The sequence below is a fragment of the Perognathus longimembris genome, chromosome 23, assembly GCF_023159225.1.
Source record: "Perognathus longimembris pacificus isolate PPM17 chromosome 23, ASM2315922v1, whole genome shotgun sequence".
Taxonomy (NCBI): Eukaryota; Metazoa; Chordata; class Mammalia; order Rodentia; family Heteromyidae; genus Perognathus; species Perognathus longimembris.
This window is the reverse complement of record NC_063183.1, coordinates 35,566,354-35,842,555: the sequence shown is the minus strand read 5'-3', so window position 1 is coordinate 35,842,555 and position 276,202 is coordinate 35,566,354. Positions and strand designations below refer to the sequence as shown.

General features: G+C 43.7%; 3 protein-coding genes and 3 long non-coding RNA genes across 7 annotated transcripts; 2 read left to right on the top strand and 4 right to left on the bottom strand.

The window, feature by feature from the left end:
* The first annotated feature begins 14,751 nt into the window (after positions 1-14,751).
* Positions 14,752-17,008, top strand: LOC125340837 (formin-1-like). The gene is given in 5 exon segments (XM_048332707.1): positions 14,752-14,839; positions 14,925-15,442; positions 15,445-15,588; positions 15,591-15,704; positions 15,707-17,008. Coding segments are annotated over 4 exon segments (1,902 nt in total). The 5' UTR covers positions 14,752-14,839; positions 14,925-15,054; the 3' UTR covers positions 16,963-17,008.
* Positions 17,009-77,941: 60,933 nt separating this feature from the next.
* On the top strand, positions 77,942-229,854 carry Fmn1 (formin 1). Its single transcript, XM_048332706.1, is given in 19 exon segments — positions 77,942-79,407; positions 80,822-80,939; positions 107,262-107,323; positions 125,550-125,995; positions 125,997-126,038; positions 126,040-126,261; positions 127,821-127,971; positions 143,443-143,530; positions 152,378-152,439; positions 153,027-153,115; positions 157,125-157,254; positions 158,595-158,741; positions 159,817-159,876; positions 164,077-164,197; positions 183,818-183,910; positions 212,990-213,041; positions 217,515-217,664; positions 227,093-227,177; positions 228,265-229,854. Coding segments are annotated over 19 exon segments (3,549 nt in total). The 5' UTR covers positions 77,942-78,021; the 3' UTR covers positions 228,310-229,854.
* LOC125340841 lies at positions 171,240-191,988 on the bottom strand. The gene is made up of 3 exons (XR_007208825.1): positions 191,177-191,988; positions 173,376-173,383; positions 171,240-171,250 (listed from the first exon to the last, which is right to left on the bottom strand). It is a non-coding gene; the product is annotated as an uncharacterized LOC125340841 (long non-coding RNA).
* LOC125340838 lies at positions 193,232-197,743 on the bottom strand. Its single transcript, XR_007208823.1, has 3 exons — positions 195,530-197,743; positions 194,746-195,172; positions 193,232-194,706 (listed from the first exon to the last, which is right to left on the bottom strand). It is a non-coding gene; the product is annotated as an uncharacterized LOC125340838 (long non-coding RNA).
* On the bottom strand, positions 203,674-206,480 carry LOC125340840. The gene is made up of 2 exons (XR_007208824.1): positions 206,315-206,480; positions 203,674-206,095 (listed from the first exon to the last, which is right to left on the bottom strand). It is a non-coding gene; the product is annotated as an uncharacterized LOC125340840 (long non-coding RNA).
* Positions 229,855-258,097: 28,243 nt separating the features above from the next.
* Grem1 (gremlin 1, DAN family BMP antagonist) lies at positions 258,098-258,661 on the bottom strand. Of its 2 annotated transcripts, XM_048332773.1 has the most exons (2): positions 258,548-258,661; positions 258,098-258,430 (listed from the first exon to the last, which is right to left on the bottom strand). In XM_048332773.1, the coding sequence occupies exons 1-2, from the start codon at positions 258,659-258,661 to the stop codon at positions 258,113-258,115; spliced, it is 432 nt and encodes a 143-aa protein (XP_048188730.1). In that variant the 3' UTR covers positions 258,098-258,112. The 2 variants fall into 2 exon arrangements, with proteins under 2 accessions (XP_048188730.1, XP_048188728.1); XM_048332771.1 differs by having other exon boundaries at positions 258,098-258,661.
* Positions 258,662-276,202: the final 17,541 nt, after the last annotated feature.

Sequence of the window (276,202 nt, the reverse complement as noted above, 5' to 3'; positions counted from 1 at the left end):
TTGGCTGAGACATATATTCACAGTTGTCAGATGATAGCACTATTTGCTAAATTTAAGAGCTAAATGAATATAGAATTTGTTAAGAAAAGCAAACATTTGAAATCATAGTCACAAATTGGGTGGTGGATTAGCTGAAGACTACATAGTAATTGTGTGGGGAACTTGTGCCTGAGCTGAGTCTGAGAAGGAAGAACCACACAGAATAGGGAAGCAGCTATTGCCTGAGACTGCATACACAGGAATAAGACCTGGCCCAGGAAAATAGCATTCAGAAAAGCCAAGGTCAAAAACAAGAAAAGGATCTAGAAAAATGCTAAGCCAATTATTTAAAAGGAAGGCTTTTAGCTTAACAATCAATGCATGATAGATACATCCTGTTGCTTAAAAAAGACCATAGTTAGATTCACAGTGAGAGAGGGGAGGCAGAATTTTCCTGATCTGTATTTTGCTCCTGTCTTTTCCACCTATGCATAGTAGGTAAGAGTGTCTTTCTACAAAGGCAAGCATAAACTTTTATTTTTAATAAACCCTGTTTATTGCTCCTGAAGGCTTTTGCTCTCTGTGATGGTGAAAACTTAGCCTCAGTCCTTTCTGGGGTTCCAGCATTCCTCAGAGCTATTTCAAGGCTCGGGGGCCTGGCACAATGCTGCAGCACAGGACAGAGTGACCCTGTGGTCACTATGGAATCAGGCCACTCAGGTTTTTTACCAAAACACCCCATGCTTCTGCTCCGGAGGCTTGCTCAGCCATGGTTGTGCTTGGCCCACAGAAAGCTTCTGATGACATTTCTGAGTGGAGAACTCCATGGTAGAAGCTTAAGAGAAGACTGGTTTTCTATTCAAAAGGGCTGCTACGAAGGAGAGTATAGCATTAAGAGGAGGTAGGAAGGACACTATGTTTTCTTTAAAACAAAGATCCATCATTTCCTACACAAATATAATGAACTCTTAGACTAATTACACCAACCCACATTTTGACAGATTCTGTAGGTGTTAAAACATTTCCAAATCTAGCTTATAAAAAGTTCCTCCTTTAATTAAAATACACATTCATGCATGCATGCATGCATGTGTACACACACACACATGCTATTGAGAAAAAGCATTTCCAAATAGTAAAGGAAACTAAAGTGTATTTTCTGTTTTCTCAATTGGAACTAATAGTGATTAACATTTTCACAGCCAGTGGTTTGCTGAATTTGATATTTTCTGTAAGTTAATAATAGAAAACTCAGGGAATACTGAATTTCTTTATGAGACTAAGTAGAGTCTTTGAATTACTTTGAAGAATAAATCAATATACAAAATGTTCTTCCAATTGTTTCCCAAGTAAATTAGAGTTTCTATAATAGCATATTTTGCCAAACCTTAACAAATGACTTAGGTATTTCTATTCTACCTCTCCAAACTGCAGTTACAAATTAGTCATATGCCAAACATGTTACCATGGTTCTTTTTTTTTTTTTTGCCAGTCCTGGGGCTTGGACTCAGGGCCTGAGCACTGTCCCTGGCTTCTTTTTGCTCAAGGCCAGCACTCTGCCACTTGAGCCACAGCGCCACTTCTGGCCATTTTCTGTATATGTGGTGCTGGGGAATCGAACCCAGGGCCTCATGTACATGAGGCAGGCACTCTTGCCACTAGGCCATATCCCCAGCCCCACCATGGTTCTTTTTGGTTGTTATTCTTAACTAGAAATAAGAGTTGGAGTACTTTACTTATATAACCATGCATTACTGTTTAGGCCAATGAATTGCATTCATAAAAAATCCAATCTTTTCTGCTCTGTGAAGCAGATTCTCAAAGTAGTTTTGAAGACACCATTCACATATAAGTAAAAACATATTCTATCTTTTTTAAGGTCTACACTGAAAGGAAAAGAAACATAATAATGTGTATAGAATAGTTCTGTGAAATCCTTTTAAAGAAAGTATTTTTGAAATTATATACATAATAAAATAATGATTTACACTGCTGCAGGGAAGAATCAACTCTATCCTGGTATATTTTTTTCTCTCTTGAAAATGATGTGTGTTAATTATTAGGAATTCAAAGAACATCAAACATATAAAGATAATAATTCCCATTGTTAATCTCATGTGAGCATGATTCTAGACATATATCCATCCATCTATCTGTCTGGATATTTCCAAATAGTTTTGTAAGAATGAATAGTATTGTTTGTTCACATCTGTAATCCCAGGTACTTGGGAAGCCGAGATCGGAAAGGTTGTGATTTAAGACCAGCTTGGAAAAAAAGTTAGTAGGATCCCATTTCAACAAAAAAAAGTGAGCAGTGGTGGTTCTTACTTGTGACCCCAGCTCTATGGGAAGCATAAGTAGAAGGATCACACTTCAAGTTGGACTGAGCAAAAAACTAGAGACCTTACCTAAAGATCACTAAAGCAAAAAGGGTTGGGATTTTGGCTCAGGTAGTAGAATGCCACTCTAGCAATTGTGATGCCTGAGTTCAAACCCTAGTGCTATGTACCTAAATAAGTGAATAAACACTTATGATCATAATCTGTGTTTATGTATAACTTGTCAGAAAGTCTCAATAAATTACCTTTTTCAAAAAATATTAACTTTTGAAACTTTCTTCCTTCTTCCTGCCTCCTGTGTAGTTAGATGTAATTTATTTCTGTGTCATTTAGGTACTAACATTCTGTTTGTTGTATAAGTACAATTTTATGAGTTGTTTAGTGGTAGCTTTATGGATGAGTGACTTTCATGCATAGAACTCCTGGGAGAGGTATCTGCATTTTAATTTTGGAACTGTTTGGTAAATGTCAGCCCACCATTTTAGCATAATAATTTGTAATCCCCAGTATTTCAGGTGTCTGAAATTGAGTCGGCCATTGTTAGTCACTCTCTATAATGTTATTGCAGGTACATTTGATGCTAGGAAATGATCAATGCAGAAATTCAGTGGTGAATAGTTCAGTCCCTGCCCTAAAGGAGTGAGTACCAACATGTGCCAGATTTCTAGTAAGCCAGCTCCAGGAGAGTTGTTTTATTACTCTTTCCTGTCATAGGACCTGGCATCCCAAGGCCAGGCGTATGTGTTTAATTGAATGGGCCTTTATGTGTAACTGATTCTGGTAAGTGCATTAGAATTACATCTACATTTTTCTTGATAGAAAACCTGTTCAATGGGCACTTATTGAGGAAACAGGCTCAGGAAGTAACATCCTAAAGTTCTACAAAAGGATGTATTGTAACGCTCATTCTTTTTGCACCACAGAAGACCTGGCTGTTTGTGTTAGAAGTAATGAGGAAAAGGGCCTTCGAACGGATATTATAATCCAGGGAGCAGGAAGAATAATATAGCAGTGAGTGAGTGTGGTGTGTGTGTGTGTGTGTGTGTGTGTCTCTGTGTGTGTGTGTGTGTGTGTGTGTGTGTGTGTGTGGTCTAATATGGTCTAATGGTAGAGAACAGCCTGGTGTAGAGTCACCATTGTACTCTTCAATAGTTCTCTGACATAGAGCAAGCTCCTTCACTTTTCTAAGGCTCCATTTCCTATCTATCAAATGGGGTTGGCAGTGGGAGGTGACACAGTGTCCCCTTCAAATTCTTATGCAGTAGCCATGTTCAGTTACCTTTTACTAGTGCTCAGGATGCTCAAAGGAAAGAAATGTTCCCCTCTGGTTTCCAGGGGAGGACTCATTTTTGCTTGGCTTGGCTGAAGAGATAGGATTCACTAGGTAAGTTGGAGGTAGAAGGAGAGCTTCTGCTGAGGTTGTACAATACCTACCTTTCCCTACATAGCTCCTGAAGCTTCTTCCTTCTACTTGTACTGTGGACAGCCAGCAAACAGGAGCACCTGTATTCAGAGAAGCTGACCTGGAGTAGACCATCTTATCTCAGTAGACCATCTTCTCATTGAGGGGCAAATGAGTCAGTTTCTGTAGCATCAAGGAAACCAAGAGACAGGCAGTGTGAGGCTATGGGCCCAGAAGGCTAGAGACTATCCCAGACCAATGTCACTGCAGTAGATAGCTCTAGAGAGCAGCCTACCAGCTGTCTAATATTCTGGAACAGGGTTTCTGAACCCCCCTCCTTTGGACACTTTTCCTCTACTTGTCTCTTCTCATACATTCTGGATGACAGAGATAAACTATATATCTGCTTTTGTGTTATTTACTTAATGCTAAGTCACACACAAAAGAGAAAGATTTTATTTTATTTTATTTTTTTGCTAGTCCTGGGCCTTGGACTCAGTGCCTGAGCACTGTCCCTGGCTTCTTCCTGCTCAAGGCTAGCACTCTGCCACCTGAGCCACAGCGCCCCTTCTGGCCGTTTTCCATGTATGTCATGCTGCGGAATCGAACCGAGAGCTTCATGTGTAGGAGGCAAGCGCTCTTGCCACCAGGCCATATTCCCAGCCCACAAAAGAGAAAGATTTTAATCCTGTTTGGTGAGTAAACCTGAGTGAACTAGACTTCAGAGGTCGGGGTCGGGTCAGCGCTGTTGTGCTGCTGAGCTTGAGCATTGAGAAGGCTACTATGCCAAGAAAGTTGCTTTGTATTTTCCCCTCCCTGTGCTTCAATGATTTCTCCTAGAAAAATGGTGGTGGCGCTCACCTCCCATCTGTGCCCTCTGGCCTGCCCTTTCTGCCAATTTCTCAATAAAGCAGCCCCCAAGTGACCTTTAAAATTGCAAATGGGGTTGTCTCTCCACAGCTTGAAGCTCTCTACTGGTTTCTAGTTGGACTTAGAGTCAAATGTAGACTGTGAATCTAGGGAGGAGTACTCTTCTCTTAATCTTAGCATAACTGGATTCATTATGTACCAGACACTTTAAAAAATGTCATATATATAGTATATGTGACATTCCTTCAAATTCTGTAATTAACTGGCTTCACAGTTTGTCATAATCCATTGAAAGGGTGACCATAATTATAGAAATAGTCTAGTGATGGCCAACATATAGAATCCAAAGCTAATTAATAATTTAGAACTGGTCATGTTTTTTTTGTTTGTTTGTTTTTTGTTTTGTTTTTTTGGCCAGTCCTGGGCCTTGGACTCAGGGCCTGAGCACTGTCCCTGGCTTCTTCCCGCTCAAGGCTAGCACTCTGCCACTTGAGCCACAGCGCCGCTTCTGGCCGTTTTTTCTGTGTATGTGGTGCTGGGGAATCGAACCTAGGGCCTCGTGTATCCGAGGCAGGCACTCTTGCCACTAGGCTATATCCCCAGCCCCAGAACTGGTCATGTTTTGAAGGTGAGTTTTCTTAGGGATGGGAAAGATGGTAATACAGCTGAGGGGAAAGGAAATATGGAACATTTGGTAAGTAGTGCTTAAAGACAGGTTATTCATCCAGAAGCAAGCAGAAGAAAAACCTAGCATAAAGTGAGTACTCTGTGAGTGATTTCTTCGTAGAAAATGGACTGGTGGCACTCCAGCCAGCTACTGTCTCACACTTCCCTTGGGAAAGTCCAGGGTAGCACGGTTTTACCTGCTGATCTTGGACAAGATCAATTGCTTATTTAAATCAGGTGGTGTATGTGGGATTTCTTCAGAAAGAATAAGGCATGGTAGAATTTTGAGCCCTTATACTCAGTAGTCAATTCAACACTGGTGGTAAATGATATTTCAGCTCATATGAGGGGGGTGAGAATTTCTTCCAGTTTTGTCATCTGTGTGAAAAATTCTGCAAGGTCTGCGTAGGGGGCAGTGGTATTTTTAGAGTGTCTCTGTTTCACTGTGTAGTAGTGAATTTTTACCTCACAGAGGCCCAGGCCAGCAGATGTGCACCAGCATTGTACCTTGCTTGGTTTTCAAGTGCTGACTGCATTATGTAAATGCAAATGTGGAGGTGGGGGGATGGGGTTGGAAGAGATGCGGAGGAAGGAGGGGCTTACCTTCAATTTCTTGTAGAACAGAAGGAGTGAAAGGAAAAGTAAGATGGAAAATACTCAGAAGACTAAGAGGATTTTCTCCCAGAATGTTAACTCTCTCTCTAGAAATAACCTTAGACGTCTCTGTGATGAGACCTTGGGTCTTCAAGAATAGTTCTTTTCTCTAAAAGAGGCTAGCTTACTAATTAAAGCAGCCATGCGGAAAGAAGAATTCTCTCAGTCTGAAAATTCTCCTCAGTATGCTGTGATTCCCCAGGTCAACATCCAGATTTTGAAATGAAATCCTATTTTCTTTCATATGTGGATGCCAGACCTAAAAGATAAACGACTTTATTTGATTCAAAAAGGTCTCCAGGGCAGCTGAATGGCTGTTTTTCCTCTTGGTGTGAGGCCTTCAGGAAGGATTTTCTTGATACATCCTTATCTCCTTATCTGCATGGCAGCCTCCAACTGGAAAAGTGATCTGTCATGCCGGCCTCTGTGCACTTTATTGGACATTGTCATTCTGATGGCAAACGAATACAGGTGCTTTCCAGTGGCCTTATCTGGTTGCAGGCTTTTTGTTGTTGTTGTTTTGCTGACAAAAAGTCATACAAGTCACAACTTTTTTTGTTAATAGTTATGACAAGAAAGCATTGTATTTAATATATATTTGCTTTCAAACTATCCAGACCATGTGTTCTCGTGGCAATGCTTTGAGAAACTGTGTTCACTTTTCTTTATGTACTGAAGTTTCAAGGTGGTAGGAGAGAGGTGAAGACAGATTCCCTGGAAAGATCTTTAGGGTTCACATTACATAGCATATCTGAGTAACACAACAGGTTAGTTCCTTGGTAAGAGAAAAGAAAGAATAACCACAATAATAAAAATGACCAAAAAAAGAGCTTCTTGTTCTTGTTTGGTAACCCACTGTGGCTTTGATTAGATATTTATTAACTAGAATAATTCCATGAGTCAAAATTTGTCCTGTGTTTTATTTTTTGTAGAGTTTTCCTGATGTAGTAAGACCCAGTTTGTGTCAGAAGTTTGAAGGTAGGAGTTTTGCCTCTGAAGCATGGACTAGCTTACTCTTTTGTGACCTTACAAGAATACAAAGAAAATCATAGAGTCCTTATGAAGAAAAGTTGCAGTGATGACTGTTATGACTGTATTTTTCCCCTTTATTTGGCTCTGGTCTTTAACATGGCATATGCCTCTTTTATGTCAAGGTGGATTCTTGCTCAGATGTTCTTGATCTTTTGTTTTTGCTCCTTCCCCTGCATTCCCACCTCTGTGTCTTGTCCCATGTGTTTCCTTGTCTTTTATGTATATTATTAATATCCTCATTTTTACTGCTTTAAAAAGTTTTAGATAGTACTGGGATTTGAAATTATGTCTTTGCACTTACTAGGCGGGTGCCCTACTGCTTAAGCCATGCCGCCAGTTCTTTCTGATCTGAATTTTTTTTTCAGATAGGGTGTCACACTTTTTGTCCAGGCTGGCCTTGAACCATAACCTTTTAACTCCACCTCATTATACTGTGCTCAGCTATACTTCCTTCTTTTTAACCTAAAACACATTAGTTTTCTCATGTCTTAAAAGAAAGTGTAACAAAGGCAACACCTTAGTACCTGTACAGGTTATTATTCATATTTTCTTTAATAAATGTTACAGAGAGTGTTCTGTTACTTTATTACTTCTAAATCTGTAATACTAGCTTCTAATTTGTTTCTTTTTCTTCCTCTTTGCAGAATTTGATGCCCCCATTCTTTGTTTTTGAATTTCCTCTCCAATCTCTTTCTATCCCAATCTGTTCTGACATTACTGCCAAATTAATCTTCATGTTTGGTGCTGAGCATACTAGTTTCCTGATCCAGGCTTATCAGTGGCTTTCTATCTGATGTGTCTATGAAATTAGTATTAATTTCTTACCAGCCTAGATTAACAACTTTCTACAATATTTTATTCTTGTCATAGTTTGCATACACCCCATAAAGTTAGAAACTTAATCCCTAATATCACCCTGTTTGGTGGTGGAGCCCAATGGGAGGTGTTAGGTTAGGATAGTTCAACCCTTATGAATAGATTAATGTTGTTGTTATTATAGGAGTTGGGTCACTATTGTGTGTCTGCTGTAAAAGTGGGTCCATTCTTGCTCATGTACTGTTTTCCCCTACTTTCTTTTGCTCTTAAATGACACAGTAAGAAGACCTTAACACATTGGGGAAGGGGGGAATTTTCCTATTAGAAGAGGTAACTCTCTATTCTATTTTTCAAGTCTACTGTGACCCTCTGGGAACTTAGAATAATGACTAAATGAATTTCCAAGTAATCAGGAGGCACACAAAGTAGCAGCCAGTAGAGATCTACTTTGCATGGAAGACCACACAGGGTGAGTGAAAAGAGCCTCTTGACAGGGCATCAGAGGACCCATGGGTAGTCTCCACCCCAGGGTGTTTGTGTCCTTAAATGAGCTGAGGTTTCTAGAAGTTCAGAAAGGTACTTTCTGTTCTCATACCTAATTATCACATGGGGGCATTGTGTCTCATTTAACAACTAAAAGAAAAGGAAAGATGATGGAAATAATTCATGTCTGTCAATCATTGATTCAATTTTTTGCTTTTCTAATGATTTTCATTCATATTTTCTGGGCCTGTCTTGGGTCTTGAGCCTGTGTTCTTGGACTTCCAACCTCAAGAGCCATGAGCTATTACAAACCATCTACTTAAAGAAATAAATATCCTCTTGAAAAACAATAGCACTTCACTACCTCCCAGGGGTGGATAGAAAGGAAGCAGGCAGGCACTAACTTGTCCAAGATCATAAAGACAAGAGAATTAAGTCTTCTAGGACTGAATAAGCAAGTGGAAGAGGGAGGGAGCAGTAACCATCCTATAAAAAGCTGCAGCTAAAGAAGGGTTGCCCAAGAGGAGCTATGAGGACAAGCAAGCTTCCTTCAGGAAGCCACAGCCAAGGAGAGAGGGAGCCCAGGAATAAAGATCTCAACCCCCTTTCCACTGTACCTCATAGTCTGATGCTCTTTTTCCCAGTGACTATGCCCAGTAGAAATCAGAGCGCAGGAAACTTGCTAGAAATTTGAGTGGACAAATGGAAAATGTTAAGTTTGATAATGGAAGGTGAAGATAATCTGTTGTAGCATTCATGGACTCAGATATAGTCACAGGGCATAGCTGTTCCAATGACTGGGCCAAGACTGACATGGTCTTTTAGAGCCAGATCAATTAGGAAATCTACAATTAGCAGACAGAATGACTACAGCTAATTCTTGAAATTAATTTTAGGCATTCATGAAACATGTCATGTGTCGGGGGTTTTAGCCCTCCCCCCACCCCACTCCTGACCTGTGGGAGAGATGGGGAAAGCCACGACTGGCTGGGAAAGGGCCGACGGACTGCCTGCACCCAGCCCTCCCTCACCAGAGGATAAACAGACCCGACCAGGAGCTAAGTCCAGTGCAAAGTCTCCTTGATTGAGGTAGATCCCACCATTAAATAGGGCACAGGAGCCAATCAGGTCAAAGATCGGCAGGAAGGGGTGGGGTATACATGCACCTATCTAGGGACTGTGAGGGAGGCCTGAGCTGTCCTTCAAGGGTGGAGGGCCGAGGGACCAATCCTAAGAGGCAGCCTTATTTTACGTCACAGCCCACACCACCGCCTCCGGGTTCACCATCAGGCGCCATGTTGGCCACATGTGGTCCCAAGGCTGGGAGGCGGGACTAGCTAGAACCGCCTTTCCGTTCCAGTGTAATAGCCACATGTGGCCCCAGGGCTGGGAAACAGGCGGGGCCAGCTAGTTGCCTCTTTCTGATGTAACGAGCCCCAGCATGTCCCACAGTCATGAGCATTGAATAACATCTACTAAAAGGCAATCATTTCTCATTATGATGAGGTGCAACAGATATTTCCATTTGGGCTAGAGTGAAGTCATGTACTTGCTTACTGGAAAGAGAGTCTGGGAAAAATTCAACAGTGTTGTCATGGAGAGATAGCCTAAGGTTTGCCAGAGGAAATGGAAGACATGAAGACTCACCAAGAGCAAAGTGCTTTTACATGGAGCCCAACCAGAGAAGGTTACTTTCTAGACTGAATTTAGATGTATAATTTAACATGTGCCTCCTGCAGAGTCAAAGCAGAGCAAGGGAATACTGCCAGACTCAGTCTTGTGAGCTTCGTATGGGATAGTAGGGCTGCTATGTTTAGCTCCACCTCACGTTGCTTTTCTTTCTTATTTGCTTTTTTCCTCTTAGAATTCAAGTTCTTTTTCTTCTGGTTTCTGAGATGGAAAATGTGTGTGAAGACTAAGCACTGCTCTGGGACTTACTAATGGATTATCCTACCCTAGGGCCTCTTTTAGAAGTTTAAGACTGACATTCATTTGCAGAAGGTTTTCTTCTTCAAAGAGGAGGATATTTGTTGTCTTTTTGGTAATATCTACAGGTATCATCAAATAATATTTCAGGTTAATAAATTGGAAACAGATTTAAATGTCTCATTCCACACAGGGAAAAAGCTAAAGGGACAAATGGGTACATTTGTTTATCTGGGTATAGACCCTGGCAGAAATGGCAGAGATGGCAGGCCTGTGATTGGACACAGATGTTTTTGTGTATACTAGAGGAAGAGGAATGTAGAAGCACCATGGATCCTTATTCTATGCTCGAGAGGCAGCTCCATAAATATACACTGATGACAGGGAAGGCGCCTACTTCCATCTTCAAATTCTGGAACAGAATGGGGACAATCAGAATATGAAAAAGATTGGTGCCTTTTTTTTCTTCTTCAGTAATCTACCTTAAATTACTTGGGCTTTGGATGCCCATAATTATAGCAAAGTTAGTTGTAAAACTAATGATAGACTCAGAAAATAGGAAACATTCTTTCTTTCCCATAAGTTTTCTCTAAGATGCCTTATAGTAACCAAACTCAAATTGCAGTGTGATTATAATACCTGTGCTCTTATGTATTCTGAGGAGAAACTTGTCCTTTTCAGGTGACGCCATCTTAAAATGAAGAGAACTTACTTCCTAACCTCTCCTTACAATGCAGATATGTTTGGCTCTGATGATGCTTCCTCTCCTTTATTATGTGCCCATTGAAAGTTATAAATATGTATTACCAAGAAAGCTGTGTGCACCTGGAATTGGATCACTGGAACTTAGGAGAAGATTTCATCTTAGAAGTGGCAAACAACTCTGAGAACCTGTTTTCAATTCAGAGTTCTAAGATTAGGATGTTTTTCTTTTGAAACTCAGGAGTACTTAATTTTACCATGCATTCTCCCTCAAACTATTAAGTTCTACCATCTCCAAATGATGGCTTTTACTCCTATATTCTATGGTTTTATCTTTAGTTGAAATGGTCTTTATTATCTGAAGTGGTCTTTATTATTTGTAGGTACAGCAGTTGAGACTTTCACTACTATTATTATAACAATTCTCTGTCAAATAAAATGTAACAAAGACAGTTATAGAAAAAAGAGGCAATGAGCCTCTAAAACATTGAAAGCAACAGAATCTAGGCAATGAGTCTGTAAGAAGGGAGGATAGAAAGGACTGAATCTAAGAATTTAAAGATGTAGCTAGAAATGGGGTTCTTATATTAGTCAAGGAAGGAAGGATAAAGGGATTGTGTATATCCTCAATGCACTAAGCTACAGTTAATATAACACTGATGTCAAGATGTGGCTTCTGGTCTGAAATGACTACAGGCTCATTAAAAGATTTTGGGGGGGCTAGGGATATGGCCTAGTAGCAAGAGTGCTTGCCTCATATATATGAAGCCCTGGGTTCAATTCCCCAGCACCACATATACAGAAAATGGCCAGAAGTGGCGCTGTGGGTCAAGGGGTAGAGTGCTAGCCTTGAGCAAAAAGAAGCCAGGGACAGTGCTCAGGCCCTGAGTCCAAGCCCCAGGACTGGCAAAAAACAAAACAAAAAAGAAAGTTAAAAAAAAAGATTTTGGAACTAGGGTTTAGAGATGTGATTGTACTAATTCTCCTACTTGGCCCCACACATGAGCACCGCAAGTGTGGCAAGAGCAATGTATGCTTCCGAGTGGATGGCACAATAGCGTGAAGTCAGTTTTTTTTTTAAATAGTACTCTCATGACTTGCGTTACAATTTATTGCTGCAAAATCAAATGTCAAATTTTTCCCATGCTTGACTTGGTTTCCCAATTGTGACTAACATGTTTGAATAGCAACGACACCATTCTCTACATTTTTATAACCAAGATTCACAGAGACAAGGAGAAAAAGTACTTAATCCTATAAGAAGGCAGCATATGTCTATTATCTTCATAAAAAGGCACAGTTTTTATCTGAGTCTCTACTCTCGTTAATTTCTGAACTAGAATCTCCCATTGGGTTTCACTGAAGAGATCCAGGCAGATTTCACTTCTAGATCCAATGAATTCTTGGTTTCCCTTACCTAACATTTATTGGTTAAAGGATAACAATAGAGTACTTTCTCCAATCAGACATGATGAAACTATAAAATATAAACAAATGTTAGAAGTGGAAACATGAGGGACATTGTTAGAGAAATTATGAAATGTCAAACCAGCAAAATAAAGGCACATTTCTATTGAGGTTACTGGAAAAATCAATTCTTTAGTAGAAGGTGGTATACAAGGAGCTATATCACCAGTGAAGCAACGAGTGAAGTGCACCTGGTCTGGAACCTTGCCTCTTGTGAGCTGTGCCTTGTTAGGCAAGGTCCTTGAGATCCCTGAACATTAATTCCTGCATCTGTAAAATATTGACCTGCTGATTGAATGAGATGACAGAATCAAGGTGTATGTATATATGTGATCATATATATATGTATGTATATATGTGATCATATATATATGTATGTATATATGTGATCCCTTTGTTAGGGAGTAGATTTTAGAACAGATAGTCATATTCCCACTTGAAGTCATGGCATAAAATACCATCTGTACTATTTACCTAACCATATCTGTGAAGAAGTCATTAAAAATCTGTACAGGGCTATTCCATTTGTCCTCAAATAGCAGACAAGTAGAAAAAAGAATATAGTGAAAAACAAAACAAACCAAAACTTGTGAATTACTTACATTTTGACTTTTAAGTACTGTGCTAGTGGCTCATGCCTGTAATCCTCACTACTCAGGAGGCTGAGCTCTGAGGATCACAGTTTGAAGCCAGCCTGGATAGGAAACTCTGTGAGACTCTTATCTCCAAAAACTACTCAGAAAAAGCTGAAAGTAGTGCTATTGCTCAAGTGATAGAGGGCTTGCCTTGACAAAATAAGCTCAGAGACAGAGTTCAAGCCCTAGGACCAACAACAAATAAATAAATAAAATTAAAATAACTATTCTAAATTTAAATTTTTACATTTAACTTAAATATTAGGTCTAAAACTTTCCTTTCACACAGTGCTTTAAGGTAAAACAAATCTCAAACTTAGACTGTTCTATGCAAAGAGAAAAGGCTTGATTCAGCTTTGTAAATAAAATCCAAACATTAGTTCTTAAACCAGCTACATTTTTTTAAATTAAATTTCATTGACAAGGCGATGTACAGCGGGGTGTAGTACAGTTACATAATAATGTAGTGAGTACATTTCTTGTCATATTTGTTACACCCTCCCTCATTTTTCTTTCTCTTCCCTAGTTCAGGTAGGCATATATACAATATTCACTGTACCAAAATCATATACAGTAACCACCTGGGGTATGCCAAAGGAAATTCAACTGGTACATTAAACATAACGACAACAATAAAATCCTCCTGTTTCCTTCTTTTGGAGTTCATTTTGCTTAGCCTCATCTTATATAATCATATGTACATAGCTGTTGAGCTATTGTGATCTTCTGATAGGTCTATCCTAGACCTTTTTATGTTTGTTTATAACTGTTTGGTTTTAGATACATAATGTAAAGTCACTGACCCAAACATGTGGAAATACCATTTGAAAAGACGTTTGTTATTTTGCAGACCTTGTCTCTACTGTTCTCCCCCTTCCCCCTAACAATCATATGTCAAGGAGACCATGTGCCTTTGTTCTTTGTGTTCTAGGATTGTCTCACTCAACATTATTTGTTCAAGATCTGTCCATTTCCCTGAAAATACCATTATTTTATCATTTCTAATTGCTGTGTAGTATTCCATCGTGTACAGGTACCACATTTTTTGGATCCATTCATCTGTAGTGGGGCATCTGGGTTGTTTCCATATTTTGGCTATTGTGAATTGTGCAGTGATAAACATGGATGTGCAGGTGTCTGTATGGTATCCTGGATCCTGTTGTTCAGGATAGATGCCTAGGAGTAGTATGGCTGGGTCATAGGGTATGTCTATGCTGAGTTTTTTGAGAAACCTCCATACTGTTCTCCAGAGTGGTTGTACTAGTTTGCACTCCCATTAACAGTGGAGAAGGGTTCCTCTTTCCCCGCACCCCCTCCAGCATTTGTTGTTGCCTGAATTCAGAGTATAGGCCATTCTAACTGGAGTGAGGGGGTATCTCAGGGTTGTTTTTATTTGCATTTCCTTTACTGCCAGGGTTGTTGAACATTTCCTCATATGTTTCTTTGCCTTTTTTATTTCTTCTCCTGTGAAGTCTCTCTTTAGCTCCTTTGCCCATTTAGTAATTGGTTTACTGGGTTTGGAGGTGGTTAGTTTCTTGAGTTCTCTGTAGATGACGGATATTAGGCCTTTGTCTGTTGCTGTGAACCAGCTACATTTCTAAGGCACTCAAAGCCTCCTCTCCCCAGAGTTTCTGGGAAGTTAGAGTCTTTTTCATAGAGGAGTAGGAACTGTGGCGTGGGGAAGTCAAGAAGCCTAATCTAGGCTTCACAGTGAGTTCCCCTGTGGGATTTTGTTCTGACAGCATTTTTTTAACCTCTCTGTTGTAGAAAAGCTGGACTTGTCAGAAATGGGGAGAGAGTGAGGAAGAAGCTGCAGCCAGGCTGCAGGCTGATGCCTTGGGTTGGTTGAGGTCAGCCAGAGAGGAAGGGTAAGTTGCGGTTGTGCTTTGATTTATGTTGCCATGTGACTTATGCAGTCTGTTAGACAAGCTACTCTTCTCTGTTCTCTTACAGGCAGCCTTTTTGCTGGAGAGGACTGTCAGCTGCCTTCTCTGCACAGCCACCATCACATGCCTTCCCACTGGAGCCTGGGAAGCCTGGCCACAGATGGCATCTCCAGGGCATGAATAATTAGGTAGGCATAATGGAAGGCACTCACTGCACCCTCCAATTACATATGCCCATTACTGAACTCTGCTACATCAGCTTCTATCTTCCAAGGGGGGAAGCCAGAGGATTTTCATACAAGGGCACTGTAACTCTAGACAGATCCAATAAAGGTTTCCAGAACTGCTACCAAGTTCGGGAGGGACCAGACATCTCCAGTCTCACCGAGCATCCCAATGAACAGATAGGTGACATATTTTTCAAGCAGACTCCCACAAAAGACATTCTCACTGAGCTGTATAAACTCACAGCCGAGAAGGAGAGGCTGCTGGCCAGTCTGCTGAGCTCAGACCACATCCTGGGCATTTCTACGGGGAACCAGGAGGGGAAGCTGCCAGAGCTGCCTGGGAGCCTGGTCCCTGAGGACACTGTTTGCAGAGTGACTGGCTTGGGGAGCTGCCTGTGAACTCCCTCAGTAAGAGAAGCAGCCACGGGAACAGAAAGCCCTGGAGATCTGGCAGAAGGAGAGAGAGCTCAGCAGCGTTCCTGCAGAAGATAAAGAGAAGAAAGGGAGTGGCAGCCGGGAACCGGCTCTTCAGATGGGAAAGGACCAGATCTGTCCCAGCAATTCCTTTCCTCTTTCTCCAACAAAACCTAATCTATGGCTCCTAGAAGAAAGAGGAAACTTGGTCCCAATGGAGTACTTACTCACTCCCTGCAGAGGAGAGAGAGCTGCCCTGCAGATATCCCACGGACACTGGGTACAGACCTTGGCTTTGGCAGCTTCGAGAGGGCCTCAGAGAACACTGAGCTTGGAAGAGAAGCACCTCCACTCGGCAGCAGGTCCACAGAGGCAGGAGACCATCGTGCTCAAAGACAGCCAAGGAGCCCTGGTGAGCTGAAGCCTCAACAGACAAATTTGCCTGACATCCAGGAGGAAGGCAAGAAGTGTTCTGAGGCGGAGAGGTACAGGGCAGGGAAGTCCAAGTCAGTGGCGCGGACTTGCAGGAAGAAACCTGTTTCTAAAGTGGTAGCCAGGGTCCAGGAGCCCTCTACACGTGGGCAGAGTGTACTTAGGACCCATCCTGAAGGTGAAGGACAGATTGGCATTTGCCCAGAGACTCAACATCAGTTTATAACCCAAGCAGACTTGCTCACAGAAGCTGAGGCTAGGGCTCATGGTTCCAGCTGGCAGGGTGAGGAGAAGCAAGGGGACAGGTCATCGCAGTCATCAGTAGAAGAAAGATCCTCTCTTTCTGCTTCTCCAGCCAGTGCTGAAGGAGCTGTGAACAAGGTACTCCTGAAGGTAATAGAGAGTGAGAAGTTAGCTGAAGCCACAGAGGGGAAAAGGCTGGGCTTCCCCTTGGACACTAGGGCCACCCACATCCTCTTGGAAGCCAGAAGCCAAAGGAGGGCTGGGCTGCCCCAGAATGGCCTCAAATCCTTGTTTCTGGATCTGCCCCACCCTGTAGGTCTTGACTCCTCACAACCGAGAAGCGATGAGAAGAAGCTCTCCCCTGCAGCACCAGCAGCGGCTCCTGGCATGGTGTTTAATAATTCATCCCCTCAGTCCAGCGTACACAAACGGCTGTCACCTGTTCCCTTGCCTCCCTCTCCAAGGCACCCCAGCCCTCAGCTTCATCACAGGATCCTCCGGCTTCCCCCATTGCCCAGTGAAAGGGAACCTGCTTTTAATGACTTTCTCTATAGAAAGAGCAGTGTCTTTTCTGGGTGCCCCTCTGCTGCCACCTTGCAGCAAGCTTCGTCTGCAAAGGTCACGGAGACACAAGGAGCCTGCCTGACCTTCAGAGTGGAGCAACCTGGGTTGCTGCCTGAGGAACCCTCAGAAAAGATCTTGGGGCTGGGGAAGACTACAGCTCAGCTGGAGCACCAGTTATCTCCAGGTGAGTCCCTTCTTGGAATATTTAGACCTGTGCCTGGGTAACTGAAGAACTATCAGTCTGCTGTGTTCTTCTGAAACTAGCTAATCATACAGGGGCCAAAATTCCTAGGCCTTTTAGTCAAATTGTCTCTCTGCAAGAAAATGGAGTTTGTGTGTTCTCATGTGGGACTTTGACTGGTAGGTGTATTATACAGAAGTAAACATTGCTTGTGGAGTTAAAAAAAAAAGAAAATGGAGTTAGAGGGGTGTGGAGATGGCAAAGGTGGTGTTGAACATGGGTTTGATACTGGATTCTAGAGGCAACACTTTGGAAATGTTCATTTATATTTACTTGTTTGTTTTGGGCACCCTTTAAGGTTGTTTCCCTGGTCTCTTAACCCAGAGAGTAGAGGGAACAGGTACAGAAGTAGTGACTTGTCTCTGTCTTTGTGCTAGCTAGGTAATTGGCCCATTGACCTAAATTCTGCAATTCTTCTTTTGAAGTCATCCTAGCAGACTCACTACAAAGAAGCAAAAAAGCAACTGTGTGTTTGCTTATGTGTGTGGAGTTACAAGTTTTGTTGTGTTTGGCTCTTTGCAATCATCTTTGTAAGTGCCATAATTTTATGACAAAGATACTTTTTCTAACCACAAGGGAAACTTTATTCAGTCCTTCCTTCCTTCCTTCCTTCCTTCCTTCCTTCCTTCCTTCCTTCCTTCCTTCCTTCCTTCCTTCCTTCCTTCCTTCCTTCCTTCCTTCCCTCTTACACAGTTTTCTGTTTTATTCTCCAAACAAGCACAAAGTGTCTGTTCTGAAGTTAGTTCTATTTATGGGCTATTACTGTGACCAGGGTGACAGCATTTCTTCTGCAATAGAAACATACTGGAATGCCCCCTATGACTTGTGTGCTTCATGGGATTTGAAATTTTGAAATGTTTGAGAATTTGGGAAGTTTAAAAAGGAAGCCAGTTCCTGTATTCATTTCATATTCTGGGTCAGTATGGCTAGATGCTTAGAGTTTTATACACATTGTGTAACAGAAGGTAGGTAAGATGTTCTTATTCCACAGTTGCTTATCAGCGTATGTTGATGTCTTTGTATAGAGAATAACTTGAATACAGTAAGTGGTATCTTAAAGGTTAGAGAAAATTTAGGCAAAATTCATGTGCAATATTTGAGATAGAAGTATCACTTTAGAAAAGAGAAATTTCAAAAGCTTTCTGCTCATTTTGAACTCATGACATTTTATAATTTTCTTCAAATCACAGATACAAGGGTAATGTGGTTCTTTTAAAATGTGGTTAATACTTCTCATCATTGGTTTTGCAATGTGTTGATATTAGTTTGCTAAGACTTCCTACTTTCTGCCTCAATAGAAAGCCTGTGGAATTACAATATTTACGTTATGTATGTTATAACTCTAATGATGAAAATAAAATTTCCCTGTGGATGCTAGAGAGTTGGAAATATTTGGCAAAGGAGCTCTGCCACTCCTTCCAGAAAGGAGATTTGTCATTGGTGTTTAGTACATTCTTTTGTCCTTGATCTAGGATTATTTTATTACTTTATCATATATATTTATATATATGTATATCACACACACACACACACAAACACACACACACACACATGTTCTATCTTATCTGAGTTAAGCTTTAGAGTATGTTTAGTTTCTGTTGATGACTGACCATGAATTCCCTAAGGGACACTTTTCCCTGGCCTCTCTATACATCCACACAATTGTTGGTTACTGGTCTCTTTACTTTGACCCAATCTTCTTTTGGGATCTTCAGTAGCACTTTTAGGAGCCAATCACAAGAATCATATGGAGTCTTCTTGTGTTCCTAACCTTGTAAAAAGAGACAGACAGTAGGAGTGGGAAAGACTTAAAATTTTTTTTTCTGGCATAGATAGCATCTCTTATGCAGAGATCTTCCCTCAGGACATCCTACACTATCTGATATTGGCTCTCTTTGGGGAAGCTAGGTGGAGGGAGCTCTTTGGATAGTATCATTGATTGGCAGTTGTCTTCTCATTCTGTTTCCTCCCTTTACATTCCCTGGCCTAAAGCCATTAGTCCTCTTCATCTTCTAGGATCTTTCATTTACTTCCTACAACTAACTGGTGGTTCAGACAGAGAGAAATTTCTGCTTCTAATTTCCTTTTCCTCGCACTTCATTTCTCCTCCCACCCAGTCCAGCAGAGGCCTGGGATGGTGGCCAGGGGCCCAGAGGGGATTGTAACTCATTTACCCTCTCTTATTCAGTGCTCTTTTATCTGAATCCAACTCCCACCTTATTCCTCTGTTAGCTATTAAGTAGATTGAGTGTTTGATTGAGGACTTTATTTCCTGCTGGAAATAACATCTAGGTATTTCATTGAAGTGCTGCAAGATGATTGAAACCCCTCATTAATTGCTGAAGTAAGAGATTATTAAGGCTGGCAAAAATAATCAGATCCATTTCTAGTTGGAAGACTCTGGTGTTTCAGAAAAGGAGTTAAATTTCTGTGGAAGATTGAAATCTTCTTTTCACAAGACCAAATAGTTAAAGTAATCATCACCACCCATGCAGGAAATGGCATAAAGGTGTCAGAAAGGCTACTGCTCCCTCTTCTCTTAGCTTTGTAATTTTACCAATTCTTCATTCCATTAATTGCACAGAGGGTCTTTTACCTATTGGTAATATCAAATGCAAAATATGCTATGAATGGCTCTCCCACCAGCATTAGAAATGATTTGACATTGTTTTATTTTGATGATAAATATGGCTGAAGAATTTTCTCAAGTCTCTGTGAAAGTACCTGCCTAGTAAGTACAAGGTCCTGAGTTCAAACTTCAGTAAACACCCCCCCACACACACATATACACAAAAGAAAGAAAAAAGCATAGGGAAAGAAATTGAGATTTTGCATAGCAAAGGGTAGGATGAATTTTGAAAAATACATAGGAATTTGTTAGGTTATACCAAGTAGAGAAATAATGTATAAATAAAAACAATAGCTAAAAGTAATATATAATTATTTTTGGAGAATTATATGCTATACACTGGACTAAGTCATCTTTCGTATATACGTATATGTGTATATACACATGTATACATATAAATACACACACACACACACATATATATATTAGATAGAAATGCTGTTACAGTTGGGAAAATCAAGAGAGTGAGCAATCATCTGCTAGGTAGGAGAGCTGCATTGGACACTGAAAGCTCTCTGTTGAAAGGCCTTCTAATTTCCTTTATTGTGGAATGAACATGTTTTCCCCTGTGTTCTCTGGAACTTTATGCAAGATGCTCATTGAACAGCATCATAATTATTTGTATATCTCTGTGGAATTTATACTCTTTGGAAGCAGAATATTTTGTTCATTCTTTATCTCTAATGCACGTAGTACCACAATCTTTCACTGCTTGCAACATGTATTACATAATGCAATTAGTAATTGTTGAATGAATGTTTCTACTTATTATTTACAAAGGATTTTCCAGTAACAGAAGAAATGCATTTATAGGAAATTCTAACTTGTGGGAGAGTGAGCACAGTGGTGATAACAATGATTATCAAAGGGTGGTCTCTGGACAGCAGCCTTATTAGGCACAACTGGAAACATGATAAAATGTTGGTTCTTAGGCCTGTCCCGCTACACCTTCTGAATCAGAAGTTTACAGGGTCTGAGCAGTCTGTGCTTAAGCATGTCAGTGGAGATGAATTTACTAACATACAGTTATGTTAAACAAATTTAGCTCAGACATTTTATTAGCAATTTTTGGTAAGGATGTTGTGTAATTATTTTAGGTCTTCTCAAACTTAGGGACCTGTACACTTGTATGAATAGTAAGTGTCACATTTTTTTTTACTAGGTGCCAACCAATTCTTGTGCCTTGCTTTTAGACAGGAAGGTAGATACTGTTCTGGAACATCTTTCTGTTACACATTGTTGCTGTGATCACATTTTTAAGCGTACATCATAATATTAGCCATTCTGGTCTCAATACAGATGTCTTCATATGGCTTTAGATGGCTGCCAAGTGCCAGCTGCTGCCATGTGGGACAAGATACTCCTTCTCCAAATTGTACTGAAGCATGCATTAGTTTTCTGGCATATATCTTTCTAACCAGCTCTTTTCTATCAGCAAATATTGATTGAGTTATAGGATGTCATCTACTGAAAAATAGAGATTATGATCAAACATATACAACTTTGATTTACAAAAGTGCAGGGCTACCACTTTGTTGATGTCTTTCCAATTCCTTTAAGAGCAAATGTCTAGGAAAAAAATCATATGATGATATATAAATAATCTCAGGAATAGCCTATGTCAGGACAGCATGTATTCTAGTCTCTGCTGCAAAAGCTGTTCAGTCTTCGACACAGTGGTCGAAAATCACAGTGGGGAAAATCACTTTCTGCTGTCTGCTGGACAAGGTTAGAGATGTAAGAGCAACTTGCTTTATTTTTCTGAAATGAGGGAGGAGGTAACAAGTTTGATAAGAAGTGTACTCACTGCCTTACGTATGAAACTATAGCCCCTCTGTACATCACTTTAACAATAAATAAACTAATAAAAAAGAGCAACCTGCTGAGAACTCATCTGCCTTTCAATAACCTTTTCCTTTGTATGCCAAATGCAACCACTTTACACAAGCTGTGTTGAAGAAGAAATCTGTCTTGGAATCAGGAATCAAGGTTAAAATTTTGTCTCTGTCAGTTATGTTACATGTTGTTGTGTGACAAGATCTTGCCAATTCTCATGCTATCAAAGGGGTAATATTAATTTTTCAGAATTGTGAGAATTAAGTGAAACCGTGCATGAAATTATTGTGACGACTACAAATGACAGACTCAAAAAAAGCCATCCTCTGCCAGTCAGTCATTCAGCAATCCTAATAGTTTCTGTGTCAAAGACCCAATGGCAAGTGGATTTCCTCTGCTCACTACATCTTTGGGGCCAGTAGCATGGCTTACTGTCACCTTTTCCTAATATGGAACTTTAAAAATGGTAGTAGCTTTGTTATTTGTGTACTCCACCGCAAATATCACTGCCAACAGTGAGATTTGATAAATTGAAAACAGGTAAAAATTTAGAGGATCTATAAAAGTCTTGATATCAGTAGTATTGAGGGATAAAGTCTGAAACTTTGCAGAGTCATAACCAGATAAATGTGGTTGTATCTGAGTCAAGGCTCACTCTAAGGTGCTTACCATGGGTGAATGGGAAGATAATTACTGTATTAAAATAGGTTGGTTGTGCATACTCCAAGAGCTGGATAAATGCATTTGTGTCAAAATGTAGAAGAGTTGTTATTGGCATGACCCAGCCTCCCCCGTTCCCTGTCATGTTCTGATTTTTCCTTTCAACATCTTGTTGGCATTGTTGAGCACATTTAGAGAGAAACTGAAATGAAGAGAGTATTACATGACAGAGTCACAGCTTGTTAAAATCCTCCTGAGCTAAAGGCAGCAAGATGAAAATCAAGAAGATAATGGAAACATCCTGCTTTGAGATTAAAATATCCACTTACAAGTAATGGATATAGGAAACCCTAGTTACAGTTTTAGTTGACAACATATTGATTTTGAGCCAGCTAGATAATATGGCTGTTGAAGAAAAGCTTGTATCAGTTAAAGATATTCATTTCAAGGGAGAAAACGTGCTTTGGTTGTCTACAGTATGGAAAATCTGAACTTTTGATGTAGTTATGGATAATGTATTTGAAAGGCACCACTTACAAATTGTATTATATAGAGCGACTTGAGTGAGAAACATATCTGAGGATTATTCCATAGGAAGAAAGGGTTCAACTGCAACCACAGCCTTTCATTTCTCTTCCCCTCTTTCCCCTCCCCCCTCTCTGTCCATTTCTCTTTGTCTTTGTTGTACTTGGGGCTGAAGTCAGAACCTTGTATTTGCTAGGTAGGCACTCTGCAGCTGAGCCATACCCCCATCTCTAGTCCCACATTTCCTACCTCATTACTATACCTTTACTCACTGGTGACAAGACTTGTTTGACAAGCTACATGGTATTTTTCTCACTGGTGACAAGGATCTAGGGCTCCAGTTTCCCCTAGGGTTCATAATCTTGTAGAGAAACCATTCCCTCCCAGCGATGAGAAAATGTGCAAGAGTTTCACCAAACATGTTGAAAGGAAGTATGTTGTCTCATTTTGGTAGGAAAAGTAATTTTGAGGGACAATATTAGAGTGTGAAGTCAGTCCCATGTTTGCTAGGCAGGCACTCCTATCACTTGAGCTGTGCCCCTACCCTTGGAAAGTAATTTCCTGAATGGAATTTGAGTTCAAATAAGAAAACCAGAAGCTTCTCCTGGGAGTATGTGTACCTGTCCAGACACTTTCTTGGTAATATCTTTAAATTCTGTCCCTTAGCTCATTCATTTGGGTCTTTCCTGATCAGTCATGTCATACTTCCTCTGTAGGGATCATGCTGGTTTAGAATCATGCAGGTGTCTTTTTTCTCCTCATTCAAGGCAAGTGGAGGGAACTCCACCATTCTGCAACTCCTATCCCAGCATCCTGAGCAGAGGCAGCAAATGTGGAGATGTGCAACTTCAGAGTAGTGGCAAAGTGAGTGGTAAGGGTCACAGGTGCCATAGGGGGAAGAAACCTGTGAACACAAGCCACGGAACTCAGAAGCACTGGGGGCATGCGTGTTGCTTACACAGAACTCACACACACTGTCAACAGATTCCCACAGAAATCCCCAGGATGTGAGTATGTATTGTGCTGTCTACTTTTTAATAATGTGTTTGGTTTATACCTTACTTGGTTCTACAAAGAGACTTCCATTCACTGTAGCAAATAAAATATATTTAAACCAGGCCACTAGAGAAGAAGGTAATGTCTATGAGGTGATCTTGACCAGGATACAGTTATCTGGACTGATGATATTTTTCCGAGGTGAACTCTGTGGACAACAACTTTATGTTTGAAACAGATAATGACATCTCTATGGCAGTGATATTGGAACTAAGGCAGAGAGAGTGATTTGCTAGAGGAGCACTGTATTCTGCCTTAACTGGGCTGGTTTTTTTTTTTGCATGTGGCTAATGCTTTGGTTTGAGATCTTTCTATTGTTGTTAATACAGCATTTAGAACTAATATTCTCTTTGTTTTCATGGGTGGGTAGGCAGCCTATGTGTATAAATGGGCTTTTCATTTTTCATATTCTCTCAAGATATTTAAACCTCTTCAGGGACATAGTTTTTTTGTGAGACTCCTAACCAATGCAAACAGTAAACACTGTGCTGTTATTATCGATGGTTTGTGTCATTTGGCAAAAACTGATTGAACAGTTATTATTTGATCACTGTTCTAGACATGGTGGATATGGCAGTGGGCAAAACTGAGAAAAACAAAGCTGGTCCTGTCCCCACAGAGCTCCAAGTCATCCTAGAAGGGTTGAGACCAAAATATATACACTAACCTGCCAGATGTGTGCTATGTTAGCAGGGAATAAGTGTGCCAGAGAACTGTAGCCAGAAGCTCATGGCTGTGTGGTTTGTAGAATAGTGAGCTTAGTACTGGTGCTCGGTGCAGACAGACAGCTGTCCTGTGTTGAGTAGTGCAGATTAAGTCTGTGTATCGTCAGGAGGCAGCTTGGTTGATTCTAATAGAACTCCGGGCAGACACTGTCACCCCAGCCTTGGCTGTGAGCTTCTGTTTCCCCAGCCTCATTCACCCCTGACAGGAGGCCTCCATATTCCATGGGGAAATTGCTTTCTCATCAGGACAGTGCACACTTGTACCCAGTGTGACAGGATCTTGCCTACTTGACGTCAGCAAGAGGCAGCAGAGCCAGGCAGACAGATTGACAGAGCACTGTTTTCTGCCTTAACTAGGCTGTTTTGCTTGTGGCTAAGGCCTTGGTTTGAGATCTTCCTACTGTTCAGTTAATACCAGCATTAGAACTTATATTCTCTTCGTTTTCATGGACACATCTCTAAAAAGACTTAAAGAGGCTGAGTTCCAGTGACTTTCAAAACTTTACTGGCCTTTATGTAGAGAATCTCTTGGGACAAGTTTCTGACATCTGAGGTGCTTATCAGATTTGGTGTGTGCAGGTCACACATAGCTTCATTTGAATTTTCGTACTTTTAACAAAACCCCTTGGGGATTTTGCACTGGCCGATACTTGAAAGGGAGAAATGTAGGAAACAAAGTATTTTGAACACATGGATGTCCTCTACTTTAGCTGAAAGACACTTGGATTCCAATCCACATGTGGGTTTTCCAGAGACAGCAAGATCGCTGTGTGTCTGTGTTGGCACTGTCCCCAGGCACGGCTTTCTACTCTGCAGCTGCAGCAGAGCCCAAAGCACCATGTTGAGCAGACAGGGGCAAGTTGCTGGTAGTTCGGAGGTGGAGAACTTGCTTCAGAAATGTATGGAAAGTGCATTCTTATTTAGATTTCTTGTTTGGGGGTACTTTGGGGGTGAACTAGTTGGAGCTATTGGCTTAAAAACCCCTGTCTACTACCTGTCCAGCCAGCCCTGCACCATTCAGTGACATCCTTGGTCTTTTAAACTTACTTTGTCTTCTCTTTTAAACTTCTGTCAGTTCCTAATTGGTGGAGTGAGATATCTAATGCGGCAGTTTATTAGGTAGCTTTGTCATTTCATGGGAAGCAGTGGTTTTCCATTTGTTTTGTGACATGACTTACAGTCTTTCTGACTTGAGGTAGTATGTCCTGGGTCATGTCCTACCCACAGCACAGATGGAGGAAAGCACACCTAATTGCCCTCTTCTGGGCTCTTGGCAGTTTGATGGCTTTCTTAAATTTGTTATAAAACATGCAAAATAGTTATTGCTGCCTGGTTGGGCTCCAAGATGTATCAACATTCCCCTGTGGCTCTGTGGATCTTTTGAATAAAGCATAAATAGTCAGTTACCATTAGCTGTAATTACAGAAACATGGGGGTAAAGGAGATCATCCAGCCTAGTTGCTGTTCCTGAGCCAGAGTTTGACAGGGATAAAATGTACATCTAAGTCAAGTTGATTGTGGTTATCAGAGCCAGGACCAGGACATGGGCATCCAGAAGTGCAATTAATGCTCTTCCCTCTGCCATGTTGTGACTCTGTGGTCTGGCTTGGCCACTTACAGACCATCATAGAACTCATGGTCTATGTTTGAGACCCTCTTCCTTTACCTCATAGGGAGGAAGTGGAGGTCCACATTTTCATGCCCCACACACAGTGGATGCCATATCAGGACTGAATGGAGACTTACTAGCTGCCTGTTCTTTCCTACAACATCCTGCATTCTCACTGCACTGGGAGAGAGTTTTAGTTCATGCGAGAAATACTGCCATGAACTGTCACATAGGCCTCTTCCTTGGTGAGTTGAACTATGGAAGGACGCAGTCCCTATGATGATAGTGTTGATGTATTATTCTGTGACACATGGTTCTACCATAGGCCTCCGCTTTCTCACAGACAGTGCAGGAAGTGAACTAGCTCCATCCTGATGTCTTCCCAGGTATGAGTGTTCTCCCTGTTTAGTCCAGTAGAGGGGGATGTGGGCTTCATATACTAACAGCCCCTCTGGGCTTCTTGAGATTGGATCATTGTGTGGCTGCCATGAAGCTGGCTAGAATGCAGCTGGACACAGGATGAGGGAGGAGCTGGACCAGTGATGCAAGAGTTCAAGCAGCTGCAATGCAATGCATGGAATTAGCCAAGGAGACAATTGCTAGGGCCCTAGCTGGTGTTCTTAGGTAAATGTGACATCATGCAGAAGGACAGGTTGGGAAACTGCAGGTTTGGATGGCCTCATTGCAGTCTTCCCCTCTGTTCTTAGGTGAGATGAGTGTCCTGGATAAAATACATAATACATGCATGTGATAGCAAAGCAGAAATGGCCTGGTTTTATGCTGGCACATCTGCAAAACTGAGGCCAGCATACTGAGGCCTGTACAGACCAGCTGGCTGTTTTTCCTTTAGCTTAGTGTAGAGAGGAAACAAAGTACTGAAGCTCTTGTCTGGAAAGCCAAAGGGATTAAGAGGGAGATGTATCACACAAGATGCCGAAGCTGCTGCACTTCATCCTAGTGCGGAGGAGTGCCATGTGAGCGAAAAGACCTCTGCTCGTATTTTGTACTGGCAGAATCAAAACAAGCGTCTGCAGTCAGGAAAGAAAGAGAAGAAAAGGGAAAAGTTTGGGAATTGGAGAGTTAGTGGTTCAGGTAAAGAGGGGAAAGAAAAATCTTGATTTTTCCTTCTGATCCAGGGTAAAAAATATTATTCCTAACTAACTTGTCTAGAAGGTTGCCCTGGGTGGGTTGGGGGAGGCATGGGTCATTTGGGGCGCTCCCCACCAGGCTCTGGTTGTCTTTATCTGTCGGGCTTAATTTTACGCCCCCGCCCTCCCCCCAGATGCCAAGCCTCCAATTGTGGGGGACAGTCGGCTCTGCGCGCTTCTCCCGCCAGCCGGAGGACAGAGCGTGTCCCTGTTGGGCTAAGCTGAGAAGAGTTAGGGCTGCCGAAATCCCTGCGCGTCCCCAGCCCCCCTTAAGTTTAAGAGACGACACTCACACGGAGATCCCAGGGAGAGCTGCCCAATGGTCTACCGGCTTCCAAAGGATTTTATTCAAAGGAGGGGTTTATATAACAGTAATGGCAGCATGAAGAGGCGGGACTAACTGGGTATTAATGATTGGCTAGTGAACTGTCCATCATGGTGATATCAAGGAACTTCCTCTATGGGCGGAGACCACAGCCCCCCAAAGACCGGACTCCGGCATCTCTGGTGCCTTGGTGGCACACGTGCTCGCAGAGAGGGTGGGGCTGGTTTGGCATCTCTTCCGGTTTCAGACCCGGAAGGAGATGTGAGGGGCTAGCAGCCAAGCAGCCCCTGGGCGGGAGAAGGGGCCTGTCTCTTAGGTGTAGGCAGACCCCAACATTTATCTCTGTTCTTCCTTGCTTGTAGAGGTCAAGGCAAATGTGGGAAGTAGTAAAATGTGCTCTGTCTCATCCGTGCCTTTCTCAGGGCCCCCAAAGTACTTTTCTCACATCTCCGGATAGCATATAATAGAGCAGTTGAGGGGTGCCTGTCACTTGAATTGGATTACCCCCACCCAGAGGGTATTTACCCAGTGTGCACTGCCTGCATTCCTCACACTGCATGTTTCCTCCTCCCTGGCCTGCTCTCCTTACCAGTTTTGCAGTAGCTTGTCCTCACAGCTGCTCAGACTAGTGGCTTTGATGAGCTGGCCTGCAGTGGTATATTCATCTGAATGGAACTCACAACGTGAAGGATATTTCCTGAGGGAAGCAGGTGGCATTGCGTACTACACTAATAGCTTAGGAGTGATTATGTAGAATACACAGTGATGCCATCTGTGCCCTGCCCTGTGAAAGCTACCCCTCAGAACTATGAACCACATTGACACTCATGGAGTTGATCTGCTAATGGTAAGTCATAGTCAGTATTGTCAAAACTTGTTTCCATGTCAACCAGCATTGACTTGTTGAGAAAGAATGAGAGTGCCATTAAACCAATAAAAGCAACAGCCACCCTCATCCTTCTTTTAGTATAGTCTGCAGTGCACATTCATGCATGTTGTCCTCCATGACCCTCCCACCACCCCATGGTGGCCATAGAAGAATCACTGCTGATCTTCCACAGAAGAACCTGAAACCTAGAGCTAAAGAAAACCCTCATTATAGAAAGAGCTGTACAGAGAGAGAACCAAGCTGGAACTCAGATCTATGTTCGTCTCAGCATATGTTTTAAAAAATCATAACATCATAATATATGATAGAGTGGGCATTTTGACTTAATCTAGAATAAAATTATTTTAAGAAATAGAGACATAAAAATTACTCCAAGCAACTAGATACGGTGACTCATGCCTGTAATCTCAGCTATGTGGGAGGTGGAGGCAGGAAAATCGAGGGTCTGAGGGTAGCCCAGACAAGAACTTATATATAAACATAATTAGTAATTCATATGCATGCATGAAAAGAGAATAATGAAATAATGAAATGTGTTAAAAATCATTTGGACGGGGGAGACAAGAAGGAGTAATGGAGGGAGTGCATTTGATCAAAGTACATCATGTTCATATGAGGAAGTAACACAGTGAAGCCCCTTTGTACAACTCATATCAGCTAATAAGTAAGAAAAAAAGTTGTAGGTGTGGCTCAACAGATAGAGCACTTGCTTAGCAAGTGCAAGTCCCTTAATTCAAAATCCAACTTTAAAAAAAAAGCTTCAAACCCTACAAATTAGAAATTACCACTTTATAAATGATCACTTCATTTAGTAAATTGTAATTTGCTGAGGCAATTAAATAGATTATAGATCATAAAATAGATTAACAACACTGATTTCTATTACAGCACAGCATTTTCACATCATCAAAATTGCTTAAAATCAATGTTAACATTTTTACATATGCCATTGTTTGGGTTCACCATAACTTAAAAAGCTTCCTTCTCATATTCTTAAGGCTTCATTGATCTTTGTTATTACAAACGACCATCCACAACTGTTCATCTAAGCCTTTCTTGACATTTCTAAATTGTTTTTCAAAAATGATTCCTAGACTTAAGCATTTGAAACATGATTTTATGTTTGATTTTTGAATTGTACATCTGTGTGTCCTGCATGAAGCGTCATACTTTGGGTTCTTACAATCTTCTGAACACAATGAATTTCTCCTTAATGACAAATAGGTATTATAAGCAACACAGAGAGAAGCAAAATACTAGCAGAGAAATTTTATGACTGGTACAGATGGAGGTTTTCTGATTTTGGAAAGAAAATTGGTCAATGGAAATGGCAGGCTCTCATGCGTGAATAAGATGAGTCTCTAAATAGCACATCCCTTAGTGTCCCAGACACGTCGGATCACACACATTCCAGCTATCCTTTATGCCACTTAGTACTCTGCAACTGTCTCTTGTAGCATATCATATTCCCTGTGCCCATTGCTTGTTTACTTTTCAGTGGTTCCTACAAGTCCATGACCTCTTGAGAGTAAAGACTCCAGCCTACTTCCTGTGATACTTGTAGTAGTTGGCGCAGTGCGTGGCACACTGTAGGAACTGTGTTAGTTTGCTAGAGCTGACACAACAAAATACTGTACATGAGGTGGCTTCAACAACAGAAACACAGTTGTCGAGGCTGAAAGTCCATGCTCAAGATGGCAGCTGGGTTTATTTCCTGAGACCCCTCTCCTTGGCTTGTGGGTAGCCCCTTCTTCCTGCCACTTCACTGGTGTGCACGTAACCCCTAGAATCTGTCTGTATGTCCCATTCTCCTCTTCTTATAATGAAAACAGTCAGATTGGCTTCATCCCCATAATAACCAACTCATGATAACTTAATTATCTCTTTTCATCTCTCTCTCCAAATACAGTCACATTCAGAGTACTGGGAATTATAGCTTTAACACAGGAATTTTGGGGGAACACAATTCACTCCCTAAGAGTATTCCACATGCATTTTCATTGCAAAATATTTGACATGTATGCTCCTAGATGAATGAGTAGATCCTTACATTCCAGCATCTCTACTTTATGGATGCTAGTTGGCTCCTTTCTGGTCTGAGATAGGAACAACGGAAGCAGTCTGGTGTTTTATGGAATGTGCCAGACTTGAAGTCAAAGCCCTGGTTCATGTTCTGGCCCTGCCCGTTGCCACCTGTGTGAGCTGAACCACCTCCAACTCCAGTCTCCTCCCCTGTGGGACTGCGATAACAACACTGAGAGCAGCAGATGTGGTGAGTGCCAGGGAGTAGACATCAGAGAATACCAATGTAACCAGTCATTGCAAATGTATGTTAGAAATAAGAAGCACTTCAGCTCACAGATGCCCAGGCTTCAGAATAATCTCACCATGGCTATTCATATACACTACTTCTCGAACTTATGTCAGCCAAGCTAAAGTTCATGCCTTACCTCATTTGACAAAAGAAAATGGGCACATTATTTATATGCAAAGCACTGAATTATAATATAGTTTATAGATTTCACTGAGTAACTTCAATGCTTGCCTTCAAATTCTGGTAGGTAATGACATGGTAGTATTCCTTATTGCTGTTTTCCCTGAGAGTTGTGTTAATTGAGCTTTAAAATATATCTTTTTCAAAATAGCATGATGTTTCAGCATCAGTGTAACAAGGCCTTCTACAAATGGACAGCAACAAAAACTCTCCTTTCAAGAGGTAGAAAGAGATTTCTTTTTTTATTTTTGTGCCAGTCATGGGGCTTGAACTCAGCGCCTCACACCCTCACTTGCTTTCTTGCAAAGCTGTCGTGCTCTACCACATGAGCCACACCTCCACTTGTGAGAGTGTTTTTGTTAGTGAACAAATGGGCAATTGGAGTCCACAGAGAGGCTGGGGTGTCATGAGGATTCCTTAAGATTTAGCAGGTCAGAGTTCGAGCCTTCATTGCTGGTCTGGCTCATGCCATAGCCCTAAAAAATTTTCAGTCAATCTACCACTCATTGACTCTCTCTAAGGACATTAGAAATTATGGCCTCTGGTGGTTCCTGAGTCTACTTTTTGTTCCCCCAGGGTAAGTTGTTCCCCTTTTCTGCTTCTTCATTCACCTTGTTTTCTATTTTATTCTCTCTGCTTCCTTCTTTCTCCTGCCTTATTCCTGGTTTCCCCTCTAGTCATTATTACTCATTTTGTTTCTTTACCTGCCGCTATGTCTGGCCATTCTGCCATTATCTGAATGCTATCTGCCTGTCTGTGCCCCTTTCTCATTCTTACCTCCCTTTCCACTACTATGGAGATCTTTGGGGAGACCTAGGAATAGGACCTTGGCCCGTTGTCTCCAACTCTCCTTAGATAATGCAGTAGATATGGCTTTGGAGCCCTCATAACCTCTTTATAGCACAGCCTGCCTGGGATCATGACCCAGAATCAGCGAGCCCCCACCCAGAAGGAGCTTTGGAGCCCTGTGTAGGAGCCTCAGCCAGAGTGAAAGTATTCACTGTTTAACTTTGGTCCTAGTTGAGAACCTTTGGGACACTTGTAGATTATAGTTTCAAAAACTTGTAGTATTTAAAGCAATTTTCCTTTTAGTTTTTAATCAAAATAGTTTAATAGTTGAATTTCATTTAGTAATAATGATATGCTTTACTGAATTATTTCCAGTTTGGTGTGGGTTCACTTACTCATTAATTCAGCTTATGAGCCGCTCTGGTCTATCTGTCCAGACTGGATGGGTGGTGTACATAGAAAGCATCTACTTTGTCTCTAACAAAGGCCCTGGGGTCCAGGTTGAACATGGGGTGGGGTAGGAGTAGGACATGAACCATTGCATCAATTTTGTGAGTGATTCTTATTCTGAAAATTAATGGAGAAGGGTATCTGTGATTGGATAATAATGATAGACAATCATTTGATTTTTTTCCCCCCAGTGCTGGGGCTTGAACTTGGGGCCTGGGCACTGCCCCTGAGCTTTTTTTGCTCAAGGCTAGCACTCTGCCACTTAAGCTACAGTGCCACTTCTGGCTTTTTCTGTTTATGTGGTACTGAAGAATCAAACCCAGGGCTTCATGTGTGTAAGACAAGTACTCTACCACTAAGCCACATTCTCAGCCCCCAATCATTGGATTCTTGAAATAATTTGAGTTCTTGAAGGGTGGCCTATCTTCCTGTGATAGAAGAGTATGGAGGTGAAATCTCTTCTTCCCAGATTCTGGCCAGCAGGACTCCCTTCCCCTGATTTGTCTCCTAACCCCCAACTCCTAACAGAGCAACTGAAACCCAGCTTGTCCTTCTGTGCATGCACCCACAGTTCTTTCTTTGTCAGGAGCTCCTTGCCTTCATCACTAGCATTTGTCCCACTTTGTAGTTACACAGCCCCAGTTATTCATGGGTATTGGTTTTCCTCCCAAGGTTTTAGAGCCAGAGGACTCACTAGGAAGGCAGGCCCAGTAGAGTTCAGGTTTCATGGCCCTGCAAATTAGCTGTTACAGTAGTTTGTCTTCCTCCTTCCCCTGGATTCTGTTCCAACCTGCCTGCAGCCCACACAGCTTTCACTGCCTCCCCTCCAGTCTGCTGGGCTGGCTCCATTCTGGGCATGTTGCCAGGATGTACAACTCTCTCTTTTCGGCCCATTTCCCGCTTCATCCTTTTTTTCTCCCTGGTCTACTGCAGACTCAGCAGAAATGTTGAGAACACTCAACTGATCCGTGAGGTTGCTTAGGGAATAATGATAGATGTAGAGTCAGTCTATCTTCAAAAAAAGTTTGGACATTACAGGCACAGGCTTTGCCATGTCTATGTACCCAGCTTCCTTTCTAAGCGCCTTCTCATATGCTGTTTCTTTGCACAAACTCTGTGCCTCAAGCACAGAGCACTCCATGGGGTTTTGCTGATCTGCCTGCCCACCATGCCATTTTCTTCCTGCCCATTCAGTTCTTGCCTATCCATGAGGGCCTGGTTTCCTGCCCCCTCCCAGTGCTGCTTCCTTGGGCAGTACTCTGCTCTTCCTCCTCTGAAGCCTACAAGGCCTACAAGGATACCTTGTGTCTCTTGACATGGTGCTCAATGACACACCATGTCTCTAAGGAGGATGTATGTGCCTGGCAACCAGGGATAATTCTGTCAGCTGCTGTGGTGACTGCAGTGGGATCCCCAATTGCAAAGGCTCCCAATGCACACATACTTGACTCCTGGGAAGGTCCTTTCTTCTGAGTTAGCTCATCTGATTTTCTTTTTTTTTCTTTTTTTTTTTTTTACAACTGCACTGTCAGGTCAGTATGGTTGTCTTCTTATACTTAGATCTTTAAAAAGCCATCGTCTTAACTTAGTGATTTATTGCAAAAGAGAGCCTTTAACCTTAAAAATTGAGTTTATTAAAAAGAAAATTTAGCATTTTCCATGGCTGAAAACTTCCAATTAATCATGCATAGAAGTGAAACATTGAAATATTTAATATTAATAAAATTCATCCTGGGTAATCTCACATAAAAGTAAGAAGGCCGTGGTCACTCAAACTATGGGAATTACCATAAAAGTTTTGCCATTTAAAGCTATAATTTAGATGTCCAAATTTGAGATGTGCTTATTTGAACACCAAATATCACAATTTATAATCCCCGGTAGAAATTCTCTGAGTAAATATTCACTTACATTGTCCTGGTGCTGTGTTTGGTGACCTACAAAAATTCTAACCTCCTTCCAGTACAAGTAATCTTCAAGACTGGATTTTAAAACTAAATTATTTTGCCACACAATAGTAGCTAATATTTATTTACAGATTACTGTATTTCAAAGTGTTCTGCATCTTACCTGGAAACCTTGCAAGAGTCTTTGAGATAGGTTATTTCCTCCAATGATGAAAACTGCACCTCACTACCCCATAATTCCTTCCTTGATATAATCTTATTGTAGGTTGTCTTGCTGTTTTAGACAGAGGGGTGATAAGGTGAAGCTCATTCTCTTTAATTATCTGGAAAACTCAGTGAGAGGTTAGAATGAAACTTGGAAAAGGGCATCCTGGGAAGTAACCTTGTTGAGATGACCCTGGATTCAAATAAGTCAAGAAATGTACCCACTGCTTTACGTATGAAACTGTAACCCCTCTGTACATCACTTGACAATAAATAAATAATTTTTAAAAAAACCAAATAAGTCAGAGCCTCAGTGGAGCAGAGCCACACATACTGTCTTAAAGATTGGCCCTGTGGTGGGCCCAGGTTCAAGGACTCATTTTTATTTTATTTATTTATTTTTAATTAAATTTATTGACAAGAGGGGATACAGTTACATAGTAAGGTAGTGAGTACATTTCTTATCATATTTGTTATGCCCGCCCTCATTTTTCTTTCTTTTCCCTAGTTCAGGTAAGTGTATATACAATATTCAGTGTACCAAAATCATATGCAGTGACCACATAGGGTATGCCAAAGGAAATTCACCTAGTACATTAAACATAACGACAACAATAAAATCCTCCTGGGCTGGGGATTTAGCTCAGTGGAAGAGCACCTGTCTGGTGACTGGAAAGGCCCTGAGTTCAGTCCTCAGTTCTGGAAAAAAAAAATCCTCCTGTTTCCTTCTCTTGGAGTTCATGTTGCTTAGCCTCATCTTATATAATCATATGTACATAGCTCTTGAGCTATTGTGATCCTTTGATAGGTCTATCCTAGACCTTTTTATGTTTATTTAGTAACTGTTTGGTTTTAGATACATAGTGTAGAGTCACTGACCCAAACATGTGGAAATACCATTTGAAAAGAAGTTTATTTTGCAGACCTGGTCTCTACTGTTCGCCCCTCTCCCCCCAAACAATCATGTGTCAAGGAGACCATGTGCCTTTGTTCTCTGTGTTCTAAGCTTGTCTCGCTCAACATTATTTGTTCAAGATCTGACCATTATTTTATCATTTCTAATTGCTATGTAGTATTCCATTGTGTACAGGTACCACATTTTTTTGCTCCATTCATCTGTAGAGAGGCGTCTGGGTTGTTTCCATATTTTGGCTATTGTGAATTGTGCAGTGATAAACATGGATGTGCAGGTGTCTGTATGGTATCCTGGATCCTGTTGTTCAGGATAGATGCCTAGGAGTGGCATGGCTGGGTCATAGGGTATGTCTACGCTGAGTTTTTTGAGGAACCTCCATACTGTTCTCCAGAGTGGTTGTACTAGTTTGCATTCCCACCAACAGTGGAGAAGGGTTCACTGAGTCATTAAAAACAATTAGGACACCCTCCATTTTTCATTTAGTATTGAGTTGATACCGTGCAAAGAACATAGTGGGGGCTAAAGAGCACTGAGGCCGCCGCTTGTCTGTCTTCTGCCCTCTGCAGCACTTTGGCCCCTACTTGCCTGACTGACTTAGAGGTCTTACTTTTCCTCCCTCCACACATTGTAGATCTGTTTCTGGAAGCAAAAGCAGCCTTCTCAGATTCTTCCTCCAGAAAAACATTTCATTATATGGCTGTGTTAGACCACATAGATCCCTATATGTTCATGTGGTAAGTATGGAGATGCAATGTTTTTCTGCTATAATGACTCAAAACCTTGACAACATGATAAGATCACCTGAAGTGCTTTACAAAAAACCAGTGTTCATCCCAGCACGCAGTGTTCACGCAGCAATTCAGGAAGACCATATGGCTGCCTTCTGCCCTGATAGAGGCAGGGAAAAGATTATGGGCAAAATGTACAGATTCTCATTGGTAAGGAGCTGTGAGTGACAGATGAAAATATAGCAAGAAGCTGGACAAGTACATCTCACTTTTATTCATCAGAACTTTCCCCCAGTGAATGTTCCCTTTTTTCCTGTACCATATCTATCTGTGCTTTGATTACAGTACCTTTCTCTTCCTTTGAGGAGCTTCATTTCATCCTCTTCTTCCGTGGTTAGATTGAGGCTGAGCTCTTGAACTGGGGTAACCATGTGACTCAGGATTGGAGATGAGGAATTCATATCGCCTGCTCACTCTGATGCATTCGGGAATGGCACATTTTCCAAGTTAAGGTATGGAGAGTGAGCTAGAACAATTGGGACACTCTTCTAATGACTGCATTTACCAAGCTAGAAGGGTATAATTCTGAGGCCCCAATAAACCTCAACAAGCCAGGAGAGAGCAGAATCAGGAGAGGTGGGGGGAGCCTATGGTGTTATTTGATCACCTGGATTGAAATATGCCTATAAGCTGGATTTTTGGGTTATATGAGCAAATGAATTTTATTCTGCATAAGCCAGATTGGTTATGTTTCCATCACTGGCAACATAAAGCCTTCTAACTAATTCTCCTTAGAGGGGAACAAAAGGCCAAATAGGAGAGAGAGAATGCTGATATTGGAATCAGAAGTCATGGAAGAAACAAGTCCTTCTTGGAAGTCTGAATTTGTTTTCAAACATCTCTTCAGATTGTTATACCTGTTTGACCAAGCCTTACCTACATGCCTCCTTTTCCAGGAATTCTTGATTGTAAATCTAAGAAGGCTATAGACTTTGATATTTATCCCTTAAAGATATATTCAGTTTTCCATATGCCAAGACATTACTGTGGTAAGTTGTTTCCATACACAGTGAGCCTTAGATGTGATCCACGTATCCATTCAACAAATTGAATCAAGTATACAAAGCATATAGTGCAGAAAGCCTGAACACCATGCTTGGGAATGTTTACCAATTTGATGATGATGAAAAGCCATGAAGACCTTTGAGCAGAGGAGTGAATTGTCCCCAGCCATGGTTCAAGAAGATTAATAGGATAACAGTGGACAGTGACAAAAGGTTGGAAATATTTGTGACTTCTGCAATTGATGAGTATTGGAACTACAGCTCTGAAGAAAGGGAGGTAGGTGAAAGGCATTGTATATATAGATCAAAGGCTTACTAATCTGGAGTTGAGGGAAAAGGAGGGGTGAAGATGATTCCATAACTTGAGCTTTAGTCATGTGCATATGAATATCCTGTAAACCAATTAAGCTGTGTGAAGATGGCCAAATTATTTGACCCTCCATACCTGACTTATTTATGAGACATTCATAGTAATGCCTATTATATGTTAGATTCTTTTTTTTTTTTTTTTTTTTGCCAGTCCTGGGCCTTGGACTCAGGGCCTGAGCACTGTCCCTGGCTTCTTTTTGCTCAAGGCTAGCACTCTGCCACTTAAGCCACAGCGCCACTTCTGGCCGTTTTCCATATATGTAGTGCTGGGGAATCGAACCCAGGGCTTCATGTATATGAGGCAAGCATTCTTGCCATATCCCCAGCCCCTATATGTTAGATTCTTAATTAACGTGAGAGTTTAACTCTAAATCTGTCCGATGCTCTGCCCACCATTCTTACACATAAACATTTTAACCTGTTTCCTCTCCTCTCAGATTATGTAGGAAGGTGTTGGAAGCAATATGAACAAAGGCTTTAGTTCTTAACTGTTTAGAGAAGGAAATTTGGAGTAGATATGCTAGCGTGAGCCAACTCAGCACCATGGATTTAACACAGACACCGATTTCTCTTCTATTACATTTGTCACCAGTGGTGTCAGCTGTGGATGTTGTTGTGTTACCCAGTGGGACTATTTGGAAGATGATGTCAGGATGTTGGCCTAGCTGTTTACTCTGTCATACTTTATATACTCAAGACATCGAGAAGGGTGCACATGACATTGAGTGTGGGCTAAACATTAATGTGTGCTGTCTCATACCAACATTAAGTTTGTAAAATCTGTTCTGAACTACCTTACTTCCCATTATGACATATACTTTTTCGAAGAAAACTATTTTTAAAAATGACTGAATTTAAAACATTTTTCTTGGGCTGGGAGTATGGCCTAGTGGCAAGAGTGCTTGCCTCCTACACATGAAGCTCTCGGTTCGATTCCCCAGCACTACATATATGGAAAACGGCCAGAAGGGGCGCTGTGGCTCAGGTGGCAGAGTGCTAGCCTTGAGCGGGAAGAAGCCAGGGACAGTGCTCAGGCCCTGAGTCCAAGGCCCAGGACTGGCCAAAAAAAAAAAAAAAAAAAAAAATCTTCTTGATAAGCACAAGTACGTGGTTCCTTGAGCTTATAGAACATGTGGTATTTTAAGAAGGACTTGAAGCAATAGGATTGGAATATGACAAGAATAAAGAAAGCTCATCTACTTTTGAGTGAATGGAAGTCAGGGTTTTATTGAGTGGAGATTGGGGTTTTGGGGCAAATGGAGGTAAAGGATGTTGATGAGTGGAGGCTGGGGGTTTTGGTGAGTGATTGGGAATATTGGTGAACGGAGATCAGAGGGTATTGGTGAATGGAGATCAGGGGGTATTGGTGAATGGAGATCAGGAGTATTGGAGAGTGGAAGTCAGGGGTTTTGTTGAGTGGAGGTCAAGGGTTTCGGTGAATAGAGGTCAGGGGTTTGGGTGAGTAGAGGTCATAGGTATTGGTAAGTGGAGATAGGGGTTTTGGTGAGTGGAGGTCAGGGGTTTTGGTGAGTGAAGGTCAAGGGTTTTGGTGAGTAGAGATCAAGGGTTTTGGTGAGGAGAGGTCAAGGGTTTTGGTGAGGAGAGGTCAGGGGTATTGGTGAGTGGAGGTTGGGATGTTTTGTGAGTGGAAGTTGAGGTATTGGTAGGTGGAGGTCCGGGTTTTAACCTCTTGTAGACTTTAGCTGAGTAATGACAGGGTGGTTCATTCTGTCAGCAAGGCCAAGTTGACTTTACTATGAAAGTGCCGAAGAGCCACGTGCCATGCTCAGGGACTGTTTTCTTCCTTTGCCACTTTCTTTGTCACCCCAAGAATATTCTTTGCACCTTGAAAGCAAGGCCTGTGTCTAACTCACACTGTTTTCTTGGAGTGTATGTTTAGTTACAGGAATAAGTAGATTAGTTAATAGGAAAAAACAATAATGGAATGAATCCAGCTTTAGTTTTAGAGTTTTCTTGTAGCTCTAGGTCTGCCTGTCTGCTCTCCTTTTTTTTTCTGGAGTTCTTGGAATAGGGAAGTAATAATGTTAAGTGTTGGAAACTGAGATGATAGACTTGGATTTCCACATATATATAATGTGAAAAAATGCTCTGTGTCAAACCCTACTATAAATGAGACAATAAGACACTTCCCTTAGGCTTCAATTTTGTAGATGATTAAGAACATTACAAACAACATTGGAATTTACTAGAATATGGGCCTAAGTCTGCCGTGTGGCATACTCAGGATAAGCATGATCTAGGTCTTATTTGCATGAGACTCACTAGTCTGTATGGAAAAAGGCAAGAATTTAACTTGGTTGTTGTTGTTAAGGTACATGTTGGAAGAAAGTGGCTTGTAACACATAGATGGGTGATTGCATGTATTATTCTCATCTGCCCATCCTTATATGTGAGCATACAAACTGTTCTCCAGCTCACATGTAGAAGACATTTACTGGCCTACAGATAAACTAAGACCTCTACTGAGAAGTCATTGGAAGGAAGAGTTAGCTGTATTCTGTGCTGGAAGTACAGTGCCATAAGCAGTTCAGTGTATACAGTAATAGGTGTATCTTTAGAAAGAAGAGTCATTGGGATTATGTAAAAGTGGGAAGTATATCTAGAAGTAATACTTTAAAAACAAACACATAAAGTTAGACACATAGGATATTCATTGCAGTTTGTGGACGAGAAAGAAAAATATCCAAATGTCAAGCAGAAGGAAAATGGGTAAAATAATTTTTGGAATATTATTGGTTTTGTTTTTTGTTTTTTTGTTTGTTTGTTTTTTGGTTGGTCATGGGGCTTGAACTCAGGGCCTGGGCTCTATCTCTGAGCTTTTTCACTCAAACTAGCACTCTAGCACTTTGAGCCTCACCACTAATTCCAGTTTTCTAGTTGTTAATTGGAGATAAGAATCCCATGGACTTTCTTGCCTGGGCTGGCTTTGAACAGCAATCCTCAGATCTCAGCCTCTTGAGTAGCTAGTATTATAGGCGTGAGCTACCAGTGCCTGGCTTTGTGTATGATTTGTGTATGTAGTCACTTGAAAGCATGGTGTGGCTATATATGAACTAACAAAGAGCAAGAAATACTGGGACGTGAAAAGTTAGCCAAGTGCAGCTGTAGATAGCATGTTTTTGTCACTACATGGGTCAAGCAGGTGGTAGCACAAGAGAAGCTTGTTTTCCTTCTTACATTGTATTATTCTGTACTGATTGAATGTCCCACAGTGAGCATGCACAAGAGGACCAGCTTTGAAAATCTCTTTCCTCTTAGTGCACTGGAAAGGCACACTGGCTGACCTCTCTGTCCACATAGCATAAGCTCAATTTGTGGCCAGACCCATTAGCAGAGAAGATGGTGGTGGCTGTTGAATTGAGTAAGGGGAAGTAAAGTGAGTAAAATTAGCACTTGTGCCAGCTTAGCCAGAGTGCCAGGATTTGAAATATAAAATATAAACACATCTTACCTTACATTTATACTCTACAAAGCCTTTGAATGAACAGATTATTTTTGAGAACTGAGGAACAATTCTCATTTCATAGTTCTGTTGATCTGTTGGATATGTCCTGAGCACTGGAGGTCAGAGTTTTGAATTAAACTGTGTCTTCAGTTAGCATGCTGATCTCAAATTGAGTCATTTAATTGCTAATCTCCCAGTTTTCCCACCTGTTAAAATTGATAATAATAATCCTTACCATGGCATTCCTGAGTGGGGTGTTGTGGAGTTTGCAAAATGCTTTGAGCTCTTTAGATAAAAGACAAAATATAAACACAAAGTCTCATTAAGGTAATTATATAGCATTTTTTCAAGTTCACATCCCAGGCTAAATGTAATAATGGAGGTCATCCTATGAGAACAGGGGAGAGGATTAACTTTCAAAATCCAAAAACAAAATTCCTGACAAATTCTGAAGACAGGGACTCACATTGAATTTTACAATACTGTACTTCATTTTGCGAGATTATTAAAAAAATAGTAAAAAATGTAAGTTTTGTGTTTTACTGAAAGCATAATTTTTAAATCAAAGTGATATCTTCTATCTCCTGAAAGAGGAAAAACCAAAAGGAAGTTCCTTGGGGAAGACTGTTGCTTTTGACATCAAGAGTTTTGTTGTTAATATGCCTGTGAGGTGGTGAAACCTGTCTGACCCCCGTGCGTACGGAGGGTTGACTCATTACTGCTTGGCACAGCCTCTCTTCAGGCACTGGCCCAGTTGCTTCAGCTATGGCACAGAGGAGGCGCATGCCTTACACTTTCCTCCTTCTCAGGCTGTCCTGAGAGTCCACCATGTTTTCTGCAGACTCCTCACCTGTTGGCCCTATGGGTGCTTACTACCACTACAGTCCTAGATTTGGACAATCCATCTCTGTTCCCAGGCTCTGGAGGTGTCGACACAGGAGGTCCCTACCTCCAGAGGAAGGTAAGCCTGAAAGCAGATCCGGATCTTTGTGGCAGCTAGGGAAAGAAGAGCTTTTATTTGAATCACAGATAAATCTGTGTGGATGATCAGAATTGAAATTCCCTTTTGCTTTGCTAGTTTTCATTGGCTGACTGTAGAAGAATAATTCTTGGAGAAAGGTCATTGTTTGGCACACAAAAGTGGATTCAGATATCCTTTAGTTGTAAACTTGCTGCCAGTCTCAAGTTCTTAAAGCACAGCCTCTGGATATTAATATTTTAACTTTAGTATATTGAACAAAACAAAGCCGTCTGTGTCTAGAGAGATTATTTTCATCATAAGCACTTTGAAATATGTGACTGTTTGCTTTTAAAATATGAAGGTCTTATTCCATTCTTTAAACAAAAGTTGGTATAACAAAATACTGTACCAGTATGAAGAAATACTTAATCCAGGTTATTTAGTCAAACCTCTGGAAATTATTTTGTATATAATATTTAATGTGGGCATTGACTAAGTATTGTTCTTTGTATTTAACTTTTCATATTGATATTATTTTGACATGAGAGGGAGTTTTTTTTTCCTACAAGGGCTGTCTCATTTCTGTCAAACAAATTTAACTTTATATTCAAATTAGAGAAATTATCTGGGTTTGATAAATTTTGTTAGCTGAATTCATTTTAGTCTTAGTAGGAAAAATTGGCTTTCTTTCTTTTTTCTTCCTGTTTCTATTTTCCGGTGCTTATTTGAAGCTATTTTCTGATTTTTTTCTAACCTTTACATGGAGTTCTTTCTGTGCTCTTGAGGACCCATATGTTTGGAGAGAAAGTCAACCAGTTCCAATAGTTTGAAATGAAGTGGATATTAAATCATTAAGAAACTTACTAATAAAACAAATGACAAAACTTTTTAAGTTAAAATTGCTTAGTAGGAATTGGTAATTATAATAGAAAAAGCAAAAGTTTTCCATGGAGATGAAGAATGCTAGTCAATAATCAAGTAAATTTAAGTTTGTAACACTATGTTTTGTGATCTTTAGCTTTCCATAGAGGTGTGTGTGTGTGTGTGTGTATGTGTGTGTGTGTGTGTTTATGTGTTACATTTACTCAGAATTCATCTTATGAAAAAAGTAAAAATCTGTTTTAGAAAAAAGTCTGTGCAAACACATATTATGTCATTATTTTGATTTGGAAAAAGAATGATTCTCTTTCTGAGATTTTCTCTCTAGAAACATGGATGTTCTTTTCCTTTCCTCTTACCACCCCATACCAACCACCTAGCACAGATCATCGTGGGAATGTTTTTCAACCACTGTGAGCTTAAGAAGTTCTTTCTTTGAGGCGGTATTAGTCTTGTGTGTTCTTTTTGCCTTTTGGACATAGTACAGAAATACTTTCTTCAGTAAATGTAAATAAATCACAGAAACCTGTGTTTACCTGTTGGAATCAATGCAAAACACTCACATTTTAGCTTTCGTACTCTATACATCTAAAAACATGTACCCCTGAAGTTTCTTGCCAGTCAGGGAGCCAGCGTTCAACTCAATCCATTGTATTAAGGTTGTTATTGGGAAAAGTTGTTAAAGAGCCTACCTATCTTAGTTAAATGAGAATACACTAAGACAGGAATGGCACCTTGTAAATCTTTCTGCCCTATTCTTCTTAGAATACTGGTAATGAAAATGTAGCTCCATTTTACATATATTCTAGACTTGAAATTATTTTGGAGTAAATGCAGAATTTCTGCATTGTCTCCTTCATGGTGGGAAATTGCAAATGTTTCCGTGTTATTGCCAGAATCTGAGGGTATGTAGCTTCTTCCACCAGGGTCACCTGAATTCCTTTCTTTCTCTTTTGAAGTAGGGGTTGGGGCTCCTGAGGGCTGTTGGAGAAGTGTAATTTCTTTGTCAACACTCACTGGTTAAGATGTTTTTGTCCTTTAGTAATGATCCAGAAACTCCCCCAGCAAAGAGAGGCTTGACCCCTTATACTGTTGGAATAGGCCCAAATCTAGGTCTCTGTTTCCTCCTCGCTTGTGCTTTTCTCTTCAGAATATAGAAAAATGATATACCTGAATATATGACTGACCTTAATTTCTGATGGTCTTAGTTGGTGCAGGATCATCCAAAGCTGACATTAAATTGAGCCTTTGGTTTCAGTGTTAGACTTCACTGTCTGTAGTAAGAAGGATTAGTATTACTAATAATAACAGTTGAGTACTGTATAAAGTATGAATTTCACTTTATTTAATCCTCACAAAACCCTTGGGAGGCTTCTGTTCTTTTCATCTCATGCCCATAGTCAGATAGATAGCAACTTTCCTGCATCAAAGATCTATACTTTTTCACTATAGTATCTTTTTTGATTTGTCTTTGTAGCTTTGAATAGTATTTGGCCTTCAGTATAAGGTCCTTCTGCATCTTCTTTCTCAAGAGTAATTTTGCTGGGAGAGAGCATTTAACCAGGTATCAAATAATGAGCAGATGTCATTTAATAATTCTGGGAGTTTTGTGGCCCATAGAGATTTTTCAGGGTTTTTCTTGGGTAAAGCAAGAATTTATATAAGCCAAGTATATTTCAGTGTAGCTAGAAAAATTTTTTTAAACCCAGATGTAAGGAAAGGTAGAAAAATAATAGTCTTCTTGATTTATCTATTAAAAAGTTAATTTAAGTTTTGGATGTTTTTCTCTGTAAAGTGAGAAGTCGAATTGTAGTAGGGCTAATGAAAATAGCACTGACCAAACACCAAAGACATAGTTAAAGTTTGGACCCTCCTTTCCTTGGTTAGATTTCTAGTCTTATACAAACACTTAAGAGGAGAGACTACAATTTTACCTAGTTCCCATCCCCCCACCTCCAGATATCAAGTGCCTCCCTAGTGAGGATATTTCCTGGGCATCAAGATGAAATCCAACTTCTTTACAAAGCCTGAGCACAAAGTCCTTAAGGACTTGAGCCTCTCCTCCCTCTTCCATACTCTTAACAGCCTAGAGAATCCGCAGCAGTAGCAGCAGCAGCAGCAGCAGCAGCAGCAGCAGCAGCAGCAGCACTGCCATCATTGCAAGCAAACGTATGAGAGAATTTAGAGACACGAATAGCAGAGCAAATGGGCCTGCTGATTGAAGTTGAAGTTGTGGGGATCACTGTTACTCAAAACTACTGAGGATAATAAATCAACTCACCACACAGTTAAGAGTCTAGTAATAACTTTCTTTTAAAGTTTTATTAAGAACTTATTTCAGTATAACAGAATAAGTAACGACATGAGCAGGAAAAAAGGAAGACAGGAGCATGTCCTGGTTCCCACATGGGAAATGGAAGTAAAGACTCAAAACAGTGGTTCTTATCTGGTGTTTTAATACTTTCTGAACTGGGGAATGCACATTGTCCTGGCACCTTGCAACCCCTAATTATTAGAGACAGTGGTTCTGGGGTGCTGTTTATTACTGTGAAATGTGGAGACATGGCCCAGGCCAACTCTAAACCCAGAGACAATAGGTGAGTCTCAGGTCTTCTATTTGTTTTTTTGTTTTTTTTTGGCCAGTCCTGGGGCTTGGACTCAGGGCCTAAGCTGTCCCTGGCTTCTTTTTGCTCAAGGCTAGCACTCTGCCACTTGAGCCACAGTGCCACTTCTGGCCGTTTTCTAGATATGTGGTGCTGGAGAATCGAACCCAGGGCTTCATGTGTATGAGGCAAGTTCTCTTGCCACTAGGCCATATTCCCAGCCCCGATCAGGTCTACTATTTGCCAAACATGATCTCCAGTTTTCTTTCTCTTTACTCATTTGTGAAGTGTTTGAAGAAGGAAGCAAATGCAGAAGTATGGTTTCTGAGCACAGAGTTCAGAATAAGAAATGCAGAAAGGTTGGGGGAAAAAAGACACACCTAGAAAAAACAGAAAAGCAGTCCCTGACAGTCACCTGCCCACAGGTGCTGTCCACAGCTGTGTTTCAAGTGCTTTCTTTCACCGTGGCTGTGGCCTGTGGGTGAACATCTGCATATAAGAGGCGGAAATGAGAGAGGTGAGGGTGTGGAGGTAAGGCAGGCTGGCAAGATGTCAAGTTTCTCTCTGATTGGGCTATTTTCCAGGCATAAGGATGAAATGTTACCTCCTTTTCCTATCCAGTCAGTCTTACGAACTTGAGCCTTGCCTACCTCCAACATAAGCAGACTTTGTTCCAGGTTACTGAAATACAACATCATCTGACAAAAGGCATTCTTTCATAGGTTCTGATTTGCCCAGTTAAATTTTACTTATTATTAAGGTATCAAGTGTTATTCCACAGGGGAATTACCCATTCCTTCATGGCCCTCAGGCTTCCTTTAAGATTAGCCTACATGGCTCTTTTTTTATTCCCATAGAAATCTCATTTAATTTGTGTAGCTCTTTGATTTCTTTACAGAAGACTGGACTTCTTGAAATCAGGGGCCTGTCTTTGTATCACGTGATTTCAGGGCCCGACATAGTTGGAGCTTCATGAGTATTTTGAGTAAATACATGAAGTTTTGATGGACAGGTAAGTGTTACCTGTAAAATCCACACACTGGTCATATGTTGGATTAATGATGAGCACATATGCTCAGTGAGCAGATTTGCTCACTCTCTAGCAGCTGGCTGAACAGTTACTATGGGGATGTTCACCACTTCTCAAAAAGAGAGGAAAAAGAAGGAATGAAAAATAAAAACCTTCCCGAAGCCAGAGGTCTTATCACTGAAGTAGGATCATATTCATTCTGTTAATTATAGTACATTTAAGAACATTTGAGTTATACCTTTAGCCAGCCCATGAGAAATCTAGACTTTATTGTTCCAGCGAGACACTGCAGCTGCCATTACTCCGTATTTACTTACTGACTCTCTCCAATAAAGGTGCATTGTTGGCCACACAAGAGAGGAAGGAAAGCTAAGTGCATTTGTCATGAGACAGACTTGGGTTGCATGGTACTTTTGCTGTGTACACAAACAAGTAGCTGGATGACTGTAATGGCTGAGGCAAAAATGGCTTGTTCCCAAAAAGGAACAGAGAGACAGGCTGATGGGAATCTAGGGACCAGAGATGTTCTACTCTTTCCTGAAAACCTCTTGGAAAATGTTCACATTTTTATAATTTCTGAAATCATTTTGGTCCAAATGTTCATGAAGCACTGGGCCATTTGTTTCTTCTATCTTTGTCCTAATGTTAGGCACCTAGGGTGCATTAGTCAGAGTGCTTGGTTGAACAGCCATGGGGGGCCTCCTGAGCATTCTTTCAGAGTGTGTGGGTAAGAGGCAGACACCAGCCATAGTATCATGCAGAACTTTCAGGACTAGGCAGGCTCTGAAGAAAACCAGGCTGCTATTCTTTGCAGAGGAGACTCCAGGTAGGAGAGCAACCTGGGAGGCCGTGAAGCGCTGCCAAGGGAGGAAGTTTGGACGGGATCTTGGGGAGCCAGGCCTAGAGCAATTCCTGAGCTAAGAAGCAAGTCGAGAAATATTTGTCTGGTTCCCCATATTTGTAGGCGAATGCATAATAAGAATAATTAAAGGTTCAGGAGAAGAAATTTTCAGTCAAAGTTTATTGCTAAAGAAGACTGCTCTGAAGTAGGTGATCCTCAGACCTAAACTACAAGGAGATAGTCTGGAAGGAGTCAGGGCTAAAGGAACCCAACATACCCTTGAGCAAGTTCTGAGCTGGAGCACTCAGAGCCCATTACCCAGCATTCAAGGTGATGAGGTAAATCTGTGCTTTTCTCTGGGCACATGTTTATTACTCAAAGGGTTGCTGTTAAGACGAGAACAACAATGACTAAGTAGGTGCTTATACTATTTAATTTAGGGGCTAGATTGTTGGAGGAAGGAGGTTCAGTGCATTAGTGTCCAGTGATGTCTGCATGTTCTTTGAGAGAAGGGTCATGCTTCATGATGAAACAAATTGTCATCAGTGAAAGGTGGCTTTATACTTCATACATACTGTATACTATGCTCATAGCTATGCTGTGTAGCTCTCCTCAGAAAGCCCACTAGATTCTATCTCACTGATGTTGAATTTTAATATTTTATTATGAATATCTAGCCGTCACAAAAATGTAGAGTTCATAAGGATAGAAAAATTGCTTTAACATTTAAATCTTCACCCAGTTCTTTCACACAACTTGGAAAAAAAGTCTCTGTATTTGATGTATAGTTCTTTGACTCAACATGTTATAAACTTTATTTCATATTTTTAAATCTTTCATATACTTTGTTTCAGTTTTATGAACTGTTCTCTACAGAAAATGCATCACCCAGCCTAGTATTCTTTTCTGGTTTGGGTCACAGAGATTATTTATAAGTTTTTAGTTGTTTTTTTTGTTGCTTTTTTTTTTGCCGGTCCTGGCTCTTGGACTGAGGGCCTGAGCACTGTCCCTGAGCTTCTGAGTTCAAGCCCCAGGATTGGCAAAAAAAAAGGTACAATTTGTATCTACTTCCCAATATATGTTTTCAGATTATCCTGCAATTTTTATTCAGTATACAGCTATTATATGTGTTCTTAATTGTTTATTCAACAAACACCTAGTAGAAATGTTCTATTCCTGGGTATTGTATGAATCTGGGCCTATCCCAGACATGATTGCTGCCTTCATTGCCTACCACCTTACTTCTTAGAATAGAGTGGTCTGTTCTGTTTCTAGCACTGCATCTTTTCTACGTGTTAGCTTTTCTGTACTGGTGAAAGACAGCATTGTATTTTATTCTTTTAGCTTGAATTTCTTTTACTACTAATGGTGTTGAGCATTTGCTTGTCATTATTGATCACTTATCCTTATTTGTCCTTTATTCATTTATCTATTAGTATTTTATAAAAAAAAAGACAACCCACAGAAACAATGGAAGCTACCAGCTATTGGGCAAGCTGTCTTGATAGAAACCTCACAAATCTTATTTGCATGTCAAAATGAACACACTTCTTTATTCAATGAGATAATGTAGTTTATTTGCTACTAAAGAGAATACCCTTCTTCACCTTGGGAAGTGCCATGAGCCATGCTCTAGAACAAGCATGGATCAGTCCTTTCTTACTTTTGGAGGGGATGGGCTGTCAATGGTGAAGTTATGGCCAATGTGCTACATTATTTGGTTTCGTCTTCTTTCATTATTAGTTTTGTGAACTGATTGATGATGTGCAAGTTTCATATTGGGAGGCAGACTAGTAATCAATACTGAAGGCTGAGGTCACTGACAGGGGCCAGTGGCAATAATGTGTGAAATTTAGGATAAATTGCTTTGGGGGTTTTGTCTGGATTTAAGAAGACAAGGGAGTTGTTTAGGCAAACATTGCCTTTTTAGAGTTACTTTGAAGTGACCATCTAATGAATCAAGGAAAGGGCATTAAATCCCTCTTGGTGAGAACATCAAAAGAGGAATAGGATATAGTTACATGTCTGGAGCCAAAGGCTATCAGTTGAACCTTCCTATGAGTGAGGAAAGGGATTTGGATGATTGAGTAGTATGGGTTTTAAAAAAATTCTTTCTTTCTCCTTTTTCCCCCCATCTTTTATTTTTTTCTAGACTTTTCCTTGCTTAATTATTCAATAGCATAGTTGGAGGCTTTCATAATAAAAGTAATATCTTACAGCAAACAAATATCCATGTTACACTCTCAAATTTTCATAATTGTGTTTTTCTTAAGTGCAAAGAAAGAAAGCAGGATAGTCCCATTTGGAGTTCATTTTGTTTTCTCATATGCCTTCTTTCTCTACTCAGGGAGTAAGAGATACATGGAATCATAGTCACCAAATGGTCCAGTATATTGTTTACCTTTATGTGTTTCCCTCCACGAAGACTGTTACCAAAGTTACAAGTCTTAAGTTGTCTGATTGATTTCACATTTCTTTTGATTTCTTCTTAAGCTCATAAAGATGCCACTGAGAAAGAACTGCCAAATAAGTGGACAAAGAAAGAGACATAGGGCTTGGTGAAAGGATATGACACATACCCCACCATTCTCCCTTCCTGTGCCTGGGAAGCCGTTACTAATAAGTCACAAGGCTCTCCCACTGACTCTGAAGATGGCCTCAGAATTCTAGCCACTCACTCTTGCAGCATAGCATTCAATATAGAGTCTATGTTCATTTCTGATAGATCTATAACATATCTCTGGGGCTTTAAATGTTAATCATCATTGATTAGTGACCTACATAGAATAGCTGAAATATACTATCATGAGAGTGCTGCAATCTTATCCATATAGAAGGAAATAGATATGATCCTTTGCATTGCTACAGCCAGCTTTTTCAGTGCATTAGTTGTACAGCTTAAGCTAATAAGGCTATGGATAAAATACTTGAGTGGAAATTCGGTGCAAGTCAGTGCTAGAAAGGCCCTTCTCCTGGAAGGATATTTGGGCAAATAGCATGGAGCTGTCAGCCATGTGACAGTCTAGAGAAAGCATTCCAGCAGAGGAAAACATCCAGGGTAAATGCCAGCCATGTGAGCGAAGTCAGCCTGCTTACAGAACAGCAGGAAGGAATGGTGTGGAAGGTGGACAGCTAGACATGGGGAGAAAGGAAGGTGGAGTCAGAGGAGGGAATATCCCCCAGGCAAGGAACTTGCATTGTATTCTAACTTGTTACAGAAATCCATTGAATAATTTTATTGAGGAATGGTATAAAAAATTTGTAAGTTCTTTTGTATAAGTATGCTTTGTGAGATGAAAAAATTCCAGGGGAAGTGTGTGCTTTGTAGAAAATACTATCAGAAGGCAGGAATGGAAAAGCAGAAGATTATTCTGGTTGTCTAGAAGAGGGTAGCTAAACTGTAGAAGCCACATGAAAAGTGGCCAAACTTGAGGTATTATGTGGTGGCACAGCTAACAGATCTTGTTCCTAACATTAGGGTGGGATGTGAAGGAAAGATGAGTCAGATTTTAATCCCTTTGCTGAGTAGAGAAAGGTGGACAGAGCAACAGTTAAGGAAGAAAATCAGATCTGGAATGAATATTAGTCATGTGGTAAGTTGCAAGAGCTGGATATGTTAATTCTCTGTAATTTAGATGGCATTTAAAACATCTCAGTGCAATGAAGGTGTTTTAGGCATCACGGGTGGCTGAGGGAAGGCCTAGGGATAGTGTTTTAACTGGGTAGGCAGAAGCCAGAGGCACTGCTAAGAATGCCACAATGTGAATGACGCCATCCCACAGAAAGGAGTTATCTGTCCCCAGATGCCAAAGTTCTGAGGTCAGGAACCCTAATTTAGAAGTAGGAGGAGAAGCAACTAGCACAATGACTGGGAAGGAATTATGGGAGTACTAGGAGGAAAGCTGTGTGTTTTCTTGAAAAGAATAAAACAAAAACAAAACCTATTCATTCAGCTCTGCTACTGAAGTGTCAAAAACTCAGAGTTGAACTGAGAATAGGCCACTGGGTTTGGTAAGAAAGAGGATTCTAGAATGTACCAATACTACTCAAACTTCCTTAGAGGGCTATAGATTTAAATAGACATATATATTTTAGATTTTTGTGTACATTAAAGGAAGCTGATTTTTAAGCCACAAAGTCAACATAAGTAAAAATGTTAGTCCTGTGTAGAGTTGCACACTGTGTTTCAGGCATCCACTGGGATCTGGGAACTTCACCCTGAGATGTCTTGGGGGTGCTGTATCTGAAGTTCTTATATAAGCAGTAGCTTCTCTAGGCCTTCCCTGCAGTTTCTATAGTTTAGTTGTAATTTTTTCTCAAATACAGGAAGTGCCAACAAATGGTTGGCTGCTAGCATCAGCATGAGTCAATGCTGGAAACCTGTAATTTTAGTTAAATGGTTCATTATGAGCATTTGGCAAGAAAGTCTACTTCTATATATCTAAATAAAATTTAATCCCACAATAAAACTTGGCTTCTGGAATACTTGTCAGCATATACAATTCTGTCTAGTCATCTTTGCTGTTCTGAAGAAATTTCTGACCATCTTGTACTTATTTATAATTTCTCAGCAGTATGTGACTCAAAGCTTCTTGTTCTGTTATTTACTGGAAATGTCCCAGAGAATGACTGTGAACTTAAGTATATTGACAAGTCCTTCTTGACTAAAAAAAAACCATGCTGAATTCAATTCTATTCTTAGTATGGAATTAGCTCGCTTTATGGTTCAGTTGCTTTCCTGAGAAATTTGCTTATGAAGTTAATTTTCTTTTCTGTAAATTGATTTTTCTACTGGCTCTATTTTAAATTGGATTCTTGGGGTTTCTGGTAGGATAATAGCTGCAAGACATAGCAAAATCACACTGGAGGTTACAGCTGTCACTTTACAGACTTTCCAAACAGTGATGAGATGCAAAAAACAGGTTATTAAATTAAAGATGATTAGGGTTAATTTCATACTTGGCCAAATGTAATCAAGTTGTAATATACAGAACCATTGGGCTGGAGGTGGTGTGGCCTAAATGGTAGAGTACCCACCTGGCAAACATGAATCTATGAGGTCAAATCCCAATATCACTGAAAACAAAACTAGGAAATATGGTTACACCTGAAAAAAACATTTTGAAGAGATCCCAACTCCTCTGAAATCCTTCTCTATGGGATCAGAAAACTCATTTTGTTGCCTTTGTGGATTTTTTCTTTTATCATATTATACTTTGAAGAAAAGATGAGAAGCAATAGAGATACTTCAAAGTATATAAAATAAATTTGAGAACATATTTATTGAATCATCCACTTGAACTTGAATGAGACTGGAGAAATGCAAGTCTACCCCATTCTACCTTTTGCTTCCATGGTGCCCTGAGTGCCCTGAGTGAAGGGTAGTAACTATAGCAGCAAGAATTTCTGTAGTCCTCCATGGTTCCTGGAAGGAAATAGATGTCTACTCCTCAAAGTGCTCAAACTACAGCTAACATAAGAAATGGTATCCAGACCCAGTGACTGAGTTGAGAAAACAAGCAAGGTTTATGTAGTTCTCAGGAATAGCAGAGTGCCCTTACCCACCGTGGGCCTGAGGGGGAAAGGAAGGGTAAGCATTATGGAAACCTGATGAGAACTGGGAAGCTGGACCATATGCTATGAACTACAGTTGTAGAACAAAGTAGCGCCTCCAAACTCTTGGTCCAGTTTTAGAGCAACACAGCTTCTTTCTCCTTTGCCCTCCAGTGTCCTGGAGAGCTCTCTGTGTAAGGAGCTTTGCTCAACTATCTGGTGACCATTGGTTGTCTGTACCTCCTTAGATCTTGTGCCTGTTTAAGGATACTTGATTGGAATTTCCCTGTAGGATGCTTTGGGTAGCTGTCTTTAGAGGACCCTTCAACCTCTAGGTTGGTTCTCTTGAGTGGGTCTTATTATTTTACCAATAAAACTCAGATAATATGCCTGATATTGATCTGGACTCAAAAGTTGTTTCCTTTCAGGAACTTTCTAGGCTGAGGGTGTCTACATTGCATGGATGACACAGCAAGTCCTTTTCAAGAAAGGAAACCTGTACAGTTAAAGATGGCTAATATTGTATCTGTTCATCACACATGGCAAACCAGCCATGGCCTTTGATCCTCTAAATATATCTAAAGACAAATATCCATTTCAAAGTAGAAATTTGAAAACAAACTGTAAAATATACTCATCTAGAAAAAGTTCTTTTTTATTTTTGGTGGTAATGGGGTTTGAACTATTCACTTATATAATAGTCACTTAAATGCTTAACCTTAGGTACTAAAAGTATTATGGAAGCCTACACTAGTATTATGGAAAATATATGTGTATATATATAATATATTCACATTTTTGTGAATACACATTTTGGAAGGAATTGTAGAAATTATTCTTGATGTATGTGATTATCAATGGCTTATATTTCATAGGCTTTTTTTACTACTCATTGTTAATAATTACATAGTATCACTAAAGGTTAAGATCCTCACAAGTGCATTGGTTTATATAATAACTGGAATTGTGTGACATTAAAAGGAAAATGTTATTCAAATTTACTTATAATGATTGCTATGTAATGTGCTGTATGTATATCTTCTCTTCAAAAATAATTTTAAATGTTCATGTATATTCCTTACTATCAGACACATCACTTTTTTTTAATACCATGGACATTTAAATTTACAACATTGAATTTGTTGAGCATTTATTATCTGAGGGCAGACAGAAGCTTGTAATATCTCATGGATCCCACAACATCCTAAATTTGACTCTTTCTTAGTCTTTTCTGCCCCAGATCTTACTTTGGTGCATTGACTCCTGATTTCCATGCGCCCTCAGCAGCGCTTGTGCTTGTATCTGCTCCTGTTTCTCAGGGTTGAGAATATTCACTTTAGTAATGTTTCTCCCTCATTTAACATCTGTATTATGGGGAAAGACCGTGGGAGAAAGCTAATACAATCATGCTCATAAAGGATCTTTATATACCTCTTGAACATGCTAGTCCATTCAAAGCTAGGACTATAAAGAGCTTCACTTGGGACTCAAGGCTCATGCACTTGACCTCCAGGAAGGAGACATTATTGGGTATCTATGAAAACCCTGAGGGATGTGGTCTGGGGAAAAGATCGGTCACTACCTGGAGCTGGTGTGTTTGGTGATAGGGAGTCTATTTTTATGTCCTGAGCTGATTTGGGATTCACTACACTGCAGTGTCTTCATGAATTCTTATGAGTTCATTTATCCCCTTTGGGTTTCCCACAGAAAACCTGCCCTTTCCCATAAGTGTGCAATGCTCACTAAAGTTCATCTGTAAGTGTACAGGTTTCCTTTCTTGAAAAGGACTTGCTGTGTCCTCCGTGCAGTGTGGACATCCTCCGCCTAGAAAGTTCCTGAAAGGAAACAACTTTTAAGTCCAGCCTATTATCCAAGTTTTATTGGTAAAATAATAAAGACTCAGTGTGTTTTGATAACTTTACTATGGTCCAACAATGACTAAAAGTCAGTCAGGGATTAAGCTCCCTTGTCAAAGCCCTGCCCATGCTATTTTTTAAATTATATTTTTATTATTTTTAAGTAGATGTGCAAAAGGGTTACGATTCAACATATGAGTTTATAATTACAATGCATCTTGATCAATGTCACCCCTATCATCATTCTCCCCCACCTGATCAATATTTTAATCATTCATATCTACCTCCCTCTCTCTCAGACCTCAGCACTCCTATCTCTGGATTGCCAATAATACCTAAGTAGCTACAAACATTTTCCCAGAACCTGGAGTTTTATTCTACCTTTGCTGCTAACTGGGTGTGCTATAATACTGTGATCTTCCTTTAAATATAAAATGAGCAGGTAGGTGGGGGGACACACAACAACTCTTCCAATTCTAAATTATCTTCTTGTCTGAGCTTAAACATTAGGCGATAAAGCAAAATTGCACTTGTTTGATGGCTATGAGACTTTCCTCAAAAATTCTCAAACTGCTGTAGTCCACTCCCCAGACCTTACTCCTTCCTGATCTACCATAGCCTTTTCCCACTCAGCTACCTATGCATGTTTAGGTGTATACCTCTAATATATGCCTGTGTACATCTAGTGAGGAGAATTAGAGTCTGGGATAGATTGACAAGTTACTTTCTGAGAATTCTAGCTATTGAGGTAGTTTAGTTACAAGGTATCTTTTCACACCACTGGGCCTAAAAGTGGATTGTGGCATGGGTAGCCATTCATTTCTAATTGACAGAGACCAGCCGTGATACTATACTATTGCCAGAACTCTGAATATAGACATGAGTAATTATGCACACAGGTACACACATCCTCTACAGATACTTCACACTGTCACTTTGCATGAGCCACTTTCTGTTTCTCTGGCTTGTAAGTACATGTTTGAATAACATAACAGAAGACAACCTGTCTCCCTTTACTTATCATCTCTGATATTCACGGCTGAGAAAATGTCACCTTTTGAATTTATTTTAAGTCAAGTGTGATGGATGGCCTGAGGATCTACAGCATAGAAGCTAAAACTCCTGAGAGTTTTAGGCTGAGATTTTTTTTTATAACCTCTCCTAATTTCATGGCATGGCCACGTCATCATTCTGTCAAGTGAGGGCGTGGTGCGATGGGAAATTACAGGAAGCCTGGAAGGTACTGTGATTTTGTTCCTTGAGAACTTTTGTCAAAGCTGGAAGCTGACGCTTATGCCTGTAATCGTAGCTGCTTGGAAGGCTAAGATCAGGAGGACCGCAGTTCAATGCCAGCTGAGGCGAAACATTCATAAGACCCCATTTTAACCCGTAAAAAAGCAGGTTGCCTTGGTGCAGCCTGCTATTGCCTCTCATCCAAGCTACATGGGAACTACTGTATAACAAGGGGAACTATGGTCCAGGACAGCCTGGGCAAAATATGAGACCCTAGTCAAAAAACAGCTAAAGCAAGAAGGACTGGATATGCGGCTCAAATGGTAGATTCTTTGCCACTTGCCTGGCAAGTGCGAGGCTCGGAGTTCAAACCCCAGTACCACCAAAAATTAAACAAAAAAAAAAAACTTGTTCAAGATGAGTATACTTTACAGTATGTTTTCAAACTTCTTCTACTTTGAAATGGATATTTGTCTTACGATATATTTAGAGGATCAAAGGCCATGGCTGGTTTGCCTCGTGTGGCAAATGTAGTTTGTATAGAACCTAGGGATATCTGTCGTCTGCAGAGAGGATCATCCACTACTTGGAGCTATTGCTTTTGGTGATGGTGATTCTATTTTTAGATCTTAGACAGATTTGGGGTCTGCTGCACTGCAGTGCCTCTGTGAATTTGCATGTGGATCTCGGGATAACTGTGAGGAGATGGGTGTCCCATAACTTCTCACCTAGTTTTTCAGACATTCTACATGGAACACTTATTTATATTCCAGAGTTGAAAATAAAAATAGTGGTCTTTAATCCTTCAAGTCAAAAGATAAAATGTTTATAGTAGTTATAGGGCTTCCAATGGGCTTCCAATGACAGATTTCATAGAGGATATGAGGCTAGTATTTCAACTAATAGACCCCAAATATCAATGGTTTACAACACGTTAGTTCTTTTTTTGTTTTGTTTTGTTGTTTTTTTTTTTGGCCAGTCCTAGGCCATGAACTCAGGGCCTGAGCACTGTCCCTGGCTTCTTCCCGCTCAAGGCTAGCACTCTGCCCCTTGAGCCGCAGCGCCACTTCTGGCCATTTTATGTATATGTGGTGCTGAGGAATCGAACCCAGGGCCTCATGTATACGAGGCAAGCACTCTTGCCACTAGGCCATATTCCCAGCCCCAACACGTTAGTTCTAGTTCACAGGCCTGAGGGTTGGCTGAGGTTCACATGACCTGTGTGGGTACAGCTGAACACTTCAGGACTGGACTTTAGTCTGCTAATACTGGGCTCCTAGGACCTTCTATTTCACGGTGATGGTAGAGCACAAAGATAGGTGTGAATGCTGGATGTGGTGTCTCATACCTACAATCCCAGCTACTCAGAGAAGTAGAAGCATCATGGTTCAAGGCCACCCCAGCCAAAAAGTTCATGAGACCCTCATGTGAACCATTGAGCTGGTCTTGGTTGTATATACCTGTGATTCCAGCTACATGGGAGGCATGGGTTGAAGGAGTGAGGTCTGAGACCCTACGTGAAAAATAAGTATCAATATAAAGCCTAAGAAAGGTTGGAGGTATGGCTCAAATGCTAGAGTACCTGCCTGCCTAATAAACTCAAGGCCCTGAGTTCAAATGTTAGTATGAATGTATAATGTGTCGTAAGGTGCATTGTTGCTTTGCCCACATTCAGTTGGCCAAAGCCATTCACATAGCCAACCAGTCACACAGGCAGATCCAACACCCACAGGGCAGGGACAATATCAAACATGGACTCTCATGGAAGGATCTAGAGGAAAGCAGGAAAGGCCTCCAATTGTTGATGAGAGTGTAGGGAGCAAGTGAGGAGTGGGGCTTTAAACCCATGTTCCACAGGTAGAGACCAATTACATTTGGCAAAGAGGGTGGCAGACTCTGCCTCAGTTTCCCGTGATATACTACTTTGTCTTTCTTACTGCTTCCATCATTTTCATGTGAACCCCAAGCTGATGTTATAGGTTAGCCTCTGGAAATGAAGCTCATCATTTGAATGGTTGGGAAAAGCACAGACTTTGCAGCTGGTCACAAGGTAAGTCCCTCCTACTGTGTATGTACACCTGTGCTGCATGTTGTGTTAACTGTGGTCAGCTACGAATTAACCTGGGTGTGTATGTGTGATCAATCAAGTAATGGCAACATCTTTCAGAAACAAAATAATATTAAAACAGATTTTAATTGCATACTGATAATTCACACATTTCAGCATTCCACAAGATAGTCAAGAAAATCTAACACTCTAAAACTGTCTATATCATAAATTAAAGGAAGTTGATGGTTCTAACATATTTCCTAATTTACATAATTTTCTCTTTAGTATTTCCTAAGCTGAAGAGAGTAGCATGGGCATTATCTTTATGTGCTATTTTTTTTTTTACTGAAACACTTGTGTTTATTTTAATAAAAGTCTTCATTGAAGAAACATTATCACTTTTTGTGTGTTTTAGGGAAAATGAACTTGTCCTGTGTCCTAACTTACTTTGCCAAACTTTTGAGAAAACTAATTTTATGTTGCTTATTTCTGCCCTTGCTTTTATTTCCTGTAATGATCCTTGACCAAGTTATGATACATAGTGGTTTTATTTCTCTTGTTTTCTTCACAGGGATATTGTCTGGCTAAATATTAACCATTTTAACCCTGTCCCTTTAAACCTAAAACCGTGGAGTTAATTTTTATAGTTCCTGCTTAAACTTTCCATTAATTTACCTCCACATAAGTAAAATTGGAATCTATGCCTCACCTCACCAAAGAACCAGCTGGCCCCTGCAGGGGTGTGAGTGTGTTTGCATGTGTGTGCATGTGCATTCACATGTGTATGTGTGCATGTGTGTTTTATCAAAAACGTCAGAGCCTTGTTATGGGCATCACCACTTTTTCATGTTTGCATGATAAGCTTAGTCTCTCCAGACAATGTGCCTCTGATGATGTAGATGTTTCCTTAGATGCTGTACACTGTATTTTGTGATGCATATATTATGCTTTATTTTGTGAAAACTTTCCCCAAAGCGAGCATTTGCTGCAAAATAAAAATGAGAAGCAGAGGGATATAAAGTGGGAGATCTGATTGGTAATTATGTATGTTGGAAGTGAGATACTATATAAGAGCACCCAAAATTTAAAATTGAGTTCTTTCCTTTTTTTCTTCCAAACATGGGTAGAATTCTTGAAGGGAGAATGACTCATACACATGGAACTTAAGGGGTTCTGAACTTAAGTTTCTTCGTTGGTTAAAGTACACCTTGCACTAACTTCCTGTCAGGATGCAGTGAGGTGCTTAGCAGAATCTGCTTGAGGATGCAGTGGAGGTGCTTAGCAGGGCCTCTGTGAGGATGCAGTGGGGGTGCTTAGCAGGGCCTCTGTGAGGATGCAGCGGAGGTGCTTAGCAGGGCCTCTGTGAGGATGCAGTGGAGGTGCTTAGCAGGGCCTCTGTGAGGATGCGGCGGAGGTGCTTAGCAGGGCCTCTGTGAGGATGCAGTGGAAGTACTTAGTAGGCATCCCTTTCCATGCTCCCTGTTCTTTTAGGCCTTTGTCTTTTCCTACATCATTGGAGCAGCTGGAATTCCTGAAGAATAGCTGACTGGGCAGGAGGTGAAGAGTGTGGTGGAAAGGCACTCATCCTTGGAGGGAAGCTGTGTCAGCAGAGGCGAGATGACTCCTTTTGTTCTGAACTCTCATTTTTCTCCATGACTGCAAGGGAGTGTTTTGGGGACAGTGTGTCAGGGAAGTGTAATTGAAAAATTAACAAACTGAACTAGAAAACCAAAAGCAAAACCTTAGCTGTTCTCAAGGTCCTTTAAAAATATGCTACTATGATACAAAGGAGAAGCACATAGTGCCACAGTCACTTTGCGAGCTGGCTTGTTCTCCTGATACTTAAAATAATATTGTAAAGGTGATGTATGGAGGAGTTGTAGTCACATAGGTCAGGTAACCCCCTCCCTCATTCTCTCCCAGTTTTTCCTCTTCCATCTACCAACCCCCAGTTGAGTCCATTTCCAACATAGTATCTAGTGAGTATCACTGCTGAATTGGTTCACTCTTTGTCCCACTGTTTCTGTGCTTCCCCTTCCCCGTCCCAAATCAGATACACTGGTATACAAGACAAATGGTACAGAAATCAAATACATCAACAAAAAGGGAATAAACCACAGGAAAAAAGGGGGAATATGACCATTAACAGTATAATAAAATAACCTTTTGTTTCCACATTGTAATCCGGTTACTTTTAAGTCAGGTTTCAGCTTGGTGAGCTGGAAGTCATTGGTAGACTGGGGTCAAAGCTAAGAGGCTTTTGTCAGAGATTATGTGTAATAAACACCCTATGGTATATCCCATAGCTATTCCTCTTGCAAAACTACTAAGCTAAATCTTTAACTTCCTCCTAGTTGCTTAATATTTTACCAAGGTTGCTTACCAGGAATTAAGAGAGAACTAGGAATCTGAGTACCAAATGAGACTTGTCAGAGGTGATCTAATCTAGTGTTTTCCAAACTGTGTTCCAGTGGAACATTAATGGCTTCCCACGTGTTTAGCAGATGTCCCTTTAAATGAATCCTGGGATCGAGTAAGTTTGGAAAACCCTATCACACAGTTAGGTTTCTTTACTGAAGGATACGTCAAGGTCTTTAGGGTGTTCATGTAAATCATGTCTCTCAAAAAGATGCTATGTGTTACTTTTCTAACCAGCAAGACCTTTTATTGCAGAATACATGTTAGCATTTCAAGACTATCAGGCAGAGGTCATATAGTCATAAGAGCATGGCCTCTCTTGTTTAATCACCTGGGTTCAAATCCTGGTCTTTCCATATACTGATTTTATGGTCTCAGTCTCACTGTGCTTCCATTTCTCCATTTGAAGTGGCAACACTTAACTGTGAATTACTTTAAACATTGAAGAACAGAGCCTGACACTGTTATTATCCTGACATAACAACAGGCTAGGTAGGTAAGAATGAGCTAGGCTAGCATCCTCATTTCAAAGATGACCACACTGAGTTCCAAATAGAAATCGTTCTTTGCTAAACTGAGAATCAATACGCACCATGCACGTTTATTATCTCCGGAAATAAAGATGAAACAGGGTTCATTTTCTGTCTCATAAGAATAGATGCACTACTAACTTTGTTCAGGCACCACCATTTAGTAATAAAATCAACAGCTTCAGCCTCCTGGTCTTTGTCCACCAGCTCTGTCTCTGTTCCATTCTCAGTGAGCATGAACCATGTAGTCTGGATGCTTAGCAAGAACATGGGGCAAAGTAGAGCTAGTAGACTTTTCTTTTTAAGTTGGGAATGTTTTTACTTTTTGTTAGTGTGATCCAAATAGAGGAATTGAGAGTATATACTGTTATATATACTGTTAGTATATACTACAATGTAACTAAGAAAGCAGAGTAAGATAGGACCAATGCAGCTAGCTCATTTTGTTTCAGCTACCTTGTCATTGATGATATCTCTGTTTGTTTAGGTAGCTCCTCAGATGGCTTTTCCTGGGACTCCTTCAATGAGCAGACAACTAGAGACCTTTCCAACAGAGATGGAGGTGCCTGGGTCCTGGGCTACAGAGCAGGACAACCCTGTCCATTTCTGCTGCATGAGGAAAGAGAAAAGTCACACAGAAGTGATTTGTACTTGGATCTCAATGTAAGTGGAATCTCTGTGCTTGTTCTGTGGTTCTTTGTGGTCAGCAGAGAGTCATTTAATATTAGTTGTGTATATAAGGCTGCCAATACTGCATTTATTGTATGGATTATTGTTTAAAAACATCACTGGGTTGCAGAAATCTAAAACATATCTTGGTGCAGATATCTGAGTGTTTTCAGAGTATTGTGCTCATATTCCTTTGCTGCTAGTGACCTAATACCATTTTAACCAAAAAGTTACAAGTAACATATGTTAACAAGCCTATATACTCAACATTGTTTAGTGAAATCTAAATAACCTGTCTATAAACCTTTCTTTCTCTCTCGCTGCTCAAATAGCAAATGAACAGGTTGGTAGGAAATATGCAGAATTCAAAATGACCCATTGAAAAACACAGCCCTCATCTTTCTCCCATTCACGCATTTATTCGTTTTCTGAGACAAAAGCACTGGGCTAGGGGGTTAGCTAGATTAGCTACTTGAAGTTTTAGATGGCCTGATAGGAATACCCACTCCCTTCTCCATACTTCCCTGTCACAGATAGGGTGGGCATTGGGAAGCACTTCTTTTTCTTTTTTTTACCATTACTTTCAATGCTTATTGATAATCTCATGTTCTCTAATCTATTACTTTCTGACCTGGACTCTGTGTGTGATGAGCATAGCTTGGACCTGTGATCATGTAGGTGGTATTACTGGTTTCCTTGTGCTAGGTCCAAATGGTGGTAACCAACAAGCAGGAAACCCTTTTACTTTGCATAACTTTAAAACCACAGTCCTCAAATATCATTTTCAGAAAGCATTTGATGGGGCTGGGAATGAGGCCTAGTGGTAGAGTGCTTGTCTAGCATGTATGAAGCCCTGGGTTCGATTCCTCAGTACCACATACACAGAAAAAGCCGGAAATGGCGCTGTGGCTCAAGTAGTAGAGTGCTAGCCTTGAGCAAAACAAAGCCAGGGATAGTGCCCAGGCCTTGAGTTCAAGCCCCAGGACTGCCAAAAAAAACAGAAACAAAAAAAAAAAGCATTTGACAACAATATCTATAACAATAATGATAATTTTCAGCATATGAACATGACTGGGAAATAACAAATCAGCAACACTTTGGGAGACAATTTTTGTTTTTGTCCCCCTCCCTACCTGAGAAGTCAAGTTGTGGCTCTGAAATGTAGCCTGGGGTTTATGGAAGCCTAGTACACAGGAGTATAACAAGGAGTGTCACAGCGACATCTAGTGGTGAATGAAGTGAAGCTGAGCTGCCAACAGCAGGCAGGTCTGGAGGGTTATGATGCTGCAGTGGCTTTGAAGGACTACCTTCTTCCTCCATGTCTGCTTTCTTCCTTGGAAATAGGCTAACCTAGATGTTTATGGCATTCTTTCTTCCTTGTGGGCAGAATTATTTCCTTACTTTATTACAACTATCACTATCTAATGGAATCCTTCAGGAACATTTGAAACACATGGCAGAGTATCTTGTGAAGGTAGAGGGAAAGAACCCACAATGTCAGCACTGAGGAGCACAGTGTAAAACTTGGACAAATTTCATTTATGTCTCTTACTTAGTGTGATTTCATTTCAATGAAGGGCTTTTACAACCCATATAGTCATGTTCAAATTTATAATATGTATGTAGATAAAAATAAATATATATTCCATTCAGTATAATTTTTGAGAAACAGAGTTATTTGTTTGCAGTATTGGGGTTTGAACTCAGGGTCTTGCAGGTATTTTATGACAAAGTATTTCTCCAGATTTGGTATGATCTCTTTAGATTATTATGTAGATCAGCAGTTTTTATGCTTTAGTCTCTATGTTTTGTTTTCTTCCTTATAATCCCTTCTCCTATCTTAAGTGTGAGTTGACTCGTATACACTTAAATATTGTTATTCCAAATAAGATTTCCACTTGAAATGTATAGAAATAGAGGAGATACATGGAAGGTGAGAGGTAAGAAGAATGAATAAAGGAAGAAAAGAAGAAGATAAGGAAGAAGGACTTGGGGACATAATACACCCCTTTTAGCCATGACCTTGCCAGTGACATACTTCCTCCAAGTAAACCCCAACTCCCCATATCTCCACACCCCCTTCTCAATAGTCTGCAGTCACTAAGATTCCATCAATGGATTAATCTAGTGATGAGGTCAGAGTCCTCATAATCCAATCACTTCCCAAAGGCTCCACCTATGAATCCTAGCCTTCAAAGCATGCACTTTGGGGAAACATTTTATATCCACATCGTAAGGAACACTGGGGTTCCTGTCTTTGTTAGACGAGACACTGGGCCCCACTGCTCTGATCTTGGTTTTCAACATAACTTGCAGAAAATGGAGAAATGTCATAATTGTGGGAATTTGGAATCCACAAATCAGACCCGACACTGTCATCAGTGTTACTGAGTCCCCTTGTTTACATGGGGCATTCATCTCTTAGTTACCAAGTAATAAGCATATGCAGGATACTAGGAAACTCAGCAGCGACTATTTACTAAATTAAATGAGATAAAACAAAACAAAACCTTTTCCAAACTTCCATAACTCTTCTGGCACCAATTGTGTAAGTTTTCTTACCAAGCCACTCTCCAGTTGCCTTGCACACCACCTGGGTATTTTACAATTCACTCTGACACTACCTTGCAGGTTTCACCATCAGATCCCACAGGTGTGGCTGCATCCCAGGAGACTGCTCCACTTCAGAATCCAATGCAAAGTACATAATGCATTACCAGGTTACCCACCACTTCCATCTGTGCTGGCCACAAACCAGAAGTTCCATGACTCCTTTCTTAGGCTCAGGAATTTGCTAGGACAGCTTGATTAGACCAGGAAAACAGTTTATTTGTTCTTGCTGATTTTTTAAAATGATACTTGGGTACAAATGAATAGTTAGAAGAGATAGAAAACTCAAGGTCTAGAAGAGACCTGAGCCCAGGAACTGCCCTATGGAGGCAGACTCCTTCAGTTAGGGGTTTATGGAGGCCTTATTACACAGGCATGATTGATTAAACCATTGGCCATTGACAACTAACTCAGCCTCCAGCCCCTTTACTCTCCCTAGAAGTCAGGACAGGGCTGAAAATTCCAGTCTTATTAGTCACATGGTTAGTTCCCATGTCAACCAGATTCTCATTCCTAGGAGTTCTCCAGAAGTTACCTCATTAATATAACCTGGGGGATAGTAGAGAGGGAGTTGGTATAGGTAACAAAAAGGTCCTCTTTTAGCTGAATTTATTTCCAAAATTCAAATACTATTACAGAAGATGCTCCTCTCACTCATGTCAGATACAAGAATTTTAAAGGTTCTGAGCAGGAGTTAGAAACAAAGACCAGATACAAGTTTGTCATTATATCATAGTACTGTAGAGCCAACTGTGTATCTAAGCAAGCAGCAGAGCAGCCTGTGGCTCTGTGGACTACTGTGGAGAGAGGCTTTGTGTGGGGGATGATTGTTCTTCACAGCTGCTCAGGTGAATTCTGAGGAATCTCCTGGTGAAGCACATGTGCTTTGTCACCCCCACTCACGGGTTAGTGGAATTGCTGAATATTGAATGGGACACATTTACACTGCAAAGTCATTTGTTGTCTAGCATTCAAATTGAATTTTGTGCCTTACTGAAGTCAATTTGGAGACAACATCCAAAAGCACCAAAAATGAAATATCCTAGAGCAGCATCTGAGTATAAACAACAACAACAACAAAAACCCTCAGTCATCAGCCGGGTGCCCATGGCTCACACCTGTAATCCTAGTTACTCAGGAGGCTGAGATCTGAAGATCAAGATTCAAAACCAGCCCAGACAGGAAAGTCCATGAGACTCTTATCTACAATTAACCACCAGAAAAGTAGAAGTGGAGCTGTGGCTCAAGTGATAGAGTTCTAGCCTTGAGCTGAAGAGTTCAGGGACAGTGTGCAGGCCCAGAGTTCAAGCCCCAAGACCACCACTACCACTACCACCACCAACAAAAACAATAACAAGGGAAAAAAAGACAACTCAGTCACCTGAGTGGACATTTGGAGCATGGGCATTTTGCAGGTTGGCCTTAAAGGGAAGTGCCTATGCGCCACCAAAGTAGGAGGTACTATTACTGTGTATCTCTCATGGTGGTACACTTCAAGTCAGATTTGTCAATAGCTACTGGAGAGTGAGTGGGGCATGAACCTAACAAGTGCAGTTTTCTGAAGATTCCCTTTGAGGGAAACACCATGAGGATGTGTTATCAAATGCCTGTAAACGCGATGTGGGAAGGGAGAAAGGATACTAACAGGGTGTGGCCTGAGAGTGAAGCAAAGGTATGCTAAACAGGAAATGTAAACCATCATTAGGATTACATGCTGGTTTCAGGTTTCTCTGCAACTTTGAAAACACAAACTTGAATTTGTCTTGGAGATTCTGTCTTCAAAGGATCATCAGAGTCTCCTTTAGCTATGTAGTTCTGGACACCCCAGAAATGGCTTCGTTGGTTGGAGAAGACAAAACCATCAGCATTTTATGAGCCAAAGAATGTAATTACAAGTCTACACCCAGCCTTGAATGGTTAACCCAGCAACCAGAACTTCCAAGTACTGATCGTTTCCTAAATGTGAGGTGGTATCCTTTCAGGAGCTGTTACAAATATGAACAGAGATTCAGTAAGAGCAGGGGCAGGGTTTGAACTCAGGTCTATCTCTTTACTACTTTAGACGCTTTGTTTACTTTCTTATGTTTTAAAATTAAAGACAAAGAATATTCATTAAATGGATGTGGGCTAACTCACTTCATCAGTGGAGAGGACTGAAATCCAGGCTCAGAATTAGAGCTACAACCAAGATCTCTCCTCAGAAGTTATCAGTGAAGATTCTACATGGAACTGGAATTGCTAATGTGGAACCTGGGCTATCTCACAAGCATCTGTTACCCTGGTCTTAATGGAGAGATAGTGCTAGAACATGAGCAACATTCAGTCCTTCCTGGTCTTCCATTCCTAAGTGGAAAACTCCACAGTACTATAAATTAAGCATCAAAGAAGACAAGGTTCTCTCAAATGGGGGTACCTTTGCATTACACAGAAGGGGGACAAGCTTTCTATTGTTTTTTTCTGGAAGCTATGTGAGCCAACTTCAAGCTAAACCACAGGACTAGCTTTCTGAAATCATAAGGCTATTCATGACAGTGTATGTGTTTGTCCTGCAAGTGAATTCAGAAATATAAAGGAAGCTTGTTTCCTGAAGGAGAGTGTTTATTTGCATGTGTAAGAGTGCATGTGAGTGTGTGTATGAGAGGAAGGGAAGGAAAGAGGGGAAAAGGTAAGGGAGGGAGGGAGAGAGGGAAGGAAAGACAGGAATTATGTTTTGTGGTATTATGATTAAATTATCAAGAAATTACCAAGATGAAAAGGACAATTAGAACTGGTGATTTATTGATGGATTTGGAAAACACCGAAAAATAACTGTTCATCACTTTAAAGTCATGATAAAGACATTTGGGTAAAGCAATCTAATTTGATTCCTAATCCACGTGAAGTTTAATCAGATGTCTCAAACAACTTTTAGTTTCAGAATTGATGTGGTGGGTTAGCCCATCTAAAAAAATACCATCTTTTCTGCCAACTACAAAGGTCAGTTTCCATGCCATTTCCCATTTCTTTATGGCTACCTGTCTTTCTCTACAAACTACAGGTAATGATAAACCTGGCAACACTGAGATTTCTTTGTAAAGCACAAAAATAAACCTGTCTAATTACTGAGCCATCTTGATTGTTAATGGGACTGTGAAAAGCACTGCTCTTTGACCTTGACAGAAGTCATATTTGATATTTCTTCTTTACCTGTTCTGACATGAAATTGGGTATTTGTTCATGTAAGATTTGGACTCGTGAATGAGTACATAGAGAAAACTTTGTATTACACTTCCTGAGCCCAAGAGCACATGAATAGAACTTTTTTTAAGCTGAGAAAATTGCCTGGGATTGTTTTTAAGTGAGTTAGGATGTTGAAATATTTTGTTCAGTTTCTCTAAAATGTCCATGGTTGCTTTTCATGTTTTAGCCTCCATTTTTGTCCCCCCAATTTTCATTTCTGCATAACTGTGATTGAGGGGGTGAGGGAGAGAGAAGACAGTAATGGAAGCTGAAAAATATCAAAATACATCACATCCATTTATGGAGATGACATAAGCAAACTCAGTGAAAGCTGTTGAATAGTAGGGTGAAAGAAAAGAGCAATAGAGCCAGTCAGTCCAACTAAAGTACAGTAAGTGCATGTGTGACATTGCATGTTGAGAATCCTTTCCACAACTAATATACATTAAAGAATGAATGACCGAGAAATAAGGCAGGCTCTTTCAGGAGGTGGTCTTCCTTCACTGGACTAAAGGTCCTGTGATTCCCTCATAGTCTCTTTGAGCCTGATCTCTTTCTATATGTATCCTCCATGCTGCAAGTGTGCCTTAAGAAAAGCGTTTTCTTTCCTCAATTGTGAAGATGGAAATTTGTGGCTGAAATTACAGTCCTGTCTGTGAACCATTTAGAATTTGAAATGCAGTGGCTGTAGCACAGAGGCTATTGGAGACTTCTATGTTAATGGGGTTTCAGATGTATGGCCCAGTTATTTTTGTTACCTTTTGAATTGTTTCAGATTTTAATTGAGTCACTTTGGATTATTAGTGTTATTATTTCTAAACTGAATTAAGGATGTTAGCTATTACATAAATGTCAGTATTTTGTGGTGCTAGAGACATGTACATGTCTTGATTAGGAGCATCCATTTCCCTCTCCAGCAATGGAAAGTATATGATTTTTGGTTCTAGTAACTGTTATAACACTTCCTCAGAATATTTCATAGGTTATTTAGAAGTGTTGACCGTGGCAGTCTGCTATTTATGCTTGTTTTACTAAGCCTCAAATCAAAGGGAGGGGCTGTGTGGAAGCATGTGGGTGGGCCCTGTGGAGCTGTGACTCTCCCAGTGAGCCCTGAGGGGGGTTGGTGGAAGCATGTGGGTGGGCCCTGTGGAAGTGTGACTCCCCCAGTGAGCCCTGAGGGGGCATGGAGGGGTGGAAGATGTGGGTGGGTCCTGTGGAGCTGTGATTCTCCCAGTGAGCCCTGAGGGGCTGTGTGGAAGCATGTGGGTGGGTCCTGTGGAAGTGTGACTCTCCCAGTGAGCCCTGAGGGGGGTGGAAGAATGTGGGTGGGCCCTGTGGAAGTGTGACTCGCCCAGTGAGCCCTGAGGGGGGGCTGTGTGGAAGCATGTGGGTGGGCCCTGTGGAAGTGTGATTCTCCCAGTGAGCCCTGAGGGGCTGTGTGGAAGCATGTGGCTGGGTCCTGTGGAAGTGTGACTCGCCCAGTGAGCCCTGAGGGGGGGTGGAAGCATGTGGATGGGTCCTGTGGAAGTGTGACTCTCCCAGTGAGCCCTGAGGGGGGGGGGTGGAAGCTTGTGGGTGGTTCCTGTGGAAGTGTGACTCTCCCAGTGAGCCCTGAGGGGGGGTGGAAGCATGTGGCTGGGTCCTGTGGAAGTGTGACTAGCCCAGTGAGCCCTGAGGGGGGGCTGTGTGAAGCATGTGGGTGGGCCCTGTGGAAGAGTGACTCGCCCAGTGAGCTCTGAGGGGGGTTGGTGGAAGCATGTGGGTGGGCCCTGTGGAAGTGTGACTCACCCAGTGAGCCCTGAGGGGCTGTGTGGAAGCATGTGGGTGGGCCCTGTGGAAGTGTGACTCTCCCAGTGAGCCCTGGGGGGGGGGGGGGGGTGGAAGCATGTGGGTGGGTCCTGTGGAAGTGTGACTTACCCAGTGAGCCCTGAGGGGCTGTGTGGAAGCATGTGGGTGGGCCCTGTGGAAGTGTGACTCTCCCAGTGAGCCCTGGGGGGAGGGAATGGAAGCATGTGGGTGGGCCCTGTGGAAGTGTGATTCTCCCAGTGAGCCCTGAGGGGCTGTGTGGAAGCATGTGGGTGGGCCCTGTGGAAGTGTGACTCTCCCAGTGAGCCCTGGGGGGGGGATGGAAGCATGTGGGTGGGTCCTGTGGAAGTGTGACTCTCCCAGTGAGCCCTGAGGGGGGGGATGGAAGCATGTGGGTGGGTCCTGTGGAAGTGTGACTCACCCAGTGAGCCCTGAGGGGCTGTGTGGAAGCATGTGGGTGGGCCCTGTGGAAGTGTGACTCTCCCAGTGAGCCCTGGGGGGGGGGATGGAAGCATGTGGGTGGGTCCTGTGGAAGTGTGACTCTCCCAGTGAGCCCTGAGGGGGGGGATGGAAGCATGTGGGTGGGTCCTGTGGAAGTGTGACTCACCCAGTGAGCCCTGAGGGGGGTGGTGGAAGCATGTGGGTGGGCCCTGTGGAAGTGTGACTCTCCCAGTGAGCCCTGAGGGGGGTGGTGGAAGCATGTGGGTGGGCCCTGTGGAAGTGTGACTCTCCCAGTGAGCCCTGAGGGACTGTGTGGAAGCTTGTGGGTGGGCCCTGTGGAAGTGTGACTCACCCAGTGAGCCCTGAGGGGGGTGGTGGAAGCTTGTGGGTGGGCCCTGTGGAAGTGTGACTCGCCCAGTGAGCCCTGGGGGGGGGCTGTGTGGAAGCATGTGGGTGGGTCCTGTGGAGCTGTGATTCTCCCAGTGAGTCCTGAGGGGGGGTGGAAGCATGTGGATGGGTCCTGTGGAAGTGTGACTCGCCCAGTGAGCCCTGAGGGCGTGGAAGCTTGTGGGTGGGCCCTGTGGAAGTGTGACTCTCCCAGTGAGCCCTGGGGGGGGGGGGGGTGGAAGCATGTGGGTGGGCCCTGTGGAAGTGTGACTCTCCCAGTGAGCCCTGAGGGGGGTAGAATCATGTGGGTGGGCCCTGTGGAGCTGTGATTCTCCCAGTGAGCCCTGAGGGGGTTGGTGAAAGCATGTGGGTGGGTCCTGTGGAAGTGTGACTCTCCCAGTGAGCCCTTGGGGGGGGGGGTGGAAGCATGTGGGTGGGCCCTGTGGAAGTGTGACTCTCCCAGTGAGCCCTGGGGGGGGGGGGTGGAAGCATGTGGGTGGGCCCTGTGGAAGTGTGACTCGCCCAGTGAGCCCTGAGGGGGGTGGTGGAAGCTTGTGGGTGGGCCCTGTGGAAGTATGACTCGCCCAGTGAGCCCTGGGGGGGCGCTGTGTGGAAGCATGTGGGTGGGTCCTGTGGAGCTGTGATTCTCCCAGTGAGTCCTGAGGGGGGGTGGAAGTATGTGGGTGGGCCCTGTGGAAGTGTGACTCGCCCAGTGAGCCCTGAGGGGGGTGGTGGAAGCTTGTGGGTGGGCCCTGTGGAAGTGTGACTCCCCCAGTGAGCCCTGAGGGGCTGTGTGGAAGCATGTGGGTGGGCCCTGTGGAGCTGTGATTCTCCCAGTGAGCCCTGAGGGGCTGTGTGGAAGCATGTGGGTGGGTCCTGTGGAAGTGTGACTCTCCCAGTGAGTCCTGAGGGGGGGGGGGTGGAAGCATGTGGGTGGGTCCTGTGGAAGTGTGACTCTCCCAGTGAGTCCTGAGGGGGGGGGGGGTAAGCATGTGGGTGGGCCCTGTGGAGCTGTGACTCTCCCAGTGAGCCCTGAGGGGGGGTGGAAGCATGTGGGTGGGCCCTGTGGAAGTGTGACTCTCCCAGTGAGCCCTGAGGGACTGTGTGGAAGCATGTGGGTGGGCCCTGTGGAAGTGTGACTCTCCCAGTGAGCCCTGAGGGGGGGTGGAAGCATGTGGGTGGGCCCTGTGGAAGTGTGACTCTCCCAGTGAGCCCTGGGGGTGGGGGGTGGAAGCATGTGGGTGGGCCCTGTGGAAGTGTGACTCGCCCAGTGAGCCCTGGGGGGGGGTGGAAGCATGTGGGTGGGTCCTGTGGAAGTGTGACTCGCCCAGTGAGCCCTGGGGGGGGGGTGGAAGCATGTGGGTGGGCCCTGTGGAAGTGTGACTCACCCAGTGAGCCCTGGGGGGGGGGTGGAAGCATGTGGGTGGGCCCTGTGGAAGTGTGACTCGCCCAGTGAGCCCTGGGGGGGGGGTGGAAGCATGTGGGTGGGTCCTGTGGAAGTGTGACTCACCCAGTGAGCCCTGGGGGGGGGGGTGGAAGCATGTGGGTGGGCCCTGTGGAAGTGTGACTCGCCCAGTGAGCCCTGGGCGGGGGGTGGGGGGTGGAAGCATGTGGGTGGGCCCTGTGGAAGTGTGACTCGCCCAGTGAGCCCTGCAGTGCCACGCTTTGTGTTTCAGCAATGGCCACAGGGAGTGTCCCCACAAGCACTGGGTAAGGAATAGGAGCACAATTAACTTTTGTACAGTTTGAAGTATTATTTCTCCATTTTGCACATGCGGAGGATAGTGAGGAACATGAAAGGATTCTTGAGTATAGCAGTGGCCAAGAGCTACCTGTTTTTGCTACTTGGGAAGAAGGGAAGTATAGGTATAGGCATAAATAGTTTATTAGAGCCCAAATAGTCACCTATAACAGCTTAGAGAAGCAAATGATTTTGCCTAAAGTAAAACATCTAGTGTGTGATTATTCAGAAACCCCTCATATTGAACCCAACTACACCCCACATCAAAGCCCTAAATTTTCATTCCTGTCTCCTTTCTTTGCACTCTCTTTAACTGTGTTTGGAAATACCTCCCTCTCTTCTTCATAATCATCATGCACAAACGTTTATTTCCATGTTTATTTTCCTCTTCAGATGATGAATTGTGCTCATATTAAATTCAAGGAATCATTGAGTTTAAACCCAGTACTGCAAATAAGAAAAAACAATGTATTTTAATCATCAAGTTAGCTGTTACATATAAAAGAAATTAAGGAAAGTAAAAGAAAGAGATAGGTAGTCATAGTAGCAGCCAGGACTGTGGCAGTAGCCAGGAACCATCTAGGTTTGCTACCTGGGAAGAAGGAAAGTGAAGGCAGCCATAGGCATAAATAGTTTATTAGATTCCAAGTTTTCATGTGTAGCTTTTACTTAGCAACAAAGAGATGCATTCTTCATTAAGTATACCTTCTAGTGCCACCACCCTTGTGGGAAGGCTGTGTTCTTTCCTTCACTCATGAGACGCTCAACTTCAGAGACATGTCCTAGGAAACTTTATTTCTTAAAAAAAAATACATCCCACCTACTAACTAGTAGCCATTGCCAGCTTTCACAAGTTGAGTCACAACCTTTCTTCATGCTTTTATGTTATCTTGTCATCAATGCTGGACACATCGGGGGGACGTTTGTCTCTATTGATGGAATCTAGTCTTAAAGGTATGTGATAGTAGGACCCAAGCCAGTAATGTAGCTATTTCAATCTTAATTTTCATGTTTATAAGAGTAAGGAAATTTTAAATGAAACATCACCTTTGAAACCTAATGAACTAACCTCAAAACACAAAAAAGAAAGAAAGAAAGGAAAGAAGGAATAAAAAAGAAAGAAAGACAGATAAAAGAAGCAAAGGATGGCCAGTGCTCTTATGTTGAGGCTGACCATTGACTGGGGCAGTCCTTCCTGATAGCAAGAGAAGGCCCATGGTGAGTATGCTTCATTTGATGTTTAAGAAAAGAATGGATTTTTTCTGAAATGGTGGAGTTAGTTTAAAATTAATATTGAGCCTGGCACAGTGGCTCATGCCTGTATTTCTAGTTACTTGGGAGGCAAACCTTAGGAGGACTGTTGTTCAAAGCTAGCCTGGGTAAAAAGTTTAGCAAGACTCAATCCAATCCAATCAATTAAAATGCTGGGTTTGGTAGTATGCGCCTGTCATCCAGTTCCAAGGGGAACATAAATAGAACAATCACAGTCCAGACTTGCCCAGACAAAAACCAAAACCTTATACAAAAAGTAAAAGCAAAAAGGGCTGGGGTCATGACTCAGGAACTAGAGCACCTCCCTAGAAAATACAGGCGCTGATTTAAAGCCACAGTGCTACCCAAAGCAAACAACAGAACATTATCTTTGGACTCAGGAAACATCATAAAGAAGGGGTTGAACTTTGTAATCTTCTGCAGTGAAACAGATGGAGAAAATCAATCCAGAAAGCACTGGTCCTGAAAGACCTAAAGAGATCGGATCCCTTGAGTTGCTTTAGGACCTAATTCACTCCTGGCACAGATGGGCTGTGGATGAGAAGGCTTCGCATTTAGCCCCTCTGCCTGAGTGCCTAGAATGGAAGGAGCTGAAAGGGGATGGCATCGTGCTTACATTGTCAATTCATTGGTAAATACTTGTTTCATACTGACAGGATAAAAACATTTATTTTAGATATTGGCTGATATCACTAAGAAAGTTTTTCTTTCCTATGAGAACATACTATACTTGTGTAGTACTTAACATGTCCCAGGCATTGGTGAGAAGGTTGAACACATATATAGTGTTGTGTGTGTGTAATCCTCACAAGCCGCAAAATAGGAATTGTTTCTCGGTCTACAGGTGACTGAGCTACTGTACAGGAGCCTGTATAACTTATCCATGGTCAAGTTTCTTGTCACAGCAGAACATAGTTTGAACCCAGGCCCAGGGCCATGCCGTGAACTCTGCACATTGCCTCTGTTCTCTGATTGCCAAAGATCCCACTCCCACTTGTTCTTCTCTTATTTTAGGTCCACAACATGTGCAGCCTCTTCTCTTTCTGGTTAGTCTTCTAGTTTGTTATCAACATTCAAGCGAACTCCCCAAACTTTTGATTCTATCTAGTAAACGTTCTCATTCTTAGCAACATTTGACCCTGATTTCACCCTTAGTCTCTGGAACCTACCTTGCAATGGACAGGTGCAGCCTATTCAGTCAATAGGTAGAAATAGCTGATGGGTTTCAGTTGCTATCCTTATCAACTGCTGTAGGTTAATGGAAGACGCAGCAAACCAGGAGGAGACTAAGGCGGCTTCTGGCTTTGTCTTACATTTGTTTGACTTCGTATTTTTAAGCAAAAGCAAGGCCTTGTCCTCTTTTGGATGATGTGGAAGATTAGCATAAGGAGACTGCTGACCAGGAAGAAGGTAAGCTTACAGCATGTCAGAGTGAAGCAGTATCGGAGGAGCAAGGTACCTCATTCCTGTGCTGCAGTGGGAGTTGAAAACTGCTGCCTAGCTTCTCTTGACTTTATGTGCCTTCATCTTTAAAATAGAGTGATGGTGATTTCTAATATTGCTAAGGTCCTATTCTGCCTCCCAGCAACTCAGGTATAACCAAGCTCTTCCTAAGATACATGAAACCTCGGTCAACAGATTGTGTACTTTAAGTACTTGGGATGCCAGAAGATTGTGAACTTTGAGTACTTGGGATTCCATAGCTTCCACAGCGCTCCCCTTTTGTACCACATTTCATTTGGTGATTTAAAATAGACTTCCTGAGTAACAGCAAAAAGCTGACTTCATTTTCCTACCTTTATGTTAATTTACAACATGCTTGCTGGCTTTTCCCAGTCTACTTCTATAAACAGTTTTCTTCTACAGAAAGTTTCTGGCTGGGAATATGGCCTAGTGGTAGAGTGCTTGCCTAGCATACATGAAGCCCTGGGTTCGATTCCTGAGCACCACATATATAGAAAAAGCCAGAAGTGGTGTTCTAGCTCAAGTGGTAGAGCACTAGCCTTGAGCAAAAAGAAGCCAGGGACAGTGCTCAGGCCCTGAGTTCAAGGCCCAGGACTGGCAAAAAAAAAAGAAAAGAAAAGAAAAAAAGACAGTTTCTGTACTTCTCCTTACCCTTAATATTTTTTCCTTTGCTTTCTACTTGTTCTTTCAAGCAATCTTCCCATGAACCTACTTAAACTACTTTTGGAAGTTAGAATTGTTTGTTAAGGAAGGTCCTCAGTGACAAATAAATTGGATAGCAGCAACATGACTGTGAATATCAGCCTTGTTGGCTCTATGGTTTCCTTGCCTTTCTGGGTCTTAGAAGAAATTTGGAGTGGATTATCTAACCTGAATGAATGGGGTAGGGAGGCTACAAAGAGTAAGGGAGCCTTTAGGAAACTTGCTTCTTGACAGTATCCAACTTCTATAACATGGCTTGTTTTAGTACTGATTCCTCTAAGATGAAAGGCAAGGAGCTAGCTTTCCTGCTCTAGGTGGCCATATGCTTTTTGTTGGAGTTGTTTCTCTAGGACTTACTGATGTTCTTACTGCAAGGTGTAGTCTGTAGGCACAGCTGAGAGGTTAGGGAGTAGGAGCGTCCTGGGCCTTGAGCTCAGGGCCTGAGCATTGAGCTTCTTTTTGCTCAAGGCTAGCACTCTACTACTTGAGCCACAGCACCACTTCTGGCTTTTTCTATATATGTCGTGCTGAGGAATAAGACCCCAGGGCTTCATGTATGCAAGGCAAGCACTCTACCACTAAGCCATGTTCCTAGTCCCTAATGTTCAGATTTTTAAGTAGGTGCATGATTGTTTTTAACAAGTAGTTAGGAAGAAGGACACCACATGGGTCAAATGCTGCTTAAAAATTGCTTGTTTTTACCTTTTTGTCTGAGGTGAGAAGTTTTTAATCTGGCTCTTTTCCCACAAATAAAACTGATGGAGTGTTCACATGTCTTGCAACTAGACTGAGAAAGCCTCAGCTGAGGCTGAAGTTGTGAAGGGTGAAAGTCTTGGCTTCTACTTGTTCTGTGCTTGTAGTATAAGCACCTGAGAGAATGTCCAAGCAGAGTTTCTGTGAAAATGTTAAAATTACAAAGAGATCAATTTCCCAAGCCTAACTAGATCGGCTTATTTGGGCTACACATTTGAACACTGTAGTTCCCATATGATTATAAGTAGTCACATTTGCTGTGATCATGAAAACCAGTGGCCCAATAGAGTGCCCCGAAGACCTCCTTGAACCACAGTGTGCTCTTCCTAAACCAGCTTCACGTTTAGATGTCATATCTGGCTCTACTTTTGGGGGTAATGTGTTGGCCACCTGAATGTATTACAGGGGTGCTCTAACCCCCATGTCATGGCATAGATGGACCGAACCCTGCCAGTTATGTCCTGTTTTTGTCCAAGTCTGTTGAAGGGTCTGGAAATTCAAGTCAGTGTAGACATAAACCTTTGTGTTAGAAAGGAGACCACCAAGTTTGTGCTCCAGCCTCACCCTGTGGTTTGTGTGTGTAGCTCTAATGAAGACTGAGCATATGGTCTGTTGTGATGACTCTTTGTTTCCATAGTCTTCAAAAAGCAGAAGTCAGAATTTTTTTTATCAATGGACATTTCCTCTAGACAGGAAGCTTGTTCTGACTGAAATGTCATTGAGGGTTTCTTTTTTGGGGGGGAGGGGGAGATAATGGCAGCTTTTTTCTTGCTAATAATCCCAAGTTATTCTAGGATCAATATCAAGCAGGGAATTAACCATTTAGCCCCAAGATCAAATCTGGGTTTAGATTAAATACTACTTTAACTTTCCCATAAAGGTTAGTGGGATATAGTGACAAATACTGTTATTTGTATGAGTGTTCATGTGGAACACACTGCCAAAATGCCTTGTGGTGATCAGAATGTCTCAGAATCAATACTTTAGTGTATGTTTAGAACCTCCGGTGCCAGCCTGTGACCTGCGGCAGATAAAGCCCCATGTGTCGCTCTGCTGGTGGCTGCAGCTTCTTCAAGAAGCCGCTTTGAGTCTCTGTTCCATTCGCCGGCTCACTGGAGTGCATTTACAAAAACAGAGGCCTTCGGGTTTGGGGACCGGAAGCCAGCCAGAGGCAGCCCCCCCCTCAACGAGGCACCGGCTTCCCCTGATTGCCAGGTCCCCGCCCGGCCATCAGCGAGGTGAAGATGGCACTGAGCGGGCTGCTTCGTCCGTCCTGTTTTTCTTGTAGGCGGATTGGGTCTACGATGGAGACCTGGTGGATGGGGACAGTTGAGGCGTTCGGCCCTCGAGGGGGTGGTGGATTCTGGGGGCATCTGTGGCGACCGTGCTGAGCAGTCCTCACCCTCGTGCCCCGTGCCGTGCAGAGGGGCGCCTCGTGCCGCCGGGATCGCCGAGTGGGCCGGGAGGGACGCCGGCCTCCAGTCCCGCCGCGCGGGGCTGTTTACCCTGCCAGCCGTGGGGCGGGTGGACCCGGGCGGGCGCGGTGGGCGTGCCGGCCGAGGACCTGTTTGTAGAAGACGGAGCTAACACAGCAGTCAAGCGAAACCAGTCCTGCGGGTCTTCCCTCCCCGCCGCTGCCGGGGAAGCCTGCGTCGCGCGGGCCGCCTGAGCCGTGTGGCCTCGAAGCGTTTCAGAACGCCGCGCAGCTCGAGGGGCCGCCGGACGAGGCCCGCGCCGGGGAAGGGCTCCCGTCTGGTTTTTTACCTGGCCGCCTGGAGCGGGGCGTGCTCGGTGGCCGTGGGGGCGGGTGGGCCGCCCGCAGCTCCCGCGGGGAGGCCGGGTCCCCGCCGCTGGCTCCCTCGGGGCGGCGGCGGCCGGGCCCGCGCTTCCAGGAACCTCGCCTGGCTCACCAATGAGGAAGTCGCCTGCCGGCCCGGCCGGGCACCCGGGCCCGGGGGCGGAGCTCCGGTGAGGTCCCGGGCCGGGATCTCCCGCAGCCGGGCCGGGCCCGCCACAGAAGGCCTTTTGTCCGAGGTCACCAGCACGGAGGTGCCAGCCGAGGAGCCGGCGGGCGGGCGGGCGGGCCCCGCGTGGTGAGGCGCCCTCCCTCCCGCGCCCCCCGCGGCTCCGCGCGGTGCCGCCCGGCCCGGCCCGGCCCGCCGCCCCGTCCGGGAAGCCGCGGCCCCATGGAGGGCCGGCGCTGAGAGCAGAACTTCTCCAAGGGCACCGCGGGGCCATGGAGGAGCCCGGGGCCGCGAACCCCGGCCCCGTGCGGGCCCCGGAGGCGCCCGAGGCCGGTCTGGAGATGGCCCAGTCCCTCCTGAGCCGATTCTCCATGAAGACCCTGTTCGGGTTCACGAGTAAGGTGGAGCCGGTGGAGCCCGGGGAGGAGGACGCGGTGCTGAAGGCGTTCCGCGCTTTGGAGTCGGACGGCCCGGGCCCGGGGCCAGAGGGGCCGGAGGAGCCGGCGGAGCCGGCGGAGCAGGCGGCCGGGGCTCCGGGTCCCCCCGCGGGTGCTCCGCACGCCGGGCAGGCCGCCCGGGACCCGGCGGACCCAGAGGGAGGCCGGGGACCCGGAGGAGGGGAGGCCTCGCGCCCGGCCCCGGAGGAGCCGCGGCCCCCGACTCCCTCGCAGGTGGACGGCGACGACGCCCTCTGGGTCCGCGGGACCCTCGTCCACACCACCAGCGACTCGGAGGCGGAGGAGGGAGGCCAGGAGCCCGGCGAGGCCGGCAGCCCCAGCGGCCCCCCGCCCCCCAGCCCTGCCCTCTCCCAGCCCTCTCCGGAGCCCGAAGAACCTCCAGGAGATGTCAGGGAAGACCTTGCTCCCCGCGAACCGACGGACACGGGGATTCGTGGGGACGCCGCCCAGAGGACTCCCCCCGCGCTAGACGGCGCCCTGGGGTTCGCGGGCGGTAGCCCCCCGCCCGAGGACCCCCGCGAGGATGGGGGCCCGGCCGGCGAGGCAGGGCCCCGGGCCCCCCCTGCCGCCTCGGGGCCGAGCCCCAGCCCTTCCAAACGCGACGCCCCCGGCGAGAAGGCCTTCCAGCTCCCGGCCTTCTTCAGTGGGCTTCGCGTGCTGAAGAAGGGGGCCGCGGCCGAGGGAGAGGAGATCATCACCGAAATTAAACCCAAGGACGGGGACCTGGCCCTGCTCAAGCTGACCCAGCCCGTCCACAGGTCCCTGGCGCAGGCCGGGCCGCCGGCGGCCAAGGGCCAGGGCCGCGCGGCCGACCCGAAGGCCGCGCCCACGCTGCTGGAGCAGCTCTCCCACCTGCTCAGCCTCGACGGGCCCAGGCCCGAGCCCGGGCCCGAGGCCCAGGCCCAGGCCGACCCCGACGCGCCCCGCGGAGACACGGGCCACGGCGCCACGGACCCCGAGGGCCACGGCGGTGCCGAGGATGCCCTGGTCCCCAGGGGCCAGGCGAAGCCCAAGCCCCCCGAGACCGCGCTGGAGGCCTTCAAAGCCCTGTTCATCCGCCCCCCTCGAAGGGGGGTCACGGCAGACACCTCCGAGCTGGAGGCGCTCAAGCGCAAGATGAGGCACGAGAAGGAGTCGCTGCGAGCTGTGTTTGAGCGGTCCAGGCCCCGGCCCGCGGAGGGGCCCGCGGACTCCAAAAGCGTAGGTAGAGGCAGGGGTTGCATTTCCCCCACGAGATGGGGGTGCTCCGTCATTTCCTTCCAGATTTCTTGTCAAAGTTTATCCTGGCTGTCTGCTGTTGACTACTTTCACCTCAAGGAAAGTATCGTAATGAAATGAAGCTGTCTGTCCTTGTAAGGAGTTTTGAATTGGATGGAAGTACTTTGCCCATCCTCTTTTTCTGGAATGTAATTAGAGGGATAGATGTAAAGACGTGTGACTGGGAAGGGAAACACGTTCACTCAGAGTTAAACATCAGCAGCAAATGGACCTATAAAAGTTTAGCTGCGTGAGGAATCAGGCAATGGGGAGGTGTAACCTAGATTCATAGATTTCCTCTGCTTAATTATACCTCTGTGGAAACCTGTATTTCCATTGAAAGTCTACCATTTAATACAATCTGTGTTTGTGGTATACTTGAAATGACCCAGGCTGGATGGAAAGGCTTCTTGATTGAGCACCGAGTTTAGAATAAATGCTAGGTTTTTACTTACTGGTTTGGTGACCTTGATAATCTGAGCCTCCATCTCCTCATGAACAGGGAGGAAAATAACCCTTGCTTTGTAAGGTTATAGTGAGATCCACAAAGTGGGATCCTGAGAAGTTAATGGATAAAGGCCTTTGACATTCAAAGAAAATGAATTCAAATAATTGATGAATATGAGGAAACACCTGTTCAGTTAAAGCTGATGTTAAAACTCATAAGAATACTGAGGGGAATTTTCTTGCCTATTATCAATTCAGTATATGATTGTCACGCCCCCTTGTGTATTTAATATATTCAGTTAAGACATTAAACCTAAAATGATCTTGGGTTATTGTTAAAAACTAAACACAAAAGAGCATTCTCCTTCTTGTAAAATTCAACTCCTATAAAAACAAACAAACAAGCTTGAGAGTGACATTGTCCAAAAAGAAATGTACTCTTTTCCTGACTTATATAACTCCCATGTACTTCACCTTTATAATAATAAAAATTTAAATTAAGGAAGACTTGAATATAAAGCTAATCTCAATCATTTTTAATAGGAAAGTAAAAATATTAGTGTGCCTTTCTAAAGTTAATGGAGGGTATAAAAAATCCTACTGTGGTTTGGGATAAATTTGTAAACTATGAATGTGCCCAAATACAACACATTTGTTCTGTATCATCAACCTCAATTTGTGCTTTTAAAGATGGCTATATTAATAAAAGTGTAGTGCTTGTTTTGTTTTTAATTTATGCCCCTCCCCCATCCTTTACCCCTCTAGAAAAGGTTCACAGCACAGTAGGATATGTCATTGCAGTGAATAAAAGCAGAATAATATTAGCATTAGTGTAAGTATGAGTGTGCTTGGCAATTCATATGTTCTGGCCATGTTTCCCTTCACTTAAACTTTGCCTGCTTTTCAACAGCCTGACCAGAGCCCTACAGAGCAAGACGACAGGACTCCAGGCAGACTCCAAGCTGTCTGGCCCCCCCCAAAGACAAAGGACACAGAAGAAAAAGTGGGACTGAAGTACACAGAAGCAGGTAATGTGGACGGAAGCCAGGCACCCAGGAACCAATCTCTTCCTGCAGTGGCTTTTAGTTCTCACTGCCTCAACTCTCAGAACTTGGGGTTTTGTTTCCTTATAAAATGTGATGCTGAAGGCCTCTTGTCATTTAGGCTTGCTGCTAGCAAACCTCTTAGGGAGAAAAGGCAACTGTGGGGAAATGAATGAAAAGGGGCATGTGTGTCAAGCAGGAGAGCCTTTGGGGAATGAGCGGAGCAGGTTGATTACACATTCCCCAGGAAGCAGGTGGTTGGAGCTCATATAATGTGCTAGCTGGTTGTGTTGCTGGAAGAGGCAGCGTATGCTTCTGCAGAGCTGTAATCTGAGGTGCTGTTTGTCTCTGAGTAATACTTTCAAGATAAAGGAACCTTGTGCACAGTGAATGTACAGATGGCCTATCAGTTACTTGCCTGCTTTTGTGAGACAAAGCTTCATTTAATGCATGTCCAATTTTAAAGCAACCGAACTCACTGGAAAACTTCCCAGGAGCTCTATTTGAATCTTGTTTAAATGGAATAGGACTCCAGATATTTTCAGTCTTTTAAGTCAAGATTCACATGAAACTTAGCATCTCTGTAGAATTAGAGATAGACATGGTTTAATTGTGTGTGTGAGTGTGTGTTTGTGTGTGTGTGTGTGTGTGTGTGTCTGGAAAAATCTCTGCCTTCCTGATATTTCATATATGTATATGTATATATATATATATATATACTCCAAATATCTGCCTGATATTTGGACATTAACTATTCAGTGAATCCAGGTATTAGCAGAACCTAAGAAACAGCAGACACTTGAAGAAGCCTCTATTCTGATGCTTCCTTGTCTGTTTAAAGTCTGTACCTACTAAAGCAGAAAACAAATTTATCCAGCTCCCTTTGCAGAATTTTCACTTAACTGAATTCTTATGACAGGGGGAAAGACTGAAATCATAACACATCTGGATAGCTTTGTTAAACACCATTGTCTTCTGTTAAAGTCCCAGTCAGTATTTAGGAGGAAAACTGATAATCTTCTAAAAGGGAGCAATTTACAGTCCTTCTTTTGTCCTTTGGGCCCAAGAGACTTTTCAAATCCATGTTCCATTCTCTATGAAAAAGATGTCACTCCTGATTCACGACAGGCTGTAGGTTAAGCACGCTTTGTGACTGTATCTCTCTTCTCTCCTATTTCCCTTGTGCCAGTTCCATCCAGTGAGTCTTCCTTTAGCCCCCACACCATACACAGCAGATCTTTTGTTGGTTGTCATAAGTAGGCATGTGTAGTAAGACCAAGTTATATAGTTGTCAACAATACTTTGGTAGGTAGATCAAAATTTGTGTGCTTCCATAGGTTTTGGTGTGATAACAGATTTACCCCATGGTTGAGAACATCCACATTGGCAGGTGATAATTTCTCCCTTAGAGGTACACAATTACTCCTGCAACCTACCCCCCACGAATGACTTCATAGCATTTAATTCTTCTAATCCATACAGGATGGATACTCTCACATCCTAATTGCTGTATGCAAAGCCATTTCATTGTTTCTGTGATTATGAAATTTGCAAAACTGCCATCTAGATTTATTTTCCATCATCTGGTATGGTATGAGTGATTGAATGAACTGAGAATTGACTTAATGAAAACAGCCGACAACAAGCCCAGAATACCATGAGTCTTCATTCCTCATTTCTACTAGATACTTCAGTCTTGTCCCAGCCAGTGAACAGAGACAGGCTTCCTTGTAAAATGGGCAGTGACAGAGTGGAGGAATTTAATGTTGTAATTCCTTTTTTTGACTCTACCATATGTAATATCTTGAAGTATTTATGCCTCACAGATGTTGCTAAGTTTTTGTTTTCTGCCCTCTTCTGCTTGCAGAGGCTCAATGGGATACCCGATTTACCTAGGCCATGTTTTCTCAATCTTCTTTGATTGGCTGTTCTTAGAACGACCCAAGGTCTTACTTGAGGGGAGAAGGCAGAGGAGAGGGGCCAACAATGACAATTGTGTAGGGAGGGCTCAGAGAGCACCATTGCAGTGAGATGGGGTAGGCTGGTCACGGCCAGGAGAGGTCAGCTGGCTCCCTGGAAGACTGCCTTAGTGGCAGTAGTTCTGTGTGTCAGGTACCCACTTGCTGGGGAGCCTCTTGGATACCCACTTATCTGCTGGTATACTTTGGGAGAAAGGGGTTCCTATGGAAGAATTAGACATCTGTGCCTGCAGCAGAGTAACTTTGGACCCATTCCTAGATATCTCTCTGTGGCTGCTCTGTCATTTACTGGTGATGTTGAGAGTTAACATTTTCCACTGTACTTTTCTCATGCTCCGTTGTTCAGTGAACTGAAGTCTAGTTTTCTGTGGAACACATTTGTGGTGACTCCATTGGCTCCCCTGACCTTGGGGAAATGGACAACACTTACCTCTCTGCAGGGAGCACAGACAGAAATTAGTCCATGATAGCTCAAGGTAGCCAAGGTCTTGTGCCTTTATCTTTTCAGTGTGTTTATTTTCCTACAGTTTATTATTCATTAATTTACTGATATAAGAGATTGAGACTCATCCACTGAGCCACACACTTCTAATCCTGCTGTTTACTGTGGGTTCTTTTGTTTGTTTGCTTGTTTTGAGGTAGGTTCTCACTTCTAGCCCAGGCTTATGTGTAGACTGAGATCCACCAATTTTAGGCTTCCTGTAGCTGCTGGGATGACAAATGTGTGCCACCGCATCCCAGTTTCCCTCCACTGAAGCATAATCCTCACAATCTCAGCCTTCCATGTAGCGTGGCACATGACAGCCACATGTTGCTGTGCCTAGCTGTGGGCTGAGAAGAGGTCTTGTGAATTTTTTGTCTGTACTGACCTTGAGCCACAGTTCTGTTTTTGTCTTACCAAGAAGCTAAGATTATAGGCCTGAGCTACCAGCATCCAGCTCCTATTTTTATTTAATTTGTTTTTGGGAGTACTGTGCCTCATGCTTGCTAGGCAGGAGCTCTACCTCCCGAGTCACACCCAAAGCTCTTTTTGCTATAGTTATTTGGAATACGTTTTTATTTTTTGCCTAGGACAATTCTATGTATGACTCCTATGTAGCTTGGGTTAGAAGCATGCAGTACCACTTTCAGTTTATTAAAAGGGGATCTCCCTAACATTTGCTCAGGCTGGCCTAGAACCATGGTCCTCCTGCTCTCCGCATCCCTCACACACATATGGGACTTCATGAGTGAGCTACCGTGCTAGGTTCCACTCTACAGCAATAGAGTGCTCTCAGCATTCTGTCCTGGTGATATCTACACTCTAGGTAGAGCTGGCGAAGCAGTGGTGTTTTTACCATGAGGCTACCCCCGTCCACATCCTCACCCCAGTCCTTAGGTTGCCCTCAACCACTTTGGATTTGTCCCTACTTCAGTTTTCTTCTCAGAACTTTAAGAGGTCACCTCATGCCGCAGTGAACTTTTGCTAAGGGTAAGGAGTACAAGAGCCAACCTAAGAGGAGCTGTCCCTTTAACGGAGTGTTCCAGAGTCCTCCTGGCCACGTGAGGGTGGCCTGCCACTGTTGCTGGTGCCACTGCCAGGCGTGCTGTCCCTTGGCAGTCCCTGGCACTATGACCAGCTAACCCCTTTGGCTGTAGAGTCTGTGGCACCCCAAGTTCCAAGCCTGCTGTTCAGGGCACCCTGACCGCCAGCCTCCCAGTCCTGGGGGGGGGGGTGAAGTGCTGATTAAAAGAAGCCCCAGGTCCCCACAGAGCTGCCCCTCAGAGGATGCTGAAGATGCTACTTTAGGTGAATTGAACACTAAAAAGTAAAAATGAAGCATTTAGGTATTATAGACTGCCTTTTCAGTCTCTTAAATGACTTTTTTTTTTTTTTAAGGGGCAGTACTGGGGCTTGAACTCAGAGACTGGGCACTGTCCCTTTGCTTTTTTGCTCAAGGTCAGTACTCTACCACTTGAGCCACAGCTCCACCTTCAGGTTTTTTGGTGATTAATTGGAAATGAGTATCTCATTAACTTTCCTGCCTGTGTTAGCTTTGAACTGCAATCCTCAGATCTGCCTGTTAGGTAACTAGAATTATAGGCATGAGCTATTTTTTTAAAGACACTCTTAAAATGGCTTAAAATAATTGGTGGTATTGGGATTGAACTTAGGGGCTCACGTTTTCTAAATGACATTTACTATGTATTATCAGTAGTGACTTTAATTTTTTAATTATTCATAATAAAATATTATAAATAATAGTCCTCAAAATATCTTTGCTCACAAATGCACTTTTAAGTAATTGGGATAAACTCCTACTGAGAGATTTACTATACATACAGGTACATGCTATTTTAAAGGGTTTTGATGCATATTACCAAGTTGCATGTTTTTTTATCTTGCTGAATACCTTTATGTAAAAACTAATAGTTCTTAGAATTATTAAACATCTGTTTTTATCATATGATTTTAATTTTACTTATTGTATTTCTGTAGCATTTGAGCGTTTATATCCTTTCATTGTAGAATTTTATGGTTTTTTTTCTTTTGGATTTTTACTCCTCCAAATTCACCTTTTCCTTTTCCTTTCTTCTCCCCATCACTTTTTTCCTTTCCTTCCCTTATTTCCTCACTTCCTGTCTCCCTCTCTCCTCCTCTCCTCTCCTTCTCTCCCTCTCCTCTTCACCCTCTACCCTTGCTTTTTCAGTCTCTCTTGTGGTACTGAGGATAAAAGCCAAGGCCTTGTGCTTGCTAATCAAGCAGGCTATCACTGAACCACGTCTGTAGCCCTCATATTTCTTAGAGTTCTTTCCACTCTTTCTGTCTTTCCCTCCATTTCATTATAAAATTTTAATTAGATGAATAATCTGAGGTAACAATATCAGATAACTTTTTTATATCGAGAGTTCATTTTACAGCAGGCTTTGGCATAGGTCTTCTGTTTTGGATATCTCTGTGTGTGCAGGTATGTGTGTGTGCCGGTGTGTGTATGCACGCATCTGTGTGTACATGTGCATGATGTCAGTATCTTCAACACTTGAACATTGCAGGCACGTGAGTATGTGGTGGTTCAAGTTCTCTTACATTTTTTAGAAGTGCTTTTGGCTTTCCTCACATATCTATTGTTTTAGAAAAGCCTACAGGTCACTTGCCTCAAAATATCCTCAAAATAGCTTCAAAATATCTCCTTGGATTTTTCATTGGTGTTATATGACCTTGTAAATGAAGGTGAGGTAGGTTAGTATCTCCACCCAGGAACATACTGTATAAAACTACTTGGCTTTTTATGACTTAGAATGAATTGCATATCTAATACATGCAAATACAAGTTATAAGTGTATGTGAGTGTATCTTGCTTTTTTCTAGGTGTAATCACTGGTGGAATCGTTTAAAATTTAAATACTATGAATTTGTTTCCCTCTTCTAACTGTCCAAAGCATTTGTGAGAATCGGATGCCTGTATAGGTCTCCCTCCCAAGGCAGGGCTTCTCTAAGGCCAGCATGTTGAGACTGACTGATGTCAGGGAAACCTTCCCTGACTTTTACTTGGGTGAGGGATTTTTCTTATTTTGAGACTCCTTTAAAAGTCCAGGGATACTAGCAAGCCACAGAAGAGCACACTACAGTGGGTATAACTTATGTTTCTGACTTCCTCCTGTACCCCATGGCCATCTCTGCACACCCTAGGTTCATATGAGGGACATCTGCTCCCAACACCCACTGCAACAGGGCTTCCTTTCCCACTTGCCTCCTGATCTAGTCTTTTTTTTTTATTAATTAAATTTTGTTGACAAGGTGTTGTGCAAAAGTGGTACAATTACATAATAAGGCAGTGAGTACATTTCTTGCAATATCTTACACCCTCGTTTTTCTTTCCCTTCCCTAGATCAGGTAGGCATATATATAATACCTAGTGTACCAAAATCATATACAGTAACCATGTAGTGTACGCCAAAGGAAATTCACCTAGAACTTTAAATGTAACGTCAACAATAGAATCCTCCCGTGTCCTTCTCTTGGAGTTGTTTTTGCTTATCTTCGTCTTATATGATCATGTGTACATAGCTGTTGAGCTATTGTGATCCACTGATAGGTCTATTCTAGACCTTTTTATGTTTAGCAGTTGTTTGGTTTTAGATATAAAAACAACCCTGATCTAGTCTTTGAAGGACTGCCTGGAGTTTCTCTTAGCATGTGTCTCCACATCCTGAGATAACTGAGGGGAATGATTGTGTAGCTGTCAGTGACTTCATTACCCATTGCAGAGGGAAAAAGAAGTATGAAGAAGAAAAAAAAGCACTGCTATTTTCTGAAAGAAACTGTGCACATTTGATTTCTCCTCCAATGAGTATGTAGAAAAGCTTTCTGTTCTCTAGCAGTACCTCACAACTGGGTGGAGGGCTCCATATGTCCTGTTTAGCCAAGGAGGAGAAGAGGCTTAGTGTGGGGAGCTGTGGTCACTGAGCAAGCTAGCCGTGCAGGTAGCATCTCCAGGACCTCGGAGCATCTCAGAAGTATTCTTGTTTGGGATATTGTGGATAGGCCATTCCTCAGCTAAGTACAGACCGGCCCTCTCTGTGGCTTGTTTCTAATTTGGCTTTGCTTTATTACAAAGTGATTGAACTGTTAGTCATCCTTCCTCTTTGTTGGTGACTCACATGCTCTTGCTTTACCAGCCCAGGAGAGCTATCAATATCTTGGGATATTTTATTGTCCCAGTGTAGTCTGAGTTTTAATTTCTTCATTCATAGCTAACACACTGTAATAGCTGTGAATGGGTAGTCCTTTAAAGTCACATGTCTACACAAATTACCCACATGTCCTTTCCCATAGGCACATGTGGTATGCTGAGTCCTGGGCACGGAGTGACTGAGACAGCACAGCAACTGGAGGCTGTACAGGAAGGACCAGAAAGCCTTGGCACTTTGTGGGTGCAGAAAGGGAGATTGGGGGTGAAACAGTGTTAAGCGTTCCCTGACTGTACAGCTGTGGACAGGAGATCAAGTCCCCAAATATAAATGGGAGCTGGGCCTGGCGCTATGTTCAAGGAATATTACTAAGCTGTTTTGCTCAAAGTGGAGCCAATGCAAGAGATTCAAATGGGGAATCTCGATTTTTAGAATATTAAAAACCAAGGAACTTTGGAGAACATGGGTTTAGATCTCTCTTCATTTGGATCAAGAAATGGACATTCATGGCCAGTAATGTGCTACTTAGTGGCAGAACTAGGGCTGGAGATTGGGTCTTCTGACTAGGTCTATGCATTTATTTTTATCTCCCATGGCGGCGTATATTTCTTGTCTCCCAGCCCAATCCTAGCACCTCAGCCTCCCTCTGAATGTTTCACTCATCAAGATTCATGAAGATTGGTTTAATTTTCAGGAAGGATAGAGGAAGGAAGCAGTCTGAAAGATTCTAGAAACCCACCTATCATCACTGCCCATACTTCAGGTGGTGACATCCCTCCTGTGTTCTTGGGGGGGTCTTGTGAACAGTCTTACATATTTTTGTGGGCACATGCACACACAGGATAAACTTTCCACTTCACTGGGGCGATACTGGGAAAGCTGCAATGAGATTGTTCGTTTTTTAAAGTGTTGGAGGCATTTTTTGGTCAATAAAGATAGAACTTTCTCTTTCTCCCTCATCCTCTTAGTGGCTGCACAGTGTTCAGTAAAGTAGTTAATGTCTTATCAGTGAAACTTAGAACCTCTCATCATTGCCAGAGAGTTCTGAGGAGATTCTTTCATGTGTATCTTTGATGTTCCCATGACTCATTGATAGTTTAGAAGTGGAATTGCTAGAGTGTCCTGGCTCCCATTCACCAGTGGTGGGCTCCACACATTGGGCCTCTCAGAGCACAAGAGCCATTTATTCCAAACCAAGCCAAGAGTCTGTCCCTTGCACATCACTGATTGGAATGCTGAAATTGTATACTTCAGAGTTTAGCATGTGTCTTTTTGATACAAGCAGGGTTAGACATCTTTCATGTGTTTATTGATTCTTTGACTTTCTTCTTTGATGAAAAACTTTGACTGATATTCTTTCATTTTAAATAGGTTACTAGTCTTGTTTCTTACTAGTTTGAAAGACCTTAGTTTGCACCAGGGAAATAAGTCCCGTGATGGTTGTGTACATTGTAATCCCAGTTGCCAACTTACAATGTCTTCTGCCTCTCCAGGTCTTTTATTGTGAGGAAGTATTTTTTCTTTTTCTATTGGTTACCATACTTAAACTCAGGGCCTATGTACTGTCCCTGAGCTTTTTGCTCAAGGCTAGCTCTCTACCACTTTGAGCCACAGCACCACTTCCAGTTTTCTGGTTAATGGGAGATCAGAGTCTCCTGACTTTCCTTCCCAGGCTGGCTTTGAACTGCAGTCCTCAGATGGCGACCTCTTGAGTAGCTAGGATTACAGGCATGAGCCACTGGCACCTGGCTGACAAAGTTTTATATAGTCAAATCCTCTCAGATTTGTTGTTGTAATTCATAGTTTTAAGGAAGCATTTCCTGACATAAAGTTGAACAATATATTTAAACTAATATACTTATGTTTAGATTTTTACTCCACTGAGTATTTGCAGCTTAGATGGGGTATGTCAAGAGTGAAAGTGGGCTGCAGGATTTGGGTCATAGCATACAATATCCTGGGACCAAGTTTTAAGCTTTAGCAACTACTAGCTGTGTGACTCTGAAAAATGGGTAACTTTTTGTACTTCAGATTCTTCTGTTATAAGACTTTTCTTTTCATGTTCAATGAGGTAATGCATTTAAAGAGCTTACAAGAGTAGTTGGCTCATTTTGAAATCAAAATTGTTATTTTGTGCAAACTGATACCCACCTGCCTGGGTACCTTCTAACAACTGCCTTATTCTTGCAAGAAAGAGTACCAGCTCAGCTCTCAGATAAGAATTCCTTCCATATGTGGCTTTCTATTCCCTGTATTTTTTCTTGATATATTTATCTAGACCTTCTGGCAATCACTTCAATTTGGATTTATTCTAAGTTCTTAATACTTCATTGTCTCTTTAATATAAAATGTAAAACCGGTTTCTTAAGATCTCAGTTTCAAGTGACAGAAAGCATTGGAATTTTGTCTGAAATTTGGCTAGATTTATAGATGGAATGTGAAGGAAACTTACAATATTGTTTCCCCATTTAGAAGCATAACTTGTCTCTGCAGCTATTTAGGACTGACATTATGCTGTTTGTAAATTGATGGGATTTTCATTGTTCACCTTTTGTACCTTTCATTTATTTCTGGGTATTTGCTTATAAATAGTATTTTTTTTCTAATTGGGGAAAGAAGAGGGAATGCCAATCTGAATAAAGCACAGAGTATGCAAGTATGGAATACCATGGTGAAACCCCTCTGAACAATTAACATGTTTAAGAGAATGAATGACAGTATGCAAAGCAGATTCTGGCAGAGAATGGGTACTAGTGGAGGGTAGAGGGCTTGGCCAGGGTGAGGGGGGTGGTGGATATGGCCACTATACTTTATATACCTGTGTGGAAATGGGCAGTAAAGATTGTCGAGAATGGTTTAGGAAGAGGGGGAGAGGAGGGAGGGTGAGAGGAGTGGCCTGCATAAACAGACAGGCTGAAATGAAACCCCCTTGTATGAGTAATCCATACTAACAAAAATGTGGGGTATCAAATGTATTTAAATAAGTATGTTTCTGTTAGTGTAGCACCTCAAATGGTAGTTCCTTAATTATTTTTGTAATTGGTTCTGTTAATATCACAAAGCTATTGATTTTCTTGTTTTTATTCTGATGTATACTCCTGTTCTTGTAGCTTTGTAGTGTTTTTTAGGTAGACAAATCATAATACTTTTGTCAGTTAGGGAGTTTGAACTTGGGGCCTAAGCTCCTCTTGCTCAAGGCTAGTGCTCTACCACTTTGAGCCACAGCTCCACTTCTGGCTTTCTGGTAGTTAATTGGAGATAAGAGTCTCATGGACTTTCCCCCTGGGCTAGCTTTGAACCAAGATCTTAGATCTCAGCCTCCTGAGTAGCTAGGATTACAAGGTGTGAGCCATCAGTGCCTGGCAGCTTATTTTTAATGTAGGAGAACATACATGGCATAACATTTACTATCTTAATAGTTAGGTCTGAACATAAAACAAAATTTACTATTTTAACCATTTACAAACATATTCAGCTGAGTAGAATTAGTTTAGATAGTTTTATAAGTGAATTTGTACATATGATTAAATACTTGGTATAAGTGGAATCATCAAATACTTAAATACTTTGTGTAAGTGAAATCACATATGTGATTTGGCACTTCATTTGAGTGAGACTGTACAGTGTTTGTGTGGTTATCTTTAGTGAGCACTTCATTACACTTAGCCTAAGTGTTGCACAGATTATATTACACAGATGAACCTTGACACAGTGAACCAAGGTTTAAAAATCTGTCTGTAGCATGTGACAGGATCTCCTTTCCTTCAAGGTTAAGGAATATTCCATTGAATGTCTTATCACATTTTGTCTATCCATTCATCTGAATGAGTAACCTCTTTAAAGTTATGCTTTCGGGGGGGGGGGGTGTGTGGGGTGTGTGTGTGTGTGTGTGTGTGTGTGTGTGTGTGTGTGTCCAGAAGAGGAATTTCTGGGTCATATTGTCACTTTAAGAACCTCCACACTGGGCTGGGGATATGGCCTAGTGGCAAGAGAGCTTGCCTCGTATACAGGAGGCCCTGGGTTCAATTCCCCAGCACCACCTATACAGAAAACGGCCAGAAGTGGCACTGTGGCTCAAGTGGCAGAGTGCTCGCCTTGAACAAAAGGAAGCCAGGGACAGTGCTCAGGCCCTGAGTTCAAGGCCCAGGACTGGCCAAAAAAAAAAAAAAAAAAGAACATCCACACTGTTTTTTCATGACTGTTGCACAGTTAACATTCCTGTTGACATGTAGAAGCTCCTGTTTCTCCACAGACTGGACATCACTGACTTCCCTTTCCCAGTCTGCATCTGCTCATGTGTGAGATACTAATGGGTTTCACTTGAGTTCTCTGATTGTTAAGATTCTGCTCACCATTCCATGTGCCTGTTTGGCCATGCATTTATCTTCTTAAAAATATGTCCATTCATGTCCTTTGCCTGTTTTTTAATTTGATTGTTAATATTAGAAAAATAAAATGCAGATTGTTTTCCCCAGATTTTTATGCTGACTAGGACTTTGAAAACAAAGCAGAAAAATGTGAATAATAAACATCTTCATGATATTCTTGATTTTGAAGACTTCTTTCTAATAGTTTCCAGTTCTTAGATTATATTGGTTGGGGATTTTTGCTCAATTATCATTCTTATAGGCCTAGTTTCTTGATTTAAAGTAATTTTCATTTTCTTCAATAGGAGCATACCTATTATTAAAGTGACTTTCAGTACATGTGGTTTTCTTGAATTGATTAGCGGTGTATGTTTTAGATTTATTAATGTGGAGCCATCTCTACATTCTTGAATTATTTCTGCGTGATCCTGATGAAGTGCTGAATTTGATTTGATGGTTGTTCTGCTCATCCTAAATAATGACAAGTCTTTCCCAAAATAATCAATCTATACATTCAAGATAAAACTACCCAGGCTTTTTTTTTTTTGGTATTTTAAAGAACAAAGTATACAATGATTCTGATAGAAGACTATATTTGTTAAAATAGAATCGGCTAATTGGTTTCCAGATCTGTCTTCTGAGTCATCCTGTGATGGCATTTATTTTCTTCCCTTTGAGACTCCTTCAGTGTACCACTGCCCGGGATAAGTAGGAATGAATTCTGATAGAAAGCAGCCATTGTGTATGGAGCTACATGGCATGGCTAGGATGATTCCTAGGGGATTTCCCTTGACTTTGTTACAACACATACTCTTATCTCATGCTGTAATGTGAGAAGTCACAGGTAAGTGGCCCTGACATCAGAGTCATGATTTTTCTAGATCAGATCTAACTCTTATTTAGAAACACCTAGCACGTTATTGGTGTCTTAATTCATTGATGTTACAAATTTAGTGTTACAAATGGTTGTACATTCATTCGTTTACCAAATATTTACTGGGCATCTACTATGTATTGGTAAGAGTGATAAGTACTTGGAATGCAAAGATGAACACAGAACAACACTCGCCCTCAAGCTATGCACAGGTTTTTTTCTTTCTTTTTCTGGCCAGGGTGTAGGTAGGTAGGAGAGAGACAATATGTATCCAAATAAATACAGTGAGGCATTCTAGATGCTCTCATAGATTCGTGTGTGGCATGCAGTTGAACTCAAAGGAGACTGCCATCAGACCTACCTGGGCAGCCGTCTTGGAAGCCTGGGCAAGGCAGATTGCTCTTATGCTCATGAGGAGGAAGGACAACAGGGGCTGCTTATGTTTATGAAAGGTACTAAGGTATGCAAACATGTTGAGCCCATAGATTTGAAGAGGCCGGATCTGGAGATAGATGATCCTCTCTGCTGAAGATGATGGCTGATGGGCAAAGGGGAATGCCACAGAGAAAGTATTAACAGAGGGGTAACAGAGCCAAGTGTTGTTTTTGCAAGACTCCTCTGGTGGCATGACAGATGAATGTGAATCTGGAAGGGAGTTGAGGGATATAGGATGACCAGTTTGGAGCCCTTGTGGTCAATGGAGGGCAGACAATGGAGATTTCTACCTCCTTGTGAATGGACACATTCAAAATTGCTGCTACTACTTGTGATGAGGAATGGTGACAGACAGGATCAGCGATTGCAGTGATCTGTGGACAGTCTGAGTCTCATCTGATAAAGGAGCTCAGAAGATATTCTGGTTTTTATTTGATGGGTCCTACTCCTTTTCAGAAAGGAAGATCATGTGGATCTAAACTTTTTTTTCTCAGCCGGGGATGAAAGTGGGACTTAGAATCGATGTATATTAGTCTTTGTTATGTTTATAGATTTTTCAGTGTGTGAATACAATGTACTTTAGGTACCTGGAGTTCTATCTAGGTCGATTTTCCTAAAATGAGCTCACATAAAAACCAATTATCTAAAACAGTTTTATCTCAAAGTTAATTTTCTCAATAACTTACTTCTTGGCAACAAGTAATAACATATTTTCAATAGTCAGATAGAATGAAATTCTACCATTCTACTAAAATGACTGTGATGAGCTACATACTTTCCATCTTAGCCAACAAAATCATTATTTCATGCCTTTCTAAGGTGACAAATTATTTATCTGCTCCCTCTTTCAAATTCTGCCTGCTTTCAGCTACTCAAGAGGTAGATATTGGGATGATTAAGGTTCAAAGCAAAAAGTAAGACTCTATCTCAATAGAAAGAAATCAGATATGGTGGTAAACATCTATAATAACAACTATACAGGAGGTATAGGTAGGAGGATGGCAGTCCAAAGTCAGTCTGGGAAATATACGTGTGTGTGCGCGCGCATAACACCCTATCTAGAAAATAAGCAAAAAGGTCTAGAAGTCTAGCTTGGATGGGAGAGCACTGCCTGGGAAACACAAGACCATGAGTTCCAACCCCAGTAAGGAGGGGGAAAAAGAGATCAAGTATTCCCATTCCACCCTATCACCTTTGACTATCACATACTGCTTAAATTGTCCTTGAGAAAAGGGATGCTGCCACCCATTAATGGTACACAAGGGTGTTCTGTCACTTCCCTGCCTCATGGGTAACAGCAATGATAAACAGTATGTTTTGTATCCTTCCATATGGAAGGAATGCCATGAGTCAAGCAAGTGTCTGCATGCTGCTGACGATAGTGTCACCCTGCTCAGAGGCTCCAACCGGTGAGAACCCTAGTTGTTCTCTTTGCAGAGATCTACCACAGAGCAGGAGCATGCCCCCCACCACAGGAGCTGAGAAGCTAGGAGGGTAGTTTCAGACTACTACATAGCCAGGGGCTCCTTATGCACCCCAAGAGGGCCATACATAGATGGGAGAGTCTGTTAGCTTTGATTTTGGTCATGTAACTGAAAGTTAGCATTTCTTCCCATCATGAGTTTGGGCAGCATTTGTCCAGGCATGAGAGAGCACCTGTGAGCTTATCTCCAATCACAAATGTAATCAGACCATATTGTAGCTATGGCAGTACCCTAAAACATGTTTGTAGTGATCTAAAAGGTTCATTAGTAATTTATTATGCTTTATTTTTTATAAACTTAAAAGCATTATGTTAGGTAGGGTCCATAGACTTTGTCTACTCTCCAAGGGGGTCCATGATGTGCGGACTGAAGAGCCCTGGATATAGAACTTTGTAGGCCCCTATAGGATTGGTTTGATGTCCCCAGTGAAATGGGGAGTTCCTGGGGATCTTGGAGCAGAGTTGTGACACAATATTCTTTTCTTGTGTTCAGAAAGGCTTCCTGTGTGTAGGCTGCTGTGGTAAACTGGGGGTTAGGGATAAGGGCCTGGAGAGGTAGGTGGCCTAGGTTTCAGGGAAACGAATTATTAGGAGGTGATTCTGGTAATCCAGGCAGGAGGCTGTATTTGCACAGGAAATGGTGGCTTAGATGATGGTTGCAGTAATGGAGGCAGTAAAAAGTAATTGAATTCTGGATTTATTTGAGTTGGAACCATCAGGATTTTCTGCTAGATTGAATATGAGAGAGAAGAGTCAGAGCCAATTGTGTGTGTGTGTGTGTGTGTGTGTGTGCGCATGCACTCCAGTCATGGAGGTTGAACTCAGGACCTAGGCGCTATCCCTGAGCTTTTTTTTGCTCAAGGCTAGTACTCTACCACTTGAGCAACAGCTCTGATTTCAGCGGTTTTCATGGTTAATTAGAGATAAGCATCTCACTGACTTTCTTGCCTAGGTTGGCTTCATACCTCCATGCTCAGATCTCAGCCTCTTGAGAAACTAGGATTGCAGGCATGATCCACCAGCACTCAGTTCCATATGTTCTTGGTTTAATTTTGTAAGTTTATAAGTGGTGATCTTTTATTTGTCATTCTGTTACTTGACCTTTGGGTTCTTTGGGGCCTTCCGGAGGTTCTCTGGTATTTGTCATGTGAAACTCTCAAGGCCACCTATCTACCTTGGTATACTGATGACTCAACCTCCTAGGTCTCCCTCTCTACTTTCCTTTAATGACTATGTGGATAGCCAATTCCAAATCCCACCCTGCAATGGTACTGTCTTCATTTCAGTCAGCTAATCCTGTCTTGTCTACTTTCTAGTCCTTATATTTACTCAAGAGGGTTATTTTTCTGAAGTGATAAATAATAGCATTCCCATTTCTGTCCACCACCTTTCATAATTCTGGCCTCTCCCTCAATTCTCCAAAAACACAAGTGCATGTTCTTTCATAGGCACTGGACTCCATGCATCCTTCTCTATACCTATCTGCCCTTCCTGCCTTCTCCAGGATTCTCAGCAATGCCCTTCATGTCTTTACACCATTGCCTCCTAGAGTAGGCATCTGGCCCACCCCAACCCCGGGGAGAGCCACACATTTGTCTCTCCCCACCCTTTTCTGAACTGCAAAAACTTAGGGAGAAAATTATATAACCATGGAAACCGCAGCACTGTGGAGTCACATTCTCTAGTTGGAAATGGGCCACCTGCCTGACGACTCACATTGTTCCTTGTCTGCTCCTCTCCTCAACCACCGCGATTTCAAGTGTTGTCCACCCCACAGAAAACACACAGCTCTCTGGAGCTCCATTTACTCTGAGCATCTGAGCTCCCATAAAAACCATGGAGGGGCTGTGAAGTATGGGAGAAAACATCAAACTAGCAGTTAGACCTGTGTTCTCCTAGATGTGTAATTTTTTTTCTCCTGGGCATACTCATAAAATGTGTTTCCCTCTGAAAGTGGACCCCAGATCCTCTATGCTACAAAGCAAAACAGTCAGTTTGTTTAGATAGTTGTATCTTAATTTCTTTGTAAGTACTTGGAGAAAGGAGAGTTGGCCTCAGTGGACTCTGAAATACTTAAGATTATTTGATTTTTATACTTTTGTTCACTCATATTTTCTCAAACTGGCTTTAATTTGAAGGCTGAAAAGTCATATTATTTTTCTATAATGGGAAAGTGACTCTTTCTCAATTGTATTCATCCTAAACTAGTGAGGACAACTTCTTGTTGTCTGTCTTTGGTAAGATCAAAGAAGTGCTTGCAGAAACCTTTCAAGTGCCGGCTTCTGTCTTAGTGTTTGTCAGGACTTTGCTTTGAACTTCCAGCAGGGCTTCTGGTGAAGAGGGTATGTTTCCTGACCAGGGACCATCAGAGCTCGGGAGTAAGAAGGTGACAGCCAACAGCAACTTGGGCTTTTCTGTCTAAGCTGAATGTATGCATGCTGCCTACTTGCCATTTCTTAAAAATGTTTAAGTTGATGAGATGTGTTAATATGTGAAATGACCTCAAAGGTTTAATGTCTTATTTTAACTTTTTTTCCATCTGTGGTCCCTTGCATATAATTCTAGCATTTGAGATTATTTATACATGCTAGCATTTCAGGGGAACTTCAGTGAGGCAAGAAAGACCTGGCCCTTCTACATTATTTCTTGTCTTGATGCAAAGTTGGCTTTGTGGTTCCATCATCTTGGATGGAAGAGAGTGTGGGCTGACTAATGGAAAGGCATACCTTCAATAGTGCAGATGCTTGATCCCTCCCAGACCTCTCTCCTGGAGGATAACAAACACAGACAGTAGGTTTCCACCTTGGCTGCGTATCAGAATCAGCCTGTCCAGCCCCAGACCCTAGCATCATTTCACGTCAGTCAAGTCTCTGGAGCTGGGATCTAGGCATGAATGGTTTTTCAGTCTTCACAGGTTATTCTGATACATAGGCAGTACTGAAAGCCACCGGAATAAAGGATTTGTTGGGATTAAATAGGTTGGCTTTTGCAAGAGAGCTGGTTAATTCTCACTAATCCTGATTCTGAGGTTAGCAAGGCTATGGTCAGCTACAGGTGTCTTTCATAAATGTTTTACTACAAACAAAGGCACTTTTTCCTTGTTTTGTCAGTAGTATCAGGGAATGTATTTCTCTATGTATGCTCTTGCTCGTGTATTCCTTGCCCTGAACAAGAAGGGAAAGTGTGTGTGCATGTGTGTGCACGTTTGTGCAGGTGTATGCATGTGCACATGTTGTGTGCATGCTTGTCTTTACTTCATTTAGTTTCATACCATTCACCCTGTTTGTTTGGAAATTAAGAAGTTTCTCATAGGATTAGTTATAAGGAAGTCAGTTCTCTAGAAAAGTCAGGTTATTTAGAGGAAAAATTGAACTAAAAAACAAGCACAGGGGCTGGGGATATGGCCTAGTGGCAAGAGTGCTTGCCTCGTATACGTGAGGCCCTGGGTTCGATTCCCCAGCACCACATATACAGAACACAGCCAGAAGTGGCGCTGTGTTAGAGCGCTAGCCTTGAGAAAAAAAAAAAAAAAACAAGCACAACAAAATCCGTATTCTTTAAAAAGACACATTAAACTGTCTATAGCCTATCAAACAAGCTGACCAATCTATCAACAAAATTAATTATTACCATGCTATCCAAAAGATTTGGGTTGACCCTGTTTCTACCTGTGTGGTCCTCAGTTTCTGTAACCCTTGGCCTGCTGTGTGTAATTCCCATCAAGAATCTTCAGAGACTTCAGATTACATGATAAAATGTAAGATGTCCAGTAAAATAGGAGCTTTATAGACAGGCTTTGAATGTTACACGGGACACACGCACACTGAAACGGTGTACCTCAAGTGCTCGCTGGGCATAGCGGGGCATCTGCTTTTATTTTACATATTGAACAGCCCATGGATGGTCACAGGCTGGATTAGAGGACAGAGCTGTGTGCCTCCAGGCAAGCTCCTATGCGCACAGGCAGGAAGCCCATGGCCACTGAGTTATGTTGACTTTGGAGTATTTTTCCATCCTGTGGGACACACAAGTGTCTGTCTCCCTTAGAAACCTGGGCAGCTGGCCTGGCCTCCTGGGTGCTTGTCTGGCCTGGTTTAGGAGAAAATTACACTCTCATTCCAGTTAGATCTGGCTGACTTTCACATGCCTCTCCAGAGACTGACCTTCAGCACTCTCCTCTGAGGCTCTTTTTGTCAGCCTTACATAAAAGGTCTGTCAGCGAGTCAGGATGCAGTGGGAGAGCAGGGAGCTGGCCTCCCATGACTTTTCAGCCAAGCTAGCTCCTGCTCACAGGTGCCAGGTGAGGAATGTCACTTTTCCTCTACTACTTTGTGTACACACTCTGAGGTAGGCAATCTTTCTTCTCAGCGACTATCAAGCTACAACTATTCATATGTGGAAAGTATATATATATATATATATGTGAGTGTGTTTATATCATACAGATATATATGTGTATACATATATTGTATATATTCACTTATGTGAGTATGTGTGAAATTTTGAATATATTATTTACAGGAGAGAATTATGGGTAATTTCAAAATAATTGAAAAATAGAGAAATTAAAATTAGTACTTGATTATTAACCATCTACATGGAAACATTTTGCCTTAATTTCTTCAGCTTTTTAGAGCCTTTTCCTGGTCCGTGTAAGGTGGGGAAATATGGGTAATAATCAGCCCTTCTGTTGCATAGTGCATGAATTGTTGATGTTTGCAGACATGTCCCATGCACAAAGCATGTTGTGTGTATTGGCTTTCAGTAGTAGAGCAGGGCCCAGGGCATTGTGGAAACTGCTATGTTCATGGCACATGAATGTCTCCGCACCAGTCCCTGCACAAGCAGATAAGGGCATTCTTACTCTTGCCTCAACTTTACCATTACATCTGAAGATTGCTGAAAGTTCTTGAAAAGTGTCCTAAGTATGGTTCCCTCCTATTCTACTTAGCTAAGAGGCCTTCTTATTAAAAAGCAAGAATAAGTGTTAAGCTCATTCAAGTTTTTTTGCATCATTTTTGTATTTATACATAGTAGATTTTCTCCATTGGTCCATTATGTAGTAGATATTATTCATAAAATTTCAGAGAATATCTATGTCTCGCCTTCTTAAAGTAAGTCATATATCTATATATATATATAATTGTTCAAAATTAAACTTGCTGATTTCAGTTTTTCAATTTTCTCAATTTTAATCTGTTCTTTTAGTATTGAAATAATTTAGCTACATTATAGAAAGAGATCATAGTCTATGTGGCCATATTTCTTTGAATTTTTTGAGAGGTTTCTGTCATTATGTTTTGTTGGACTTGTCAGTTTCTGACACTGGTATACTGTATATCTCTTAGCATGGTAATAATTAATTTTGTTGTAAGCGTATATGATGTTAGCTGCATCAACTCCATGATTATATGAACTTACTATCCAAAAATACATTTGGAAGCCTCCCTCCCCATCCCCCTCAGTGAGTTTGTTATTAATCTCATGGACTTCTTTATACTTGTTTTAGTAACATAAACTCTCCAGAGTAGATAGTATGGCTTTTTATGTGTTTGAAGTCTAATTTTAACTTGCCTTGTGCTGAGGAAAAGTGAAATTATCTCCTTATGTTAATTAGCCATTTGGAGTTTTTCTTCCATGAGTTTACTGTTCTTTTGCCCGTTTCTTTGCTTGCTTTTCTTACTTATTTCTAGATGTGCTAATTATTAGTACGTTTTTAAATTCTTTCTTTTTTTTTGTCAGTTGTAGAGCTTCAGCTCAGGGCCTGGGCATTGTCTCTGAGCCTCTTTGTGTTCAATGCTAGTTAGTGCTCTACCACTTGTGCCACAGCACCACTTTTGGTTTTTGAGTGGTTAGTTGGAGATAAGAGTCTCATGGGGACTTTTCTGCCTGGATCATCTTCAAACCATGATGCTCAGATCTCAGCCCCTTGAGAGGCTAGGATTGCAGGCATGAGCCAGAAATGCCCGGCTTGTTTTTAAGTTCTTTAAAAAAGTAATTGTGGGGCTGGGAATGTGGCTGAGTGGTAGAGTGCTTGCCTGGTATACATGAAGCCCTGGGTTTGATTCCTCAGCACCACATATACAGAAAAAGCTGGAAGTGGTGCTGTGGCTCAAATGGTAGAGTGCTAGCCTTGAGCAAAAAGAAGCCAGGGACAGTGCTCAGGCCCTGAGTTCAAGCCCCAGGACTGGCAAAAAAAAACAAAACCAAAACCAAAAAAAAAGTAATTGTACAAAAGGTTTTGTTGTGATCTATGCATACAGTGTATGCATTTGCATATGTAGGTAAACACATAATATATACACACTTATGTATATACAGCATATGTAATATGTATATGGTATGTATATATAACAAATAACGTATGCACATCTACATAATGTCATATATACATGCATATACTTGCATATATACATCATACATGTTAGTTTTAATGTTACATGTATATTTAATCTATGTGTATTTTCTTGGTTTCCAAGAACCAAGAAATGTGAACCTGTAACAACTAGAAGGCTACTAGTTCACTTGAAATTTTTAAAATACACTGTAATTGTTCTAATTTTTCTCAGCCAGTTACCATGTCCACACAGACCTGCCTTTCAAAGAAAATAGGAGGAGGTTCCATGGTTGGCCCAACCTCTTCTCTCTCCCCCTTGACTGAATCCTTCAGGTGTGGTGGAACCAGGTAGTGGGTTTGGTCTAAATATGCAGTGTTGTGACTGCCCCCTAGTGACAGGAATTGGTACTTTCAGTCACTGCCTACTCCCCCCGCTGTGCCACCCGCCCCCCCCCCCCCCCCACTAATGGGTATAATTTTCTTGAAGCTGTTTCTTGGTCATTTATTATTGTTGACTGTGATTTTAAAAACTACATAAGTAGAAAGGAGTCTAAGTTTTGTGAGTCTTCTGTTCATGGAATTATTCATCCTAGTAGTGAAAGGCAAGTTATCCATGGACTAGAAGCTAGAATATGGTTAAATGATTGTTTTCTCCTTGCTAAGCTGTCTGTTAATTCTCCCTGTTCCCTAGTACTTAACTTTTGGAACACAAGTAGAAGTCAAAGAGACAGAGCCATCAATTTATTTTACCTGTTTGGTATCATTATTGCAGAATGATATCAATGGAGGAATGGAGGTATGACTCAATTGCTGTTTACAGTTACGTTTTTCAGTATTAAGCAAAATAAATAGATTCATTTCCAAACTTTATTTTTTGTCTTCCTAAGCCCAAGTATCTCTGTGTTGTTCTCCTTATTTAAAGCCTCTAAAATGTGATGTCTCTATAAATAGTAAGCATGGTTAGATATTTACTGTATGTATCCATTAGCTATGCTGTGTATTCCATGCTAAAACCTAATGGTGGTCTGTAGCCAGCACTGATTTCCGTGAGTGTGAAGGTCTTCTGGGCTCCAGCTGAAATCTTTGGGCTCTTCCAGGCTGGAGTTGGCTGCCTACTGTGTCTAGTGTTTAGGTCTGTACACCTCTCGCTGGGACCAGGTAGAGTGAGGACCAGCTACCTGGATGTGTTCTTGTATGAAGAGCAGGGATGTGGGAGGCAACCCAGGCTGTGCAATTAGATTTAAAGTTTTTCTTTGCCTCATATCAGCTCATGGGACACTGGCAAAGTAAGTCACACAGCCAAACTGAAAGCCACAGAAAGTAGTCTCTGTCCCAAAGGAGTATTTACTCAATAATGCTTCAGTCTTTTACATCTGCATACCAAGTAATTGGATAAGGTTTTCTAAGACACTCAATGTTTCATGAGTTCTCACTGGAATGTAAATCCTGATATTCTCAGACATTTCAGAGGTCTTGAGACAAAGTTGGGAATGTGTGCTGGTTTTTTCTCTGTACACAGATATTTGGTTCAGTGCCTGGCTTGATGAAAAAGGCAACCCAATACGAGTGTCTTAGTATATATTTATGCTACTGTAACAAACCGGGAGATTGTAAGGAGCAGGAATTACTATCTTGCCACTCTGGAGGCTGGTAAAGCCGTCATCAAGAGGCCTGCAGATTCAGTGCCTGATGAGGGCCCACTTCCTTGTTTATAGATGGTTGTGTTCTTATTACAAGGATGGTTCTGTGTCCTCCTATGGGGGAAGAACTGAGCCGGCTTGTGGGTGTCTCTGTTATAAGGACAAAAGTCCCTTCTTTGTGCTCAAGGCTAGCGCTCTACCACTTGAGCCACAGCGCCACTTCTGGCTTTTTTTGTTTATGTGGTGCTAAGGAATCGAATCCAGGACTTCATGCATGCTAGGCAAGCATTCACAGCCTTTTATTAATTCATCCAGTGTTGGAAGCATTGTTTGACCTGAATACCTTGATTTCCTCATCTACCAAATGGGCTTTGATATACTATATTGTGCCTTGTCAGTTTGAAGTGAGAATAGCATGAGTTAGAACTGTTGCTAAGAAATGGAACTAAATAATATCCTCAGTAGTCATATATGCTAAGATAAAAAATGATGAGCACTGTTGTGGCTAATCCATATTTTCTACATTCATTTCTCCTGGCAAATTGATGGATATATCCAGGCACTTGACAGAATGCATGTTTCATGACTGCAAAGTAATAATAATAATCAAAAAGGCAGATTGGTGCTATGAAAAGAGAAGGCACCAATTCAATTAAATGCTTGATTAGAAAAAACTTTATTTTTATGGAGGGAAGGTCTTTCATATTTTTCCTCAAAATGTTGAATTCTTCCATGAAGGAGCCTTTTGAAATTTTCATCTTTCAGGTAATAAATCCCTCTTTTAAAGACACATGTTAGGCTTCTTTCCTGTGGACAGGGATATCTTAATTCATTTATTAACTCCCACTCTCAGTTGACTTCAGACAGATCTGCCCTTTCAAAATCTCTATTCCTTTTCCGATATGTTTACAGAGACCCAGAGCTACAGAACACCAGGAAAAAGTTCTCTTTTTAACAATATGAACATCCTTGTATTTGACACTTGTAACTCACTGCCCTCTCCTGAAAACTCCATTCTGTGGATTTGAAATCTTCACTATGTAGGGGAAATAGCCACCACTAGTAAGTCAAGTTTTGAAGTCATCACTTAACCTTGACTCATAGACATTGTTCTGAAATCTTTATATTCTATTCTCCTCTGTGAGCTCTTGAAATGGATATTTTATTACCAAAAGCATTCACTTCCTCCTCCTCCATACCTCCCAGAGATTGTTTTGTCTTCTTATTGGGATGGGAGTGTTTTCCTGCCACCTGTAGCTATGGTACTGATGGCAAAATAATATTTATTTTAGGAGATGAATAATGGAGTGCTGGGTGTTGTCTCTGTAGTGGCCTTTATTAGTATGCTAACAAACTAGTCATAACCACAGCATCACACCCTTAGAGGTACAATTGATACAGAATGAATAATTTCAATATACAGTCTGTGTAACTTTTATTCAGAAGGTATGTGCTTCCCAAAATGCATCAGTTTTGTACGAAGGTTGGTTTAATTCAACTCCTTCCATGACTTTGTAGAGGCTTGGGATTGGTTAGGGTTTAGATATTTCATCACATGGTTTAGGACTCAACCTTAATACCAGGCTGTAGCTTTCCAAATTGCTTTATGCTTCTTAGGAATCTAGTGGTTCTCTTGTGCTTATATAATGATCTGTATTTGATATACAAGAAAATTAGCATAATTGTATAAAACAAAAGCATTTTCTTAAAACTTGCATAAAACACTCAGCTTGAAGAATACTTTTTCACTGAGCATGAATGTTAGACCATGTCGCTCAATCACAACCCAATTCAATTCCTTCTCTCCCCGAAGTTCCCATTCTCTTGATTTTGGCAATATTCTTATATGCTTTGTTTTGTAGTTTTTCATTTGTAGGTTCCTAGGATTAGTGTGTTAGCCTTCCATTACTGTGACAGAAAGAGGAAAGGTTTATTTTAGGTTCTAGTTTGGGAGGTTTCAGTCTGGGGTGGCACCATACCTTTGGGCTTTGATGGGCCAGGACATCATAGTGAGAGCAAGCAGTGGGGAGGATCCCGCTCACTTCCTGCCTGAGGCATGGGAAAGGAGAGAAAGAGGCTGGCTTCCCACTGTCCCTTTCTAGAGGACCCCTTGTACCCAACACCTCCCCCGATACCCCGCCTCTTAGAGGTTCTTCCCCCACCCAGTACTGGCTTTGTGGTGGTCAGGCCTCTGTGAGCTCTCCAGATCCACTCTGCAGCTTTGGGGTTCTTGGGAAGGAGCTTCTTGAAAGCGATTGTGTAGCTCATGCTCAGTACAATATGATGCATGTCCTTTGCCTTTTATTTGGTAATCTAGAGGTAATCTAGAGGTGACTCGATGTCCACGGGAGCATGTGTAGGCTATGTGCAAATATGACCCCATTTATATAGTGGACCTGAGTGTCTATGGGTTTGGGTATCTTAAGGGTCTTTGATCCATCCCTGGGGCTCTCTGCCGAGGTGAGTCTCCGTGCCTCCACTTACCTGTTCTCTTTGTGGGTGCCCAGGAATGACTGTATTGCTGATTGCTATTGAGAATGAGTATCCTTTTATATATTTACCTTTGATTTGAATGTCTTTTGTTAAGAGTACTTGTTGGGCTGGGGAGATAGCCTAGTGGCAAGAGTGCCTGCCTCGGATACACGAGGCCCTAGGTTCGATTCCCCAGCACCACATATACAGAAGAACGGCCAGAAGCGGTGCTGTGGCTCAAGTGGCGGAGTGCTAGCCTTGAGCGGGAAGAAGCCAGGGACAGTGCTCAGGCCCTGAGTCCAAGGCCCAGGACTGGCCAAAAAAAAAAAAAAAAAAAAAAAAAAAGAGTACTTGTTGCTGTTCTTGACCTGCTTTTTTTTTTAAAAACATGGTTACATTTTCTATAGTTTTTGGAGGGTATCTCTATATTTACACTAGATATTTGTAAATAAATCCTCATATATAAATAAATATAAATAGTATATATTAGCATATTTGCTTATGTGTTCCATTTGTCATCTCCCAATGTGTGGCTTGTCTTTTCTCTCTATTGTGTAGTTTGAGGACAAAGAAGTTCTTATTTTTTTTTTTTTGCCAGTCCTGGGCCTTTGGACTCAGGGCCTGAGCACTGTCCCTGGCTTCTTCCCGCTCAAGGCTAGCACTCTACCACTTGAGCCACAGCGCCACTTCTGGCCGTTTTCTGTATATGTGGTGCTGGGGAATCGAACCTAGGGCCTCATGTATCCGAGGCAGGCACTCTTGCCACTAGGCCATATCCCCAGCCCTGAAGTTCTTATTTTTAACATAGCCAGATTCCCAACTATTTTGTATTCAGAGGAGTCTCTGCTATCCTTTTCCTTGGGGGGAAAATTTCCCCATCCTTCCTTGTAAGGCTGTTGTCAGTAAGTCCTCTCTACCTGGATTCCAAGGTAGCTGCATTGTGAATGGCTCAGAGAAAAGACATGCAAAACTAGGGGTGTCAAGCTTTGCTCCTGCTGTTGCTAATTCCTGGGCCTTAGCAAGGACTCAGTGCTTTTCAAGAGAAACAGTTTAATTACCTCTTGGGGTGGGGTGGGGAGGTAGACATTCTAAGTAACCTAGAAATGATTTAAAGTGTACTGGAGGGTTGGGTAGGCTGTTTCCATGTATGTGCCATTTCTCATAAAGCACAGTCCTTAGTGCATCATTAGATAAGATCCAACTGCTTTCCTACCAATCCTCAAAACACTTTGCAAAGCACGGGATACCCCACAAAAGACAGGCTGAGAACTCCTTGCTCTGTGCTTCTCTGCAGTGTGGGGATGGAGCCCTCTTCTGGGGGTGGGGTTCTGTGGGGACCACCACCTAGCCTTCTCCCAGAAGCGGTCTTGACTGCTTTGTGCTATCCCAGCCATGCGGAAGTTCTAGTGGTTGCCTGGGGCTTACTTTTTGAGTAATCATTATTAGACTCAGATGAAAATTGGATAAGAAAGTCAGTTTTGCCCCTCTTCCAGCTTCAGTTAGCTCTAGACTCCTGACTTTCTGGGGTGTGAGATCAAGACTAAAATCAGGCTTAGATGCTTAAGTAGTCTTGCTTTCAAATGGGGATTTAAAAAAAAAAGAGTCCTTTGATCTCACAAGAAAGTTTTCACTTATTTCCTGCTTGTAATGGATTTGTGTTTGTTCTCTGTGGGGCCAAACTTTTAATTCCTCCTTGAAGACAAACACCCGAGACAGTCATTATCTGAAACACAGTCATCATGCTGTTTTTAAAAATCCTATTGTCTCTACTTAATTTGGAACTTTTCACAGTTGTGATTGTGCTCAAAAAAAGTGTCTCCCATTGGCCCCGAGCTCCTTGTCATGCCTTCCCAGTGCTGACATCTTTCATTGGGTTAATGTACCTTATTGGCTTCTGCTTGCTCCACTCACCGGTTAGCAGGGCCTCTGGGTGCCAGGAAATGATGCTCCGTTGCAAAGGTGCCTCTGGGGGCTTGGAGATTATGCTCACTTGAATTTTTTTACTCACTTTGTGCATCTTTGTAACTGGCTTCTTTTGTGATCTTACAGAATACCAAGCTGCCATTTTGCACTTGAAGAGGGAACACAAAGAAGAAGTTGAAAACCTGCAGGTATCTCTCTCTGACTCTTCTGAACTGGTTATCTGATAGCTGCTCTCCTCATGTACTCATGAGGAAATACTCTTCTTGTGTTGAAGTAGATAATGTGCTGGCACCTGTAGCCTGCACCCACCAGCAGGCACAGGCTTTATCCTGGGAAGAAAGCCTTGGGTGCTGTGTTCAATAAAACCTAGTTCCTGATTTGGTGACAACACCATAAATGCCTTTTATTCTACTGGATAAAAGAGTCTTTGGCTTTAGAGCAGGGGAGAGAGAGGGCATTTAGACTTTTATTGTTTATATGAAGTCCCCCTGCAGTTGTTTTCCCTAACACAGTGTTTTGTTTCCCTTAGACTCTGGTTCCAGTATTCTTCCTATAGAGAAAAAAATCCCCCTGATATTGTGCATATAACTTTGCTTCCTGTAGTTCATGCTCCTTATTAGCACCAAGCACCTGCCAAGGATGAGATGTGCTCTGGACAAAATGTCGCATAATAATAGTGGCGATGATGATGATGACTCCTAACACTAGTTTCATGTCGGCTATCCTATGCGAGGCACCGTGCTCAGCATGGACGCTGAGTCGTTATATTGAGTCCTCACATAGATTCTTTTTTTTTTTTCTTTTTTTTCCAGTCCTGGGCCTTGGACTCAGGGCCTGAGCACTGTCCCTGGCTTCTTCTTGCTCAAGGCTAGCACTCTGCCACTTGAGCCACAGCGCCGCTTCTGGCCGTTTTCTGTATATGTGGTGCTGGGGAATCGAACCTAGGGCCTCGTGTATCCAAGGCAGGCACTCTTGCCACTAGGCCATATCCCCAGCCCACATAGATTCTGTTCTCAAAGATTTGCTGCTTAGCTGGAAAAACAATTTTCACCATCAAGGCCAAGTAACAACTGATTAAACTAAGTGCATGATATTCCTCATAGACTAATGAAATGAAAGACTGTGAGTTAGCTTTTAAAACTCTCTCATGAAATTTGCTAATTTCAGATCTTAGTCTCCACTAAGAAATGGGTCAGACCTTGGCTTTTCTATTACTACAAATGGTGGTGATTTCTTACAACATCTTTGGAAGCTGCAGTATGTGTTAGTGTGGTAAAAGTCTTAATGCAAAATATGAAACCATCCTTAGTTGCACAAATACATAGTAAACAAAACATTGAGAAATGTATGTTGCAAAGCTATGTGATTTCTGCACACAGCAGGGAATCTAGGTTTACTTTAAAAGTAATTCCCCAGGCTCACCACTAGGGGACAGCTTGTCTCTATTTTTCTTAAACCACCAAGTAGATTTTCTTCTAATAATTGAAACAGCTTTTTTTTTAATTTACACTGAAAGCTTTAACTTTTAACATATGAGAAGGAAAAAAAAAAAAACACCCTCTAACTCAGCTTGTCACATAGGAAAACACACAGAAAAGTCTGTGTGTGTTGTTAATGCAGGTATATGAGGAATCTGCCTTGCAGTGTGGCCTGTGTAGGCTCTCTCTCTCTCTCTCTCTCTCTCTCTCTCTCTCTCTCTCTCTCTCTCTCTCTCTCTCTCTCTCTCTCTCTCTGGAACAAAAGACAAGGGCCACCTACATAAAGCCTTAGGAGACTGAACATCAGTTTATGTTTAAGAATGGAAGCTGGGTAGCAGTGTCTCATACCTTTAATCCTAACTACTCAGGAGGCTGAAACCTCAGGATCACAGTTCAAAGCCAGCCCAATCAGGAAAGTCTATGAGACTCTGACCTTCAATTAACCAACAATAAGCTGGAAGCTGAACTCTGACTCAAGTGGTAGAGCACCATCCTTGAGCACAAAAGCTCAGGAAGAGTGCCCAGCACGAAGTTGAACCCCCAGGATTGGCACACACACAAAAAATAAATTAAAATTCAGCACCTGTAGATAAAGTACCTACTGGGTGCAAACACTGTGCCAGGACAGGGGAAAAGCTTGGAGTATGAAAGACCGCACTGAGGCCTGCATGCCCAAGGATAGTGAGTGACGATGGGCAGGCAATACTGTTGCCTGGGTTGTAGGTTTGTGCACCTTTGCTTGCACAAGTGTGTAAGAAAGCAGGGTTTTACACACAGGACTTACTATGGGTGAGGTGCTCAGATACATTCAACCCTCATATTTAAAGAAATGCTGGTGCTGATGCACACACACACACACACACACACACACACACACACACACACACTGATTTGCTGCTCTACAGATTGACTTTGGCCTATAGTTTCAAAACACAGCAGTGGAGGAAAGCAAGAGGCCTCACAGGTCTTTCCTGAGTTGTAGCCCCAATTTCATCCTCAGAACCGTGAGGATCAGCTGCTTAATTGTGTGCAGTGGCGTGTGACTGGAGGAGGTTTCTGTGCTCTGCAGCGCTCCCTGCCTGCTGTTGTGGAGATAGATTGGGACCCTGGGAGGAAGTGGAGGCACACCTGGCAAATACCATCCAGGTGGGTGGAGGGCAGGCCGGCCACACGGGAACATGGGAGAGAATCCTCGCTGATGGAGGAAGAGGTGCCGATGTCACATACTACTTGTCTGAGTGCGGAACGAGAAAGTTCTTTCTTGCCAACTGGATATGCTTCTCACGTCTGAACCCAACATCCAAACGAAATACAGGGCACCCAATATACAGGGCAATTACTCCTCTCCACAAACACAGCCCGTGGCTTACATTGTCTTGGATGTGGCTGGGGCATTTGTATGGTACAGCTCCATTTGTTTTGTTTTCAGTACTCACTATTGACACCTCTCAGCTATGAGCGGATAGTATAAACGACTTTCAAAATATTGAGAAAACACACAATAATGGCCTTTTTCCAAACTTGATGGTGGAAGTTTGTAAGTTGAATTGTATGAAATGGATGCTGTTTGGCTTTTGTTGTTGTTGTTGCTGATGATGATCATGGGACTTGAACCCAGAGCCTGGGCACTGTCCCTAAGCTTTTTTACTCACAGTTAGTAGTGCTTTACCACTTTGAGCCACAGCTCCACTTCTGGTTTTCTGGTAGTTAATAGGAGAGGAGAGTCTCATGACCTTTCCTGAACCCCGATCCTCAGATCTCAGCCTCCTGAAATTACAGGATTACAGACATGAGCCACCGGCATGTTTGGCATGTTTTGACTTGTTTGATGTGACTTTGTGTAGCATCGTCCCATCAAAAGGCAAGGAGGTGTGGGGGAGGGGACATGGTACTCCTGTACACAGTGCTCCAAAATGTTCACTGGAGCCTCAAGCCAGGAGCAAGGGGTTGCAGCTGCAAAGGCTATTCACGTAGCCCTGGGAGCATGCAGAATGCATTCTTGGGTGACTTTCTTGCAACACAGGTCCTGTGTTACTTAGAGAGGGATCTTGGTGACCCACTTTTCAGCCTTTAGGAAATCCATGCCATTTTAAATTATTGTTAGTGGGTTATTCAAATTAGTATTCCCTGGTGTAGTGAGATATTAAATGTATCATTGGTCTTTGTTGCTGAGCCCAGACTTAGACCAAACTAGATAAAATGTAAATAAGAAGTACTACCATTTATTTTGGTCTTTAGAATATAGATCCTTTAAAACTTTATTTGTATTCTTACTCCCTGATAGATCTTCTATAGTAAAATTTTCATTTCTTAATTACAAGTTAAAGGAATATGATACTGCAGTGGAGGTAATAAACCAGAAAATTAGGAAAGAGAAATCAGAATCTAATTTCTATTGTTGCTTGTCTTTTCACCAAACATATATTAAATATATTCATTATCTTTATTACAAATACAAGTTCTTCTTTGTTTTGCTAAATCAAGTTTAAAAACTAAGATATGACCTGCCACTCACTAATAAATAACCTGAGAGACTTCTGGCTTTCTAATCTGTTTTCAGTTAGTTCTGCTGGAAATTTGTGAATTCTAAATCTGACTCTCATTTTCCTACTTTGAACTTGAGTTGTTGTCTTCAACCCTATCACCCTTTGTCTTGTGTAGGGAAAAGTCTGTAATTATTATAATGTAGAATGGGCTTCTCCTTTTGGTATTTTATTTTGCACCCTTAAAGTGGCACTGACTCCAGTCTTGATGACTATAATACAGTGCTGTGACTTTTAGAAAAAGGGGCTCAGTCTTGAAGTTTCAGAACCAAAAGCAAATAGGAATTCCTTTATTCCTGCTGTAAAGCAGTGGTAGATGGGCTCACAGCTGAGGGAGGAGAAAGCAGATTGTATTACAAATCTGGCAACATCAGCCACACCAGTAAAATCAAATCCAATGATGTTTTATGACTCTGAATTTATGTGAGTGCCCAGATCAAAGGGCTCCAGTCCCACTGGACTACAAGGTCCATAGTTCATGGCAAAAACTCATCAAAAAGAACATTTTAGTCGTTTAAACTTTTCATTTTAATCAGCCAGAGTAATAAAGGAGCCTTTAGGTGTCCAAAAACATTTTGCAAGATCAAGAGGTTGTTTTCTCGCTCGTGGAAGCAGCTTTCTTATTGGATCCATATAATGCTTTGGCCTGAGAGTGTCAAAGGGCCTGCCTCTGCATTGTTTGCCCTGGTGGGATGGTTCCTTTTGGTTCTTCTAACTGTGCATTATGTTAGAGTAAATTATGGTGCCTGACGGAAGGACCATAAAATTTTCACACCATTTATCATGCGATTTCAGCCATTTAAAGTGAGATCTCTGACAGCAAGCCAGGTACTTTGTAATGTTTAGACAGGAACATCCTACTGCCTGAATCTTGGCCAGCATCGGGAGGCTGCTCTGCTGGGAGTGAGAACATGAGGCTTCAGGCTCTGAAGAGACCCAGTCTCAAGCCACAGTCTTGATGCTTCCTAAGACTGTGCTTGTAGATGGCCCATAAAGTGGGAGTCTCCTTTTACTACAGTGTCAATTCAAAACAAGTGGGTGGGATAATATTTGGGAAGCAGTAAATACATATGGGTCACTAGATGTAGATGATGCAGGAAGCTAGGCTAAGAGTCTAGCGCTTTGCACCCAGGATGGAGTGATTGTGCATGGGCAGTCAGGGGCTGTGCAGAAGGAGCTAATGTTCCCGAGAAGTAGAAGAAGGGGGAATCAGGAAAGCAGGCGGCTCCATTGGCTACAGGAAGAAAGAGGGGATATTTCCTTTGAAGAAGAATGTGGGCGTACTAACACCTTTGTTTCTTTATTTTTCCTCTTGCTTTTTAGTGTCTGCACGCACACACACACACACACACACACACACACACACACACACTCCCATTTTACCTGGTCTCTCTATTATCATCCTCTGGAACCTTTTCTGTACCTTTACTCATTTGTTGCTCTAGTTATTGGGCAAGTACCCTCCACCATTTCTGTACATTGATTTTCTACCCTCAGTCATACAACTTCCTTGAGCTTCCACTCTACCTCTCACTGGCAGAGCTATCAAATGTTAATGATGTGGAGTAAGTCCTCCTAACAGTGTCTTTCTGTGACAGTTCCAATGAAACAGCTCCCCAAACTGCAGATGAAGGACTTGGCAAGTGCTCTTCATTGTGCTTCACTAGTCTTTGCTGGGCTTGTTGTGAGAGCAAGTATCAATGTTGAAATCCTCTGTCCTCTGAACTCGAGGACAGGATTTGCTATATTTGCTATGGATTCATAGTACAGTGCTTCTAGATAGCAGTGATAGCTCCTAAGACCATGTCATGGGGACCACTTGAAAGAGGCATCATGGCTGAAATTGTTCACCCAGTCTGCTGCCCCATTCCTTCTGCCATGTGGAGACTTGTTTTCCCAGAGGTGGAGAGATGTCCCAATGGTAAATCATGGGAAGAAAGATACCTAGCAGCCCATAAGGAAGGGCCACACTGAGATAGGCATCCGAAGTCTAAAGTGGTGTGCTCAAAAGTAACATGTTCAGACACATGAGTAAAATGGAACACGTTTCCTTGGGAATATACTAACCCACTGGAGAAGAGTAAGGATTGTATCTTTCAAATACTTAATTCAGTTTCAGATATGTTCCTTTCTAAGACCAGAAGGTTATCTTGACCCTCTCTGCCCCACTGCTTATCACTGTGAGGTTAAGAACTGTATCCAAGGTTTATAACTGGAGCTTAGCGTGTAGTTTATAACTGGGATGGAATATTTCAGATATATGAGACATGGATAAGTGGCCAGATTGACTCTGCTATGACTTTAGAACCAAATACTGGGCTTTGACAGTATTTCTCCCTCCTTGATCATTGACCACCCAGTTGCCTAACAAACTGGAGTTAGTAGTAATACCTCTTAGATTTTATTTTTTTCCCTTCAAGCCCACCTACAGAAAAGAATTTTTTTAAATGTCATTACTGAGAAGAGTAGAGAATTTTATTGCTAAAGATTTTAGCGGGCTGGGGATATAGCCTAGCGGCAAGAGTGCCAGCCTCGGATACACGAGGCCCTAGGTTCGATTCCCCAGCACCACATATACAGAAAACGGCCAGAAGCGGCGCTGTGGCTCAAGTGGCAGAGTGCTAGCCTTGAGCAGGAAGAAGCCAGGGACAGTGCTCAGGCCCTGAGTCCAAGGCCCAGGACTGGCAAAAAAAAAAAAAAAGATTTTAGCAAGCCCTCCACATCTAACTTTTCAATGGGTAATACAGAGACAGAGCTCTTCTCCTTTATGCCTTTCAATCCTAGTCTACGTTTTCCTCAGTGGTAGATCATGTTTGGATTTAGTTGTTTTTACTTTTATCCTTCCTGTGTTGCATTTATGTGAATATCTAAAGAATGCATTAAAAAACAAATTCACAAAAGAAAGAGAATCCGAAGAAAATAGACTTTCTTGGGAAGACATAGTAGAGAAGGGAGTTTGTTGTAACAAAACAAATTTCGATGAAGGAAAATGATCTTCATGCCAATCTTTATAAAAGTCAAAATTCCTTCCTTTGAAACACCTTGGCCATCCTAATCAGTTTCAGATGCAGTGCTAATTCTGTGTTCAAGGGCGTGCAGTAAAAAATACTGTGCTTTGCTGGTATGTCGTGGACCAAAGGTTCTGGCCCAATGCTAAAATTCCTACTGATCTAAATATTTAGAGTATGTAATTATTGAGAGTAGATGCCTGGCATGGAAACCTGGGCCACTTCAGTTTCTCACAACGTAGGCATGGTACAGTATTATCTGGCAAATATTATCTCTGTAGCTGGCAAACCTGTTCTATAAAACGCAATGTATCCATGGCTGGTAAAACATAGAGCTGACTTTCTAGTTTCATTAATCTATAAATGTGAAGGAATCACATATGCTTTTTCAGGAAAATTATTCTGCATTATTAGTATGTACAGTTGTAAAATTTAAGATCCATTTCTGAGGAGAAAGGTTAGGACATTTAAACCCTGCATGGAATAGTTAAAATTTATTTTGTAAATTCTATCCTATGGAGTTAGGAAGACTGACTTAAATATCTATCTTCCCATTTACTGGGGAAAAAACCCTGGGTCTTATAACAATTATCTTTTCAAAAGGCACAGATTATAGAGATCAGTATCAATCACAAGAAATACAACTGAATGGAAGGCCGAGGGGAGGGAAAGAAGAATGTGGTTTGTTTCTAGTCCAGGAGAAAGAGTTCACGTCAAAGTGAGGTCTGAGCCTGCCTACGTTCTGTCTGCGTTTTCCTGGAATGTCACTTCACAGGCATCTCGATGTCCCAATGCTCATTAAACACCAGTGACCAGAACAACGGTTCTGCCAGGTCCCACTTACTGTCTTCACTGTTTAAGGCGTTGAGTATTCTAGATTTATAAATATATAATTAAAACCCCTACTTAAAAAATAAACCTAGATGGGGATTTACATTTTTCTTAATCCATGTTTACACAAAGAAGAGATCTGTTTTTAAATATTACATCAGGTTCTTGTGAGCTCAAATAAATCACTGAGACCCGTTGCCAAAACTGTTTCTTAACATGATGGGTATTGATGCCCTGAAGCCAGGAAACCTTCTCTGTAGAGTTTTGGATTTTTTTTTTTTTCTGGCAGTGCTGAGGTTTGAACACAAGGCTTTGCACTTACTAGGCAGGCTGTCTTATCACTTGAGCCAAACCCATCCCTTCTCAAACAAGGCCAGCCTGGACAGCAGTCTTCTTACTTAAAAAGCCCAGCACATACCTGGGGCCACAAATCACATCCAAGTTATTGATTAGGATGCAATCTTGTGAAAAATTTCCCCAGTCTGGCCTTTAACTATAGCTGAGATGAGAAGCATGAGCCATTCAGCCCTGTTGAGTTTTAGAATTCAGAAAAAAAATGTTATTTCAACTACCATTTCTATTCTCGAACACATATGTAAAGATATCACAGATGTACCCCGTCATTTATATGCTGAAATCCTAGGCACATCCTCAACTGTAGCAAGTGCACACGAGGCAAGCCCAGCTCCTGAAACGTGTGTGTCTCTTCCTAGATGGATCCACAACTGGAGATGTTCAGTAAGCTAGATTACTTATGAAGAGTCAAAATGAATCTTGCTACCAAACTAGTAAATCTGTCACCCACATTGTCATGGGTGCTATTAATCGGTTTTTTGTCACTGTGATGAATATCCACAATTTAATAGGCAGGAAGATTTATTGGCTAACCCGAGGTCACAAATATACTTTCATATGTTTTCACCAAGATGCTTTTCTGATGAACACAAAATTGAACTTCAGGGTTGAGTTTTCAGTTGAGTCTTAGACTTGTCATAGCATACAGATAACTTCTGTTACATTTTGTTTGTTTGTTTTTTGCCAGTCCTGGGGCTTGGACTCAGGGCCTGAGCACTGTCGCTGGCTTCTTTTTGCTCAAGGCTAGCACTCTACCACTTGAGCCACAGCGCCACTTCTGGCCGTTTTCTGTATATGTGGTGCTGGGGAATTGAACCCAGGGCCTCATGTATACGAGGCAGGCACTCTTGCCACTAGACCATATCCCCAGCCCTCTGTTACATTTTACTGGCAGAAAAATCTCTTAACATCACAATGTATAAAACATATAAGAGGAAATAGTTTTTGAAAAAATATTTTTCCCTTTAACTCAGGGCTCTACTAAATTAAAATTAAGGTTAAAATAGAAATTATAGAAAAATTTGGATTTATGGTTGAATTAGTAAGAATTAAGAACTTCTGGAAATATTTCTTGTCATAAATCTCACCTTACGAAAAAGCAGATAGAAAATTAAGTGCTGAGATTTTGTCGTACACTTCCCATGCATGTGCTTGCTAATGCTCACCTGACTTCCCAGAACAGAACAGAGAGCTGAGCCCTGGCATGCCAAGCTGAAGATGGCACATGTGTGTTATGATGGTATATTCATGAACTTGGACACTGAGCATGTGGAGGGAGGGGAAGGGAAAAGGAAAGGGAGGGAGAGAATGGAAGGCGGGGAGCTAGGGGGAGAGAGAGATAGAAAGAGTGTCTGTGCTTTTTGGCTTTCCTAATCATCAAAATAATTTTAAACACTTCCTACTAGATCTTAGAGAAAATTTAGTATTCAGAAGACTGCAAACAACAACAAAGACCACAAAAAGCAAGTATAATGGATACGCTAGTGTTATCCAGACATGCACATTTTAGTGTAAAACCAGTGTGCAAGTTTCTCTCCATTTAAAAAACTAACATTGAGTTGTACCAAAGGGTTTCATTTTGACATATCCATGTATACATGCAGTGAGCCTTGACCAGACTGACACCTCCATGACCCTTCCTTATCCTTCCATTAACTTCCCTCATCCCTCTCCATGAGCCTCCCTCATCTCCCTCCATTGCCCTCCCTCACCTCCCTCCACTGTTCTCCCTTATCTCCCTCCCTTACTCTCCCTCACCTCCTTCCATTGTTCTCCCTCACCTCCCTCCATGACCCTCCCTCACCTCCCTCCATGACCCTCCCTCACCTCCCTCCATTGCTCTCCCTCACCTCCCTCCATTGTTCTCCCTCACCTCCCTCCATTACTCTCCCTCACCTCCCTCCATGACCCTCCCTCACCTCCCTCCATGACCCTCCCTCACCTCCCTCCATTGCTCTCCCTCACCTCCCTCCATTGTTCTCCCTCACCTCCCTCCATTACTCTCCCTCACCTCCCTCCATTACCCTTCCTCACCTCCCTCCATTACTCTCCCTCACCTCCCTCCATTGTTCTCCCTCACCTCCCTCCATTGTTCTCCCTCACCTCCCTCCATTGTTCTCCCTCACCTCCCTCCATTGTTCTCCCTCACCTCCCTCCATTGTCACCTCCTTCCATTGTTCTCCCTCACCTCCCTCCATTGTTCTCCCTCACCTCCCTCCATGTTCTCCCTCACCTCCCTCCATTGTTCTCCCTCACCTCCCTCCATTGTTCTCCCTCACCTCCCTCCATGACCCTCCCTCACCTCCCTCCATTGCTCTCCCTCACCTCCCTCCATTGTTCTCCCTCACCTCCCTCCATGACCCTCCCTCACCTCCCTCCATGACCCTCCCTCACCCTCCCTCACCTCCCTCCATGACCCTCCCTCACCTCCCTCCATGACCCTCCCTCACCTCCCTCCATGACCCTCCCTCACCCTCCCTCACCTCCCTCCATGACCCTCCCTCACCTCCATGACCCTCCCTCACCTCCCTCCATGACTCTTCATCTCCCTCCATGACCCTCCCTCATCTCCCTCCATGACCTCCCCATCTCCCTCTATTACTCCTTCTCTCCTCCCTCCATGACCCTCCCTCATCTCCCACCCCCTCCAAATCAATTTCAACAAGCTTTCTTGTTCTGTTGCACATTTTTTATGTGCACATAAAGTATCAAGACTCTAGTGTGCAGCTTTTTAAAGCAGTTATTTTTATGGTTACATATTCTTTTAATATCACATGAAAACAGTGTTTACAGAACCAAGGACTTACCTCTGAATCCATAGAAACCTGATTTGCAAATTCCTGGGTCTTCTGACCTGAATGTTTGACAGATGAAGAATTAAGAGCCAGTAATATAAAGCAAGTTCAAGTTCATGTGGTAACTGTATGGTCAACCAAAGCCAGGTTCTCTGACCACTGTTTTAGGTTTTTTTTCCCCATGAACGGAACCAGACTCTCAGATTATAGCAGAAAATATTTCTCCTTGGGCCTACTTCTTAAAGAAGACTATCCTCAATTTTCTGGCTTCTCCATCTATGTCCTATACATGAATATGCCTTTTGGCAAGGGTGAGCAATTTTGGAAATTTAAGACATTTCCTTTCTTAGCCTCCAGGTTCCTCTAGGGGAACCATCGAAGGCCAGAACCCAGAGCCTAATGAGAAACACATAAACCTTCTTGTTTGTTTTCCCTGCCGGTTGGCCTATAATTTAAAACCCATCCAGTGGCAGATTTATCAAGTGACTAATCCCAGGAAAGACTTGAAGTGGCAAGGAGAAGGTAGTTGTGGCCTAGGCACACGTCATTGATCATCTGTTCAAATAATGAAACTAGGAAGCCAAATACCTCCTGGCTTCTTCAGGAAAATAAATTCAGGATGGCTGCATGGGTGTTTGGATCTCAGAGCAGGCAATGCTGGGCTAATGTGACAAAAGCAACACTGATGACCTGCCATGCCTGGCTAAACAAGTCTGCGTGAGCAGTCTTGATTTTCCACAGTTGGCCAGGAAATCCTTCTATCTACCTACTAAAATGGCTATTATACTGTAACACCCATACCATATCTAATTTTGGCTGTTCTGAAAATGAGATGTAACCCACAAATACATTACTATTTTCAGCTAGAATGCAAAGTATGGATCATTTCTTGTGTATTTCACAAGATCTGTGACGTTGCAGGTGTTCACCCTTGATTGACTAATAGATGGTAGAGAGGTCATCTCAGGTTTAAGGAGGACTTGGCCACAGTCTACCTGCATTAGATGAAAGTATCACTGAAGAGCAAATTTCACATAGAGGGAGATATATCCACTCATTAGAGTGTCATTTGCTACCAAAGAGCTAGGAAGATGCAGAAACTATTTTCTGGTCAGCAATCCTAAAGTCTTATGTCTAAGCTTTGGTTGTGCAACAGAAAGTGCTCTACAGCTGGCTTTTAAAAAATCAACTGTCTCCCTCTGATAATTTTGCACAATTTGCCTAATAATTGTTTTTTATTTCCACCTATTAAAAGTAAGAAAAGAAAAGAAACACAAGCCAAAAGCTTAGGAGTATGTAAGGAGACCGTGAGTTCCACATGATACCATAACATTGTTCCAACACAGTGCCATTGTGCAGATGGCTCATTGGCCATAGGCAGCCTTCCTGCTTGGACAGGTATGTGAGTCATTCAGAGGGAATTATCAAAGTGATTGCTACAATTACATGGCAAACCCCAGCTTGTCGCAGCTTTAAGGACCAGAGTATACCAGCCACTGCTTCTGAGTACCCATACCCTCTAGAATGGGTCTTACCTCATTGGACTAGCTACTGCTCTAATAGTGATAACACAGCCTGAGATTCCAAGACTTTCCTCTCTCTAGAGAAGGAATTAGTATGTTGACTCATGGCCCAAAAATGTGTGGTGTTGGTTTGCTCATTAGGTTTAGAATTACATTTTGGAAAAATTAAGTCTGGAAATAATTTCCAGGATATCCCAGTGTGTATATCCAATCTGTGACTTATACTCTATTTGGTGATATTAATAACTTGAATAAAATGTTACAAAATTCCCCATGGGTAATGATTTTCCTTTTAGTTCACAAAATGCACTCTGACTACAATCTTGTTTTAAAATCCAAAGAAGAACCTCAGCCCAGATTCTAACATTTCTTTCCTGTTTTACTTCCTTTGGTGGCTGTCTACAGTTATATTTGCTTATTTAGAAAGTTCTCTTTTTTTTTCTGAGCACTTAAAACCATCAACCTGTCAAAAATAATGTACCTTTTAAAAAATCTGAATTGCATGAGCAGCCATTGGTGTGTTTTCAGAGTATTTAATAAGACTCTCTGACCTTGTGAGATTATTGACAGTGGTGATGAGAGCTGGAAGACTCTGTATGGGTGACATAACACTGTGCTGTAAGCCCATATGAAGTTTGCAAAAGCAAGTCATTAATGACTGAGGTAGCCAGAAGTAGACTTTACCCAGGCACCAAAAATGTTCAGATCTATTATTTAATGCCTTCACTCGTTTTTCAGAAGGATGAAGAGAAAATGTTTTAAAGAAAATTGCTAAGGGAGAATCTTTATTTTTGTGTTGCTATTCTCATTTCCTAAAAAATAAAAATTACTCACTGAGGGTGGGTGATAGGTGAGCAGGAGACTTAGAGTGTATCACCTACCAATTTCTCTATGCTTTATCTGGAAAAAAAGTTTGTGATACCAGTATTTTCAGATTGTTGCCAAAATTATATGCATTGTATGAAACATTACTATCACTTACTCACTGTGGAGTTAGAGAGTCATTTGATATGAATTTAGAATGGTATGAAATGAACATGAATTGTAGAGAGGATGGGGAAAGTGAGAGTACACGAGGGAGTCAATCTGGGTAAGTAGAGATGGGTGGAATGCCATGGTGAGCGCTTTCAATAGCTCGCATACACTTTACCAAATGAATGGCAGGAAGGTGAAACAGGCCCTGTCCAATGTATGGGTACTAGTGGGAGGAGGGGTGGTGTGATGAGCAGAGAGGACAAAGGAGGGGCGGCACAGTCAACAGACTTTATGAACGTGTGTGAACGCGGAACAGTGAAGCTTGTTGAGGTTGGGGGATGGGATGAGGGACAGTGACAGAGGAAATCTGATCAAGCTATATTGTACACACAGGTGGACATGCCACAATGAAACTTCCTTGTACAACTATGCTAATAAAAATGTAGGGGGGGAATTTAATATCAAACAATATGCACCTCCCTCTGTAGTTGTCTAGCAGTAGGATCTTAGTAGGTTAACACATTCCCCAAAAGTTGATGAAGGCACCTAGAGTAGTGTTCGTGTGCTCACTCCACTGGTTTCACCCCCCCCCCCCCCCGCTTTGCTTTGCTGAGCATCAGCACAGCCTACCACTTGTATTTCCGGCACTCCATGCATTCCATTTTACTCATAAATCAACTTAAGTGCACCTTTATCATAATTTTCCCTTTGCTCCTTCTTGTCTTGCTTTTTATCCCTCCTAGTAAGTTCTAATTACAGTGATGTATCAGCTGTGCCTCATATTTCTGTATGTCCCTGAGATACCCTTTTGATTGAAACTTGATGTGCTTTTATTTCTTATAAAGAATTATTGATCATAGTTAATCAAAACCAGCCATTGTTAATCTGTGGCATTGTCTTCAAACTCATTCTTTTCATGAACAGTCTTGATTTTACAGTGGCAAATATAAGCCAATTAAATATGCAACTGTTGAAGTGTTTGTGTAGCCTTCGCCGTCAAAATGGAATAGATCCAGGTCCCCATATCCAAAACTATAGGACCAACACCTTCTTGGTTTGCCTAAGCATTCTGTAAGGATTGAATCCTATCCTTTTCAGGTGGTTCACATTCTCAGCCCTCTTATTTCCCTTTTATTCTCTCTGCTCATACTGCACTCTTCTAAAATAGCTTAGCTTAATTTGCTTCCACACAGCCCTCAGGAGCTGTCAAGATTTCCCCAACCCAGGGATATACAATTTGGAAGAGTCCCTGGAAAAGATTGGCTTAGTCAAGTTGTACTGCAGGTAACCTGACTTTATTGGCCCTGGCAGCACTTCTGGGGGAGAATGTTCATCACAACAAGATGCTAATGGACAATTTTTCCACAGTTCTTGGCACCAATATGGTGTATTTCATCAGTAGGTACTTTTCCACCTTCCTTTGACAGACATGCTAGTAGAGACCAGACAAGCAAAAGTCTCCCTCTCTTGCTTGGGTTTCAGTACAATGTGTTCCTTCGATGGTATCTCTGAGCATTGGTAATGTGAAGGATATTAAAAAATAATGAGGATTTGGTAGGGGAAGGGAGAACCAGCCCCAGAGGAAACTGAAGAAGTTGTGTCAAACCCAACTCTTAATAAGATTAGAATCACAAATGTGGTTTAGTTCAGTCCTACTGGGAAGTTTATTATGCATGTGGGAATAGCCTTTGAGTTTATAGTGGAGAGAACACTTACCTGCTGTAACTATTTCGAAGTATGTAAGTCAATACAGTCACCAGCAACTTTTAGAAAAAACTTAATTTTAAAAACTGGATTTTCTGAGATAGAAATGGCTAGGGAAAAAAAAGAAAAAAGGTAGGAAACATGAGAAAAGCTTTCAGTGTATCTGTGCTAAATAGTCTGCATTAATGATGTTTAATTTAATAATTAACAAGAATGAGATCTTAAAATTTGTATTGTATATCAGGATATCAAAGATGAAAATAACTGAATCTCTTTTTATTGTATGTATTTATTGTAACTTCAGCTGTAATAGGAGGAGGGACAATATAAAGACACATGGTAGATTTTATACTGAAAGCTGAAGAAATTGATCAGTTCAACTCAGCAAGCATTTGTGGATCACTAACTGGCCAGGATGTGTGTAATGCTCAGGAAGTTTGAACATGTGTGGTCCCCAGCAGCCTGGAGCTGGTAGATTTTCAAAGAAGAGAAACATCAGTGACTGTCTTGCAACATGAACCTAGAAAGTTCTTTGGCAACAGAGACAAAGGAAAACTCTGGTCAAGAAGAAGAGAGAAAAAGCTCAGTTGAATGGGGAGGAGGGCTTTCACTAAGTGTAAATGGAGAAAAAAATATATGCTAGGTAGATGAAACAAAATGAATGTGAGCAGGCAGGAGGATTGAGGGTTGATCAAAGGGATGCAATAAAGGAAAGTATAGGGGAGTAGCAAAGGTCAAATATGGAGAACCGTAAGTATGCTGTAAAGAATTTAGCCTTGTCCACTGAAGAGAGTAGCTATTCCCAACATGGATAATGAAGGAGTATCCCTCCTACTGGAACTTATCAGCATGAAGAAAGGGTTTTTCAAATCACAGGTTCACTTGAAGATTCCAAACTTACACAAGCTGTTATCAAAAGAACCCATGGATTCTGAGATGTCAACCTGTCCCCACTGCTCTGTTAGGGTGGAATGGAGATGAACAACAGTAGCTGTTGGTTTCAACTCTGCCTCTCATTGGAATGAATTCCTTAATGAGCTAGCTCTATGGACATTTGACCAAGAAGGGATAGGATCTCTCTCTCTCTCTCTCTCTCTCTCTCTCTCTCTCTCTCTCACCCTCTCACCTACTGGCCTGAGATAGCTCCAGTAAAGCTCTCCCAGCAATTCTGCTGGGGTGGGGGTTTGGCAGCCAGCCATCTTATTAGACTATAAAAGAGTAAAGTAAACCAGAACAGTTTAATTGGGGTTGCCCTCTCAAAAATTGTTTGCATCTTGCTTAGAAAGAAGATGGATATAGGTAAGCAGAATATTGGAGTTGGAAGAAAAGTTGATTAAAGATAAAAGCAATACAAATAAGCTATGAGTAAAAGAAGGTAGATGCATCTTGGAGACATCTGGAAAGGTGTCAAAACTCAGCACTTGTCTCCTTTCAGGTGCCTTTAGGGTCAAAGCAGAAAACCAGCAGAGTTTTAACATGGAAACTCGAAAGGCTTTGTATGTCTGAAAGAATATTTATCTAAAAATGAAGAGAAGGTTTGTAACTGTTTTGTCTACTGCTTACAAGCATGTGTCCATTGTGCAAGTAAAGGAGAGTCTGTGGTGTATACCAGCACATCGTTCCCTTGACCTTGCCTCAAGTTGTAGGTGATGCTATAGAGGCCTGGGCTGGAGAGCTCATAGAGGCCCAGGATGGTAGGCAAAGATTGTCTTTGAGCAGTCTTTCTAGAAATGACTCTGGATAAAAGGAGGATGCCTTTACTTTCGAAGCACAGAGCAAGGTAGAGAGGGCGTGCAGCCGAGAAGTGTGTGTGGTCTGTACAGTGAACTGGTGTGGCCCCTGTCCTCTGATCTGTCAGGTGCTGAGAAAGGTAATTGCAGAGATAGCAAACTTACCCAGTACTCCGCTCCAACTCTCCTCTGTATGTTGCTCTACATAGAGGACGTTCATCTACCTCTCAGAGCTGCTCTGTAGATTCTAGCATTCCCTAATTTCTCGGGGATCTTTCTCCTCCCTGCACTAAACACATGCATTAAATATGAGCCACCAAAACTGTACGTAGGAAGCCATGTCATTAGACTCAGATCTTTGGTTAAGGGAGTTTTGTTGCAAGAAGGATCCGTTGTCTTACTGAGGGAAAATTTCTCCATGGAATGTGTCTTTGTAAACTGTTTCATATCTTCAAGAAGTTGAAGACAGAATAAAGTCTTGGCCCCATACGTCTTAATCTTGGAAGAGAGTTTAGTAAGGAGCATGGGCCAAGAGTTGGTTTGTGGTAACAGATCTGAGCTAGACATAGCATTGAAGTGTTGGTGAGCCATTGAGGTGGAAATCGGGGTGGGATACGTGGGAAGTAATATGGAGATGGTACCACAGTAAAACAAAGATGGTTTTAAGCAAAAATTTGGATAAAACCTGACATTGCTTTCAGACAGTTGGTAGCAGGACTGATGGAAACTTAAGTAGTTGTTTGCACTTGTAATACAATGCCTAGTTTTAATTTTGTATGTCCACTTTACAAAGTAGTTTATGAATGCAGTGTATCTTGATCAGTGTCACCCCTGTCAACCTCCTCACCCATTCCCTTCCCTCACTCGACTTAATTTTTTGTAGGATATATACATTAGATTTTTTTACTCCTCGTCTCCAAGTTTTATGCCTGTCACTCAACAAAGGGAACAGTATTTGAAACCTAAGAATAACAGGAACATTTAAGTCTTCACTATGGCCGTTTGTAACAGTAAATAAGAGACGCCATTTGTTCAGAATGGTTCCAGCCACAACACAGTTTCACGCGTAGGATAATCCTCGCTTTGCACCCGGGGAAACTCGGGTGTGTGAACGTGGTGGGCTCCGCCCGCAGCGGTGAAGCCACGCGGGGGCCGGGGCGGCGTGGATCCGCCCGCAGCGGTGAAGCCACGCGGGGGCCGGGGCGGCGTGGATCCGCCCGCGGCGGTGAAGCCACGCGGGGGCCGGGGCGGCGTGGATCCGCCCGCGGCGGTGAAGCCACGCGGGGGCCGGGGCGGCGTGGATCCGCCCGCGGCGGTGAAGCCACGCGGGGGCCGGGGCGGCGTGGATCCGCGCTCGGGCCTCGCGTGGGAGGGAGGGATGGCGCCCGAGCTCGCCCCTCCCCGGAGCGGCCCCCGGGTGCTGTGGCCGAGCGCTCGGTTCTCACGGTGCATCTCCCCCGCCCCCCCCCCCAGGCCCAGTTCGAGCTCGAGGCGTTCCACCTGCGAGGGGAGCACGCGGCGAGCACGGCGCGGCTGGAGGAGGCGGTGCAGGGCCTGCGGCAGGAGCTGGCGCGCAGGCGCGGGGCCGGGCGCGCGCCCCGCCGGGACGCCTGCGTCGCCACGCGGGACCACTGGCCCCCGAAGGCCTGCAGGACCGTGTGCGTGCAGACGGACCGGGAGACCTTCCTCAGACCCCGGGGGGCGGACGGCAAGACGCCCCGGAGCGGCCACCCCGTCCCCCGGAAGCTGCCCCTCGCCGCCCTCGGCCAGCTCGACGCCCAGGCCCCGCTCCCGACCGCCACGCCGCCGCCCGGGGAAGGCGGCGCCCCGGCCCCGCCCCGGGCCGCGCCCCCCGGCCCCCCGGGCCCCGCCCCGCCGCCCCCGCCCGCCCCGCCGCCCCCGCCCCCGCCGCCGCCCCCCGGGGAGTGCGGGGCCCCCGCCGGCGCCTCCCCCGCCACCCCCCGCCCCCGCACGCCGGGCCGCCCCCGCCGCCCCCGCCGCCGCTCCCCAGCAGGGCAGGGCCGCCCCCGGCCCCGACGCCCCCGGGACTCGCCCCCCCGCCGCCCCCGGGACTGTGCTTCGGACCCAGCGCCTCGTCCAGCCAGTGTCCTCGAAAGCCGGCCATCGAGCCTAGCTGTCCCATGAAACCGCTGTACTGGACGCGAATCCAAATAAGCGATCGGAGGTAAGCTCTCCCCCGGCGCCCTGGGCCGGGGACACGTGCGGGGACGCCGGCTCCACCGCGTCCCTGACTCCCCCGGGGTCAATGCTGGGAGGGGCGGGTGTTAGCGTCGGTGTCTCCCACTTCACAGACTGGAGCGGAGCCCCAGTGTAGACAGGCCCTCCCTCTCCAGCATGAAGGGGAGCCCCAGTGTAGACAGGCCCTCCCTCTCCAGCATGGAGGGGAGCCCCAGTGTAGACAGGCCCTCCCTCTCCAGCATGGAGGGGAGCCCCAGTGTAGACAGGCCCTCTCCAGCATGGAGGGGATCCCCAGTGTAGACAGGCCCTCTCCAGCATGGAGGGGAGCCCCAGTGTAGCCAGGCCCTCTCCAGCATGGAGGGGAGCCCCAGTGTAGACAGGCCCTCCCTCTCCAGCATGGAGGGGATCCCCAGTGTAGACAGGCCCTCTCCAGCATGGAGGGGAGCCCCAGTGTAGACAGGCCCTCCCTCTCCAGCATGGAGGGGAGCCCCAGTGTAGACAGGCCCTCTCCCAGCATGGAGGGGATCCCCAGTGTAGACAGGCCCTCCCTCTCCAGCATGGAGGGGAGCCCCAGTGTAGACAGGCCCTCTCCAGCATGGAGGGGATCCCCAGTGTAGACAGGCCCTCTCTCCAGCATGGAGGGGAGCCCCAGTGTAGACAGGCCCTCTCCAGCATGGAGGGGAGCCCCAGTGTAGACAGGCAGCATGGAGGGGAGCCCCAGTGTAGACAGGCCCTCTCCAGCATCGTGGTCACGGATGAGAAACATAGAGCCACGGAGTCCGAGTCTACCCACAGGTCCACTGAGGCTCCTCTTGAACATCTTTTATGGCACATTTTAGATGCTATCATCCAGTCTGCCATCTGGGGTATTAGGTATTTTCTTTATTGCTGTGACCCATACTTGAAAGGAATCATTTCAAGGGAAGGAGGGTTTCGTTTGTCAGGAGACTGTGGCAGAGCGCAGCCGCTCACCTGGTGGGGGCCAAGGAGCAGAGAGAGCCTACACTTTTCCTCTTCCTCCCCCTCCTCCTCCCCCTCCTCCTCCCCTTCCTCCCCCTCTCCTCCCCTCCTCCCTCCTCCCCCTCCCCCTCCTCCCCCTCCCCCCTTCCCCTCCCCCTTTCCCCCCCTCCCCCGCCCACGGGGTGGCGCCACTCACATTCAGAGTGGGTCTTCCCATCAAGTTAGTGAATCCTCTCTGTAAATGCACCCCGTGTGGACTTCCTAGTGAGTTCGGGGGCTTGCACTCAGCACCCCTCTCACTTTGCTCACATTGGCACATTACCACATGAGATGCCTCCAGCAGGCTTCCTAGTTACTTTGGAGATGGAATTTCTTAGACTTTTCTGCCACTGATCAGACTTTTCTAGTCCTCTGATCTCAGCCTCCATAGTAGCTAGGATTATGTGAGTGAGCCACCACCATCATGTAAATGGTTTTTAGTTAGTTGTTTGTTTAAAAGCCACTAAAAATGAATTGCAGGATTTCGTTGTATTACCTTTTCTTCTGCTTTGGTTCTAACCTTTAACTTGTTCTCTCTTCTTCAAGCCAAAACGCTACACCAACCTTATGGGATTCCTTAGAAGAACCTAATATTCGAGACACTAGTGAATTTGAATATTTATTTTCCAAAGAGACAAATCAGCGAAAGAAAAAGCCTCTGTCAGAGACCTACGAAAAGAAAAACAAGGTTAAAAAGGTAATGTGATTATAATTCTGGTGCTAAGTCAATACACAGTTTTCTCTTCTATGGAAAGTCACTACACATTGCTGATTTGCTTTCTCTTTAAGTCATAGTCAACAGTTCAAGAAATCTTTGTCATTTGGGGCATATGATTTGAATCTTAGGAATTTATTCTCAACTGTAGCCATTAATTCTGTTGAAAATAGATTTGATTTGCTGTTACTAAAAGTAATTTGTAGACTACCAAAAACAATATTAGGTCAACTTATTACTATCTTTGCAGTATAAAATAAGTTTCCACTGTCAATATGCCCATATTCACCTTGTCCCTAAGTTACCTTTGTTCCTGAACAAGGTCAGTCCCTTGACAAGGATCCAAAAATCTGCCTGTGTTGTCTAAGACACTTTCTCTTGGCTCCTGTCAGGGAAGGAGCCAGTTTGATAAGCTTTCCAGTTTACTGCATTTTGAACTTGCCTGACAGAAAACCAGGAAGTCCTGCCAATATCCCCCCCTCTCTGGAGAGGCCACAATCAGAGAATTATAAATCATTTCTGTTTGTTTCCTATTCTGTATGATGTATAAATGCAGCCCATTCCCTCTGTCTTTCTGGTGGCTATTTAAGAATTAATGAGACCCTGGATATTTTGTCTGACATTGTGGGGGCGGGGTGGAGGGAGAATCAGCAGACATTAGTCTGTTGAAGCTTTCTGGTGCCAAAAGACTTCAGCATTGATTGTAATTTGGTACTTTGGCAAGGATTGTGTCTCAGACTTAGTGTCTCACTTTATTGGGGAAGGGAAAAGGGCAGAAGGGGAACATTGTTTGGAAGCCTAAACATAAATTTACAGGGTTTTCATAACCTATTGCTCTCCAAGTTTGTATTGCTTCAGCTTTTGTGACAAAGATATTTTCAACGGACTGCTTTGGAAAAGTATGTATATAATTTTTCCCTAGGATAAGTTTGTTTACACGTTTACATTTCTCGTGCAGTTGACAAATGAGTGGTGGTATTACAGTTATCATCTATAGGTGCCTGTGTGTGACTGACCCACCATATGGCCTGAGAGTTTTAGTGTTCTTGCCAGCTCCCTTGAGTACGATCTGCAATGATTAGAGTTTTCCTGCTCTTCAGCTTGAAGGACCTTGACAGGCCAAACAAGAGCTTCTACTCCATACCAAGCACCAGTCTACAAAAATTCTACCATGTAAATTTGGCTTGGAAATTAGATGGCCCCCAAAGTTAGCTTGTGCATCTATTTTATTTGCTTATTTATTTTTTTTAAAGTGGTTAGAACTTGTCAAATATGGATATCAATGTTCCTTTCAGAGTGTTGAATCTGAGTGTTATTCTTGGAGTTCACTGTGTTTCTTTGGTTGGCTACTAAGCAGTAACTTAATCTGGATCTGCACCTCAAGCCAGCACTGGGCAGTATCATCTGGATGCTAATTACCTTACCCAGACCACAAGAGGGCACCTCCGAGTATGGAGTCATGGAGCTAAGGTTTCCGTCCTAGGCCAGGGAGAAGTGGACCTCCACAAGGACAATTTCACAGCTGGTTACCCACATAGTATTCAGAGCCAAGTGCTCGTTAGAAAGGCTTGTAAGCATTAGCTTTAGGTAGAGAACATGCAGTGCTGCTTAGAAAGAATGACTGCAATATAAAAATTGATTACATATTAGTCTTGTCCTCTTGAAGATGCATACCAGGCTGTCCTTTCCGCTCCCAACGCATACAACACTCTCATTACTCATGCATGTGTGCATGCGTGCAGGTGCACATGAGCCCACACACGTGTGCACACCCCCCACCTTTAAAACCATCCATATGAAGAAAGTGAATATAGATTTGAGGTTATTGAATTAGAAGATAGAAAAACCGGGAGTAGATATTATTATGAGAAGCCGTGAAGGAATCATTCTAAATCTGGCTCATGTTTTCCAAACCTACTAATCTGTCCTCCTGACAGGCCCTTTTCTTGAGTCTGAGGCGTACCTGGGCCTGAACGTTGGGGGTGGGGGTTGTGTGAAGGGCGCTTCCAGAGCATGAATGACTCCTTAGGCTTCCACTTCTTAGCTACAAGCACACTGGGATAGAACAATAGGAAAAGACCCGCCCTGTGTACTTCAGTCAAAACTATGTCTTCCGGAGGACCAGGGAAGTGGTTACTACGATCCCATTTTGTAGGTGACCATCCTAAACTGGAGTTTAGGATGTTGTTGGGAGCTTGCCCATACCCTGTACAGGTGGCCGAGCAAAAGAGCACAGCCATCCACAGCCCAGGGCTAGCAAACTAGTATTAGTCTAAAGTTCACTGCAGTGCTGGCTCTCAGCTCACTTGGGAAAACCTGACTTTCATTTCCTAGTCATTATATAGTGAATGAAGCCCCAGCTTGCTATCAGAAGACACAATTTATACTGCTGACTTTGACCCTCCTCAACACTGAATCTTGGACATGTTCCCCTAAGTTCTCTGGGCCTCTGGTCTTTCATCTGTCAAAAGATAATAATTAGAAGAATTCTAACTAACTTTACTTTTCCTTACCAAGGATGGATAGGAAAGGGAATGGCATGTGAAAGGACATTTCAGTCCTCAGGCCTGGCAGAGTTTGACAGATCAGGCTGCCTTAAACCATGAGTTGCATGTGTGTGTCAGGTACAACAGTAAACAGGGACTAATTAATGATTGCATTAGTCCTCCCGTCTTACCTTTAAGTGGACCAAGTTTCTTTATGAGCTACTGTATGGAAAAGTGGGGAATCTGATGGGAAATTAGGGGTCAGAGATCGTTCCTTGAAGAGAACTTGTTAGCAGAAGCTACCTCTCGAGATGTGGTCTCTGTGCTTTTCATTCCTTGAGGTGCAGAATATCAGAACTCTTTACATGTACATTTTTTTATTGCCAGTCCTGGGCCTTGGACTCAGGGCCTGAACACTGTCCCTGGCTTCTTTTTGCTCAAAGCTAGCGCTCTGCCACTTGAGCCACAGCGCCACTTCCAGTTTTTTCTTTTTATGTGTTGCTGCGGAATTGAACCCGGTGCTTTGCTCATGCTAGGCAAGTATTCCACTGCTAAGCCACATTCCCAGCCCTAGATGTACATTTTTAAAGTGAGTGTGAGCCAGATGCCAATGGCTTACACTTGTAATCCCAGCTACTCAGGAAACTGAGATCTATCTGATAGTTGAGGATTGAAGCCAGCCCAGGTAGGAAGGTCCATAAGACTTTTATCTCCTATTAACCCCCAAAAAGCCAGAAGTGGAGCTATGGCTCAAATAAAAAGAAAAGAAACGAGGGAAAAGGAAAAAGTGAGTATGTGCATATATTTGACTGGAATTAACTTGAATTTCAACCTTGCCCTATGCGTGCATAATGTGGGATCTACTGCAAACCAGGCTCACAGTCCCTGTGCTTCTCCCTTCAAAGATGATGATATTTCCTCATCCCTGTTGTCTATAGATAACTTTAGGCATTTGGTGGTGGCAGCCACTGGGCAAGTTGATTTAAGGCTTCATCACTCTTTCCTTCATTCCTTCCTGAGCAGACTTTCCAGGGCTCAGAGGCCAAGAGCTCAGGTTACACCAGGCAGAGATATCCACTTACTTCCTGGGAGATTCTAGCTCGACTCCCAGTAAAATGGCTACACTTGCGATTTTTGATGAAATACCTGTGAGCCAGTGCTTGGTTTCATTTAGGCCTAACCCGATTTCTCTCCAGCTGAGGCTAATTTGCATGGCTGTAAACACCTAGGAAGCTCACCAACTGTGATGAAAGCAATAGAAACCTGAGACCACTGAAAACTCAAAATCCCTTTCCTTACTCAAGACTGACTCTGAGTCATGCCTTAACCCAGAAGGCAGCCTGCATGCTGCAGTTACAGAAATGTTATTCTGAATGATCTGATTAGGGCCGCAAGGTTAGCCACGGTCAATTTACAAAGACAATCTGAGAAGAAATCACGTGCCTAGCATGCTATGGGTCAGCAAGGCCCCTGCCAGTGTTTTGAAAAGCCACTTCTCTGCCAGGACCATTATCGGATCTCTTCTGTGGAGTACAAATGGAACTGGAGGTTTAGGGGCCCCTCCCATGGAATGAGTGACAAAGGGGATTGGGCTGTAGAGCCAGGGGTGAACATGCGTGCTCCCCGCTGGATTCCTTAGCTGCCACTGCTACCCTTCCAGGGGAGTGGGGGAACCTAAGAGCTCCAAGGACTTCTGAGAGGACTGCTCCCACTCAAAATGCAAGGAAAGAGGAAAGACTCATTTGACAAGGACCCGCGGCTCCATATTGACACACAAGCAGCCAGATGGAAGCTATTGGACATTTTGATGCTTTCCTTCACAACCAGAGCAGTCTAATTGGGATCTGGCTCCAGGCCCTCCAGGCTCTGATGACTACGTAACCTGACTTTTAGTGTTTTCATTTTCATTAATTAACTTTTATGCCAGGTACCTTATTAGTCACACTGAGACATTTTGCATGTATAGAATACCCCAGGAGGTGAGAAGGGGTCTTTCAAAGTGCTAGAGAGCTGCAAGAACCAGGGGACTAATTCACAGTCTAATTATCACATCCCTTTACTCTCCTGTGGACTCCCTTGAACAACCTCCTTTGTTTAAAACAAACTTTTAAACTTTGTTTGCAAATAGCTCTTGCATTCATGTTGATTTTGGAGATTTTTGGATTATGTACTTTGGGTGTGGCTCTCTTCCTTTCCGTCCAATTCAGGAACATAAATGTTACTTGGAACACTAGGATAAGGCACATTAATTAACAAAGATTTATTTTAAATGAGGCCAAGGGAAAGGCACACTGCTTGGGCAGGGGCTCATTATAAATAGATCCTCTGTACTATAATCATCTTACTAATGGAAGAAGTGAGACAGAGAGATGATTGCCTAGAGAAGAATGTGGTTCAGAATGGAGCAGTTATGTGTCCAGAGCATGCTATCTTTAGAATGCTTTAGTGAGACATGGGAGAAACAAGGCCCTGTGCTGGCTTTGAGAAACTTAGCTCCATAGATAGACCTAGCCACCCAGTTGCCATCTTGGAAACCTCTGAAGCTGAGGGTACGTAGAAAGGAACATAAAACACAGACCAGTACTACCAAGTCCCATCTGTTAGCTTGTTAGCTGAGATCTTAGTGTTTGTCTCAAGGCTATAGTGGAAACCTGAGTTCTGGATATCTGGCTAGTGGAGCTAGAGTCTCAACTAGACCAGCCACGGAGGTGGAACTAGAAGGACTGGTAGTTTGTAGAAAGGCCTAGAATTTTTTTGAATCATCTCTGTCCATGGGGTAAAGTGCTCCATCTGCCTAAAGCTCGTCTGTATATTTTCTCATTTTAAAAGTGAGAATAATCATAGCACATACTTCAAAGTGTGGTTGGAAAAGTTAAAATCAAATCAAGTATATGTTTAGCCAGGTGTCTCATAGTGTTTGCTGCTTCCATGGTTTCATTACCCCCACCACTGGTCACCACAGTTACCATCACCATTACCCCCACCATTATCACCACAGTTACCATTGCCCTCATCATCACCATTACCCTTACCATTATCACCACTACCACCACCACTACCACAGACACCATTTCCATTACCATCACTATCATCACTACCAACAACATCACCCTCAGCACCACCACCATCACCATTACCCTTACCATCACCACTAACACCACCACAACTACCACTGTCATCATTGCCCTTACTACCACCACTGCTCTAGCACCAACGTCACCATTACCCTCACTATCACCACCACCATCATCACCACTACTGTTACCGGTTCTTGAACTCAGGGCCTTGTGCTCTCACTTGGCTTGCTTGCTAATGACTGGTGTTCTACCCTTTGAACCATGCTACCAGTGTGACTTTTTTGGTTATTTTGGAGATAAAACCCTGTAGGGTTTTTTTTTTGTTTTTGTTCTTGTTTTTTACTTTTTAGTCTTTGAACTATCCTCTTGAATAACTAGGGATTATAGCCTGCTATAGGCATGAGCGCCTGGTGCTGGGCTGACAACTATTTTCTACAGATCAAATATGGTCAAGCATTTATAGCTGTGTGGTTCAACTTAATACATTCAGAATGAGAATGGAATTTCTTTTTATTTTTCTGTCCAAAAATATCAATAAAAACAAATGTTTCTCTGAAAACAGTTACTATATTCAAAGACTTCTAGCCAGCTCAAACTAACAAGTAATTATAAGGGAGATAAAGATAAGTGTAACTACAGAGGCTGTAGAAATGTGTAAAATAAGGCCGTGAACAGACTTCTACCAGTAAATGGAAATGATTTGAAGTAGCTTCCTATAAATATCTAAATTATCAAAACAGTTCTATAAATACTAAGGAAATTAGATCAGTAGTTTAAAAATCCCACAAGAAAAGGACTAAGCCCAGACATTTTTATAACTCCAAAATTTCCTTTTTACACATAGCTCCTTGGGGAATAGAAATCATGTCAGACTTCTAGCTAGCATGACTAACCTTGCTAGCACTGCTGGGCAGTGATAGGAAACTAGAAAAATTACAGATGAGTTTCTGTCATAAGGCCAGATATGACAACCCTAATAGAATATTGTCAAACTAGACTTGGCAATGCATAAAGTTAATTTGATGATTAATTATGGCTTATTGCAAGCAGGGAAATTTGATTCAAAATTGGAAAATATTTTCTTTAATAATTTAGTATCAGATTAAGGGGGGAAAACACTATGGTTATCCAAAAGGATGATAGAAAAACATTGATTATGATTCATAATGAAATTTTGTAGCTAAGAATAAAAAGGATCATTGTTAGTCTAATAAAGAGTATCTGCTAATGTATATTTGGTTGAAAATGTTCCTTTAGAGATCAGAACAAAAGAAGAATATCAACTTCAACCTGTTGTATTTGTTATTATGGTAGATACCCACTGTTATAAGGCAGTGTTAGAAAGGAAAGAATGAGACTATAGTGTTTACAAAGGTTGTATATGGTTTTCAGTAGACAAAACCAGAGAGAAAGAAAATGTTATACCTGATAGATGTAATACTGATATACAATAATCAACTATAGCTTTGCATATTATCAATGATATTGGAAAATAGAACTTTTAAAATGCCACTCTAAGAACATAAAATGTCTAAGACTAAATTGAAACAAATATAGTCACAATAATGTAGAAAATATTAAGCTTTATCACAATCATTTAAGTACACCTAAATAAAAGGAGAGAGAAATACTCTCTTCATCAACAAGAACACCAGTATTATAATCTAAAAGATTACAAATCAGAATACTGTAAAGCCACTGGTACAACCATGTTCACTACAGCACTATTCACCATAGGAAAGGTATGGAATCAGCCCAGATGCCCCTCAGAAGACTAATGGATCAAGGGGGGGAAAAAAAAAAAAATATATATATATATATATATATATATATATATACAGTGAAATTTTACTTACCCATTAGGAAGAATGATACTGTATCATTTGTAAAGAAATGGAAAGACCAGGAAAAAAATACGTTAAGTGAACTAAGTTAGGCCCAGAGAGGCAAAAGGTGCATGATTTCTCTCAAATGTGGAAACTAGAATTAGCTTATAAACTTACAATTAAATACTTTGAGTGGTATGCAAGTGTATACAAATGAATTAACTAAAATATGGTAGATTCAAAGGAGAACTCAAATAGTATAATTCTTTAGAAACTCAAAGTCATAATTCAACAAAAATAAACACCAGGAAACAGGTACTTGAAAGGTAAAATGGGGAGGGGTAGACAAAGGAAGAGGAGAAGGGAGGGCAGCATGTAGTTAAGAATTAGTGTATATCCTACAAAATTAAGAAAAGAAAAGCTGGGTTGCTGGTGGCTCACACCTGTGATCCTAGCTACTTAGGAGGCTGAGAGCTGGGCCAGGTTCAAAGCCAGCCCTGGGAAGGAAAGTCCATGAGACTCTTATCTCCAATTAATCATAGAAAAAGCCAGAAGAGGCACTGTGGCTCAAGTTGTAGAGTACTAGTCTTGAGCAAAACAAGCCCAGGGACAGCACCTAGGCCCAGAGTTCAAGCCCTGGGACCAGCAAAAAGAAAAAGGGGAAAGAAAGAAAGAAAAGTAAGGGGAGGAGTGGGTAGAGGAAGGATTGGAGAACATTGAAAGGGGTAACAGTGATCAAGATGCGTTCTATTCATTGACTGTTAAGTGGCAATTCCTTTGTACAGCTACTTAAATATACTTTTTTTAAGCTGTAGAAGTAATTGTCAAGGGAAAAAAGGCTAAATGGAAAGAGTTGAGGGCTTTCTATGCATATTTTTAAGCATGTAGAAGCTGATACATAGCTAACATGTGTTCTGGAGGCATGGCTAAACTGGTAGAGCATCATCCGTGAGCAAGAGCAAGAGGAATAATAAACAGAAAATTCAGAAAGTGGTGGGGGAAGATGGGAGATATATAAAGATATTAGAGAGGATTCATCTCTACTTAACTACCAAAAAGCCAGAAGTGGAGCTGTGATTCAACTGGTTAAGCATGAGTCTTGAGCAAAAAAATTAGGGAATAGTACACAGACATTGAGTTCAGGCCCCAGGACCAGCACACCAAAAAAGAAGAAATAAAGTATCAGAGTAGAATGCCTTGAGTTGTAAAGTACAGTGTGGTACTCAAAGTTGATGTGATGAGGCATGTCTGCAGAAGGTGTCTCCACAGGAGGAAGTGTGGCTAGTGAGTGTCAGTGCAGTCACCAGCCAGTGGCTACCGCCTCTGAAGCCGAAGGTGCTGCTTACTGTTGCTAGCCCCTCACCTGCTGTGGAGTGGGAAAGAGCCAGGTAATTTGCATCATGAATACAATTGAAATCAAAGACCATCCATCATTTCTGATATCTTGAATGCAATGATTAGCATATCAAAGGCACGATGACATTGAAGATAATACCATTTTTCTTGCCCATTATCTCTAACCAGCTTGGAATAATTATTACCATATGCTCTTTTCAAAAGCCTAATATTAAATGTGAGAAATAAGAAGCACCGTTGCAGCCACTAGGGATATGGATGAGTGAGTTCAAGTTCTTATTATTAGTGAGAAATTATATAGGCAAGACAGGAAGTCTGACAAGACAAGATTGTCTGAAGACGAATCTGAAACTTTGCTTTTTAGAGGCTTAAGAAGGGCACGATGTCTGTCTGTGACTTGGGATTGGCCTTATATGAGAAAGTTATTTACAATTCTTAGCAAGTCCACAGCATTAGAAGACTCCATGGAGACCCACAGAGAAAAGGGCACATTTCCAACTATGTACGTGGGAGGGGTTCTAACAAAAACCCACCGAGGTATATTTAAGGTCTATGCTAGGTGCAGGATGCGGGGAACAAGATGATGCCTTTGTTTGCCATTATCTCACTGTTCACACAGTGGCCTAGTGACCTTATAATAAGCGCCCATGTGAGTTTATTAGAAATACGAAATCAGCAAGGCTTTGTATCCTAGGACTAACTTAGCAAACTTTCACAAGCTAATGACTTCCAGTAGTAACAACTTACAATTCTGAAGTCTAGGAATCCAGAAGTCAAGCTCTTAGCTGGGGCCATCTTTGTTCACCTTGGTCCTGTCTGAAGACAGGAAGGTGAAGGCATTAATTTCTCCTGTTTTTCGCACAAGATCTGGGATCCATAGGAAAATGCATGTGATTTGATTTGGAGACTTTCTTTCAACATCGCACAAAAGCAGCCCAGCTGCCCAAAGTGTCTGCCCACCCCACACCCTACTGTGCTCCAGGCCCTGCCACAGCCTTCACCTGCTGTAGCCTTCTCTACATTTGCAGACTGAATGGAATCCATCAGTCTGAAAGCCAATAAAAGAGTTTTTCTGTCCCATCAATATGGGGATGGGGAGCCAAATATGTTCTCAGACCAGGACAGGATGACAATCTGCCTTTTCACATTTCTTGGTGAAGAGCCCAAATCCTTAAAGCAAACTTCATTTCAGCAATTTTATGTGTCCCCAAAAATAAGGGCATGGAAGAGATTCAGACCTAACAGTTTGACAGAACAGTGAAGCCCAGTTTCCCTTGAAACATTTAATGGGGCAGATTATCAGCTACATGTGGAAAGCTTATGTTAATGGCATTATCAGGCTAGTTGACAGAGGCCTCCATCCAGAAGCTTCCCAGGCCAGACTGGCCATCAGCAGCTCAGTCCTGTTTTTACCAAGTCAGATGACATTTCAAAACATGGCCTCCTGGAGCTCACCAGCCAGCAGCTCTGACTGGGATGCCAAAGAAAGGTAGGAGAACAGGGACCAGAGTCTGTTGTTTTTCTGGGTGCCTGCCAAGGTACAATTGCATGTGCCCAAGGAAGTGTTTGTTCTCCTTGAGGAGAGAGCAGTAGCCCCAACCCCATCCTGTATTTCCTCCCATTGGCACCCACTCTAGTACCCACTCCTGGCACTGACCTGGAGGAGTAGCTGCTTACCTATCTCACCCCAGTCAGTGCCATAGTAGAGACAGCAGTGAGGGCTTAAGAACAGCCACAAGTGGGACTGTGCCTATGGCCTCTCTCACGCAGTGTTTCTGTGCACAGCTGTGTGTGTGTGCGTGTATGCATGCCTATGTGTGTGCTTATGTGTGCATACATTCCTGTGGAGGTGTGAGTGTCTATGTACCTGAGTACGTATGGGTGTGCTTCATTTGTGCCAGTGTGTTCATGTGCACCTGTGTGCTTGTACTGTGCAGGTATGTGCATGCATGTGTGCATGCATAGTTGTGCACATTTGTGTGCACATGAATGTATTTGGTACATTGTGTGCATTTGCATACATGTAGGTTGTGCTTGTGTGTTATGTGCACATGCACAGGCATATGAGTATGTTTGAAGGTATATAACTGCTGTGTTCACACATGGTCAGGTTCATACATGCGTATTTACATGTGTCTACATGTTATATGAGTGTGTGTACTTGTGTAGGGATGTATATTTATAAGTGCATTTGTGTGAATGTGTATGGATGTGTTGAGTGTATATGTCTGCATTTGTATATGCCTTTGTGTGCCTTGTGTGCATGTGCATTCTGTGAAAATATACTTGTATGTGTGTACATGTGTTCACATGTTTGTAGTGCATGTGTGTGCTTTGTGACTGCACTCATTTCCATGTATTGTGTCTGCACATATATCCAACTGTATATGTGTGTACGTATGTGCTTGTCTGTGCATAAGTATGTGTATGCATGTGCATATTCACGTGCATTTGCATACATGTTTTTCTGTGTACATGTGCATAAATATGAATGATATGAATGCTTGTATATGTTTTGTGTACGTGTGTGGGGTTTTGCATGCACAAGTGCATGTGTGCATTTTTATTTGCACATTTGTGTGTATGTATTATGTGTATACATGTGTTTACATACATATGTATACCTGTGTGTTGTCAGTGTGTAGCTTGTGCTTGTATGGGGGCAAACATTTGTGTGCCTGTGGTTATGTATTTGTGTATACATGGGTATATGTATTCATGTGCATGTGTATGCATGTCTGAATGTGCATTGCAAGGCCTTCATTCACAGACCACCGCATCTCACTACTTTGTACCCTGTATCACTTCATTTTTCCCCCCATTGGTAAATCTTCAAGTCTGTTTTTCCAAATTAGATTTTTTTAATGATTTGAAAGGCAATGTTTTTCTGTCAAGAGTAAATGACTGAATATAAAAATGAAACTTAAGGATTCCCTTTATCCCTTCCCTTTATTGTCCCAAGATGCTGTCCTCCAGTCCAGCCCAAATTGAGACTCCATACTGATTTAAATTCATGACTGGGGAGCAACTAGAGGAAAGCATCAGCTTGATTGTCAGTTTTCTGCGCTTTGTATGGTGCACTAGCTTCTGCATGCCTAGTATAGGGTTCTATCTGACTTCCAAGATAAATGCAGCCAGAACTGGTGGCACAGCTTGTCATCCCAGCCCTTTCTTTCGAAGCTGAGGCAGGAGGAGGGAGAGTTGGAGGCTAGGCTGAGCTCTCTGTAATGAGATCCTGGCTTATCTCCTCAGTAACAACAACCAAAACACTTTGGTCCACTTGGAGGCCACATCTTAAAGATGTGAGGTCACAGTTCATGAGACAAGCTGACTTACCTTTGTAAAGCATTTGATTGGTGTCAGCCTCTTATTGCCCATAATTTTTCCAAGGAGTATAATTTTGTGGGTGCTGACATGACATATAAGCAAAAGATACCACCACCTGAAAGCATAGAAAATGCTTTTTTTTTTTAGCATTTCCCCTTGGAAGAGTTAGATTATCTATACTCTGAGTATTCGCTACCATGCTGCCCAGTCTTATGGAGAGGCACACCATGTAACTATTTTTTCTGCATAGCTGAGAGTGTACTCAGATGGGTATTTGACATCTATCACTGGTGTGAAGGCGGATGTCTACCCACACACATGGAGCTTCACAGGGGTGATGTGTGCAATTGATTCACCCAGAAAAGGCAGCAACTTGCACACACTTGCTTTCCAGAAGCAATCAAGGAATGTTCATTACTTTCAGTGCATGTGGCTCTATTTAAGTAGACAGGATGCCTGCTTTGCTCTCCAGGTCTATGTAAAAAAGACCACTGGAAATTTTTTTTTTAATCTCACTTCTGTACTGTAACCTCTCTGTACATCAGTTTTATAATAAAAACTTTTTAAAAAATCTCACTTCTGGAGCTGAGGAAGCTGAGATGGGAGAATGAAGCTGCTGGCTTCGGTATAAATGTGAGTGTGTTTGATGTCTAGAAAATGCTCAAGGTAGAAATTAACCTTTAAAATCTTAGCCAAGCAAGGCTGAGGAAGAAGCCTGCACCATTGCTCTTAATTGTGCCAAACTCACTCAACTGAGCATGCTTCCACCATTCATGGTTATTCCGAACCATTTATTTTTATTTTTGCTTTTGGACTTGTCTGCCCAGTGCAGAAAGCTGAAGAGTGAATATATATGGATTTTCCATAGATATAAAATCTCCATGGTCCTGGCAAGAGTTCTTTTTCTGACTGTCTGGTGAGATTTATTTAGCTGAGTGGTCAGGGTGTGGTTTTTCCAGTATTGCAAATGTCTTCCTATTCTTGCTTTAATTCTTATTCAGAGAGGCAGATTTAAATCCATATATGTGAGAAATAATAATGATGGTATACACTGGCTCAAAGTACAGTTTTAGGCAGTGTGCCTGCCCTACCCTCCTTCCCCTACCCTGGAAGGCCTGGAGAAAGTTCCTTAGGCAATGTAATAGAGGTATGTGTGATGGGCCCTAATCCTGGCATGTGGCAGGAGTCTGGAAAGGCTTTGCCTTAAACTAAGCATGTCTAATAGGGTTTAACACAACCTGTGAATTTGCCCCTGCACAAGGTCAGCTTGTAGGTCAGTGGAATTTTGCCCAAATTGCCTTCTCCCACAGACTGTAATTACACCTAGGAGAAGCCCGTGTACTGTCAAGTTCAGCTGATTTCAGATAGGACTGAGATCAACCAAGGGTTCGCTAACATTCCTCAGAAACTGACTTTTTAGTATTTAATATAAAGTATCCTTGTGAAGAGAGATTTGAGGTTTGTGAAGGAGCTCAGTAGAGGGATGGCAGCCAGCTAGCTGTTTTCTGCCTTCCCTTGAGATCAGGAAGAAATGATTCAAAATGGAATCTGGGTCAGACATCAAGTAAAACACTACAATGACAAAAGTCTCTTAGTACTAGAAAATGCTTTTGAAAGATGCCAAAGGATGAAAAATGGGCATCAAGGGCATAGACTAGGCATAGGAAGTTTAGTCTGTGTTTACAATGAACTGTGATTTATTTGTTGGAAAAAATGACCGCATATGTGTGTGTGTGTGTGCATTGTATTGATGTAACTTTAATAAATTCTTCAAGTGCCCATTATTTCAAAATAAGATACATACTGAAATATACAGGCTCTGGTCTTATCCAGGGGCATACAGAGAGATAGGTTCAGCAGATTTCTTCATTGTTAAGGGTTAAGACGATTTAAACATCCAGCTCAGCAGAGGAGCACTGGATGAGCAAAGTTTAATAAATATTCCTATTCTCCAGTGAATGGTTTTGAAGTATCTTCACCAAACAGCCTGGAATAAACACTCCTTATCCCTCTCCCCAAGAAACTACATAGAATGAAATCACCTTGGGAGCTGTCTACTGGCTCCACATAAACATAGAAAACCACGAACTTGACACACTTAGGATGCAACTATGGACTTCTAAAGTGAAGAATCCCACTAACATCCAACATTATTAGATTTTAAGTCTAATAGTTATGTGAAGGTAGACATTCTGAGCAGGAAAAGGAAAGATAAAGCACTAGTAATAATTGAATCAGGATCAATGGATAGGTTTATGGTGATGATGAAAATAAACTTGTTCAACCAACAAGCAACTAAGCTAGCATGACACTAAAATGGTGTGGTATCTGCTGCTCTGTAGTCTTATCTTCACGATATTTTGGCAAGTCTATAATAGTATTTTGATGGAGAGGGAAGGGCAGCCACTTAGTTTCATTTGTATTTTACCCCACCAATGTGCATTAAAGAAATTTCTAAGCTATGATGATTTTTTTCTTGTAGCCCCGCTACATAAAATCTTTTTCGTTAGTGGAAACTGTTCAGTCTTATTAGGAGTGATTTGGTTTACTAGGTTTGGAAAAAGCTATACTTTTCCAGGGAACATTCACAAAGGTGGAGATAATAGGCAATGAAGTATGTAAAGTTTTTTAAAAGATTGTAAAACATTTTTATATACATGTATTCTTATAATTTATCTTATACATTGTTAGAATCTGTTGTAAGCATAATTTTAAAGTTTAATGTACAATGTGGTTAAAATAATGTATTTGAAAAAAATCAAAGTATCCAGCACTGGGAAGGCAAAGGAAGGAGGATCTTGCATAAAGGCCAGCCTGAGCTACATGGTATGACTGTATCTACAAAATGGAAAAAAAAAAAAAATCAAGCCAGATGCTGGTGGCTCACACCTGTAATCCTAGCTCCTCTGGAGGCTGAGATCTGAGGATGACAATTCAGAGGCAGCCTGGCAGTAAAGTCCATGAAACTTTTATCTCCAATAAACTACCAACAAAGCTGGAAGTGGAGTTGTAGTAGAGCTCTAGTAGTAGCTCAAGTAGTAGAGCTCTAGCTTTGGGCAAAAGAAGCTCAGGGCTTCAGTGCCTAGACTCTGAGTTCAAGCCCCAGGATTGAAAAAAAAAAACCAGAGTAAAATAAGATATTCTTAAGGCTTTTTACTGTTTGTATGAAGCTGGTTGGATTTTTTGTGATATTTTTTCTTTATATTGTATAATGTGTTTAATTATGGACAAGCTACTTTCTAATTGAGTATTATGTGGAGCACAGGACTTGTGGCATTGGTTTAGTTCATCTACTAGTATATCTGAAAGTTATATTGTCTTCAGTATGAACTCTGAAAGATTGCATGGTTATTTGAGCTTTCATATTTTTAATACTTACAGATCATCAAGTTATTGGATGGAAAACGGTCTCAAGCTGTGGGAATCTTAATATCTAGTTTACATTTAGAAATGAAGGATATTCAGCAGGGTAAGTCTTTTCCACCATTTCTTCAACTTTCAATTTTTAGCATTTTTAGTGTATTAGTTGTACAAAATAGTATATTTCATTTTTGACATTTTCCTACACGTATAGGGGCTGTTTGTTTATACCCTCCGTTACCCACCCCTGCCGACTCTCTGCTCCTATGGCTCTTCTTTGTATTTCCTAATAGTCCAACTTGGAAACTTTTAAATTTTTTCTTGTGAAAAGTTTCAAGCACATACAAAAATAGAATGTCATAGCAAATTCCCTGTGCCCAGCTACAAATCTCCATCTACTGTACCCAGCCATGAACCTCCTGTACTCAGTTCCCAGCTAGAATTGCCCCCTCCCTTAGAATTACATCTCCAACACTTTACAAAGAACATGGGGACAGTAGACCATGACAAATACAAACATGACAACACAGTCAGCAAAATGTAATTGGGGAAGATGACAGGAAAGGGGACTGGTTTCTTCAACAAATGAAATCACAAAAGAAAAAAATAGAGATGGTCAGTAGAAAACTCTAGATGAAAAGAAACTTCAGAGACATGTGAATGGTATTGTAGGAGGTTTGATCAGTCCTCATTCAAAGGGTTGTGAGTAACTTGAGTTAGGTGCATGAGGGAAAGGGAAAGGTAAGTACCCATGTAACCATACCAAGTCACTTTGATTTGATCATCTACGATAACAGCACTGGAGATGTCCGAACAGGATCTTGCCTTTTATTGGTGATGCTAAGAGAGAATGGCTATTTTAGTCACTCACAAATGCCAGGAGTGATGGGCATAGCTTAGATTATGCATCAGGCCCTTGAGGCAAGCATCCTTGAGCATGTGGTTCTAAGGAGACCACTCTATGCTCAGGATGTGGAGCTCAGCCCTGTACTGTGGGTGCTTGATTTATTTTTCCCATCCCACCAATTTCCACTGAAGACCTGCCACCTTCTAACAACTTTATCACTTCAGTTAGACACATTGTTGCCTTGCTTGTGGTACCCATTGCTTTGAGAGAAGTACATGTTGACAAAGCTCAGGGCAAGAAAACACCCAGGAGGTCAAACAACAATTTAAACATAACTAACAATAAATGTAACTGACAGAGAGCTGCTATACTTTAACTGAGCTGTGCAGCTCATGTGCAGGAATCACTTTGTTTTTTATTAAATCCCTTTTGAGGTTTATTATTCATTCCTGTATTTTGACTCTTCTTGCTCAAAACCACATGTAAGGAATCCATGAACAAGGTAGGCTTACTGTAGAACTGAAGATGCAGTAGTAAAAGCAGTTTGAAGCAAGCAAGGGAATTCTGTTCAGAGGATTTAGGTGTGGTAGGATGGATGGATCTGAGGGAGGGAGGACTGGAAGGCTTGTGTAGGCTAACTGCTCAGTGAACACCTGAAAGTTCTAGCTTGCCAGAGGAGTGTTGCTCTACCCAAAGTGTTGTTTGACATCTTTGAGGTCAAAGCCAACTCTATACACTGCCAAAGTACATAACACTGAGCCACTAAAGTCCTGGTTGTGGAAGGGCTTGACCAGACACCCACTGAGCTGGGTTTGGCCCTCTCTGATAAGTGACTTACTTCTGTGAGATGAACCCTCATGTTTAAAGGCTTTTGGCATCTGTGGACACAGCCGCTGTCGACATGATTGCAGATTTGTGTTTTTATTGCACATTAGTAAGCTCCTCCCCTCCTTGTCCCAGGAGAGATGGGAAGTTGTTGCTAACTATACTCAATATAAACTTGCACGTATATTGCGACAGAGGAGGTGCTAGAAACTTCCTGGCATTCACACGGAATTTCCCGTACACTCAGAATTTGTATTTATAATATTTAATTGAACATTAAAATAAAACATTTTTCATTTTAGTTCCCGCTAGTCCACAGCCTTAGACTGAGGGTTCCTCTGCATGCTGGCTGACCTCTTTGTGACGCAGGGAGCTGCTCCATGTACAAGTGGGACTTAAAATGCCCACTAGACCCTCTTTATTTAGCCTTGTTGATTCCAGAAAGGTAGGCTAAGACATAATGAGCTTGGTCAGGTATCTGAAATCTGCCATGAAGTATTTCTGTCTTCCTGAGGAGACATCTCACCATAGCCTAAAAGACACTGTTAAAAAGGCCCCAGTCTCCCAACTTTATTAACAATATACCCCTACCACTACAAAGTTCAAGAGAATGCTTTCTAGGTAGGTTGTCTAAAACACCTATATTGCAAAAATGCATGACACTAGCTCTGTCATGCATTGTAAGACATGAAAAACTGATTTTTCTTGAGGTGATTGTGAAAGGGATTGCTTTCCAAATTTGTTTCAGTGAGTTTGTTGTTGGCACACAGGAAAGCTACTGGGTTTTGTATGTTGATTTTGCCTCCTGCTACCTTGCTGAAAGTATGTATCAGGTCTAAGTCTTCCACTGGAGTCTTTAGGGCGCTTTAGACATAGGATTGTATTGTGTACAAACCTGGATAGTTCTAAGATAAAATAAGAGTAATGCCTTGCTATTTCTAGTGGCTTCAGGTTTCTGATAGCCTAGTACAGTTAGGATGGGGCTCCCTATAGACATAGTGAATATTACCCACATTTCGGGTATTCATTGTATTTGTGGAGCTCAACTTCTTGACAAATCTACTCTGGCTGTCCTTGTTCTTTCCTGATTCTGTGACTGAATTAGGACAGAGTATCCATTCTACTAGTTTCTTATTATTGAAGGATTACCTTCAGTCTACGAACTCTCTGCAGGAATCTTTAAGGCCAACATGTCTATTTTGTGAAGTTTAGTTAAAAGTAGATTTTAGAATTTTTTAAAACTCCATCGTTTAATCCCCACCCACCACTTATCGCCATATGTGGAAAGCAAAGCAAGTGTAATATCACCTGAAGGAGCTTTCCCACCACAAGTGACCTGTGATCGTGCCTGGTGACATACCAGGGGCATGGTGGGCCACTGTCAAGCAACTTGTCAAATATCAATAGAGCTCAATTTAAAACAAAACAAAACGTTAGTGACAATGTTGAAAAAGGTGACATTTGATTAAGATGCATTGTATTGATAAACTGCTTTGTTGAATGGCAACTCATTTGAACAGCTACTTAAAGATAATAAAAGTATTTTTTAATCCTTAAGTGAACTAAACATAAGCAGTAGCCCTGAAACTTCCTTCCCTGTACTTCTTCCCACTGAGTCTAAAATACCTGAACAGCCGGGAACCACCCACCTCTCTAAACTGTGCATTCCTTCCCTGCAGACCTGATTCCCAAAGCAGAAGGTAGCATTTCTTTGTACTTCCCCTTCAGGCAATAGCTGAGACTGTCCAATCTGCCTGGAATGTAATTTTGGCTTAAAAGAACCAGAACTAATGAAAGAACAGAAGCAGCTTAACCTGAACTGTTTCTCATCCCACTGCCTCCGGAGAGCAGAGGCGTACAGGAGGGGAAGTTCTGTGGATTCTATGCTCTCTGTCCTTCTTTGAGGTTTGGACCATGGACAATTTTAATTGTACCTATAAAACAGCACCATGGCACCTTCAGGCACGACGCATGCATGGACTTGGGCAAGAATTAAGAGATTTTGCTTTATAAGATTGTGTTATTTTAAGGTTTTGGAATGGAGTAGTTAAGTGTCCCTTTGTGATTGTCATTTCATCTGTCTCCCAGACAGCTTCTGTTTACTGTGTCATCTATATTTGCTTCTCATCCCACCAAAGCCGGAATTAAGGCCTCACCAACCAACATAACATTCAGGCATTCAGCAATATGTTCTTTATACATCTAGACAGAGCAACTTTGATTGTTGTTTTTTCATTTCTCTGTATGTCTGTGCTTCCTTTTTCACTGTGTTTAGGAACGAAGAGTCATATTTTAATTATAGGTATCTTTTCAAGAAAAAATTGACTTTATGTTTCTGTGGATTTTATTTAAGATAAGGCATTGTCAAGTTACAGGGTTTTTTGTCATTGTTTATTGAAGAATTCTGTGTGCTATAACCCAGTTTCAACACTGGTCATTCTGTGTATCTGCAAGTTACTTTATTGAATAAATTGAAATAAATATTAGAATTAGCATTAGTGATGATTAAATGATGGTTAAACTGGGTATGTATGTAGAAAACAAAGACGAACTTTCAGAACACAAACCATATGTGTTTCCTGCTCCGTTATTTCTGATTTGTACAAAAGGCACATATGCCAACTAGAAACCAAGCTTTCTCTGTAGACCTTTGTGGGTAGTTGATCCATTGGTTGATCATTGGTGGTTTGGGGATTTTGTGTGCATGTGCTGGTTGTGGGACTTTAACTTGGAGCTTGGACATTATCCCTGAGCTTTTTTCTCAAGGACAGTGCTCTACCACTTGAGCCACAGCTCTACTTCCAGCTTTTTGCTGGTTAATTGGAAATAAGAGTCTCAGAGACTTTCCTGCCTGAGTTGGCTTTGGACTGTGATCTTAAGAGCTCAGCCTCCTGAGTAGCTAGGATTAACAAGTGTGAGCCACTGGCACTTCAGCTGCTTTTTAGATTTATTTTTTACAGGATAAGGTGAAGTAGTTATTTATAGCCTAGCAGCTGGGCAGAAATGATGATGTGGAATCTCATCCCAGAAAATTCTCACTGCTGTGGAAGATGGTTGCTGGCTGAAGAATTGAGCTTGAAGAAATCAAGCTGTATGTTTCTGATTATCTGTAAAGCAGAGCAGCGACTCATCCAGCAGAACCTTGCCATAATTACCAGCTGTTACCCCCAGTAAAGTGTACCCACAGGCCCCACACTTGACTGTAGTGGACAGAGAATCCTTCAAGTTGTTTCTTACCCAGTGCCCTCAAGAATTGCATTCAGATACTTACATCAAGCAAGGATTTGTGTCTGCACAGGCATGCCTGGTGCTGATGGGAAGTGGGACATGGTAGTCTCTCTGCTAGGGAAGCTGAAGGCATTTGGGGGGGTGGGGGTGGAGCTGTGACCATTGTACCAAGACTTTGTCACAGAGCTCCTCAATGAGAACAGGTCTTGTCTGGTGTTCTACTTGGCCTTGGAATGGTCTTGCTCTCCACACTCCTCTTGCCACTCTTTCCCTTTACCATTTGCAACTTTTACCACAACTCCCAGCTTCCTTCTTGTGAAGGCCTCGTTCTTGGAAGCTGAACCTAAGGAAGATTTTCCTGTTCCCTCTTTCTTCAGCTCTCCAATTCTACCTCTGCCTCCTTCAATGAAAACTACTTACCTTTTTCTTTCTTTGGTAACAGTCTGAGAAGCTTTCTGGGAGTTTCATGTGTTAAGTTATATGGGCATTTTTTAAAAAGGCTTTCTGTGTTACTTTTCTCATTCTATTCCCTTTTCTCTGACAATTACATTTTATTCAACCTTAAAATTATAAATACTTTCAGCAAATCAACTAAGTTTAATGTTACTTGAAAATTAGCAATGTCAAATAATCCTATTAATCTGTTGCCTCTGGCTGAGAACAAATCTAATCAATTTGTAACCCATTATTAGGCACTGACTTTTTGCAAGCGAATCCTGTCAGCCTCTAAAGGAAACACAGAGAAGAGTAAAATAGACTGCATAACTGTTATTGTTAAAACCATTATCAGCCAAAGACTGGTGAGCCAACTCAGACTTGTCTATGAGGTCTCCTACACTTTGCATGGCCAGACTTTTCCTAGTTAATCTCACAGACAAAGGTATAGACCTTTTGTGTCCCCAAGTCTCCCACTTTCTCTTCCAGAAATGTTCCTTCAGCCAAAAGGAGCATTTCCCAGGTTCAGTGGTTCATAGTTCATAGTTCAGTGGTATATTGCTTGCCTAAGTGGTGGGTCCAATCACTGAGAGCATCTCCCACCCTGGGGACCTAGTTCAGGGTTAGAGTGCTTGCCTAAGCTGTGGATTCAATTGCTAGTACCACCAAAAGAAAAGAAAAATAACTTCATAAGTGACTCTCCTTGTCTTTTATTAATGTGAAGCCCTTCAAACAGTAAGCATACTTTTTATTTATCTGGACATGGTAGAGTTGGAGATAGAGACATGTTCAGGGTTAGAAAACATGCCTCTTTCCTAGAAAGGTAATTGGTCTATTGTATGAGAACCCAATCCTGTGTATGCACCTAATGCAGGCACATAGTTTTTATGTGTGCCTGTTAGTTTGAATTTGTGATACTGAGCTGCTTTTTGTCCCTGCTGACGGTTATTATATCTTAATGGGCAAAACACTACTCTAATGATCCTTGTGTGCATAACTGTTGGAGTACAGAGCAGGCACCAGAGACCACATAAAAATGTTTGCCTCAATTTCCCTGCAAAAAAGAAGCCCAGAAACCAGACTCAACCAAGTAACAGATTTTTTAAAGGTAAAGGAACCCAATAAAATTACCAGCTTTTCACAGCGTGTGTCTACTTCCTTTTGACATATTGTGAGGTGTAGTTGAAATATTCTCACTGAACTGACAGTGTGAGCAGGACAACAAGGAGGGAGGGAGATAAAAGTAAAGCCCACCACCATGATTGATTCTGAAGTAGGCTGACTTGGGCTCTCCCTCTGTGGACTTGGCACTCGCCTTCTTTATGCCATCTGCAGGAGGGCTGGGATAACGAGCCTGAAAGAAGCGAGGACTGCTAAGAATTACTATATCAGGGCCTTGAGGCATATTATAAAATGTGGGATGGCATTTTAAATTGATTTTATAAGATGGAAAGTTAACAAATTCATGTATGTATGTGAAAGACAAAAATATATGTGTGTTTTGTTGTTTTTGGTGGTAGTGGTAGCATTCATTTGTTTGTTTTTCCCTTGTACTAGGAATTGAGCCCAGGGTCTTCTGTATGCTAGCATGTGCTCTACTACTGAGCTACATCCCCAGCCTGAAGTGTGTGTTTTTATACTATAAAGTGGAACTACCTGATCCTAGGTTACTCCAAATAAAGTATTTTAATCAGAGATTGATTTCTTTCTACATTGTGATCATTAATTAACTAATGAAAAGGGTTTATGGAGTGATTGACAGGTTTAATGTAAGTGCTTTCAAGAATGGTTTAAACATCCACTGATTCTCTTAATACATTGTTCCAGTATTTTAAGCTAGAATTGTCAGGGATGAGTTCTGGACCCCTCTGGAACATAAACTGTATTGGGTGAATAGGAAGTAGAATTATGTCCATGTAGGACAACTCTCCTAGAAACTCTCAGATGTATGGCCAATACCTTTCCTTGGATACTCTTGATAGAAATAATTTACATAACTTCCAGGACTCAACTAAGTAATCTCTTAATATTGTTTCCTTCACTTTTGAATTTTGTACTTTTAATTTAATTAATTTATTTTTTTAACCAGTCCTGGGGCTTGAACTCATGGCCTGGGCACTGTCCCTGAGCTTCTTTTTTGCTCAAGGCTAGCACTCTACCACTTGAGCCACAGTGCCACTTCTGGCCTCTACTGTTTATGTGGTACAGAGGAATTGAACCCAGGGCTTCATGCATGCTAGGCAAGCACTCTACCACTAAGCCACATTCCCAGCCCTTTAATTTTATTTTTAAGACACATATGTCTATTTTAAAGTGGAAACTTTGCATTAATCCTAAATTTCTCTACTTTTTTCCCTACTAGTCCCTTTTCTTCTATTTGCTTCATTCCTCCCCAGGTGCTATATTACCACAATTTAATATTTTCATCTGTCAAAGTCCTGCCTCCCCCTTCAGTGTCTCTACATTCTCTTTTTCAAGACCCCATGTCCTTGTTAAGAAACTGTCCTTCACATCTAACAGAAGGACTCATTCCTTGGGAATCATATGGAGCACACCAACACCCACAAGGATTTATTTTATATTTAGGGATTCATATGATTCTTAACTACAGAAGGAGCAACACAGTTCAAAAGCAACCTGGCTCATGCCTACCTTGGTCAAAAGAACACAGCAAAAAGCACAGGAAAACAGGGATGAACAGAATAATGGTGGACAAACAAAGCTTTAGGACATTCTGAGTATCACCAGTGGGTTTAATAAAATTAATTAGCCCGCCATGGAGAAAATTTACTAGTGTGCTGGTTAATTTCACAATGTAAAAGCAGAGAAGGGAGGTGGGTTAAAGGAACAAACCTTATTAATTTTGAATAATTATTTAAAGATGTGTGTCCTGCTAATTTCAAACACTTTGATAGCCAAATCCATTAAGGTTCTAAAATCTCAGTGTCTGTATCCCAGTATTTATGGGAGGGGCTTTCTCCAGATGAAATGATAAAATATTAGTTAACAGAGAAATGGCTCATTCAAAATACAGAGCAACAAAAGTGAACTCTAGTAAGATCATGAGAGTAAGAACTTAAGACTGGCTCATGGGAGGTTTCTATAATCTTAATTTGCTATTGGTGCAATTATTACTCTTTCTTGTCTTTTTAACCCAAACAATATGTTTGCAGTGGCCATAGGAAGGTCCCTGAAATCATATGCCTGAATTCACTTAATTTGCCAACATAGTCTTTTTTTCTTTCCCTTTCTGGTAATGGGCACAAGTCAGTTCTGGTGCATTAAGTGCTAAATCTCTTCAATTACCAGCTGGGAAGAAAGATTTAAAATTGTGCTTCAGACCTACAAACTGATTTACTTTTAAAGCACAAACACTTCTCCTGTGGAGCCTAAATTAAACTGCAAAAAGGACATGGGGCCTGAGGAATTAAACAAGGCAGGGCCAATGCACAGGACTACCATAGGAACGAGCCCCTGGTGTGCAGGAAAGGAAAGGCTGCAGAGACAGCCTGGAGAGCACAACCAGGGTAACAAAGTGAGGTGTTCCATGTCTGGGAAGCTGGACTGGTGACACTGGTGTCGGCGCCTAATCAAAGCCCCTTATCCTTTTCTTTTCCACAGCCATATTTAATGTGGACGACTCTGTGGTTGACTTGGAGACCCTGGCAGCCTTATATGAAAATGTGAGTGTCCAAAACATACAGAGCTGGAGTTTGGATATTTTCCTTTTATTCTCAAAATGTCCGGGCCATGCATGCTCTTTGCTAAAAAGAGTATTGACATAGTATGGAAGAGATTGAAGCATGGAGATACAAGCTTGCACAGGAGCAAGCATGGAAGGAGCGAGGGTCTTACTTGCACGGAGATAGCTGGGTGTGTAGATCTCATCATGAGGCAGAGTGGAGACCACATCGGTGCCCTGGAACCTAGCCCTGTTGCTTGCTGGCAGCATGAATGAAGATGAGCTGCCAACTTAATTTTGGCGTATGCCAGTGACTTCCTGGTATCAACGGAAATGCTGATACCAGCTTGGACGGTTACTCTTAGACCCCAATGAGCAGATGACACTGAATATGGATTGTAAGGGTGTAGTTTGAGGTTCTGCTCTACTATTGCCTGACAAGGGACTTTGGTTGGGCCAGTTATTAAACTGCTCAATCCTGTTCAATCATCGGTATAAGAGCTATAATAGTGGGATGCCATCTGGTCTTTTTTGCCCCCAAAAGAATTGCATATACTTAACCACTATGCATTTTTTTCTACCAAACAGCGAGCCCAAGAGGATGAATTGGTTAAAATAAGAAAGTACTATGAGACATCTAGAGATGAAGAACTGAAGCTGCTGGACAAACCTGAGCAGTAAGGACACTTGAACTCTTTCCTACTTGGCCAAAAGGAGAGCTACAGTTTCTGTCTTGCTGCCCCTCAGTTCTGACTATCCAAGTCTAATTATGCACTGAGCTGAGTTACACCACTGTCATCCCATGACCTATTGCTCACGGAAGAATGGTCTGGCTGCTGGGAAAAGCAGCCTTGAGATCTGTGCTGCTGGGTACAGTGTGTCCCCCCCACCCCACACCCCTTCCTTGTTCTACCAATTCCTTAATTCCTTCTAGACTAAACATTCTAACCAAAAGGGTAACCAAGGAAGGAAGAAGGCATTGTTCCATGTAAGGGTTTGCTGATGCAGTTGAAAAGAGGATATCAGAGCCACAGCATTCAAATTTATTTTTTAATGTCATAATCAGTACATGTAGCCTGAATGTGCTTGCTTTTCCCCCAGAGTTTCTCCTTTGTTCTGCCCAAGTCAGAGGTGAGCTGGCTCCTCTCCCATTTACTCTCTGGAGTTGGGAATGTCATTCCATGTGCTTAAGAAACCAGAACTCTGGTGAATAACAGAGTGACTTGTCGTTGCCTGGGCTCTTGGAGTCTGTAAGACACACATATGTTCCTGGGGCTCTGAGGCCCTACAGCCCCAATCAGCTTCCCCGGGATATGGGTAGAGAGGCCTGGCTTTACTGGGACACACCTTACTGGTGGTTTGGGAACCCAAGATGAAGTCTTACCATAAGGAGCTGAAGCCAACACCCATAGCCCCCAAACCTAGGAACTCTGGGAAGCACCTCAAATGGGATTTCCTGCTTTTAGTCTACCATCTTTAGTCAGTCTCCTACTCAGCACCCACTGATTTATCCCAGGTTGTGTTTCCTAATGTCATAACGTAATTCCTAATGGTGAAGAATGAGCCACTGACACTGAGGTTGTGGGAAGTGTTTGGGGCCAAAGGGCATATCAAGCCCTGGGATAGGGCTGGCTCAGCTAAGTTAGGCAGCAACATTGAGGATAGAACTGAAAAGCTTTTCCTGTGTAGGATGAGCTAGTATTTTAGTCTTTGTGAGTCAAAAGATCTGTCACAGCTGCCCAAGTCAGCATCTGAAGTTCAAAAGCTGCAAAGAAACATGGCTGTTCCTGGAATGGAAGTTTGCTTAGTAATATTGAAATTTAAGCTTCATATCACTTTTACATGTCATAAATGTTACCCTTCTACTGATTTTTTTAACCATTTAAAATATGAAAACCAAGACTCTGAAGTTTCCTAAGTCAGAACACAAGCTACAGGCTGGATTAGACCCACAGAGTTGATTTGCTAACCCCTTATCCCCTTGGCAAAAGCTGCTGTGGGTATGGGGATGACCGGCTGGATGAGCAGTCCAGGCGAGACTGTGTCTGCCACCAGAAGTATTCCTCTTTCCTCAGATGGCACTGCCTTCTGGAACTACTTCTCAAGACGAATTGCCAGAACATAGAATAATGGTGGCAGCTGATTATCAGACAACTCATTGTTCTTGGGTTTTGTGCTGATGTAGCACTTTTCAAGTTCATAAATAATCATTACACTGCCTCTCTGAACACTCACAGCCTGCCGTGTTGTGCTGGAGAGGTGATAAGCTCTGTGGGCATGGAGGGAGAGGTATGGAAGGTAGAGCTTCACCTTTGCTCGCCTCCTCCCACACAGTACAGAATTTGTCTGCTTTATGCCAGAGTCTGATTCTCTGGCAAATTTTTTGCCACTAACTCCCAGTGACTGACTGTAAAGATGTTTTACATACTGGAAAATATGAATCATTCATGGTTTAGCATTGCAATTTCCTAAGCATCCTGTGGTGCCCAGTCCTATAAATCACAACATGGAGAGGCTGGCTTCATCACTCACCTCATCAACTCCCTTACACCCTTATGCCAGACTTAGAAAGCCATTTTCCACAGAGGTGTCATCTTCTGGGGACTGGGCTGTCTGACAGCCACTCCCCAGGGATGGCCTCTAACTCCTGCCTGGAGATGCTGGTGAGGTGCGATGAGGTGCTGCTGGATGTGATTGAGCCTGATGCTCACCTGCCATGGCCTTGAGTGAGGACGCCCTGTACCTGTTGGCCTGTTCCCATGGAATGCACAGCTAACTCAGACCCTTACATACCTGGAAGGATGCAAGGGACGACGTGAGATTGTACTTTATAACTAGCCTCAGTGTGAACACATGCCTTAGATGATACCATTCAGAGGTCTAGAGAATGATGTTGACCACGTGGCAATCTCTGTCAAACAGGCCTCAATAGCATCAATTTCACCTGTTGGCTAGGTTGGTTCTGAGGCACAGAACATCTCTCCTGTATATGTGTAGGCTGAAATGACAGTCCTTTCTGGGACATATGCCTGCATTAGGTAAAGAAGGAAAGTTCCCTTGGGTGTGGCTTCTTCAGTGTCCTATAATCATAGAGCCTGGATACAAAGTCACACTATCACAAAGGAAATCAGATCATGAATATTTGTAAGCACCAAGACCTCGTATTGAAGAAAGATCCTATTCTTGAGAACATGTAAAAGGCTTACTGTCCATGAACTTATATGTAGAGTATAAAACAGACAGTGATGGAACAAGTTATCAGACACTTGCATTTCAAAGCCTTTAACCTATTCTTCTGATAAATAAAATATTTTACGGGAAAGGAGCCTTTCCTTGAGTGTTTGCCTGGCTATTTTTGAAGTGAAAATGGCTTAAAGATTTTTTTTCCAAATTTTCTTTTCCAATATTTTTCATTTTCACATTCTACCAAATATGTCTAAGCCCCAAACCCAAAAAATCAACCAGGAGTCTTCTCCACCTCCGTGGGATCAGCCTGGGTAGGTTTCCCTCTCCATCCACACAGGTCCACATAGCCTTCCCTCTTGGAAGATTACAGTAGTGGTTCAGTAATTTTTCTAGCCTCAAATCCACTATCATTTCCAGCCAAGTGCTACTATGATGATTGTATGAAACAAAAATTTGAGAGATCATTTCCCTGTTTATGATCTGTCATTCATTAAGAAAAAGTTTAAACTCCATTCCATAGCTTGGGCTACATATACAGAAAGTCTCAAAACTAAATAAACTTACTAGAAAAGAGCTACAGCTTTGCTCCTCTATAAAGCGCTCTTGGTGGGAGATTGCAAAATGTCAAGGTAATGGCTGTTATAAGTTGACTAAGACTTTCAGAAATATCAGCCATCATTTCAACTCCAAAATGAAATTGATGACCATGAGTTGGTTCTCCCTTTCTGAGCTCATATCCAGCTGTTTCCACACATTTTCATTTATATCCTTTTCTCTGGTAGTTGGCCTAGACAGTGTGTAACTCTTCCAGTTTAATTTCACAAAGGACAGAGTGGCCAACTGCTTACACAGTGAGCTACTGTGTGCAGGTCAGTACCCACCTCTAGCTTTTAAGCCACATCTTGCCATGGTTTTAAAGAAACTTTAGCTGTCTCCTTGCTTTGTTTCATATACTGAGCTTTGAACTACCTGTGTGAGTATGTTGACAAGAAAAATAAATTATGGAGAATTTGGTTGTTATAGACTTACGTAAGTGGAAAAAAAACAGACGCAATCTTACCTCAGTAAGATTTTATTTTATCATTTGACTGTGGATATTCACATGAAGAACTTACTTTGCTTACCCATGTGGCTATACTTTTAGAAAATGTTGTATTGCAAGTGATCTCAGTCTAACATTTTTCTCACAAGCTAAAAGACCAGGACTTTCCATTTCAAATTTGCCCCCTGCATGGATAAGCAAGCCACAGAGACCCTTCAGTATGTTTGCATAAGCTTTTGTGTTACTAAGAAGTTGATACACCATACATTTATTCATCACCATAGGAAAACTTCAGCACAGTGACCCTGTTGGGAGCAGTAAGTCCTTTAGATAGCCTGTTTGGTACCTTTCATAATTACTAGGTAGAAATATTCAAATAAGCAATGTTCTCACGGAGGATTTTTTTTTTGTTCTAAGCAGAATGAGTCTTTTTCAGTTTTTCTTTCTTCTTTCTACAGATTTTTACATGAGTTAGCTCAGATCCCTAATTTTGCTGAACGTGCCCAGTGCATAATCTTCAGATCTGTGTTCTCTGAGAGCATTAACTCTTTACACCGAAAGATTGAGATTGTCACGCGAGCCTCTAAGGTATGTTTGCTATTGAATTCAAAGCTGGCCTTACTTTTATGGAGTTCAGTGAAGGAGGAAGTAGAGAATCAGAGAAACCAACCATAGTGCCTTGTAGAAAAACTTTTGGACTGCAGGTTGTATGCTTTTTCTAAAGGTGAGTAGGATGGCTGACCTGACCCAGAAAGGAAGAGGAAGTGCAGATTCAAGAAGAGAGTAGGGAAAAAAATATGCTTTTACAGATTTAAGGAACAATCCAAATAGTATACTTTGTTCCCTATCCACCTCTTCAAATTGCAAAGATTTTTGCTTGAGACCCTCATACTTGATCATTTGAAATCTATTTGGCAAAATGAAAGGATTCCAGAGATTTGATAAGTGAAATAACTGACTGGATCATGAATGACTGGCAGATGAGTCTGTTGACTTCACCATACTAGTGAGTATTACACAGTTAAACTCTAGTTCTTGGCTTTTTCACACAGTAATCTTTGTTCTTGGGAAGATGAGGTGCCTTTACACCGATACTAGAGCACTTCATGGCTTAACTAGAGGTTTGAAATAAAAGATGCTAATAAAGAAAGCATAACTGTTACCCAAGTACCCTGAGGGAGAAGAGCAGAAGTCTGTCTAGAAAACTTTGCTTGCATGCTTTCCTCTAAAATAAAAGACAAGCAAGTAAGAGTATAAAGAAAAAAAATGCTTCTACTTGAAAATTTGTACCTGAAGCAAAAATAAAAGGAAAACTAATGAGATAAGGGAGCTAATGAAAATCCTAAGTGGCTTGACATGATAGATGTTAATAAATGTATAGGAAACAATAAAAGTACATTTAAAAATATAGTGAGTATAACCTATGGCCTTAAAATGCATTATTGGGAGGACTATACTCACATTTCATATTATGTCTACTCTATGTTTAACTGTGCTGTTTGTATTGGCACATAGACCCCAAACTGATCCCGAAAAGATGTTCTATATCATTGTACTTTGAAGTCATCAAAAATAAAGCCTAACTCTATCAACTTCATTTTATCAGTTTACAAGTACTCTAAGTATGTAAAAAAAAAAAAAAACTTTTTCAAGTGTAGCTATAAATATGAGGATTTAATCCTCCATACTAGAACATGTATTGTTTATATTTTTGAGTATGTAGGAAATATCTTTATTTTCATTCAAAAAAGACACTTATGGCTTAGTAAAGTGTATTCTGACCTTGTTTGCTCTTAATACTATTGGTAACACGCCATCAGGCAATTTGGTTGGTACAATTACTATTGGAACCCAGTGAGTATTTGTTGTTGAATGAATGTCTGTGTATTTGGAGTTGGGACTGTACTTGCTGGTGCTTCTCTTCACAGGGCCTGTTGAACATGAAGAGTGTGAAGGATATCCTGGCGCTCATCCTGGCTTTTGGAAATTATATGAATGGAGGAAACAGGACTCGAGGACAAGCAGATGGGTACAGCTTAGAAATTCTTCCCAAACTCAAGGATGTCAAAAGTCGGGTATTTATTTTTGATGAGTTTTTATGATTTTAATTTAAATAAAACTTGAATTTCTTTGTTTACATAAATAACAAAAAGTACTCCTGAGTGTTATTCTCTCTCCCTCTCTCTCTCTTTCTCTCCCTCTCTTTCCCCTAACAGTAATCAAGTATTTGAAAACATGAATTGTCTTCTCTACTTCCTTTCGACCTCTGATTTAAAATAGGTTTTTCATATTTGATCTTATTTTTAGTGACATAATTCCTTTTTTTTGGGGGGTAGCATATATGAGTAGATCTGAGCCACTACGTGATGGAAGATAAAACAGCCCCCAATATTAGCTAGAGTGTGTTTGAATTTCATTCTGGCTACTTGTAATTTACTCCTTGAGTGGCAGAACACTGTGGAATCGCCAATTTAGTGGAGTGTTTGAATTCTTTCCCTCTCAACAATTGGTCTGGAGTCTCTGGTCAGCTCTCTGAGCCTGATTATCACTAGGCTCCACACCCCTGCAGGGCTACCTCTTTAGAAACAAGCAGCCCCTATCAAGGGGTCCCATGGGGGGCAGAGAGGGTGGAGAGAGGGGAAATGCTCAGGCCAGTTAGAATTAGACCCCTGTGAACCGGACACAAAGGCTGCCTTGTGGGAGGGCCTCTCCCCGGCCTCCTGGGGTCATAAAGTGGCGTGGTTCCTTTTAAGTTGGCTCTGATAGTTTTTCACGCCATTAAGAAAACACATTTTTTGAAGGGTGGGAAGGGAGGGAGAGCTTTCTATTCCCTTAGCCACCCCCCCCTTTTCTCCCGTCTTGGCTTTATGCCAGAAAATATGAGACAGCAATTTTCTGTTTGTTTGTTTTAGGCATGGTCTTAGAGGTCTTATAAGTTATCTATTTTTCCCAGAAAAGAACAGGGTAGAGTCATTTCTTTGTATAGCTGACATTTTTTTTAAATGGAGGAAAATCTGGTTTTTCTCCAACATAATTAGGACCAAGTCTCACGAATTATAAGTATCATAAACTTGAAATTTCTGCTCTCAGCTGTGTAACCAGAACAGTCTCATGTGAATAACTGTCATTTGCTTTCTCTTTTAAACCTAGGATAATGGAATTAATCTGGTGGACTATGTTGTGAAGTATTACCTGCGTTACTATGATCAGGTAAGAAATATTATTATATGTAGAAACTGGGCTAATGGGGTTTCAACTCTGACACATTGATGGCATTCAGAAATTAGGTGATGGATAGATAGCTGGATGGATGGATTCCACACCCAATTTAGACTCTGAAAGCTCTCCAGACCTCTTGGTTTGCAGAAGAGAATAGTGAAACCAAGAGAACAGTGTTGACTTTGAGAAAGAGAACAATTATTCTTGGCATACATCTACTGATTCTCAATATACAGCACAGCTTTCTTGAGACCCCTTTGTTGCACCATGGCCACATTGTGAGGTTCTCTGTGAACTCAAGATACAATCGTTAACTGCTTACAGTTGAAATGGGATTCTGAGATATAGAACAAAATAGAAATTAAGACACAGTAATACCCCATGTTGTACCCACAATGCATCTATGAACATGTTGGAGACACTGAATTTGAACAAGTCCATTCTCTACTTAGATTATATTTTCAATTAGAAAGAAACATGTCTATGAGAATCAACCTGATCACAATTTTCTGTTTCTTTCCTTCTTGATGAACAGAGAACAAAGAACCATCACTTTGAGACAAAGAAGGACTGTTATTGAGAAATAAGGCAATTAGTATGAACAGAGAAAATCACAAAGGAAAATGTCGTCAGGACTCTAGCCTAACTAGCTGTGGAAACAGTGTTTTCTAGGTACCAGAGAAAGTAAAACAAGAATTTCATGCCTTGTTTTCAGGTCTACGGTGTTATCCAGCAGAGAAAATAAGCATTTACCAGCTCTTTAATATGTTCTCTTCCCTCTCTGATAGATTTATCTAACTCTTCTTAGTAGATCTGCCACTAGATCATTTGAGACTCAAGTTCTGTGCCCCTCTTTGTTTCTTCACTGACTTCAACTAAGTTCATTGTCTCTGTATTTTTCCTTCCTGCTCACCTCAGTTCACAAAGGCTTTAAGGAGACTGTGCTGGAGCATTTCAGTGCTTTCCAGCTCCTCTCCACTACCAGGTGGCACCTCCATGCCACCCACACCTTTTACCTGTGCTATGACAGCATGTTTTTATTCAAAACAGAAACGGCACCCCATTTTCAAGTGAATTAGACTATTCAGTTTCACTTTGGTCTTTTGTATCCAAGTTTTTATTACTTTTCCTCTACACATATTCTGTGACTTAGTCCAAGGTACAATGTTGTCCAAACACACCCTTAGTAATACACTTGCTGACTAATAGATTTTTACTTCTGATGCATCTTAAAGTCATATATATATACACACACACACACACACACACACACACACATATATATATGTCCTTTTCTCTTGTTCTCTCTAGACATTAATCTACTTAATGGTCATTTAGTAATGAGCATGGTGGTACATCCCTATCATCTCAGCTGAAGCAGGGATACATAGTGAATTTGAGGCCAGCCTGGGCTGCCTAGTGAGACTCTAAATAAAATAAAATTATTTCATTCCTTCTTTCCTTCTAGGTTTTTTTTTTCTTTGTTGAGGTAGGATCTTACTGTGTAACTTAGGCTTTCACAAAATCACCATCCTTGAAGTCTGAGTGTGTCTAAATGCTCGGATTACAGGCACCCATCACCATGCGTGCTGGCAGGTGACCTTTCTAATTTTAGGTTGGCTAAAGCAAATTGACCTGATAATGTCTGCCTCTCCCAAGTGGAATGCATTACATAGAAAATCCGATACTGTTTATGAACTGCATTGTTGAGAGGATGATCCACTAAAATTGACTTCATGGAGGAAAAGCTGGACCTAGTTTAGAAAAATTCATCCATATCTGTGTGGTGGTTCACTGGCTTGCCTTGTGCGCAGTGCTCTTCACTCTCCAGCATGCGGGATTGTGGTTTATGAAGCCATCCTTTCCTTCCAGGAGTATAAGCGATAATTTTGTGATTAGTGATTGTGAACAGCAGCTAAGGAGAGATGACTCCTGCTCCTCATGCCTGGAGTTGGATCTGAGTCTAGGTCCATGGAGGCTAAAGAAGTCTACATACAGTCTTCCATTCAACTGAGCCAGCTTTTTCAAGATCTGCCACCAGGCTGATTTACCCATTGGCATTTTCTGTTTTCCTCATTTCAGCATTCTAAACTAAGGCTGAATGTGATAAGAAGTTTCAGAAGATAGTTTGATTCCTGAGTCCTTACAGTGTAGATGGCCAATTAAGCATCTTAGATGTCCCGTCTTGGCATTCAGACTAGGGTACCCCTCCTATTGTAGCTAAAGCAGTGAAATAAATATAAGAGAACCCCAAGAGAACCCTAAAGGAAGGGGACCAATCCAGGGAATTTCTAAAACTACAAGGAAATGTGATCAATTAGCTGTCTCCAGCTAAAAGTGCAGATTTTCCAAAACGGTATTGCACCGGCTATCTGCAACAGTGCCTACCAGTCAAAACAGCCTATTGGTATGCCAGGCATTGTAGACTATCCTGAGAACAAGGCAGAGTTCCTGCCCTTTAGATGTTTATTGTCTAGTGGGGAAGATGTATAAACTAGCACCGCAATTTTCAAATGAAGGCAGTAAGTACTGTGATCAGGATGTCAGAGGCTCTTAAGAGTACAGAAAAGAAACACCCAAGTTTCAAGACTTAAAAGTGCCGGGCTAGATTTACCTCCCCTGATGCGGGGATGCTCAGCTTACTCCCTTATCAGTGCTCCCCTTTTCACCCTCTCCCCTGGGCGCCCGACCCGCGGGTGGACAAGGTGGAGTGAAGGGCCATGGGCAAACCTAAAGTGCACGTGGCCGAACAAGATCTCCTTTTCCTCCCTCCTTACCCACCAAGGAAGCCAGGCGCACACAGATCTTGGAGACGCTTCAGAGAGCAATCCAATTTAATCGGGAGGGCCTCACAGTAATATAATGATGATGACGAGGATTGAGCATGAGCTGGTGATAGGTTGGCGAGCTTGTCCATCCAAGAGCAGCTCCCAAGGACCTCCCTCATGGGCTAACGTCACTTCCCATAGTACCGCCCTCTGGGCAAAGCCCGCGAAAGGAGAGCACACGTGCTCACTGGCGCAAGGTGGGGGATGGTCTCAAAGCTGCCCCTTCTGGTTCTGGACCCCGAAGGAGATAGGTGTGGCTCACTTCCACACTGCCCCAGGGCTGGGGGAAGGGCGGCATCTCGGGAGCGCTCTCCTCGCCCTTCCCCCTTAAGGCCAAGATGAATCCCCAACAAAAAGAAGTCTTTAAGGAATTATGAATATGAACAAGGAGGTATAAGGAATCCCTAGAGAAGGTTTAGAAAAAGGCCTAGAAGCAAGAGACTGTGGCCTTACCTCTGTTTTGTGAAGGTTTGAGAGGGAGGTGGAGACAGGGAAGGAAAAAACAAGTCTAGCAATGTAGACAGAGGCCAAATTATAAAGTGCCTTGTAAAGCAGTTGAGAGTTTGGAATTCATCCTAATGGCAATAGGAAAGATGGACTGTGAAAGAAGGCTGGCCAAGTGGTGCTTGTGGAGAGAGGAGTAGCTGAAGACTGCCTACGATGTGCAAGACTGGGGAGATGGCAGGGGAGGCTATGAAAGATATTTGGTCTCAGTTTTTGTTTTAGTGGACCTGAGGTTCTGCCTTCTCAGCTTAGATCCTCCACCAGATAGAGCAGAGGAACTTGTCAAAACCATACCTAACCATATGCCTTTAGTAAATACCTCCTCAGATTATTGAAGCAGCACTTGGAAATGCGTTACAAATATAGAAAGGACCTGGTCGTGCACAACCTCACTCATACTTCAAGCTGCAGAGAAAATAAAAGTGAAAGGAATACGGTGGTATCTTTCAGAGTAGGGCTTTTGAGTCCAGTGCACACTCACTGTACCCCAAAATGAGATACCCAACTGCTAGCAAGTGTGATTCAAGCAGGGACTTTGGGTGTGGTGACTTCCATGTGTTCTCCCTGTACCTTTTTCTGTGGGCATAGAAGGCCCAATATACCTGAATGACTTCACTTTATTCTAAGATGAAACAGAATGTTGCCATGCCATGGCCTTAGTTAATCTCTTAGTAAGACCAAAAAATCTCTGAAAGACACGGTACGCCTTAATACAGCAGAGTCCAAATTTAGGACTAGCAAGGAAGCATTACAGTAATGCTAATTCCAACATGCAACCGGTGCTTTACCATTTCAGCTGAAAATGACAATGGTCAAGAAGAATGTACTTTTTTCTTTCTTTTTCTGCAATACCCTTTAGGAAGCTGGAACCGAAAAGAGTGTTTTCCCCCTGCCTGAACCACAAGATTTCTTTCTGGCCTCCCAAGTCAAGTTTGAAGACCTCATAAAAGATTTAAGAAAACTGAAGAGGCAACTAGAAGGTAACAGGAATTGTTCTGTTATTGTGGTAACAGCAAAGATGACTTTAAAAAAAATGTTTCAGAGGATCATTTCTGTCAGGCTCACAGAGAACGTGGGGCCCAAGTTCATTTTGTTTTGCTGCGTCCCTTGTGGAACTTGGCCTCGCTGTGAGTTGTCGGGAGGCTGTGTGGATGTGCATCTCTCCTTTAGGAATGCTGGTCTTCCGCTTACTGCACCTACATCTTGTCATTTCTCACTAAATGTGTTTCTCACATTTAGTAGTTACAGCTTTGAGAGTAATAGTGGCAGGTATTTTTTGGAACCATGCTGTTTTCTGTTATTCTTATAACCACCCAGAAAAGGAGAAATCACATTAATTCCATTTACAGATGAAAAAAAAAAAAAGACTTAAGAGGAATTGTATCATGTTGTCAATCAGAGGCACAGGTACTAAACTGTAATTAGAGCACATTCATTGTCTTAACTTGTTTTGCTTCTTATACATAAATGCATGCATGCATGCATTTGCACACATACGCATATATAACCCATATACACTTGTGTCTCTATATTTGGCTTCTGTATGGATAACTGCAATGATAAGACCCATAGTAAACATTCTATTAAAGTTTTATTTACATTTTAATTATTCACAATGTGATACTGAAAAAGCCCCTTTTTTGGACTTTATTGAAAAGTGAAAGTATGTCTTGCTTGAGCAGGAATTTTCCTTTGGCGTTTCTGTAGTCTAGTGTTTTTACTGTGGAGACATCTTCTTGTCCAGAAACATAAATACTCGCCTTGGAGCTTGTGTAACTCCAGTTGAAGAGCTCTGTAGAGGATTTAGGGAGTGTGTTAATGTGGAAATGGAACCCTGTGTGCCAGAAGGAGCATTTGAGGAAGCAAAGCGTTTCAACCAGGAATAGTTTTACACTAAGACATAAAATCATTTAAAAATGTTTATTGTGAAAGAGTGGTCAGGAACCCAAATCTTAGGCTGAGAACAGCTTTGAAATGAAAGCAGAGTAGGACAGATCCATTCCCAGTGGCAGGGAAAGCCATTTATTTTAACTTTGGGCATAAAACTTGCTTCAATAAGGAGAGTGGTTACAAGTGAATACTTTTACCTTGTAAATTATTTTTAAAGGAGTGCGTGTGTGGGTTTTCCTCCAATGATGTGGTTGAGAGGGTGGATTCACCCAAATGGAAGCTTTGTTCAAGACTTGGAGCCATTATTTCTGTCTGTCTTAGATAATGGACAGTTTTATCTATATTTATGATGAGGAGCTTGATTCATGTGATCATAAAGCAGACTGAGCCAGAACTTTTTCTGTCCCTCTGCGATGGCAGGATTAGGACCCAGGCCAGTCCTCCAGATGGCAGCAAGTGTCAGCAGCCAGAGCTGGTCCTGAGTGCTCATCTCTCCAGTGCCTTTGCTGCCTGTGAAACCCATGGCCTGACCCCAGGGTAGACTTTTCAGAAGAAATCTGATCTCTTTTTGATCTTTCCCCTTCTCTCCCAGGCACTGCCTCTTCTGACATCCTAGTGATCTTGATGATAAATAGAGAGGGGATAGAGAAGTCACTAGGAGAGGAGCCAGGGGAGTGTGGGGGGGGGGGGTTGCCCAAGTCCCCCCACTTTGGCCCACCACATTTTGCCCAGGGAGGATCTTAAGTGTCATTGAAGGTCCCTCAGTCCTCAACTCACACCTTCCTTAGCCAGCTTCAAGAACTGTGAAACTCTGGAGTTGGTGAAGCTGCCTTAGGAAGAAAAAACAAACAAACATCATCATAGTTATTTTTCTCCTTTGAATTGAGCTCCTCCAAAAGACATGATTTGCCACGACAACAAATGAGGAATGACTCCCCCACCCCACACACATTGAATATTTAAACAAAAAATGCCCTGCTAATCTTTAGAGATGCCAGTGTTTTTAACACATGAAAGGTACCCAGTAAATATTTAAAGAAAATACAGACTCTGGGTTCTCTAATGAATTTCTTTCTCTTTTAAATACCATCTGGCAAAATGGCCAGAATCTTGGCGGCACGTTTCATCTCACCCTCCCATTCAGGTTTCACCTCCTTCTCTACAAGGCCTTAGTGTGAACCAAGATTGGATGTTTAATTGAAGAGGACATAATTTTCACACATACAGCAAAGATTTGATGAGGCTTTGAGGTTTATTGTAGCCATTAAAATGTCTTAGCTGTTGGCAAAACCCCAGAAAATGTCTAAAACTAAACCAGATGTGATTAGCAAATTTTAAGAAGTATCAGGCACCAGCTTTCTAGGCAGGCTCAACCCTTTAGAAGAAAATATTCTGAGGAGTATTAACCACACCTTTGCAATGCAATGTGACTTTAGCCTAGGGGTGATGGTCATACAAATGTCACCAATAGGAGTAGAGGATTATGAATCAGCATCTAGCTGTTAGTGGTATCCCTGGAATTTATGTGGAGTTATTATTAGGTGAATGTGTGTGTGTGTGTGTGTGTGTGTGTGTGTGTGTATGTATGTATATCTCCTTCAGTTCTTACAATTACTCTGAGAAGACTATATCATCTTCATCTCTCACAAGATAAGGATGCTGAAGTTTGTGGTGCTCATGCAACTAAACCAGTATTTCATATGTGATGAGTTTGCCATGTTTTGATACTAGATATCGCTAGGGAATATATTCAGCACCATGACATATTCTCTTCTGGCCTGGAAGCCTTCAGTTGTATCAGAGATCAAAACAGAAAGCTCGGCTCATAGTGTAAAGCTCTGTGAGTGATAGATAAATGAGGTAGCAGTGTGTGGGAACACATACTGGAAATGCATATGTCTACTCTCAGATCAGATAAAGATACAGGAACAAACTCCCTTGGGGTTGAGGATGGGCTGGGTTATATAGTTGGATGGGTATTGGTACAAATAGACACAATATTTTGTGGATACAGAACTCGGGCTTTAGAGACTGATGTGTACTGTACGTTCCAATGGTTTGGGGAGAGTATGACCTTGATAAATAGTGTAAACATAAATATATTTCTTTTCCAGGGCTAGAGGTGTATCTCAGTAGCAGTGCATGCTTAGCATATGTAATGCCCCTGTATTCAATTCTCAACATTAAAAGAATCAATAAAATATTCATTCATTTTTACCTTCAGAATGGGACAGTATGGCACCTGCATTATTTCATGAGAAATAATGAATGCATGGTTCCTTGTTGGCAGAGGCTGCAATAAAGACAGAAGTATGCAGCCTTTATTGCAGAGTACACAACCTAAGTAGCTGGCCCTGGTTGTAGAGGGGCCAAGCAGAATGTGATTGAGGTGCATACGGATCCCAGAGTACCTGTGCTTCCTTCTCCACATTGTGAAGAGCAGACACAAGTACTGGATGCTGGTGTACTCACTTCATACTTCCTTTTCTCTACATCCCTTAACCACACAATGTTTCCCTGGACTGACTGGCATAAGGAGTAGCTGAGAAATCAACTAACAGCAGCAGTAGTTTCTTTCTTACACTTTGACCTTGTTTGCTAGTCAGAACTCTTACAGATATTCTTACCAATCCAGGGGGTGGGGAACCATGGCCCCCAAAGATGCCCAAACCCAAGACTCTAGTGTGTATGGTTACCTAGAAAGGAGAAACTATGTTGTTGTTGAAATGGAAGATTATTCATGGAACTAATGTAATCACATGAATCTCTCAGAGCCCTTCAGCTTTCCCTAGTTGTGATCAGAGGGGGATTTAAATACAGAAGAATGGGCAAGGGAATGTGATGTTGCTGGCTTTGAAGGTGGAGGAAGTGGGAAATGAGCCAGGGAGTGGGGGATGTTTGCACAACTAGAAAAGGCAAGAACAGATTCTGCATGCAGGGTGTGCAGGAAGGAACATAGCCCTGTCAGCACCTAGCCCTTAACTCAGTGAGCTTTGTGTTAGACTTCTAGCAAACAGACCTATAAGATACATGTGTATTGTTTTAAGCCACTTACATCCCATTAATTTGTTGTAATAGGAAACTAACATCATGTGTAACAAATCTGACTCTGCTAATTAACCCCAACTCTATACTCAATGTGCACATTTGTGTGCACACACTCGTTCTTCCCTGAGAAGATAGACATAGGGCTCCGTGGTAGTGGATCACCAATATTGAGGGAAGTGAGGATTGGTATGCCAGAGACAAGCCTGTGGGCAGGTATACTTGGAAATGCTCTGCACTCAAATCACACCATGGGGATTCACAGTGTGTGAGAGCTTAGTAAGGGGCCTAGGAAGTATTTTAGTTAATAATAAACAAACATAAAGAAGGTTGGTCCTTTCAAAACAGCATTTGTCATCTTAAGAATGAAGCTGACTTTGTTTTATTTTCCTGTCATTGAATACTTAGTATTATTTAACAGACTATACATTCTGTGAAGCACATCTTACAAAAATGGATATTGATATTACTGTCAGATTTATAAGTTATTAACTAAATGATTGGACTGAATGACCTTAATAGAAGCTGAGGTGAATAGCTGCCATTTGCTCTTTGTTTCTGTCTGTTCATTCTTGGCTGTACTGCTCTGGCTAGCGTTTATGATTAAAACTTGGTTTAAAAACACAAAATTCAACTCTCGATTATAGCTAGACTGATTATTGAGATTAAAGATTAGGCATAGTTTCTAAAAAGTTAAGAATGTATTATTATTATTAATTCATTGAGTCAACTAAACTACTTCCACAATGGAAAATCTTTCTTGTTTAAAACCACTCTGTAAACAAACAGTAAACTAGCTGCTGTCTGCCCTGCAGGGAGCTTATTTAACTTAGTGAAGAAGTGCCGTGTCTGGGTAGGTGAAACGTGGCCTGACGGTGAGCTGCTGAGCTGGAGGCCACGGAGGGCCAGATGGAAGACTCAGCCCAAGCCTGCAGAAAGGAAGCCATCTGCAGGAAAGCTAGTGTCTCCAGAAACCAAAGCAGAGGCAAGACCACACAGCAATGTGATCTTGACCTCATTGGCTTTGTTCCCATTCTGATTTGGGGTATTGCGTGTTGTTCTTTCCTCCTCTTCATCCTGCAGTTGATGAAGAGTGGACTGAAGAAGTAGGGAGGGATGCAGATCATTGAGGTGGCTGATCTACTAGTAAATATCTGAATTTGTGACATTCTGAGAATGGAAGGACTCCACTCTTCTTGCCCCTCTGTTGGCTGCTCCAGATGCAGGCTTGGCCTTACCCTTCACCATTGGCTCTGGAGGCTCTTCAACAGAATTCACTGTATCTAGATATCCACTCTTTGATGTAAGCATGGCCATTTGGCAGACTGTGCCAGTCTGTATCATGGAGCCTCAAACAGAATTTAAGACAAGTGATCTCTTGACACTGTCAAGTAGAGGAGAAGAACAGCTCTTCCCTCTTCCTAGAGAGGAACCCTGACTGTATGATCAATAACTATGATCATAATATGATCAATAACTATGATCATAACTATGATCAATAACTGTATGATCAATCTCCTCCTGAAAACAGTATTTCAGACTTCTTAGGAAGAAAGAAAAACTTGCTCACTTCTATAAGAGAACCTAGGAACAGATTATACCCAGAGTATCAAGAAGCAGAATGACTTCAGACTTTCCAACAGCATCACTGAAAGCTATAAGTGGATTTGAATTTAGAGAGGAGCATTGTTAACCCTAGTTTAGACTCTGAATCCATCATGTAATCAATCATATTTGGAGGCAGATTAGAAACATTTTGAAATGGAAGTTCTCAAAAACTATCTCCCATGTATTCATCATCAAGGTGCTTTTGGGAATACACTGTGCCATTCATTAAACAGGAAGACACTGGTCACAGGAAATTAGAAGTCTATCACAGAAGGTAAGAATGAGTCTCCTGAAGGACAGGGAGGCTTGGAGAGAAAAGATTTCAGATTAAATTAGGTCAAAAGAAACAGCAGAGAAGATTAAGAAATATTCAGTTTCCATATCAGATGTACCTGGATGCCAAGAGAATAACAAGAGATTTATGCATTTGACAAATTAAACATGAAGAAAATGAAAGTAATTCATTCAGAGTGTAGGTAGGTAGACTATTGGGAGTGGAGGAAATAAACCTACCTATTTAGACTACATAAAGATAAATCAAATTGAAACTTCTTAGAGACACACAATGAAGTTACAAGATGTAATGTTAAATTTGCCGAGGTGATTGCCTCTGGAAGAAGGAACTGGTGGAGTGGAGACAGTAAACTGCTGACTGTGGGGTATACTGAAAATATGTATTCCTTAAACCATGTGTATAAGTAAGTTTGATAAATACAACCCCAAAAGGTAAACAAATAACAATACATCATTTGTAAGAGGTAGTTTGCTGAAATTCAAACAGCACAGGTTGTTATGTTGAATGTAGTACTCGGTTAGCATTTAAGATTTCCAGGTTTAAGGTTGAGTTCTGCCACTTACTAACCACATAATAAGCCATGCCATCTTAGCAAATCATTCAGCCTCTGAGAAGCTCATGGAGACAATGGAACAATCAAACCTCTCTGTTCTGCCCACATCAAAGAATAATGGACGGCTCAGATAGGATGGCGTGGGAGGAAATGCTCTGGTACTGGAGTTGTTGGTACTTCAAGTTACTCATAAGCCATACATACAGTTTGAGTTCAGTGCATGCTGGTTCATCCTAGAAAGGTGAGGTGAATTGATCCACTAGGACAACTCTAGCTCATTTATCACCTTTTAGAAAACTCCAGAAGATACAACTTGAATGATTATTGACCATGCCTAATTTACTAGCTTGATTCCTCCTTCTCAGTCCATTTGTCCATGGCAGTGGTTTACTAAGTCTGAACTCTGGTATGAGATTGGATACATTAGCCAGAGTCCAGACCATGTTGCCATGGTGTTAAAAATATTTAGTCTTGCAAGCAAAGTTTTAGAAATAATTTTTCAAACTTTGATATGATTTATTTTTGTAAGATGGTTTCAACCAAACACAGTTGAGGAACTGGGATAAGTATTTCAGAAAGGCAGCAAGTGTGAAATGTTGAGCAGCATGGTGATTTCTGACGCAAAGCACTCAGTGAAGTGCCCTATGGTGGGTAAAGGTCACACATTCCCAAATGGAATGCCTTCAAAGACAAATTGTACAGAGAGGAGAGAGAATGCGGAAACTGAAATTTGATTCATCCACTTAATCAATGGAAGAAGTTTGTGTTTCCCTTTGAAGCCATAGCTGTGACATCTCTAGGTGGGAGGATGAGTTATGCTGTCCTGGTTTCCCCCTAAAGTTGCCCTCTGTTCTCACCCGTTATTTATAAGGTAACAGGATTTATTGTGTTTGTTTTAGTTGTTACTAAACAACATAAAATCTTGAACTAAATGCTACTATTTTGAAAGTCAGAAGTTCTGAATTCAAATCCTTGTTTCACAAGTTGTGTAACCCTTGACAGGTCATCTCATTCCCCAATGTCTCCATGTCCTCGTATAAAAACGAGGCTCTTAATACCTGTCTCACTGATGTTTTATTGGGGTGTGTTAAATTATGCGGAGTCGGGGGCATCGTGTCCACATGTGATGTACTATAACATCTATGCCTCCTCTGTCACTCTTATCACCACTCCTCCAGAGACTTAGTAATCAGAATAACTGAAACTTTCAGGAAATGAGTACTCACAGGACAGACTATACAGATAGATATCTGTTCTTAAGTTAATCCATGCCTCAAATATTCTTTGATACCACCTGGAAATAATCTTTGTACTGGTCTTTATATCTAGCACAGTACTTAATGAGAAAAGATGGTTCAAATCAGGAATCACAGAAAGTGATACTTGAATCCCTTAACCTGCTCATTTAAAATCCATTTACATATAGAATCTTCTGCCTTTTGGTGAGGGAATGAAGCCTTTTCTTAAATTGTGGGTCTATTGGAGCCCTATCTTCCCTCCGTAATCCACATCCACATTAAATTATTGTTTATATTGTTAAATGGGGTGATAACTGACACATACAAGACTTCCCAAATATTTATTATGGTTCTCAGTGGTATTTTTGCAGTTGTTCTCAATCTTTTAAAAATTTTATTGTAAAGGGGATGTACAGTGGGGTTGTAGTCACATAGGTCAGGTAATGAGTACATTTCCTTTTAAACACTGTCACCCGCTCCTTCATTCTCTCCCAGTTTTTCCCCTCCCAGCCCCCCCAACCCCATTTCAAGTTGTATGGTTAATTTCCAACATAATGTCTAGTGGGTTTCACTGTTGAATTGGTTCGCTCTTTGTCCCACCGTTTCTGTGCTTCCCCTTCCCCTCCCCAAGTCAGACAAACTTATATATAAGACAAAGGGTACAGAAATCAAATATAGCAACACGAGGGAATAAACCAAAGAAAAAAGGAAAGAAGAAAAAAAAGACTTAACTATTACAAAAACACCATTGAGAACCATCATAAATATTTAGGAAGTGATGGTACTCAATGGTGTTTTTCATGCTGTCTTTTTCAGTCTTTTCATGCTGTCCTGCCCAACCCTTTGTATTTTCATTTTAGAATTGTTGTAAATTTACAGAAAAGTTGCAATGATCCAGAGAATGTTCCTGTAGTCCTCACCCAGTCTTCCCTATTGTTATCATCTTATATTGCCATATACATTTGCCAGAATTAAGAAAATGGCATTGATACACTTCTGTCAACTAAACTCCAGTCTTTTTGGGAGAGAGGGAGGCAGTCCTTAAGTTAGAAATCAGGCTTTGTTTACTGCTAGGTAAGTGCTCAACCACTTGAGCCAAACTCCCAGGCCCACACTCCAGTCTTCATGGGGACTTATCTGTTTCACTTTTCTTTATCAACATTTTACTGTCAAGTAACTAAGTTACATACATTCGGTAAGAAGAACAAATGGTAAAAGCAGATTTGGAAATGACACAACTGCTCTTGATAAAGATTACATTCAGTGATCAGAATTGCTAGAGGAATGCAGAGAACCATCTAGGAACTGCAAGCTTTTAGCATGTCATAGGACCAGGTAGAAAGAATGGGAAAGTGCCCATTAATTTGGCAAGTCCACTTACACAGTGCTTTTAAGACTTCACACATGCAGAGAAAGACATGGGTGTAACAGCGACCTGTGGGTGAAGTTTCATTCTCTGAGGTGAGTAGATAAGAAAGTCAGACTCTGAAACAGAATGTAGTATGAAAATGACCTAACCTCCTCCAGACTTCTTAACCTCAGCATGGCTCATAGTTAGACTGTGGCGGACTCTGACTTCCTTCTAGGTGCCCACTGAAAGATCTGTGACTTACTTGGGAACTGGCATTCCTGATTCACGTCTCCACCTACCACTTAAAAATGTAGCCCCTCGTAGGGCTTTCTGTTTCCCCATTTAAAACAAGGAGGAATGAATGTGGTGGCATTTGGTGGTATTTAGGTTACATTATCTTAGTTTCTTACAGTTTATAGGTATCCCACAGTTTTTATTTGAGACAAGTTCTCACTATGTTACATGGGCTGGGCTCAAACCTCCCAAGTAATGGGATTACAGGCATGTGCCACCATGCTTGGCTGATACCCACATCTTTTTTCTAGAGATGGTGAAGGTAGGAGACAGGATAGCACAAGGTCAGGGGGGTGACACTTCTGGACTCAGATCCTGTCTCAGCTTCTTATAGTTGGTGTCCCTTTCCTCATCCTCACCTAGACATGGAGCAGCAGCAGTGGGCTCATGGGAGACCCCAGCTTGTAAGAATGAGATGACATGCAAGAAGCCAGCTGAGGCCTAAGACACTTTGGACCCTTTGAGGACTTTTATTAACCAAACAGAGAGATTAGAATAGTCTTGAAAATTTGCACAGAGATAAATGGAAATACATCTACACCAGAGTGGACATCCAGACATCACAGAAACAGTAACTTCCTCTTTCCTACAGAAAGAGGACATGCTCAAGGAAAATCTGTAAGGGGTAATGTTCTGACCCCTCTCCTTTGTGTTCATAAATTGTTTTTCAAGACCATTTTTATGGTCATTAAAAACATCATCAGATCTCTGAGTATTAAAAAAAAAGTTTGAATAGAAGGAGGACCTTGTTTAACCTTTTCTCTCAGTTTATTTTCTTAGCAAATATTTATTCTAAGCACTGAGTTAACTGCTAATTTTAAATAAACTCACTGAAATATCAAGTTGTTTATGAACACATTTTAAGAGCAAGCATTACCCTCATTTTGTAGGGGAGAAATTTATCCCTCCTTAGGTTTCTGATTTCTTTTCTACCAGCAACAGGGAATCAAACTGTCCTTAAGGATTCTGGTGACACTTGACAGTCTCCTTGTGATGTCAGGTTTTGTGGTCAGCCCTTTAGCTGTTCCATACAGTCCCCAAAGCGTGTACAAAGCCCTTCCAGATTACTGTCTCACCAAGAGAATCAGTGAGTGTCTGCTGTTTCAGAACCCAGCCACTATATGCTTTAGGACTTAAAAATATTGTTTTTCAACCCAAGACTTGTCTCCCTCTATCCCTCTCTCCCAACCCAACATGGAATGTTTTGAGCTGGGGCTAAGTCTGATATATGCACTTTATGCATTATCTTCCATCTCTAAAGCCATCATAATACTCTGAATCATGGCCAATGACCTGATCATCAGTGAGATGGGGCAGAAATGAGAAGGCAGCTCACTAATATGCTAAGGATAAGGAATGGAGAAGTTTTGCCAGTCATATCACAAATACCTGACTCATATTGAAGACCAGGCCAGCAGGAGATGGCTTAAATGGTCTCCTCCCTGGATTTTGAATTTTGTAGACTCATTAGCATAAGGGCTGAAAATGTTGGAGTTTAATAGGTATTGTAGAGTTTGTTATTCCTAGCCTCCTTTAAAGGATACGGTCTGTCCTCATTCAGCTCCTGTTCTTCCCGACATCTTCCCCTTTTCTTGTCCTTCCTAACAAAGTGAGACTGTGTAGCCATAGGACTGTCTCCCATTGGAGACTTCCCCAACTCATCTTCTCTAAGCAGGCGCTGGGATGCAGGCTGCCAGGGACTGCTGGACCAACAACTCCCTATGCCATAACTCAAGAGGGAGCTAGGAGCAATGACAGGTTTACAGGAGAGCACAGCTTTAAATAGCTGAGGTCGGTGTCTACAGGCTTCCCATTAATACAAACGAGACCATTGGCCATCTTTGCCACACTCTGAACTATTTTTGATCCTCAGTATGATTTTTCAAACACATCCTTAAGAAATCCTGACTCCCCTCAAACATACAATGCAGCCCTCTTTATATGAAGCCTTGTTTATAAGCCGCAATTCTCCCGACAGATTTACAAGTGTCTGTGGAGTTTTAAAGACGATTGCTTAACAGTCATGAAGTGAAACACATAGGACTGTGTAAATATTTTAGCTGGAATAGGGGATTTTTTTCACCAAAAAAAATGTCTGAGCCAAATATTGCATTAAATCTGGAGACAGTGGCAAACTGATTAGCAGTGGTTGCCAGCTTTGTGTGTTGCCAGCAATTCTCAGAGCCAGCCCCTAGATACCAGAATCCATCCACCAGCTTAGGTTGTGATTGTAAAATAACTTTCCATGCTTTTCTTTTTTCTTTTTCCTTTCTACCTTTCCATCCTTCATTTCCTTGTGGCCTATTTAGGTGAATGTGACTAACTAGGAGGCCTGAAATGGGGATGCGGCTCAGAGGCTCAGAGGTCAGAGCAGTGTGGAAGGCTTGCAGCTGTCCAAGCTGAGCAGTGAGGAGGCAGGTCGCCTTTTGCTAATGAGCTGTGTGTCTTACTCATTGGCCTCTGTCACAAACTGTTGCCCTGCAAGAAGGCAAATAGGACTCACCTCAGTGCTGGGTGCCTCTACTGATTTCCTTGAGTCAGAAAGAGGCAAGCCCATTGCCTTTGCTTTCAAGCTTTGTGTGTGAGAGAGAGATTTGATCATTTAATTCCCATAAGAACTGCCACAGATAAGCTTTTTAACTCAAGAGGAAGAGCTGTCTGAGCATTCCTATAGAGAAATGAGTCCCTAAGTGGAGCCATGTGGGAGGGGAGGGGAGTTTTTCCACCTTGATTCTAGTTCCCGTGAGTTAGCACCCTGCCCTTCCAGAGCTGTTCTCTGCCTTGGCTTCAGCTAGCACCCATACAGTCTTTGCCCCATGGGCTCTCATTATCATTATGTGTATTCTTTGATGTGGTACTTGTGTTGGTACATTTCTGTCCCAGCATGCATCTGATCTTCACAATGGCTTGATGCTGGCCAGTAAGTACAAGCACTGAAAATTATGTACTTACAACTGTAGAAATGTATATTTCAAGAATCTGAATATTTGGGGCTGGGGATATGGCCTAGTGGCAAGAGCGCTTGCCTCGTATACTTGAAGCCCTGGGTTCGATTCCCCAGCACCACATATACAGAAAATGGCCAGAAGTGGCGCTGTGGCTCAAGTGGCAGAGTGCTAGCCTTGAGCAAAAGGAAGCCAGGGACAGTGCTCAGGCCCTGAGTCCAAGCCCCAGGACTGGCAAAAAAAAAAGAATCTGAATATTTGAAAGTCTATTGGCACCGAAAACATAATTTACACTTAAATACCACTAGTGAGGGCCTTTCCAAAAGGCAATACTTTCATGGACAGACCTCAGCCTGAGCATTGCTGAGTGTGCCTTTTCTTCCATTATAACACAGCACTGCTTCCCAGAGCAAACAAATTGATGCAAAACTATTAATAAGTTCTTTTCTTAAATTTTCTTTTTCAAGATATACATACATGCACACATATGTATATATACATTTCTCATAAGACCTTCCAGAGTTACTGTCTTCCGTTCAAAGGAAGGCTTTGAAGGGTGGCACTTTTCATGGGGATCAACGCAAGGAATAATTTTGAATAGATGGCCTGACCACTTAACACGATAAATCAAGTCATTCCCAATCCATCTATATTTAGGCCTAGTCATGGGTAGGTGATTAATGAATATTTTTCGTGCTAATGTCTCACAGACCAAGGCTGCACCCATAACCGCAGTCATTTCAGTGGAAACTCTGATTCAGTGGAGGTTCGATAGGAGGGTCCTCTGAACAGCGCTCTAGACGGTACTGTGCAAAGGCTGGAGCCGAGGGCCCGGCTTTGCAAGTATTTCCAAAAGTCCTAAAGCATACTGGCATGTCCTCACTTAGCCTTGTCACTTCTGCTTAACTTTTTCATGGAGAATACACACAATCACGGAGCATTAAGGTACCCTTGATCTTGGGCAGCCCCCCTCAGTAGAATGAATCAGAGTCATGGGGTTCCCCTGGGTCCAGGCTTCCTGGTGGGTTTATTTTTACACAACATTCCTCCGGGGAAAGAGGCTCCTCTTTGCAGTGCTGGGCCTCTTCTGTTCTTAATCAAAATAGCCCTTGGGATTATCTGGTGTAGAATGACTTTGTGACATGCAAGTTTTGTTGAATTTCTTGAGGGAGTGAAAGAAGACTCTTTCACCAAGAAAGCAATCCCTTGCTTTTTAAGTCTTCAGTCCTTGATGGGGAGAACTGGAGCTAGCTTTTAGGCATACCTACAGCTATATCCCCATTTTGCTGCTCTTTCTACAGCTTAACTTTTTTGGTGGGGGGGTGGGCAGTTCTAAGAGTTTGAACTCAGGGCTTTGTACTTGCTAGGCAAGCATTGCACTACTAATACACCTCCAGCCCTTTTTTGCAGTGGGTTTTTTTTTTTAGATAAACTCTCACTTTCCTGGGCCTATGCCTGGAGATCTCAATCTACCTGTTACAGGCTTTAATTGTATCTATGATGGCAGGCACACCCTACCATGCCAGTTTGTCTCATTGAGGTAGAGGCTTCATAGACTTTTTGGCCCAAGCTGCCATAGAGCCATGATCCTCTCTCCATCTTAGCTTGCTATGTAGCTAGGTTTACAAGCATGAACCACTGGTGCCTGGCTAGCTTAAGTTTTTGGGAGGCTTGGTATTAGGGATAGAACATAAGGCCTATACTTCTTAGACAAGTGCTCTACCACTTGAGCCATGCTTGCAGTCCATCTTCTTAAACACATGGCAATAAGGTCTTTCTACACTTCTCTAACTTGACTGTCTTCTTCCATTCCAACCCCCACATGCATAAATCCTATAACTCTCACATCCTATAACTGTGTTCCTCCTTTGTCTCAGTACCTTCTTCCTCATGGAAGCTAGTGCAGCCCAGACTTTGTCCTGTACCCTTTCTCTGCTCTGGCCACATTCTTTTCCTGGCAATTCTATTGCTATGCCTTGAGATGCCAGTTTTGTCAGTGACTCCCTACTGTGTATTTCCATCCTAGCCATATCTCAAGTTGCATCTGAGTAGAGTCATACAATGTGTGCCAAAGGGAGAGAAGGAGAGAAGTAGTTCATGTGTTTGCATGCAGTTTAAATCACTGGAACTGGTGATCCCTGCACTCATAACCCACTTGGGGTGGGAGAGGGTGGGGTTGTGACCCATTTTCCCTAGTGTCCAAGGCACAGGGGTCTTCCTCCCATCTTCTTCACTTTCTTATTCCTACTGCCTGGCTCAATTCATGCCACACTGAAAACACTTAACAGGTATTTATCAAGTTGATGTGACAATTAGTTCCTTTATAATGAATTCCTTAAGCAAGCAGTCTAGGCCCTGTACAATCCAACGCAGCAGGTGGCTATTTCGGTATGTTGGGCTGCTGTCCTCTTTGTGGAGCCTTGGAGCCTGAAGCTTGGGGGTGGCACAGGGATCTTGTGAAAGTGAGGAATGAATTTCAGAACTGGCCCAGAACCACAGGACTGGGGAGTAGGAATCCCAAACTAGGTAAGCAAAGAAAAGCGAAAATTCCAGATTAGGAAAGCAGATAGCCTAGTTAGTTAATATGTATCTGACTTTGTAAGGCCCTGGGTTCAATTCCCAGCATCATAAAAGAAAACAAGAAGTATTGAGACCTAACCCAGTCTTACCTAACAGCTCTGCCTCTCCTTAATCATTTTCCACGTATGTTTGACCTATTCAGGAGATTAAATGTGTACCCAACTTTGATGAACTATATGTGTATCTTCTGCTACATCCTTCTAACTCACTCTTGCTTTTAGCATTGCTCCGTATTCCTAGAGGTTGAAAAAAAAATACTAACCACTCATATGACCTTAACTTGATTCTGAAATCTTACTATACTCAACATCATACCTTTCTACTGAAAGGATTCACAAGTGCTTAAACCTTAAATGATGATTCTCTCGACTAAGCGTTGTTTGTATTATTTTATCTCTCACAATGATGACTGTCAGTAGCTATCCTAGAGACTGGTATCTTTAATATTCAAAACATAATTGAACACTCAGAGTTGGAGTGGCTTTGGCTTTCACACTGGGAGTCCTAGCCCAGCTGCATCTGGGGCAGCCTTGGTGGTCTTGCAACATTGTAAGGAGTCTTCTGGTTGGACAATGAACGGCATTCGCAGATTTGTCCCTGACCTCTCTCCTTTTTACACTGTCAGTCTCCAGTGTCATCATTAATTAGTCTTAGGTCTCCTATTTGTCTGCTAAGGAGCGTCTCAGATAAGCCAAGTTAATAAATTAGAACGGGTGAGGCGCTGGCCTCCAGGACCAGGACTGCATGGGGACAGTCAGAGGGCAGCTGTCTCCTTTGATCCTGTGGACTTTCACTCTAACAGCTGGCAGGGCAGCGTGGGAGTCCTGGCTGCGGGGTGCAGAGAGGACCTCCAAGCTCATTTGTGCTGGTTTCAGTTTTTCACTCCACATCCCTGGAGCTCAGAAGCCTGAGGGAATTATTTCACACAGTACTTTGTCTTTCCCCAAGGAGTTTGCCTGCTTCCTACAGCAAGGAAATGAAACTCATATTCCACATAGGAGATTTGTACTGGCACACTTCAAAAATAGAGTGCCTAGCAGCACCAGGAGCGGGCATACCCCCAGCCTCAACTCTCCTGTCCCTGCTGCCAGACACTTTCCCAGACACTTTTCCTAAATCATAACAGCCTTTGGAAACCTGCTTGCAAGTGGCAGGCACCCTACAAACTGCTTTATATGCATCATCTCATTTAATTCTCCTGTTGTGCCTGGGGTGGAGGTTCTCATTTTGCAAATGAAAATGAGGCCCACTTGATGGTAGGCAGGTCTTAATCCAAGCACAAACCTCTTACCCCTCCATGGTAGGGCCGCATAAAATGATGGACATCCCCTGAGCTTGGTAAACACATCAGGACAAGAGAGAGAGCTGCAGCTTTGCAGACACAAGGGGAGGCTTTACTCTGTAAACTGGGAAGCGAGCTGAGTCTTAAGGTTTGCTTTAGCTGGAGAGAATAACCTTGGGAAAATTCTCATGGCTTCAGTCAGATCCTGTTTCTAAATCGCAGGCAGGACCTGTATTACTTGTGTTCATGAACAACGTTTTTACAATTTGAATGTAGTTGAGAGTTAAAGAAATTAAAGAGCTAACCATTTATATTATGTGAACTCCACTTTTTTGAAAAAAAAGTTTATTGGGTTTAAGTTACAACATATATTTCATGGTACACATTTTAACTTCACAATGATGAAAATTATCATTTTACTCTATATAGCTCACAAAGTCTATGAACTTTCACGTTAAAACCATTCCCTCTATTTCGGGTGATATGTACATTACTTCCCTTTTGTTCAGTACCATCTGTTCCCTCTTTGTCTCCCATTTCCTCCTTCCCATCCCCACCCATGAGTTGCTTAGTTCACTTTCATCAATGTCTGATGTGGCTTTCACCCACTTTGCACTCATCCTGTGCCCTCCTCCCAGCTTCCCTCAGATGTGCTCATGTATAGCCCGTTTATGAAGTAGGGAATATAGAGTCATCTAAAAATAATAGGACATTCTCAGATGAGAATTTTTTTCCCTTATTTTTGAGATTCTAAGAGGTGCTTGCGTCTTGCTATTTGCTGCTTTTTCCCACGGCTCTCCTCTTTTGTTTTACTTGTGTTTTGGTATCTTGAGTTCTGTTTACTTAGTTCTATCTCATTGCCTTTTAATCTAATAGCTGCATATCAGGGAGAACATGCGCCGTTTGTCTCTCTGGTCTTGGTTTATCTCGTTCAACATTTGTTCTAGTTCCATCCATTTCCCAGCAAATGCCATTATTTTGTCCTTTCTAATGGAAGTGTAAAATTCCATTGTATGTAGATACCACATTTTTTTAATCCATTCATCTGTAGTGGGGCATCTGGGTTGTTTCCATATCTTGGCTATTGTGAACAGTGCAGCAATGAACATGGAGGTGCACGTGTCCTTGTCGTATCCTGGTTCCTGTTGCTTAGAGTAGATGCCTAGGAGCGGTATGGCTGGGTCAGAGGGTATGTCTGCTTTCCAGAGTGGTTGTACTAGTTTATATTCCCACCATGCAGTAGGGTTCCTCTTTTCCCACAACCCTGCCAGCATTTGTTGTTGTCTGAATTCAGAATATAGACCATTCTTACTGGGGTAAGGTGATATCTCAGTGCTGTTTTTATTTCCTTTATGGCCAGGGATGGTGAGCATTTCCTCATGTCTTTCTTGGCCACTTTTTTTTCTTCTTCTGAGAAATGTCTGTTTAGTTCCTTTGCCCATTTAGTAGTTGGTTTACTAGGTTTGGAAGGGGGTTAGTTTCCCTGTATATAATGGATATTAGGCCTTTGTCTGTTGCATTGCTGGTAAATACCTTTTCCCAATTGGTTGGTTGTCTTCCTAGTTTAGTAGCAATGTCTTTATCTGTGCAGAAACCTTTTATTTTAATATAGTCCCACTTGTTGAGTCTGTGTCCTATCTGATGTGCCCCTGGGACTCTGTTCAGGAAGTTCCTGCGTGTGCTTCTAAGTTCTAGTGTCTCTCTTAGGTAGTTTCAGAGTTTCCGGTCTGATGTTGAGGTCTTTAAACCATCTTGAGTTGATCTTAGTGCTTGGTGACAGGCTGGGATCCACTTAGTTTTCTGCATTTGGCTGCTCAGTTCTCCCAGCACCAATATTGAAGAGTCTATGTTATTTCCATTGTATGTCTATGGCTCCTTTGTCAAAAATCAGCTGACTGTAAATATGTGGTTTTATTTCTGAGTCTTCTAATCTATTCTATTGGTCTTCGAGTCTATTTTGTGCCAATACCAAGCTGTTTTTGTTACCATGGCTCTGTAGTAGAGCTTACAATCTGGTAGTGTGATACCACCTACATTGCTTCTTTTGCCTAGAATTGCTTTGGCTATTCTAGCTCTTTTGTTGTTCCATATGAATTTTTGGATTTTTTTTCTAATTCAGAAAAAAAATGTCACTGGGATTTTGATGGAGATTGCATTGGATTTGTATATCATTTTTGGCAGTATGGCCATTTTTACAATATTGATTCTGTCTATCCATGAGCATGGAATGTCTTTCCTTTTCCTGTTCTTTGAATTCTCTCTTTAAATTTCTATAGTTTTCATTAAATAGACCCTTTACATTTTTGGTTTGGTTAATTCCTAGATATTTTATTCCTTTTGAGGTTTCTGCAAATGGGGTTGTTTTCATGATTTCCCTTTCTGCTGGTACATTGTTGGTGAACAGAAAGGCCACTGATTTTTGTGGATTAATTTTATATCCTGCTACTTTGCCGAATTGGTTTATTAGTCCTAAGAGTTTGGGAGTAGAGTTTTGGGGGTTTGAGCTCTTAACTTTTAAATAAAGCAACGTGTGTTCTCAAGGATAGCTGGAATCATGAGAAAAGTTTGTTACCCTAAAAGTTCCTTCAAAGTTCTTTTGAAATGCATTGCTTTTGTGTTTATAAATTCCTCCAGAATCTCTTTTTCTCCAGTTTTTGAACCAGGTAGCATGATTTCCATAAGGGTAAAATCCTAAGTGTGATATGGTTTCTTAGACATTTCTGGCCATGGTCAACAGACTATGCTGATCGTGATTGGGCTCTGGCTTTTGAGAAATGAAGGCTTTCTGCAGATGGTATGATCATAGAGAACCCTGAGGAAGATACCTGGGCCCGGGTTTACTGTCTTTTTGTGATGGTGAATTCTGGATTATCGTAGACTCCACATAGATAAATCAGAATTATTCCATTTGAGGCAACCTGATGATCAGAAAAGCAATGTTACAAATTCCAATGTTACATATTCCACAAATTCCAAATTCCATGTAAATTCCTACCTAAATGAGATCACATAACATTACTTCACCTGTTAGTTAGGCCTGAGTAGGAAGGTAGCTGGTGAAAGTGGACAGCATGAAGAGGAGCTTGCCCCAGTGTTTGAGACCAGGCTGGATGCAAATATTACCCTGTGGAACCAACCCGAATGCCTGGGAATGTCTTTATGTCTTTTTCAGTCTCTGTTTTTGGAATAAAGGACCATTTCCCTTCATTCACTAGGAGTAGTCATCACTCGACTTTTTCATCTCTTTATTTTGGAGGAACCAAAAGTCAGACTACTTTGCCTGTCCTAGGTCAGAGATTTTTCTTGATCTCCATGAGGAAAACTGAGGGGGCTGCAATTCCCCTGTTCCTGAAGAGGGGTGTCGAATGTGCTAATCACTTCTCCCCTGGAGTTTAGATAGCCAGTGATTGACAAGGACTCTGCCCAGTTGATACTCAGGTGCACACACAGTACCTGGCCCACTGCTGGAGCTCAGCACACCTGTTCTTGAGCAAGTCTAACTCACACTTCTCTTTGCAGCAAGTGAGCAACAGATGGTGGTGGTGTGCAAGGAGTCTCCAAAGGAGTACCTCCAGCCATTCAAGGACAAACTAGAAGAGTTCTTCCAGAAAGGTAAGAGGTCTTGTCCGGTACACGCACAACACCTTCCAACACCTTTCATGCCAAGGCACGCTGCGCCTTGCATCCTGGCTGACCACACAACATGTCACTGGTTGCATCTCCCGTGGTGGTCACGTCCCTAGGATCAGTAGAGTTGTATTAGTTTACCTGTCAAGTCTAATTTGGTCTTTTATATCCTTTAACTTACGTTTTTAAGGGTGAACCTTTTGCCTCTCTCTGGAGCTCCCAGGGACCTCAGTACATGTTAACTGACAAGCAGCATCTGTTCAAGGTGTATGTGGATTTGTGGTTAGCATACACAGGTAGATGTTGGTTGGCTTCCTAGTATTATAAGTGTAGCCATTTGGAAGGTTGTGTTCCATTTCCCATTCCTTTTCAGATGGAAGAACTGAGGTCCAGTGAATTGCACAGCCCATCACTTAACCCATTGAGGTTAGTGAATACAAGTGATTTGCAGGAGACCCAGTTCATCCTTAGAGATCTCAGCAGGGCCTGTTCGTTCCTTGACAGTTTTGGCAGACTAGGGAACGTTGGTGGATCAGGGCTAGTGAATGTGTAGGGTTTAATGTCTTTTAGTTTGCTTCTTATTTTCATTTCTCAAATTCAACTTGAGATGTGAAAAAATGGATGTGGGGCATTTGGAGGCAATTTTTTTTTCTTTACTAGAAAGCCAGAGGAAACGGATGTAGGAATCTTTAGGGATATCTCTACATGCTGTTTCTATTATTGAGTAAGGCCACAGGACACCACACCATCAACAAGACTGTTCAGTGGGATGAATCTACAAAGTATGGCCAAACCACTTTGGGAATTAGCAGGGAAATTCTCAGTCCATGAGTCAGAGGAGTTCCAGCCAGCTGCTCGCTTCCTACAGACCACTACTTCCTCCTCCAAGAGGAGTTGTTTATGTGGAAGAGGAAGCCAGAACTGGCCATTGCTGACTCTCCTGTTTGGTGAGAGGAACACTATCCAACTCAGTACCATCCAAGGGCAATATTAGATGCTGTATGACTGTAGCTAGATGGGTGCTGTATGTATGTGGCTCATTAAAGTAAATGTATCACTTGGTAAGTATACTATGCAAATATACCCTGAAAGCTTGAAATACTTCTCTTTGCTAAAACCTAACTCACGGTATCTCCCTTTGACATCTGTAGAACTAACATGAGATGAAGCTCATGAGAACTTGGGTTCCATTTTCATTTTTAAGGGCTGCCAGTCTGTATCTGGAGAATTCTGCAATGTGTGTGTTGTTGTTTATTCGCCAGTATGCTGGTTATTCAGTCCTCTCAGCCCTGACTGCTGTCACCCCCTTGTGCAGATGAGGAATTCTTACCAGATAGGTTAGGAAGGGCATTCCAGGACAGAGAACCTGAATGTCTCAGAAAGATAAAAGATGTGGGTGACGGTTAGGGACATGATGTGGCCAGGATGTGGGGCTTATGGGAAGAACCCAAGAACAAAAAGGAGAATTTGCTACAGGATCTGCATTGCAGATCTGGCATGTTGAAGCTAGGCTTTTTGTTTAGATGTGGGGCAGGGAGGGATTCCTTTGCCTTTTGTTACTAAGACTTTATCATAGTTAACAATTATATGAAGAGAACTGGAGTGACAAAGAGCTTGGGAGACGACACATGAGAAAGTGGTAAGACACAAGAAAGAAAGGGACAAGTGTGTAACTAAGATGGTTGAGTCAGTTGGATCACAAGTATACAGTAAAACAGGAGAAAGCAATAACTCCCTATTTTTCTGGGTAACTGGCCAGATATTAATACGAAAGACAAAATTTGGGGGGGGAAGGGACAGTTAGGTAAACTTTGGGAGTGTTCACTTGGACATGCATATGAGATCCTTAGGTCAAGATGTTGGTCTCACAGAACAAAGCTGGATACGATTTTTTTTTTCTTTTTTTTTTTTTTTTTTGGCCAGTCCTGGGCCTTGGACTCAGGGCCTGAGCACTGTCCCTGGCTTCTTCCCGCTCAAGGCTAGCACTCTGCCACTTGAGCCACAGCGCCGCTTCTGGCCGTTTTCTGTATATGTGGTGCTGGGGAATCGAACCTAGGGCCTCGTGTATCCGAGGCAGGCACTCTTGCCACTAGGCTATATCCCCAGCCCCTCACAGAACAAAGCTGGATACGATTTTAGAAGTAGCTGTTTAGGTCATAGGAATGAATACAATTACCCAAAGAAAGGGTGTGGAACAAGAAGGTTCTAGAGTCTCGGAACAGTAGAGCACATGGAAAGTTATTTCTGTAGTTGAGCCTTTACAGAGTATTTAACAAGAAAACTGGCTTACTGTGAGGGGGGTCTTCTCACTCATGAAGTAATCTTAAGCAATTGCATTCTTCCTGCTTGAGAAGTCACTTGCATTGTGACTTAGTTGACTCATGCAAGGGCTGTTTTTTACCAAAGCTGTGGCTCAGTTTTTCTAGCAAATCGTGGTGATGTGATTTTTCATATCCTGTTGCCACACTCCAGTGGGGATGACATGTTTTTCCTTCAAGTCTTTTTATCTTCCTTCCCTTCTCAAAATGTCCTTACATAGTGTGACAAAACTGCAGAACTTATTCCTAGCTGGTAGTCATTTCCTGCATGGAATCAAACGTAAGTGGCACCACTTGTCAGGACTGCAATCTCCATGGTATCTAAGTCCTTCTCCTTACACATTTTCTCCTGAAAAATGTGTAATGTTGATCTCAATTTACAGCTCAGTTCTGAGCAAACTCAAGCAGGCATTTGTTTTTCAGCTCATGCTTTCCCACCCTGAGATCAAACATGTCTGTAAGGATAGGGCCTTCAGAATCTGATGCTCACATTAAAAGTTCCCATAAACGTGGCAGGGATCCTATAATTGAAAGAAGGCGCAGCACAAGTGATTAGATGGCAGGTATGGGTCATGTAGGTGGTCTTTCCATGCTGTTAAATTGGTCATTTGTATTTATGGCTTTGGCAGGGCGGGCTGGAGCCCTAACTGGCTCTAATGCCTTACCACACTTGGCCTTATCTCACTTCCCACTCATGTGAACTTATTCATATTTATTTATTTTTACTTTATCCATGTATTGCACCAAATGCAAATATAATCTGAAAGAACTGTCAAGGTTCATCACTCCTTTCTGTTAAGGTACAAAAATAGTGGATGAGTTGGGTTTGTCCTCCCTCCTTCCTCTTTCCCCACCTTCCTCTCTTGGTACTGGGATTTGAACGTGGTGCCTTGCACTTGCTAAGCAGATGTCTTTCACATGAGCCATGCCCATTAGCCCTTTCTGCTATGAGTTATCTTTTGAATAGAATCTTGTACTCTTTGCGCAGGCAGACCTGGACTTTCATCCTCCTATCTATGATTCCTGCATAGCTGGGATCATAGACATGAACTGGAGCTTATTTGTTGAGATAGGGTCTCAATAACATTTTTCCTGGGTTGTCCTCAAGCCACTATCTTCTTGATCCCAGCCTCAGGAGCCAGAACAACATGTATGAACCACTGTAGTCTTAAAATGATTTTAAATGTAAAGGCCTCTATTTTATTATATTCCTTCCTTAAGTGATATTTTTCTGTACACATATTAGAAATTTTTTATTATGGTAACAGCACTTACCATGAGATATTGTTAACTACAAGCACAATAAAACTCTGTGTGTGTGTGTAAGTATCCTGAATGAAAAGGAGATATTGCTGTGCTTGAAGTTGTATTGAGTGTGAATGTTAGTATTTCACTTCTCTGAACCTTTGAGCAGGTATGTGAATTTCTCTAGACGTTTTTCTTGTCTGTAAAGTGGGCATGACATATTATTACTCACGTCTGTACGAATGTTAAGTTGAAATGACACACACAGAAGCCCACCATGTAATCCATGAAGCATTAATAGATGTAGTGATATGTTCAGAGTATCTCTGTCGCCTTCCCCTCTGGAAACACTCCTTTTTGACAGTTTTTTGTTCAGATATGGAGCACAGCACACAACACTGGGTCTAACTGATAGTAGTCCTTGGAGACTGTTCTTATTCCTAATTCTTCAGAGGAGGAAACTCAGTATGGTTCTGTGCCATCCTGGTAACAGTGAAAACCACTCCTTTTTTCTGGGTGCCAAAACCTTTGTGGTTTAAAAAAAAATGAGAACAGTTTGACATAGGATACCCCTTTCCTGGAGTCCTAGTTAAAAAAAATAAAATCCCATTTGCTTCCCCAGCATTAACAACATAATTTTTATTGCGGTTAAAAGAAAGAATGGCAATGAGAGGTATTTGAGTGTTTTATTGAATTGGTTTGAGCAGACTGCCAGTTGTTCTCATGGCCCAGGCCCTGCTTCCTCCTTGGATTCTTATCAGCTAGAGATGATTTGAGTCTGCCCATCTTCTTGTAGTTGGAATCACATGGCTTCTCTCTGACTTGCTTCATGCTTGTCTTTTTTTGTATGCAAAAATAGCACCTGTATTTGGCAGAATGCTTATCTATCTATCTATCTATCTATCTATATATATATATATATATATGTATATGTGTGTGGATAACCATGGTGTAGTTTGTTTATTCTTCCAAATAATGCAGCTCTATTTCTTATGTGGTGTTCACCTTTAAAGGAACTGTGGCAGCACTAGTATCAACCCAGGAGGAAAGTGTCTAACATAGAGCCTGGTACTGTAGCTCTGCCTGGGCTACTGCTCGATTCTCAGTTATTTCTTTATAGTCTTCACAGATGGTTTGAGGATGGGCTCAGAAAGCCATCTCGTTTTCTTACCCAGTGGCTCCTAAAGTGGCGATGCCAACTTCAAATACCAGTAATAAAAAGATAGTCTTGGGTACTAGAAAGTAATTCATGGTTATCTCATCTAGCAGCCAAAAGAGATGAGTATATCGGCTTATATCAGTTTTTCTCTAGACCAAAGCTTCCATTTTGTTTTAAGTTGTATATCATCATGAATATAATTGGAGTAAAGTCAGATAAGTATAAGGAGCAGCAGATATGCAAGGAAATATTCTATAGGATCTCATATCTCACTATCAAAATATTTTATTTTTAAGTATAATTATAGTTACTACAGGTATATCTTAGTGGAGATGTGCTTAATTCTACTCAAGATGCCATACCTGTGGATCCCATTTCATGGCTACCCAAGTCCACAACACTACCACCTAGTGGCCGCTGGCCTGAACTGCAAGCATGTGTGCCTTGGGAGCTACAGTTTCACCTTGTCTCAATGGCTGAAAGTGACAGATGACAGTAAATGCCTGGAGAGTCAGCACATTTGGTTATGCTTGATAATTCTTGGCAACTGACATTTTCAAACTCTGCTTTTTAGAAAATTAAGATAATAAGGATGTGTTATTCCAAAGTTTGAGAAATGGACTTAAAAGGTTGTAAGCTCGTAATCCTTTTTCTTAGCCTTTTGTTTTTTATTTACTTGTTTCAAAATATTTTTGTTAACATACATTAGTTGTACAAGGAAGCTTCCTTGTGAGTCATCCACAATATGCGTTCAATGTATCCCAGCCAAACCCACCCTCCATCGTTCTCTTCTACCCTCACCTCCAAGACAATCCCAGATTTTATTGTTCCATGTTCATAGATGCAGATAAAGTACTTTGACAACCCTCTCCGTTCGCTTCCCACTTCTGTTGATAACCACACTCTCCCAACAGATTATATGAAAGTGTTTTACTGTATTTCAGAGGTGCGTATATGTTGATCAGAATAATTCCCTCTGTCTTTCTTTGTACTCCCTTCTCCCTCCAACAGCCCCATATTGATCAAAAGCTTTCACTGAGATGCCTTCTGCCCTCTTCATTCACAGTTGCAGTGTATTTTGGTATTGTTCACCCTCTGTTAGTCATTTTGCATTGAATGGTAGAAAACTATATGAGCCTTTCTCTACCAGCTTTTATATGTAAAATTTGATTTACTTTTGGCTTTGTTACTCTGAAAATTGAAGATGTACATTTGTATTGACTGGAAATATTGAAAATAGGAATGAGCAGCAGTTTTCTCATCATAGGAATATACAATTTCCGCTCCTGTCCCTTCATAAAGTTAATCAAACTTCAGTGCTTCCGTCCTTGATACTCCATGCTCACTCCACCTCAGACTTTGCTGTGCATGTTCCCCCCACCCCCACCCCAGCACCCACCGACTTGTCGACATTCAAATTATTCATTGCCATAACTAAGCCATCTGCTTACTGAGCTCATCACACCATCCCATTTCCGGAAATAATGAAATGTGGAGTGAGTCACTAGAAGATAATCATTTTAGAGGAGTCTAATACACTCAAAGTAGACAATGTAAAAAGCCACTAAAAATCCCCTTGAAATTGCCTTTCTTCCCAGGTGGCACTATCATTCTCTTTGTACCTTCCCTTGTTTTCATATTTTTAGAATGAGCCTAATTGCTTACATTGTATATAGACATGATTGTTTCCTTAAACTTAGGCTTTCTCTGGCATTAGTTCCCAGTTTGAAGCCATGGTTATGGCGTTTATTGTATTTGCTTTGAGCTTTCTGTGGTAAAATGGGTTCCAGCATGCTGACTGTGATTAACATTGCGAGAGTGTCCTGGTGAAGGTTATGAGGGTAGAATCTGTCTCTTTCAGATTCTTTTCTTGTTTCTATTGTAGTCTCCTAGGAGATTACAGGAAAGAAAAGGTCAAATCACTTTCTACCTTTCTGACTTTGGAAAACGTCACCCAAACAAACCCAACTTACTTCGTCTTAGAGACAGGGTCAGTGGCCCCAGGAATGTAAGTTTATACCAGCCATCCAAGCATCTGGCATGGTTTCTCACATGATCATAGGCATAAATATTCTTCTCTGCCTTCCCATTGCATTCCCTTTATATCGCTTAGGCAAAGTCACAATTTAATTTTTCTATACTATATGCTTATCCACAATTCTTTATTTTGCCATGCCAGCTCAGAGGACTTATTCATACTATTCATTAAATATTCGTTTCGTTCTTACTGAATGCTGTGCACTGTGTAGTACTTTATACAGCGAGGAGCAAGATGGACAGTTTTTGCCTCTGGAATAATATTTGCCAGTGGATATTATGATTCTAGCATCTTTGCATTAGAAATCTAGAGCCTATGTTCTGCTTATATGTTGCCACATTACCGAGTGCCTCAGAACTTGTCGACTTAAAATAATTTGTTGCTATTTGTTGCATTTCTGTGGACCAACTAGATTCAATAGGCTAGTTCTTGCTGCAGGTCTCCAAGTTTAAAGGCAGATGGTGGCTGGAATGGCAACCACACACTGTCACACAACTGTCTGGATTATGGGCTGGAATGAATGGGGATGGCAGAGGTTGGTGGGCATCTCTGAGAACCCCTGCTGCTACCCCATACGGCTTAGGTTTTTTCTCACAACATGGTGGTCATGAGGCAACCTAGTTTCAGAAGAATGAAGAAGCAGATTCTACTTCTCAATAGGAGAGCAATGGGCTTATACAGTGAAGGGAAGAATTGGTCATGGGCATCTTGGAGGCAAGCTACTGAAGTGTATACTTGACTGACTCCCGAATTCCTCTCCTGATACCTGGGCTCTCAGTTACTAGGTTCTAATTTGTACTTAGTCCATCCAGAGTGCAAAGTTAACTCTAGGAAAAGGGATTCATATGTATCTTTACTAGTAAGATTAATACTAAAACAGAAGTGTGTTTGGTCCTCACAACTTCTTTAGGACAGATGGTCTTCCCAGAGAATGGGTCATTATCATTCTCCTCAGTTACCCTCTGAGGAAAACTCTGTTTGTGCGCCTTTCTGCATGGGGGTGAACACACAGCCTCATAAATAACAGCTTCACAACCCAAGGCTACAAAGCAACTGTCATATCACAGCCTATTTTAGCTCATGAGAATCATTGCCGCCAGCCGGAATGCATTTCTGGGAACTGAATTGAAAGTCCAGTTTGCAGAATCTCTTCTGCTTCTGAGAAGCGCTTCTTGGCGTGGAAGCCACAGGAGGCAGTCCTGTGAGAGACCCGCATGTCCCACACCCTGTGTAACCCCCTCTTTTTCACAGGGACAATTGTCCCTGTAGGTCTTTTCCTCTTTGCTTCAACTATGCAATCTCTTATTTTTTTTTTTTATTTTTATTTTTTTTGGCCAGTCCTGGGGCTTGGACTCATGGCTTGAGCACTGTCCCTGGCTTCTTTTTGCTCAAGGCTAGCACTCTGCCACTTGAGCCACAGGGCCACTTCTGGCCATTTTCTGTATATGTGGTGCTGGGGAATCGAACCCAGGGCCTCATGTATATGAGGCAGGCACTCTTGCCACTAGGCCATATCCCCAGCCCGCAATCTCTTATTTTAATATGGTTCAGTGCATGAGAGAAGGGGAGGGAGGGAGAGGGATGAGAGGGAAGTGGATAGAAGAGGACAGAAATGGGTACCGTCACAGAATTCACTGCTTCTGGCACAGGGAGAAGAGAAGAATGAAGTTTTAAGCCTCATATTCTTAATAAGTTCTGCTCAATCTGAGATCTGGAGTTGGTTATTTTTCTACCTTTTAAAAGAATAGATGATCAAACAGTGGCAGAATATTGGGCCCAAGTAGTACTAAGCTTTAGCAAACAGAATTGGGAACCAATGTATTTCCTATGCTCTTGTCTTCAGTGAAAATGTCCCCTCGACAGCCTAGTGTTAAGTCCTCATGCCTCTCTGTGGACTATGATTTACCACCTGGTCCTTGAATAACCAAATTAGTGCTAACCACGCTGACAGAGATGCTGAGCTCCATGCCAAAAAAGCAGAAATCACCAGTTACTGATGAAGCAGAAGCCCATAGAGTTGGCGTTTCCAGACAAAGAGTAAGTGTGTTTAAAGATGGATTCAAGCTTTTCAGACACCTCTGGATTTTATGGTCCTGTGGGAACAGAATTGGAATGGGCCCTATGTTCTTACGTGAGTTCTTGCCATGGTGCATGGTGAACATTATCTGTGTGCTACAGAGAAAATAATTCCCACAAATTGTCCTGTGGTTATTTTAAAATGATTTCTGACTGAAAGGAGACTGGTATGTGAAAATGAGTTGAAGGCCATGTCTAAATTCATACTGAAATATATATTTTAAATGATTAGTTTTTGTACCAATTTACTATTACTGAAAATATAGATAAGAAAACAAAATCTGGAATTTATATTACATTTAAGTTTTGATTACATGCTCCAGGTGTATCAATTTGCAACACCACCTGTATTAACTTAAAATAATGAAATTTTTTCCCTGGTTCTACATGGCCTCTCTCCAGGAACACACCATGCATACTGTGAAATTAAAACACTATATATGTGTTATGTAATTTTTGTCCTCAAAAATATTAAATGGACAACATCCAAATGATGTCTAAACAGGACATGCTAGAAGATTGACCTTTATTTCCCACAGATTGTAGTGATCCAAACTGAAGATCAATGAGCTGTCAGGAAAGGGGGCAGGGAAATTCCAAACAAAAATATCACAAGTAATAGCCAAAGGAGTAAAGAAAGCCAGTGGCTGGAGGGAGAAACTATGATAAATAGTGGTGGTTGGTTTGTTTTAAAATTTTGTTCCTGTGTGTAAATCTCTCTTTGGGCAACAGTTTTGTGTAACACAGGACTTGTATGTTGTGTGACACTCCTTCTAAAGATTGAGAACTATGGACCAGCAGAACAAGGAGTCATCTTCTTTAAACAACTTCTCATGCACTTGGAGATTTAACTAGTTGTGTGCACATTCTTCTTTCCAATATTACCATTGCCAAAATTACAGACTTCTTACCCTGTATGACATTCTGCTAACTGCACCTTGTTTGTGCATTCTCTCTCCTCTTAAGATAGCTGTGCCCTCATCTCAGATATGGCTGTCCTACCTAGATGACTCTTTTCCGCAAAGCCACCATGGTGCCTTAGCACAGAATGAAATAACCAAGATTCAACCCCCTGTGCCTTGTCTGTTTGTGGCATTCTACATAATCTAACAAGCCTTTCACACAGCTGCTCCTGAAGGAAACTGGTTTCCGTTCATTGTACATTGCAATATGCAGAGATTAGAGACTACAACCATGCTTGTATGCCATTAGTAACATCTTCAGAATGCTATAACCAAGTGATTGCACTGTTCTCATAGTGATGCAGGGAAAAACAGAACTGCTGCCAGCCACTCATTCAGGGTGTCCTGGCTCCTCCTAAGAGTACTACTGTCCTGGAGGTTGGCTAGGACTTACCCTTCTTTGGGAAAGAGCTCTGTCTCCTTTTCTAGTTTTCCTGGGCCTTCTTGCTGCCAGCTGCTCTGATCGTGGAGGCTGAACCACACAGGTGGTCAGCAAGGTCCGCAGTGCAGTTGCAGGAAGGTGGGTGGGTGGTGCTCTAGTGTGGGAGGTTGCCCACAGACCTCACCCCATTCTGTATTGGAGTCCAGGGCTGTAGGTCTTTCTGCCTAGGGAGGGTGGTGACCTCTGAGGTCTGTTCAACACTAGTTTGTCATACTTCTTGCCTGAGTGTCAGGGGGAATAATATATAGTTGGCTTTATTACCTCCCTTAAGTATATGGACTGCAGTGTGTACTTGTAGTTGGTTCTGGAGAATTGGAAGCAAATTATTTATTACCTTTCTTATTATTATTCCCTGTTCTATTGCAGTATTTGTTATGGATTAGTGTAATACCTTGGCAGCAGGGAATAATTATTTTTAAGCCTAAAGTCATTTTGAGGAGAAATAGATTTGGCTAGGGTTCTTCTATTTGTTTTGAGACATGTTCTCTGTATATAGCCGAGCTTCCCTGAAATGTACTTGGTAGCCCAAGTTGGCCTTGCGCTCATAATCCTCATGCCTCAGCCTCCTAAATAATCACACATGTGTACCCCATATAAGCTGAGGAATGAGTTTTTGAGAAAAATCCTTGGAGTTGTCTAGGGACTGTGACAGCTGCTGGCAACATTGAGACATCCGAGTCGCTTGTCTCAAGGAACCAACTTTCTGATGTTGGCAAATAAAGAACTAGAACCTGTGTTAGGACCACAGGCAGGTGTTTTCTCATGCACAGCCCTCCGTGGCAAGGTAGCCTGCTGTGGAAACTGGAGGGCTTCACACCCGTGTCCTCGGGTAACTTACAGTCGAGTCTGTCCAACAAGGAGGAATGGAGACAGACTGCTGTGCAGTGCAGCAGGTGCGACACACGGAGAGAAATCTGAAAGGGCCAAGCGCACTTGAACAGAATCCTCCTACTTGCCAAAGACTGGAGGCCAGCTTGGTGCTGTCACTCCCTGGTTACTTCTCTCACCTGAATCTGGAGGCCAGCTTGGTGCTGTCACTCCCTGGTTACTTCTCTCACCTGAATCTGGAGGCCAGCTTGGTGCTGTCACTCCCTGGTTACTTCTCTCACCTGAATCTGGAGGCCAGCTTGGTGCTGTCACTCCCTGGTTACTTCTCTCACCTGAATCTGGAGGCCAGCTTGGTGCTGTCACTCCCTGGTTACTTCTCTCACCTGAATCTGGAGGCCAGCTTGGTGCTGTCACTCCCTGGTTACTTCTCTCACCTGAATCTGGAGGCCAGCTTGGTGCTGTCACTCCCTGGTTACTTCTCTCACCTGAATCTGGAGGCCAGCTTGGTGCTGTCACTCCCTGGTTACTTCTCTCACCTGAATCTCTCAACATGTGCTGATCCCAGGGAGTACAAGTCCAACTCGGTGCCTGATTGGACTAGGTGGTAATGCAGAAAATGGTAAAGCTATCCTCACTCGTGAGAAGTCAGCGGCTTGAACTGCTCTTAGCTTGGCTTGCGGGGCCGTGACTTTGATCTGGAGGCCCCCTCTCATGAGACATCTTCTGACTCCTCCCCTGTCCCATATGACAGCAGCCACCACCACCCTAACACACACCCTCATGTTAGCTCAGTTGCAGGAGAAATGAGCTGTTTGTCCACTCACCATCTCTGAGCTGTGTAAACAAGCAGATGTGCAGTTGGTGGCTCCGTCAGGGCCTTGGACTGCTGTTCTGCTTGCACAAATGGAGAATCCTTGGGGCCTTGGACTGCTGTTCTGCTTGCACAAATGGAGAATCCTTGGGGCCTTGGACTGCTGTTCTGCTTGCACAAATAGAGAATCATCACTCATCTTTTGGACTCCAGTCGCACAAGCATGAGATAATGGAGACTGCTCAGCTTTCGAGATTTCTTCATGCTGTTTAGATTTCAGTCTTCGTGTCAGAACTGTTGTTAAAACAGTTTTGGCAACAGCAACCCCTGCCAACTCAGCTCACTTGGAAAAATAATAATAATAATTTAGATTCTAGTCCCTTGATATTTTTTCTCACTCAACCAAGTTTTACCAGGCAGGAAATAGTACCCAAACCTAGAGATATGTAGCTACTCTTCCCTTAATTAGTCACATGCTGGCAAGGGAGTTCAGTAGTAGAGAATCTTCCTAGCAAGTATGTGTACTTGAATTCAAATCCTAGTACTGTCCAAAACAAAACAAAACAAAAAACCTTCGAATCCTTCCGAAGTCTACAAGGCCCTGTGTGACTTGACTCCCACCACCTCAGCTGTCTTCCATTTTTACCCTTTCTTGCTTTGTCCCTTCTGTAACAGCCCCTCTGCCCTCCTTGCTGCTCTTTGTGTCTAGCTATGTACTTATCTGTAGGACCTCAGGCTGACCCTTCTCCCTGGTCAGAATGGTGTACTTTCCCCAAATCTCCACATGCCTGTCTCCTTTCCTGCACTGTAGACTTGACTTTTTAAATATCTCTTGGTCAAGGATATCTATTTAATGTCCTGTTTGTTAGACCATTTATTTTTAATAACTTTATCCTTAATTATTTAGCTTTTTGATAAATAAGTATTCAGTCTTTTGCCTTCACTAAAATTTGGGATACCCTGTGTGGAGAGTCCTTTCTTGAAACCTAGAGGCATGAAATTCCCATCATTTTCCATTTGCCTTTAAAAAGAAAGGAAACACTAAAATGAGTTACAGTAAAAAGCAAGCCTTATTTAGTTCTTTCTCCTTTGCAGTCAGCGTAAAGTTTCTTCGTAGAAACAGACTTGAATTGAGCGCCTCTTAACTGTGCGGTGTGGAAGTAGCCCTGTTGATTTCTATGCGAGTGTTTGTCTAAATTCATTTTCCTTCCCACTTCTGAGGTCTGAGGCCTTGGAGAATTACATCAGGATCTGGAACATGGTTTTTTTTATATGTCAACCACAGAGAGTTGTAGCTATTTTCATCACTCACAGATCTTTGTCTTTAGGCAGATGAAAGGGTGATCTACACATATTGGCAGGAGTCTGCCAATCCTCATGGCTTTTGTGAGCAGAAACATAGTTCCAGTACATAACCATTTGTGATTGTGTCCATGTGCCGGCAGCTCAACAAGGTAGACCCAGAGAGCGAGCCCCGGGAAAGGGGGCCTCGGAGACCTGGTGGACTGTTGACTCACTTCCTACCAGCCTTCTCCAGTAGCCATCTGTGGAGTCCTTAATATTAATTGGAATATAATTTAATTTTTAAGTGAACATTTTCACTCTGAGAAAGCTACCCTGCAAGCACATTATTCTAGGGACCATGTCATAGAAACACCAGTGTGGAGGGACTGGTGGGGGGCGGGGGATGGGTGGGGAGGTGAACAAGTCCTCCTGTATGTGCACTTCTGAAGGGTCAGAGGTTGATAGAACTCTCACATGGGTGTCTGTTTGCCACTTCGTGGGAGGATTTGTCTCTTGAAAGGTTGCACAGCCTTAGAACAGATATTGCATAAGAGGTTTCTGTGACTGACCAGTTGGCTGATCATATCTGTATTAAGTTTAAATAGATCTTGGGGAAGCAGGTGTTTTCTGTCTTAGTTCAGTGTCCTTTACATTTGCAGTGGTGACTAAATAGTGTATGTAACATTGGAAATGATTCCTCCTAACTACCCTACACCCATTAACAATGCTCTGCCCTGCCCCTCCTTGACCTTCAGCCTTCCTAAGCTCTAGTAATCACTACTCTATTCTTCACTTCTTTAAGCTAACCCTAACTTTCCCATAAGTGAGAGCATGCAGTATTTGTCCTTCCGTGCCTATTCTTCAACCAACTCTATTAACTTAGAAAACTGAATTTCCCTTTGATGACTTTCAGTGATCAGTTTGCCATATTAAAAAGGAATCCTTGAGGCTGGGAATATGGCCTAGTGGCAAGAGAGCTTGCCTCGTATACATGAAGCCCTGGGTTTGATTCCCCAGCACCACATATGTAGAAAATGGCCAGAAGTGGCACTATGGCTCAAGTGGCAGAGTGCTAGCCTTGAGCAAAAGGAAGCCAGGGACAGTGCTCAGGCCCTGAGTTCAAGGCCCAGGACTGGCAAAAAAGAAAAGAAAAGAAGAAATCCTCATTTTCTTAAGAAAAGGCAGTAAAACTACTGTTAAAAGATTATTGGAACTGGGCTTATCATCCTCTCTCTAACTGCTAATATCTACTCTTGTTAGAGATGGATCTGGTTACTTTTAACTGATAATGATTATTTTATTATATGAATAAAGTATTTTTCTTTATTCAGATCACTCTCCCTCTCTGTTCTGATTCACATCATTCTGGAACTCCACCATAAAGCACAACCAATAATCTTTATATCATTTCTTCTTTACTGAAGCATTGGAAAGGTAACTGAGACAGCAATGTGAAATGAGTGGAACTCTAGGAAGTGGTACTAACACTGAAACTCATGGCACTTTCTTACACACTATGCTTCCCATGTAGAAGCTCAAGCATGCTTTCCTGTCTATTTAAATAATGTAGCGGTGGTCATCCATATGTGAAAGCAGTAGGATTATCAAACTAGACATGCCTTAATGCCACAAGTACATCTCACTCATTTTTTCTGCTTATAAATGATAGCTTAAGCTGGCGAGTGGCTGAGGTCTAGAGTTCTCCATGGTCCCCAGATGGTCAGTAATGCTGCTTGAACTATAACTTTCCATCTTTCTTCTTGGAAGGAGTGACTGGAGGCCACTCAGTAAAATGAACCTTGGAAATAAGACCTCTGTCTCACACCATCTATCCATGAAAAAGAGTATAAAAATAAACACATACCCAGAACCTAATGGAGACATGGCAGCAGGCCTAAGCGAAAAGCCATTCTTTCAGCCTCCCTTTTAATTCTCAGACTTTTTTTAGTTTCAGGACAAGATGAATACATGAGTTATAGGCAAACATTTGGGTTTTCTCAACTTGTTTATCTAAAAGGTAGTTGAACGAGATAAGAGTAAGTGGGCTGGGAGTATGGCCTAGTGGCAAGAGTGCTTGCCTCATATACATGAAGCCCTGGGTTCGATTCCCCAGCACCACATATATAGAAAACGGCCAGAAGTGGCGCTGTGGCTCAAGTGGCAGAGTGCTAGCCTTGAGCAAAAAGAAGCTAGGGACAGTGCTCAGGCCCTGAGTCCAAGGCCCACGACTGTTCCCCCCCCTCCCCGCATCCCCCCCAAAAAAAAACAGAACTAAGGAAGTGAAAGGGAATATCAAAATCAAGAGACACAGAATAAAAAGAAAAATGACTCCAAAAGCAATACTTGCAAAACCATTTGGTGTAAACCAACTGAGCAACTCGTGGGGGGAGAGGGAAAGGGGGAGGGGGAGTGAGGGAGGAGGTAACAAACAGTACAAGAAATGTACCCATGGCCTTACATATGAAACTGTAACCCCTCTGTACATTACTTTGACAATAAATAATTATTTTTAAAAAAAGAGTGAGTAAGTTTAGAATGGATTGGCATGGAGAAAACTGGAAAGGGCATGCAAAATCCTATATCTACTTCATTGCTGTTGGAGACCACCTGGCAGATTTCATGACACTGTTCTGTGTTATACACCTGTGTCTAATGCAAGGGTAGGGATTCTCTTGGTTCTTATGTAAAAATTCTAATGTAAACGTCAACATGGAGTGAAGTATGAGAGTTAAATTTAAGAAATTGAGGCTCAGCACTAGGTACAGAAGAAAGTCAGGACAGATGGCATTTCACAGTGCTTCCTGAGTTTCTTGTTGTCACCTGGCCTTCTATGGACTCCTTTCATCCTGTTTGTGCTTTCTTCTCATTAAGCCTTTCAGTTAGATTTTAAGGTATGCACTCTCCCCATTGGCTTCTGAGGAAACCTCTGGGCCTGTTGCTTTGGTTTGTTTCTCCCTCTCCACCCCTTTCCTCCCTTCAGCTCAGGGAAAACATCCCAACCCCAGAACCAGCAATTTAACTCAGTGTTTTTCTGTACCTTCAGCAGCAGCATATAGCATAGCATCGTTAGCGCCAATAAGCAGGACTTTGAGGAGTCTTCCATTTCAGAGAGCTGCATCAGTGTACTGCAGAACAGTGGGCATTGTACCACCTTATTTGTCCTCCAATTGCCCTTGGTTTAAAAAAAAAATCATCCATTAGGTTTGTTGTTGAACAGAGGAGGAATGTTGTGAGGTGATCCTCTGGGAATCACACTGCTGGGTCCGTGATGGACACAGGCATCCAGGAGAGTCAACTCCCTGAGACTGTTCAGACTTGTTTGCATCATTCCACCTTTGTTAACAGACTTTATCACTTGCTTGGCCTCTGATTAGTAACAATGTTGGGTTGCTTAGTTTGTTTGGTTTTCATCTCTCAACATCTATATTTGACAGTTTTGTATGTTAAATCTAATGATTTTGTATGTTAGGTGTAATGTAAGTTCGGGGGTGGGGGTGACAGTAATTGAGTGCCTAGTTTTAACCGTTTGCTCACTGTAGATAGGCTCAACAATGTGCCAGACAAAGTCAGGAGACAACTATGACATAGAGATTCTGTGACTGGACTGGGACGTAGCTCAGTGGCGAAGTGCTTGCCTGGTAATTGCAGCATTTTGGGTTCAATCCCCGGTACCAAAAAAGAAAAGGAAAAAAAAAGATTGTGAAGAAAGCCAGCCCTAAACAGATAATTCACAGGAGGAAAATTACAGTGCTGGACTAAGAGAGAAATGTATTCCGTCCGTTTCTGAGAGCCCGTTATGTGACTACGGCGTGTACCACTACACTTGAACTGTTTCTCAAAACTGCTTTTTAAATCATTCTTTAGTATAGTCTCTCAGGTTTGTGTAGGTATTTATCTACCTAATGTATGACATCATTCTGTAAGATTCCAAGCCTCTCAAATGACTGCTACACTTCAGATCCTATCCAAGAAGACCTGGATTTCATGACCTTCAGGAAGTAGGACATACCACTTTCTACTGATTTTCACATTTATTTAATAACAGGATGAATAACAAAGTAGCCCAAGACCAGAAGGACCCACCCCTATCCTCCCAATGTGGTGTCCGTCGGCGGTGGCATGTACTTCCAACTTACATCCATGTTCAAACTGTGTGTGGCATCTTGCATTTAAATGAAATCTTTTGGTTCACACACGCTGTCTTACAGAACTGTAAAAGGGGAAGCACATGGCTTTGGCAGGGGTGCCAACTTCAATATGGCCTTACCCCGTTTCTCAGAAAGGACGTTACAGCTCCAGGCTCTCTGCCTTCTTCCTTGTGAGTTGAGGGAAACCCTTTCTGTGAAGTTTACTTTGGATCTGAAAGTTACCATACATCTGTGTAACTAGACTTCCACTGCCAGTTGGAATATATCATTTATGATCATAGTAAGGCTGCTATTTTGACATTTTATCTAAAAAATACTCAATGTATGCATGGACTATCTTGTAAGGGAAGAAATGTACAACCTTGAGATTTGAAATTTAAGTAGTTATTTAGAATTACAACATCCAGGGAAATTTTGTCATTCTCTGGAGCCTCTTTGGGTACATCTTGAAGTCAACAGTAGAAAGTGTCTGTCTCTAGACAGGACCACAAAAGGAGCTCTTAGATGAATGACAGAGAAAAGCCGTGGGCAGCCAGGGTTTTCAAGAGGATGGAGAGGATGCTCTGCCTAGGGAAATGTTCTGTCCATCTTTGACTCTTCCAAAAACTAGACCCCAGACCATAGCACAATGTCCCTCCTGTACTCCATGCCACCAGATCATTTCTTTATCTGGAAATTAAGGTTAAAGCTAAGAAAAAGCAGCAATAAAAATAAATAGAACTTACACCCGAGAACTCATAGGCAGAACACATGTGTTTAACTATCTCAAGATGCTGTCATATCTAACACAAAAAGAGATCCAGTGGAAAACATAGCAGTGAAAATTTTTGTCAGATGAATTTCAAAATTCATTGCATGTACTGAATGGTAAAATAGATTTCACTGAGAAGTAAATTAGTGAGATATGGATAAATAAACTAATTCCCTTTAGAATACAGCATAACGAGAAAAGTAGATGGAAAGTAGGGAGAAGTACTGATACATAAAAAAGGATTCTGAAATTTAATCTAGTTGACCCTATATCTATTAAATGAAAACTAATAGAAGAAATAAATATTCACATAATACAAGATTATTTTGTAGCAAAAGCAACCAACAATAAATGCAAGCATGTACATGTATGTGTTCTTAAAGTTTTTATAATGAACTATGAGAAATCAAGGTTTTAGAAAAACTGAGAGCTAGACAACAGACTTTCCAGCAGCACCTCTAGAGGTGGCATTTCTACAAAAAGAAAACGAATAAGCAAAGAGCTTCATAAAATAATGACTGTTTGTGGTAAAGCATTTGTTTTGACCATGTATAGACGAAATTGCAAATGTTACCAATACGAATGTAGTGCAGTATTTTGCAGGGAAAAAGAGAAATTTGGCCATCCTCATATTGTTCTAGATTCAGGTACAGATATGAAGTTACTCTGGATATTTTCAGGGTCACAACTGTTTGGGGTGTTGCAGTTTAAAAGTGCAGTTGACCTGGGTGTGTGCAGGTGCCTGGTCCCAAGAAGGCCACGGTGGAGAAAACCACACACAAGCCCAGGGTGTGCTCTGACACCACTGCCATCTACTGAAGACAGGCACCTTCCCACCATGCCAGATTCTCACGGGATTACCTCAGTTAAGCACAACTTTAGGTGCCCTTGTGGGGAAACAAATGTGCTTTGGAGGAGGCATGTTTTCACAAAATGGGGGGCAGAAAAGCACTCGCCATGATTTAAGCACAGATGTTAGCATGGGACATACAAAGCAGCTCCACATCCATGTGTGATATGAACACGGGAATTTAAAATGTTTGTTTTTGAAATTTCTTTTGTGTTTTTTTTTTCAGTTGTAGGACTTGAAGCTGGGGCTAAGGCACGGTCCCCTGAGCTCTTTTACTCAAAGCTAGTACTCTATCACTTTGAGCCACAGTGCCACTTCTGGTTTTCTGGTGGTTAGTTGGAAATAAAAGTCTCACAGACTTTCCTGACCAGGCTGACTTTGAACTGTGATCCTCAGAGCTCAGCCTCCTGGGTAGCTCGGATTACAGGCATGAGTCACCAGAGGCCTAGCTTCTTTTTATTTTTGAGGAATATTTTATATTTATTACCATGATGGCACAAATTTTATGTAATAAATTCAGAAATAAGGCAGCTTACTATATTGGCCAGTCACAAAATCAGAGTTTATCTTATTTAAGCCATCAATGGCAAATAAGCAATTTGGTGAGTCCAGTAAAAGTCAGCAAAATGCAAATAGCTAAAAGGGTTGGTAAATAGAAGCTCAAAATAAATAAATATGATGGGGGCAAATCCAAGTATGTCCAAGTCAGAATAAACATGAATGAGTAACTTAACCCAGGCTGCTGAAAGCCCTAGCTAGAGGAATGAGAAGGAAAAAAGAATAGCACTGATACACAGGAGAGGCCAAGACAAAACTGCCATTGTGTGCGAAATCTGATTGTCTTTTAGAAAATTGTGATGTGTGAGCATTACTTACTCATATTTTAAAAAAGAAGTGGAGGTTAGTTTCTGTGTGATTAATGACCCAAATGAATAGCAACAAAGGCCAAAAATCAAATAATAAGCAATATTATAAGAAAATGAATATCATCTTCCTTATCTTAGGGAAAGGAAGGGCCACCTTTAAAGTGATTGTACAAGCAGAAGACATGAGGAAAGTATTTGACTCTTCTCCAATGAAACGTACATAATAGGCATGACATAGAAAGTCAAAAGACCAAGATAATACAAGTGTGCTCCCGGGTTTCCCTGCGCCTTTGCACAGGGCTGGGGAGTCGTGAGAGGTGTGTCCCAGACTGGCAACAGGTTTTGGGCCATGACTATGTATGTTGAGTGAGCGGGAGGATGAGAGGCAGAGGGAGAGCTCTCAAAGTTTCCTTCATCTGTTTAGTAATCTATGTATTGCCTAAGTAAAAAATAATTTTTCAAGATTTTCCAGGCATGTGTTTTTTTTTTTCAGTTTTACAGTGAATTTATTCAGAGACAAAGTGTTCTGTTAATTGATGCAGAGGTCCGCTCCCCATCACGTTGGCGGGATGGGGAATCTGTTACCACATTCACTTAACCCCTGTAGGAAGAGAGTCTTTAGATTAGAAGAAGCTTACATATGCTCCTCACGTGGCATTTAGTTTTATGTTCATCCTTCATATTTGGCTTAGCCCATCACTTTGGGTTGACATTTGCATACTCCCCATTGGGTTGATGGATCTGGCCTAGAGGTTGTCTGTGTCTATCCTTAGACATATCTCTTTTAAAGGTTTAAATGTCTGTAGGTTTGTGCTTGACAGTGATGTGGTTGGACTCATTTATTCCACCATTTGGTATGGCAAAAATCTTTCAAAGTGCGTCAAAGGCAAGTATGTAGAAAATTGTAGATTATGCACTTCAATTTTTAGCCTCATTACAAGAATGGAATTAAACCAACCAAAAATAATTGCCAATAATAGCAGCATTGTTTCACTGAGCTTTTATACATGACTATGAGTCATTTTCCTCTCCAAAATAAGAAGTCTTTTTTAAAGGAAAAAAAAAAGGTAGGCCCTAAATACTCATTTTTTGGCTATATTTTTCTTCTTCTTGGGATTTTTTTTTCTGTCCATCATTATGTTTCTTTAGGAAACTTCTTTAAATTTTTTAAGGGAATGAACAAAGCTAGCAAAGAAACAGATGTGTTCCATATAAAATATGCAATAAATCTTGTCCCACAAATTCTTTGCTCTGAACTTTCTGACAGAAACTGTCAAATATCCACTTTAATTCAGGTATAAAATGTTCACTCCGTGTCACGGCGCCAATCGCCATATGCCAGAATAAAGTCAGTGACCAGCCATAAAACCAGCAGCATAAGCACCTTTGAAATCGTGCAAGTCATGGTGGGTGAGAGGAACCCCATAAATCCATGGGGGATTAATCTCAGCCCCCCCATAAATCCATGGGGAATTAATCTCAGCCTCGCTACTATCCTGCTGGGCATTTACAATGAGCCCCCACTCCCACACACCACCACTAGTAATACTTTTTAAGAGGAGAATGAAAATGAGAGAGCGGTGTGTCCACCTAATGAGCTGGGGTGGGGGCAGGGCCGCACGGATCACAGTGCAGCCCCTCCCACCTTCCCCCTCTCCCCCCTCCATCTCCCCAGGGCTCTGGAATCCCCTTGAAGAGGCAGGCCCAGCCTCGGTTGAACATGTGGGCTCTTCTCCGGCTCGCCCAGCCTGGCTTCACAGATCATGTGAAACCAATCTCCCTGCAGCACAATCACAAGAAATGACTTCAGCTTCATAAATCATCCCTATCATCCCACGGGAGGAGGTACTGCTGTGGGCTTCACCAGGAATACATTTCAAGCCTCTGGTTTCATGAGATTTTTCTCCCCTTTTCTGAAATCAGCTTCATACCACTTGCACAATTAGGTTTAAGCTCCTGCTGAAGGAACATAGTTGGTACCTTTCCAGTTTACCTAAGACTGGAGCCTGGGTCGTTTTCACTTAGATTTCTAAGGAGATCCATTTCCTACTAAGGGTGTGTGTGTGTGTGTGTGTGTGTGTGTGTACGCATGTGTGTGTGTGTACGCATGCATGTGTGTCTTGTCATATGCTCCGTGCCTCATTCTTGCTTTGAAGAATGGAAGGACACTTAGTCTTCTTTCCTGCTAAGGGAAATGGTAATGTATTTTTCAAACACTGAACAAATAAATACATTAGGCTTAGGCATATTGGGAAGAAATGTTAACTTACTTTTTAGTGTTAGACACTACTTGAACACTTGCAGCCATCCAAATATTTCTCTATTAAGTAACAAAAATAGACTGTGGGGTGAAGGAATAGATCGTTTCCAAAGTAAATCAAAAGACACCAATCTGGCTGGGGATATAGCCTAGTGGCAAGAGTGCCTGCCTCGGATACACGAGGCCCTAGGTTCAATTCCCCAGCACCACATATACAGAAAACGGCCAGAAGCGGCGCTGTGGCTCAAGTGGCAGAGTGCTAGCCTTGAGCAGGAAGAAGCCAGGGACAGTGCTCAGGCCCTGAGTCCAAGGCCCAGGACTGGCCAAAAAAAAAAAAAAAAAAAAAAAGACACCAATCTGCTTCATTTATGTGTGATATTTTAATAATAATGATGAATGAACAACCTTTTCTATACAATTTCATTTAAGAAACACAATCAGAAAGTTATTTTGAAATGCTGTCTCATGAGTTTCTAGAAAATCATGTTGCTTTATTTGAATAGATTCCATACCCATTTTGAAAGAAAGGCTGTTCTCAATAATTATTTTCAATAAGTATAAGTTTAAATATAAATCAATTATAATAGTTGATTTAAAAGCTGATTTCCTCCTTGACATGTTAAGAGAAAAGAAATACACTATGTATTCATTATGATTTCAACTAAATGAATATATGACTATAAATGTCAACAAGTTTCTTGCTCTCAGTGTGCTGTTTGTTTGTTTTTCTGATGTATTATGTGAAAGCAGTTCATCAAAAGGCAACCAATATCATAGGGAAAAAAAGTCTTCTCAACCAGAGAGGCAAAGTAGCAACTAAAATATTTTGGCATATTATTACCTTTTAATACTTTTTTTTTTTTTTTTGGCCAGTCCTGGGCCTTGGACTCAGGGCCTGAGCACTGTCCCTGGCTTCTTCCCGCTCAAGGCTAGCACTCTGCCACTTGAGCCACAGCGCCGCTTCTGGCCATTTTCTGTATATGTGGTGCTGGGGAATCGAACCTAGGGCCTCGTGTATCCGAGGCAGGCACTCTTGCCACTAGGCTATATCCCCAGCCCACCTTTTAATATTTTAACAGAACATTTTATGCCTGTGTGTTATATCTGTGATATATGTAGTAACTATACACTGCTTTACATAATTTCTACTTGTAACTCATGTCATAGCATTTTCTTTTGATGTTCAATGCAAGCATGGTTGGGATATGGATATATGGATCTAGTCAGTGCATTAAGCCTTGGGGAGTTTATTGCAGGAATACACATGTTAGTAGAGGGAAAATACTCAAGGACTCTAACAAGTCTCTCAGGAAGCCATGAAAAGAGGGATAAGAAAACATTCTTCTAGCACAAATATAGTGGTGGTCCTGGTGATCATAGTAATTGATACTTGCTGAATGAATGTGCCAGGTGCAGTGTTGGACACCTTACAGATGTCTCTATTAAATCTTACAACAACTGTCTAAGTAGACCCTATTATTACTTCCAGTTCTAAGTTACAAAATGGAGTGTTAGCCAAGTTCAACAGTATACATACTGCCAGCAGTTAAAAAGCAATGGAACAAGGTGAAGTTTTGGCTCTATCAATAAGCACAACACAGAACATTCCTTACATATGAGCTGAAAAGTTTAAATAATGTGTGCAAATCCCTCACCATAGTACCTGGTACACAACTGAGAATTTGGTGAATGTCTGCCATGCTCAGTGCCATCACCAGCCTAGCTGTCCTGGTCAGTTAGCCTACTCCATAAGCTACTGCTCTGCCAGTCAGGTGACCTTGGATTTTGTTTACCAATGCTATTAGAAGACAGGATTCAATCTAGGATAGCATTCTATTATTGGACAGTCCAATATCTATTCATTTCCATATTGTTTATCTTAACTCACCTTTAAACCATAACACAAGAGTTTATAGTTGACAGGTTTTTACAGCTCTGATGTCTAAATGCACAAAGTAAGCTATGATGAATCAAATGGGAACCATGATGAATCAAATGGGAACCCTGATGATGTGGATAGTTAGCAGAGGCAGCTTTGGGAGACTGAACATGTCAGTTGGAGGATTCTTGGCTCAGTTTCTTAATGAGATATTTGGTTTAGACTTGCTGAGTATCAAATACTAAAATTCTCTGAGATGAAAAGAAACACAAATAAGTGAGATCCTTGTTTTTGAAGTGTGCTATAGTAACCAGAGAGGAAAGGACATGTAGCCTGTTACCACTGTGCCTGCCAACCTGTCGCATTGTCAAATTAGCATCTGCATTTATAGTCAGTCTGACCAGTAACAGAGTAACAAGTTATTGATTTATAAACACTAGGTTTATAATCTCAAGTGCTAGATGTTTGAGTACAAAGCTTAAAACAGAAGACCACAGTTCATGCCTTCCAAAAAGTCTGCACCTTTAGTTAGTGCTCTTACAAGATAGGGCAGAGTTGTTTGAGGAAACACCCATTTCCACTGGGAATGTACAGCCTATCCCCAAATGATAATCTAGATCCTCGGGACTCTAAACCTCATCTCATGTCAAATTTCCCAAAGGTTCTTGGCAAAAACGAATGGAAACAGTCTTTTTTTTTTTAATCTAGTGTCTTTGTAATTCTTTGTATTTTCTACAGAGTGTTTTCTCTCTGGACAATGCAGTTATTGAATTCATTGTCCATATGACATCTAAGAAATTACAGAGAGCTGTAGAAGGTCCCACTCCTCCCACTGGGTTTGAGATGGCCAGGAGGCAAGGTGGTCCTTGCAGGAAGGCAGGATTTCAGTTAACCTACATGAAAAAGTCACATACAATAAATATACTTATTTAGAAGTGTCTGTGAAAAATAAATCAGAAAAAAATCTTTGTAGCAAAAGACATACACTGACAAATCAAAGGTATATCTGGGCCTAGAAGATGGCATAATAGGGAGAATTTCAGGCTTTAAGAATGCCACCACCTGCCTCCCATTAATGCTAATGAGCCTCTCACCTGATTGTTCTAAAATTTTACCCCCATGGTCTGTTTTAAAGCATCGAGAGTCAGGAAATTCAGAATGAAAGCTGGAATTCCATCTCAGAGCTTTCTCTCTGATGTACCTACTACTGAGGAAAATGTGTGGTTCAGTGTGGGTCCAGGGTACCACTTCTGCTTTTGAGAATCGTGAGGAACAGCACTCATTGGGAAGTGCTGGGGATAGTGGAGAGGTTACAGTGTTTGGTGTAACTGTCAGTGTACACTGCTAGTGTAACAAGGAAAGTCATAACATCAACTTGGGTTGCTTTTTTCTCCGCAATAAAATTTAATGGTTAGACTAGGCTAGAGCTATATGGACTTACCAGCCTCCTCGATAATGGTATCAGTGTGAACCTGAAAACAAGAAGTTACTGAGTACAGATGGCTCCACTGCTTCGTGGAGCATCACTGAACTGTGCAGGAAGAAGTAGGGGGTGAAAGGGTGCAGAATATTAGTTAATGGTTTCCTTTAAGAAGAATGAACAATATTCCTTATATAGTCTAAAAATTTGAGTATCCTGTCAATAAAAACTTACCTGAGTTTGGGGGGAAGAACATCTCAGCTAAAGTTTAGTGGGGAAAAAAGCATGAAGTCTTTACAATGGGTTAACTTGTTCAGTATTATAAATCTACCAAGTTTAGATTTTAATTATGTGGACCACATTACCTCTGGGAGTTGCCAGGGTATTTTCTTTGAGACTGGATGTGGAACCTGATGGATACTTTAGGTTATATAGTGATCCCTTAATCTGTGCTATGTAAATAATTGCTATGGCCATCATAAAATAAAAGAATAGTATAGCTCTTTTTATTATATATAACAGGAAAGCTTTTTACAACACTTTCTAACTCAAATTATCATACCAGCAAGCTATTCTATGAATCCTGTGAAACATCGTGGATTTAAAAGTGTAAAAATGTGAATGACTGAAGACCAACTAAAAGATGTTTCTACTCACATGCCACTGGCAGGCAAGGGACTATACTCCAGGCATCCCTGGGGTTCTGCAGGCCATGTGAAGAAACCTGGTTGAGAACGGCCCTGGGTCCCCAAGTTAGGCAGTACTAGTATGTTGTATTTCCCTGGTGCCTATAGAAGTATTCAAGTTCCATTATGAAAGTCAACTGAAAATGGCAAATGATGAAAAGGATAAGACCCAGGAAGTATGAACACAAGCAGATCCAGACTGGGATGTCTGCTCACAGGGGCGACTGCATGATGACTTGTTAAGGGGCTCCTTTCATCTGAGCTTCTTGGAATTTACAACTCTAAAGATCTTTTCAAAGCCTCTATTACAATGTCTTTTACTTGTCCCTTGTACCAAAAGCCTGAGCTCTTTGGTGTACTTTTGCCTGAGCACAGGTTAGGGACATCTGGCATTGTGTCATTATGCCACTTCATGTAGGAAATCACACATATTCCTTCCCTGGCTTTTCCTTGGTGATCCACGAGCTTACCAATGTAAGCTCCATGTCAGACCTGGTGTGATGGTTCTTCTCACTTAACCACAGTGAGAAGAACTAGTAAGGTGGGAAGACTAGGTAGCGGGTCATCCTTTATGGACAAATGTTCCAAGAGAAAGATAGGGTAAACACTTCCAAGAACTCAGTGGTTCTGCCTTCTGAAGTTAAGAGTCTCTTCTCTTCCCAGTGTCCAGTGGGCATACTGTTGCCTCTGCTGCACACAGCAGTCTTTTCTCCTGGGAAGTACACCACAGAGCAGTTTTCTAAAGAATGAAAAATGACCGCCGTGTTCGCACCAGTAGACACCTCGTGGAGCAGAGCTTGTCTGCCTTTGGTCCTCCTCAGCATCCCCAGCTCCTCTATTGTATGGCGATCATAAAAGCAGCTTCTTTACTATTGTCCTGTCGGTTTATACCAGTCATGTCAGGTCCATAAACCATGATGTATTAAAGTGTAATAGGCTATAAAGAATGCTAGGAAGATAGTCAAACCTCTCTTCCTTCCCCTTATTTCACAATTTACTACCTCCCTGATAGGTACCCATAAATATGCCTTAATTACATTTGGAATAGATCCCTACTCTCTCTGAATCATGTTTTGCTTGGACTGCTCCATGTGGATGCTACTCAGGAGGCTAAAGTCTGGAGGGTCACAGATTGAAGCAGCCCAGGCAGAAATGTCCACAAGGCCCTGTCTCCAATGCAACCACAAAAAAAGATTGCCAATCACAGCTACTACAAGAGATAAAAATGAGAACATATGAAATATTGTGAAAATGACTGACACATTGAGGGTAGATGCTGCTGAAGACGGCACTGCTAGATTTGCTTGAGGCAGGGATACCACAAAGTTTCAATTTGTTAAAAATACAGCATCGGAAGAGAGCAATGACTGGATACCTCAGTTCTGTGACTTTGGGATGGTTACAAAATTTCAGAAAAAAATGCCCCCCCCCTTAGAGTATTATAACAGACTCGAGCAGGTGGGAACAAGGTGCCTCAGGTATCCTCTCCTGGTTGAACCATTATTTCTCATTTTCTATGGAGCTGAGGCCATGCCTTCAGATTGTACCTTCTAGATCTCAGCCACCTGAGTATCTAAGATTATAGGCATAAACCATCAAAGCCTGGCTCTGATCAACTGTCTTTGATGTTAGTTTTGTCATTGTCTTGGGCTGCCTTGAACTGTACCCCTATATGACTTAACCCATGAACGTATATGATCTGACTTCTCCATCAACTTGCTATTTCCCCATTTCTCTCCTCCTCCTCAGCCTCCCTGTGCCCGGAGACACACACAGGCCAGTTTATATTCTTGCTGTGGACTCTGAGTGTTCACTTTCAGTCAAAATCTAGGATGTTCAAATATGAGATGAAGGTATGTTAAAAGACAAGACAAGCAGAAAGCTAGGCATCTTGCACTGAAAAATTAGCCAAACTGAATGCAAAGAAAAAGTTCCGGAAGGAAATTGAAAGTGCTACTCTAATGACACATGAATATCAAGAAAGTAAAACAGCCTTATTGCCAATTTGGAGACAGCATTGGCACTCTGGATACTAGATCAAACCAGCTACGGTATTCTCTTAAGCCATACCCAACTGATGCAAGGCCCTGACTCTCTTCCATTATGTGAGTGCTAAGTGAGATGATAAAGCCAGCAGAAGTGGGTTTGTGACCTTGAGGATGGCGGCTGTGTCCATAACCTGAAAGTACAGGTGCTGACGTAGAAGCTGCTTAGCTTCCTCCCAGCTCAGGAAGTTGGTGGAGATGCCTTTCTAAACAGATGTTCAATGTGGATTACACAGCCTTCTGTTGGAAGAACATACCATCCAGGGCTTTCATAGCTGCAGTGAAATCAGTTCTGGCTACGAAGCTGCAGAGACTGTGACTTTAAGCTAAACCCAATGCCCACATGTTCCAAACCCTTCTAATACTCCTCCTGGAATATCAAAAGAGAGATCCCACATTTGACAGATCATTTTGTTCATTCATTCTGCATCATTATAGCCTTAAACTAAGTTTGCGTAGCCATACACATCATGTTACAAGTTGTGTATTTTCCTAATCATCCTGAAAGTATCACCCTTGAATTAGCGAGAAAACATTTAATATAGAGCTTTATTAAATTAATCCCTACAGGGTATGAGTTGTTAATGTAATGTGTGGATCCAGAATTGTGTCTTGGGATCATACGGTATCTTGTGTGGGCTTTTTTTTCTTTTCAATGCATTTAAAAACATCATTCTGAGAAAGGAGTTCAGAGGCTTCCTCAGACTTCCTAGAGAGTGGTGAGTCTCCGGTGGTGTGTATAAGGCTGTGTATTATTCCCTTGTACTCTCAGAAGTGTCCCAGAGGAAACACAAACGTGTTTGGCCACCATTAGCAACAAAGCATATGGCAAATGGGGTAAATTGAGTCCTACCTCCAAAACATAGGATAGGTCGGGAAATTGCAAACCCATGAACCCGACATCTTGCAACAATGAATGAAGGTCATCAGAGTTTCAAAATAACATAAGACATATGTAATAAAATAGTTTTAATCATAATTGTTTTTCTTTTACAGCCAAAAAAGAGCATAAAATGGAAGAAGCTCACTTGGAGAAAGCACAGAAAAGGTAATTAGCAGCTTGGACTGGTCTCTGTTCTTTCTTTGGCTATTTATGTAGTAGTAGTAGTTATTATTTAGTATTTTTAGAATTATTATTTAGTATTTGTTAGGATCACTAGTATTATTATTGCTCTGAAGCCATCCATCTCCAGAGCTTTTTCCTCTTCTCCAGCTGAAAGTCTTTACTCATTCAGCACTAACTCCTCTTCCCCTTATGGCCAAACCCCTGGCAGCCACTGTTGTACTTCCTGTCTCTGTGACTTTGAATGCTCAGGTAAGTGGTGAGTCGTGCCGCAGTGGTGTTTTGTGGGAGGTTTCTCTCACTTGTACAACATGTGGGCAGCCATTCTTTTGGTGCCATTTGTTAATACGATGAATCCATGAACAGTGCAGTTTATTCAGGAACTGCAATGGGGCTGTGAGATTTTCCCCAGGAAGCAGGGAATCATCCAGAAGTAACTGACCTGCCTCATTCTCACAAATGATGATTGCTCTGCTCACCTCCTCACTACTGAGCTACGCTGTGGAAGTGAGGAAAGGCTGATCCCTGCACATGCCTGGGAGACTGACAGTGTCCTTCAGATTCTAGAGGATATTGTAGACGGGACAAGTGGAGAAAAAGGACTAAACTCTGCAAAAAAAAAAAGTACCCCAGAAAGCAGGGGAGCCCCAGAAGTCTCCTGTCCATCCTCTCATGGCTCTCCTCTCTCCTCCCTCTCTCAGTAGCCACCCCCTGGAGGCATCCACCGAGTCCAGCATCCACCTCACCCAGCAGAGCCCAGTAATGGTGCTGATGGGGCCGGGGGGGTCCTTTTTTGTTAGTTAGCTAGGTCAGTCAGCCTGGTCATCCCTCCCTTGAAGAAGGGTGACCAGGGATTTACAGAGCCATTCTTTTAGCCAGTGATACGGGTTTATTTTGCCAGTATCAGTTCTAAAATGACTAGAAAATTAAATGAGAGGGAGGAAAATGAGCATTATAAAATGAATGAGAAGAATTTCCCAATTATGAGTTTAAGTGCAAATGAATGGACAAAAATGAGCCATTTTCCTGTCTAGAGTTCTGAAAACCCACAGACAGCAGTGTCTGGCCTGCCTGACAGGTGCCAGCATCCTTCCTGCCTCCTCTGAAATGCCAACAAAATGAAAATGCTGATGAAAGCAAGATTAAGGGAATCTTACAGTCTCTCAGTACAGAGAGCTCTCCAGTCCTTCATGTCCTCTTGTCACAGTCATCTTTGTAAATGGCCTTCTTCTTTCAGAATTCTGTGCCCATCTCTTGGCCTCATCCCTACGTGAAGCTTTTTTCCCTTGATGTATAAAATTGTGCCCATATTATAGAGATATGTAGCACACAGAGAAGTGACTATCAACAAGGGAACACTGGTATCGGCCAAACAAATTCAGCTTCCAGGGCAAATGTCACATTTCTAATCCTGTTTCAAAACTTTGGCTGGAGGAGAGGGGGCCACCTTAGAGAGGCAAAGCTGCTGTGTATTAGCTGTGCTAAGAGGAGTCATAAATTTTGGTTGTCAGCGTTTTCCGTGGCTCTGTGGTGAAGGTAGCCTAGCTTTCATGTCATGCATAAAATATGTTAGACCCCATCTTTAATGCAGAAACAGTGGTTGTTTGTTATACTCTTTCAGGAGTCTGCAGTCCATGTCCCAAGATTCGTGTGAGACTTAGTAAATTCTTATGTTTACTTCTCAAGAGAAGCAGTTTACTAAGGGATATTTGCTTTTCCTAAACAGTTTCCTCAGGCACACATGTAAAACAGTGAGCGGGTACGTTCCTTCTAGCATCTCCACACTGAAATTAAATGTTTTACTGAACTAGGGCTCTTGGATATCATCTTCCCCTGTACTCAATAAATGTTTGGCTGAATTAGAAGGATACAGATCATAGCAGGAATTGTAGCTGAGAGAAAAGGAGCTGGGGACTAGTGTAGAATAAGTTGTATAAAATCAGTCTTGTTAAAGCTAAATGCCATTTTAGAGTAATCTGCTAGCAATTAGAAATCTGGAAAGGCTTGACTGACCATTGTTTTCTGTCCTCTGCTGAAATTTCTCCTGGCAGTTAATCATCAGTAATTTTCTTACTGATGTACTTCTCCATTTATCAGTAAATTTCATAAGTTTTTTTGGTGATTCCTCCTCTGTAAATCAAAGCTAAACTTGGAATGCAGAGAGTTTTGTCCGGGGAGGGCAGTAGTGTAGACCTTATCAGATAGCTCTGGGTTCAGAGTGTAGCGTGGAGCTTTTGTTTAAACATGGAGGAAACCTGAAGTCAGATTGGGGCGCCTCCTTACAGTGGCCTTACCTGTGTCAGAACTGCAGCCAGGCTGTGCCCTGGGATTCCATTTGGTTCTGAACAGGCTCACTTGCTTCATGAGTCCCCAAAATACTTGAGGGAGAACGCTGAAATGTGGTGTTTATTCTAGTTTTCATCCCCTAAAAAGTAAGCAAGCTGGGCCTCACAAAGTCCAGGGATAGCCACTGAGGACAGGGCTGGATGGCTGTGTGTTTCTAAAACTGTACCAGTGTCTCTGTTTTGTAATCTAGACTCCAAAATGCACCACAGGTTAGTGAGGTGTTGTGAGAACCACAGGTGATTACATTACTCTACTGTGAAGTAGAAACACAACTTATTCTCCTAACGTGCCAAAAGGGAATAATTTTCCCTTCCCTATTAATGCACAAACAAATCTATAACTGTAAAAGGTGAACATAGGAAAAAATTATTGTGTGCCCTTCTGAGGGTTAACATTTGCTGAGTGTAACACAGGGCTGAGAAGAAAGTCAAAATGAAAAGAAGTGAATGTTCACACTTATTTCCAAAGTGCAAGCAAGCATGAGCAGCAAGAAGGAAGACAAAGGAGGGTGTCATGGGTGTCAGAGGGCCTGATTTCCAAGCCTCACTCTGCCACTAAAGGAGGTCATTCTGACTTTCCAGGCCTTGGTTTTCTCATCTGTAAATTGAGCCTATTGAAAACGTCACCCTGTCAATATGTCCAAATCTAAAGTCCTATGCCACTATAGGAAAGTCTGTCCTTGTCTAGGTCATGTAACTCTCTCCTCATGAATGCCAATGCTATACTCAGTACAATTTTCATTTTGAAAGAACTAGAGATGTATAATATAGAATGCTCCTTTGGCTTTACTGATATTTTGACTCTTATAGAATTGGGTATTATGTCTGGGGCAAGATTAGACTTTGCTACTTTAGTTGCATGTCTGGAATTTTCACAGAGCCCTTAAATAGATGCTGCAACAATTGCCTTTCTCCATTTACACACTTATAGTCTTTTCTTAATAACTATGGGCCAGTAGTTTTAGTTTACATTAAAAACAGATTTGTTATTTACAGAAGCAGAAAAAAGTTTATAGGACTCAAGAGCTGTAGCTCAAGCTTGGATCTCACCTAATCATAGCCATGGAATCAATTAACAGTTCATCTGTGAAATGTGATAAAATCTTATGAGATACATATTGCCCAATAACTGAGAAGGAGATGAAAGTATACTTCATAATAGTTACAGGACTTTGGGGTTTTACAATCACCATTGAATAGAGTTCCTTAAGAAACTCAGTATTCAGGATGGCCACACCCACCCAAAAAATTCTGTGTCTGAACAAATGACAGAGCATTGAGTAATAAACATGGCCAGCAGTTCCTGGTTTGATTAGTTTCCAGCACCCTAGAAAAGGGGACTATTTAACTGTTCTTGCTCATGGCAAATGAGCTCAGCTTGGACAGCGGGGGGGGGGGGGGGGGGGATGGGTGGGGGACGGAGGAGGAGGTTAAGGAGGAAAGATTGAGTTCAGAGCTATCAATTGCTTGGAAGTAGTGCCTCCTAGAAGGGCTGCTTGTGGGGCCCTGGTAGTCTGTCATGGGGTGGCTTGTAGTGATATTTGGGAATGTATTTTGGAAAACCTGAGCTCTAGTTTTTCATCCAAGCCTTGCCTAGGCCCCATGCTTACTGTCTTGTATCTTGTCAGGTTTCAAGATGTAGCTGTCTGGAAGAGCATGTAGTTTAAGTCACTTGAGAAATTGAGAGTCAGGGGTGTTGAATGATGGAGCCAAAGAGCCAGAATATGCCAGAGCACTGACAGAACCTAGTTTTCTTCAGACATTCAACAGATTGTTCCCAATGGGTTGTCCAGCTGCCTACAGCTAATGCTGTAGCACGCATGCCATTGGTGCTAGAGGTCACCACTCAGCCAGAGCAGATAAACAGTGTGGATTCGCGATGCAGAACGAAATCAGGCAGTTTAGTCTATACACCCCTGGAATTCTGTATGCTATGTCCATACAGGTCAGATGTGCCCACATCTTCCCCCCACCACGTTGCATTTCTTGGCAAGTCAGTTTGGACTGGAATAGGTTTTCCGAGGCACAGGTCACCCCCCCTCCCCTCTCCCTTCTCCCTACTCTCACTGGTTCTGACACTGACAGTTCTCCATCTTCCCCCTGCTGGTTGCAGTTTTGAAACAACAGTGGGATATTTTGAGATGAAGCCAAAGGCTGGTGAGAAGGAGATCACACCCAGCTACGTGTTTACAGTGTGGTATGAGTTCTGCAGTGACTTCAAGACAATCTGGAAACGGGAGAGTAAAAACATATCTAAAGAAAGGTAAGGGGCTGCACGAGGAGGCTAGCCAACCCACCCTTTCAAAGCCAAGCAAGTGTGTGTGTGTTTCACAAGTCAGTGTTTTCTTTGGGATCAAGTAGATGTCCAGGAAGGATTATTGCCTCAGGGGTCCTGGGGAAATGGGGGAGAGCTTGCTGTCCACATAGGCAGATACACTGTCAGGATCTGATAAGCTGCACTTTCTTAACCCCGTCCAATTACTAGCTAGTCAATGAAAGGGGACTTGTGCTAATTTGCAACAGATTGCTTCTCTGTGCATTTTCACGTTGGCCTGCACTAAATGAGGCGGCTTCGCTGTTGCAGACAGTATAGACAAATAAAAGTGAACGCCTTCCCCATTAATATACAGCACTTGCATCAAAGGGAGCTCTGCCAGGCGGAGGCCGCACTTCACACAGGGCTGGGGCTACGCTTGGATTTACAGCATCACTTCTGACTCCCTGTATCCTGCTGGGGACATCAAACTGCCTGCCGCCTGTGCTCGCCTGCTTGCAGCCTCCAGGCTTTATTAGGTGGGGGTCAATGGGTATAGAGGGAGAAAACCAGCTCCGTATATAGGCCTTCTGTGTGTGTGTGTGTGTGCACGTCTGCACGTGTGTGTGTGTGCATGTTTGAGTATGAGTGCGTGTTCATTATCCTTAGAGAGACTGACTTCAGCCCAGTTTCAGAGACGGCATTCCTGCTTGGCCATCATTGTGATTGGGTTGCCACTATTTGGTAAAGCACGTGCTGGGTTTAAACTTCTAACAGGTCTTGCCACTAACTTGGAAACCACAGATATGAGAGGTTGCTGCTCAGAACAACGGGGAAGGACACCCAGGACCCTGTGCCTGTGGCACTGCTCACTGCTTCCTGGATGTGAGATGGGGAGGTGGCTGGCGTGGCCTCGCTTCCTGGGGGCCAGAATTGGGGGGTGGGGGGAGCTGCATCACTGTTTTGCCCATATAACAGTGCTCTGTGTTCTTGTGCCTTGCTGGTGAACACGAACCAGGGTCCTTGAACTAGTATCAGGTGCAACTCCACATTTGAGCAAAAGAGACACATATTCGTGTGGGATATGGGTTTACCTGCAGATAAGCTGTTTCATTAGAAGAGCAATTTACTATATGATGGCATATTAATAACATTACATTTTTCTTGTCATTTAAGTCAGTCTTAGATAAAAGAGCAAACTTCCATGTCTGGGCACAAATCCAGAACTCACCCCCCCACCCCCACCCCCGCCTCCCTAGACCTTCAGTCTGCATCTCCCAGCCTTTGTGCTGGCCCTGGTAGCATACTCACCCCCAACGCAGCCAACCCATTTCTTCTCTAAGGATCGGCAGTGAGCGCCTAGGCCTGTGGGGAAAGCTTCTAGACAGTCATAACTCAGCACTTCCCCCTCTACTCTGCATTGACTTCTGTGTGATCTTGAGTCCCATCACTTAATGCGGAGGGACCCCGTTGCCCCTTCTGTAAAATTCATGTATTAGGATGGAGTGGGATCCAAGTGATGACTCTGATCTCATCTTGCTCCAAATTGTCCGGCATCCACAAACCCACAGATCATTTTTCCAAAGTTCTGAGATCCTGCATGTTTGCTTCTTGAGATAATGTCCCACATCCTTGCTCTTGAGCTCATGAGGGAACTGTGTGTGTTGCAACTCAGATCCCGCTGGGGACTTGCAGGTGTGACAGGTGACTAGGGGGAGAGACGGAGGCGAGAAGAGCCATCGTGGTTCCCTTCAAGTTGGTACATGTCTATAGTAACATTGCCTCACCCAGGCGTCTTAGAAAATATTGTTTTTAAATTGAGAGAGTATACACAAATTATTTTTTTCTGAGTTTCTCTCTATCCTACATTGCATGTAGTTGTTTATTATTGTTCATCAAGACTACACTTTGTTCTCAGAGGCAGCAAAAAGTCATGTACATAACTGTAAGAAGTTAACCGAGTTTTTGCTGTTTCTTTTGTCATCTAATCTATTATTAGTCATTTTCTACCTCTTTTCCTTTCTTTTTTCGTTTTTTGCCTGTTTAATTGCTCTGAGCTATAAGCCCCTTACTTACAAAGTATTTCAACACTTAAGAGATCTCAGCACTGTGCCCAGTGTGCCCACACATACTACACAAGCCAACACTACCACCCACAAAATGAGCTGTGAATTTGTAAAAGGTGAAGAAGGCCCCAGGGGGCTCTGACTCCAGGAATAAAAAGTCTGGGCAAATAGTTCACCCTGGGCCAAAGCAAACCTTAAAAGTGCCATGTAAAAGAACTCATAATGGTTAAGTAATGAGGGAATAAGGAGTTTGGTGGACTTTATGTGAAATGCAAATAAGAAAATTCATTATGAACATAGCTATAATTTACACCATGGGGGTGGGGGTGGGGAGAATGGGCATTTACTTTGGTTTTTTAATCCAGCTAAATACCAACAGGACTTTTAAGTAAATTCATGGCAGCTATTATGGCTAATTAGGCAGCTTCCCTAGCCTCCACAACAAAGGGTTCCAGGCTGTTGGGGGTTATCTCACAGGGAGTTCTCAGAGCTGCCTCTTACTCAGGCTGCTTTAGGGCCAAGAGCTGGAGACTCAGGGAGGCCATACCTGTAGACATTGTAAGAATTCATTTACGCACATGAGATGTTATTCCTAGAAAAGTTCCATTAGCTAACATATTTATTGAGTTTTGCTTTGCCACTGACATACATACACAACATTCCAGTAACTTCTAAGACAATAACTTTTTCATTAAGTAGTTAACTGGTCTTAGCTGTATGCAACTAACTGTTAAGAGCCCTCATATGGAAGAGATAACAAGTTTGACAAGAAATGTACTCACTACCTTACATATGTAACTGTAACCCCTCTGTACATCATTTTGACAATAAAAAATGTTTAAAAGAACCCTCCTATGTTAAAAGGACCCCTTAAAAATAGAAATAGTCACTCCCTAGTTAATTGGGAAAACTTTGAACTTTCTTAAGTCATATTGAATAGGAGTGTGGTGCATATACACAAACACCTAAGTTAGAAACAGTGTTATCATAATCATAAAGACACAAGACCTCCTCATTTCCCAAGCAGTACATTGAAAAAATTACTATTGCACAATTTAAAACATGCCACAAATAAGAGGAAAATGTGGTAAAATGGTATTAAATAGGCACCAACTATACTGAGTTTAGAGGAGAAAATGATCCCAAGGAAATGGGAGAACTTTGGGAAGATGATTTGCCATAAAAAAAGGCCACCCTCAACAAAGTGTGGTAGAGGAGATGCACGTGCTAGTGGGGAAATATTGGAGACCAGTGGCTCCCTAGCCAGACAGAGCTCCAAAAACAACCAGAGAGCATAGCAGATAGGTGAGCAAGTCTACTGAGTCAGAACTAGGGAGTGAAGCCTAGAAAGCTGTGGTTTTAGAACACCCCCCACCCCCCAGGTCAAGAACATGCTGTGCATTCAGTTACTTCTATATATGCCTCTCTGGCAATTCTGTTGGACTTAGGTGGTCACGAATATCTCTCCCAGCCCCAATTATATGTGTATGTAGAGAAGAAATTAACTACACAATGATAAAACAGATGAATTTGACTCCTTAGAAAAGGAAAGGGAAAGTATATTCTAGGAGGTCACACTACAAAGGTGTGGTGGGCCTTGGAGACACAACACACACACACCATACACACTTGGGAAGAACCACAGATTGCAGTGCATGAGGTTAGCCTTACCAAGTGCCCTTGGTTTTAGTGTTCTTCCTGGAGTGCCTGATCCAACCCAGTTTCTAGTGGATCTTCATATTCTCGTAATATATATTTACAGCACTTATATTAAGTGCATCCATTTAATAATATCTATTATTATGTAGATTTAACAAATACTTTCAGAATACTCATGATGTCTCAGGTGATATTCACTCTGAGGCATTTAAGAATTCCAGAAGAATTTAATCTAAGGGTCACAGACCACTACACTCCCCCCTGCCCCATCAATTTTCCTCCAATCTGTGTGAACTTCCTTCTCCAGAATCCTGGGAGTTCTTATTCTATATTTTGGGTACTTAGTGATTTGCTTTTCTTATAGTTATGATACTGTACATACATTGTTCCCTCCTTGCAGATCAGTACAATGTCTGTACCACTTTATCTACATTGCCTTTTATTTCCTTCTACACAGTAGGTACTCAAATTGATTGTTTACTGAACAAATCAACCATCACAGAGTCTTCTTTGGCCATGTCAAAACCAAGATTTGCAATTTGCTACTGATAGTCAAGAGATGTATTTAAATTTAGTGGTAGAATTCAACTATGTCCTCTATGGATCACTTTTACCCAGAATCTACAATCTTAATTATTTTGTTAAAGGGAATGCACATGCCTATTCTTGGTGGTATTGCTTTCAATTTGTTTTTTAAAAGAATAACAAAAAAAGGGAAGTGAAACTCTGAATGCAGTGCTTAGCCAAGCCTTTAAGCCTCTTTGGAGCCCAGATCAAGACCTTAGAGAGCATCTGTCCACACTCCATTTCTCAGCTTGGCAGAGAGCAGTGGAAACCCCAAGTAAGTCTCCTTCATTCAGCCAGAGTATGTTTAAGTTGCTTATCTGTGGGGCTCCTGACAGCTCCTGCCTTGGGCAGGGTACAGTAGGGGCTGTTCGGGTAGTATGATCTGAGGGGCGCCAGCAAGGCTCCCAGCTCCAGACAATCTCCTCACCCTTTTTGTTTTAGTCACTGTGCAAACAGGCTCTGATCAGCTCTAGTTTTTGGTGAGACTCGGTAAGTGGCACCGGTTTCAAATTTTTTTTAAAAAAGCGGGGAGTTGGGTGTCTGCAAGCACATGCATGTCTTCAATATCAGAACTGGAATTGTCTACCAGAGGCGCATCGTGCATTTCCACTTAACCTGCAAATGTGCAACACAGAGCTGCCTTCGTTTCCAGGCTGCCTCCCAGAGGCCTCTCCCCACCAGGGAAGGCAGTGCTGGTACCTTTCACTCTGCACCTATCTCCCCAGACCAGCCCACCGCGTTGTGTCTACCAAGTGCGGAGTGATTGGCTTTAACTGATCATACATTCCAGCACAAGTCTGGCCCCCCTCTGCTCACACCTCCCCTGTGGCCTGGAGGAGAAGCTCTGCAAACGGAAGCAGCCTTTATTCTGCCATCAATCACCTCAAGTCAAAGTTTGGGTACTACAAATGATACCACAAAAACTACCAAGTGGTTGATTTGTGTCGCTGCAGAAATTGGGTCTCCAACAGGACTTCCTTTGGTGTAAGAGAAATATGTTAGGAATGGGGTAAGGAAAATTGTCAAATTTAGGAAGTAGACTTGAGAGGCTAATTTATCCTGGAATAACTTCTAAAGGATAGGTATTGATACATAATGAGGTAAGTCTTCAAGCCTGAGGACTCTCTGACCATGTCTGCCAGTGAGACTGCTCGAGGGCCACAAGAGTGAGGGTGGAGGAAAAGGATTAGTCAGAGACAAAGGAGAGGCTTGGAGGAGAAGTGGGCCTTGGAAGAGTGCATAGCTGAATATGAGGTCTGGTTGGCCTGCTTGAGATAAGTAGATTTTAAGTTGCCCTGTTCCAAATTGCCTGTGGCTCTTTTCTCAGCGTTTTACTTTTTTACCCTTAGACGCATTTCAAGTAGACTTGTAGTTGATGTTTTCAACAGCTGCCGTAGACATGGCGACAGTAAGGAAGTTCGGTATCTTTCTCCTTTGTGACCCCTCTAAATTTCAGTCGTCTTTGGGGTAAAGAAATAACCTTTAGGAATACTGAATACCTATAGGAATAATCTTCAGCATCCTTTGTCTTGCCTTACTTAGGGCTCAGTTGGTTAAATCAATGACTAGAACTGGATTCTTAGTATTTGATGCTCTTCTCCTAAGGATAGGTGCAAAATGTAATCATTTTACAACTTTGTATTTACTAAACATTTAAACTATTTAGGGTGTGAAGGAAGGTTATGGGTGCCGGTCATTCCCTAGCCATGTAGACATTTGCTGAGAACTGCCGTGTGCCAGGAGATAAAGACACAGGAGGACCCCAGGTATGCGCGAGGCCTGGGCATTGTCCTCAAGTGGCTCTGTGGGCTAAGAGAAATGAGATACGTGACCAGTTTCAAGATGAAACGCCTTAAGTGCCTTAAGTTGAGGCACAAAGTGCTTTTTCACTTGAAAAAAAAGAGCAATTACTCCTGTCTAAGAGAGATGAAGGAAGCTTTCATGACTTGGGGCACTTAAGCTGGGAATAGGAGAATGGGGAGAATTGAACACATGGAAATGAGTAAGACTACCATTGAGAGAAGGCAAAAGCAAGATCAAGGGTCGAGGAAAACCATGGGCCGACACCAGGGACTGGCAAACGGGTCAGAGCTGGAATGCGGACCGCACAGAGTACGGTAAAGACAATGGATGTGTGAGAAGTCGTCACATGGCTTATTTTTACAGCAACTGTTATTTAGATGTAGTATTCTTCCCAGTTTTAGCATATAAAGAAATGGGGGTGGGGAGGAGAAGGTTGATCTATCCAAGGGCATCCCTCTAATTACTAGCATAGTATTCATATGAAAACAGGTCTGGTTCTAAAAAGGAAAGACAGACAAATTAAATTTGGAACAGGATGTTTGATTGCTAAGGAACATGAACCATATACTGTATATTCCCTATGGTTTGGTAAACGACTGCCTCTGGGTTAAATCTAGCCCACTGCCAGGGTTTGTAAATAAGGGGTATTAGAACACAGCATTGCTTGGCCATTCACGGGCTCCTTTGTGGCTGCTTTCCCACCACAAAGCAGAGCTGAGCAGTTACATCAGAGAACTCCCAGCCCACAAAACCTGCAGTATTTACTCTCCGCGCTTGCTGAGCCTGCTGTGGCTGAGTGGGAGCCATCCCACATGTTGGAGAAGGGGGGCGGAATCTGGGAGGTTTGCACGCCTGGCTGAGGCTGTCTTGATCCCTGGGACAGAATGGAGGGAACCATTAGGGATATGCAGTGATCTGGGCTCTCCTCCCCGACCCCAGGACCATCACCGCCACCGAGCGGCCACTGTGGCAGAGACCAGGCTGCTCCTGCCCAGCTGGTGATTGCTGCAGTATTTTGTAACACCTCTCTGGAAAGCTTAGGAATACACGTGGTAGATATACCTTTGACATTTTCCTTACTTTATTTGGTTGAGAAATATTTGTCATATTCAGCTTCTGGCAGTGACTTTTAGACCCTGTATTCAGATGGTGTCTTGGTCAGCAGAATCTCAGGACAATAGCGTTGGTTGGTTTGGTTTGGTTGGTTTTAGGATGAACCTAAATGTTATTACTACAAAATAGTACCTAGGTAATCACTCTGTGTAGTTTGTAGCCAGTCATGCATTCCTTTCTGAAAAATGTGAAAGGTGACTGAGCATTGGTGGCTCACACCTATAATCCTAACACTCAGGGGGCTGAGATCTGAGGATGGCAGTTCAAAGCCAGCCCAGGCAGGAAAGTCTGTGGGACTCTTATCTCCAGTTAATCATAGGAAAAGCCAGAGATGGCACTGTGGCTCAAGTGGTTGAGTACTTGCCTTGAGCCCAGGGAGTCCAGGGATAGTGCTCAGGCCCAGAGGTCAAGCCCCAAAACAAACAATGAAAAACAAATTTACTTTATTGTCCAATCTGGCCTCAAACTCACAGGCTCAAGCATCCTCCTGCCTAAGCCATTCTAGTAGCTAAGACTACAGGCCTGTGGCACAACACTCAGTTTGTATATTCTTAAAGATTTCCTTTATCTCCTTCATGAAAGGTTGTCCAATTATTGAATGCTTGTATGTGGCAGGCATGCTAGGTATTACCCATACGTCAGTCATTTAATTCTAGACTTGAGGTTGATACTATTGGCCTGTTGATAGATAAAGGAACTGAAATTTAGAAAATTGAACAAACTTACCCGCTCTGTTCTCATAACTGGTAAAACTGGGATCCGAATCAAGCCTAGCTGGTGTTACTTAGCTGCACCTTCTCATTCCTTCGCCATGAGTACCTCGGGGAAGGAGGTGTGACCTCGGAACGATGGCATTGGGAGGAGAGCAAGACACAGACTCTGCGATCAGAATTACCAAAGGAAGTGTGGGGTGTCCATGTCCACTCAGTCTGAAGAAGAGCCTTCAGCCACTAGGAGAGGGATTGTGGGGGACAAGTCTGTGGACTGGTATCCACCCCCCACCACCCCTGCCCCTGTGCCCATCCCCCAGTCCCACATCCATCCCCATCTCCACATCCCCTGTCACCACCCAGGGGTCAGGGGACAAGTTGTGGTCACATGCAAGAAGTGGGTAGAAAAAACAACTCTGAAAGATGAGACCAGGATTCAGGAGTGAGAAGGAACTGTTAGGGAAAACAACCCCAAAAATTAGCACCCTCCGAGAGCAGTGCTGACCATTCCATTGGAAGTGGGAAAGTCGCTGATAGCTGCTGCTGCTTTTCCTTGAAAAGAAATCTGGCTGGAGAGAAGCTAGAATGAGGAGGTGCTGAGGCTTCCTTTGCATCCACATCACCTCTGCTGGAAAACCACCTCCTGCCCGTCTCCTGTGTTCTCTGACCTGGACTGGGTCCATGTAGGGCATTGCTTTCTTGTTTGGGTATAGCCACAGCTGTGACCACAAATGGCAATGTGGTGCAGACTACTAGACCTATGGCAATTTTAAGAAATACCTGGTCTCAGGGCAACTTTACAAGTGCATTTCTTCTTGAGTTCTATAAAACATTAGTCATCTTTGTCTCCTTTGTATTTATTTTCTAGTGCTTCAGTAGATTCATTGTAACTAACTTCTGCACGTGGGCAGGCCAGCTGGGTTACAGAGAGAGAGAGAGAGAAACTGTGTTTCAAACTTGACTATGAACAAGCAGGTGCTGAGCGGACGGCCAGCCAGCCCGAGTGTACTGGAGGGAACAAGGCTATGTGCACACACCTTCCTCTCACCAGGGGTCACAGCGTGGTCCATAAAACCAGGCGGCCACAGTCATCTCAGGGAGCCTCCCGGATGGAGAAACACTAGTTTTGAGCCTTTCTACCTAGAGTCTGATTTTGAAAAACCATTCAGCAACAAAACCACAAACACATTTAAAAAATCCCATAAGATTACAGTGGAGCTTGGAAATTGTTGTGGCCTGATATTCTTATTATGTCTTCTCTGGGATAGTATCTGTTGAGGTACACAAATACTTACCGTGCTGCCTGGGGTTGCACTCGATCCACAGTGTCAGAATTACCTGACCATGCATTTCTTGGAACAGAATCCTATTGCTAGGTGATGCTTAATTGTATACTCAACGCTCTTATTGTTTAATTCAGAAACATTTGGATATCTGATCATCCTGACTTCCTCCTTTTTCTTCTTTCTTCCTCTTCCCATCTCTCCACTCTCCCTGCCCCCTCCTTGTTTCTGTTTAGATTGAAAATGGCTCAGGCATCAGTCAGCAAGTTGACATCAGAGAAGAAAGTGGAGACCAAGAAAATCAACCCCACTGCTAGCCTGGTGAGTTGCATCTTCGAACATAATCTCCAGACTTTTCACTCTGAGCTGTACCAAAAAGTGCATCTGAATTTAAAGGATAAAACTCAGGGGGAAAAGCAATAGCCATATTCCCAATTCACAACCCACAATAGTGTATAGTTTTTAAAATGTGGAGTGAAGGAGCAAAATGTGGTTTCACATGCTTTCCCTCAAGCTCAAAAAAGTGAATTCCTGATAAACCCATTGTTGTCCCCTGTCATTTCACATCCTCTACTTTCTACCCACAACTTGACCCCCAGTCTCAAGGTGCTTTTCTCTAAGATATTTAAATGTATGCACCCTCTCCTATTTCATTTCACCATTAAAGGAGGGACAAGATAACCTGCCCTGAGGGTTGACAAGAGTTGCAGTACAGACAAGTATAGTCTGTCCTGTGTCACCTGGTGTGTGTTAGCCAAAGCCAGGACCAGATAGGTCCAGAGAGGACATGGTCCTCCCTATGTGTGACAGACATAGAAAGATAGACAAATGGCTAGGAACCCAGGATTATCAGAGAAGAGACTGCTTGGGCTCAGATCCCTCCCCATCCTTAATACTTGTAAAACCCTAGTAAAGCTATTTTGCTTCTCCTTCTCTCCCTGAAGTGAAAAGAAGAAGATGATACTGCTTTTGATGTAGGGATATTTTGAGGAAACTGAGGGAAAGGATGTAAGTGCCTAGGACATGACAGGAGCTCAGTCAGAGTTAGCTATTTTTCTTATTACTATGAATTCCAGAAGCTTCAGCTAACTCTATAGTCAAGAACAGTAAGGAGTGGTAATTGGGGGGCATCCTTCTCCTCACTTGGATTATTAAAGAATGCGGTTGGCTGGTTGACTGGTTGCTCACTTCCTATATGTTTGGGGGGATCAGAGTGAAAGGTTGGTAGGAACAGGTAACCGAGTTTAGGGAAAGAGGCATCAAGATAGTCTTACTGCTGGGGTATTTGGTGCAATTCAACTTGGTACTCTAGCCAGAATCTGAAAAAAATTGTCAAAATTTGAGACAGACAAAAAAATAAAAGGAACAATATCAAGTGATAAATTTACCTTTCTTCATTAAACAACAGAAAGAAAGACTGCGTCAGAAGGAAGCTAGTGTGACCACCAACTAAGATGGCGACACAAGGAAAGAAGGGTAGAGAGCAAGCATTGTGTGTGCTTCCTCACTGTGCAGCGCTGGAGCTCCTAGAAGACAGGTTAATGAAGGTTTGTTTTGCTCACCTCAAGCCATCTGCACACAGCTCCCTGTGCCTTCTCTGAGAAGCTCTCACTAAGCTATGAAACAACTTAAAGCTGCTGAGGCAACACTGCAAGAGTATTTGATCATTGTTTCTTTTAGAAGTCCATTCTTCTTTTAGAAATCTATTCTGCTATGGAAACAAGAAATAGCAAGATTTTCCAAAATGTACTTAAAAGGATTGAAACTTCAAGTTCTCTCTCTTTTTTTCTTTTTTTTTTTGTTGGTCATGGGGCTTGAACTCTGGGAGTGGATGCTGTCCCTGAACTCATCAGCTCAAGGCTAGCGCTCTGCCACTTGAGCTTCAGTGCCACTTCCTGAAATTTCAAGTTTTCTAACTCAAGCTGGATATCCACAACCTTGCCACAGCAGAGATACATCTTCTGTGAGAACTCAAACCTTGGTCCTTACACCTGCTCTGTTCTGGTCCTGGTGAAGCAAGATCCTCCCCCCTCCCCCACGCAACACTGTTGAAACCCACCCAAACTGTTTTTGAAGAGGCGTAAGACTTTTTTATGTCCTAGTCTAATGAAGTAACATTGCTGTTGTTGTTCATGATGCAAAAGAGAGAAAATGAAGCTCTGTGTGGGTGGTGAATGGGAAGATGAGGAAGATTATCTGTAAGCTCCTTTCTGGAGAATAAGTTGGTACTGGAAGTTAACATCAGCTGTAAAACTAGCACCATTCTTTGATTTTCCATCAGTGCTTGAGGCCTCCTGGGCCAGCAGAGATTCCGCCCCTTGGAGATGCAGTAACAAACATTCAAGCAGGCACAGCCCTGGGGTGTGAGCAAGAGCGCCCATTTGTACTAATGACCCAGCGAGAGTGTCTTTTAGATTTGGGAAACATTGTGTATGGTAATTATTGCCACGTGGACATGCAGCTAAGGGCAACGTCAGGTTCTGTAACATGTGCAAGGCCTCCTGTCACCCCCAGCAGACAGTTTCTGGACAGGAAAGCAAATGCCACTCACTGCCTTTTACCATGATTTCAGCTGGCAAACACATGAAGCAGGTTGCATGAAGGTGCTTCGCTGTCAGCAACTCGAGCAGAAAAGTTGTTTACAGGAAAATAAAAAGAAATGCATTACGGTAGTATTAAACTTTGGGTGGGATATCAGAAGCAGGTAGCTAGTTCTCACACTGGCTCCTGAGTTCCTGAGAAACATCATCGTGGACCTCCCCCCACCACAGCCCCCACATTTCTCTCCTTCAGCCAACACTCTTTGACTCTTTCTTCTGAGGAGAGAAGACAGAGGGCTAGGAATGAAGCGAGAATAGGAGCGGAGACCATAATTCTTAAGCCTTGATAACATAGAGGCTCAAGATTTCTCCTGTAATTGGTAGAGACAGTCTAGACACAAGCACCTTACATCCCTTCTAAACTTGGCTCCAAAGAAAGGAATAAAATCACATGGTTATATTCTTTTAAATTAAAAAAAAATAAAGAATAGAGAATAGACAAGCAGAGAAAGGAACTTACGTGATTCGGAAGGCTTGAGTTGCTTGTGGAAAAAGAACCTTTTCCTGTTTGTTTTCTCACATGCTCACTCTTTCTTGTCATTTCACTGGGGGAGGCAGGAAGGGAGAATTCATCTCCTAAGGCAAATCCCACTTACTGTTGTCCCGAGCTCCCTGGCTTCTGTTTAAGTACCATGGTGCAGAAGAGAAATACCGATTTTTCCCAAGCCATAGAAGCTGTCTCTGCATTCCACCAATTGGGCCTAAGACTAGATCCTCTTAGGTCCCGGGACTTAGTGGGTCAGGACTCACTGCCATCAACTTCAGGCCTCTAAGCTGTCACAGGTGACACTGTCACTGTACCCTGCAGGGACAGTCCCAAATGTGGAAGGACAATGAGGGGAAACCTTAATTTTAAACAAACGCCACTCACTTTGGATTTCATCTGAATGAACAGACTAAGTTTTGTTGTTGTAACCTGGCCTATGGGCAGGGTTTGCCTCCCTGTGTTAAGGAAGGTGGGTGGATTTAGAGCACTAGTCCCATGTATTATCTGAGTGCTTTAAGACTCCATGGCAGAACCTCAGGTTTGGAGCCTGCATTATCTGTCTGAGATACCTCCTCCCAAGTCCACCAGTGTTGAGAGAGCCTTTATTTCTACCTTAAATTGACACTTGGTAAAGGGTGGTAATGACATCCTCCAGACAGTCATCTAAAGCAGTTTAAACCTGGTCCCTGGATAAGGTGGTGGTGATCATGTTAAGTGGTGCGGTGTGTCTGCACTGTTCATGGTGAGCAGCTTACTGAGTTGCCATGGAAACTTGAGTGGGGCAAGCAGGGCTGAATGGGCTGTCCTTAGGCACAGCTCTCCCTGAACCAAAAGAAAACAACCACTTGCCAGGATTGCCAGCCTCAGCACCCACCCCTGGCTTATCAACAAGATGCTAAGAATCCTTCTCTGATAAACAACTTTGTCTCTTCCTGGTCGAAGTCCATTGAGTCTAGGAGTACAGCATTAGGATCCTTGCTTGAGCAATAGGGAGGGGCACACGGTGTAGCAGCTGTTACACTAAAGCATTGTGTAGATTCTGCAGTGTGAAGTGCTAGATTTCGAAGTGCACTATATGCCTTTTAACCCAAGAACAGACAAATTAACAGAAAAAAAAAATAGGAAAAGGTGTGGCCAAGCAGAGGAGGACATAATTTGATAATGTCAGAGGTCCAGGGTCACAAGTGGGAGCTCTGCAGCCCAAGGGTTGTCTCCTGAGCTCTTAAGTTGATGTCTGTGTCGCAAGCTGTGACAATTACCTGAAAATTATGGAGCATGAATTTCTAAAATCGGAGAATAATAAGGAAGTTAGTACAGTACTAGTCGATCCTTCAGTGTTCTACTGAAACAAAAAAGGCCAACACAGTTGAAGAATTGAGTGTCAGACTTTGCCCCTAGCTTCCCTTTCAGGAAGGGCAGTTGAGGCTGTTACCCTGCTGAGCCTCTTTAGGTGTCTTCTTTACAGGTACATAGGAAATGTGTTAAGTGCAAAGTTCCCATGTTGCTGAGGGAGGAACTGAGGAAACTAGGAAAAAAGAGTAAGACCCATTGGTGGGATTTGATAGCCACTGTACGGTAAAGAAGGCATTGGCACAGTTTTTCCCAAGTCCACAATTAGTCGTAGCAGATGAGGTATAAATATGGTTTTAGTAATGATCTACCTATTGGCCTGAGATTGCACATCTCTCTCTAAATTATACTGCCTACAACAGCAAAGTTTTTGTGTCAGTGTATGGCTTCTTGAAAGTTGTGTTTCTGTAGTCCCTTTGCTGAGCATCACCGATAGAGCCCAGCAGTGTGTACCAAATCCCTGTATGGTAGAGAATCAGCAAGACAGGGTTGCAGACTCTCCTCCCAGCAACCAAACAGGACATTGATGGACACCCTGCATCCTAGACCAGTCCATTCTGTCCCACTTATCCCTCTTCACAAAAAGGAAAGGTAAAACATGGGTGGCAAGATGAGTAAGTACATCAAGCACAGCCTCCTCCCAAGTGTCTGCTCCAAAGATCATCCATCTTGTTTTATAAAATAGTTTAAATCATGTTTAGAAATTGCAGGAAGAAGACTCCATTTGATTTGTTCCATTCTTCTTTGGTTATGCCCATACTAGTAAAAAAAAAAAAATCACCAAAAGGTAGGTGGGAAATAAAACAGCTTCCGCAGATTGAGTACTCTATAGATTCATTTCTGAATTTCTCTCTCTCTCTCTCTCTCTCTCTCTCACACACACACACACACACACACTGACACACACACACTGACACACAGACACGCGTGAAATCCGGTGTGGCAGAAGCCATAACAGGCTCACAAGAATTTGCATGACTGCTGATGGACAAGTGGCACAGTTAGAACTCCCTCCTGCCCACTTCAGAGTTCAGCCTCAGCCCAGGTCCTGAGAAGTGTCTTTGTGAAAAAGCCACATGGAAGAAGTCAGCGGTGTAACGAGTCAGGCAAATGCTACGCCATTAAAATTCTTTTCCTTCAGATTCTCTTAAGAACAGGCCATAAGCAGGCCACCCAGAGGACTGAGAATACCACATTCCCATGCCCAGGTAACTCCACATTGAGGGACCTTCGGCTGAATAGTGTATTGGATAAAGAAACAAACTTTCATCTCAGCCCTTTGCCCGCAGAAGGAAATCTGCAACATAAGTAAAGCTAGTCTATGTGGCCAAACTGGTAGGATTTGAAAAGAATGGATTCATTTTTAGCCTTTATAAAATGCACATGATTTGACTATACTTGTATTTTCCAGCTACACAGAGAAACAACTTAGCTGTTTGGAAACTGGTACTGATAAAAAGTTGGCTTAAAGGCAAGCTCCTTCAGAAGCCCAACTCAGTTTACCTTTCTCTCCCCATGGACATACATAACAGTTTTTCTTCCCCAGTAGCAACTGAAGACAGGCATCGCCAGGCTGGGTTACACCGCTGCTTGTGGCTGGGAGACCCACTCTGTGTCGTTTATGTGCCCATCAGCTGTTGACACCTTGTCAGAGGCACTGAAGTTCAGTTTCACACTTCCTTCCCTAAGGAGGAGGCAGGCTACCAAATTCTCCCAGATCAACACTTTTTGGGAAGTTGTGAACTTAGGAGATTTTCTTTTACATAAACTTGAAGCCAACTCAATAGCTTATTCCAAGATTCTGAATTAATAATGTGGTGTAAACATACTGCATTGAATCTGGGAAATTTGTATAGCTCACAACTTACTTGAAAATGGCTTAACCACATCTCTTAACTCATCATGAGGTGTCTACCAACAAAAGTCTAGAGAAGCAAATCCCGTGTCCTAGTACTAATCAGCACTCCTCATGGAACTTACTGAACTCACATCACCTCTGTCCTCAGCCCCTCTCCCGACTACCCTGGTGATGACTAGCAGATTAAGGTCCCTTTAAGGACCTTCACTTTTTCTGTCTTCTCGCTACTCTGCAGTCTGTAGTTCACATGAACTCCAGACTTGGTTGCATATTTTATCTATTACATATACTAAGATATATATTATATATATATACATCTTAATCTGGAGAAAACTGAGTACCTCTGTCTTTATATAAATACACTAGATAATGCCTGTAGATTAAAGTAGACAAATTTAATCCATAAATTCCCTCTGTTCTCATATGATTTCCTCTTGTTGTTTTCTTCTTAAATATATACTCTCTTAAAGGCTGAGGCAACTACTTCAAGGGGTTTACACTTAATTGTTTCTGTGAAACTTAAAAGCTAGAAAAATGCACATGAGCCCTTAGATTTAGGCAGAAATTAACATCAAAATAAGTTGATCTGAACAATCTATATACACTTGGACTGTCACATATTCTGAGCATTTTACTACACTCTGTCTGTGCAGACATCAAAGTGCCCTCTACCTTTGAAAGTAAGAATAACTGAAAAGAGAACTGATACTTCTTCCCAAATACAGTGAGTTCCCCGTACCTTCCCTTCTACTTACCATATCAAGTAAGATATCAAATGTTTCCATTAACCTTTTCCTTCATTCTTTCCTTCCAGAACTTTGTTCCGCTTACACGAAGCAAATGGGTTTTGTATTGTTCACCTCGGTTACCTTTACAAGTCCATCTTAGAGGAAAGGTTAGTCTGTCAGATGACCACTGTGTACACAGGGCGGTTCCTGTCCCCTCCTGTGACATGGGCACATGCTCACCAGTGAGGAGCTGGAAACTGGCATGAGTCTTCAATTCCGGCTTCTGTGTGGTATACACAAGATGTGTGATGTATCTGCTTTGTCTAACAAGGAACCAAAAAGACATTCAAAGTCCTTACATTTTAGGTACGTTTATATGAACTATAGCATTTTTTTCCTTCTTGACAACTTGTCTCTGGATACAATTTTATTTCTTCGTATATTTGACCATCACAGTGTAAAGTAGTCGCAGCCACACTGAGATTGGGTTCTGTAAAAATCCTAGGGGAAGCATTCATTTCCACTGGAAACAAATCCAAGAGTAGAGAGGAGGGCTACTACTATTCTCTCTGCAGGGGTGCTATGATACAAACAAGATTTGAGGGTTTATGAAAGAGATGCTGCGTCCAAAATCATTAATTTTGCAATTCTATACTTCTCCTGAGTCACAAATATTCTGCCCCTAATATCAGCTTAGTGTGTAATCTTTGAAGACTGCATGCAGTAAAGACAAAGGGTTTTCCTTTGACAAAACAGTATTCCCCCAAAAGGCAGAAGTATTTTAACATTAGAAACTGGGTGATTTTAAGGCTCTTTAGAGAACACATGCATTGATTCATCGTGGTCTTTTCTTTCCATGAGCTGTACTTTCGACCAGTGTGGAAGCACGCTTTGCTGGACTTTGGTTTTGGGAATGGTGCTTTGGCCTGGAAAGTATGCATTGGCCTGCCTGCCTGGAGCCTAAGTGAGATCAGTTAGCATGCTAATACGAGTCAGATGTAACAGAAATGTCAGTTGTTCCAAGTCCTTTGTGGTCAGACTTTTCTGAGTGACACCCAGGACCTTGGATATTGCTTCCTGAGAGGCAACAACTCCACGTAGTTATCTTCATCCAGCTTGTAATGAAGACATGGGCGATGGGATGGGGGAGACAGTCTGAGGAGAAAAGCCAGTGCAGTGTTGATGGTTTCTGCTGTGTGGGTATCGTGGTCAGCTTCTCAGTGGAGAGCCAAGGCATTTGTGTTAGGCATGTGTATATTGTGTGGAGAAGCGGCTCCCCCAGTGAGACTGCGCAGGGCTTAATAACTCTACCAGCTTCCCATTCTTCCACAGGGCTGCTTGTCCACAGGCCTCCCTGTTTCTTTGTGCCAATTCAAAAGTTTCAACATCACCCCCTGCGTTCTGCTTTTCTCCTTTCCATCCATTTCTTCAGCGCCCCCCTTCCCGTATACCTACTTCTCCACGTCTCCCCAACTACTCCTACAGGTTTTCTTCTTTTACTTCTCTGCATGGCAGACACAGAACATTTCCTGTGGCCCTTGGCCCCACCCTCACGCAGCCTGAGCCCTGCCGCATTAGGACAGGGGCTGCACTGTCCCCAGAGGTCCCCGAGGGACAGCCTGCCGGGCTGCGTGTCAGCGTTAGCATCGCCTCATCACCTAGGCAGAGGGGAAAATCCAGAAAAGAGGTAGAAAATGCATGATCCATTTTCTTTTAAGAAAGTTGGCTGGACGGGGGGTGTTCTGGTTCTCGTAGATTTCATCTAAAAACTAATTAGAGGGTGTTCTCTTGATAAATTTTTGACTCACATAACCTTCTGTGCTGCTGGTAAATTGGCATCTATGCAGCCATTTGAATAATGAGACTTCTCCATACAACATTATTTTTACTACTACTCATGATTCAAACATCTACCCCCAATCTGAATCAGGTTGTTGACATTTTGTGGTTATTCTCAGATTAAAAGTAACTGTTATGCTCTTAAAAGCACTTGAGCCAAAGTGTAAGCATGCCCTAAATAGCCATCTATCTGACCTAAGAAGGGCCTTGGTTTTTCTGTGTAATTATTAGGCCAGTCTGTATGTTAACTTTTTAGGATTTTAAGCAGTAATAAAGATAGTTTGAGAAAGAAGAAGGCACTTTTAAGGCATGGAACCTTATACTACAAGCTCTTTGATGTTTCTGAACATAATAAGCTAACTGGATTCAGGTATTTTTCCTTTAAATAAAAAAAGTTATTTCTAATTTGTTTGCATATTTAATTTTGGCAAAGCTGGGACATGCTCATAAGTTGAATTTGTAAATGTAATTTGCAACCAAATGAAGTATTTATTTTTAAAAAAAGGATGAAGGAACCACTATCAATTTGTACATAATGAAAATATGTGTGTAAATATATATTTTTTTTTTCCTTCTGGACACTAGATCTGATCACTACATTGAGTGTATTTTTGTACATAAATATATATTGGCTAGAAAATTTTAGATAATCTATTCAAAGAATTCTATTACTGTGGTAGATTTTATTTATCATAATCTGTGATACCTCTGTTAATTCATTTTAAGAGACAGAACTCTATTTTTTGGAATCTGCAAAGAACTGCATTCATGGCTCCCGACTGTAAATATGCTAAGAGTATTTTAATAAATCTTGGTTTCATGTCTACCTGGTGTGCAATGAAGTTTTATTTTTAAGAGGCATTTAAAGGAATGGCTGCTCTGATAGTATGCTAGTGTGGAAAATCCCCATCACTCTTCATGGGCAGTGTTACTATTGAGATCAGTGAGTCCATTATTGTATTTCCTTCTCCTCTCTCCACCTGACCACTGGTGGGTAATCTGGCAAAGCGTGCAAGGCTAACAATAGAGAGGGAAGCTAACCAGGCATTGTCTCGTCTAGGTGGACCCCCAAACACTGCCTAACCATAAGTTTCCCGAGGGGCTGAGCACATGAGAATTGGTGATTCTGAATTACAAATGGAAAATGACACAGCAGAGAAAGAACAGAAATATAATTGTATGTATTTGTACATTCTGGCACCACATACAAAGTACAAATTCTTTTCAAGCAACAGTGTTAAGCATGCAAGTACTTCATAAACAAAAATAAACATGTTTAAGCAAAACACTTCTGTTGAAATTCAAGTGTAATGATGTGCCTTTTGATTGATTTGTTGAGTGTTCCTGAGTTCTAGGACGTTTGCTGAGATGTGCCTGATTATGTGTGGCAACATTAATGCACAGGCTCCTTACTACTTGGGAAGCTATTCCATCACCAGGAAATCTAAGAGAGCTGGAAAAAAAAATCTTCATAACTCTGTAAAACTACAGCTGAATGGACTTGGTGAAAATTATACTCACAGTATTCAGGTATATGAAGATTAGAGGTCAGATGTCTTGACACCAAGGTCATAGCTCCTCTGGCTGCTAAACTCACCATTTAATCTGCTTTTAAAAAAATTTTTTTGTTATTATAAAGGTGATGTACTGCTGTGGTCCAGTCCCAGCACGAGCAGGGGTTCTGAGGGGCAAGAGGATGATGATGAAGGAGGCGGAGAGAAGGCTAATGCCACAACTCTGTTTACTCCAGCAAAAGCCTTAGCTTTATACACCTTCTGTATTTGTCACCTGCTTGCATAATGTTGTCCTAGGACACACTGCACTGAAAAGGGCAGACAGCGCACATCCTTCCTCATTCTATTCCAATCAATCCCTGTCCACCTTGCTCCCTCAGATAAGCCCCCAGACCCAGAAGCTGAAAGAAGCACTTCCCTAAAACACAAGGGCAAAGACTTGCAGCCCCGAGGGTTGGAGTCAATGGCCTTGGAGCCTTGGCTCACACTTGCCTGCTTCTGGCACCTCAGGGTCTGCAACAATGTACAGAGGAGTTACAGTTGTGTAAGCCAGGTAAAAAGTACGGGTCTTTCTGGACCATGTTACCCCTTCCCTTACCATTCTCTCCCAGCTTAAGTTGTTTTCTAATTCAAAAATGTTCCTTTATGGTGAAATGTTCTATAACGTTAAAAGGAAGGGTCTAGGGTAGAATATACTGTTTTATCTCTTTGTGACCAAGACTCAGAAGTCATACTCATTCTCTTGTTCTATTCTGCTGGATGCAACATTGAGAACGGCCTCTTGTGTGGAGGAACTGGAGATGTGGACCTGGCCACTTGCTGGGGAATGTCAACCCCACATTCCAAGGGCATGAGGGAGAAGATGTGGATTGGTGCGGCATCTTTAGAAAGTATGGTCTGTCTCAGTGGCTTGCCCTGTTCCGTTGAGTCTTTTTTAAATTTTTCTTATACTTATTTTGGTCCTAAAAGTAAACTTCATATTTCTTACTTGAAAATGTGCTCCTTTCCTGTGAATCTCCCTCCCTTGGTCTGCAAACAAGAATGCAGACCTCTTGTCCTGGCTGCCTGAGTAGAAGAGGCATTCCTCACCCGAAGAAGATGCACCCCAAGGGAGTGTTAGGAACACAGTGGAGAAGAGGAGATGGCCAAGGGATCCTGGATTTTACTCCAAAAGCATCGGCCTGCGTGCTGAGGAAGGATGGAGACCTCCAGAGCTGAGTTCTGGCCAGTAACTATATGAAATCACTCCTTACCAGTGCTGCAGAATGGAACTGTCTAGCTGTTTTAACAGACGTGTGTACCTATAATGAGGATATTATTGAGCCTTCGCTGGGCACTGGTGGCTCATGCCTGTAATCCTGGTTACTTAGAAGCCTGAGATCTGAGGATCATGGGTCAAACCTAGCCTGGGCAAGAAAGTCCATGAGATTCTTATCTCCAGAAGTGGAGCTATGGCTCAAAGTGGTAGAGGGCTAGCCTTGAGCAAAAGAGCTCAGGGACACTGAGTTCACTCCCCACAACCAAATTGTGTGTGTGTGTGTGTGTGTGTGTGTGTGTGTGTGTGTGTGTGTATGCCTTAAAAAGGAAAAAAAATTCAGGCACATGCTACAGCATGAGAAACAAAACCTTCAAATACGTGCTGCTAAATGAGAGAGGACAAACACTGCTTAGTTATATGTGGTACTTAACACACCCAAATCCAGGAGTGCAGAAGGACCATGTTGGTTTTTTTTTTTTTTTTTTTTTTTTTTGCCAGTCCTGGGGCTTGGACTCAGGGCCTGAGCACTGTCCCTGGCTTCTTTTTGCTCAAGGCTAGCACTCTGCCACTTGAGCCACAGCGCCACTTCTGGCCATTTTCTGTATATGTGGTGCTGGGGAATCGAACCCAGGGCCTCATGTATATGAGGCAGGCACTCTTGCCACTAGGCCATATCCCCAGCCCCAGAAGGACCATGTTGGATCCCAGGGGCAGTAGGATGGAGTTACAGATGGATGGGTACAGTTTCAGCTTGGGAAGATGAAAAAAACACCCCGCAGATGGACAGTGGTGGTGGTTGAATAATAACGTAAATGTGTTTCATACTATAGAATTTAAAAACGGTGAACGGAGGGTTTGAGGTATGGTTCAGTTGGTCGAGTGCTAGCCAGTGAGAAGAGAGTCCGTTTGAGTCTGGGTCTTGCAACAACAACAAAAATAGCAAAAGTGAGTTTGGTAAGTTTGACTTATGTCATATCCTAATAAAAAGTAACAGAACACGTGCTGTATTGAGGATTTCTCCTCTGCCCTGTCTGCATTGCTGTGTTTCACTCCTGAGGTAAAATCACTGTGATCCAGGTAAGAAGCTGTCTATAAGTGAAGAATGCAGATGTTAGGCATCTACACTGTCAGCCACTGTCCCCTGAGACTACTAGAGCTATACACTGACTTTCGGGGGGGAGGGGGTGGGGCGTGGTCTGGATTTGTATGCAATTATTATATGGTTTTAAAACATTAGTGGTTTTATTCTGATGGTAAAACTCTACCATCTAAAAAGAAGCTTCTTTATCATATATTACTAATCTTTCAAGTCTTAGCATGCCTTTCTTTTTCAAATAATCAACCCCAAAGTATTACAGCCACCAGCATTGCTGCAAAAAATCAAAGAAACTAGCATCACACTGCTGAGTGTGTTGTGTGTCTATCAAGGAGCAACTAGCATGCATCTTCCAGAACTTTCTTCCTCCTGCAGGAGAGAGGAAGCAGAGCATGACACAAAGCAGAAGCTGACCAGGAGGAGCCCTGAGGACTGGCAGTGCAGCCGTCACCCACCTCGGAGTGGCCCCGAAGCAACCTTTGGATGAGCCAGTCTGGACTACATCTGGCAAGGTAGAGCGTTCTCCTACCCACAAGGAAGAACGCTTCCACAGACAATAATGGGGTGCTCAGACGGCACAACTGCCCGGCGCTTGAGCCGAAGCCTCGCGGAGACCCGGCTCCGCCTTGTGCGGGATCATTTTTAAGGTGTTTCCTGCTGAAATGAAATCCTCTGTCTAGAGAACATTTTGTTGTTAAAGAACCAGAACGGGTAGTCATACCAGAAGCAAAAGTAGAAAGAAGGAGCTAAATTACTTTGAGAGAAAAAGCCTTACTCAAGCCTTACATTTTAGAAGACACCTAAAGCTACCAAATTATGTAGTCACTTTGCCTGGTCTTCCAACACCAACTCCAGAAGGTTCTGACTGTCTTGGAGAGACCACCCACGGGTGTTTGTTCCACAGAGGGGGTTTGGCCTAAATAGGGAGTGGGGAGGAAGGGTGCTGAGTGATGATGGAAGAAGTGGGGACGTTTCTGCATCTGGGCTTTGAGTCTGGTTTTGTGTGACAGACCTCACCACCAGCTCTCCACTGGCCACTACAGACTCTCAAAGGAGACTCTGCGAGGGGACCCCATCCCCTCTGAGGAGACCTGCCGTCTCGGACTCGGTGCTAGCTTAGGTGCTCTCTCACATGAACGCATGGGTTATGACTTCTCAAAGAAGCCACAAAAATGAAAAGCCCTAAACCCCAATGAAACCGTAAGGGCAGAAAGGAATAAGAAAAACGATGGCCGTGGAGGTTAGACCAAATTTTATAGCTCCCTTCTGTTCATACTAATTAGGTAATCTGACAGAGATTACAGGACTCTAAACCAAATGTGGCTTAGTGGCAGAGTGCTTGCCTAGCATGCATGAAGCCCTGGATTCGATTCCCCAGCACCACATATATAGAAAACGGCCAGAAGCGGCGCTGTGGCTCAAGTGGCAGAGTGCTAGCCTTGAGCAAAACGAAGCCAGGGACAGTGCTCAGGCCCTGAGTTCAAGGCCCAGGACTGGCAAAAATAAATAGATAGATAAATAAATTTAAAGCAGGAAAACATCCCTGACATAGGACAATAAACATAAACATTATTGCAGTCTCTCACATAAGAGCAATATTGTTTTTCCTGAGGCCACCCTTTTATAATAATCCCAGCTTGAAAATGAGAAATAACGTAATAGAAAGTCAGTAAGCTAAAGACAGATCAGAAAAAAATATCCAAAATGAAACTTGGAGATAAAAAAGGAAAGGCAATAACTGCAGAAGACACAGTAAAAACAGAAGTAATAGGGAAATGCAAGTAAGGTAAATGACAGGATATGGAGGGTGAAATCTACCGGTAGATTCAAGAAGCTGTCAGAGTAGCATTCAGTGTCAGTGAGCAGAAAACCACTTCAGGACATTCTAATTAACCTTTAGAAAAATAAGGGCTAAAATCTTAAATGTGTCCAAAGACATTAAAATCAAAAGCTTTTTGTTGTAGTATGACAGAGTCAAACTCTTATTAGTAGTTGCATCCAAAGTAAGTAGATTATATACCCAATTAAAAGACAAATTCTATTAGACTAGATTTCTTTTTAAACTGTTATTAGTGTATACTCTACAAAGGGGTTTTATTGTGATATTACAATATGATAGATGATAAAAAAAAAAGATGCTAAAACTAAGCTGATTTGTATTTCCAGAAATGCTACACTTGGTTAATATTGGAAAACCAAGCAACTTAATCCACCACCATAGCAGAATAAAGGGGAAAAGTAATCATCTCATTTTAAGAACTATGTCATGTCTAATAATGGGGAAAAAAACTCTTACCAAACGAGAATAATTTATGTTCTCATTTTTAGTTTTTGGTGGTATTAGAGTTTGAACTTAGGGTCTTGTCTTGCTAGATAGGTGTACTTCCACAAAGCAATGCCTCTAACCCCATTTTACACTGGTTATTTTTGAGATAAGGTGAGCTATAAAGTTTCCTCTTGGAACTTTCTGTGTTGCATCAGGAAAGTTCTTTAGTGTTGTTATTTTCACTTAGTCCTAAGAAGCTCTTACTTCCTCCATTATTTCCCACTGTCCCTTAGCAGTATACTGTTTAGTAGTCTCCATGTGTTTGAATACTTCTGTAGTTTCTTTTGGTGTTGATTTCTAGTTTTATTCTACTGTGGTCTGATAAGATACAGCTGGTTATTTCCGTTTTCTTATATTTGTAAAGACTTGCTTGGTGACCTCCATCCACTTTGTAGGAAATTCCATGGGCTGCTGAGAAGAATGTGATTTGGGTAGCTGGTAGATGGCATATCCTGTTGAGCTCATTTGGTCAATAACACCATTTAATTCTGAACTTTGTTTGATGAACTATCTATTGATATGATTGGGGTAGGAAAGTAGCTATTACATTGGGATCTAACTGTGTTTTTATATCCAGTAGTTTGATAAAATTCTATATGCCAATATTTGGCACATATAAGTTAAAAATGGTTATTTCCTCTTGGTGGGTTGTTGAAAGAGATAGAAAAGATCTGGCCTAAGGTAGAAGGAGACAAGAGAGAGAGGAGGAAACGAAATGTAGCAGTCTAGCAACCAGCAAAAAATAATGACAATGAAGGATGTGAATGGAGGAAGAGAAAGGAAAGAAAAATTAAAGAGAAAATTATATGTAGGTAGAAAGAAAATAGAGATGGGGGATGGAAATAGAAGATAGGGAAGAGACACTATTTTTAAAATGGACATTAAGCATTATTTTTAATGAACATAAAATGAAGGTGAGCCTTAGCCAGGCACCAGCAGCTCATCCCGGTAATCTTAGCTACTCGGGAGGCTGCTCTCTGAAGATTGAGGTTCGAAGCCAGCCGAGGCAAGAAAGCCTGTGAGACTCTGATCTCCAGTGAACCACCAGAAAACCACAAGTAGTGCTGTGTCTCACAGTGGTAGAGCAATAGCCTTGAGCCAAAAAAGCTCCGAGAAGGCTCCCAGACTCCATGCTTAAGCCCCACCACAGACAAAGGGGGTGGGGGGCGGGGGGGAGGTGGGCTTGTGGCTTGAGTATAATGAGGACAGGAAAGGAAGACGGAGTCGGTCCCAAGTCCAGGGCTACAGTGCTGTTCTCTGGGTTCACGGTTCTACCCCCTGGATCCATGCCAAGATTTCCCAGTTGCACCTGTGGCCAGGGGCAGGGCTGCGCTTGGTAGGGTTGTGCCTGTTGTGAGAGCTCCTCCATTGCCTGGCTGGCAGGTGAGGGGGAGCTGGAACACGGGTGGCATCATTGGGAGGTGCCTGTAACAGAGCCGGCCTGTCCTGCCCCAGGAACCCAGGGATTGCCCTCCCTCATTCCTCATGGCCACGTCTGGACTCTGCTTGTTTCACATCTACCATCTCCTGCTGGCATGTCTGTGAGGTGCTAGGGTAAACAAATTGACTGTGCAACCCGTCCCCAGTCCCTTAGCCTAGTGGTAGAGTGCTCGCCTCGCATACATGAAGCCCTGGGTTCGATTCCCCAGCACCACGTATATAGAAAAGGGCAGAGGTGGCGCTGTGGCTCAAGTGACAGAGTGCTAGCCTTGAGCAAAAAGAAGCCAGGGACAGTGCTCAGGCCCTGAGTCCAAGACTCAGGAAAGAAAGAGAGAGAGAGAGCTAGTTTGGTGTGAGAATGGCAGCTCAGTTTGGAGTTCGTGGGGGAAGGTTGGGGCATGTCACCATCTTGCTCCCCACCTCTGCTCTATGACTTCACCAAGTCACCGGATCTTCCGTGATCTTGGTTTCTCCATCTTCCAGGTGTGTATCCACCTTATTTGCCAGAATTAGACGGTATCATGCATTAGCACTTTATGTAAGAATGAATTGTAAGACATTGTATTCCAGTGGTGGTGGAATATTCTTTATATACTTTAGGTTCCTGGCCAAATAGCCCTGCTCTGTGGAGTAGATGAATTCAGTTCATAATCATCGTGACACAGACATCTCTTGCCTAACTTCTTAGCTTTGTTTTAGGTGAGGCCAAGGGACCAACTAGATTGCCACCTCCTGGCCACTTCAGTTCCAGGACAGGAAAAAACCATACGGGTATCCAAATATTTGTTACCAGTAGAGATCTCGCTTGTGTGCAGGGCCTGGAGGCATGGTGCCTTGCTTCCTGCCCCAACCCTGAGAGCACCAGCCAAGTCCACCCACCAGCATGGAGTCCCTGGGTTTGACCCAAGAACCACGGGTCTGTCTCCCCGTAGGCCTGTGGGGCGCGTTCCTGTCGTGGATAGCTCTGCAGTGCTGTAAACATGAGAAGGCCTCACTCACGTGCAGTGAATTTTGTTTTGGGAAGCATGGACGTGCCGAGGCAGCAGGCCGTTCCTGGTTCTGAGGGGCCTGAGGAGTCACTTCAGAGACTGCTCTTCAAGTTGTAAGGAAACTGGCCACGCATCAGATCCCTGACCTTGGGTCAGTCTCCTTGGAGATATGTCTTTCACGCACGGCTTCCTGATACTTTTACTACCATTTTGTCTGATCATTTAGTATGATGCTGTGGCCACTGAGAAAATGTGCAAGGGAGATGTGATGACTTGGTGGAGGGGGGACCTGCCCTCCTCCGGAGCCCACCCTCCCAGTGACCCTTCACATTTCTGAAGGGCCTCTCCCGGGAGCCATCACCACCAGACTTAAAAGCTTCAGCTGTGGCCATAGTTCATATTTCAGAACCATAAAGTTGAAAGAAATGGTTTATAGCCTAATACCTGATATCCAAGGAATTGATTGAAAACTGGCTGGAAAACCTGATAGATGTGTTGATGCAGAGAAGGCCTGGCGCGGTTCCCACCCTGTGAGGGCAGCCTCTGCTGCTGGGTCCTCTTCCTCTCGCCTCGGGTAGAAGTTCACGGGATCAGAACTGTGCTGTCAAGGCAGCACCTCACGCCAGAGGCTTCTTACAGACAACATGTCCCGTGGCGTCCAGGGTGTCCAGGCAGAGAGGCAGAACAGAGCCCTAGTGAGGAGTGAGCACTGGGAAGGTCTGGGCGGCCAGCAGACCAGCCTCGCCTTCACCTCGGGCTCACGGTGCTCCTGTGAACTCGCCGTGATAAAGGACAGAACGGACCAGGCTCCCCACATAGTTAGGAGGTTCAAATCAGTTTCTGTCTGTGGAAAGGCTGTTTAATTTCATGGAATGTTATGCCAGGATGAGCTTACCCCAAGTATAAAGAGAAGATGAGGATGAGGAGAAGCCATGGTACACTCAAGGTCACTGTCACGGAGATGTAGGGAAGTGTGTTGGGACTTGAACCCGGCAACTGTTGTTCTGTCCAGACAGTCTGTCTTTGGGGAGCAGTTGTTTGTGGTTGATTCACCTTGGACATGGGCACTGGACCACATATTTTTACCCAGTTGATTGAGCGCTTAGTCATCATTGCTCACTTAGAGTCACTGAGGGAGCTGCCCAAACGCCACTTCACTTTTGTCAAGAAGTTGGCTTAAGATGTGCAGCTCTACATCGACAGAACTGATGAAATGGAACACTTTTCCTGACATAGTTTGTCTTCAGGAAGGACTGGCACAAAACCTTCACTGGGGTGACTCTACTGCCGGTGCTGGTGGCTCACACCTGTAATCCTAGCTACCCAGAAGGCCGAGATCTGAGGATCACGGTTCAAAGCCATCCTGGGAAGGAAAGTCTGTGAGACTCTTATCTTCAGTTAACCCCCAGTAAACTGGAAGTGGAACTGTGGCTCAAAGTGGTAGAGCACTGGCCTTGAGCAAAAGAAGCTCAGGGACAGTGCCCAAACCCTGAGGTTCAAGCCCCACAACCCACCTAAAAAGAAAGAGACGGAAGGAAAGAAGGAAGGGAGGGAGGGAGGGAGGGAGGGAGGGAGGGAGGGAAGGAAGGAGGGAGCGGGGGAGGTAGGGCGGAAGGAAGGAAAAAAGAAAGAAGGAAGGAAGGAAGGAGAGAGAGAGAAAGAGAGAGAGAGAGAGAGAGAGAGAGAAGCTATTCAGATTTAGCTTTGAACCGTGATCCTCAGGTCTCCGCCTTCAGAGTAGCTAGCTAGGATTACAGGCGTGAGCCACTGGTGCCCAGCAAATCAGACTCTTTTAAGGGCTTTGATAGGAGAGGTATTCTGAATTTATTTTTCATACATCTGTCTGGGACTAGAAACTGAAGACTTCATTTTGAAGTAAAGGTACTAGAAAACAAAAGGGTTCCTGTCTTCGGAGTAGGTTGGCTTTATTTCCTCACCAAAAAAAAAAGTGCATAAGGCTGTGCCCGGCACAGCTCATAAGCTACTGGCATTTTTTTGGCCCTTTGTTGAACCACCTCAGTTGCCTATATATAGCCCTGTCTGCATAAAGAATTTAAAAAGCATTAGAATGCAGAAATCAAAGAGACAATAAATTTAAAACCAATCTTATTGTCTGCAGTGCAAAGTGTTTTTCAGATCAAAGGGGAGGGGACATCTGGCTTCTGGTTTGCTACAAAAGGCAGATCACATCACCTACCGAAATCAGATTCATCCATGTTCTCATATGCGGAACCCAGCTTTTCAGATCCCAGTGAAACAAACTGAGGGAAATGGGTCAAACCTCCTGGTGCCTTCTGAAAGGGACAAACTCTACCAGGTTATGCAGAAGCAGCGGGCTGGGTTTGACTCTTGGTCATCTGTGAGGACTTCAGGAACCCAAAGCCATGACCCTGTCTTTATGTGGTCCATCCATTCCTCTCTAGTTCCGTGCCCCCAAAGTTAGAACTGTATGGTTGGCATGGCTAATTTCATGACTGAGTACTCTTCGCCTAGAAATGCTCTTTATGCTTATGTGAAACGTGCACGTGATTTCATTCTAATTTACATGTATAAGATCTCCCTCTGATATAGGTGTGAGGATTATATCAGTTAAAAAGCCTTCCTTAATATTCCAACCTAGGACCACTTCCATTAGCAGGTGCCTCGGTCTTGATCCTGAGCAAACAGCACAAACACAGGATATGAAATTTTCCTCTGGACTGTTCCCAAGGGGGGACAGTAATGACTGAAGCATCGGGATTACCATCTTCCAGTCGCGCAGGCCCTCGGTGCAACCAACTCATGAAGGACTGATAATAAAGACACTGCGTCTGGGTATCCTTGACTGTTAGTGTCCCTATGCTCTTCAACCTGGTGGATACGGTGTCTCCTGAGGAACCCACATAGTTTTATTTTCCTTCACCTATGATCGCCCCTACCGATTTTGATTCTCTTCCTGCATGAAGACCTTTGGAAACCTCACAAAACAAACTAAAATTTTGTCTTATTACCATAGCCTCCTTTCACCTACCCCAATCTTCCAGGTAGAAGATTCCTTGCCAACCACAAGTTTTAAAAGAAAGAAAGAAATGTAAGAAAGCACTAAGAGATTGGCCATGATCCTAGCCTAGGAATATTTTCCAAGAGACATGATTCCACATTCAATTTGTTTTTCTCTTACACATGATATTTGTTGTAGATGAAAGACAATCATTCACAAATACAAAGACTCTTAAATGAGAGATGATTTGATTTGTTTGCATGACAGTTCTCAGAGTAGAACTCTGAGGGTCTCTAGTTCCTGGAAGAAGTGAGGATTGGTATTTTTTTTCATCTAGTATTTCATCAATGTGAATGGTTTTTTAATCCTACTTTGAGTGTGCCTAATTCCCCTTGAATGTTGAGTGAGAATCAAAAGTAAGAATTTAGAATGAACCTGGCATTTGGGTGTTTACAGTGTATCTACAGAGAGATGAAGGGTTAAAATGTTAAGTGAAATATAAATGAAATGTAATCTGGGAAGAAAATTTTCTTACCCTTATTTACAAAGTAGAATGGGAAACCTTCAGTGCTGAGCATTAAGGAAGGAAACTCAGATTGCTGAACTCTAACTGCTTAACTACTAAGAAAAAAAGCTATTAAGCTTCTCTTACCTGGGGTGTTGATAACGTAAAATAGCCTGTGACTCAGAAAAGACTCAAGAACAGCCTAAATAGATTCTGTTCATTGTAATATGTCTGTTTATTCATGGTGGACACTGTGTGTGTCGGGCAGGAGCAGCGTTTTCCCCCATGAGAGAGCCTGGGTTTTATTTTGATAAATGTATTTTTCTTGGATTTCTAAAAAGTGAACCTTTTTTTATCCCTAACTTTTCCCATCCTTTCTAAAAGCATAATCAGAGAAGCCAAATTTTGTCAGAAGACAAGAAACATGAAGATCTGAAATGAATGCCTAATAATTGAAAGCATCACGGAGCCCATTATGGTTTATGGCTTTGTTCTAGGGGTCGGATGAGCACACTGAGGAGAATGGGCATGAAATTTATTATCGTGGTTATCATCTTCCCGACAAGACATAAAGCAAAGGGACCCACTTCCCCCATCACCTGCTATCACTGTGGATCCCACGGCACCTTCTACAAGGAGAGTCGAGTTATGCTGGCCCAGATCCAGATCCGACTATCTGATGACTTCCATTTCCTTTGTAGTGTGCCTGGGAGACATTACGGGTTCTTCCTCTTTGAAACTCTGTCACTGCCATAAGCACAGACAAAATGTGATCCCACAAAGGGCTGTGGGAAGCATGCTCGCATCCCTGCGTGTGGACCAAGTGAAAGAACGAAGTCCAGCCCGAGCAGGCCGCCGAGCTGTCATCAAAATCCCCCTGGCTTGCCAGTCAGTTGGATCCTAACCAAGCCAGCACACTGCTCATTGACATCGAAATCCAAGATTGCTAGTGGGCCACTCCAGCACCAAGCCAGCTCTGGTTTCCCTGAGCCTTGTGCGATATTAGAAACTCTTCAAAAATCAAAAAGGAGAGCTGAAGTCATGGCTCAAGCCAAAGCACCTACCCGGCCAGCTCGAAGCCCTCAATTCAGCCGGATGCCAGTGGCTCCCGCCTGTCCTCCTAGCTCCTCAGGAGGCTGAGATCTGAGGATCAAGGCTCAAAGCCAGCCCAGGCAGGAACGTCCGTGAGACCCTCATCTCCAACGAACCACCAGAAAGCCAGAAGTGGAGCTCCGACTCAAGTGGTAGAGCGCCAGCCTTGAGTGAAAAAGCTCAGGGACAGCAACCAGGCCCTGAGTTCAAGACGCCCCCTACCCCATCTCTGAATTCAAACTCCAGTACCCATAAATAAATTAATTAATAATTTATATTTTCTCTGACTTGATCTATCTCTAGACTTAATTCTAAGATACTCTCATAGGGAATTTAAAAGAAAGCAAAATAGCTGCACTTTGTTTCTCTCAAAATTAAGAATACCAAATGAGGAAATGTGTATAAAAGTGGGTTTTCTTGGTTTTCAAGTCACTCTACAAAATCAAGTTACCAAGTAACAATAGGTATACATTTTTGTTAAGCCAGATAAATATACTGCATTAATTTATCTGTACTTTCTTGTGCTAACACAAAGAGCTTTAGAGGTATTAACTGGGCACAGTGGCTCATGCCTGTAATAACAGCCACTTGGGAGGCTGCGGGCAGGAGGATGGTAGTTTGAGGCTAGCCTGGGTAGAAAGCCCCTGAGGCTCTGTCTGCCTGGAGGGACGCGAGGGCGGGGAGGGCCTGTGATCCCTGTGATCCCAGCAGGCAGCCTGACGTGTGAGGACTGAGACTCAGGCACGTGACCGGAGGCCCGGCCCTCTCCTAACGGAACCAGTGGAAAGCAGGGCTGGAGGCAGGCTCAGTGGTATCACCTCAGCCTAGCAGGCTGGAGGCCCTGAGGTCAAACCCCAGTACCACCAAAATAAGGAAAAGGAAAGGTGTGAACACAAAATGACAATGAGTAGAAGTAATAGAAACTTAGGGATTTTAATAAAATTGTCAAGGAACGGAAGGTAGGCAGAGGCGTAGAAGTGGACAGCTAATGAGAAGACCCTGTAAGCTAAAACCTGAGAGAATGAAGCCTGAGGGGCAAGGCAGGGCCCAGGGGCTGCAGGGCTGAGCACAGGGGACTGCTCAAGTCAGGATCTGTTCTAGAATGCAGAAACCTTTCTCCCGGCCCGGGAACTCATGTGTGGTCTGTTATAGGTCCTATCACCAGGCACAGTGACTCACGTCATTAATCCTAGCTTCTTGGGAGGCAGAGGTCAGGAGGATGACAGTTGAAGGCCAGCTCAGGCAAACAGTCCACAAGATCCCATCTCAAGCAACAAGCTGGGTGTTGTTTGCCTCATTGCTCCGGCTGTGACTTCTAGAACTATACTAACTGGAAATAGTGGAAATGGGAAGCCTTTCCTTTTTCACCAGTGAAAAACTCAAACTCAACTCATCCAACTCACCGTTGGATGACCATGTGATTTTGTTTCCACTATTATGCTATGTCACATTGTCTTTTGTAGGTTGGACCATCGTTGCATCCCAATGATTCATTTCCTGGGCTAGTTAATTCTACTTTGCTAGTGTTTCTTGGAGGTTTTCTTTCATGCATATCTATCAGTAATATTGACCTATAATTTTCTTTTCTTGTGATGCTTTTGTTTGGCTTTGGCATCAGGGTTGTTCTGATAAAGTGAGTTTAAACATGTTGTTTCTTCTGTTTTTTGAAAGTTTGAGAAAGATGTGTTTAATTCTTTAAAATTTGTTGACTAGAGCTGGGAGTGTGGCTTAGAGGTAGAGTGCTTGCCTGGCATGCATGAAGTCCTGGGTTCGATTCCTCAGTACCACATCAACAGAAAAGGCTGGAAGTGGCTCTCTGGCTCAAGTAGTAGAGTGCTAGCCTTGAGCAAAAGCTCAGAGACCATGCCCATGCTCCAAGTTCAAGCCCCAGGACTGGCAAAAAAAAAAAAAATTGAACTTAATAAAATTGAGCAGTAACAAAATATGGTCTTCAGCTTTCCTTATTGGAAGGTTTTAGGTGTCTAGCTCAATCTCTGTACGAGTCCTGGAGCTATTGAGACTTTCTATTTCTTCTCCATGTAGCACTGATGGGTTATTGTGTGTTACTACGAGTCCGCTTGCCTTTCCAGTCCAGCTGGCTGGTGTATGATTGTTCACAGTAACTTTATATGGTCCTTTGTATTTCTGTGGCATCGGCTGTCTTCTCTATTGCTTCTGAGGTTTTTTGTTTGTTTGTTTGTTTTTGGCCAGTCCTGGGCCTTGGACTCAGGGCCTGAGCACCGTCCCTGGCTTCTTCTTGCTCAAGGCTAGCACTCCACCACCTGAGCCACAGCGCCCCTTCTGGCCGTTTTCTGTATATGTGGTGCTGGGGAATCGAACCGAGAGCTTCATGTGTAGGAGGCAAGCACTTTTGCCACTAGGCCATATTCCCAGCCCCTGAGTTTTTTTTAAGTCCTCTTTGTCTCTTAGTCTAACTAAAAGTTTGTCAGTCTTCTTACATTTACAAAAAATCCAGTTTCTTGATTATTTTCTATATTTCTATATCCTATTTCATTTATAATCCTATTTCCTTCCCTCTGACAACTTTGAGCTTAAATTTTTCTTCTTTTCTAGATCATTGAAATATGGTCAGGGTTTTGTCTAGGTCTTCTTTTCTAAAGTAGATGTTTGATTGCAATAAACATCCTTCTTCTTACTGTTCTTGCTGCTGTCCCATAGTTGTTTACATCTTGTGTTTTGTTGTCATGTGCCTTGAGGCATTTTCTAATTTCCTTTTTGACTTCTTTGATCTAATGGTTGTTTAAAAGTATGTTATTTAAGGGTGGGGGCTGATGCCTCATGCCTGTCATCCTAGCTATTCAGGAGGCTGGGATCTGAGGATCACAGTTGGAAGCCAGCCCAGGCAAGAAAGGCCATGAGACTTTTTATCTCCAATTAACTACCAAAAAACTAGAAGTGGAGCTGTGTCTTAACTTGTAGAGCTTTAGCTTTGAGCATAAAAGCTCAGGGACAGTGCCCAGGCTCTTTGTTCAAGCCCTAGGACTCGCATACAAAAGAAAACATATAATTTTTACATATTTGTTGACTTTTCAGTTCTCCTTCTGCAGTTGGTTTCGTTTCACTCCACTGTGGTAAGTAAAACTACTTGGCGTGGTTTTATTACTGTGTTAAGATTTGTTTTCTGAGCTGGGCACTGGTGGCTCACGCCTATAATCCTAGCTGCTCAAGAGGCTGAGATCTGAGATCTGAGGATCATGGTTCAAAGTCAGCCCAGGCAGGAAAGTTCATGAGACTCTTAATCTCCAATTAACCACCAGAAAACTGCTGTGGCTCCAAGTCATAAGCACTGGCCTTGAGCTGAAGAGCTCAGGGACAGCGCCCATGCTCGTAGTTCAAGATCCACAACCGACAGGAAAAAAATATCTGACTTAGTGTGATCTATCCTGACGAAGTGCTACGTGTGCTTGCAAAGTAATGTACGCATTCTATTGCTGTATGCATTCTATTTCTGTCCTGGCCTGTTAGGTCATTAGATATATTGGGTTGTTCAAGTCCTCTATTTTTCCTTATTGTCTGATGCTTTACTATTAAAAGTGGGGCAGTAGAATTACTTACTGTAATGTATTACTATATATTTGTCCCTTTAATACTGTAAATGTTTGCTTAATACATTTGGGTGTTATAGGATTGAGTGCATATATATTTATAATTATTATGCTTTCCTCATGGGTTGATCACTTATCATTATTACATAGTATCTTGGTCAATCATGACAGTTTTTTATTTAAAATCTACTTTGTCTTATGTAAGTAGTAGCAGCCCTGCCCTTTTTGGTCACCATCTATATGAGGTATCTTTGAGTGTTCTTTTACTTTCAGCCTATGTTTGTGTTCTGGATCTAAAGTAAGTTTCCTACAGTGTATAATTGGGTCACACTGGCTGGGTTAAACATCTAGTCACTGTATGTGTTTTGATTGGACAGTTTAACCCATATGTATTTAAAGTACTTATTAATAAGGAAGGTTTAGCTATTTCTATTGTATTGCTTTTTTTATTTCCATGATTCTTTGGTCTATTTTTTGTTACTATCTTCCTATATATTTTGTTTATTTTTTATGTACTTTGAGTTCCTCTTTCACTTTCTTAGATAGCTCCATAGAACCTTATTTATGATAAATGAATGCATTTACTATAATAAGTATCTATAGTGGTTATTTCATGTGTGGTTAACTTGTCTTTACTGTTAAATCTATAGTTTATTAATAGTTTGAATTGACAAAAACCTAAGTTCAAGTGCAAAACTCTTAGACTACAAAACTTTTACACTACCAAACTCTTACACTTTAACTTCTCCCTGTCCTCGAACTGGTGTTATTGCTGTCATATTCTAACATATCTTAACTTTTTATTTTTAATTTTTGTGCTGTTTGTCTTTTAATTGCTGCGCTAGACTCGAGTGACCTGATCACCTTTGTTACAGATCTATTGTATTTATTTTCAATTTACTATTGTTTGAACTTGACGAACTCTAGCCTTTAAAAGAAAACTATAGGGGGTGGGAATATGGTCTAGTGGTAGAGTGCTTGCCTCGTATACATGAAGCCCTGGGTTCGATTCCCAGCACCACATAGTCAGAAAAGGCCAGAAGTGGCATTGTGGCTCAAGGGGCAGAGTGCTAGCCTTGAGCAAAAAGAAGCCAGGGACAGTGCTCAGGCCCTGAGTTCAAGGCCCAGGACTGGAAAAAAAATCTATAAAGAAGTGAGACTCAAGATGACGAATTATCTTGGCTTTTGTGGATTTGGTAATGTCTTTATCTCTCCTTTATTTTTAAAGGACAGTTTTGGCAGGTTCCCACACACACACACGCACGGGAGGCAGCACATTTGTTACTATTTGTTTTGGTTCCCTCCCTCTACTTTTCAAAGGCCCTCACTCAGCATTGTGCTGGTCTGCTTCCTCGTGCCGTCCGAGTCCCTCACTGTGTGAGTGTGTATGTACATGTACTGGTTCTTGGCTGGAACTATGGCCCTTGTGTCCTCTCACTCAGCGTTTAACTTACAGCTGGCGTTCTGGCACACCTCCGGTTCTGCTTGCTGAGGTTTTATTTTTTTAGCCTGTGTCAAGTTCTCATCCCGTTAGCCTTAGATGCTCCCTCTCAGGTGTGGCGTTCCTGAGGCCAGGGTCTCCTGGTACTAGCTTCTACATCTCTCTTCCAGTTCAGTAACAAAAAAGACATGTGGCAAAGACGCTTCCAAGTTGGGTTCCTGGCTATGCCAGTTAACACCTCAGGATGAACTTCATCGTTACGTACAAACACTGAAAAATTGAGGCTGCCTTTAGACCTCCGTTTTCTGACAGGGCAGGGGCCTTACTCGAGTAGTAGAGCGCTTACTAGCAAGCACGCGGCCCTGTTTCTTTCCTTAAAAGAATGAGCCAAGAAAAGTTGAAACATCTCCCAGTCCTACGTGGCGTTAAAGGCCTCGTGCGCTGCACTAAGACCACCTGAGCCTGCTGCTTCCTAGCAGAGACGGCACTGCTGCCTGCGCCCCGGGGCTCCCCTGAGAACCGGGGGGAGGCAATGCGAATGCAACCGTAGCGCAACGCCATGCACTTCTGCATGCCCAAGTGGGAAGAGACCGTGGAGACCCCTGGGCTGAACACCCAGGGCAGTCATTCCTTTACCCACATCCCCGAGACACCTAGAACACCTGTAAATCCTTCTGGGGAAAGGATTCACTAACTCATGGACGGCCGAGCCTCTCCCGTCATGGCAGAGCACTTCCTTCTACCGAACCCAGTCTTTTTTTTTTTTTTTCTGTTCTAACACACTGACCTAAAGCGATGTCTGCGTCTGCCCTCCTACTGTCTGCAGGCGGTAGCTCTTCCTCGTAGTCGCGCTGTGAGGAGAAGGCTGGCGTTTTCAGCGGCAGCCCGACTTTCCGTGGTCCGTGACCGCATGGTCGGGGCTGCCCTGCCACGAGTGAACAGGACCTGGAGGCTCTTGAAGGAAGGAACACACCCTCTCGGTACCCCGGGAGGCGTTAGTGTCTCGTCCTCCTCCCCTCTGGTGACAGGTGAGTCTCTGCCCCACACAAACACAGATGAAAAGAAGAGGTTTAATTTATTGGTTGCTCTTTGGCAAAGGTTATACAGAACATTACTGGGGTAAAAATAAGATTTTAGTTACAGATTGATAAAACCTTGAGCCAGATTAGCTCTCTCGAGGCGTGAGATGCTCTCTCGCCCGCAGACTCAGCAAGGTACTTCAGTCACAGTCTCTATAACCCTTTGTTGTTCTAGAATGATACATCGTGTATATGATATTAAATAGCTTGAGTGACTAATCAACACAACTTCTTCCACTCTTGGGCAGCAGCTGGCCATTTAGAAATGTTCTGCCCATACGCTTCTCCTTCCACATTTCTTCCTCACAAGATCCCATTGTAAACCGTCCGTCGCTACCTGCTTGGGTACGTGTAGTACAGTCCATCAAAATAACATTCAAAATCTGTTTTTGATATTGCTTTGGAAATGGTGGCCCTTCAGCAACATTCAGTTTAAACAGATGAAAGCTCAGGTGTGCGTCCGCGACGCTAAGGTATCCTCAGATGTGTCGAGACCGGGTCTCCCTCAGACCTGACCAACATACAGTGCACCAGCTTCTCCATTGCCCGACTCCGAGGAAGTCAGAAAGGAGAAGAACACATGCTTGAAGTCTCAGTGACCAAAGGATTTGAACTAATAATTACATTAAATAACCATAACTCTCTGCTTACATTCCACACGGTGGAAATTATCCTTCCCTCCAGATTTTTCACTAATAAATTTTAACTTTGAAGAACTAAAGTAACAAAAAACAACTTACAGATTTTCAGGATGCATTTTTCCCCCTCTTTTAATGCCAAGCAACAAAGTCTACATCCTAAAATCCATATTTGGTGTTTGGCATTAGTTTAATAGGTAAGATCAAGATTGCAAGTGCCTTGCCTTAAAATACTCTAACTTTAATACTGGAAATATATATATATATCATTACACCATTGGTGACTTCAGGAAAATAAGTAACAGATATGGCATTTTCAATTATTGTTGAATGGCATACTTGTGCTAGTCTTAATATAGGCGCAGTTTAAAAAAAAAAAGCAGATGTCTGGCCTGTTTGGCTAACAACATAGTGCTTTTAGGGTATTTGTGCTGCTGATTATTCCAGAGGAGTTAATTTTGAGGAAATCCTCTTTACTTGAGCCAGGTCTGACTTACATGCAAGACTGTGGTACAAGGTCCGAAAAGAAGAGGGCTGCTGCCTGCTCAAGTCATCAGATTTTAACAAAATCGCATGCTTGTGGCAGAACTGAAACAACAGAAATTTAATGCTGGCTCGTTCTGAATGTCACATTTCTTCTCTGGTGTGGTTTTACATTTCAGCCTCTCTCCCTTTCTTTTCCTCTCCCTTGCCCTCACAATTCATTAGTGTGTTTAAACAAATCCATCCTGTGTTTTATAGTTGGATGACAGGGATGGTACAGAGGTTTGGGGCAGGGACACACAGTGTTTACAAAGCACACAGACTGTGCAGAATCGTCAGTAGCAACTATTAAAGTTTTAAGAGTAGACCCAACATTTTGGGGGTTCAAGAGAAACTCGGTTTAGTTGTTGGAGGTGAAAGCACTAGAGCAACACACAACAATAAAAGAAAAATAATAGTAATAAAAGCAGCTTTAACTGCGGTGGCTCTGATGGGTGACAGAACCCCCGTCGGCCATGTTTGTTTTCCACATGTCACCTGACTTGGCCAGTGAGACTGAGCTAGTCTCGGGAGAACAGCCGAGCCAAACCCAGAGTGCGGCCAGGCTCGTGGGGCCCTGCTGGCTGGCCAGCCCATGACCTCTGAGTCTCCACCACGCGCGGCCCGCGTTTGATCAGAGGGCGGTGCCCCCAGTGTACACAGGGCTACGACGAGGTCTCGTGGACCCCGCCGGCGGTGGATGGACAGCCCGACGGCCCCGCCGTCCTGCCGTCCACGCCTCCCCGCGGGAGGGGCTAGCTGCTTCTGGGCAGAGGCAGCCCCTCTCCCTCCCCTGCTCCCCACCATGGCTATCGCTGACACGAAACACGCTTCCCGCTGCAGTGGAGCAGTTTCTCTCCCATCTTAGACTCTTCTGGAACTGTCAGGCACACTCAACAGAGGCCAACGTTTATAATACAAGGCAGTTGCCCTCTGGAGCACTGTGCGTGGGTAAAGAAAGAGCAGTGGCGGCCAAGGGAAAAAGCTGTTAGGAGCTCAGCTTGGGAGTGTTGTTTTTTCCCTCCCATCCCTGTGTAGAAGGTTCTAGACTACATCACCTATCCTCGAGGAAGGTGTGCTTTGGTTCAGCTCACTCCATTCTGAAATCTTGAGCTGGGTGGTGTTACAGTTTTGTGTTGGGTCACAACTTGTCTCAGTCGACCATTGTGACCACCCGAGTCAGTGAGTCTTTGGTATCTGATTCCTTCTCTGGCCGCCCAGGTTCCTCCGGGGACACCAGGAGAAGCCTTGCCCTGAAGCGCGTGTGCTCTGGAGCACAGGGTGGGTCCACTGCACCCCCCCCCCACACACACACGCTCCGGGTCTCACGCCCGCGTCCCGGGTCACACCAGCGGGACGGGAGCAGAGGGGCGAGCGAGCGAGCCGGGGCACTGCAGCGCTGAAGCGGGGCTCTGGCCCCTCCGTGGCCTCTTCCGATAACATCCCTTCCATAGTGAGACCCCCCGGGCCCCCCCACACCCCGGGAGCACGGAAGGCGAGGCAGAGCCAGTCACGGCCCTGCCCCCGAAGCTGGGAGGCAGGTGGTGTGAGCGCCTCAGACCGTCCCCTTCGAAGGCCACGGACGGGTCCTCTGGCACCTGTGTCCCGCGTGCACGGACGGGTCCTCTGGCACCTGTGTCCCGTGTGCTGGCGTGCACGGACGGGTCCTCTGGCACCTGTGTCCCGTGTGCTGGCATGCACGGACGGGTCCTCTGGCACCTGTGTCCCGTGTGCTCGCGTGCACGGACGGGTCCTCTGGCACCTGTGTCCCATGTGCTGGCGTGCACAGACGGGTCCTCTGGCACCTGTGTCCCGTGTGCTGGCGTGCACAGGCTGCACAGCAGGGCCTCAGCCGGCGGCGGCGCCGGCCCTTCGGCCTCTGGGGTAAGCCGGGAGGAGGGGGACGGTTGGGGTCTGGCTCCTCAGGCGGCTGCGGGGCCCGCGGGGCCTAGTCCAGGTCGATGGATATGCACCGGCACTGCTTCACGCGGGTGACCCTCTTCTTCCTGGTGGGCGGCTGCAGCTGGGGGCAGTTGAGCGTGACCATCATGGTGGTGAACTTCTTGGGCTTGCAGAAGGAGCAGGACTGGAAGGAGCCCTCCTCCTTGCGGATGTGCCTGGGGATGTAGAAGGAGTTGCACTGGCCGTAGCAGAAGCGGTTGATGACGGTGCGGCTGTTGCAGCCCTCCTCGTGGACCGTCTGCTTCAGCGGCTGGGTTTTGCACCAGTCTCGCTTCAGGTACTTGCGCTCGGTCACGTGCAGGGCCTCTTGGCTGGACTCCAGGACCTCCTCCCCGGGCAGGGCCGCGCCCCGGCCCCGGCCCCGGCCCCTGGAGCCAGGCTGCTGGGCCCACTGAGTCTGCTCCGAGTCATTGTGCTGGGCCTTGTCCGGAGGGGGGATGGCCCCTTGCGACCCCTTCTTCTTCCCCTCGGCCGCCGGCAGCAGGGTCCCCCAGAGGAGAAGCAGCGCTCCCACCGTGTAGGCGGCACGGCTCATGCTGGAGGGAGAAGCGGAGAGGGAGACACGGACATGAAGAGCTGAGTTTCCCCACAGTGCCCGGTAGCACCCCCGCGGACGGACGGGGCATCTGCCGGGCGACGCGGCGCCCACCTCCGCCTGTCGTGCTAGGGACGAGACACTCCGCGCCGGTCACTCTGCCCGGGCTGGAAGGGGACCGCGACCCCTGCGTGCCCCCCAGGAATCCTCCTGCACCCTGACACCCTTCACATTCAACTCTGCCTCAGGGTCACCTTACCGCATTCATTATTGTATTTGACAGCATGAAACTTTCCACGGTTACCGGGCAGTGGGCAGAGACCAGACAGCACGGGACCGGAAGACCCCGGAGGGCACGGACGCCCTTCACCCCGTGGCCGGCATGCTTCCACTCGCCCGGGGTGAGGTTTGCCCTGGATCCGCGGCCCCGGCCACGCGCATGAACGGCAGTAACAGCACAACAGATGTCTGCAAATATTTATACTAATGTCATGGGCATCCTGAATATTTTAATAACAATGAGTTATTCTGGGTGGAACTGGACTTAGATATGGGCCCTAAAGGGAAGAGGCAAAACCATGGCTTAAACAAACAAATATACATAAAAAGAAAGACATGACAATACCCTGGAAAGCACAAACAGAAAAATGATGGAGCATAGTAGGCCAGAGAAAGGAGGGCTCTAATAGTGTTGGTGGAGAGAAGGGCAGACAAAACAGAAAGAGGGAGGGAGAGGATGGAGAGGGAGAGAAGAGGAGCAGGAGGAGGGATTCAATAGGCAGAGGAGAAAGAGGAAGAGGAGTAGCATCATGTTCTTTTGCAAGAGTATTCAGGAGAGAAGCATGCAACAATTGAACTCCCTGGCAGCCAGCTTCTTGGACTTGAGAGCTATCTGGGACCAGTGTTAAAAGCGGATTCCTGTCCAGCAGGTCTGTCTGGCGCAGAGCAAGCGGTACTAAGATGCAGAAGGAGGTGCGCTTCTAGGTCTCGTTTCAAAATAGTACTGAGCTTCTCCAGAGACCAGGGTGACTTGAGCCGTGGCCCCTCAGTCTCCTGGGAAGACGCAGTGTGAACTGGAGAAGCGCTCACAAGCAAGTTTCTATTCTTTAGATGAAGGCCAAGGGCTACAATAAAACTCATTCACTGACCAGTTCAAAGCGGGAGTGCCTAGAGCACACCGACATCATCCTCTGGGCCTGGAGATGTGAGTGCCTTCCAGGGCCGTCAGGGGCCGCCTTCCCCGACGCCACACGGGACAGCCCCACAGGTGTGACCCCAGCTTTGCGTGCCTGGTGTTTCCATCTGTGCTTGAACAACACTGAGTGCTGATGAGCGCTTGTTTATGGTCTCACCTTCAGTGCCTGGTACAACGTAGATTTTCATTCATCTATGATTGTGTATCATATGAAACATAGACTTTAGTGTCTGTTCCTTGGGTTTTGAGGATCGTCCTGTTCTTGTTTTGGAGCTGGGGATTGAACCGAAGGCCTTGTGCATGGTAGGCAAGTGCACTACCACTGAGCTACATCCCCAGCCCGGTTCTTGGCGTGTTAAAATGCCTTTTCTAGAGCCAGTAGCAATCTTCCGGTTTCTGACCCTGACTACAACAAAATCCATGTGGCCTGCTGAGCTCCCTAGCCCTTGTTTAATTTTTCAAGGCAAGTTCCAAATGTTTCCAACTTTTACCTGGTCCCTCGGGGATACTGTGGTGTTTATTTTCTAATTGAAGCCGTTGGACACACTACTGCAACAATCAAGCAGTCCGTTCAAAATTAGTCAACTGTGGCTTTCAGGTTGAATTTAGACAAACTTCCTGTTCCTTGGGGAATGCATGTACCCCATAAGCCAAGGGGTCTGGAGTGGCAGGCTTGTTTTTCTTTAAAGAAGAAAAACTTCTCACGATAGGACTGATTATCTGGGGAAAGTGAAATGGTTCTTCATCTTTAGGAGACTACTTTAAAAATATCCTTAGTGCTATGAGGCTTTCCGTTCTAAACAGAGAAAAGGAACAACACACTTCAAGGACATTAACCATCAGAGACTTCTCCTTGGGGAACCTCGCTCTTCTGTCTGATCAAGTAGGTTTCCCAGGGTGCTTTGGGATAGTCTACCCGGGTACCCGTTAGAGGGAGGCCTGGAATTCCCACTGGAGCCTGCAGGGCCTCTGTCTGGCACAGTGGGCAATCCCCAAAGCCCTCCCCGCCTCCAAGCTAATCCCGATTACTCAGTGAGGGACGGGGGGACATCCGCTCTGAGAACCACAACTGCACTGCCACCAAGCAACCTGCGCGCTGTAAATGTTATCCATGTGCAGGAGATCGAGGTGATTGTTTTCCATGTCCACACCTAGCAAGGGCCATGTAATCGAAAAGAAGAAAAAACCTCCAGGTCTGGATTCCTACAAATGGTCACCCATGTCCACCCGTTAGCCACAAACGCTTGGTGCTGATTTCCATCTCCAAAGCGGCCAGTTTACATCGTTCAGTGCAGCCTTATTGCATGAAGTCGGCGTGCATCCAGTCGCCCAGCAAACATCTCTCCCTTGCAGACGGTTTTATCCTTCATTCCAGACCTTTCTTCAACCGTCCTGTAACACGTTTCTGCTCAAGCAACATGGTCCTAGTTTCATGGTGAGTTTTCTCTACAGTTGTTCTCCGCCAGTGAGTTTCACTCCACCCTCTGCCTCTTCTCGACAGGGTCTCCTTATCTGAAGGGCCACACGCCCAAAGCCTGCTTCTCTGCCTTCAGCTTTCCTCCTCTCCCTCGTGATGGGGAGTGAGCGAGGCACGCCGTACTCGCCCCTCCTACCCCATCCACGGGCCAGGCCCCGTCCCGGCCTCCACAGGCTCAAGAAGACAGTCCTCTGCAGAGGAGGAGCACAAGTGGTAATGCTTGACCTTTATGGCTCTGGGAAAACTTGGGCCAACTCCTCTCAACTCTCCCTGAGGTATAGTTCTCAAATTAGCCAAGCAACTGGCTCCTATAGTCGGTTAATCAGAGTTAGAATCGAATTAAAATTACAGTGAAAGCCAAATATCTGCCTGAACTTCTGGTCGCGTCCTCCTGTCGAATCAAGTCTAGGAAGACATTCAACAGGCAGGACATCAAACCATTCTCCCAGCATAAAACACGATTGAAGAGATTGCAAATATGCTACATCCAAGCCAGGTTTTATAAGGCAACCTATGCCTTTTCTTCAGGACTAGATCGCTGGGAAATTCAAATATTATTTTCAATTTGTGAAAATAATAATCAACTCTTATAAACTAAGTAGAAAATTCCCTAGAGTAAGGTTGATTTTTTTTTCCAAATAAGTTAAATCAAGGAGATAAGAATTACAGATTGGTACACCAATTGTTAAAATCTCATTCCAAATGTTGAAAATCTCTTCACCAATAACCTCCCTATTCCCAAAACCACATCCAGCGGAGCCCAGTACTGCACAGGGCAGGGGAGGCGTGGTGGTTTTCCAACGCCACGGCTCCACCTTCATGGTTAGGTGTCTTTCTGTGAGTAAAGGTGGCATGCGGTTCTTCAGATGAACAGGAAATGGGTCAGGAAGCACAGCACTGAAGGTTCTCTGAGCAGCCCCGGGGAGTGACCGCCAGGTACCGGCTGTGTGCTACGTGTAGACCAGATGCATTAGCAACCGTGGAAAGTGGGATGGGCCACGCTGGGCTGTGTCCCTGGGTGCTCATCTTAGTACTTCTTCCCACGCCACCACTGAGAACAGAAGCCGCCTCTCGTTTCTCAGCCTGTGCTCTACCGGGCATTACGCTCAGTTCTGCCTGACTATCATCGTTCATCTTCCATAGCGAAACATGAGGTGGCTGACACTGCCTGCCTTCCACCGGCCAGAAGTCTGTCCAGATCGTTCACTTGTAAGTGGAAGAGCCAAGGTGAGCCCCGCTTTACCTGACCCAACCCAGCCCATAACCACGGTCCCAGCGTCTCAGCACAGTGCTGCACAGAGCGAGGTGGACTTGTCCTCTAATGTAGCAGAATTCCAATGCTGTAAATCTGATAGCTATTTTGTATCCTCAGGCTGCATGCGAAGGGAAAGACTCCCCCCCCCCCCCATTCCCAGAGCTGCTGTTGCCCTTCCTGATTCTAAGAGCCTCTGTCAAAAGGAAGAAAATTCCCCAGCCGTAAGATCCCGCTGGCAGCACTTGGCTGATGAGTGGCTTTCAGTGAGGTGTGTCGGGTCTCCCCTCCCCTCCTCTCTTCCTCTCCTCTCCCTCCCCTCCCCTCCCCGCCCCTCCCTCCTCAACAAAGGTTTCCTGTCCATCTTTTCCTCTCCATTCCAGAATATGCTCTATCTACAGCCCTGCAGCCAGCCAGTGTTCTCGGGAGCCTATCTGTAGCCTGTCTCCACATTGTGTCATTTTTAATACGTGACCATTAGGACTGGGGTCATAGACAGCTGGGCTTAGGAAGGCAGCTGTCGCTCGTGGGGGGGGGGGTCCAGGCTTCTAGAGGTCTCCCTGTCACAAGAGACCACTGGAGTCAGCCTGGATTTCCTACAGATCCTGGGTTACCAAAACATCTCACTCAACGTGAACACTTAAGAAAATAGGAAACCTGTGAAACTACCAAGTTTACAAAAGACGAATTCTTACAGTGACCTGAGGTTACACACCACACACACACACACACACACACACACACACAGAGCCACTACTACTTTAAAGAGCTCTTAATTAGTAAATGTTAACAGTTCAAACCGAGCAGTTCATCCAATAACCACATCGTCTGTGGGCGCGGGGCGGGGGAGCGGGGGTGAAGGAGAATCCGGCCTTCTTAGGATCGCTTTGCTCGGTGCTTTTCAAAAGTCCCTGCTGTCGGTGCCCTGGCCCCCTGCCTGTCCGTCCGAAAAGGGAAGAGGGAGGAGGGAGGAGGGAGAGGGAGGGGAGGAGGGGAGGAGGGAGGGGGGAGGAGGGGTGGAAGGGAGGAGGGGTGGAGGGGAGGAGGGGAGGAGGGGAGGGGAGGAGGGGGAGGGGGAGGAGGGGAGGAGGGGAGGAGGAGGGGGAGGCAGGGATGGGGGGAGGAGGGGAGGAGGGGAGAGGAGGGGAGGAGGGAGGGAGGAGGGAGGGGGAGGAGGGGAGGAGGAGGAGGGGGAGGAGGGGAGGAGGGGAGGAGGGGTGGAGGGGAGGGAGGGGGTGGGAGGGGGAGGGGGAGGGGAGGAGGGGAGGCGGGGAGGAGGGGAGGAGGGGAGGAGGGGGAGGAGGGAGGAGGGGAGGGGGGAGGGGGAGGCGGGGAGGGGGGGAGGCGGGCGGCCTCCGAGGTGAGCGGGGGACGCCTCGCCCCGGGACGCGGTTATCTTAACCTCCTCCGTGCTGTTTATTTAACTTGTGAGCGGAGCCGGGAGGAAGCCCTGCCGGGTTTTCATCCGCCCGCCGCCGGCACCTCCGCGGGGACCCCGAGATCCGGGGACCCCCTTACCCGCCGCGGCCCCTGCGCCCGCAGGGCCGGTTCCGGGGGAGTTTTAACCCCCGTGTCGGGGAGCTTCTGCCGGGAAGGGCGGGGATTTGGGGTCTCGGGGAGGGGCCGGCGGGTCGCGCTGGGGGCCTCGCCCTGGAGCTCGGGGCCCCGGGGGGGGGGGGGGCATCCAGCCCGGCGGCTCCGGAGAGCGAGGAGGCGGCGTCCCCAGCGCTGCGCGCCCGGCCCGGCCCGGCCCGCCCGCTGGGCCCGCGTGCCTGCCCCGCCCTTCCCCGCCCCGCGCTGCCCCGCGCTGCCCTACCCCGCACTGTGCTGCCCCGCACTGTGCTGCCCCGCATTGTCCTGCCCTGCCCTTCCCTGCCCCGCGCTGCCCCGCACTGTGCTGCCCCGCACTGTGCTGCCCTCCGCTGTCCTGCCCCGCGCTGCCCGCACTGCCCCGCGCTGCCCCGCACTGCCCCGCGCTGCCCCGCACTGCCCCGCACTGCCCCGCACTGCCCCGCGCTGCCCCGCACTGCCCCGCACTGCCCCGCACTGCCCCGCACTGCCCCGCGCTGCCCCGCCACTGCCCCGCACTGTCCTGCCTTGCGCTGCCCCGCGCTGCCCTGCCCTTCCCTTCCCTGCCCCGCGCTGCCCCGCACTGCCCCGCCCTGCCCTTCCCTGCCCCGCGCTGCGCCGCCGGCCCCCCGGGCTGCGCGGTGGGGCTGGGCCGAGCCGGTGCCCCGTCGTCGGTTGGGGCGGAGGCGCCCGGTGGTGGCCGCGGGCGCCCGCCCGTCCGCGCTTCGCCGGGGGCGCGGGATGGGCGCGGGGTGGGGGCTGGGGAGGACAGCGCGGGCGTGGGAGGGCGCGGCCCGCACGGGCGCCGGGGCGTGGACCGGGCTGCGCTCGGAGGAGCCGCGGACACCCGCGCCCCGCCGGGGACCCCGCGCAGCGCCGCCCCACCCGCACCCCCGCCCCGCCCCACGGGCGCTGCCGCCTCGGGAAGCAACGCGGACGGACGGACGGCCCGGCTCCCGGTGTCCTCGGGGAGCCGGGCGCGGTGACCTGAGCGGGACGCGGGGCCCCCCGGCCCCCCGGACAGCCTGCCCGCACGCGCACACCGCACACTGCACACGCGCACACCTGCACACGCGCACACTGCACACGCGCACACTGCACACGCGCACACACAGCTCACCTGCACACACCTGCACACGCACACACCGCACACGCGCACACCGCACACGCGCACACGCCCGCTCACCTGCCCGCGCGGAGCTCCGGGTCTGCGGCGGCGAGGTGGGGCGCTGCGCGCTGGCGGCCTGGGCTCCGGCGGGCGCGGGGCGCGGGGCTGCGGGGCTCCCGCGGGGCTCCGCTCCGCTCCGCTGGGCTCGGAGGGCGCGCCGAGTGCCCGGCATCGCGCCGCGCGGTTTAAATGCCGGCGGCCCGGCGGCGCCCCGGGCGGCGCCTCTCCATTGGCCGCGCGCCGCCCGCGGGGGGGGGGGGGGGGGACGGGGGCGGGGAGGAGCGGGGACCCCGCCGGCTGCCCCGACCCGCCCGCCCGGTCACCGGGGAGCCGCGCCTGAATGCGCAGCAAATCACGCTTTCCGCCGGTGGAAGAGCAGCTGCCGCGGGGGGAGCCGGCCCCGCACCCCGCGATCCGGCCCCGCGCCCCGCGATCCGGGCCCCGCGCCCCCGCGATCGCTCCCCGCGCCCCGCGATCGGCCCCGCGCCCCGCGATCGCTCCCCGCGCCCCGCGATCCGGCCCCCAAGCCCCGCGATCCGGCCCCGCGCCCCGCGATCGGGCACCGCACCCCGCGATCCGGCCCCGCGCCCCCGCGATCCGGCCCCGCGCCCCGCGATCGGCCCCGCGCCCCGCGATCCGGCCCCGCGCCCCGCGATCGCTCCCGCGCCCCGCGATCCGGCCCCGCGCCCCGCGATCGCTCCCCGCCGCCCCGCGATCCGGCCCCGCGCCCCGCGATCGCTCCCCGCGCCCCGCGATCCGGCCCCGCGCCCCGCGATCGCTCCCCCGCGCCCCGCGATCCGGCCCCCGCGCCCCGCGATCCGGCCCCGCGCCCCGCGATCGCTCCCCGCGCCCCGCGATCCGGCCCCCGCGCCCCGCGATCCGGCCCCCGCGCCCCGCGATCCGGCCCCCGCGCCCCGCGATCCGGCCCCGCACCACGCGATCCGGCCCCCGCGCCCCGCGATCGCTCCCCGCGCCCCGCGATCCGGCCCCGCGCCCCGCGATCGCTCCCCGCGCCCCGCGATCCGGCCCCGCGCCCCGCGATCGCTCCCCGCGCCCCGCGATCCGGCCCCCGCGCCCCGCGATCCGGCCCCGCGCCCCGCGATCGCTCCCCGCGCCCCGCGATCCGGCCCCCGCGCCCCGCGATCCGGCCCCCGCGCCCCGCGATCCGGCCCCCGCGCCCCGCGATCCGGCCCCGCACCACGCGATCCGGCCCCGCGCCCCGCGATCCCTCCCTGCGCCCCGCGATCCGGCCCCGCGTCCCGCGCCCCGGCCCGCGGCGGCTCCGGCCTGGCTGGAACCCCGAACGTCCTGGGCCCTAGGTGAGCCCCCGCCCCCCGCGCGCCTCCCACCGCCCCGCCACACCTGCTCCCCGCGCCGCTTCGGCCAGGCGCGGACCCGCACAGGAGATTCCCAGAGAAAGTTGGCGGCGTCTGCACTGCCGAAAGCGAGACTCGTGAGGACGCGGGCACAGATGCGTGAGAAACATCCAGAACACCCCAGGGACCCGCACACTTGGCCGGGAAAACAGAGGAAGAAGAGGAAGAGGGCTGGGAGTGTGGCCAGCGGTAGAGCGCTCACCTCGCACCCATGTAAGCCCTGGGTTCGATTCCCCAGCACCACATACACAGAAAAAGCCAGAAGTGGCGCTGTGGCTCAGGTGGCAGAGTGCTAGCCTTGAGCAAAAAGAAGCCAGGGACAGTGCTCAGGCCCTGAGTCCAGGCCCAGGACTGGAAAAAAAAAAAAAAAGGAAGAAGATTTAATTTTTTTCTTTAATGGTGCGTTTTAGAGAGGCATCAAGAAACCCGCTGAACACCTAAAAGACATCTCAAGCCGTTGTTTTAAATAAGTGGAGCAAAAAGGAAGCTTGCATTTCCTTATCTGTAGAGAATCGTAACCTGAGTGTCTTTCATGCAAATGGGTTGCTGGGCAGCGCTCCATTCTTCGCCTTCCTGAGGTCCTTTCTAGTTCTCCTTAGGAGCGGCCCTGGCCAGGTAGACTCCAAGAGAGAGGCCGCCACCAGGCGCCCCACACACACAGACCCCGGAGTCTGCCCCAGCTGCTCACAGGAGCACGATTCCCCCATTTCACAAGTATGTTAGCTCCACATCTTCTAAAAACCAAAACTTTCCCAGACTCACACAAATGCCCAGAAATCAAATACAAAGGAAATGTATTCCCATGAAGTGATTGTGTTTGCAGCCCGAAGACGGGCTGTATGTGTCTCTGCCTCAGTCTGGTAAACGTTGATGATCACTGCTTCTGTCTGAGGAAGCTTCTCAGACCACGCCTCCACAACACACACACACACACGTGCAACACAACACACACCACATAGACATAACTCATGCACACACAACACACAGCGTACCCTCCCACACCTCAGTCTTAGCCACTGAGTCACTCTTCCTGTCGGTCTGTCTGTCTGTGTGTCGCTTCCTCCCTGTCCCTCCCTCTCCTCTCTCTAGCATCACAGTGTTCTCCTCCGGTACACGGTCTGCTTCGTGAGGACAGGGCCTCTCTGCTGTGATCCCTTTCATTACACGGGGCCATGAAGCGAGCGAGTGTCCTGAGCACCACGTCCGGCTCACCCGGGACTCACCGGGCGGGGACAGGCGGAGAAGGTTCCGCACACGAGCCGTGAGTGGGACAGACACAGGCTGTCTCTCCGGGGCGGGCAGTGCAGCGTGTTTGTGAGTGTGTACACGGGCGTACAAGTGATTTGCCTCGTATCTGAGTTTCCACAGCTCTCAACTGTCACCGCAAACCTCACGCAGTCAGGATGAAGACAGAAGAGTGGAAGCTCCTGATAGTCACTGGGAAGAACTAACATAGCTCAAGACCCTCTGGGTTGAGCTTCTGCGCCCGAGCTCCCCACCCGTGAGTACTGAGCGAGGAACTTCACGTAGCCGCCTTGAGGTGCTGTGAGAAAGCTCGCCCTTGGTTGGGTGGTTGTTGTGGTGTCCTTTCCCACCAAGCGTCTGTGGAATGAGCTCTGACCCCTGACCGGGGGGGGGGGGGGGGGGCTGCTGTCGGAAACACGACAGGACTTTGTAGCTCCCTCTGCAGCCCGCCCTGCATGCAGTGGTGGGGCTCTGCCCGCCCCTTTGCATTGGAGTCACCAGAATGCAGCACTTCGCGCAGTTGAAACTAGCTTGGTGCATCCTTCCTAAAGAAAATAGAGGGTAAACAATAAACGATAGCTTAAAAAAACACAGGTGTGTGCACCAGCTCAATAGCAGTGAAAAGAAGTCATCCAGCATGGATTCTTCCCACAAACCAATAAGAGAACCCACACACAGACCAACAAGCAAACAAAATTCACACACACACACACACTCATACACACACACTCCTGAGCAGCCAAAAAACATGAAAAATTCTGCCTGGCCCCAGTGCATGGGGGGAAAGACCCAATAAAGTGAGGAGAGACTGTTGCTGACCTCTCCGATTCACAGAGGGGCGGGAGCCTTACAACGTGCAACACTGGAAAAGAATACAGAGGTGCAGAGAATAAAGGAATTGCCAACTGGAATGGCCGCTTCGGAGAGTCACCTGACGGTGTGCGAAAGGAAGCACGTGCCTGGTAATCCCCTGGCCACTCTGCCTCTCCGAGGATTCTCAAGTGCGTGTGCGGACCGCAGGCGGGTGTGGCACGTGTGCCGCGGTTGGCTGTACCTGTGTGCGGTAGACAGGCACGGGAGGCGGCGTGAGAAATCCGTCACACAGAAGGATACCGTGCAGCTGCTACACGGAGCGGACGCGACGCGCGTGTGCCCGAGGACAGCCGCACGCCAGCCATGCTGTACAGCGCGTGTCGAACGATCGATACGCGCAGAAGGACAGGCACCGTGACGAAGGCACGAGTGAAACCGTGGCGTGAGCTGATGGCGAGGACGCGAGCGTTCATAGGAGCGCGTGGGTAATGATTCGAATCCAGATCTTCAGAGACGCCCGCCGGAGTCGGGGTGGGAGGGGGATGGGTTAGAGATGAGATGGAAAGGTTCGCCACTTTAGGGTGTTTTTAAAACATATTTTTTTCTTAGTCTCAAAATGAACATGACGAAATGCTGGCCATCTTTACTGCTGGGTGCAAGGCTCAGGGAAGTTTGTTAGGTGTTGGTAACGTGGGCGTTTTCTCTAACAAGAATCTGGTGGGAGGTTTTGATTCCCGTGGCGGGGCGGGTGACCCCTGCTTCTGGGGTCTCCCCAGCTTCAACCAGCTCGGGTGTGCCGGCGGGACAGACCGGGCTTGCCTGGTGTGGCTGTGTCCGCCATCTTCCGGGGCAGAGCCCTGGCCCCCCCGCCTCGCCCCGGGACGTTGGTGGGCGACAGCGTGGCCCGTCCCCCGTCTGTGGAGACGCAGGCGCGTGTGTGCGTGCGGCCGGGAGCAAGGCGCCCCTGCGGGCTGTTCAGGCCTCTTCCATAGCTGCCCACTCCCCCCGGGGCGGGCGCTGCCCTGTGCCTCTTTCTGAAAGGGGAAGGGGCTGCTGGGGGGGGGTGAGGGGGGAGGGCGTGGCCGCTCGAGGCAGGGAGGGGTTCACAGCCAGCTGCGCCCCAGTTGGAGTGTGGAGAGCGGCTCAGGCGCCAGGGCTGCTCCACAGGGGTCACCCCAGTGACGACGGCTGAGCTGCGTTCCGTGCACGCAGCGCAGGGCACCCGGAAAGCCATCGTCTTAGACGGCTAAGGTACGCCAGCACTCCCTCACCAGCCCATACTGTCAAGACGCCCGCTTGTTGCAAGTATGCACGCGCACACGCACGCACACGCACGCACACACACGCGCACACACATCCGAGAACTATGAGTTGGGTTGCAGTGTGACTTGACGTATGAAGAATTATGAACACATGGCCATGGAAGCTGGGGCGCCGTTTTCCTGGGGCTCCGTGTGAGTCCTCAGCCCGCCTCACGGCTGTGAGGACCGCTGGGACCGTGGGGGGGGGCTGCTCAAGGCAGAGGGGGGGAGGCTGGGGGGGGAGGGAAGCCCTCGCTGCTCTCCCTTCGGGGGCCTGGGCTGACCGCCCCCTAGGTCTTGGGGGGGCCTGAGAAACGACTCCCCGTTCCTTCCTAAGAGACCGGTGACAGTGCAAAGCACGGGCGCGCCCCGGCATGGCGCGCGTGTCTGCGAAGCTGGCGGACCGCGGGCGCGTGGGGACCCCCGGGCGGAACGCGGGGAGGCGAGGTGGGGGCGTCTGCCTCGTCCGGTGACCAGGGCGCGGGAGCAGGGACGCCTGGCACCGCCACCTCGGCCCCCGCAGCTCCCGGTCACCGCGTGGGCATCTCGGAGGCCCCCCCAGGTGCGGGCGCCCACCTGCCCTCCAGGCCCCGTGGGGCAGGGGAGTGGGGGACCCCCCCCCCCGCCCAGGCTCAAGGGCCTGCTTGGTGAGGAAGACACGGGCGCTCGGGTGGAAAGCTTTCCACTCGTGACGGGTGTGCGCGGGAGTCACAGCCGTCCACGCGGGGTGCGGGCCGCGCGGGGTGGGCGCCCCCCAGGCTCCTCTGCAGTCAGTACACCAGCCTGAGCCGCGAGTGTTCTGGTCATCTGAGTGGAAGGAGGGGGGCAGGGAGGGGCAGGGCAGAGGGCGGGAGGGGACGAGCTGGAGGCATGGGAAGGTAGACTCTAGGAACTCGTAAATGACAAATGATTTCAGAAAACGCAGCTTCCCTGAAATGTAGCCGAACGTTGGCTCTGTAGGCCTATTTCTTTTCTTTCCTTTCTTTCTTTCTTTTTTATACCAGTACTGGGGATTGAACTCAGAGCCTTGTGCTTTCACTTGGCTTGTTTGCTCAAGATTGGACCACTACCACTTGAGTTAGACCTCCTATTTATTCGTATTTCTTTTGTGTTCCTTTGCGTGTGTGTGCCAGTCCTGGGGCTTGAACTTACGGCCTGGGCACTGTCCCTGAGCTTTTGCTCGAGGCTAGTGCTCTACCACTTGAGCCACAGCTTCACTTCTGCCTATTTTTGGCGGTTACTTGGAGATCAGAGTCTCATAGACTTTCCCACCCCAGCTGGCTTCGAACCACCATCCCCAGAGCTCGCCTCCCGAGTATTACAGGGTTACCTGAGGATTACAGGTTACAGGTGTGAGCCTCAGGTACCTGACTTGCTTCTGTTCTGGGGCGGGTTAAGGTGTCAGCCCTGGCCCCCTTCGCCTGTTTTGATGATAGCTATTCCATGTGTGCCCTGTGCCATCAATCTAGGGATTTTACCACTGGCTTTTTAAACGTTTTTTTTTTTTTTATTTTGAAAAACAAGATCTAGTAACTACCCCAGGACATTTGAGAGACAGGCTTAGTTCAAATGCCCCTGCCTTTCGCTGTGCTTGGAAGATTAAAGACACATCTCACTGTAGTTCACCCTGAGAAAGCAAGGAAGTAACAGCATTTTGAAATGGCCCTGTGGCTCTGGAAGCTCCCTTACAAACCACAGGAGGCTGGGAAGAGCCCAGGAGAGGAGCTGACAAGAAGACCCAGGCTCTTAGCAATAGGCTCAAGAGCAGCAAGGCGTGCCTTTCAGAGCCTGCTCGGATTTTGCAAGACTCATGATAGCTGTGTGTCCGAGAACAGTTGTCTCCCAAAGCTGGCCTCCCTGTCCCCTCCCTCATCCCTTCTGGGCCTTAATTCCCCCCATTCTCTCTACGTCTCTCCGCTTGGCAGTTGTGTGCAATGAATGATTCCCAAAGCTGACGGAGTGCCAATCAGAAGAAGAGCTTTAAAAAAAAAAAAAAAAAAGGATTGCCAGAGCTTTCTCTAGACTATTGAATCAGAATTTCCTGGGCTGGGGCCCAAGAATCTGCATTTTTTACACAGCTCTCCAGATGATTCTGACAAGCAGCCGGGTCTGGGAATCACTGGTATAGTGGAAAGAATTCTGTTTGCACCTAAGCTCAAGCATGGGTTGCTAGAACAATGTTCGTCGACTCGACTCATGGATTGTGAGGAAAATGGGAGCGGCATCTATACGACAGAGTGGCGCGAATCCAGAGCGCCCCCCCGCCCCCACCCCCACCCCGCGGCTGCTCAGCCGGCTCAGTCCCTTGCGCTCTGCTGCTGACACGCAAGCCTGCTGGAGCCGTTTTCTGAAAAAGTGCTTCGCTTCCTCTTCTGTGTCTAATTCCTTGTGAAACTTGGTCTCTCATCATCATTCACCACATACGTCGATGAATCACGGGGCCATTGTGCCATGTGTTCTTCCAAGTTCATTGCTACGAGAAACACTCAGCATCCAATGCATATTGTTTTTCGATATCTCTTTCCAAATTGCCATTACAGTTTCCATTCCTGGGAAATTACATAGACATGTCTGGATCCAGCTCTTTTATCTTTGCGTTTCTAACTGCTCTGTTTTCCTTCTTTCTTCCCATCAAATTCTCATATTTTGACATTTTTAAGACCAGCTCTTCCTTGATCTTTTCCTTCCTATAATACACGGAATTGAAATGAGCCCATTCTCCTTGGTGAGCCCTCTCGCCAAACACAAAACACTCTGAAGTTCGGCCTGTCTTTCTACGAGTGGGTTAACATCACACAAAGCTTGTGGTTTCACCCATCATAAACAAGAGTGTTTAACCGAACTCTGTTTCTTTTCTTCCCAAGAAACAAAGAATGGTTGGGGCAAAGTGAAATGAATTTATAAAAAGAGAAGATACTTATTAAAAATAGTGGCCATAAAAAATAAGTAAGTTGATCCAGTGGGAAGAAGTTCTAAGTTGCTTTAACTTAAAAGGAAATATTCTTGTGGACATCCACTGTGAATCAGGAGGAAAACACGTTGGCACTTTGAAAAGCTATTCTGGTCAGCGTGCAATGGAGCCCCTCCTCTGAGGATGTGAGAGGAAGAGGCAGACTCTATGTGCATGGTGGCGCCAAGGCGAGTCGCCGGGCTAAGTTACACGCCCATTGCCCTGAGCCCACGGGCACATACAGTGTCATTGCTGACAGCTTTGTATCCTGCATAGGCATCTGCACAGAAGAAGTACTCTCTTTACATCTCAATCCTCCACTCTACTCAGCAAGCTTTCTGCAATGTGGTTTGAGTTGTGCGTTGATTGATGACATCTTTGATGAATCAACAGTCAAGGCATATAGAAAAAGTGATCTGGGGATTTTTTTTCATAGGTTGGCGACGATGGGGGAATATTAGGACACGACTCTCTTTCTCTGTTGGCCTCAGTCACTACCGACACACATCACCGTTACGACGCAAACAACCCTCTCCCCCCACTGCGGTGTGCACGTGAAAGGGCTTGGCAAGCAGAAAGGAGCGACGGTTGTGTTTCACAGCCGATGGCTTGTGGGCTGCACCCTCCGGGGGCTCGGGGGCTCCGGCCGCGGCCGGGCCAGACGCGGACACTGTGCTTGGGCGTCCAGGACACGCAGCGTCTATGCTGAGGGTGCCGGGGGTGGTGAGGAGCTTGCCAGGGTCTCTAGGTAGGGGCGGCCTGGATGCTTAGAGCTCGGTTCTCCACCGGAGGTCCTAACGCACAGCTGGGCATCGCCGGCTCCACCTCCCAGCCCCGTCCGGCTGCCATGGCGTCTGCCATCCCCATGGATCCGTGCTGCCGTCCGCCGGCCCGGTTGGGCCTGTGGCCGCCGTTCTCCATCGCCGCCCCTGCCTCCGGCGTTCGTGTCACAGCCGCAGGGCTTGTGTTCTCCACGTCACTTCCTGAGGAGACCCCAGCCACGGCGCTTCCTTCCTGACCGGCTCTCACCCACGCCCTTCACTGTCCCCCGACTTCCTCGGCCCGGCCTTCCCAGCAGCCCGGAGCAGAGGAGTCACCGTCACCCGCGTCCTCCCCAGCCCTCCTGCCCGGGACACGCGGGCCGACTTGCACGCGCCGAGGGGGCGCGGTGCCCTTCTCCCGACTCCGCTGCCCGCCTGGACCGCGGCGACCGCGCGCGACTCTGCAGCCGTCAGGGGCCGGTGGCCTCCGGCTCCGGGAGACTCGCGGCCCTGAAAGCTTTCAGAGAGGGGGAGGGGGGGCTCCCCCCCTTGCGGGCTTGGGGGTGTGGTGTGGGAGGCTGGGCTGCTCGTTACGCGGTGGTGCCTTGCTTGGGCTATGGGGCAGGTGGATGACTGAATCCCCGAGACCGCCCCCACTGCCCGGTACCTGCCCTCCAGACGGACCCCAGCTCCCCGCAGAAACGACCAGAATCGGCCCGTCCAGGAATCCCAGCAAGGACAATCTGAAGTCACTCAGCTCACAAACTCCGCTGGGGCTCTGCATTTGTGGCAGGAGAAAAAGGGGAGCTGGAGAGTCCCAGCTCTGCCTGTCTCCATGCCTCCTTCTGTCTTTCCCTCTCCCCCCCCTTTTCATTCTTCCCCCCAACAATGACACACTGTGACTGTGCACCCTCAGCTGTGTGACTGTGCACCCTCAGCTGTGTGACTGTGCACCCCCACGCTGTGTGACTGTGCACCCTCAGCTGTGTGACTGTGCACCCTCAGCTGTGTGACTGTGCACCCTCAGCTGTGTGACTGTGCACCCTCAGCTGTGTGACTGTGCACCCTCAGCTGTGTGACTGTGCACCCTCAGCTGTGTGACTGTGCACCCTCAGCTGTGTGACTGTGCACCCTCAGCTGTGTGACTGTGCACCCTCAGCTGTGTGACTGTGCACCCTCAGCTGTGTGACTGTGCACCCTCAGCTGTGTGACTGTGCACCCTCAGCTGTGTGACTGTGCACCCTCAGCTGTGTGACTGTGCACCCCCGCGCTGTGTGACTGTGCACCCTCAGCTGTGTGACTGTGCACCCTCAGCTGTGTGACTGCACCCTCAGCTGTGTGACTGTGCACCCTCAGCTGTGTGACTGTGCACCCCCGCGCTGTGTGACTGTGCACCCTCAGCTGTGTGACTGTGCACCCTCAGCTGTGTGACTGTGCACCCCCGCGCTGTGTGACTGTGCACCCTCAGCTGTGTGACTGTGCACCCCCACGCTGTGTGACTGTGCACCCCCGCGCTGTGTGACTGTGCACCCTCAGCTGTGTGACTGTGCACCCTCAGCTGTGTGACTGTGCACCCCCGCGCTGTGTGACTGTGCATCCCCACGCTGTGTGACTGTGCACCCCCACACTGTGACTGTGCACCCTCAGCTGTGTGACTGTGCACCCTCCGCTGTGTGACTGTGCACCCCCGCGCTGTGTGACTGTGCACCCTCAGCTGTGTGACTGTGCACCCTCAGCTGTGTGACTGTGCACCCCCAGCTGTGTGACTGTGCACCCTCAGCTGTGTGACTGTGCACCCCCACGCTGTGTGACTGTGCACCCCCGCGCTGTGTGACTGTGCACCCCCGCGCTGTGTGACTGTGCACCCTCAGCTGTGTGACTGTGCACCCTCAGCTGTGTGACTGTGCACCCTCAGCTGTGTGACTGTGCACCCTCAGCTGTGTGACTGTGCATCCCCACGCTGTGTGACTGTGCACCCCCACACTGTGACTGTGCACCCTCAGCTGTGTGACTGTGCACCCTCAGCTGTGTGACTGTGCACCCTCAGCTGTGTGACTGTGCACCTCCGCGCTGTGTGACTGTGCACCCTCAGCTGTGTGACTGTGCACCCTCAGCTGTGTGACTGTGCACCCTCAGCTGTGTGACTGTGCACCCTCAGCTGTGTGACTGTGCATCCCCACGCTGTGTGACTGTGCACCCTCAGCTGTGTGACTGTGCACCCTCAGCTGTGTGACTGTGCACCCTCAGCTGTGTGACTGTGCACCCTCAGCTGTGTGACTGTGCACCCTCAGCTGTGTGACTGTGCACCCTCAGCTGTGTGACTGTGCACCCTCAGCTGTGTGACTGTGCACCTCCGCGCTGTGTGACTGTGCACCCCCGCGCTGTGTGACTGTGCACCCTCAGCTGTGTGACTGTGCACCCTCAGCTGTGTGAC

What these genes read in the sequence shown, in the direction of transcription:
- Grem1 (XM_048332771.1), bottom strand. Translation starts at nt 258,661, where the DNA reads ATGAGCCGTGCCGCCTACACGGTGGGAGCGCTGCTTCTCCTCTGGGGG.